The following is a 260,836-nucleotide window of genomic DNA, read 5'->3' as shown; positions in this document are numbered from 1 at the left end:
AATGAAGTCTTTAAAATTAAATACCAGTCATGATGAGGATATTATGGGATAAACTTAGTGCAAGGTCATAGTTTTTTATCACCACTTAGATATGGATCTGATATGTTTATTAGAAAGGGATAAAAAAAGGCTGGTCAATGAATAACTTTTCTGTTTTTATTAAGTAGTAATAATAGCTGCATTTATACCATGCTTTAGATAGCTTGCGTACTGTAGCGCTGAGATTATATAAGCAACCAAAAAAGAATCTTTGAAGCCTGGGGAGAAGGGGAATGCAGAGTAACAAGATTATAGAAGGTTACAAAGTCAGTTCAGAAATAAAGTTTAAATGAGAAATAATCTCATGCTGAGATAGTTTCTCTGTGAATGGGAAAAAAGTGCTTGGACTCCAGGCTAAGCTTTTCATTGCTACCAGAAGGCTTCTTGGAAGCTGCATGTGCTCCTGAGGTGGGTGGTAGCATTCAGGCATCAGTGAGACAGATGCGTGTCTACAGCAGCATCATAATTAAAAGTCAGAACTTGGGGGCTTGTAGCATTTGTTCTCCTCCACCCAGACCACTCCACCATGTTGTTCAGCCTGACTGCTGCTATTCCACTTAAACCATTATTCACTGGTTTCAATAGTGCCATTTTTCAAGCTTGCTTTTCGTACTAGCAAGTGAACTGTAACAGGTTTGCAGATTTTCCAAATTAAAGGACAGAACTGTTTGTCTGAGTTGGATTCTCTGTTCAGCTCACTTCCTTTCTAATCAGGACAAAGTGTACAGAGTACATCCACAAGGCTATGCAAGTGCTCCTTTGTTGAATGCACCCTCTTTTCCTGAGGTACTCAAAGGGTTAGCATGGTTTATTCATCTCCCAGATACCTCCCCTGACCCCTGTTGCTGGAAAGCAAGGAAAGGATCACCCAGTACATATGATCTGAAAGGTGTGGGGTTATTGCCTGGCAGAACTAGTGCCAGCCGTTATTGAGGAGCACATGACCAAACACAGGGCCCCCCCAAGTCACTTGGGCAGTATAACTGAAGGGGTCTCAGAACTTTTCAAGATCCAGGCTTTGATATGCCAGGAACTTGGTGTTTTCCACAGTATGAAGTGGCATAGGGCCCTTGGGACAACAGAGAATTTGGCTTAGAGCTCTGAAAATAATCTGCAGCACCCTGTACCATCTTTCATTCTGCTTAGTGCTTGTTGATGCCATTGTGGAGTTTTTCTAAAAGTTTTTGCTGAAATTAAAGTCATAGAATAAGTTGGTTGTTTATCACTGAATATCATAATGGTCTAATGTTTAGAAGAAAAAACCTGTCATTATAATTTGAGTTTATAAGTGTTGGGCTAAATCATAAGGAGTATTCTCAATTACTTTATGTAAACTTGTGTTTAATACTGTCTTTAATATTATAAGATTCCTCCAGGCTGTTTAACTAAAATTGGTTTTGCTGTCCCTGAATCTGTCTGAAATTATATGCAGTTTCATATCTGGGAATATAGCCTATTTTTATTACACCAAAAATATGGTTAGGGTTGATCCAGAGAGATTTATACATATTAAAATTTTTGTCTACTGTAATAATTTAATTCATGTTTAAGAAAAATTAATTATGCTAGTGAAATACAAAACAATGGCTTTTTTTTTCTTTTTAGCTGAAAATTCTGCTTCCACATGTCTGTATCTGTAAAGCTATGGAAATGCAGCATAGCTTAGAAAATCCACAAGACCAGCTCGTTCCAGTTTTGTCCTCATTTTAAACTTTGTACCATGGAAAGTTCAAAAGCTTTTTTTCACATTGTTTGTGAGATTTCTCCAGAGGGAGTATTTCTGGCTCTGGTTAGAAAAGAACTCCCTGTCTTGCTAAAAATTGACAATTATGTACATTTTCAGCCTCTAACTTAAGCAAGCCAGCAGGCCCTCAGGGTGCTTAAAGTCCAGTTATGAACAGAAAATTACTTTTAAAGAACATTTTTAAAACCCATTTGAAATTCACTCACTGATACAGCAATGAGCAGTTTTGGGGGCAAAAAAAGAGAGAGAGTCCTGTTTTATCTGTATGTAGGTCAAATTTGTCTGAACTGCTCCAGAAATTTTTCTTGATTTTTCTGCAGACAAGTCTTCCAGAGTGAGAACAGAGAACTCCAACATAAAGAAAGCCCAGCACTTCATAGCACCACAATCACAAAAAGACCTGTTCATTCTCCATCTGATATGTGCTTCCTGCTTCTCTGTCATCATGATTCAGCATGGTGACATGCTGAAAGATCATTAAGGTGGAAACAATGCCGAGCAGTGTTAGGATGATGTGACCTGCCACGATTATTTTGTGTGTACCTGATTTATTGCACATCATATTTTCTCTTTCCTCGTCTTTCGGCTGCCAGGCACGTAGTTCATACTTCTGCCAGTGCCTGGTCTTGTACTTGGGAAAGAGAACAGGGATGCCCTGGGGTGTAGGCAAGGACAGTTTGCCCTCTGCCCCTTGGTTTGGGAAGCTTGGGAATACCTCAGCTCGTGCCTTGCAATATATTGTGCTATTTAATTAGTTACAAAGTCTCCACCTTTTTTATTTATTTTTCTGATTACCTATGATCAGTTACCCAGAGCTTAAGAGAGGAACTCAAGAAGTGTTCCTTAAAACTTTGAAGACAAATTTGTTAAAAGCCTGGACATTTTTTCTTTGGATGAAGATGCAGTTTCTTTTCCCTTTCTCCAGATGACTAGCATATTTTCTGATACCCCTAAACTCTTTTTCTTATGGAGGCAGTTGTGCAAGTGGGGGGGGTTCCAAGAAAATGGTGAACTTCAAAGATTTGCTGCTATGAAAGGAGATACCTGTCTTAGTAATTTAAGAGAGGAAGGAAAAGATAATAGTGAGTGAGGTTTTGAGCTAAGACTGACTAGGTGGTATTCCTCAATAACACTTAGCGGTTTGATTTTTGTTCTTTCTTTTGATGAGGCAGTTTCTTGAGAAGAATGGGGGCAGGCTTCATTTTGTTTGTTTTTTGAGTGAACAGTAGTATCCTCCCTCTTTTCTTGAGCAATGGGGATACAATATTATAGCTCACGTTTTGTATAAACTGTCAAAGTAGCACATCTGTCCCAAAGAGCTCACCTTTGCCAGGGCTGGCTGCAGATGCGTACAGACAAAAACGCTGTGAGCCTGAACCCCAAAGAGCCACTGCGATCCAGGTGGCTCAGTACTGTGTTTTCTGTCATTAGCCATTCTTCCTTCTGCCAGGACAGCGCCTGTGTTCCCATGCCCCCCTCTGATGCATAACACAATCCAATGTCCTGTTGCTCTCCTGCCATTGCACCCTTCAGTGTCTATCCCATCCCAAGGGCTTTGTGATGTTTGTTCTTGCATTTCCATTCTTCCAAAGACACAGTGCCCTTACTCTATGCCTTTCTGTTTGTTTTCAGTGCTCCCCTTGTGCCCTTCTTCAACGTTTTCTTCAGTTGTGGTTCACTTAAGACACAGTGTTGAGTTGCTGCCACCAGAAGGGTGGTTCTTCTCCCTCCAGAGCCTTTCTCCTTGGCATCGCTCTTGTCAAGCCCTTTGGTGAGTCAGTTCAAGAGAGTAGTTTTCTGTTGGATTAACAAGTTGGATCAGCTTACCAAGTGGTTTGATGTGGTGTAAGAGAGGGTGTGGACCAGCAGGGCCAGGAGTCTGGGAGGGAAAAGCAGGACCACCCAAGTCAGAATAGTAAGCTGACTCAGTCATGTCATATAACTTCACTCTTATTTATTTCACATTTTGTAACTCAACCCATTTCTACTTTCTCTTTTCTCTGATTGAAGAGAAGCTTTTCATTTTGAAACTGGATTGAGGGAATCAGCAGATCCGAAGTGCAGGGCATTTTGTATCATAATGGTTAGTGTCACCTGATACTGCTATCTAAGGATGCAAGGAGAGGTGTTTCAGGCTATTGATGGTGCAAACAGCATGCCAGGGACTCCAATTTTTTAAGTTTTTGTTTGTTTCTTTGTTTTTCTTTTCAGGTTTTAGTAGTTGAAAGGTTCTGGCAGTTGATGATAATAATTATGGATATTTTAGAACTGAACTCATATGGTATTAAAATTTGTGATATTGATGCACACTCGTTGTGATGGTGTTCTCTGTCTTATTCTTCCTATGCTAAAAGCACAACCCTCTGTGCAAAAACTCTTTGACTAATACCAGAGTAAGGTATTTCATCATGTTTTAAAGCACATCTCAAGCAACTTATACCAAGGACATACTTACTAAACCAGGAATGCTAGTAGTGGATATACAATAATTTAAATTCCCATATTACAAAAATTGTTGTCTCCTCCCTGAATGATCTAAATTGACACTATTCATTTTATCTCTTTCAATGGGCATTCAGATGGCACAATACTGTTCATGAAGCCACTGAAACATAATGTTGGAATTGTACATTGGAGAGCTTTTACAAAGTAGTAGTGAAATATTAAGTCCTAGAAAATTAGGCTCACAAGGATTTTGTGCAAGTGCACAGCTAAATTTTTATTATTAACATACTTGTTTTGTGTTCAGAGTGATAGTATGTGCTACAGAGCTGTAATTAGTGTTGGGTTGTGATTGAGTCTTGCTATCATTCTGCATCAGCTTGTCACTGAGTCACCTGAACCTGTTCCTTGCTCATCCGGTCAGCCAATTAGTGACTTAGAGAAAAGGTGGCATTTTATTTGTACTAGAAAAAATGGCCTTTCATTTTTATGCAGAAACAAAAAACAGGTCAAGAAGCAACTTGCTCCTTCTTCATCCAATTAAGAGTGCAAGGGAAGATGATAATATTTATCTTGTCAGGAGGTGGATTTCACTTTTTTTTCCCTTCCTGTTGCATTAGGTTTATATTTTCTCCCTGGAACAATTCTCTTTTTGTTGTTGTTTTGGGTGTATATTGTTGTTTGTTCATTTGTATCGGGGTGTATGTGTCTACCCTCAGATTGTTGTTAATGCCAAGATCATGTTCAGGAGTTTTCATAAAAAAGTATTTTCCTAAAAAGTATTTATCCTTTAGTTTAGAGCTTCCTCACCACGTGGTTGACTTCTGACTGGAGGGGACAGGCAGACAATAGATGAAGACTCTGTCCTCATCTATTTACCGAATTGTTCAAATGGTTATTGAAAATTGTGTAGGAGGCAACGCTCCTCCCTTTGAGCAAACACATCCTCCAATAAAAGCCATGTGCTGTGGGCAGAAGTAGCCAAAGACTTGCTGCCTTTTTCTTTTTTTAATAAACAGCAACTTATCACTTTCAGAGGCTGAACATGGCTAGTTCATATACACACACAGACTGTGTTTGTGGATTTGCCCCCCTGTGAACCCACACGGACTCCTACCTTATTTTAGCTACAGCTACGGCCGTTTATCCACTGTTTTAAAGCATATTCTGTATTGAACTTGTGACACGAGTAAAAAAAATGCTGAACCATATCTTTGTGGAGCAACACACAGCAGTGCATTTGTTAATGGAACCTTATTTTTGATTTTAAAATATCAGCCTCAGTCTTTTAAGGAAAAACCACAGCACAAAGCTAAAAACAGTTTTTCTTCTCTGCTATGTTAAGATAGCTCTGAATCACAGACTTAGGACAAAAATCAATTGAGAATATGGGTTCGTGGTAGAGAATCTGCCCCAAGCATGTCAGGAAGAAAAGTTTTCAGAGGTTCATAAATGTCAATGTATAACATCAAACACATGCCTGGTGCTCTGCATACTGTACTGCAAAGGTTTAGTGATTGTTAGATGCCAGGCAAAGCACTAAAGCAAGGTGGAAGCTTGTTTCCCTTTGTAAGCTTTCAGAGCAGCTAGATGTGAGCTCTTCCAGAAAACTCTCTGGAAACTTTCATCTAACCTCAGTGCTCTATAAATAGAGGAGGTCTTCATCCCTGAGGAGGTTTTGCAATGTCATGTGGGGGAGTGCTGAGCTCTGATGGAGGCAGAGGAAGCAGAGTTGTGGAGCAGTGTGGTGGAACCAGGAAGGGGAACAGAATCTCCTTCATTGTGAGATGAGGTGTGAGGACAGGTTGAGAGGAGGATAATTAAGATATAAGGCTCTTCCCAAAAACGTGTGAGGAGAGAGAAATTCCCTTAGATGCTCTACAGAAACTACTGCCAGCAGTGTGGAAAATGAAGCCACAGTGACCGTCAGCTGCAAATGACAAAAAAAGATACCTGCCTCAATCAGTCAAGAAACACTCCTGAAGAGGGGATCTTTCTTCCCCACCACAAATGGAGAAATGGTTTCACTGGGACCAGTGAATACAGCAATACATGCTGTAAGAAATGCTCTTGTTTACCATGTAGAAGTTATTCAATTTTTCTAATGGACTGTCATGAGTGTGGTAATATATGACAGAATAATCACAAACATAACTCTGGACTAAGTCCCAAGGGCAAAACACTTGGAATTTTGTTTCTGAAAAATATGTAAATATAGAAGGAAACCAGGTGACTGTTACAGAAACCAGAAGAGTCTGACCTAATGCTTTCCCTTTTCCTTAATGTAGGTCTCTTGATTGTGATGGCAGATTAAAAAGCACTGTCTTCCAAAATTTAGCTACACTGTATTTTCCAAGATTTAGCTACAGTTTAAATATGGGGGAGAAGTTATGTTTGGGTAAAGTTTCATGTATTATTTTCAAAAGGAATAAATTTTAAAAATGGGATTGAAAAAGAAAAATTTTGCTCTGACTTCTGACAGCTCAGCCTCATGGCAATATCAAAGTCTTGTGTACTATACATTTGAAAGATGCATACTCCATTACTTGTTTGGTTACTTTTGGGGAAAAAAAATTGAAAATATTAAAAAGAGGCTTAATTTTGGTGAAGCTCAATAATTTTGAGTGAACAAGGCTAATTTTGAAGGCAATAATCTGTCTACAGAAGAATGAAAAAATGAAAGCAAGCTATTTTCCTGCTTACAGACTGCATATTGAATAGTGGTCTATAGATAAGTTATTGTTTGATCTCAAAGACCTTTGATATGCAATCTTTAAATGTTTTTCCTCCTGCCAGCAGAGTTTCAGAGTTAAGAGAAACCTTTATTTTGTTGATGTAAAAGCAGTATGGAAATAATAATAATATAGGAAAATTGAGCCACTTCCCTACAAGGCTATCATTCCTCTGCCTTCCTGAATCTATCATCCAGCTACAATTTCTTTAAAAAAGCTTACAATTTCTTCATCTCTTTAAAGGTGAGGGAGATGTGTTTTCTCTACTAGAACAGTGCTTACTTCTATCAGTGTGCTGAGGTTTTATGGTGGAATTTTAAGACCAGCTCCTAGATGGGCTAGAATGTATGATACAAAGTGCTAATTGTAAGGTAAATTACAAGGAGAAAACCTCACAAAACCAAAACTGATGACAAATCACTTGGTCATGCTTGGCTTCTAAGTAATCGGGACAAAATGTACAAATGGGAGGGGATTTCTAACAGTGTCATGCATTAGCTCCCAAAAACTTCCCTTTGCTTTTTTATTCCAGTGAGCAAAGTCATTCTCACATATCCTAGGCTGCTACAACTGAATTGTCTACTGCACTCTCAAAGGCCACAATGGAAAAAGTTTGTTCATGTAGACAAACCTGTTCACACACACAAGAGAGAAATGGTCACTCCGATGTTGGTGTAATCTCTCTGAGCAGCTTCTCAGACACCCTAAGGCTGTACTCTTGAAGTCGTGTACCCATAGCTGAGATGTGTACAGCGGTTTTAAGAATATTTTGTTAACATTTTGCTAACTACTGAAATACATTGTTCATAAATTGGTCTGGCTGCATGCTGTGTTGCTGTGAGAGTGTCTGAGAAAGAAGGGAAAGGCTAGAACTTGTTTTCAAGTGGTTTACTGACTATTAAACACATAGCTAGAGTAAATGCAGAAGCAAATAACCTGATTTTTATGTTACAACAGTGCAGAGTCTCGCCTTCTCCCTTCTTGCATCGTATTTCCTATCTAGGTCACTGTGCAGTGCAAGGCTGTTGATTTACCAGATAATGTTTCCACACATTGCCCCAGACATGATGATGACAGGCAGGTTTTCAGACTGTTTATGCAAATCTCTAGTGTCTTAAGCCTACTCCTGGCACAAATTTTACCTTCCTCCTTGCTGGTTTGGTGCCTGGTATGGCTTGCCCAGCCTTATGGATGGCACTGGTTATACTGACATCTAAGTAGCTTTGTAGATAAAGCCATCTTGCTGTCAGCCTGTTAAACATAGATTCCGTCACTGCCCTGCAACTGCTGTGTAATTAAATGTTCTGCTAGGCATACACTGGCTTAATGAGTTTTATGAGTCATGGTGGCAAAGAGAAAGGAGAGTCCCCGAAAACAAGAATGGGCACAAACACTCTCTTGATAATTATCTTATTTAGAGAGTAAGGTTCTTGTTGTACAGAGAAGTCAACACTAGGTCTCCTTGGATCCCTTGTCAGAGAATCTCACACTGATGCCTGCTAAGGTACCAGAGAAAGTGATTTTGCAGTTCTGAATTACATAAAACAGTAGTACAGGCACTTGCAAGAAAGTGGTTTGTTTGTGGCATCTTGATTTGAGAGGCTTGAGAAGGAAGGAAGGAAGAGGTGAGAACTTGCAGATTCTGTGCTCTCATATGCTCAACCCCAAACCCATCTACACCACAGAACATGTATTACAACTAGGAGGAGAGCGTTGCTAGGCCCCAGTAGTCAAGATCTGAGCATTTAAAGCATCACCCAAACATGTCTCACTAGCTGCAAGCAACTAGGGGCATGAAAACTGCTGGTGTGAGAAGGCAGCTCAGCAGCATCATGCTCTTGTGTGCTGAGGCAGAGGGAATGCACCCTGCATGGCCAGGACCATCCACACCCCCCACTTTCACACCCTATTGTTCCAGGAGGGAGGGACTGTGCCCCTGGCAGTGTGTGCAGCGTGGTGTGGCTCTGCTTGACCCCAGCTGGACCTCAATGGAACCTTCTCCTTGACTGCCAGTGGAGGGAAGAGGCAGTCAGGGAGCATGTAGGGATGAAAAAGTGTTGGGCACATTTGGAGTTCCTCTGACCAGACTCACTCTCTTGGTGTAGCTTGCACTGAACACAAGCCAAAGTCAGCTCCTGGGTGCATGGGGCAGACCAGCACAGAGGTGCCTAAGTCAGTGTGTAAACTCCAGGTCTGTCGGCTGAGGAGATCACTGCTCACCCAGCTCTCAGGCACACACACTCTGCCAGCTTTCCTTGACCTATTTACTAGCATTGAACTAGATATAGGCAGACCTTGTGTTTCAGCTGCCTGAGCTAGCACGGCTCCCTTTGATTCCAGAGGGGCAGGGGAAGCATACACAGTTTTGCTGACAAATCTGGGAAGGTAGGAGGAGAATGGTAACAGCCAGGGTGGGATTGGATGGGGGTACTGACACTTCAACAACAGCTGGAAGCTTGAGTCTCCAGCCTGGCTGGGTCCATATGGCTGCTTACATGCTATGGTTGCAGACAGGCTATGACAGCACAAGCAGGGCTTTCAGTAGAGCTGTTCCCTCCCTTCCTTTCCCCATGCTGCCCCAGGGGGTGCTGCAGCTGCCCCAGCAGCCTGCCTGCCCTCCTGTGGCTCTCCTTGTCTCTCCTTGTCTCACCTGAGCCTGGCGTGCTCATGTAGGGACTGCTCAGGCTGAGCCAGCTTGTGTCCAGTGCTTGCAGCAGCACACAGCACAAATGACAGGGCTCCGTGCTGTTCCCCAGATGGGACAAGGATCAGCCTCTGCTGCAGCCCCTCTGCTTAGCTTCTCTTTTCACCTTAAGCTGTTCATCTGTCTGGGTCCTGTTGCAAATGCTGAAGCAAACCCTTAATACCCCTGAGCAGGGATGGAGGGTTAAATCAGATAAAAGATTAGAGTATCTTAGCAGGATCTATGCTTAACCAAGGGTCCTGGGTCTGTAACTAAAGTCTAAAATGCCCCCAGGCAGCTGGCTACTCTGCTGGTGGTGCCAAGACTTGCTAAGCAGCAGCCTGTGTGAGCTGCTGGTCCCTATTCAGTCAGATCTGCTGCTGTCTCTTCAAGACTAGGACACCAACTTTGTTTGGTAAGCACCCTAACCCGTGGGCAAGAGAAGGTGGCACATGAAATACTTTGTAAAACCCTGCAAACCTGAGACAGATGTCTAACCTGCAGAGTGGGATTCACACAGCCTGTTCCTCCACAGACAGTTTCTTGCTTCTTGCCTTTTCAGTCCTCCAGGCACTTTTTGAGGTAGCCATCAAAGCACATGCTTGAGGTGGTGGCAGAAGAGAGAGGCCTGTGCAAGCAGGAAACATGGTCTGTATATGAGAAGCATGGGAGGTCTGGCATACAGCACCTTCAGTTTGTACATCCCAGAAAAAATGAAAGAACAGTAAATAAAGCTGTCTGCTTGTTTTGGCTCTGGTGATTGAAACTAGGTAGTGTGAATTAGTATAATTTAATTTTCATCACTCTCTTTTATAAGCTCTAAAGTTCTGCATCTCATATGACTTACAATCTTTATGGGCTTCATTTTTGATCTCTTTTTAGATGTTGATATATCCAGGCTGTTTTTAGTCTTGCAGACTATTTTTGGGTAATAGCTACAAGTGATAGTCTTTTTTTTAGCCAGCCTGGTAGCCCAAACTGTGCCAGAGTCTCCTTCTTTTATACCAATTGCTGCAACATCTTTTCTCTGGTTGTGAGACACATACTCATTGACCCTGCAGCTGCATACACATTCACAGGGCTGCTACAAAATCTGTTTTCTTTGCTTGCTGTTTTGTCACCCCTTTCCACTGATCTCCTTACCTCAGTAAGAGAAAAATTCAACCCAACTTATACAAGTCCATTTATATTGTGGCTGATGGTATTTCTCTATATGTGCAGATGGGCTTCTTTGCTCTGCACAGCGGATGGAGTGACTTTGCTCTGTGTGCCATACATGGGGAAATATTGTAAAGCTGCTCTCTACAAGCACAGATTGAGTTTTGCTGATTTTAAACCATCAAACACACCTGTTTATCTTTGCTTTAAGAACCTTCCAAGCCTGTCTCCATTCTTTCCAGGACAAAATACAAGCTGAAATCCCACCTTCAAGGTGATGTCGTATTTCCTCATGCTTAGATTTTTACCCCCGCAACTTTGTTCTCTTTGTCATGCTCCCTTTCACTTCCAGGAGATGCACCAGGGAACATCTTCTACCCAGAAGTTCCTTAGACCATCTTCAGTCAAACTGGCAATGGCAAATCTCTGAGTGTCCCACTGCCCCTTGGGCTGGCCAGGCAGTGATGCTGCAGGGCTACTGCACTTCTAAGTGGGGATGACTTAAAGTGGTATCACATCCTGCTCAAGTTCTTTGCATGCTGCAAACAAGATTAACTTGGATCTTAGAAATGAAAATAGACATATACAGGCTATAAGTTCATGCAGATATTTATAGAGATTGCTTAGGAAATAAAGATCCCAACCGTGATAAAAATAATGCAAGAAAATAATCTAGATTATTTTGGTAAATTCTGTTCTCTTACTGTCACACAGAATTTATCTTGCACGCTATTGTAGGTCATCAATCTATTTTGTTTTAAGATAGTAGTTTCTTGCTTCCCCAACCATATCCCAATATTTGCATTATAAAAAATAAAATAGTTTAGATATTTTTAGTTTGTCTATGCTAGAAAAGGGTACTGTTACAACAATGCAGAAGTAATCATTCACACCTGTTGTGCAGACAGCATAAAGACATAATAGAACAGCAACTCCCAAGTAAAAACTGGAAGAAATTAAGTGGTATAAGTCACCTCTCTATCATCCAAAGAAGGGATTTTGCCAGCATAAACGAGTTTGGTTACAAAACCTCACAGTTCTTACTGCAATTATTATACTAGGAAAACTTGTAGATCCAGACTGCCTACAAAAACATGACTGCAGCAGCCACCAATATCCCAAGGACTTGTTACACTGAAGTCAGTCCAGTTACAACTCTTGATTTCACTGAAAGTTATTCCAAGAATGACTTTCTCCCACTGGATTGGATTCCCTTTCATAACAGGAGCATAAAATATTCTTCTAGTACAATCACATATTCCAGGAAATATGTAAAAGGAAAATTTCTTTTATGGTGGGGGGAGGGACCGTGCTGTGAAGATGAATCATTTCTGTATTGGAATTCTTCCACTCCAGTAAATATCCAACCTCCCACCAGCATGCTGCCCTCCTTATTCTGCTAGCTTGTGAGATTTTTACAGCTCCAGGTGGCCTCTTTTTCCCTCCTAGATAGCACAGCTCAGCCTCACAGCCAACACAACAGCTAACCAGAACTTTTTTTAGCTTGATAAATATATCTGTGTGAAGGCATTGTGTGGCGTGTGTGAATCCAAGTGGGGCCAAGGTGCGAGCTGGGGGCAGCACGCAGCCCAGGGCTGAGGCAGCTCTGCGCCAGGCAGGAGGAACTCTGTCCCTCCCAGCACATAAGCAGGGGGAGCTTTCAGCACGTAGGGCACGGCCATGTAAATGCCTTCAGCTACACGATTTCCCACCCCACATTTTAGTTTCCACCCCGCGCTCAGGTGCCTTGCACTGGGCATGCTGGGTTACCTGCAAAGGGACGGCTTGGGTGCCTGGCCCCATACTCAGCCTGTGCCTCTTCTCCTTTATCTGGGCTCTCCTATCTGCTCTACTATGTTATGGCTTTTCTAAGCCTGACAGAGAAATGAAAGCACCATCTTGCCTTCGCCAGGAGAAATGAAGCTGTTTCTGGGCTTTGAGGCAGCAAGACATGAGGATTGCTCACTTAAGTTGGCTGTCACTGGTGGCAAAGTAATCAGCTGGAATGGTGGTGGCTTTCCTAGGTATTTTAGAGCAGAGCTTGGGAAGCTGGAATGGGAGGATACAAAGTACTGCCCTGCTCCCACCTCTGCTATTTCCGCCTCCTCTGATGGTGTTATGACAGCATATTCAACTCTCCAAGATCTTCTGTCAGCTCCCTGTAACAGCTTGACCATTTCTATGTTCTCTTGAGTGGTAAGAGGCAGTCCCAGTCCTGATCTTTTATCCTGGAGTGGCAAAAGTCAACTTTGCCAGTTCAGCTGGGGAGCCAAGAGGAACGGTTTTCGCCAGTCAAACCCACAAGGTGCCCTGAAGTGCAACATTCCCTGGGTTTGCTCTACCAAGCACCACACAGTGGGTTGACATGTTTTGGTACCTTCACTTATGATCAACACAGACCTGTTTAATTTTATATTGCAGCAGTCTAGGAAAGTGCAGAAAGTCAGTGACTGGACCTCATCTTAAAACTCATTTAATTCAGGCCCTTGCACTGGCCAGTCAGCAGTTTTGCACACAGCCAAGTGATGCTCAGACACTATAGGTGATATGGCCTGCCTATGCAGTTTCATGTGGTTCTAGCTTTGACTGTCATTGCTGTTTCTGCTTATATTTGGGATGCTTTTTAGAGATGGTGCTTCATTGCCAGCGTGTGTGTAGCTCCATAGGATCAGTGGTGAGGAAAGCCTGTTTTACAGGCTGCCTTCTAGCAGGCGTTCACATGCGGTCGGCTCAGACCTGACTGCACTGAATGTGACTCAGCGCGTGTCCCTCACTGCACTGAGCAGGGTGTAGGCATGTGCATCTGGGCAAAGCAGGTGCAAACCGCTGTGTCCTGGGCTTTCCTGACCATTCATATGTGCAAATAGCCCTCCTCAGGCACCAGGGGATGTGGTGTCACTTGGGGTGTTTTACCTCCCTAAAGAATCATGCCTTGGGCTTCTCTTCACTCCCCTGCTTGGGTAAGGGGAGTTTGCTTTAACGTGTCAGGTTGAAAACTTCAAGTGGTTTAAGAGTTGCTTCACACGCAGCTCAGCTGTCACAGCTCAGCAGTAGCTGCCTCGAGGGGAAGGGAAGAGTGGGAAGTGAAGCACAGACACCCTACAGCTGTAGGACTCTACCTGTGTGTCTCTGCCTTTGGCTGTTTTTGTAAAACAGGGCAAAGTTTGTGCATTTCAGTATCTGCCCTGTGCACATATTCCTGATTTGTTAAAAGCCTGCCAGTTATTCTCCTTCATCTGTTGCACACAACTGCAGTTTATCCTACTTTGGTGTTTGGAAAAATCTTGTCACTCAAATTACACCAGCAGAAGGTGAAAGTTAGCAAGGAGGAAACAAGGACAACTGCATGTATTCCATGTGGGTAGATTACTTGTTCTTTTCCTGTGGAACAACTATGGATGTTTTTCTTACTTAAAAAAAAAAAAAAGAAAAAAGGCAAAAAAACCCCAACCATCAACCAAGCCCCGAACTCTGGCTAATTACCAGCTTCAGCTACACGAGACATACCCAGCTATATGCACGTAGCTGAGTGATGCCTTCCCAGAGCAGGGCACATTCCAGGGACTTGGCTCTTTGGGATTAACTGTCTCTTTCATCAGCTTGGCTTGGACTACTGTTGCTGTTGATCCTGCAATGCAAATCTTCCTGAGAAAGACTCTCGGGCTATTGATTACAAAATACTGCCATTTTGACAACCACCACAGAGGATCCAACCCTCAGTGTTTTGGGCTGTTGTTACCAGAGATAGGAACTGTGTTATTGATCACAGCCAAATATGAAAATATGCATGCTTTGCACTACGCAATGTTGAATATCTAGTGAAGCAAGATGAAAATTATAATTTATGCCACTTGGGGGAAAGGGCTCTGCCAGAACGTGGGTGGATGTACTTTATCTAATATCCTATCTAACATTAGCGGCTGAGAGCAGCAAGCAGGAGAATTACAACACTTCTGCTTGTGAAATATCATGCGAGAAGCAGAAGGGTGTGGATTTGTCCACACCTCATTTTAGGTATCTAAATGAAGCACCAATGTCAGGAGCAAAGTTGTCCTGGGTACTTCCTCAGAGAGAGACATGGTTAAGATTTTAGGAGGGATAAATTGCTTTCTGCAGGCACCTCCCCCTTTCTTGACCACAGAAGACCACAGAAAACTGCACTGCTCACCTCCTCACTGGCTGCAGCAAGGTAGCAGGGTGGCAGAAGTACTGCCTGAAGGGAAGATACTGGTACTTGTTTGGGGCCTCTCTTAAGGAAGGGAAGAGAGAAAAGCTAAGTAATTGGCTCAGGATTCCTCTAGCAGGAGGACAGCCACAGCCAGCAGTAGTCAGCGTGTGCAGCAGAGTTATTTCCTGCCCAGAGGTGTGCTCCAGAGGAGGGTTGTGCTGGGACAGTCCCATGAGGTAAGAACCTCCTGTGATGCCAACCCTGAAGCTCTGCTGATTTACAGTAGGATGAAAATAGCCCTCAGAGGTTTCACACTACTGAAAGGTCAGTCAGACTGGGACATCAGGGCCAACATACAAAAGAGTGGGTGATATAGCTGCTTTTCTGTCTATGGAACAGAGTGTGGAAGCTCTGCTCTAAAGATAGACATCTGAACTATTTATTGTGACATTTGTCTGTCCCATCTGCATAAGAACAGGTTTACCTCTGAATGCCATCACCATTAGAGTAGGTAATCGGCAGTTTTGAGAAGCCTTGGGCCCAGGCTAGGATTGTACTGTAGTAACAGAAATTTAAAACAGCTCTGTCTCATGTTCTCTTCCTTCCACAAACTTGCTCACAGTGTGTTCCCTGTAAATGCTTTCTGTGAAAACTGGCAAGATCCCCTTCTCAAAGCCCAGGGGACTCCTGGGTTCCAGTAGAGCTGACATTCACGTGAGCTGCACCTATGAGCAAGTTCTGTGCACCTTCTTGATGCCAGCATGTGCAAAGGAAAAGTCAGCTTTAACCTTCCCAGCAGACCCTGCTTTCCTGGGGTGCAGGGAACACCCTGCAGGTACCCACTACTTCATCTGGCTGCAGAAAGCCCCTGCCAGCAAGGAGGGAGAGCAGACCTGGGGTGGCTTCAAGCACTATTTGGAAAAGTTCCAGTTCTTACAAGGCCAGTAAAATGCTGAATAAAAAAGGTGGGTGGTTTAGTAAACCTGGCATGGCCAGCAATGACAAAGTGACAAAGGGCATTTTCCTCGTGGTCAGCCTCAGGGTTGGCAAGGAGGGGCAGGTGCAGCTGCATGTCAGAGCAGGTGGTGAAAGTGTGCATTGCTGGGATCACACAGAAAGCCAGTCCCCAAGAGATGATAATGGCTTTGGGGGATCTAACCTGCTCCAGATGAGTTGGTACAATTGACAGAGCTTACAGTCCTATTGCCTGACCCTCACTCTCTGCCCCTTCTTCCAAGAAGGAGGTTTCAAAGTCCAAAAATATGAAAGAACACTTCTGTGTTGTTCTGTCGCACCTGACTGTCCGCCATAGTTAACGTGCTGTTTTTAAAGTAGTTGGGTCCAGAAAAGATAACATTAAACCTTTCAAAATACACATTTCTTTCCCCCTATGGATAAAGGCCCTATGGATCTGTAGCCATAACATGGATGATCAACAGCAGCTGTGTGCCTCCCCTTCATTCTCTGCCCAGGAGCCTGAGTGCCCCTCTCTTTCAACTGCAGTAGTGTGTGTGTTTTGGACAGAGCAGGTGCTGGCTCAGGCAGGACCCCACAGACACTTGTGCTGCCCTGCCAAGAGCAGGACAAGCTGCAGGGCTGGGGCAGGAGCAGAAGCACCACACAGGGACTCAGTAACCTGCCTGCCTCAGAGCCTGCTCGTTTCCTGTCACCGTGTTGGAGGAAGCACCTGGGCTGGAGAAATGAGCTGTTCAACTGCTGCTGAAGATAAAAATGAAGAATGCGTCTGGAAAACTGGCAGCTGGAGAAATAGAAGAGGATTTTGTATTTTGAATGCCACTGTGAGAAAAGGGAGTGACCTTCCCTCAGGGCTGGGAGACAGAGGTTCAGAGATTTGCCTCTCAAGTCTGTGCAACCAGTGAAACGCCTGCTTGTGTAAGACCAGAGTTGAGGAACACCTTCCTGGGACACCACCAGCAACTTCTGTGAGGACAGGAGCAGAAACAGAGACTGATTTCTTGGAGCACTGGCCTGGGTCACTGCAGGCAGCCATGTAGTGGAGGTTCCTTGGAAAATAAAGAGATCTCATATCAAAAAGCAGCAACATTTGCTGCTGTCTTCCTCTGTGGGTAGCCTTTTTGGTCATGCCTCTGGTAACTAGGAATGTTGGTCTCATTTCAAGACTTGGTCTGCTGATGACCAGCTTGCAGTCAAATATTTTTGAGTCAGATTGTCCTTCAAGTTGAACCCCCCCCACTGTTTATAGTGAGAAATCATAAGCTCTCTCATCCTTTGCTTTTCTGAAGTTCTTCCAGTGTCTTATAGAACACGCTGTTTATTCCCTGTAATGTTCCTGGCTATGTCTTCACAGCACCTGTTCCAGTTTGAGAGCTTTCTGAATATAGATCTAACTGGAATAGTATACAATATTCCAGATGAAGTTTCTCTAGTGTCTTTTCCACAATGTTATTAGAAAAATTTCTACTGCTTTTCTGTCTGATTTTTACTACACCATTTGACTCTATTTGTATAATTTCATCTCTGAGAGATTTCTGCCTGTGATATCCATAACTTTTTGAGTACCAGCAACACCCTCCAGCTGTCTACTGTTGACAGATTTCATCACAGATCAGTAATGTTTCACAACACCCCTGGTTTGTTTTTTTTTTTTTTTTTTTTTTTTGTTTTTGTTTTTTTTTTTTTGTTTTGTTTTGGTTTTTTTAAATATCTGAACTGTCAGTAAAAACACTGAAAGTCCTAAGACTGGTACTGGAACCCTCTTATCCCAGCACAGCACCTGTCCAACGCAACTTGTATTCTTCCCTTAAGGCAGTTCCTCACTGCTTTACAGTTTGCTGACTAATCTTCATCTTCTCCAGTTTGCCTTTTAATCACCAAAGTTGTGGCACTGAATCAAATGCTTTGCTGAAGTCCAATAGTTGAGACAGACTATGTTACCTCTGCCTAAAGAGGGATTGAATTAATCACATCTAAGAAAGGTAATTGCTTCGTTTGGCATGATGTAGTTTTAAAAGACTCATCTTGCATCTTATCCTGTTTCCCAGCTACTCATTATATACAATTTGTAGTTATTCATTCTCTAAATTTGTTCTAAAGCTCTTGATATGCAGCTGGTGAATAATCTGGTGAGGACATGCTTTATACACTTTCTTGTAAATCAGATGCAGGATTACTGTGTGGCAGATTTAATATGCTGTATCTACTTGTGCTTTCATCAACTTTTAACGTGGTTTGGTTTTAACTCTTATTAGTCAGGTGAGCGCTTGCTCATGAAGGTGTAGGCAGATTCACTGACCTTATTCAGGACTGTCCATACAGGCTTTATGTGTTTTCATACATTTTATGCTTTAGTTCTCAGGTTGTGCACTGTCTTAATGTTTTGTGCCCTCAGGCTCTTGGGAGAATGGGTTGTAAAATTTGTAAAGAATTGCTTGGCTGACTGTAGAATATAAAATTAGTGTTTGAAAAGGGAGAGCAAAACAGCCAGGGCAAATGCAGTTTCTCCTTGGAGTCACTCAAGTTTTTTGACAGCTGCAGCGTTGCAGGAGCAACTCAATGTCATGGGAACACGGGAATTTGTTTTCATCAGAGAGTTGCTTTCCCTGCCAAGCTGGCAGCAGCTATAGATGAAGCCTTAACAGGGAAACACTTTCATACTGCCTGTGCTAGGAGGGGAGTTCTCCATGAATGACTAAGTGACAGAATTGTGACCTTCACCTTCTGATCTTCTTCCATCTTCTCACTGCCCTTGTTGTGTTTTGAGGTTGGTTTTTTTTTTTTCCTCCTGCTTACCAAGATGCTGGATGGCAGTGAACACAGGGATGCATATAGATTTGCATGTTGCAAGGGCAAAATTCAAAAGGTGAGAAAAACAAGTATTGTGTAATGCTCAGTCCTCCAGCCCAAACAAATCTAAGGTTCCCTTCAAACCTTAAACTGTTTCCTGCAACCATTCTGAGGATCTTCCCCACAGCCTACTCTGAGGTGTGGGATATTCTGGGAGAAGTTAGTTTTTAGCTTTGATCCTGAATCAAGCCTCTGTCATTTACGGGCCAAACATCGATATGAGTTAGGTGATCCACTGTGTTTTGTCCACCACAGGGAGGGGAGAGAGATTCCTTGAGGTTAAGCGTGTAACTTAACAACCCTAGAGGGACACAGCCCAAGATAAGAGTTAGAGGGGACTCTGATGGCCAGCCCAGTGATAGTGTTTGTTTTTGCAAGTGTTGGAGGGTGTGTTCCCCAGACATGTGAAGAAACAGCGAAGAAAATACCTGTTTGCAAGGGTGAAAGGGAGGTCAGTGAGATGAGCATTACAATTATTTGCTAGTATGGGCCTCCTCAATGTTCTCTCTATACAGTAGGATATAGGCACTAATAAGTTGAAAAAAGATAGCCACAACCCTGTGGATTTAGAAATGCACTGAAACGCTCTCTGCTTTTTGAATTCTATTTCAAAATTCTTGCAAACAGACTAAAATTTCTCTGCCATAGATATTTCTGGGATGGTCAAAGCACAGTAATTGATGTTTTGAAGTGTGCTGTCTGCTTGTACTTGAGATATTGCTGTCATATATCTGGTTTAATCCACTTCTCATGCTGCCAGGTACACAAGGCAGATGTCTGTCATCACGGACCAGTTTTGTCCCAGACCAGTCCCCGGAAGATGTTCAAGCTGCTGACTTGCCATGTTGCTGCTTTAGTCATTGCTGGGTCTCCTCCTGTTCCTCAGGGTCACCGTCTCTTCTTTCCTCTTCATGTTGAAACAGGGCTTGTTGAAGGACCTGGTTATCAGGCACTCTCAAAACATGGCCAAGGTCAGTCTGTTTTCTCCACTGTACTGTTTGTACAGCTGTGGGTAATCACACAGGCTCTGAAATCTCAGCATTCCTTTGGCTCTCTGGCTGCTTTATGATCACTGTCCCCCTGCAGGCATCCGTGTTGAAGCACTTTGATTTCTGGGGAATAGACATGTCCTTCCAAGACTTCAGCTTGTACAGGTGTATGTGTAATGTATATTTAATAAGAGTGGCTCAAAAGGGCTTACAGGGAAGCTTAGCATTGATACTGATGACTTCCATATGGGATGTATTCTTGTCATGGGAACAAAAGAAGAATTTCACCCATTTTGAGATCATATTCTTGGACCAGTGAGTAGAGATATGCATGTCATCTATAGGTATCCTCATAAGACCTGTGGTCTAAGCTTACCCTAATTTGTTCATTACCCTTACACAGCTTGTGATAAACTTAGAAATCACTAATAGAGGCATTTAAAAGTCATTAGGATTAATGTTTCAGTTATTACAGTTTTCTAAACAAGTATTGATTCACTGGGATTTGTTGGAATAGGTGGATTTTCCTGGAGGACAGAAAATAAAAACTTCATGCTGACTTTTTAAAGGTGATTTTTTAAATATAAATGCATATAAAGCCTTTATTGATTTGCACTCTGGGGCCTTCACACTGTGACAGAACTATAAAATGTTCAGTCTGTAATGAGCACAGTTTTAACATGATTTCCGTTTTCCAGGTCAGAGCTGATCATACAGCACAGCACACAGGAATAGCTGGGCCTAATTTTGGAGACACCTGCAGAAGTAACAGCCTGTGACCAAATCACAGCTTTAGCATACATATGAAAGTTTCTGTGAGGAGGTTTTCAGCCCTCAGTGTCTTCAAGGTCATCACCCATGACACAAAATGATATTGTTAGACTACTACCTCTTCTCCAGCTCATTTTGAATGGACAAAGGTCTGTAACACAAGTGTACTTCCCCTACTCATCTAGAATTCTTTGTTTTGATGCAGCTGTGTCAAAACCCTCCCCTGAGACCAAGCATAAAAATTCTGGTTTCTGTGCCTGGACCAATACAGATTTACCTTTCTGCAGGGTATGAGAAGACTCACAAGCCCCCTGTGGCACAGGGGCAGCAGACATAGCCTATTAGTATGATGCCAAAACATTATTCCAGAGTACCTGGGCATAAAAAGGCAGAATTAACTCTGTGTTAGCATTTAAACAACCAGGTGAAACCTGTCAGTACTGGTCACTGTGACCCACTTGAGCAGAAGAAACCTGGATGAAAGCAGCCACTAGGTGTGGGAAGGTAAAAAGCTATGTAGGGAAGCAGATGGAAAACCACCAACAAACTCTGAAGCAAGGCTTCTTCAATACAAATCTATAACTGGCACCCCCTGTTCTTGACCCCTCATAATATGGGTAGCTTAACCAATGCCAGTTCAAAAGGCAAATGGCCATTCTTTGTGACCAAACTGATCATGTGTCAGTCTCCTTTCCCTTCCTCATCAGGTCTGGAATGTCCCATGCACCAGACAGAATTCTTCTCCCTGTTCCTCATCAGCCTCAAGGTTCCTGGGCCCTGGGCTCCCTTCCTTACTAGCCTTGAAGGTCCCAGGCACTCAGGTTGTGATGATACCATCACAAAACAGGGAGGTGTGGCAGAACACAGAGCACTGGCTATAAAATCAAGCACTTATGAGACCACAGTGAGACCTGGACCACAGGTGCCACTGGACAACAGAACCCATGATCTCCCAGTGGTCAGGGATAGTTTCCCCATCATCTGCTTCCCTCGAGTTCTGAGTGTTTCATATTTTTCCGCATGTTTTTATTCTATATTATGATTATTATATTGATACCTCAAGCCAAGTAATAAGATTTGACCCATTCTGCAGAGCATCCACCTGATTAGGAACTGTAAGCCAACCTATGATACAAATTTTGAGCTAAGCTACCTAGAAAATTATGATATGCTGATTCTAATTATAAAAATCATTTTTGATTCTGGTCACAGAATTGTATGCTATGCCAATCATAAAATTCTGTTTAAAAAATAAAGCTTTAATTATAATTACAACTTCATATTATCATCCTTCCACCCCATAGTGTTGGGCGACAAAACAGCTTTCATGTAAAATGTTTTCTGGCCCAACTGGGAATAAAGCACTTAGAAGAAGCTGCATACAAATACCTGGTGCAGATGTAGCTATTTTTTCAGCAAGGGAAAATATTTATTCTGGTGTAAGTATATCAAATAGCTCATTCTCCAGTGTAATAAAAAGCAACAGATGGCTCTTCAGCTCTGCATTGTGGAAGGGGTCTACTAAGTGGAGTGGCCAACCACAGAAAAAACAGCCTGATGAAGTCACAGAAGGTCCCTGAGACCAGCAATCCCAACAAAGCCTATGCTCAGGGGGCACTTAATCTCCATTTCCCCCTATTATCACCATAGACTCTCCACATGCACCAGCTGCTAATGTTAGTGTTCCAAAAGCCGGAGGGTTTTGCACTGGAGCATGTAGGAGGTGTTTAGTTTGTTTCTTTATCCTGCAGAACAAGGGGAGCTTCTTGTTGGGGTTTGGAGTCTGTCGCTGGGAGTGGTTAATGTGAGGTGTGCAGGATAGCTTATGCAGGGAAGGTTCCCCTAACCTGTCATTTCTTGTGTGGGTGTGTTTTGCCCTGGAGCAACTTTAACTGCTTTTTTAACAGAACTTTTTGGTGGGAATTGTTAAGAAAGCATTTCTCTAACTACCTAAGCCTTGCTGTGTTTTTATGGCCCTACCTAAACCGCAGCATAAAATATTCTGTACATTGGGAATTCTCAAGACTTGATAGTCATCTCAATGGCACCCAATTTAAAGGTAATTATTCCTGATTTACATAGGCGTGAATAAGGGCTTTCCATATATAATATAATATATTGCCTCTCTCAGATGTAGACACAAAAGACCATTCTCAGATTCCTTCTCATAGAGAGTTAAGTGCAGATGAATCAGATTAACTCCTTTGCCAAGAGCCTTTACTTCCAAGCTGCAGCATTGGAAACGACCAAGTGGCAGAAGGAGAATATGCATTTAGCACTGCAGTGCAGGGGCAGCAGGGAGTCCTGAGGGCTGTAGGAACTGAAAAGCATCTGAGATTCTTATAGGTTCCTGTGGTTCAGATGAGAGACCTAAGCATGCATACGAAAAACAAACAAACAAAAAGAAACCCAAGCAAATTCTGCTGTTATGTAATTGGATTTACCTTTTCTGATGAGAGCCATACCCTCAGGTTCCCTCACTTTTCTGACTCCCAAAGCTGAAGGAAAAGTTTTAAGTTTTCTTTGTTTGCAGCTCTTACTCCACCACCATCTTTTCCAAAACTAAACACATTGTAACTTTAGCTCTTACATTTTCTGTCCAGCCTCCATGCTGTGGCAGAAAAGCCCAGCATTTAACTATCAAGCTACTCTGGAGCAGCTAGAAATACAAAGGATCATATAATTTCAGTTAGACTTTGCAAGGGGCTCAGACAGAGTAGGGCAGGGGAGAGATGAAGGAGAAAGGTTAATTTTTGCATTTCACTTCTACTGCATTAAGGGTGTTGGTGTTGATGCAAAATAAAGATATTCTCACCTTGAATTCCTCCAAAGCAATTCTTTTATGTGGTTGCCTCAGTAGAATGAAATCTTTATTAAATAGCCAGCACACCCACCCAGACATAAGCCAGGCACTAACTGTTCATGTTTAGAAACAAACTTTCCCTATGGGTACATTATTCACAGCCGGTCACTTTCCAGTTTTCCCTTGTAAGATATAAACTAAACATTAGGAGTAAAGACGATGCATAGTTTGGTCTCTCTTTTTTTTTTTTCCCAGATGGAAGTTGAAGCAAATCTGTGGGTTCTCTGTCCTTTTTTCCACTCACTCGTTTACAAGTCAGCTAAATCAATGGTGCATTCCTAAAGTCTTTCTGCTGATCCACTCAAAGGCTGGCCCATGGTGTATTAACACTTGCATCCTGAAATCTCAAATTCTACCAGCAGTACAATATTCACAGCTTTCAAACCTTATTCCAGGAAATTAGGAAATCATCCTCCTGATCCATCCTGCCACTGCTGTGGGCATCTCTGTTGCCTGAGAAACATAACAGGTTGTTGTTATAACAGCTAGACACCAGCTGACCTCCCCCTTCCTTTCGTCAACCAGCTGCGAAACTCCTCGGTCATGGAACAGTCTCAAATTGAACATCTGACCCCAGTTTATGCAATTCCCCTGTGACCGTTTCATAAGCTTTTTGTCACTTCACTTCACTCAATTGTTTGTGGAAAGCTTTCACAGTTACCCTGGCTAATGGGAACGTTTCGGTGTGACAGCTTGCCCAGTGGCTCAGCCCTCCATCTCCAAGGCAACCTCACAATCTTGCTCTAAGAGTACTGCGCCATGTCATGAGATAAAATGAAACCCAAAAGGATACGTCAGGATAATTCCAGCTCTAACTATCCATAGTGCTTATTCTGCTTTAGCAGAAACTTTAGGAAACATTCCCAGGCTGGTTATTTAAACATGGGAGGGTACCACAAAGATAGCATTTGTCTCTAAAGATATACAAGCCATACAGGGGCATGAAGAGCTATACCATGAGCTCTGCCAGGGATCCTAGGGATCTTAAACAGTTTCCACAGAGCTACATCAAAATGATTGAGGGCAGAAAGAAATGGTAATTTCATGTGTCTGACAAATCACCTGGGTCCCACCTCTGTGCAGCTCCATTACTTGAAGCTGTAGGTGTTGAAGCAGCCTCACTAGTGTGGCTCTTGAGCTGGACCCACCACACTCCTCTGTCTGCCCTTCACAAAGTTCAGCTGAGTCAGTGTTAAACTCGGGCTTTTACAGGAAAGGAATGATTCCTTTCCTGCTCCCTTGAGTGCCATGTTGAGGTAGTCTCTGCTGATAGTACTGCAAAATACCAGAAGCCTCACTGAAGGACATTGTGTAGGAGTGTTGCTGAAGCAGGTCATTGCTCAAAGCAGCAGACTTCAGGGGTAAAATGAATGGAGAAGTTCCAACTCCCTACAGTGGTTGTTTTCAGTTGGTTTCCCCACTCAGAAAGGCACAGATCCTGTCTGGTCTATGCACTTGTGCACTGTCCTCACAGCCCTGAGTCTTGGAAAATGCTTCTTTCCTATGTGAAAGCTGAGTTACCAACCTTGTCTTAGAATCTGGAGCACAGTCGTGTGCAACTCATATACAACATCTTAGTGTGACCTTAGGTCTCTGAGAAATCTTGTTGGTTTGTTGTTAGCTTGTTTGGGTTTTGAGATTTAGGGTTTTGCTCTACACTAAATCCTTACAACTCCTTTCTCCTACCAATTCCTCCTTCAAAATGTTGCTATTCCACCTTCACACTTGGGGAGGTGCAGGTGCCATTCTCTTCAGGCATAAAGAACATAAAACTGTTAGGGGAAGGGGAAAGGTTTAAATACCAGCTAGAACAAAATGAAAAATACTGCAACTAACCTGTTACCAAAGTGGTTTAACATTGCCACATTTAAGTGGATTGTTTCAGAAGAAAAAACCCCAACCAGTTCTTTTTCACAACAGCATCCAATTGAAGTCAAACAAGTTGAGTATGTGCAAAGTGTCACTAAATCCAACAAAAATCAGCTGAAGACCTGACCTTCACTCCCTACAATTGGCTGAAAATTCTCCACTGCTGGGAAGCATTCAAAAGCAGGCACTCTTTCCCACTCTCCTGTGACATCGATATAACCAAAACAACTCTGTTTTTTGTCCAAAGAGCTGCCAAGAACAGGGAAATAGCACAGTTAAAAAAAAAAAAAAGGTATGTGTTTCCAAAAGCAGTTTTGTACATCTTCTAAAACAAAAGGCTGTGCCTGAATGTGTGCAGCGATAACACCGACACAAATCATTTCATGTCCTGATTTTGCCCCATAGAAAGCAGAAATCTCCTGTGCAGCTGGTAGGGCAGCAATCAAGCTGTTGCACAACTCAATATGCAGATCAGGCCTGAGGAAGTTCTGCCGGGATCCTCTTTGTCCTCTGTTTTTCAAGTGTGATTGAAATCTGTTTTCTCAGATTAGGAAATTGGAGAGAGGTTTTATGTTACACTTCTGAATAATTTTGAACACTGCATGACAGTCACGTGTTCTCAACAGTTGAAAATACCAGGTCTGAGCAACTCCTGCTTGGCTGCCTCGAGACTTTAAAGCTCACTGTCAAAGTTTTACTCCTGCGCTATCTGAGGTGATTTACTGTCCTCCTGAATCTGTTGACGGATTCACCTGATATTCAAGTTTGTCAAAAGCTGTCTTTGTTTATTTGTTAAATGCAAAAGACCTGATACTGGCCTGGTGTCCCTGCTCTTCCAGAACTCCCAGAGGCTGGGCTCTGCTAACTTTCCACTCTGAAACATTTGCATTTCACAGCTGGGCTTATCTGATTTCTAGTAAGGTGCAAGTTCCACCCAAAAATTTTTCCTTACTCAGGATGTTTATAATCACTCCTGGAGACTCTTTCCCTCTGTCAAATCAGATCGACCAGTTGACCAACAGATTAAAAAATTATTAAGGGTGGGGAGGAAGGACAGACACACACGCACACCCGCACACAAAGGCTGCAAGCACTCCGCCTTTGTGCTCATATGAGCTTTGTTTCCTTGGGAATCCAGCTACTAAAACAGGCAACAGCTGTGACAAGAAATGAGATCTAGCAGCAGAGCAGCAAGACTGATGATTTGCAAACCTTTTGATTTGGGGATTTGCAAGACCCATCCCTATTTTAAACACGTCGGAGGACTCCATCAGGATGCATGTGTAGGGAAGTATGAACCTAGTGGGCAAGCAGACTTTTTGTAGCTTATCATCGTAAGAAGTGAAGCATCATCAAGTGCCCGCTGTGCTGGGAAATATTTACAGTGTGTATCCATCTCCTTCGTGCTCAGTGCTGCAGTGTGTCCTGAGAACACTCACACTACGTCTCCAGTAGAGGAAACATAATTTTTACCAGGCCTGACTAAACATAGGATGCAAATAACCAGAGTTTGGGAATTTGCCTCCTCTGTACCAGCAGCTACATCTGCTGCTTCTCAGGTTTCTTTTCCTGGTATCATGTGGCTTCACTATCAGATCTTTTCAGTGTACAGTTAGTGTCTCCAGTTTCCAGACCCTGTCCCAGTGTCAGTTTGCCATCCTCCCTAGCCTCCTTCCCCTGGCACACCACGGGGATGTGCACTAAGGGGAGCAAGGCGGCCCCTGGTGCTGCGCTGCGGGTTGCCCCCCGTCACCTTGCCTGAAGGAGAGCGCCTGCATCCTGACGTGCCGGGGAGGACAGGGGCACCAAGCCAGGAGTGGACAGGCAGTAAGCAGATGACACAGTCTCATGCTGTGCCAGGGAAGGTTTAGGTTGGACGTGAGGAGGAATTTCTTCACAGAAAGAATGTCGCAGTTGGACATTGGGATGGGCTCTCCGGAAGGTGGTGGAGTCGCCATCCCTGGAAGTGCTTCAGTGTTTTACGTGTCCCTAGAGGTGACACTCAGTGCCATGGTCTGGTTGACATGGTGGTGGTGTTCAGCCATAGGTTGGACCCGATGATGCCAGAAGTCCTTTTTAACTCAACTGATTCTGTGATTCGCTGGAAGCACCATAGTCCTGATGTGCCGGGGAGGAAAGGGGCAGTAAGGAATCAGTCTGGGGGTGAGGGGAAGGCGACATGACAGCCGCTTTGTGCGGGTCTGGGCTGAGGAATGTCGCTGGATTTCTGCGGGTCCAGGCCGAGGACCACCGTTGCCTTGGTGGCGGGACACGCCGGCCACCAGCAGGACGTCGGGCACGCAACCCCGGAGCTCCCCCGCTTCCCTCCGACCGCGCCGCTGCCCCGCCCAGCACTACATGTCCCGTCATGCCGCGGGCGCTGAGGCCCCATGATGGGGTCGCACACTAGCTGCCCACGGAGTCGCCTTCTCGGAGGCGCAGCCCGGCCTATGCGCTGCCCCGATGTCGCGGGCAGCAACGTCCGAATCACGCTCCGCGCCGCCACTGCTCCGCACCGCGCCTCCCACGCCGCGGGTGGCGGGCGGGGCTCCTGCCGCCTGCGTGGCCTTTCGCCGTCAGGCACCCGCGGGCGCCCCTCCATGGCGCCGGCAGGGCGGGGGCGGCGGGCGGCGCGGCGGGGTCCTGGCAGCGCTCGGGGCGGCTGCGGGTTGCCGGGGGGACGCGGCGCGGCGGCAGCTCCGAGATGAGCGGCAAGGAAGGTGATGTCCCCTTCACACCCCACCCCACCCTCAGGAGGCCCCGCGGCTCGAAGGGGACGGGGTAGCGGGGCCTCTGCCGTGCCCAGCGGTGCCCTTCGACTGTGCCGGGAAACTCGCACTGCGAGAGGCCGCTCCTTCGCGGGTGTCGCCGGCCTTTCCTTCGTGGGTGCCCGGCCGTCCCGCTGGGGCTGTGCGGGTGCGCCAGAGAACCTGGCTCTAGGGGTCTGTGTCCCTGGGGGTGGAAAAGCAGATGCCGCAGAGGCAAGCTGAGTGTGAAGCCTGTAAAACACTTGTGCTTAACTGTTCAGTATAGTGTGTGTGTGTATATATATGTATATAGCATAATATATATGTGAAATACATGTTTTTCACAGCTTGCCCTGCCGCCTGTGTGTTGGTTTAGCCCTGGCAGTCACAGAATCAGAGTCACAGAACGAGTCAGGCTGGAAGGGACCACAGGGGTTCATCTGGTCCTACCTCTGCTCAGGCAGGGCCATCCTAGAGCACATGGCAGAGGATTGTGTCCAGATGGTTCCTGAACATTTCCAGTGAGGGAGAATCCCCAGCCTCTCAGGACAACCTGCTCCAGTGCTCGGTCACCTGCACAGTAAAGTTCTCCCTCATAGTCAGGAAGAATGGAACTTCCTCTGCATTGGTTTCTACCTGTTGCCTCGTTCTATTGCCTGGCACCACTGAGAATCACACAGACCTCCCTTCAGCACTCTTTCAGGGGATGCATTTAATGTTTTATACTGCTATAGGAAAAACAAAACCCTGAATTCATGTCCAACAGAAAAGAAAAAAGAATATTTTCAGTTTCCCCTTTAAGAAAATAGCTACGCCCACTTCTTGTTTTGGTTTGGGATAATAAACAATTAAGCGGAAACATTTTAAAATCCAGTGTTCCCTTGGTTCTTCTTTTAAGGAAATTGAGAGAACTCCACGTATTCAAAAGGTATGCCTGTATTCAAGTTTGCCAAATTTTTTGCTCTGGAAAGGAGGAACAGTGTCCAGCTATTACCAAAAGGAAGGAGAGAGAGGAACGGTTGACAGATGGGTGACACAATGAGTTAGTCCAAGGTGAAGGAAGAATAAAAGGAAGAAACAATAATATAAGGTGTAAATTGGGAGCAAAATGTAGTCCAAAAGAGATGAGTTCTGGGTGTGGGTTTGAAAAGGAGGGTTAAGGAAGAGGCACACGAAGCAGCTGAAGTGAGCAGCTACATTCAGAGAAGAAACTGGTTAATGGGCAGAGTGTAAGGGCCTAAGAAGATACACTGCAGGAGCTAAACCTATATACCTGAATAGGGGTAGTCTGCTTAAATGGTCCCTTATTTCTATGCATTACTGAAGACCCATGGCATAAATCAGATTTCCATGCAACCATTCATCTACAGCAAGAAAATATAAAAGGGTGTGAAGACCCAAAGACCTTACAAAGAAAAGACTTAGGTTCCTGCCATGCTCATCCATTGAAATGGATTTTTTTTTCTAATTTTCACTAGCAATATGGTAGAAGAAGTAACACGATAATGTGAAGCTGGCATCAGTTGATAATAGGGTTCATCCAGTTACCTTATTCTGTCCTGTGGAATATGATTGCTGTCAGGAATGCTCTGAAGACAGCACTCTGGTGCACCTTATGCTCTGGCAAAACTATTTTTCAATTTAATTTTTTTTTTTGTTTCTGCTATTTAATAGGATCAGGTGGGTTCAGAAAACGAAAACATGATCATTTTCCACATGGTCAAAGAAGAGAAGAAAAAGAGAATGTTAATCCACCTTCAGCTTTGATGACGTCTTTTAAATGTAAGTAAACATTTGGAAAACCAGATTTTAAAAATGTAGTGTAGAAATTGGTAGGAAGTTATTAATGAAATAAACCAGCTCTCTCCAAGGGAGAAACTCTAAACTAATTTGACTAATAGTCCGTACCTTTAGAGCTTAGCGTTCTGCATTTTGTGCAGTGAAGTCCTGGGAGTGGGATTTTGCATAGCTCTGCCTGGTTCATGACTTGCTCCTGTTTCCATCCCACCTGCTGTTCCCCCTGCCCTCCTCTCTTGTGCTGAACCTGATGCTGAGCAAATTGCACAAGTGTTCAGCCAGGCAAAAGGTGATCGGGCCCTTTGGTGACAGAAAACTGTAGGATCTGCAGAAGTCTAATGCAAAATCTGAGCCACAGGTGCAACAGGAGGAGATGGTGACCTTTGGGAAACTGAGGAGGCTCTGACCTTGGCTGTGATTCACAAATGACTAAACTACTGAAATGTAAATCTGGGTGCATTGTTTCAAGAGTTGGCAGTTGTTTATACCTGCACTTTTTAAAAAAAGACTTCAACTAACTAATATAGACCTTCATGTAGTCACTTTATTCACTTTGAATGCCTTTTAAATATTAACATATATTTGAAGTTGTTTAAAAAGGCAGGTGTAAACTTCCCTTCAGCCAAATTGCTTTATAGGATTTTTCACCAAACCAGATTTAAACTCCAGTAAATTTAAATTTCTCATTAGACAACCCCTAACAAAGCAAAGCTGACCTTCAGAAATGAGAAACCTTGACTGAAGAAGGAAGGAGATTTGAGATGGGGAACAGATTAATTCTTGTAAAATTTTCCCCATGTCACATATTTTTTATGAAGCTAAGAATGCAAAATATGAGCTGGGTGGCTGCTTTAGATGGTTAACGTGTACTTCAATGTCATATAACTTCCTGGCTTTTTTAAAAATGGGTGTTTATATTTTTCTGTGTAAGTCAGCTTGGCAGATGATTAACCATGACCCCTGAACTTTGCCTAGAGGAGCTGTGGCTGCCCCATCTCTGGAAGTGTTCAAGGCCGGGTTGGAGGGGGCTTTGAGCAACCTGAGCTAGTGGAAAGTGTCCTTTTGGACTAGGTGATCTTTAAGGCTTCTTTCAACCAAACCACTCTATCATTTATACTGAGTATTGTATATACACTTGCTCTTGAATTGAGTAGAGCACCTGTACTTTCAACTTTAATTTTTCACTGTTGTGAATATCAGTTTGTCAAAAGTTCCTACTGCTTCCACTTCAAAACAGTTGTTTCCCTCCCTTCTCATGAGATCCATTCATCCATGTTTGGTTAATTTCAGAAAGAATTTAAGGGACATGGTTTCTTCAAAGTTTTTCAAAGATCTACTCTTTAGAAACATTCATAATGTTTGACTGTCAAAACCAGATACACTTCCTCTCTTCTCTGTATATGTTGTAGTTAGAACTAATATCAGCAAGTCAGAAATCTTATTTTAAGCCATTGATCTCACTTTTCTTTAGTACTTCTAGTCCTTAGGGATATTAAAATACTCAACTTTTGGCCAAATCCAGCTGGGATGTGAAATACAACCTTCCTTATAGCTAAATGGTGCATTTTGAACAGTATATGTGCCTTAGCCAGATGCTTTTTATTTGTTTGGTTTAGGCACTGGTGAATCTTATTAACAAATGATTGTAGGGTTTTATTTTTTGATTTGTCTTGCTGAATTGGGGTGAAATTTTCAGTCTGTTTCCAGAACAGCATTATTGTGGAATAGATTTTATTAGCAAAACCAAATATTTTACCTTAAAAATTGTTTAAGCTGCTTTGAGGCATCATCAGGACTGATATCTATTTAACCTGACTTATTAAACAAAGGTGGTATTAATGGTGAATTTTGCAGCTGTGGCAGGTGACAGGCAGTGATGGTGTCTGCCACTGTGCCCCACACAGGGACAGCCCACCTTGGGGAAAGGTGCCCAGGGGCAAGGCTGGTGGGGTCTGTAAGGAGTTAGTGCAGCACAGGTGCTTTTCTCTTCCCCTGCACTGTGTTTGTATGACAGTTGAGTTTTGCTGTAATGATTGACTCTGCAGCATTCCAGCTGGAGCTTGACACCAGGCACGATAAATATGAGCGGCTCGTGAAGCTCAGCCGGGATATAACGATCGAAAGCAAAAGAACAATATTTCTGCTGCACAGGTTCACCAGGTGAGTCACACTCAGCGTGAAAATGTTCATAGAAACCTACCATCTGCTTGCAGTGTTGTCTGTAACTGCAATGTTCTCTTGAGAGGAATTTAATTAACTTCCCATAAGCATCCTTTCAGGTGGATGTAAACTAATGAATGCACACTCCAGTTAGAGAATTAAAAGATGCTGGTTCAGGTTTCTGAGTTGGTTTTACTGGTTTATTAAACCAGTGTGAAGCAGTAGAGTGAGCAGCAGATGAGAGCCTTGCAGCTTTCAGCAAGCTGTGAGAGAGGAGTTATGCCCCCTTCCTTCACGTTACTTGCCCGGGCAGTTCCATCACCATTTTGGTCGTTGCACCACCACCCGAGGTCATCAATGCAAATAGCAGATGGCCTGGGGTCTGTTTATGTAAATACTACAGCTGGATAGGCTTCTGCGTGAAGTTTTGAGCTTCCATATGCTTTGTGTTCTCCTAAGCCTTCAAGCAATCTTTGGAAGCCAGAGACAAACTAGAAGAGCAACAGAAAAATTTGAAGCTTTGCATAGCCTGCTCTATAAAGTGTTTGCTGTACGTGACAAACACTGGTCTTGCATGTTATAACAGCTCTCCCTGTTACTTTTCTTTGTAGTTTCATTTATCTTAATTTGCACTTTGTTACCTATCAGGATATTTATGTTGAAGTAGTAACTATTTATAGTTGCAGTTATGAATGGAGATTAGGAAGTTGCCTGGTCTTTAACTTGGTTTTCTTCTGCAGAGAGCTACTGTGATAGTTCCAGTAACCTCTAAAGCCTTGACTGTAAATAACTACTCCCACTGCAGGGGCTAAGTAGCTGGAAACTTGTGGAGGAAAGAACAACAAAGAACTCCTCATTCCTCTGAATTTAGATTCATGTTTTATAAGGCATTCCTGGTTTTGTGAGAGTAGAAATTTTCTATGCTGTATTTTGTATTTCCTTCTTCATTGCTTTTCACAATTATTGTGGCTTTAATTTCAGTAAATTTTACTGTTTGCTTTTAAATGTTTTCTCCAGACCAATTAATCAGTAGTTCCTTAAAGAGACTGTAAACTAATATACCATGTGGATTATTTGGGCTCAAGGGAGGAGAAAGTTTAAAGGAAATTAGATAAACTAAACTTCAAATGCCAAATATATGTTGTGGTTGTGAATCAGATATTTCAGCTGTTCCTGAACAGCACAATCCACAACTACTTCCTTAAAAAAAAATCACATGTAGAAGTACATCATCTATTGTGTTTTGCAATACAGTCAAGTATTGCAAAATATTAATTTTTTTAATGAAGTTGAAGGACGTCTGTAAATACTGCTAGTTTCCTGGAATATTTTTGAAGCCTTTGTATGTGTTTCTTACTTAAACAATAATCATTACTGTATTCTGGAATAAGCATCATGCTACCAGAACCCTGACTGGTTGATTATTTTCTTGGTAAGAATCTACAAAATTTCAGAATTTGCAATAGGTATCTGTGAAAGTTAAACTGTTTCTCATTCTAGTATCGGTTTTGCTTTTTCTTGAAGCCAGTAAAAATGTATTGATTAGTAAAAGAAAAAGTGTAATGTTTTTTAACTGTTTGTTCATGCTGGAAACTGCTCTTTCAGTTTCTGTTTTATGATTGCAGTGCTCCCAATGGGGAAGAAATACTGAGTGAATCTGAAGTCAAGCTTGATGCTGTCCGACAGAAGATCAAGCAGGTTGCACAAGAACTGATTGGAGAAGACATGTATCAGTTCCACAGAGCTATATCTCCAGGTAAATAATTTAAAATTAGGAAAGGTGTGCAATTTTGAACTAAGCTTATTTTCTTTTTATGTAGCAATACTTCCTCTTCATACTGCAGGTCTGTTAAATTTCTGTGATTATAAATCAGGAGTCAGGTTAATCTTTGTTACTATCAAAGTTAGCTCTGGTATTAGAGAAGCTATTGTCCTACAGTTTCATTGCAGTTTAAAGGAAGATGTAAATGGGAGTCTACAAGTGGAACAATTTGGACCCTGCCTAAAGTGAAGTTGGGAGTATTTCTCACAAATGTGCTGGCTGTTGTTCTCTGACTGAGAGGATTATATGTAGCACACTCATTTGCCCCTCCTGAAGGGTTACGATTTCTAAGAGGAGAGTGGGAGCAACTGTCTTGTGAAATTACCCATTTTGAATGATAAAGTGATTTCGAGTTGATAAAGCTAATGAATTTAAATCCTTCATTTAGCATTTTGTTTCTTTTAGGCTCAAAATGTGCCTCTGCCTCTCTGTTACAAGCATTAAACTAGTTTGTGTGTTTCAGTAGCATCTTTTTCTGCTCCTCTCTGTAAACAGCAGTCTTTGCTAACATTCTTGAGATATTAAATCCCAGTTCGTTCATGACTCTTTGCTGCCAAACCATATTTCTTTGCTGACTCCTTGCTGATAATCTGAATATTACCTAAAATTGGTATGCCTTTGTTGTGGCAACACACGAGTGAAATATGTAACTTCCTTCCATGGTATAAAATATCTTGTGTTTATCAATTTCATTTTAAACAATTTGGAATTGTGTATATCTTTCCTTGTTTAGACAAAACTTCTTCAGCTGATGGGAGCTGAAGATTTGCCCTGAATTATTTAATTGTTTAAAAATGTCCCTAAGATTGATTTGATTAACCAGCAGCAAATATGTGTCTGTAATTTACAAGACAAACAATGGTTAAGGTAACCTGTACTCATGTCTTAAACAAACTTTGCTGTAAAAGTGACACAGGTCTTGAGTCTTAGTTTAGCAATTTGGAACAGGAAGGAGCCTGCCCTGATAGTCTTCAGTAGCTCTGATTAATTCCGCAGGCCTCTTACCTGCGATGCATTGGGTTGCTCAAATTAGATGTAAATAGTTTTTCTTAGTGTCATTTAATCTGTTTGTGTCTTGCTACTATTTATAGCCAAGTACTGTAGTGACACAATGAAAAGAGATAATTCAAAATGCTGACACTACAGATGAACTTAAACTGTGAACAATACTATTCAAAGTGTATTATGAGTATCTTAACACATTAAAAATGTCTTGATTTTCATTTTAAGTACTGCTTATAAAAGCTGAGAATCCTTGCAATTCAGTTTTTTTTGAAAGCTTCATTGTGACCTGTGAAGTTTGTTTGAATAACCCCTGAAGGTTGTAGTCCTGTGTGAGTCATATAATGCTGTATATAGAACTGCGGTGTTTGAGCTCTGCTGCCTCATGGATCTTTGTGAGACTGCATGGTGCAAGCCATCAGCCATGCCATGTGAGTCAGATTCTCACAGGGTAACCACTTACTCTGCATCAGCTGCCTCACCTGATCTGACTCTGTTTTGTTTGATACGTGTCTTTGTAGCATAAAATTGAAAGAGGCTTACCTGCCTCTAGTTCTACTGAGGAGCAGCTGGCCTGGAATTAGATTCACTCATTTCACACATAAGAGAGTATACCTACACGGCAGACATATGGAAAGTTACTGCACAATAACTTCTGTGTGTACCCATGTTGTTACAAAACAAGTAAGCAAACCTGATGCTAGTTTTCTATATCCAGATTCTCTCCTCTTAGTAAAAAAAAAATACTGTTTTTGTTTCTTTAAAAAAAATATTTTCAGAAATCAAAAGTTAAATTTCTTTTTTACGTGAAAGATATCTAAACTTAAGCTAGCCATAGCAATCTGGAAATAAGGAAGTTATTGAAAAAAAAGTACTGTTCAGCTTTGCTTTGTGTATTCGGTAAATACACACTGTCAGCTACACTGATTTTCCTGCATAATTTATTTCTGACTTGCATAAAGGTACTCATTAATACCAGAAAAGACCTGAATAAACTGTTTAGAGAACAACTGCAAGTATTCTGTCAGGAGTAATTCTGAATTTTTAATAGTTTTTTCCGGTGTTGTAAATCTCAGCCTCTTAAAATAACTAAGATGTGTTTGTCCATTTTAGAGTGGGATGAGTTATTCTAGGGGAGGTTAGTAGTAGAAGTAGTTATCAGAGGAAGTTAGAGACCTGATGCATGTGTAGGATGATTTAATGCCTCCACAGTTGCAAAACTTTTAGAACAGAATAGGCAAATTCAGATGGAAAGAACCTACAGTGACCATCCAGTGGCACTGCCTGACCACTTCAGGGCTGACCAAAAGTCAAAAAAGTTGTGAAGAGCATTGTCCAAATGCTTCCTCTAAACACTGACAGGCTTGGGGCATCGACCACCCCTCTAGGAAGCCTGTTCCTGTGTTTGACCACCTTTTCAAAAGAAATATTCCTGCTTAGAGCCATTCCCACATATCCTGTCACTGGATGGGACAGGAGACCAGCACCACCTTCTCTACTTCCTCTCCTCAGGAATCTCAGGAAGTTGCCCCTCAGCCTTGTCCTTTCCAAACTACACAAGCCCAAAATCCTTAACTGCTCCTTATAGGGCGTTCCTTCCAATGATTTCACCAGCTTTGTCGCTCTCCTCTGGATGCCTTCAGGGACCTTCACATCCTTTTTAAATAGTGGCACCCAGAACTGCACACAGTTGCACGTATGGTAGCACATCCTTAATGCTTACATGGGACTTGGGGTGAGATTGTCATAGAATTAAAGAATTTTCTTAGTACAGTCTTAAGAAAATTTATGAGAATGAATCTAACTGACCTCCCAAGGCAAAAAGAAAGGAAGGCAAGAAGGTATTAGTTTGCTAAATAACGGAGAGAAGAAGTAGACTCTTCTTCCAGCAGTCAGGTGTGGAATCTCTCAAATACCTGAATTTTGCAGGTTTTTTGAACAGAACTAAAGGGTAGAAATACACAGCCCCCCAATGCATTTCTGAAGTTAGAACTGGAAATAGCTGTACTTTTACTTTTTCCCTCTCTTCAGGTGAGGTAAATGGTGAGTCTGTGCACTCCCATCAGTTGTATAATAGTTGGCCTTAAGATCTTCCTGTTGTTTCTGTAATTAGATATTTGTGCCTCATTAAGAAGACTGTTTATAAAATCCAACTGAAATAAGTTGCCTTCATTCTATTTTGGTACATCATCCACATGATCTACCTAACGTTCTAGCTCTTCTACTTAATGCTCCTCTGCAAGGAAAGTTTGTGCCAGCTGTTGCCCATAGTGCATGTTTAGTAAGGGAGTGTTGGAATATACCTGTGTGTCACTGGGAAGACAGGGAGTGCTTTTAGGCATTGCGTAAATGAGCTTGTGTGCATAACAAGTATAAAATGCTAACTTTCAGCTAGACCCTTACTCTTACCTTTGTTAAATCCTCTGCTCTCCAGTTAGACATTGGGATGGCAAAAAATGGAATATGCAGGCTTTAAGACATGTAGATCTTGATTGCGCTGAAGCTGACATCAGGGAGGTGTCAGAGATGTGAAGATGCTTGATGTCAGGATTATGAAGCTGAGATAGAAAACCTAGAAGCAGGAAGAATGAAGGGACAGTTAAATGAAGAGCATCTGGGAGAGGGAATGCTTTATTCCACCTGCCAACCACTGTTTATGAAGAACTGTAATTAGGAGGTGAAACGTGATAAGAGTTAAGAATGTTGCTTTTAGTTTTGGTTTTAAGTTTAGTGTCCCTTAATTGTTGCTTTGCTTTTTTTCTGTGGAAAAAGTTTGCATGTCTTTTTGAAAATAGAAGTAACTAAGAAAAGTACTAGGTCTTAGTCTTTATATATTTCCTAGGGCTGTAAGTCTTGACCTTCCTTTAACCTAGTTTTCAACTCTGATTTTGTATTTTAAAGAAATTCTGGAGAACTAGTTAAAAAGCTTTTTATGAAGAAAAACATTGCCATTAAACTGGTTTTTTTCTTCCAAAAAGAATAAAGAAATGCTTATGTCCCATATCTCAAAAGCAGCATGTCTAATTAACCTCAAACTTCCTAAAAATATTCTCCTTTGTCTTGAAACCAAACATGAAACATCCTCCCGTTCCCCACCCTACCTCTCACAGAAGGAGTAAAAGGGTTCAAAATTGAGCTTATAATGGAAACCGCTGTAGCAGCCTTAACTGGGGAATCATGATTGTCTGCATAATAAAGCTGCCTAATACATATTTTATTCAGTATAATCACTGTTAGCCTATAAATAGAAGAATGCTATGAGTATTATGCTTGGGAATATTGTTTGCCACTTGTAATTGTTAAATGCTTTTTTTGGGGTTACTCCAAGCAGTTGTTCTTTTGACTCGAAGATAAAACAATTCTGGCAGAGCACTAAAGGAGTTTTGTGCTTTCCCTCATTAAGAATAGTGCTAATGGCACGCAGGACGTTTCCCCAAAGGACACTTGCATGAGCTCAAACACTGAGTATAGCACTAATTGAACAACAACAAAAACTGATGACTGTTTTCTACACGTTTCTTAACAGTACAGATTGTCCCAGGGGATGATTAAACAAGCAAACAAAGAGATACTGAAATAATGAAGTCTTTTTTTAATGCAGAGCTCTTCATTTGTTATGTTAGAATGTTCTGCTTTGTTGATATTTTTAAAGCTTTACTATTTGTAATATAGAATTCCTGCTCCTTTGGCCCACTTTGCAGTGTATACCTTATATATCCTGTGAGGAAATATGTACTCTTTCTTTAAAATTGTTGAGAGACACTATGCAAGAAAAGGACTGAGAAAGATTATATGGATTTATGAAAGGAAGGAACAAAATTTTCAGGATTTTTTTATTTGTATATACATATGTGTTTAAGTATTTATATATATATATTTAACTCTCAACTATTGAGGGAAATATCAACAGTATACAGAAAATATATGTATGGAACTTCATGACAAGAAAGAAGTGCTCTGCAACATGTGTAGGGTCCCACACTTTCGCTACACCAACCCCATGCAGTGCTGCACGCTGGGGGGAGAACAACTGGAAAACTGCCTGCTGGAAAAGGACCTGGGGTTTCTGGTCTACAGCAGCTGAACATGATCCTCCAGTGCATGGCCAAGTGACCAAGAAAGCCAGTGGCATCCTGGCCTCTATCGCCAACAGCAGCCAGCAGGACCAGAGCAGTGATTGTCCCCCTGTATTCAGCACTGGCTGCACCTCAAGTTCTGTGTCCAGTTTTGGACCCATCACTAGAAAGACATTGAGGTTTTGCAACGTGTCCAGAGAAGGGCAATGGAACAAGTGAAGGTTTGGAGCACAGATCTGCTGAGGAGTGGCTGATGGAGCTGGAGATTTACCCTGGAGGAGACTCAGGAAGGACCTCATTGCACTTCACAGCTGAGTGAAAGGAGAGTGTAACCAGGTGGGGGCGCTCTCTTCTCCAATGTAACAAGAAATAGGATATGATGAAATGGTCTCCAGTCACTCTGAGGGAGGTTTATATTGTATTTTAAGAAAAAATTAATGGTGGGAAAGGTTGTCAAGCATTGGAACAGGCTGCCCAGGAGAATGATGGAATCACCATCCCTGGAGGTATTTAAAAGACATGTAGATGTGGCGCTTAGAGACATGGTTTAGTGGTGGACGTGGCATTATTGGGTTAGTGGTTGGATTCAGTTGATCCTAAAAGTCTTTTTTAACCTGAAAAATTCTATGATTCTATGCTAGGATGTCTGTAGTTATTCAAGGCATGTTCTGCATCTTCTCTGCATAAATGCAAAACTTGTGTACTGCAGAGGGAAAATTAAGGACTGCTCGATAAGTTGGCACGATGTGGGATTGCATGGAGTACCTTTTCAACATGACGTTGTTAAATGAACTCTCTAGCTATTTGAGGACTTTACTCAGTTTTTTTGCCCCTCAAGACAAAATATTGAATGGGGAGCCCATAATTCTGGAGTTTCTTAAGGGGAATGATGTGGGGTGATGATGGTAGATGCAAATGGAGCACTGTTGGCTGACCTTTGCTGTGTGCCTGTGCTTGCAGCAGTGGCGAGTGGAGTGCTGTGCACAGGGAAGCTCATTAGCTGTTTATCATGTCTGCACTTGCTCTCAATAGGATTAGATGATGGGGCTGTAAAATGTCAGCACCTTGTCAAAACTATTGCTCTGCTTCTGCTGATGATGATGCAGGAAATTCTGTGTAAAAGTTCAGCACTGACGCAGTCTAACACATCATTTATCTTGTGCAGGCACTGTTTGTATTCTGAGAGATTGATATAATGGAGCTTATTTCTGTCTCCTGCCTGATGCCATTTAGAGTCACTTCAGGCATGTAAGATACTGCAACAAACAGCACTGCTCGATTGGACCAGGCCAGTTAAGTCTGTGTGGATGAAAAGGAAATACTTCAGTTGCACTAGAATGCCATTCTCTAACTGCAGTATGTTGGGCCACCAGACAGGATGCTGTAAGAAATGCTATGGAGATGAATGGGATCTGTCCAAGCAGGCTGGCTTTAGATGACTGATGATTTAAGTAACAACATTTTTTTGGGTATTGTATGAAGGATTTTAATTAGAATGCAAACTAAAGGAACTATCTCTGTAATGATTTCTGTGTTTACTTGGCTTGTTTTAGTTTTTTTTTTCTTAGCTTTTAAACTCAAAATATGGAAATAACATGCTCAGATTGTTCTACCTTTTTAAACGCACATGTATTTCTGAAATAATATCAAGGTACACGATATTGAGGATATCATATCAATGTACTGTTCTGCACATCAGGAACAGTATAAGTAGAATGCCTGATTTTTTTTTTTTTGATAAAGCTTAAAAGCTGTAATTAAAATAGATGGCATATTTAATTTTAGTGGTAATAGAAAGGAAAAGCTTTGTACTGCAGGAAGAAGGTATCACGAATTGTAAATGTCTCACCCAGGATGAGACCTAAATACACCTAAAACTTGAAAGGAAAGCTGACCATGAAGGAAGCAATCAGGTTTATGCAAGATGGTGGGAAAACACAGTAACACAGGAACAGGATGTGACTGAAGAATTAATCTCTTGCTGTTGTAGGTGAGGGGTAAAATGCCAGAAATGGAAACAAAGTTTCCTGATTATACTGGAAAATTAACAGAATTTGCAGTGAATAAGCTTATGGTTATCAGATACAATTTTGTTAATTTCTTTCTTTCTGTTTTGTTATTTTCTGTGTTTCTCTGACTCATATCCCCACTTGGTCAAACTGGTTTGGTTTTTTTTTCATTCTGCAAGTTGCCTATTTGAAATTTGATACCTTCAGTTTGTTGCATTTTGCTGCCCTTTTATTATTTTTGGTTCATGCCTTTTTCCTAAGTTCTTCTAAGGAAAAGGAAAAAACAGTGACTGCAAAGCCTCTCACTTTGTATTTTCTGCTGCAAGTTTTGTATGTCCATACACAAAAATTGTTAACCTACAAACGTGAATACAAATTCTGACATGAACAAACTAGGCATGCACTATGTGAGAATTGATTATCAGCTGATCCCTGAATGAAATGTAAATTCAGCAGGAGCCATTCAGTGCAGCAGAAGTCCATAAGAGAAGCTATGTAGAGTCTTTTAAAGATGCATGCCATGGGTCAGCATGATCACAAAGATTGTCCTTTCCTGCTTGTCACTTAAGACCTAACTGTCCTAAAGTCCTGCTGTACTATTATGACAAATACTGTGGTTACTCACATGACAGCCTGAAACTAGTGACATTGTTTTTCTTTTAATTCAGTTTCATAGCTGGCAAATGGAGGAGACCTTGTTCTCTGGCTCAGGATTTTTTTTCAACCCTGCAGTTATTGACATTAGTGATTCACGGACCAGATCTCTCCAGCCTTTGCAGGAACCAAGTGCAGCTGGAACATAAGAGAAGTTAAAAAAAAATCTGTGAAGCTTTTTTGTTTGTTTATTTAAAATCACACAAGAGAATGTGTCATAGAGGAACTCCATTCCAAGAAGCAATGGGGATAGCACATCATGGCTTGGTTTTTGTTTTGCAGTCATGTGGGGAGAAATAGAGGTTGGCAAGGGGTGAAGTACCTTTGTGCCATCTCACAGATCTATGTTTATGAGGACAAATGGCCACTATTGGTTCTTCTGATGTACTTGTGTGTTGAGTCTGTTGCATGGAAACAACATCACCTCAAGAAGAACTTTCACTGTGTTTTGAACTGCAGAAGCTGTGTTGTGTTAGGTGCTCTTTCTTCTTTGATCATTGAACATCCTGGCTGAGTCAGAGCTTCCTTTCTTTGGTATCTTGAACACTTGGCCCCAAGGCTGCCAGCAGTGTAAAGTTTGCTGTCTGACTGAATGACTTTTAAAACTCTGTATTAATTATGAAGGCAATTGGGGGTAGTCAAAGAGATCAGGAAGACTACTTGTCACAGGAATAGTTTTTTTAAGAGCTCATGTAAAACATTGGGTGCTCTTCATAATTACTACATTTGGGGCTCGTGAGTTGGAATAAAACCCCAAACTTCAGAACAAAAACTTTGATTACAAAAGCAAACATGGTACATCCCTTAGGTCTCCAAGTAGAAGCAAAATAAAAGTTTGTGAATTTTTCACCCACAATTATTTATCTGCAAAAAGGCCTATAGTTTGTCATATGTCCATGTGTTTTTAGTAACAGTTTTAAAAGGCTTGATTCCCTGCTCTCTGCAATGAGAGATTACATTATTGTTTGCAGTTCCTTGAAGGGCTTTTGTACCTGTTTGGAGAAATAATTTAACTCTCACAGGCACCTGTCTGATAGGGAACTTATATTTGTTTCTGGGGTTTTTGGGAAAACTGACTAATCTTGGTATTTCAATTATTGATATAATAGTAAACCTACTCAGCTTTTGTATTATTACTGAGTGAATAGAAACATGTGTTTTTCCAAATATGTAAGCTCATACAGACTTTTGTTCTAGTACTTTTATTTGTATTTGTTAGTTAGTACGGTTTTATAAAATCCATCCCTGTCTGGAATTACTCTTTTAAGCCATTTTCACAACAGGATGTCCAGAGCATTCCTGTCTGTGAGGAGAGCTGGCTTTATCCTCTTTCAGTGTGTGTTATAAAATTAACCTCTGACTTCATGCTCACAATCAACAAAATGCTTTGATTGTTTCATAGCCTCAGTTTAAGTTTAATTACTAAAGTTTTTACCCCTTCTGCCAAGAAAAAGACATCTGAATCTTAGGAATCATTGTCAAGTATGCAGAGAACTTTAAAGGAGTAGATTAAGGTGTGAATTACCAGTTTCATCTTAATAGGACAGTGGCTTTAGTTTTTGTATTAATACTTCTAAACTTATTTTATATACTTGTTTCAATTGATGGTTACTTGTTTGCTTATTTCACTCTTTCTCCCGTTTATTCATCCATATGCTTCTAGAAACAAGTTCTTTAAGTTTACCATGCTCCCCATATTCTGTATAATTATTTCTCTGTTTGGGATTTCCACAAGAATGTAACTTTTTTTTCCCCTCGATTATGGCAGGGATTTCTGTGTTTTGGTGGTGGGTATTTTTTTTGTTGTTGCTTTCTTTTTTGGGGGGAGGAGAAAGAAGGGAAGTTTTTTTTCTGTGTTTGTTTGGGGTTTTTTTAATGGCAGTTTAGCTTGCCAGCCTACACATGAGGATAAGATAGAGCCTTGTCGGTGCTGTTTTGGTTTTGTAATGAATCAGCAAGTGGGTAGTTTCACATGACTCGCCCTGTAAATAATGTGCCCCACCCTTCATGCATTGATCCTGGAAGAAGCTTGCTGGGTGTATCTTCCTACCATCTTTCTAGTGGCTGCTCTTGGCCTGTGATTCCTGCTGCATGGCTTAGGGGAGGAGCTGGGTGAGAGAGCACAGGCTTGTGTCTATCTGCTTGTCTCCACACCATCAGTGCAGGCTCCTCTCTAACAAAAAGATAGAGAGAAACAGGACAAAGGATGAAAGAAAATGAGTGTGGGAAGAAATAGGGAGAGAAGAAGCTTAGTTGAGAACATGGCAGGTGGCATTGGCATTGCTAACCTTAACAACCAAGAAGCATGAAATCCTTTTGAACCTGTTTTGTAACTGTTGAACTGAGAGTTAAAGGAGGAAATGAAGTAAACAACATTTTAGAAGGAAACTTTCACCTCTTATTTGATCTGTCATTCTGGGTGGAAGCTTCCATGCATGCATGGATGCATGCATAGCTCAAGTGGAATTAGATTCTGTTTACCCTAATATGACTCCTGCAATTAAGTATTTTCAATTATTTACTCATTCTTTAGATAGAACTAGCTTTTCCTCTGTCTTGTGCATTCATTTGACTCTTGGACTGAGTGCTCCAATTACTTTTTCTAAAATTATTTTTTCATTTAAGAAACATAATTTCTTTCTAAGTTTCTTAGGGTAACTGCTTTTTCTTCTTTCTCAGATCTTGCATATGTAGTTAAGGAAAAAGGTCTTGAATATCAGTTGGCAAAAAGTGCTGAAGTTTTCAGGAAGAAAAATCTATATTTGTAGATACATGCTCACAAGATATCTCAGTGTAACTCTGTAGTTCTTGTGCACAAAATAATTTTTTTAAAACGTAGAAGGGAGCTGCTATATTGGGTCACTGTCACTTGTCTAGTATAAGCTATTTCTATAGAATAAATGTAATAAAATATCAAAATACTTAAACAGTTAATTTTTTATCTTTCATCTGTAATTTTAAGAGGTGCTAATAAAAATAATACAGTGTTTTTAATTGGTATTTTTGTCCATGTACTACAAAAAAACCCGAACCCATAAAAGGCACTCTTAAAAACTATTCTATTACTGGCAGCTCAATCCATAAATAAGCTAATTTTGGAATAAATCCAAAACAAGAGCATAAGGGGAAAGGTATTGTTGGATGGTGTAGTGAAATGGGATGGGGTTTTTCATCTTGGGAATTATTTGCTGAAAATAGCGGATGTCCTACCATTAAGCTAAAACATAACATGTTTAAACATCCTTCTACCTGCACATGGAAATACCTTATTTCAAGGTCTTGGCTCATTGAAATACCATATTGTAGCTACTTCTGGAAGAAGGATTTGTTAAAAAGAAAAAAAAAAGTAAAATACTAATGTTTTTTGCAAAATAGTCATGAACAGGATTTGTTAGCAGTCTATTTGTGATGGTAACTTTAATTGAGTTTTGTAAGGCTTACTAAATAGTGGGAGATAGATTCCCTAATTGTAAGCAGGTGACAGTAAATGGCAAACAGACTGTGTGCAACATTCACATGGTGGTGTTAACCAAAAGGAAGGAGCACAAGGCTGGAACGTGTCAGCTAATGTGGCAGGGCAGGAGGAAGCAAAGATCTATGTGTGTACATATGTATAAATATGCCCTCATTAAAAAGTACATAAAGATAAAAGAACAGAGGAGGCAAACACTTACAATGGAGAAGGACAAAATATGTATGAAGTAGTAAAGTGGAGTGAGTTGAAAATGGGAGATCTGGCTGATCGAGAAGACTCTTTACCAAAAAGTTTGAGGGCTGATTTGATCTCTCTGAGAGCTGTGGAAAATGCCAAGCTGATTCTTCATATGTGATAGTCTTCTCCATAGATAGCAGAAGGAAATCCTCACAGATGTTGTCATGATGAGTGCTGCTGTATCTGGTAGCTTACAGCTTACAGAAAAAGCCAAAATTTCGTAATAGGTTTCTGGTCTTGTTACATCACAAGGTAAGTCAGGGAAAGAGTGAGTGATGACATCTACCTCTCTGCAGCCTGTGAAGTTATTTATCTTAAAAGATCCTGAGTAGCTTTTATCTAGTGTTTTTCTATTGCTTGTGGCCAGAATGCTTTACCTGAAATCTGTTGATTAAATTATGGTGTTTAATTGGCCTTGCCAGCTCTGTGTTTGTGTTCTGGTTTGTGAACAGCAGTGTTGAGTGTGAGTTTGGTTGCTGCATATTTATTCTGCTTTTCCCAGTGCTGCTGTAGAGTACTATAAAGGAATTGCCATTCTGAGTTGCTTCTGCTCAAATACATACTTAAAAGGAAAAAAAAAATGCAGGTCACTTATCATGCTTTTGTAGTAGTAATGTGGAAAGCCTCCTACCCCTTGAGTTTTTTGGGGTATTTCCACACTCATCTGTTATTCAAATCTATGTTCTCTTCTTTTTGATTTAGATTATTTCTTTGATCCAGGTGAGGTCTGAATTTGCTTCTTCCTGCATACTTCCATAAGCTGAAGTCCTGGCACTGTACAGTTGAGGGTATTAAGATTATTCTAATGGAAACAGGCTTCTACTTCTGGTACCCTTGGTTACATCCTCATTTTCTCACTGACAAAACTTTTGTCTAATCCTGTCCCTCTTGTAGCATGATACCTGTTAGTGTCTCTTGAAGTGAAGTCATCCCCTTAAAATGGCTCAGAATAGCTCTGCTAGAACCACCTCTGTCATGTGGCCATTCCTTTAATGTCCTCTTTGGGCGTTCTCTGTTCATGGGTTAGATATACACAGGCACTGACTTTGTCTCTACAACTTTTTTTAGCTTAGGACTGCCATGGCTGTTTGTTCCAGCTTTGTTTCTGCCTTTTTTTCCACCAACAGTGCCAGCTTCAGCTTTCTGCTTAGGAACTTTTCTCACACGCTTCCCCCAAATCTGCTCTCTGCACATAAACTGACAACCTGTGAAATCTCTGTCTGAACATTGAAACTTTGTTTTTAAATCCCACCTTTGTTGTAATGTGTCACTGTTGAGTCAGAGATGATACATAATCAGATCAGAAGGCAAAGTGGCAAAAGCCTCATTTAGTTTATCCTATCTTCTTTTATAGTTCAGTTCACTACAGGTGGACCTGATTGGTCATTTAATCAATACATTTCACATGATTGGCTAATTAAAAAGACACCCATTTAGGTCTTGTTACACAATCCTATGAGGAAAACAGATTAGAAAAACACCACCTGCAGGTTGTTTTAATATTTGGCTGTCCTTGTTTATCTCCAGCTCCCTAAAGCTTCCCAGGCCAATTCTAAGTAAACTTATCTAGCTTTCTCTTTCTCCAGGCTGTCACATCCACATTAATGCATAATAAAACCACCATCTGCTAAGTAGGTAGTGAGAGAGTATTGTGGCAGGTAGCTGTAGATGGCATACAAATCTGGTACAAGCTGCATTTGTTATCCCATCTTTTATTCCCTTTCCAACTCCTGTTGTCCCCCTACATGCCTTAATTTTAGAGTGTAAGTTCTTTTGGACAGAACAGTTATTAATGTATTCATAGAATCACAGAACGGTTAGGGTTGGAAGGGACCTCTAGAGATGACCTAGTCCAACGCTTCTGCCAAAGGAGGATCACCTGTTGGTCTTCTTATTGGACGTCACAGTCCTGTCTGGTTTGTTTATTTGCTTATTTATTTATTTATTTGGTCTGGAGTGATTTGTAACAGCAGATGCTTTGCCTTGAATGTGAATTTCACCGAACCTGCATATTTTAAGGAGCCTGATTCTCACAAAATTGAGAAGCGGGAAGCTCAGTTTTAAACAAGTATCTACTGCAAGTCCTCCTGGGTAGGGTTGCTCTCGATCTGTTCATCCCCAGCCTGTGCTGTTACTGGGGATCCCCTGACCCAGGTGCAGCACCTTGCACTTGGTCATGTTAAACTGCATGGGATTCCCATGGACCCAACTTCTCAAGCTTGTCCTAGTCCCTCTGGCTGGCATCACATCCTTCAGGTGCATCAACTGCACCACTCAGCTCAGTGTCATCTGCAAATTGGCTGAGGGTGCATTTGATCCCACTCTCTGTGACATTGATGCAGATATTAAACTGTACTGGTCCGAGTATGAGCCCTTGGAAACATTGTGGGGAGCTGATCTTCAGTATGTTTCTGAGAATACCATGATGCTTTATATAGAAATTTCAGAAGGTTCTGCATGAAAGATGCAGATGGAGTAAAAACTTGAACATGTTTGTGTGCTTGGTCTGACTTTCATGCTTCAGAAACTATGTTATGGATTATGTTTCAATGCTATTTTGGATTATGTTAATTTTCGCTTTTTGCTGGTAACCTTCAAATAGTCTCACTTAAAAAATTTCTTAAAAACTAAATAATTGTGATCATGGATCATTGCTGGAAAGTCTGAAGCATGAGCTTGTTTCTGCTCTTTTTGCAGGGCTTCAAGAATATGTTGAGGCAGTCTCATTTCAGTATTTTATCAAAACACGATCTTTGATCAGTGTTGAAGAGATCAACAAACAACTAATATTTACAGCAGAAGACAGAGAAGAAACAACAAACATGGTAAAAGTTTTTCTTTTCTGAATTGACAAACATCTTTCTGGGATGGAAATGCAGCGAGAGGGCTTAGTCACATTTTTGGCATCTGATTAAATAAGGCCAGTTAGTGGAATGGGATAAGATTAGATACATGTGGGCTTTGACTCACAAAAACATGCCTTTTATTCTGATAAGTAGTAAACTAAATCTGTGGGATACAAGTTTATAAATTTCACATCCTTTTTATTCAGAGCAAACTGAACTCTTTCTGATACGGCAAGAGATCCAGGACAGAGTAATGCTCGCTAACAAATGTAGCAGAGGGATTTTTCGTGCCTGGGGCCGTCTCTAAGACCTTCTGGTGTATAGTGGTGTTGCAGAAGTTGGAGGACACAAACAAATCCAAGGCAGGATGAACTCCATAACTGAAATCTTATTGCTGGTATTGAACTAATCACTGGAGGCATTGTATTTGCCTTGTGCATATGCCTTAGCTGCATCATTTGTAACTCTTCTGGAGCTGATTCCTTTCAGAGGACAAACTGGTGTCCCATCAGACCTTAGCCCTAATGCTGTATCTGCTGTTTCTTGACTTGCCTGTACACCTAGCCTGCCCTAAATGGCTCATAGGGACAAACTGCTGTCACCAAATGCAGTAAACTGGGTGCAGTTTGATTGTCAACAGGGGACAACAGTGATTTGGTAGCAATCTACAGAAGTGCACAAGCAGTTGAGGTGCAGTGTACAGTAATGCTGCTTTACATGAATTCCTGAATTTGCTTCCGCTGAAGAGATTCTGCTGTAAAGCACTTCTCATTCTTTCTTTATTCCCTCGGTAAGATATTTGCAGAGAAGCTGATTTTTAGCTTAAATTAATTTGTTTTTACCGGAGGTACCAACTATGAAGTTGTTAACCCCAGCGTGCATGCCTCTGACCAGATCTGTCAATTTGGGTAGATAGCATATTATGGGAACAAGTGAACAGAAAGAAACCTGCATTGTCTTGCACTTTACCAATATGCTGGCAATAAAAAGTATTTGAAACTTTGATATTGGAGCAAACTTTTAACTTTGTAATGGGTTTGCTTCATGAAGATTTTTGTTTGTTATTTTAATAAGCTCAGTGATATAAAACAGATCTGAGAATACTATGGCTACTTGTAGAGAATATATTTTGAAATTCAAGACACCATTATGAAATTATATTATTTGTTTTCATAATGCAGACTATTTTTGAATGATTTGCTAACTTTGGACTGACTATTTAGGAAAAAAAATCCATCAGGCTGAGAACTGTTAGATGAAAGAAAACCCCAAACAACTGCAAATAAATGTTGCTGCAAAGATGTGATAATACTGTTTGCAAATAGAGATGGTAGAGTTTAGAGATGTTTGCAAATAGAGATGGTATGGTATATTTATCATACTTGCTAGAATGAAAATGACATCTCAAGTAGAAATTACCTTTTTATATGCTGGAAAGAGATTATTACTTCTGAAATGAGACCATGTGGAAGTGCCATGCAATTTCATTTTTCAGAATGTTTTAAATTTCCAGTTACGTTAGATGAGTTAGCGTGTAGTTGAACCATTACAGATGGCTTTCTCACACTTTTCTGTGCTGGACTTTCTTCCAATTTGTCTCCAGACCTCCAATTCCCATGACAAACAGCCCCATACATGGAGCCTGAAGGTAACCCCTGTGGATTACCTGCTGGGAGTGGCTGATCTGACGGGAGAGCTGATGCGGCTGTGCATCAGCAGCGTTGGGAATGGGGACATAGACACACCCTTCGAACTGAGCCAGTTCTTGCGCCAGATTTACGATGGGTTCACCTTCATTGGCAACACTGGACCTTACGAAGTCTCAAAGAAGCTCTACACCTTGAAACAGAGTCTGGCAAAAGTAGAGAATGCCTGCTACACGTTAAAAGTACGGGGATCCGAAATCCCAAAGCACATGTTGGCTGATGTGTTCTCCACCAAAACAGAATTGATTGACCAAGAGGAGGGGCTTCCTTAAAATCAGGAAGCTCTTGCTACTCAGAAGAGGACATAGAGAAAGCTCTCTAGTTGTGTCTTGTGGGGTTTTGACCCTTCTCAAAGCTTTTTAGGTAGAGACATTTTTAGTTTTATCTATGAGAAGGCTGTTTGCAGTGGTAATTTGTAACCAAAAATACTTCTTATGATGTGCAAGAGAAGAAATGTTTGACTTTGGCTTCTTGGTATGGAATTTCCTCTGTTGGTCCACTGTATCCTCTTTCAGAATGACCAAAATTTCCACAGCACTCTACTCCAGTGACTGTCATTTGTGTGACTCACCTCAGACTTTTGTTGGTACAAGTTTTCATCAAGCACAGCAGTGGAAAAAAATGGTTAGGTGCTCTTATTTAGCATTATCCATTGGTTTCTGCTAACGCATTTTTTGAGTATTTGGGTTCTGTACTCATGTCACACCTACAACAATGCACCTATGTATAAGTGCCCCCCTTGACTTGAGACTGGAGTGGTCTCACCAGTGCCATGTAATTCAAGTTTTCTCTGATTAGTGCTTTAAACTATGAAACTAAGTCAACTTTTTGCCAATTGATAACGAAGCTAATTGCACCGGGTGAATACTACTGTCACGTATTATTTTGGGTCTCTGTTAAAACTGAGCTCTGTTTGCGCTAACACTGGTACTTCATAGTTTTGAGATGAGCTAGGAAATCCACAGAAAATAATTGTGGAATGTATTGTTCTACATATTTTGTAATACAGTTTAGTGCAGAATCTGACATATTTTTGTTTGTAGACAAAAGAAGTTGTCATACAAAGTATGTAATTTGGTGTTTGGATAAGCAGTTTTTGGCCAGAACAAATGTGTTGCAGTTCTGAAGTCTGTTCTCCATTGTTTGTGCTGCCCTGAGGACCTCCAGTGGGATTGAACTGGTATAAGTGGAAAAGGGCTAGCTAAGCTTTAAATACATGTTAGCAGGAACTATATCATGTGCATGTTCCTGTGGAAAGGAAATTGCAAACAGAAGTAAGGCAGGCATTCTGGTTTCCACATTTATCTTTGAGGGGGGTATGTCACTGTTGGCAAAAAATCAGGGCTTTATGCTGGTGTCTGAAGTTATGAAAGTCTGATAATGTACATAATGCTAAAGGAAAACAGATAAAACAACATGATCTCTAGACTCCAGGAAATAGGCCTCCCAACTGCAATTGAAAATACTGCATGTTTTTTATTTCCACTTCCATATGCTGTGATACTGCCAATACTTTTCCCATGAGCATGTCCTGAGTAGCTGGAATCATCTGATATATGGATAGGAATGGGTAAATACATTTCTGTCAAATTTTTCCATTGTTTCCAGATAAAGTAGTATGGGGTGGATTGAACAAGAAATGGTATTTTTCCTATTGTTTAATACTATTTTTTAAAATAAATTCTGAAAAGTAGTCACTGTCTCTCTGTTGGTCCTTTTGCCTGTCAGTCCAAGTGGTAAATTACGGTGCAAGTTTCCCACCCTGAAGGTCTTCACTTGGAAGTTTTGATCCATTCCTATATTCATACTTCCATGGGCACTTTCTAATGCTGAATGTTTTTCTTCTCCCTTAACTTTATTCTGTGGTGTCTAAAAACTAGTTAGTATAGAAACTTCATGTGAATCTTTTGAATGAAAAGAAATGCGAAAGATTCAGATGACAAAGCAAGTATATCCCTGGAACAAATCTGCAACTATTCCATGTTTCTACATCTCACCTTTGTTTTCTGCTTTTTTCTTTTTTTTTTCCCAGTGAGAGGAGGGGAAAGGAAGGAGGCTTGTTGCTAAAAAGGAGTAGTTTTGGGGTGTCACCCTCTCCCTGAGATGCATACATCTAGCATTTCAGTTGATGCGGCTACAGTGCCGTTGTGCCTCTTTTGGCACACTAAATTTACTGCAAGTCATTGCTTGTTTCATGTAAGTGTGTGAAGCGAAAGCAGATACTGTTAGATGTAGTGTGTGATATTAAACAGAGGTCTGTCTCTTGTCTGTCCTAGCAGCTATCAGGGAGAATTAAAAAATGTTCGTGGCGCAGTTTGAAACAGATGAGATGAATTTCAGCACATTGCACTGCTTGGCTCAGTGACATTCTGCCTCTAGCCATGGAATGAGCACACAGTGGCCACCACTTTAGTCAGCTCCTGCTTTTATACAGTCAATCATTTTGAAACTACAGAACTCTAAAAAGAGTACATTTTTCCCCCTAGCAATGTTTAGAAGTAGATGCTCTTTCAGCAAGTACATACCGGTTCTAATGATTTTGAGATTTAAATTTTCTGTATGGCAAGAGAAATTTTTTTAATGGCAGACTTGATTTCTAAACTTCATGCTGCCTGGCCATAATCAAAAGCTGTGAATAATTTCTAATAAGGAGCAAAGTGTATGTGCAGTGTATTAAAACACCAGCACAGATGGGAAGTAACTAATAGCCTGAAAACCTCCTGCTCAAGGAAATATTTTCCCCAGAAAACTATTTCACTGTAGCTATTTGAAAAGTGACAGACATTTATCAGCAAAACAAGCTGCTAAACAAGCAATGGCAGTTTTCCCATTTCTTATCCCATTACTCTATGGAGCTATTGATACGCTTGGTCTGCAGCCAGAACAGGACTACGTCATAGCAGATGTTTCACAAGGGCAGCTTTGCGTGCTAAAAATCATCTCTCTTTCTGGAATCTCCTTTCTCAGAAATGATTCTTCTTTACGGGTTCAGTTTTTTCCCTGAGTGTTAATTTTCAGTGAGGAAAAATGCACCCGCATTTAGCTTTCCAGAACTACCAGAGAAGTTATGCAAGAGAAACTTCCTGTTGATAAGACACATATGTCTGTCTACTTAAACTCCTGCTTACTTGGTGTTCAGTGAGTTTATTGAAAATTGAAAGAAAAAGAAAGAAAATAAACCACACCTTTTATAATATTTAGCATATTTGGTGCTTTATAGAATCCAGACCAGATTCTGGCACTGCCCTCAAAGAGTGTGCAGTTTAAGAGTAGGCAAAAGGTCAGCCAAGACAAACAAAAGGAAGATGGTAGAAAGGGGAGGGGATAAAGTGACAGGATTTTAACCAGAAGATGGTGTGCAGTAGTAGGTTGGTTTACCACTTCCAATTTTGGAAAAGAAACTTGTCCAAACTTATGGAAGTCTGCAGTGTGACAGTAAAGGGTTAGTTGGGAAGGGTGAAGGCAGTGGAAATGGAAGGAAGGCAAAATGGAAGGAAGTGAGGTAGAGACAAAGGGGGGAAGAGTGGCAAGGAGTGGGACAGCATGGAGGAAGAGCAGGCTGAACCACAGGACAGCGGGTGCACATGCAGGGAGGGTGGGACTGGGGAGGACGTGGGACAGGAAGACAGCCCTGCAAGAAGTTGGAAACAACACTTTGAAACCAAGTGACTCAGCTATAAGAGTGACTTGGAGTTGACCAAAGGAACTGAATTTAAAATTACCACATGGTCCCCAATGCATTGATCTAGCCTTGGGCCATAAATAAGGGGAACTTGATTTCCTGAGCAGCTGAGAACCTGCAGGTCCTGGACTGAGCAGGGTTTGCAGGCTTTCAGTCATGCTGTCACTAATCAACAAGCTCTCAGTTCCCATATGACCCAACTTCCCACTCACATTACCTTCACTCGCACACTAGTAGCCACAAACCTGGATGTTTGAATTGCCATCATCTGCAGCTGTTAGAGACATGGTTAGATACAGTTTTTAACATAAAGGAATGCTTACGGTGACCACAGTTTCCCCTTGTGTGCTGTTTACATGTCCATTTCGCTGGCATTGCTGCTTCAAACCCCTCTCTGTTTCTTCCCTTTCTTTCCTTATCCTTTCTCAGGCTGTACTGTTCTTTTGAGCCATGGCCCATATCCATCCCATGGTTCAGTCCTTTCCGTGTTTAGCTGGAATCCTGGGGTAAAATGTGTCCGTGCAGGAAGAGGAATCGATCGGTTTCTTAGGTAGGGTTGTCTGCTCACACCTCCAAATTTGGGAGTAGTGCTCTGACTCTGAGGGGAGAGGTCTGGTACTCCTGCATTCGGATAAGGCCTGGTGCATATGTCCTACAGCAGCCATGGTGCCATGTGTCAGGATAGGTGGGTGGGCGGGCAGATCTCATGTTGCTTTTGCAGGTGAGCAAACCTCGGTTATTCTGAGGTTTGCAATCATCACGAGCCAAGGAAAATTGCCTACAAACATGAAAGAAGTTTCTTCTCCAGTTCTGAGGAAGGTTGTCTTTGAGGAGTATGATTTCCCACAAATTCTACCTCTTTTTACCTCACCCATCATCCCTTTGAAAGGCCTATTTGCAGAATGTAGCAGAAGAGGCTTGCTCATGACTTCTTCTGGAGCCAGTCGGTGCCTCCCTGAATGCTGGCCAAAAGTGATGTGATGGTTCCTTTCTCAGCTCCTCCCACAGGCCAGGCAGGCTGGCTCTGGTGTCCCTTCAGCCACCCGGGGGGGCTGAATTCTGAGCCTCCACTATTGGATTTTGCAGACCAGTGACATGTGGTTCATCCTTTTTTTTTTTTTCCCTGCAGTGTTGTTGTTTTCATGTCATGCAGATGTTCATTCCTCCTAAAGAAAGAGTCTGTTGTGTGTGCTCTACTCCTGCACTGCCACAAAAGGTCAGATGACTTCAGGAGCCCATCATAAACTGTTTCTTGGCTACAGATGCAGTGCAGGTTTTGGGGTACATCTGGCTTTGGGCACTTCTCCCATAGCCGTGAGCTTTCCTGCAGGCTTGCAAGTCCCTTTTAATCCAGAAGGGTCCTACTGGTTCCATTAAATTCTTCCTTAAGGTCCTCTCTTCTGATGACCCCACCAAGAGAAGCTGAAAATACTGGTCTGGAAGTTGCCGAGGTTTTTGTTAAAATGAACCTCTTCATGCTCAGGGACAGGCCCCAGGGTGGTGAAGGATAGGCTTGAATAGTCAGTTCTGGGAGTCTGGATGTCATAGGAACATTAAGTCCCAGGAGTCTCCTTTTAGAAGGGAGTGGGGGTCATTTCTCTGCATGCACCAGGGGCAGTTGGCAGGTGTGTTTTGCTTTGCACCTCGCACCTGGAAGTAAAAGTGACAGGCAGCAGATGCCGGGGCTGTGAGGGAAGATGAGTAAGATGAAGCCACAAACCAGTAAATCAGCCAGGAGCCTGTAATAAGATGTGACTATTTCACCTCCAGCCCTGCTCCCACCTGAGCGAGCCTGAGCTCCTTCTGCTCCCGAGAGTCAGCCAAGGCCAGAAGCTGTGCCACCAAAAGGCCACCGTCACTTGCATGGGTGTGTCTGTGACCTGCCACAGGGCTGCATTTACATGTGCCCAGTGAGCAGGGGATGATGGTGGAAACACTAATGTAGAACCTCCTGCTCGCCTTCATAAAGTCCTGATGCCTGTTGTTTTATATTTATTAATTATTTTATTTATGGTTTCTATATCTTTGCTGGAGGGCACGAAGAGGAGGGCAAGGCACGGGCAGGATGTGTACTAACATCTGTTTCCTTTGCCTCCTTCCCAAGCCTTTTTTCCAGATTTTTCAGCATAGCCTCTGCCTGTGATGGCTCCTGGTTGTTGGGCTGTTTGAGAAATGTTGCTTTGCAGGAGCAAAAAAGCCCAACCTTAATAGAATCTGTGCTCATTTGAACTGATCAGGAAAAGCAGGGCAGCTATAAACCTTCAATTTATTTGAGATACATCCTATAACTCCCTGGGCCTGCCTTCTTACTAGAAGGATGAGTATTTGTCATGTACTGGAAAACATATAATTTTTCTGCCACCTAGTGTCCAGCCTTTGGAGTGCTCAAGCTTTTGGCTGTGAGTTACAAGTTTTCTCTATAAGTGCTTATAAACACAATTAGTGAAGTGGTGCAAATTTCATTTTTAGACTTAGGTAGGTCTCTGATAGTAATAATTTTTACTCTCTCCATACTCTACTATTTGGAAATCTGGGGAATACCAGAGAATAGCATATTTTTATTTTATATCTCATCATATGTACATATGGTGTTTTGAAGACAGATAAATAAAAAACCATGAGAAACTTTAACCAGGCGTGTTCTTGCAGATTTGTGAATTATACAAATGTTCTTATTTGAACTAGTATGTTGAAGGAGTCTATAACAATTTATAGACCCGAGTCCTAAATTCCTTAATTTATGTTCTAATCATGCTACCTATACAAGAAAATGGTATAAAATCAAATGCTCCTGCATGTGTGAATGTGCCTGTGTGCTTCTCTGCCCTGACTGTTGTTGTCACAGAAACCCCTCAGGTAGAAACACGGGAGGCTCCAAACCCGTGGTGTGTCTGCAGGATAAAAGAAGTGGCTGAACAGAAGGGGGCTGGGGTTGATGCTTAAGTCCTGGGGCATTGCCCAGTTTATGCTAAAGGCGATTTGGTCCCTTGTGTTGTCCTGGACCTTCATCTCTGCCTTGCACTGTGCTGCTCAGGGGTGTCCCAGGCCAGGACAGGCTTGGCATGCACCACAGCAGAGGGATGATGAATCATCAGGCTTTTAAAGGGGATAATAGAGCCATAGTCATCACTTGGATTGCCCCGGTGGAAAGCCATTAATAACAGTCACTTACAAAATTACATCAATAGACTTAGAAATGTCACCCTGGAGATTCTCCTTCTAAAGGTCATTCAAGGGCAATTTTAGGTCCTTCTCCTACAGGCTATGATCTCCACACAACACCTACTCTGTGACTGAAAGCCAGAGAACAGCGTAGATCTGTTCTTCCACCCACAGTTCCTGCCTGTCCTGTACCCAGCTCCAGGGTGGAGGGCTGGCACACTGGAAAAGATCAGGTGAGGCTGGTGTGTCTGGACACATGGCTGTAGACATCTGTTGCTACCCAGGCATTCTGCAGTACAAAATTAGCCCTGTTTTATGTTATGTTGTCACAGTCATATCTGAGCATCTCTGGCTTTTTGTAGCTTAGCTGGGGGCCAGATACCTCATTAATGTAAACTGCTTTCTGGATTACAGCCATGGGAGGAAGGAGATGCTGGTTTGTTTTAGAGCAGTTCCTTTGCCTCTGGAAGATCACAGGTTTCAGAGGGATTTCCGTCTTTTTCTGCCACAGCTTAACAAAGACAGATTTCGTTTGTGAACCTCTGAATGCTTGGGACCCAACATGCACATGTATGAAGGTCAGAGACATTTTGAATCCTCTCAGTCTTTATGATAAACTCCAGTGAGATTCCAGCTAGTGTCTTCAGTAAAGAGTTTGAAATCCCCAGCTTCAGCAGGGAAGGTAGTGGCATCCCTAAGCTGATGAAACTCAGCAGCTACATCCTGGGGCAAAGCTCAGAAGCTCTCCCTGAGATTGTCAGGAGCTCTCGGAGTTGAGCTTGATGCTCCCTCTGAGCAGCAGGAAAACTCAGAGTCAGACAGCATGAGGGTGTCTCTGAAACTTGGCAGCCTTTCCCTGGCCTGCCTGTGGCCCTGCTTTTCTGGTTCTGGTCTCTTTTGCTCTTGGAAGTCACATTTTACTGTAGGGTGTTAGCATGGACGTTTGCTGATGCAGCTCCTGAAAATGGGATAACATACATGAGTACGTACTTGGATTTTTGCCTTGTTTCCTGTGCACTTCCCTCCCGCTGCCCTGGGCACGCATACGGCACGTACACATGGAGGCATGGAAAAGAAGGTGAGCTGTGAGGTGAAAAAGTTTGCTCACCGTGAGATATCCACTGTAGTAAAGACAACAGGTGACTAGAAGATGTGCAGAAGAGCAATATGGACCTGCAGAGTGACAGGATGGGGAAACAGGCTGAGTGTAGGTAGATGTGAAGCAATACACAGGGAGACATAATCCCCATATATCCCCTTCAAAATACTGGGATTTTCTTAAAAGAAAATATCAATTCAGTGATTGTCAATAAGCAAAAAAACCCCCATTCTTTTGTTAAGAATTTTGAGGACTAGGAATAAAAGCAAGGATATGCTGTATAAATGTAACTGTGTGAATCCCTGGGTCACCTGCTTTTGAGTGTGACTCTGATCCTTTATCTTGAAAAGGATATAGCAGAACTGGAAAAGGTCCAGAAAAAGGCAGAATGGATGGCTGAAGGTAGGGAATAGTTTCTCTATGAAAGGAAACTGCAAGTCCAGTGGGCTGGATAGGGAGGGTTTAATAGAGGCCTACAGATTTACATGTGCCATAAAGATGGGTATGGAGCAACCACTCACTGTCTCTGCCAAAAGAAGAATGAGGCACCATCAACTGGAGCTGGCCATGGCCTGACTCAGAGCAAGCACCAGGAGCTGTGCCTTGCACAGTGGATGGAGACCTAGGGACCCCTTCACACGTGGATGCTGTGTGGGCCAAAAACTGGAGCAGTCACAAAGTGGGGCTGGGCAAGCACTTAGAGAGTGAGAGCTGACTCCACAAACCAAACTGAGCTGAGGAACCCCCGAGACCCTTTGGGCCCAGGCTACTTGCAGAGAAGTGCTGTGTTTGTCTGGAGGGTGGCCCTGCTGAGAGCTTTGCTCCCCTCCCTCAGCATGAGCAAGTGCTGGACAACCCTGCAGGGGCTGAGCGCTGCAACCAAGACTGCACACCCCAGGGAACAGCCTGTACCCTGGCCCTGTACCCTGGCCAGCTGCTGCTGCCGGTGTTTTCCTCCTTGTCTCCCAGCAGAAGGGTGCAAGAGGTCTCTGGAGAGGAGACCTGGTTTCCTGCCCAGGCAGCTGCAAACACGGGGAAGGAGGATGTTGTTGAAAAGGGCTGTCTGTGCTTACACTCATGTTTTTCAGCCCTGGAGAATAGAGATTAAACAAGGTTTCCTGGGCCATTGAAGCGGAAGGATTTCTACAGGAGCAAGCCATGTCTGAAACCTTTCCCCTAAAGCCCCCCAGGGGACTGGTTTGGTTTGTCAGGCAGGGTTCAGGGCTGGGAAGAGGACACAGCTCCCGAATACAGCAGGGCACAGCCTGGAGAAGCAGTGGGGATCCAGACCATGCATGGGCACCTCAACCCAAAGCTGCTGCTGAATGTGCTTCTGGCACACCTCCATGGTCCAAAAAGAACCATGGCAGCATCTCCCTGGCTTGACCTGAGCTCCTGCCTCACCAAAAACCTTACACTGCCTGAGCTAATGCAGGTTTTGATGTCCATGTCCTTAAATTGTTTGTCTCTGTTTGCAACAGGCTTGTATTGATTTAGGTTAATTTGGTTACCCAAAAAAAAAAGGGTTGTGCTGATTGCTCTAAATGGATTAAATAGTGATTTTAGTTAAACTGATGGCAGGCTTGTGTGTAGACAGGGCCTGGAGCTTTGTAAGCTAATGACTTGGCAGTAATGCAATGGGTTTTTTTAGACAGCTGAAACCAAGCTGTTGTTTTAAATACAAGAACATAAGTGTTACTATTCTAGTAAACGGTCCCCAAATGTGATAGTTTTCCACTAACTTAGATTCCTTCTTAATGCTGGCTGATACCTGTGCTAACTCTCACTTTCCTGATAATGATTTGGCAAGGACCTTTATTCCAAATGGACTTTGCATTAAATCCAAGTGCAAAACATGGAAAATTTCCTATTTTTTGCAAAAGTTTCTAATTTCTGCTCGCTTTCCAAGCCTGCTTATTTTTGCACTTTTTTAAATTTTCTGTCAATGGAAAAAAATTCATACCCTTTAATAAAAATTCAGGTAGGAGAAAAATGCAAAGGAGCCTAGCTCCTGCCAACAGCAGGGGCCTTTCTCCACCAGAGAGCTGTTAGTGGAAGGCAGGTCCAGAAGCAGCCACTGTTCAGTTTCTTCACTCAGAAAAACACAAGGGCGAGATCATAATAAAACCATAGAGGGGTTTGGTTGGAAGGGACCTTAGCTCTTGGGCATTACATATTTCGTGCCCATATAATCTCAATGGGAAGAAATCACTATATTTGCATAAAGTCTTTCCTGCCTGCCTCTGAATCCCCCCAGCTGAGCTTCTGCCAAGTGAACCTGCCTTCACGGGTCTTTTCTCCACCAAACTGCAAATCCCATTTTGATTCATCTGCTTCCTCTGTTGATTTTTTTATCTTCAGGTTGGGACTGAAATCAGAAAAGAACATGACTCCAGACAAATGAGTCACTGAGCCTTGGTCAGCTCTGATCTGGAAGGAAGTACTGTAAAGAACTGAGATACTGAATAAGCCTTAGCTCAGGAAACAACAGTCCAACAGGTAGGCTGTGATCCTTTCCTGTCTTAGGCAGGTATGTAGAATCAGAAAGTGGATGTCAAGAATGAGAGGAGACTTTGTGTCTCAAAGCACAGAGAGAGCAGCAAAAAGGAAAAGCTCAGGGTTACCAACTGGAGAGCAGCTGGAGACCACAAATCTCAATTATCCTGAGAAATGGGTACATGGAACCGTGTACCAGCATGCACTAAGACATTTTTGGCAGGTGTTTCTATACCACTAGTGCATGTTGGATCCTGGACTATTTTCTGCATTCCTGGATTCTGAAATGATCCCAGTGACTTGGAGCACAATAGAGGTGAAGCTGTGGGAGAGGAACATGACACAGATCAGGCAAATCAGGGTTGTGAGCACTTATGGAGGAGCTGAGTTACCCAGAAAGGGTAACAGATTGTTCTTCCAAGACAAAGGCCAAGGAGATTGAGGGAATGAGCATTGTAAAAGTGGGTGGGTTGTGTGTGTCTCCACTGCAGCATCTTGCTGGGGTGGTGGTCAGGAAGGGGCAGGGAAGGGCCAAAGCACAGCCTTGAGGCCAAACATTTGCAGTGTGCTTGTAAGCCTGTGGTAATAAGCTGTGGAAGCCATCTTCATCCTCAGTGACCACCTCACCAGAGCAATCTGCCAGTGCATCAATGTCCTTTGGGGCTCTAAGCCCCACTGAGCAAGGCTCAGGGGATGACCAGTGAGACATCCACTTTGAGAGGCTTGGGGTAGAAAGCCTCTAATTTTTATTTGACAAATTTTTATTTGTCAAATGAAAATTGCAGGTCATCTTCCTCCCTTGAGCACCTGAAATGCAGGTGAACAAATCTTAATCAAACTGACCAAAACATTTGCACAGAGCTGATGGGACAGCTAGACTGAGAACAAGGCCATTTATCCCCTCCTCCCATTTGCCATCTGGTGGTGTCTGAGAGCTCCAGAAGACAGCTCCAAAGCTGTTCCAGGCTCACAGCAGAAAAGGCTGCCCATGAGGGCTGGATGCCCAGCCCTGGAACACAGCCCTCCCTCGGCTATGAGTCGTAAAATAAACTCTCAGATCACAAGGGCTGGCTTTGCTACAAAAGACTACAAAGCTCACAATGAGTAAAAGAATATCCTACAAAATCCTTCTTAAGACTTCCCTGAGCCTCTTCCATGAAACAATTAGTGGATGCTCTTGTTTTGAACTCTGTGACTCACTCCTGTAATTCAGTTGTGGCCTGTGATCACTCAGTCACTTAATTTGTGGTGGGGAAACAGGCAGTTGTGAGAATTTCCTCTGTGCCTCCCTGGGCCTCTTGCTGCAGCTCTGGGCACATTGGAGCCTGGATGCTCCCTTCCCAGATGTGCAGGCTCCCCCTAAGGAATGCTTCCTCTCAGCACCAAGTGGTGAACAGGAAGGTTTCTCAAAGAGTAAACACATCTCACTGTGTTTTACAGTACTTAATCCAGCTGCAGGGGTGGTCCTATTATCAATGGTATAAATAGTTAGTTGTGGCTTGGCTCCACCAGAGTTTTATTTGTAATTCGGTGTCTTCACAGCAGGTACACATGTGCACAATTGTAAAAACTCCATTAAAGATAATGGACCCTATCAAAGCAATTACTCTGGCTAATGTCTCCCACATTCTTTTCTATTACCCATCCTTAGCCTTGCCATTCAGCAGTACATTTACTGTTATGAACCAGTAAGTGACTTTTAATCACTGGATTTGTGTAACTTTCCAAGTACATTGTAAGTATGAAAGACATTTAACAATTAAACCAAAAGTGTTTCCAGAGATTTCCAGTACACGCTGAATATATTTCAAGGCTTCTCTGTGCTTATGTTACCTTGGTTGTGCTGAGATAATTTGGAAAACAGAGCAAGGAAAAAGCACTGAATAATTTGCCAACTATTTCACATCTAAAAGAGAAATTGAAAACAGAAAGCTGAAAAATTCCTCCTGATGGTACCACACATCAGAAACCCTGCCCTGTGTCTGCTGCAGAGTGCTGAGTGTTTGTCATGAGGAAAAGACAATTGTGTTCTCTGGCTGCTGACTGCCAAGTGCTAAATTTCTGCTGTTACCAGGAATGGCAGAAGGGGCCATCACAGGGTGACCCTGACAGAGCAAACTGCAGTGTCCTTCATGCAGGGCTCCCTCCAGGCCCTGGAGGTGGCTGAGCCAGTCACTCTGGTGGCCTTGGGCTATTGCTGCTCCTCTGCCAAGGCACAGGGATGCTTCTCCACAGGATGCTCAGGCTTGTCAATCGTGTGCTTTTGACTTCCCTCAGCTTGACCCCTGAGACACTTTTAGCCCCGTAGTCTCTTTGTTATTTCCCTTTGGCAGTTGCTTTCCATCTTATAGCTCATGTTCATTCCTTTCTATTTCTTCCCCTTTTTCTCCTTTGCTTTCCCTATTCCTCTTACTTTTCCCTCTTGCTTTCTGCCAAACCATATGCACCACTCTCTCCTTTGCTGGTTATTTTTCCCAACGGCTGAATCACAGTAGTTCCGTCTGAGTGGCCATTTTTATAGCCCAGAGTCATCTTCTAGAGTGTGGGGTGCTAAGCTGAGGAAGGTGACCTTCCTTGGTTCCCTCTGTAGTCAGCTGGAAGACATGAGAACCTCCAGAAGGTGACTCAGGTTTTGAGGCTGTCACAAGACCTTGTGAAGACTGATGTCATGCCATGAGCTGCCAGTAAGACAGACAAATATCCTAACTTGCAGGCTTTGAATTTGGGACCCAATTTTATTTAGTACAAATCATGCTTTTGCAGAGTTTTGGCACAGGTCAGATGGATGAGAAGCACAAATCAGGGGATCTTCCCTCTAACCAACATTGCCCTCCCAGGTGCCAGACTCCTGCCCACAGCCTGGCGCTTAGGAGCAGTGGCATCTGCAGCACAGCAGCTGACAGAGGCTTGCCACAACCTTCCCCCACCCCAGAGTCCCATCTCTGCTATAGACAAAGCATTTGATCCAACTTCAAAAAGTCAAGCAAGCACTTTTGCTCCTGTTCCTTTTTTTGCTCTAAAATAAGTATCGTGCAAGGAATAGGGAAATAAAAGTGAAAGGGGAAGCAAAAGTGTCATTCTCACACAGCCATTTAAAAGCAGGCATCTGCACAGTTTCCATGACTTTCTTTTCACCAGGAGAATGTTTCATTCCCCAGGAGAATGTTTCCCAGGAGCTAACTTCAACATTTTGAATGGAGCCACATATAGCCTTTTCCACAGCAAATCACACAGGAGCCATGACCTGCAAATGCAGCCTTATCTCCATCCAGACATTTGTTCCCAAAGAGAATTTTCCAGTTTCCTGTGATCAGACCAACAAAATATGAGTGACATTATGACAGCTCTCCCAGAGCATGCTCTGTTGTATTCTGAGTTGGTTGACAAGCTGGTAAATGGTAAGGGTCGGTTTTCTCTGTAGAAGTCTGGTCCTATGATCTGCCTGTAAGATTTTGTCACTGGCTTCCCTAGGATTTCACCTCCAGTGCAATTGCAACTTGCTGATCCAAGAATGAAAAAAATTGTTGAAGTGGTTTTCTGCCCCCTCTTCCCTGTGCATGTCTGCCCTGCCTTCCCTTATAAACACTTGTGGGCTCAGGAGGGACGACTGCTTCCTTCATGAGCGTCCCTTGTCCCAGGGCAGGCTCAGCAGGATACTCTTTCCCACACTTTATCTTTCTCCACAGATCACTGGGGCAGGGAAAATTGGGTCCACACCCACCTGTTCATAGGCTCAGATAGCTGTTTGGAGCATGCTTTGTTTATTTTTATTACTGACATAATAAAATGAGGTGGTGGACAATACCTTAGCCTGGGGTCTGACCAAGGTGGCTGCTACAGCTCACTCCCTGACCCTGAGTGTGCAGCTGACCCGGTGCCTTTGATAATCAAATTTTCACTAGTCTGCTAAGCAAAACGCTGGCATTGAGCGACAGGCAAGTTGTAAAGCTGGCAGAATAATTGGAATAATAATTCACTCATATTGAATGTGGTCCATTTAAAGGCAGTGCTTATTTCCTGAATGGAAATTAATATCTTCTAAGGATTTGGTTTAGATTACTTCACTGCATGGTTTACTTCAGCCTTATAATTTTGCCACTGATACGTAAAGTGAGTTCATAAATAGGGCAGCAGAGCCTTGGCTGTGCTCAGAGATAGTGCTGTGCACTAATGTAAATTATAAATGTAGAGCTAGAAAATGTAACAAGGCTGGCTGGCAAACTTCCCTGTATTATCTCACAATAATTGTTTCCAGCCAGTAGTGATTTTTTCTATAGCAGAAGACAGGTTATTTATATTACATATTTAGCCTAAAACTGTAATAACATCCTCTGGCAAAAGTATTATCTGATGGTGTCTGAAATGGAATTATCTTTCCTCTTTTCAGGCATTAATAATTGAAACATTTGTGTCACCTCATGGCATTTCCTGAACTGGAGAATAAAATGAGGATGACTTTTTAATTCGTATAGTTTACTTCTTAAAAAGTAGACAACCAGAATTTCCTAGAATTGTTACATGTGGTTTGTATCCCCAACCAGAGAAATATTTCCTTTTGCAATTCTGATCAGGCAGAGACAACAGTACCAGCAGCAGGACTGGCTGCTGGCTTAGCAGTCAGGAAAATACCTGTGAACAGGCAAGGTCTCTGAAGGTCATGGAGGAGAGTAGGTTTTTTCCCGCTTCCTCAGAAATGCCTGGATGCCTGCTACATTGCCCATCTGCACATTCTCAGGCAAACCCCACAGAAGTGAGGATGTGGGCTTTCAATCCCCAGATGGCAATCCTGCTTTAGTGCCCCTTGGATTTCTGGCATGCAAGGGAGCATGTGTTACATATTAGAAGTTTCAATGCTGTGAATTTCTGTTTAATACATTATTTAAGTGATTCTTCACTTACAAGGCATGTTGGTATGAAAATGGGAGAAAGTGGCCTTCTCCTCATTGGGACCCACTCAATCCACACATGAAAATGGATGTATACAATGGCCATTCTAAGATGACATGTTATAGAAGTAAGGTTTATTTAAAATGAATGCTACAGCCAAATAATGACAACTTCAAACCCAAACACACATGTGCTGTGATAAAACTCCCACTAAAATAATGACAGCTCAATAGAAAGTAATTCCATATCCAGATGTAAAAAAAAGTAATGCAAGAATGTTTGTTTACTTAGTGGCCGTAGTGTAGTGTTTAAACCCCAGTTTGTGACAAGCAGTAGATACTGAACAGTGTGAGAAATAAATCTGAGGAAATTTGTGATTTGGGGTGATTAATTCAGTAAAAAGGACAGTTGATGAGAAAAATATGTTTATTTTGCTTTTTAAATCACCAGTGTTCCTGCTTTTGTTTCTCACAGTTTTGTTCTTAGTTGATCTACTGACATATAATTATGGCTGGTTCACACTACCATGAGTAAAATCCATTTTTAAAGCCTGCAGAACAGCAGTGTGAATCCTTATCTCGTTTGCTAGTGATCAGGTGTCTCTAGGGAAACTTAGTTCTTTTCTTCAACTAATTTAAATTTATGGAAAGTCATTCAATCAAAATAAACATGGAAAGGCTTAACTCTTTTGCATGGTATACCACTGGATTAGGACTTCAAAAATGTTGAGTTATCCATAATATGTGATTATTAATCCCATAAATATTTTTAATTGAGTGGTAATGAGCTATCAGCTTTACTCTTGTTTTGAAGGCTACCCTGACACCAGTTGAGTCATTGTCTTTGGAACAGGATCAGAAAATGATGCCAGGAAAGCCAAAGAGCTGCTCCGCCACAGTTGGATATGAATAATGAAACAGGTGATTCTGGAAAGTGAAATGTATTCACCTATAACAAGAATCACAATAAAGCCTCATCTTTTTCTTTCAGATTGACATGAGTTTGTTTTAAAAAGCTGTTTATTTTTTTTTTTTAACAAAATCCTGGCTTAGCTGAAGTTTCTAGGAGTTCTGTGGTTTAATAGCTGAGTCTGGGACTTTTACCTTTCACCTGTACTTAGGTGCCTGTATTTATTTTATTTCTCTATCTATTAGGAAGATTACCTTTATGCTAATCACATGACAAAGTATATTCCAGAGGTATTGTAAGTACCCACAGAATTAACTAAACCACAAATTTAGAACAACTCTTTTTGGTTAGGGTATGATGGTACACCTAAACAAAACACCGATTAAAGACATGCAAAAAAAAAAATTTGCTTCAGTTCTGTGGATGACCTAAAAAACCATGTATTTAAAAGTTCTTTGTGTATTAACCCCAAATACCCTGGCTTTTACTAGTTTTTGATGGAAAACAATCATTTGGTGGTGAACTTCATCACTGAAAGTGAAATCAGTTCTTCTGGTTTTGGCAGTTGTGTGCTTTGCCTCACTGTGCTCTGCCAGCCCGTGCTGCTGCTCCACACTGGGCTCTCCTTCCCACCCTCCCACCTCACTGCAGCTGTCCCAGTCCATGCTGCAGCCATCCTTCAAAAGGTGCCCTGCAAATGGTTCTTAAAGGGAAGGAGAGAGGATGAGAAGAATAGCTCGAAAAAAAAAATCCATATTAGAACAGGAGTGTGATGTTTTTCACTCTTCTGATCTATGAGAGATGCCAGTGCCACATGTGAGCCCAGCTTAAAAAGATCAAGATATCTTGATGCTGAAGAGATAAAAATAAATAAGTATAACATGTCTGGGATTTCCTCATTTTTATGCCAGGCAAAACATTTTTTTTTTTTAAATTTGATTTGAATTTGCAAGTAGAGCTGGCTTCCCTTCAGTGGCACGTTTTGATGAATACGTTATTTACTACTGAAACAGAAAAGATCTCTGGTGAAGCAGTGATGGGAAAAACAAAGATGAATGCAAGAAGAAGTAGAAAGGCAGATTTTGCAGCTGAGCTGTGAGGCAAAGCAGAGGTCACAAGGGACAGAGCTCCAGGAAATCTGCTCTTTATGGCAGCAGGTGCAGGGGGGAGCTCTCATACCCTGATGCCAGTTGGAAGCGAAGGTGCCACACAAAGCAGCAGCTCTGTGTAGATAATGAGAAGCTGAGAGGCCAAGACAAACAGTGGAAAACGGGTCAGTTTGGAGCTTGCACGAGGGCTCAGGAAGCTGATTGAGAAGGAAAGAGGCACCAGCTCTGCCTTCAGTACAGAGAGGGTTTGTTCCACGGATTATTGCACTTACTTAGTCCCCTCATCCCAGAAAGCAGAAGCCGAAAAAAATTAGGGGCTGTGTACTGGGTCAGTTTGATTAATTTAGCACTGCACAGTTTGGAAAATGGACTATATTATGAGTTAACACACGAAATCATCAGAGGCACAGACACATTGGGAAAAATATGTTTTTTCAAGCACAAAAATCTAGGAGCTCAGAAAGGCAGGGAGCCATAGCCAGGCTCAGAGCAGGAGCTGGTGCCTTGTGCAGCAGGTGAGACCTGGGCAGCCCCTCACCCGTGGATGCTGTGCGGGCCAAAAGCTGCAGCAGCTCAAGGTGGGGCTGGGCAAGCCCTTGGAGAACCCGAGAACCACGGCAGGCTACTGACTCACCAAACCTCACTGAGCTGAGAAACCTCCTGGGCACACGTGGGCAGAGGAGGGTGGCACAGTCCAAAGGGGAAGTGTTGTTCCTGCTGCCTTGTTCCTGCTCTTGCTGAGAGAGCTGCCCTGGCTTTGAGCTGGGGGCAAGGCTGTGCTAGATGGGCCCTTTGTCTGCATCCCTAGAGCTGCCCTTTTACAACCAATTTCTTTCTGATTGATGGGAGCCAGCACTTGAATCAGATGCACGGCAGCAAGGCTGAAGGAAGAAGAAGGATGTGTGGCTATTTTTGGCATGTAAGGCACAGCTGCTTGCTGTCTTCTCTCTCAAGTCAGGAAGGGCACAGACTGGAGCAGGAGGTCAAAACTCTCTTAGCATGTCCTGTATTTCATAGTAAAGGGACTGAAACCAGAGAAAATTAGTAATATGACAGTTGTTAGATAAACTCGAGCTTTTTTTAGTAACTTTTCTGAATGTTGTGAAAACTTCCTTGTGCACAGGATGGTGTATTTAACTTACAATTGCATTTCCTGCATTTGAGAAGAAAGGAGCATTCTTGAAGACTAGGATGGATGGAGGCCATCTGGAAAACACTGATTTCATGTACATGATTAATATAGTGGACATGATGATTTATGAGTGAAGCAGGTTCAACTTTAGCAAAGTTAATAAAAGCTGTTTTCAGTGGGCATTTATAAGCTTATATAAAGCTTGTAATTATGAATAACAATAGAAATAAAACTGTCACTAGAGAAATACAAGGGATAGCAAAAATGATGTATGTGTTAACTAGGGAGAAGATACACTGGAAATGGTGGAGGACTAAAATTACCTAAAAACAGGAAAGGGGAAAGCAGAAATTGATGTTGTTCCAATGATCTGTGACAAGGAACTTGTTCACCACTTCCCATGGGCAGGCAGGCATTCAGTCATCCCCAGGAAAGCAAGGCTCCATCATGCATAACAGTGAATTTGGAAGAAAAATGCCATAAATTTGAGCATCCTCTCTTCCTCCTCCTTCCCCCAAACATTACTGTTGGGCATGATATCATGTGGACATATGGTTTGAAATATCCCTTGGGTTGCTTAGGTCAGGCTGTCCCAGCTGTGTTCCTTTCCAGTTTCTTGTATACCTCAGCCTGCTGACTGGCAGGGCACTTCAAGAAGCAGTGTAAGCCCTGCCCAGCTAAAACATCCCTGATTCTGGTCACAAACCCAAACCAGAGTCCTAAATAAGCTACTGTGAAGCAAACTGCCTCTATACCAACAAAACCACATACATATATATAAAAGATAGTACCTTTCAACAAAATGAAAAAACTCTGTGACATAAAGATATCCAGAGCCATACAAAAGCAATGAAAATACATACATAAAATTCACAGTATCACAAAATATTCTGAGTTGGAAGGGACCCACAAAGATCATCAAGTCCAGCTTCTGGCCCTGCACAGGACAATCCTGAGAATCACACCATGTCACCCAGAGTATTGTCCAAATGCTTCTTGAACTCTGTCAGGCTGGTGCTGTGACCACTTCCCTGGAGAGCCTGTTCCAGTGCCCTCTCAGTGAAGAATCTTTTCCTAATATTCAGCCTAAACCTCCCCTGACACAGCTTCAGGCCATTCCCTCAGGTCCTGTCACTGTCACCACAGAGCAGAGATCAGTGCCTGCCCCTCCTCTTCCCCTCACAAGGAAGGTGTAGCTGCAATGAGGTCTCCCCTCAGCCTCCTCTTCTCCAGGCTGAACAGTGTCCTCAGCCACTCCTCAAACACGTTCCCTTCAAGGATCTTCATCATCTTCATTGCACTCCTCTGGATACTCTCTAAGTGCTTTATATAATTCTTTTATTGTAGTGCCCAGCACTCACACAACACTCGAGGTGAGGCTGTCCCAGTGCAGAGCAGAGAGCAGGACAATTCCCTCCCTTGCCTGGCTGGTGATGCTGTGCCTGATGTCCTGCAGGGCAGGGTTGGCCCTGCTGGCTGCCAGGGCACTGCTGGCTCATGTTCACCTTGCCACTGACCAGGACCTCCACGTGCCTTTCCATGGCACTGTTTTCCAGCATCTCATTCCCCAGTCTGTCCATGCATCCAGGGTTGCCCCATTCCAGGTGCAGAGTCCAGCACTTTCCCTGGTTGAACTTCATATGGTTGGTGACTGTCCAGCCCTCTGATTTGTCAAGGTCTCTCTGCAGGGCTTCCCGGCCTTCCAGGGAGTCGACAGCTCCTCCCAGTTTTGTATCATCTGCAAACCTTGATAAATTCAGTGAGTATCTGACATGCAATGCACTGCCAGAGGAGGGCTCACAGTCACATGATGGCTCTGAGACCAAGCAATGCCCAGTATGGCTAATCCTGAAAATAAACTGTTTTCCAAGAGTATGTTTGGTGTATATATATTTGTTACTGTGCTGGGAGCTGTGAGGTGGAGGCCATATATCTGTATGGGTAGCATAGGTTGTGTCCTTCACAGGGGTGAACAACCCAAGGTATGGGTTAGGGGCTGAGCTGATGGAAAACAACTCGGTGGAGAAGGACCTGAAGGTCCTGGTGGACAGAAAGCTGTCCGTGAGCCATGCCCACACCCACGTGGACAAGAAGACTGATGGAATCCTGGGATGCATTAGGAAGAGCATGGCCAGCAGGTAATGCTCTTAGTGTTACCTGCTGGCAATACCCTTGGAGGGGTATCCTGCCCCTCTGAGGAGCCCTGGTGAGGCATATCTGGAGTGCTGTGTCCAGTTCTGGGCTCCTCAGTACAGGAGAAACACGGAGCTCCTGGAGCGGGTCCGGCGGAGGGATAAAGGGATGATTAAGGGACTAGAACATCTCTCCTGTGAGGAGGAAGCTGGACCTATTCAGCCTCAAGAGAGACAACTGAGAGGGAGCATTATCCATATTTTTAAGTATCTGAAGGGAGGGTGCCAAAAGGACAAGAGGCAATGGGCAGAAACCAATGCACAGGAAATTCCACCTGAATTTGAGGAAGAACTTTACTCTGCGAGCACAGGAACAGATTGTGCGAAGACTTTGTGGAGTCTCCCTCACTGGAGATACGCGAGAACCATCTGGACACAATTCCGTGCCATGTGCTCTAAGATGACCCTGCTTGAGCAGAGAGCTTGGACCGCTGTGGTCCCTTCCAATCTGACCGATTCTGTGATTCCCTGTGTCCTCTCCCGCCCAACCTAACGCCGCAGACCTGCGGGAGCAGGGCCCGCACAGCCGGGGACCACAGCGCGGGCGGGAGCCAGGACAGCCCGGCTTCCCTGGGGCTCTGCGTGCGCCCGGCCCCGGCCGCACCGCACCGCACCACCCTCCGCAGCCGCAGCCAGAGCCGGTCCCGCCCGCCGCCCTCTCCTTCCCCAGGGCGGCGGAGCTGCCTGGAGCCCGCCCCCGGCGGGGAGTGGCCGGGCCCGGGCCGCTTTCCGCCGGCTGCGGGCCGGGGTCGGGCGGGATGTGGCGGCCGCAGCCCCGGCCGGGCGGTACCGACAGGCGGCGCCGCGGTGGCGGCGGGGACGCGGCGGGCCCAGGTGAGCGGGACCGGGGCACCGCCGAGAGGAAGGGAGGGAGCGGGCGGGGGGTGCCCGGCCGGAGAGCTCCGCAGGAGCCCCGGGGCGTGGGGCACCGGGACCGGGGCCGGCAGCGCCGCTCCCCGCTGGAGCGGCCGGGCGGCTCCCCTCGACTGGATGCTGCCCTCGGGTTGGGAGCAACAGCAGCTCTTGGGAGTCGCTTTGAGTATGGGGAGCTTATAGTTGTGGTTTCTGTTTTTGTTTTTTTTTTTTTTTCCTTTTAGTGACGAAAAATTCCACCCGGATCTTTCATTTCACTGTCCGAAAGTTTTAAGATTCTAAAAGTTTTTTTAGTTTTTTAAAAAAAAACTTAAGCCCCTGGTGATGATGGCATTTATTTCTCGGTTAGGGCAGCCTAAGAAAAGGTCTTGCGACTTTGAGATAACGTAGCTATCGTTTTTTAACTCAAAAAATAAGATGCTTTGATTTTGCTTCAGCTCGTGTGGGCGCAGTTGTAGTGAAGACATTAATGGTTTATTTGGTATGGTTTGTATGTTTATTTTTTAAATAACCAACTGCAAAGAGGGAAGTAGTGGTGTTCTTAGAAAAGTCACCTACGTTGTCTCTCTGGTCCAGGCTTAAGTAAGAAAATGCCTTAGTGGACACTTGTGTGTATATGCTTTTATAAATAAATGAATCTTACAAGACCATGACCTCTAATGCGGATGAACTGCTCTCCTTTTCTCTCAGAGCAGCGGCAGTCAGTTGGTCTGAAAAGGCTGGAGCCACAATAAATTCTGGAAAAAAACACTTCACCTTTCCCAGGACAACTGGGAAAGAAGGATGTATTTCTCACTAGGTGTGTCTGCTGTTTTTTGGGTTGTTTGGGATACATGGTTCTCCCAGCTCCATGAGTCCACCAAGACTTCCTGCAAACACTTCAGTCATCCTTGCCAACAGTTTAATAGAAAACGGCTCATTCCTGTTTTGGTAATCCACATTAATCTTTGTGTACACTGCTTGAATTACTCCTTGCTATGCTTTTGAATTAATTATGTTAGCATTTTAAGAGTTCTGCAGTGAAGTGCTTTTATAATAAAGGCTTTCACAAAATATACTGCAGAAGGTGTGGCAACAAGTGCTGCTGCTAATTTGAAGTAATAAAGGTTTTCAAAGAAATGGGTGAAGTCCCCTGGGATGCATTATCTCTTGTTTTGTCCTTTCCTATTGGTTCATTTACTTGCTAATTTGCTATTGGCTTTACAGTAACTCCTGAAAATAGGAAAAGTTCTACTTATTAAAACTGTTCTTAGTGTTTAAGTACTAAAGTCCCTTTAATGATGTATGTTCCTCCATCTCTCATTGCTGAAGTTGAAATTGTTGTGGTTCATTCTGGGAAGGCATTGACGATGGTTTTCCAGTTGAAGCCCTATTCATAGGGCTTCTAGGCCCTTATGAAACTGCAAAGTAGGAGTGTTTAAAATAAATATTTGATTTAAAAGAAAAGAAAGGCTGAGTTTAGAGATTTGTGGTTACTTAAAATATTGGGCTCATGGGAAGTTGAAGGAAATGTACAAGAACCAACAAATGTTTATGTGCAGTGTTTTGTATACTTGAGATTAGGACCATATCCAATATATCTTTTTTTTCTTCCCAGTGCTTGATACTACCAGAGTTATCAATTTTCTTTATAGCTGTCTTTGAGATTGGGCTCCAAAAATGGCACATTCTCATACATGACATTGAAGATTACAGTGCAGCAGCACTCTAAAAAACAGAGGCAAGTATTGTATTGCCACTGCCTTCCTCCCTCTTTAAATTTAGATAAATCATCCTTTGTTCTCTTCATTAAAGTGAAGTCAAAACTTTGGGCCTAAGCTGCTTCTGGTGGAATTGTAGTGGGTTCATGAAGAAAAGAGGATTTATTAGCATCAGGATAAATTAATTGTGATGAACAGGAGGACAGAAAGCACTGCAAACAATGTTTTGTACTGACAAACGCGAAAACCCTGAAGGTTAATTCTGACTTTGTTCACAAATTAGGCACACTTGGTTAGGCTTTTTTTGCTCGCTGTGGCTGGGGCCTTTGACAGCTACTGAACCAGCTGACCTTTCAAGTGTGATTTACTCGAGTGTGGGACGCCTCACGGGCACTCCTCGGGAGTTATGATTTTTTCTTTTCCCATTTTAGCCTTGTGTTTCTTTGAGCAAACCCCTCTTTCCAATTGAGCAGAGACAGGCTGTGACCTTTCCTGGTTTTGGCCATATTGCATATGAATGATTCCTGTGGAAAGGGGCTTTCCTACCTCCTTTGGAGTATTGGCCTCCAAGGTGAACGGGAAGGGACCTGCAGAGTTGCCATAGTGATTTCCAAGTTCATCCTTAGCATCTTGTGTTTCTTTCCAGAGAGCAGCCCTTTCATGCCGCGTCACTTAGATTAAGATTGAACCCAGGGTGTGTTGTAATACTGTTCAATATTCTTGAAGGAAAACTGCTGCAAAACCCTTATGTATTTGGAATGAATGCGCCCTTTGTAAACCAGCAGTCACACGAGGGAAAACTTGGCCTTCTGGCACTGAACAAAGGCTGCTGTTCCTATTTTAAGCATGGTAGTATCCTTTTTTGAAGGTGTTTCCTTAATTCTGTGTCGTGTTAACTATTTAACTCACCATGTAATTTCCTTTTTTCTACTCCTTTACCATATAGGTGTGGATTCCATTAAGAGCTCACCTGAAAAATGCTTTCAGGGAGAAATATCAAGCCTGCAAGCTACCGATGCTGTGGAAGCTAGGATCCGCTATGGATATACTTTGTTTGCTAAACATGAGTTTTCTGTATGGAAATTGAATTAGCTATTGACATGGAGTTACTTCCCTGTTTCTGGTGCTGAGAATGTGAAGTGGCTTAATGGGTAATCTGAAGTCTGCAGGCAGAGGGGTGAGATCATGTGCTTGCCTGAAGTAGGGTTTCTTTGTTCGCTGTGATTCCTTTGGGACTCGCAGAGTTTGGATTCTGCCACCCCTTTGTACGTACTGTAAAATTCTGCTTGTTGTGTTTCAGACCCTCCTTCATCTCACAGCCAAGCTTCCTTCCAGAGCACCTCTTATTATCTCTGTGTGATATATTTCTAATTGGGACCCAGCTGTCTAATGAGTATGATCAATGGTGCTTTGTGATTTTTCTCACCACCTCCTCCCTTCCTCTCTTGCTGCCTTACAAATAGTTCTCTTAGTCGTATCACACCAATGTCAGGGTAAATTGTCTTGTTACTCTGCTCTTTTTGCCCTCTGTCATTATGTTTATTTGTAACACTGACAAGTGTAAAAAAATCCCAACTAAATTAGACTTTACCTTGAATAGTAAATATTTACTACATAAGCAGCTGTGTACTTGGAATAAGGGATGGAAAGTGGAAAATATGTTTTCTTAGTACTGCTCAGTTAGCTCCTTTAAAGTTGTATGCACTACCTGTGTTTATGGATTGAATGAAAGAGCAACCAAATCAGAACTACAACTGAGCAAAAGTTTGTTAAACACACTGTATGTATGCTTAGATTATAAAATCTCCTTGGGAAAGAGCTGTGTGGGAAAAAGCGGCTCCTTGAAATTAGGAGCAGAATGGATGTGGCATACGTGACCTTTGTGTGTTCTCTGCAATGGCTGAAGAGTTGGTTGTTTGGAGGGGTTTAATGTGCTCTTGTGGAAAGTTTTCCTTTGCTGGGCTGAGAGGTCAGTGGGGCAGGAAACCATTACAGAGGAAAATGTCTTAGTGGGGAGACTTTGAGGCAGCCTGTGGAGTGAAGAGTCAAGAGGTTGATAGTGAGTATTGTAAAACTAAATAAAATGAAAAGGTTAGTATCTGTGAGAGAGGCAGGAACTGGGAGTTGATACCATTAGATACCGTTTTCTGAATCGTTTTGCAAGTCACCAGATCTGTGTAAGGTGAGGCATGTGGCACTGGTGTAGCTTTTCAAGACCCTGCTTAATGGTGAATAATAATACTAGTGGAAAGTTAGAATCAGATAATAGTGATGTTTTGAATGTGTCTGTAGATAATGAAGTTTGTCAGTGGCTTCACAACTTTATTGCTTAATGGGGTGAGTACCACAGTCCCTAGCTCAGCTCATCTATCTAACAGCAACTTGAATTTAAATCACCAGTCTGATGATGTTGAAAATCATCAGACTGGTCTAAAAAATATGCTTTAAGCAATAAAGGAAACAATTTTTAACATCTTTTTGTTTTGTTTTTGGGAAGCCATCAACTCTCCAGAGAGTGTGGGAAAGGGAAGAATATTTTTTTCATGATAGTAAACTGCTTTCTTGCTGTTTTAGTGGGATACTTCAAGTATTTTGTTTCTGTTCTGGTGGTAAGCATTCTTCCCACTGACATAGCAGCGCAGTCTTACGTGTTATCATTACTGCAGATATGCAGGCACTTGAGTGGTGCTGGGGGGGACTTTTGGCAGGGCCAAATGCTTATAGCCACAGGCTTCTCCTCTATGTTATGGCTATCTAATTCTTGTGGTTGGTTGTTCCCCATCCTCCACATATAAATATTCTACCTGAGGGAAACACCATGTGATTCAAAGGAAGGAACATCCCTGAGCCTGTTCAGGATGGTAAATTGCGGTAGCCTCAGCTCCATAAAATATCTGACTTTTTGTTGCAAGAGCTAGGCTGATCGTAAAAACTTAATTTCTCCCTGTTGTTAGAGAGTATGTCTTTGGGGACAAGAGCTTTCCATTCTCTGTTAGGATTTTGGACAAAGATGGTTACTAAGGCAGGAATGAGATTGAATTTCATGGTGCTGGTCTAAGTTTCAGGTGCTTCCTGTTGCTAATGGCCCGTGGAGATAGTGGTGATGGAAGGAAATGGGCAGCACAGCTGTTTGCTGGGGCTTGACTTTTCCCATTTAATGTGTAGTGCATTAACCCGTCAGTATTTGCATTAATAGCTCGGGCTGAGCTGTGGCTGTGTTGCATTCCCGGCTCTGCTCCTGGAAAGGCATGGGCACACCAGTCTCAGGAGGGTGTGACATACAGCTGCAGAGTTTGGTGGTATTTTACGTTGCTGTAGTAAGATTTCCTTGCTGTTAACATCTTTTTGGTTGCTGTGTCTGTGGTGGGAGCAGTGTGGGTATGGTGCTGATATCTGTGCTTCAGCAGTGATGTGGGGTCTCAGGAGCATGAGGTTCTCTTGGATGCCTTGGATGGTCCCAGGCTGTGCTGCCACTGCAGTGGGACAGCACTGTTTTAGCAGGGCACCATGCTGAAACTTTGCTCCTCTCCTTCCAGAATCCTTGTTTAGGAGAGCGGGACATTTTAATTTGCTCAGAGCAGTGAAAATCTTGAGGAGACCCTCACTGAAATTGTGTAAGAAGGATCTGATTACTGTTGCCTGGGGTGCAGAACCAGGGCAGCTGATCCTCCGTGTGGTTTTGCTCCCAAAGTAGTTAATAATCTACAGTTGTTGTGTTTCCCTTTCCCCTGGAGAGCCTGAACACGGTCATGGTGAGAGAGCTGCTGTAGTGTTCCCACACTTGGGGCTGCTGGGACTTGTACAGACTTGGCTGGGAGAGAAGGCTGCTCCAGTTAATGCTTTCCTCTGAGCAGTGCGTCAGAACTGGATGTCTGCCTCCTGCGGGAATGAGGACTGGGGGAAAATCCGGTTTTGCCAGGGGGTCTCAAGTTGCTGTAAGCTAAGAAAAGATCAGCTTCAACTTCTTTTTTTTTAGATGCAGTCAGCACTAGCAGTAAGGTATTTGTTCTTTTACCTAATTGAGAATTTTCCTACTATGGTGCCAGCTTTTGCCAATGACACAATTTTCCATGGGATCATCTGTTCCAGGGTCAAGTTAGCCAAGGAGATGCTTTCTGCCCACCTTGAGTATAGCTATGAAGTAGATTTTCAGGAGTAGATTTGTTGCTGTCTTTTCCTTTGTGAGGTAGGACTGGCAGGTAAAAACCAGCATTGTTGTTTTGGGAAGAATAATCCATAAGACTTCTGATTGCCCTTTGTGAAACCAACTGGCTTGTCCTGTTGTACTTCAAGGCCTTGTGTTTATCTTTTAAAGTGAGGTTAGTAAGGTTTTCCATCTTTGGGCTAAGTAGGCAGTGTATATTCATGTCAGTCACTTTCTGAGTTAATTTCATATTATTTTAAGATAATTTATCTTTGTTATGAGTAGTGACCATGGTGTGTAGCAGCTGTTGTGCTGTGTTTCTGGTGAGTTTGGCCTGGCACTGAATTTCTTGATGTGAGAGTCCAGACTTTTCTCCTGAATCTGGATGCACACACACTTGTGTTACTGCTTCATGTGCTGCTATGCCCTAGTGAAACTTCGTGTGCTTTGCCTAGGCATAGCATAGTTGGAGGTTGGAAGCCTGGGCATTAAGTGTGACCCTTGCAAGTTTAGATTGGCTGTGCTATTAATGCTGAGAGGCCAGTATGACTCTTCAGTGCATGGGGTTGCTGTCTTTCCTGCAGGTCTCTAAGGACTAATTGTTCTAGGTGTTAGTTGGCTAAAAGTGATTTCTGATGGCTTGGGAATTGTGATATAAAATACGAGAGGAGTTTTTAAAAGGGGGATTACAAGGCAGGGGGCAAGTAGGGAATAATACCAGGAATAATAATAATTAAAATCAAGCAGACCAGATGAAGACAATGCAGAGGATATGAGGAATTCTGGGTAGCAGCCTGTGTACATATTTTGAGCACCAACATTGCTAAAAAGTGGAAGAAGGAAGAGACCAGCCCCCTCAAATTTGTACTAAACCAAGAAAGAGAAGATGTAGAAATAGCTGTGTTTGCTACTTAATTCAGTTATAGATAACATACAGATCTCTGGCACAGTTTTGGCTGTCTGATACATCTGCGTGGCAGAGTGTTCAGGTGTGACTTTTTCCATGCTCGTGTCATAATCAGGCTTCACGGGCTGGATAGGGTAGAGGCAGTATTCCCTGGGCAGAAGTGGTCTTCCCCCTTCCTTTGCTGGGAAATTTGTGAGACAGGCAGGTTTTGCTGCAGCTGTTCAGACGTGATGTTAGTTTTTTTGTGTGTAGTGCCCTTGGCACCGTTTAAGGGATTATGTTTTTGAAAGGCGAGTGTCTTCAGAGAGTTGTAGTCTCACAGATGGCTCCATCTTGTCTTCCAGTTGGCAAGCAGCCTAGGAATAAGTATCAAAATAATTTTTAATACAGCAAAGAGAAATGCTTGCCAATGTTTGTACAGCCAATAAAAAGCCTCAGTAATAAAGATTTTGTGAAATAACTGCAGTAGATCAAAGTGACATTTAAGTGATGCTCATGAGCATCATTTAATCGCCAGCTAACTGCTGAAGGCCTGCTGCTGTGGAACAACTGGAGTTCCTGTGCTGTTATGCTTTACTGTATCTGTCTTGCTCAAGGCCCTGACCATCACTGAAGCTTGTAATTTCTCTGTGAGTGAGGGATGCTTAAATGCTGTTTGAGAACTTATTTATTTCTGGTATTGAACTTTAGTCTGAATTTTATTTCTAGAAAGTGAGCAGTTTTCAGCTTCCAGGATGTGATGGAACTATTGTTTGCTAACTTCTAGTGACTCCTTTGTGGAGTTATAAATCAGAGAAGTTGCTTTCTTGCAAGGTTGGCTGCATCTCCACAGATCAAAGTCTTGAGCTTTTGTTTGGGTACAGTTAACTAGAGAAATACTGCAAATCCTTAGACGTGTATTTAAATCTTAGAAGTATGTTAGGATAGTTTGGGTTCGAGGGAACCTCAGATGATCTCTGGTCCAATTCCCTGCTGAAAGCAGCACTTACTGGGGTTGTGTCAGGTTGCTCAGAGCTTTTATCTTGTTGGGCCTTGAAAACCTCCAAAGATATTGCAACCTCTCTGGGTAGCCTGCTTCACTTCTTGGCTGCCCTCAAGGTGAAAAAGTTTTTCTTTGTATCCAGTTTCCTGTTTTTGGTTATGCCCGTCTCTTTCTTGTCCTGCCCCTCTGTGCTGCTGTGTATGGATTGCTGTCATCCTCACTATTGTGATGTGGCCTCTTCAGAGCCTTGCTACTAATAGAGGGTAGTTGGAGTAATTTCTAACATTTTACAAGTCTTGGAGTGGCACACTTGCATTCTTTGATTTGCTTTCCGTCCTACAGCACAAAATAGAACTTACTGAGATTTACTGTTGCTGCAAGTATGTCTTTATACCCAAAGAGGGCATTCTAACCTTAAAGATGTTCTTAGTTCTGCCTTGCTGGCTTTCTCTGCTACAGTCCTTGCTTATGGCTCAGACTTTAAGGTAATTTAAGACATTTCATATGTTTTTGTTCGGTGAAGCACTATGACACTTTTATTGCTCAGAAATGAAAATCTCATTCTTCTCATGGTTTTGTTGTCACCCCTTTGTTTTTGTAAGGCTAGTCATGCCTAAGGTGTTCCTGCTCGCAGAGGGCTGGAGAGAGAGAATGCTTTCTAGGTTGAGCAACTATGGCAAGTACATCCAAAATACTGTGAGTTTTCCTTTCTGCCTAGTCAGGAGGAAATTTAAAAGATTTCCAACATAAAAAGGTAGCACTGTTTCACTCCGTAGTTAAAGGAGCCTGTCAATTAACTATCTATGTCTATAGACTATCTTAGTGGATTTGCTTGATACAGATATTTTATAAATCTATTTTCCAGTCTCAGATCTCAGACTTTTTTAGATTTAGAGTACAAAAATGTAAACAGATGCAAGTCAGTATAGACAAAGAATCCTCTAAATATGATGTTTGTATTTGCTTCATGTTTCTGGTGAAAAATATAAGTTAAACCTGAGGTTTCCAATAAAGATTCACCAGACAGAATAGCATTATTGCAGGATCTGCCTCAAGGGGACCTGCAACTCTAAGGTTTGATAGCTTAGATGATATAAAGATAAAATTCTGAGTGCTGCTTTTCGATCTCCAACCTTTTCCATGAAGACAGGAGTTCTAAAGGTACAAAGCTTTAGGTGTATAGTGAAAATACTTAGCTGTCTTTCAGGAGTCCTGTGTTAGTCCTTTGTTGTCTTGGGCATGCTTTGTGGCTGAGATAAGTTGTGTAGTTTCTCACATGGTCTGCTTCAACCACAAAGCAAGTACATCAGATTACTGCTGTACTTCGGAACTCATGAGGTCAAATGTCTCTGAAATTGTGTTGCTTTCCTTGAAAGGAAGCTACAGCAGCTCTGCTGCTTCTTAATAATAATACTTGTCAGGAGTATTGTGTGTAAACCTGAAAGAAGCAGAAGAAATTCCTAATTACACAGGGACCTATCCCATATACCTGAAAGGGATATGCAAATATGAGCTACCTCACACAGGGCCCTGCTGATCCTGGTTTATGAATTCAGGTTTTCTAAAGCAAATAATACTGCTTTAGAATTGGAAGCAATGAGTTAACAATCTGTATTTATTCTGGAAAACTATCTGACACTCGAAGTTTTCCTCTGCCAAGCTTTTTGTTGCTGAAGCAGATCTGTTCAGGTGTGTGTCTGTTTAATGCCATATGGTACATTCTGCACCTTCTTTATCCACTTAAAATGCTAAGATGGATCTGGAATATGTTGACCTGAAAAACTGTTCACTGGCTTATTCTTTTAATACACAGAATATTTTTGAGAGGTCTGATTTTTGTGTTGAGTGCAGTGTCCTGCAAAGTCCCTGGCACCCAAGAAACAAGCAATGTCACCTAGGGGTACAATTTCTTTGAGGATTACTGCTAAGCTTTCATTCATTTTGCTAATAAAAGCAGATGGGTAAGGTTCAGTGGAAGGTGGCAAATACTGTGTGTTTGTACTTAGGTAGTAGTACTTATGTGAATCACAAACAGCATGTGACATAAATATGTTAAACTTCTGGCAGAAGTCTGTGCTTTTGTTGAGCAGCATAGACATGTGTTAGTAAGAGTAGCCTGTATTATTAGCTAATGTATGTTAGCCCAGGGAGAATGTCAGAGTAAATTGTGACAGGTAATTGTCTTGATTTCCTAGACATGAATAGCAGTGATTTACAGTCAGGGGAAAGAAGCTCTCACAGGGGTGTTTTCCTTGAGATGATCTCCAAGGGGATGAATGGAGTCAGTGTGCCTTTAGAGTGAGGTTTGGTTTAGATTGTCATACCAGCTCTGTGTGCTGTGAAAGACGTAAAAGAAACCCTCAGCCAAAAAGCTGAGCACCTGGAGGGGAGCGATGAAATCAATGAACACAGCTAGAGTGGGGCTGGGCTTCATTTAAATGGACCTGGGGAAGCCCGGAAAATTCTGAGCCCTGCTGATGGGCAGTGGGAAGCAGGAAGGCTCTCCACCTAGGAAGGGATGGGGTGGGCTGAGGAGGTGCAGGGCCTGGAAGCTCGTATGAGGAGGATTTCTGGGGGTAAGTTGAGACATGCTTGTTTGCTGTTGTGAGAGGAATGCCATTAAGGGGGCTGGAGGGCAGCTTGTGCATGTTGGGGTCGTGACCAAAAGGAACAGAGAGGCAGAATTGTGGAAATTGGTATTGGGAAAGAGAGAATCTGTCTTTGGCTTGGAACACTGTTCAGGAACTTTGTGGATGGTTATCATTCTAGACTGTGAAGTGTGACCTGTCCAGAGTTTTTGTCAAAGCTCCAGAGCAGCAATTGGAAAGATTCTGGATCAGCTCTCTTTTTCACTTGAAGAGAAATGAGCCCTTGGTTTGGAAGGAGTAACTGGGGAGTGATGACTGAAATGCAGTGACAGTGGGTGTAAAAGCAGGCAGGCTTTGATGGGAATGGTGGAAAGCATGTGCAGTGTTGGTACTAGCAGGGTTAGGATGGAGACAAAGATGAGTGAATGACACTCAAAGTAGATTTGTTAGTGTTGGGAATGCCCTCCCTCAGTCTAGGGTCTGCTGCTTGACTGTGTTCCTTGATCCTTGTCTGCTTCTGGTGGCCATGGCTTTTGAAGGTGTGTGAAGGGCTTTGGTCCCGTGGGGTCTTCGGTGTGCAGTCCTGGTGAGAGGGGCACAGGGTTACTCTCAGCTCCTGCCTGAAGCTGAGCAGGCAGTTGCGTGGATCTCTGTGTTCCTGCCGTACCTGGTGATATGGGAAGTTTGGCCTCTAATGCCAGGGCTCCTACATGGAGAAGTGTGGAGAGCTAGCTGTCTGGTGCTGGTGGGTGCCTCCTTTGAATGCTCTCCAGCTGTGTATTGAGGCCTTCTCAACCTCTGTATTGGCAGCTCTTGTCCCTCTGTGCTGCCACATCTGCTAAATTCTGTAGTTCAGTGCAATTACCTTCTAAAGAGAAACTCTATTCTTTGCTGGAATGTTATTTTAAAAAAAAATTTTAAAAGATATCTCACTTGCTCTAGGCAGAGTGACTTCTGACCCCCTCTATTTAGAAGGAGCTCTGATTTCTGCTAGGAGTGCTCTTGCCTGTGGTTAGTATTCTCCTGCTGTTTCAGCAATCTCTGCTATAGTATTTCTTTTGTAGCCTGTTCATAGATAATCTCAGAATTTCATCTGAACAACCCACTTTTCTCCTCTATGCTAGAGGAAAAGGATATAGCTGACGTCTTCACTTTTGTGTTCTGGGGCCCAGTAAAACAAACTTCCAGCTTCTGTTTTGTCTGTCTACAGCCTTTGGTAAGGGTTGTGAAGGTCAAGCCATATTCTCAGTGAAGATCTCAAAAGGGATATCATGTGTGTCTTTCCCACTTGCCAGTGAAGGTCTCCGAGGGAGCTGCACTCTGCTTGCTGGAGCACCGTTTCACCCTCCCCGGCTGTAACATCTGCAGGCTGATGGTGCTGAGCAATCTGCTGGCACTTGGCAAGGACTTGGCCTGACTGGGGCTGCGTGTGCAGGCGTTGGGGACAGGAGGGTGCTGCTGCAGGCTGTGCCTCGTGTGGCCACTGGAGGATCTTCATCTCGCCGCTCGGAGCAGCAGTTTATTGTCAGCTGGCAAAGGTACAGCTCACACAATTGCTGCTGTGAAGAGCAAAGAATGCTCAACTGCAGAAATTCTGTCTGAGCCTAAAGAGCTGCAGGGCTTCATGTAAAGCCCAGAGACTTTGTTTTCAGGGAAGCAGGGGGAGGGAGCAGCACCACTCCTTTGCCTTTCTCCTAGCTACGGGTTGATGTTGTGTCCTGTGCGTTGCTGTAACTGCAGTTTGTGTTCGTGCCTGGCTTTTGCTGTGTCTTGTATTTAATCTGCATCCTGAGGTGCTGTGCTTTCTGTGGGAATTTGGTGCTCAGCTCTCCTGATGTCTGGAGCTCCATTCCATCTCTGTCCTTGCCTAGACAGCATGGACATTGCATCTGACAGCCTGACTGGGGCTGCAAGGTGAACTTTTTTCAGCAGGCAGAGGAGGAGCATTCGTCCTGGGACTTTGATATTAAATTATAAAGCTAAAAGCCTTCTGACTTCTCACCCTTGGCAATATAGGAGCTGCCACGTTGTTTTATTTTCATTATATGTGATCGCTACTGAGCTGTTAAGAGAAAATTACTTTCTATTTCAGTAAACTCAATTCTGGTTTCAGACTGACTGTGCATCAGATGCTTAATTTGGAACCCACTCTCTTGGTGAAATTAAAAATTCAAATCTCCAAGCTGGAGCATTCAAACTGTGCTTGAATTAGAAATTGACTGCTGTCAATGTGCTCTCACACTTCGCTTTTTTAAAAATTCCTTCTCCCCCTCCCCCCTGATGAGTTTTATATTAGAGTCTTGCTGTAGATGATCTGACTGAGCAGAAGTAGTGGGAATCCACACTGTCACTCTGTAGACAGAGTGATGAAAGAGAAGTGTGGTGTGTTAAGTAGACCATTTTTGAAAAGGACTGCTGTGTACTGATTTCATAGTTTCACGAGTGTTTGTGGAATGATTTTATGGAATATGACTGCAAACCCATTAAGTGTTGTTTGCAAATTAATTTATGACCTAAGAAAATGACACAGTTACTATGCAACATCCTTACTCCCCTATTTCTGTGTAATATTTAAAGCTGTTGTCAGATCTTGACTGAAAGAATCCAGAGTGTTCTCTCCATTTAAGACATTTGCATGGACTGCCTCTACAGACTTTTGTATTGAAGGTGGGAACAAAAGAGTTTTTCCCTGGGAAGAAGAACAATAAAATTTACACCCACACTCCATCTCCTGAAATAAGCTGTTGTGAATATTTTCTGTAGGCTTGCAACTTGTGTGTCCATCTGCCTCTTTGGAAAGTGTGTAAATTATTCTCAATAACTTTAACTGTAAGTTAAAAAGAAATTTGCCCACAGGTTTGGAAAAAAATTGGGCTGGATATTTTTGGGGAAGTGTCTTATGTTATTCACTATGCTGAAGGCACCCAGTGCTGGTGCTGGTTCATTTTTCCAGACCTGCTTGTGTTCATCCTTGGGATGTTTTGTTGTTGATGGGCTGGCAGGATGGATCACTGAGCTGGGTGTAGGGTTAGTGATGACTGGGGAGCCTGGGAGCTGTTCTGTCAGGCAGCTGGTGGTGTGAGTTTGGCAGTTCTAGCTGGCCAAGGCAGGTATCAGTGTGTGTTGGGTGGAATGCATCTGTGAATTGTGTAAGGAGGTTTGGAGAATGGTTGATCAGCCTCAGTCTAATCAGAGATGAGTTTGAAAAGTGAGTTCTAGTAACAAATATGTAATTATGGAAAGGGTGATTTCTCTTATTCCCTTGACTAAATAGGTGATTGTTCCTGACATGAGAAGTGTTTGCTATTTACCAACTTACTTTTTGGTAGACTTTTTTTTTTCTTTCTTAGTGTTAAGGCTAGACTAGATTTAAACTTTTTTTTTATTTCTTGAGGTGTGAAAAATTTGATGGGTGTATTAATATCAGCTGATGTGATTCTAATTCTAGAGACAGGTGCTGTAATTTCATCAAATGGCTTAAAATGAGTTGTTGCATTATGGAGGTAAGTGGCTTGATTGTGACAACTCAATGACATGCATTATGGGAGTGTGTCAATAAAAACACAATTATTTAAACCCTGGCTAAAGAAGAGCATTCTGGCTTTTACAGTGCTCAACTCTTCAAAGGGCTTTTTAGTGGAGAATGGAGACTGACATGCATTTAATGACCTCAGAGGATATGTCATTTGCCACATTTTGGAAATCTAACAGTTGAGTAACTGAACCCAGTCTATGACCTTAGAAATCACTGGAAGCCTTGGTGAGGAGATAATTATTGTTATATCCAATACAATGTAACTCAGCAAAGCCTCCCTCTGTAGATACGCTTTATAAAACTTCAGATAAACCACAGTTACAGTTAACACTCAGTAGGTGAGATGAAAAAGCTGAGACCTTTTCGTTTTAGGAGTTATGAAAATCTTTATTCGAAAGTGACTTTCTTTGACAGCTTATTTGTGCAAAGAGGTGATACTTGTTTGTTTCAACACAGGCTGTGTTGAGATCAGTGCCATCTTATTTTGCATTTTTAGTGGGGTCTTTGAAATTCAGTAAATGAGTCAAAGATCAGGAACTTGTCACATTTTACATATTTCTGTGACATAGGAGCTGAACAGTAATGGCTATTGTCATGTCAGATTAATCTCCAAAAATGGCTCATTTTTGCTTCTGATAGGTTAAGCATTTATGTGTGTACATTTGTAAATAATAAATATCTGGAGCTCAATCACTTTGTTTGTATGTAGTTTGATGCAGGTGTTACGGGCTTCTCTAAGGGAAGCAGCACTACAGAAGTTGCTTGGAGCAGTGCTTTGATAGTTGTCTTTGAATATGACCAAATACCTTTTCTTCCACATCACAGTTACCACCCGCAAGGGCTCTGAAGATGAATTTGTTATTCTAATAAAACCAACTGTGTATAATATAGGTGTATTCAGATAGCTCAGCTACCTTTAAAACTGCATCTATCATTTCTCACTTGCAGGGAGAGCTTAAATGATCTTGCAAGCATTCTGCATCACATGCTTGAAGCAGGAGTGAGGAGGTGATTACGTCGGGGTTTCTGTACTGATGTATTAAATTCTGTTGGAATAACAAAAATGTAAGGTATTTACACCTTTTCATCCACAGATGCTATTAGAACATTCAGTCAAAAAACCCAAGCTGCCACTTTTGTGGCTGAGAACAAAGACTGGTGATCTAAAACAAATTAGATGACTGTTTTGCTGTCCTTTGGTGTCAGGTTGGGTATAGGGGATTGTGCTCTTTCCATTGGTGGGAAATGCTCTTAGGCTTCACCTCTCCCTCTTTCATCTCACTTGGTGTGACTAAGATGTGAACAACGTTGCTTTGCAGCAATAGACCATTTTCTTTTTCCCTCTGCTTTGGATCTGAGCTGCTATTGAACATGAAATGTTGATCATCAGGAAAGATTGCTGTGGTGAAAGAGCTGTTAAGAATATTTCTGAGCTTTCATAATTTGAATTTGAAGTAATTTGCACATATCTGCCATTAAATATATGTTACACTGTCTTCCAAGACTGTAAAATATATTATTTTAAAAAATTGATTTTTAATGTTAGTACTGGAAGGCTCTTCCATTTGTGGCTCTCCTCTCTTTCTAAATGTGTGTCTCACACAATGCACGACACATTGTAGTGTAGGGTTTTAAAATTGCCTTCGGCTGTTTTCATTCTGATAATTTTGTAGTTAATTGCAGATGGTTGTTTGATGTTCTTCAAACTGAGGTAAGATGAGAAGAATTTAAGGGCTGTCTTTTTATTTTTTAACAAGCCAGCTGAATTGGTTCAGTGTAATTTCTCTGACATGCAGACGAGACAAGCTATGGTTGGAAGGTTATGCAGAAAAAGTTTATAGAACTCTATTTCAGGTATGTAATAGTAAACAACTGAAATGATTATAATCTTGAGAACATGGACATGGCACAAGATAAACAGTGCCCAAACAGTACACCCAAGGCAACAGAACCTTCCTGGCTGGGTTTTGTGGTGGCTGAAGGCACTGTGGGTGCTCTCTAGCTGGACCTGGAGATCAGGCTTCCCCTTATCCTTTGGGGAAGGTGTGAGTGTCCATGTTCATGTCAGTCCAAGCTCTGTCCACTCTGCCTTGCTCTCAGGGGCAGCCACACTGGGGCAAAGGACCTGCAGCTCTCTCCCTGTAGCATCCTCTGGATGGCTTTTGGCTTGGCCTAGCTCTAATCCTGGTGGAACCTGGGCAGTGTGACTCTGTCCTGGTGTCCAGGTGAGCGGTTTGTGCTGCTGGATGGACTCACCAGGGGATACACCTGGGGTCCATGAAGGAGCAGAAAGCCAAACCTGTCTGGAGGGCTACCTGTGGACCTTGTGAGGAGCACAGATGTGTGGGCTGTGTGTGATCTCATTCAGGACACTGGAATCGTACCCCTTTTGTCTCCAATAATTTTTAGAATTGCATCCAGTTTACTTGGTGTGAATATCTAATGCTTTGGCCAATTTAAACCTTATTTACTTTAGCTTAGTTTAAGTTTGGTGTTTAAAGAGCTGTAATTGTCTGTCTACTTTAGAAATGCGTAGTGACTTAGTGAGATCAATTTTAAACTGATTTTAATTAAACCAGAGAACCTTTTGTGTTTTTACAGAGGAGGCCTATGACAGGCCTTTTTAAAAGGCCATGGAGTATATGCAGCCGTAGAATGACTCTTATGCATGACTGATTTCTTCTGCTGAAGTCAAATTTAGGCTATTGTTTTGTATATAAACCAAAAGAATTAAATTTTTAAGAACATTCTGTTCAGTTTTTTTTCCCTTGCTCCGAGAGTGATTCCTGTTTTTTAAGACTTCTATTAAATTACTCCCAGAACAGCATTTCACTGTCTTTTTATAGTAGACAGGCTGATGGACTCCATGACCTTTTTTACTTCTGATTTCTGTGATGCTTTTTTTCCTCAGACAAAAGAGAATATGAGAGACTGCTGGGATATTCTAATTTATGGTGATAGGAAGCAGAATACAGAGGCTTAACTGCAATCCCACGGTGAGATGTGCCACTATTCTAGTATATGGAAAATGTATAAATTGCTTTTGTTGAAGGTTATTTAGAGAGAATGTAATGAATGTTGGGAAAATTCTCCTGGGAAGTTTTGGTTCTAATGCTTAAATTCTTGTATAGGATGTTGTCATAGTGAGGTGTGCATGAGGCCTGTGTTAGGAGCTGCTGAGGAGTTTAGATTATGTGCATATCCTTCAGTGTAAAAACTGAGAAAGGATTGTGATTAGGGCAGAATGTTAAATGTAAAGAAAAAAAATCAGAAACTTGTGTTTTTGAAAGGGCTCTGTGTGGGTGACATGAATATTTCTAACACCCAATTGATTCTGTTTCTGTGAGTAGAGGGCAGCTAGTAGAGGGCATAATTCAGCTAGGCATCAGATCCCCTTGAAGAGTGATTCTGGCAAATAGGTGCAGTCAATATCTTTTTGTGTTACGAAATGGATGATAGTGCAGAGCTTGTATTCCCATTGATTCCCATTGTGCAGGACAGACAAATGGAATTCTCTTTTAACTAGCAGTAAATCCATGAGAGAATGAAAGTAGTCATCATGTAATCTTTCACCAATAATGAATATATAAAAATATACAGAAAGCATGGACATTAAATTCTGATCTCCCACTTTTAATATTTACTGTGGTATTTTTATCTTGTTTGGCTGGGGTTTTTGTTTGTTTTCTTACCTCTGCAAACAGCAAATTTATCTTTTCATCTGTGAAAGTAAGGTATGTGTAAGGAAATCAAGTTACTGAGCAGAGGCTGCTTCTTAATGATATTAATACTTTAGTAATGCTGCAAACTAATAGTTTTCTAGGATTGGTGATTCTTCATGCAAAGCTTTTCCTTCAACTTTACATTTTGGACAATAGGTAGTGTCATAAATCTAAAGGACAACTTGTACAGTATCTCATTAGACCGACATCTGCAACCACAGGGTGTTACAGTTTTATGGCAGCAGAGTCTGAGCCCTTTGCTACTCATAGTGTTGAAACATGGGTATGAACACCAGAAACTGAACAAAATCTCTTTTTGATAATGGTTCTCACATTTTGGATGCAGATTCAGTCCTATCTTAATGTGCTTGTAAGCCTGAAATCAGTTTGGACCAGAGAAACTTAAACCAAGTTTCTGCTTCAGCGTGCTCTTGAGCAAGTTGAGAATGGAAAAGCAGAGTGATATTGTGAACAGGGAAGATGATGGGATACATCATACCCAGGTTTGTGTCCTGGTGGAGGAGCTTGTTAGTGAGCTCACTTAAAAACAGGTGCAAACTCTTTAGAAGGTGAATAAATACACACGGTGTTCTCTTTCTGCAGTATGGTCAGTGTCTGTGTTTTGTTGAAATGGAAAGTGATACGCTGCTTGGAATTTCAGAAACAGCTATTTTCAGACACCACAGTATGTTAAGCCTTGAAAACAGCAGAAACACTGACTGACTTTTTCTCCCCTCCCAGGTGATCAGCAGCAGTTAATGCCGGCGGGCTCTCTCCGTAAGAAGAAGCTGGCCAAAAGACCTGGATACATGAGGCCAGAAGCTCAGCCACAGATGGAGTTCCAGTCCCGGGGTGCCTGCACAGGGTCCAGCCCAGCAGAGCTCCGGCGTGGCAGGCAGCACCGTGGGGGCTCTCAGGGCTGCGCTCCGCACAGACGCTGCCAAAATCACCTGCAATCCCTGCGCTGCAGCGCCGTGCCCCCTGCTGATGGGGGGACAGCCTTGGCTGCTGCTGGAAACACTCCGGGATGCTGTGAAAATCTTTCTTGTTGCAATAGTCCACGGTCAGATGGCACAGGGACGGGGGTCTGCCCTACTGCCACAACAGGCAAGGGAGATGCTTCTGCTGTGTGCTGTACGTGGCAGAAAAGCTGCAGCACCAAAGTGAGCAAGCCCCCAAAGATGCATGCTTTGGATCAGGCAGAAGTGAATAGCAACTGTGAATATCAAAACAGAGATGGTATTTCTCATTCTGCTGGTGCACAGGATAGCTTTAGATCAAGTTTCAGTTTCATACAGCTCTCCCTGAACTCGACCTCTGGAGTAAATGATGTGGAAGGCAAATCTATTGAGGAAGCTGAAATTGTTCTGCATTCCAAAACCACAGGCAATCTGCAGAAGCCGGAAGAGATGGCACAAACTCATGAGCACTTGGGAGATTTGTGTTGCTCCTCCAGTTCCGGTGAAGATTTGCAGCATGAACGTGAGAGCCCAGTAAATGATAAATTACAGGACTGTGAGACTGTCTCTCTCTTGGATATAGACACAACATTTTCATATTCTACAGATTCCTCGGATGCAGCATCTGCTGGCTCTTCTGTCACCTCAGGCTATGAAAGTAGCTTTACTGTCAGTGACCATAACTGGGATACTTTGATGAAAAAATATGAACCAGTGTTACAGGATTGCTTGCTTGGCAACCGCAGTACATTAAAGGTCAGTAATCTCACTTTGTTTTTGATACCTTTTCCTCAAAACATTTTATTTGTAGTGCCAAAATCAAAGTTTATGTGGGAGTTCAGATACTACTGGCTTTTGTGGCCTTTGTTCAGAGTTTTGCAGTAGACCTCTGTATTATAAAAATGAGATAACAGGATTTGTTTGGTTCTTTAAAAATAGATGATATTTTTGCAGTACCCTATTCTATATTCTACTGAAACTTTAAGCCTCTCATTTCTAACATCACACATCAGTTTTTGACTTCAGTAAGTACCATTTCTTTTCACAGGTGTCTGTTTTGTCTGCAGTTTATAGGTAGGGTTATACGTAGTATAAAATTAGGAGATGGTAAGAACCCTTTTCTTGAAGTATCATGATTTAATAACACAAAACTTTTTAATTGAACATGCTGAAATTGAGCCAAAGACTTCTAAGAATTAGGCAACTTTGTGAAAATAGTGTGTAATCTAATAGGTGCTCTCCCCATGTGAAGAAAAATGGGGGTCAAGTCCCTCTCTGTCTCCATCTGGGAACTGAACCTTTTTTTCTTTTCCCCTTCCACCCTAGGGGGGCAGTGGGCTGGTGAGTCAGGAGTCTTTTTGCATATATGTATGTTTCCACATTTGTACCTGCAGTGTATACAGGCAGTGTCATTCACTGTGCTCTTTACAGGAGAGGGGTGGGGAATCTTTAAGAAGGATCAGCTGTGGTATATTTTTATGGTGGTAGGGTGGGCATTCTGAGCTTACCCAATCAAAGAAGCCAACTATTGGCTTTATTGTGCACACAGGAAATTAATCTAGAAATTAATATGGACACAATGGATTGCACTAATTTGTTCAAGGTGCACTGAGTGGGTAGTGGGGATTTTGTTGGGATTTTTTTGTTGTTGTTGTTGCTGAGTTGTTTGGGTTGTTTTTTATTTTTTATTTATTTTTTAAATTTTATTTTAATTGTCTCACTAGTGCCCAAGTTTCTTGGTTGCCTTTCAGAAGCTCAGATCTTTGCAACTTCTCAGCTCAGGCACACACCTGATGAGATGTGCTGTATTGTCTTTAGGCCTAACGAAACAACCTGCTCAGGGGAGACTTTGCACAAACCTCCTGTCTGGGCAAGACAAAGGTTGAGAAACATTTATTATTTCTTTGCTTACCATGACATCTGACCCAGGCTTACAATGCTCCATAATACTTTATTTTCATAGATGATGTGTGTAGAACTCAAACTGGGCTCTCTTATTTACAGACTTCACACACATTTACATGGAGCAGTTTTTTTGGTTTCAGGCCTGGAATTGCAATGTGCCCATAGTCTGAGATGGTTTGGGAAATTAATTCACTGCAAATTTGGGAATGTTTAACGCAATCAAAATAGGACATTATTTTCCTTTCTTTTCATTATTGCTTATTTGATAGGCACAAAAGAAACATTACTATCTTTAATTTCTGTGTTCATTAATACACTGAATGGAGAACTGGGGATTTGTGCTCTCAGATGTCTTTGCCCTTGGTTAGCCAGTAATGTATGTTGAATCTGAAGCACCTTCCTATTGTAATGATAATGAGTAGAGTCTCAAAGTTTTCAGAAAGGAACAAAGGCAAAGGTAGTCAAGAAAGGGAGACAATACCGAAGTTGTTAAAATTATGCTTTTTCTGTACTTAAAAAGTGATCTTCATCTAGGACGTGCCACTCTGAAGCACCAGCAGGTCTTTGATTAGCTGAGCTCCAAATGTCTCCCAGCCTGCAAACAGAAAGCACTTTCCAGTGCAGCATCAGTCAGTTTGCCGTGGGCGTGCCTGGCTGTGGTACCCAGGCCGACTGTAAATGACCTGCCACTGTCGGGCATGATGGAATAAACACTGCCAGCAGCAGCCAAGCTGTACTCTTGGTATAGGTGGCTGTTATACATCATGTATATGAAAAAAGTGTCACTTGAATCATTCCTACTGCAAGCTTCTTTAAAACTCTATAAAAAGTCAGGCATAAAACACAGAAAATATTTTATGGTGTGGGTTCAGAGCTCCTCCCTTCAGTACCATTTGCATTCCTCACTAGCCTCAGAGAAAAAAGACTGGAGTTTCAGGAAGTGAAAACTGAAAAAAAGTAAAGCACAGAAGAAATGGGAATGTATGAAATGTTTTGTGCTTGTTTTTCTTGTGGAGCATCCTGTAGCATATTATTAATCAAACATTTTTGGATACTCTCCTGACTTTATTTTTATAGTTCGTTTCTTGCCACTCCACTTTCACATACCATATTTAGAGGGAAATCCTGAATTTAAGGGTTTTTGTGTTGATTGTATAATTTATGTGTTGATGTGTGTTCTTGATAACTGAGTGCTTCTATTAACTTGTTGACTGGCTATACCTGTTTTTCTAAATATGAGGATTAAATATGAAAAAGCTTCAGGGAGAAGGGAAATATTTTTAAAGATTTCTTAAGAAATGTCTAAACTATGGATTTTAGTGCCCTCCCAAGCACTTTCAGGCTTTAGACTTTGAGAATATACACTACTTCTTCTCCAGGCTCAACTTTTTCAGGGCTGATAGTGGCTTGTTTGGTACAGATAATGCATAAATTCAATGAGAAACACATTCCAGTCTTGTACCTGAAGCTGCGGCTGTCATGGCAGTGAGGAGAGGACTAAACCTGCCTTCTAACCAATAACAGCAAAATCTTGTAAAGGCCTTACAAATTTTTAGGAAATTTAGAACTTCGGTCCAGACTCTTGATGTTAACAAAGAGAAGCATTAACTTTTGAAATAAAACTTTATTATGGTAAGTTTCTTTTGGAATGTGAGAGAGTGCTTTGTATGTGGTTTGGGTATTCTTGATGTTCTGCTTTTTTTCCTCATCTAGCACCTGCATTGTGAAAATGCAAATATCAACATTATGTAGATGAGCCTAAATTGTGTTTTAAGGAAACTTTTCTTGGCTTCAAATTAACAACATTTTCTGCCCCATAACATCAATGTACCTGTTCCAAAGTACTTATACTGCATTTCTGTTTACAGAATAAAATGTGGTTTGCATATGGAAATTTTATATTTGTTCTCTGCAAAACTCAGGTAAAAGATTGTTGGAATGAGCTTGGGAACACACTGTTGAGTACAATGTGATCAGAAGCAGATGTCATGCTGACAGAATTCTCTAATAATCATCCTTTCATTTATTCAAAAGGTGAAAAATATCCTATGATCGCACAATCTCCTTTGCTTTTCAAGAAATATCATTTGTTATTCTCTGTGTGTGTTTGGACTAAAGCCATGCTTGGCTCAAGTAGCTGCAGTTCAGCTGACTTCCAAATAGGTCTGTCTACTTAACAAATGCTGGGCTTTGCTATCAAAATTTGGCCATTGTAGTGATGAAGTAATCCATTAAATTTATATTGTGTAGGAGTTAATAGTCTCTATATTTTAAATGCAGCTTCTTCTTAACTAACTTTTTTTCTTTGCATAGTTAAAATCCTTGATCTTACGGCTTCAGAGGCTTCAGGAAAAAGCAGTAGAGGAAGATGACTATGATAGAGGTGAGAATTGCTCCTCCCTACTCCCCACTGGATCGTGCTGCCTTTTTTTTTCTTTCCTTCTTTCTCTATTAGCTTTATTTTATATTTCCTACAGAGCAGTGACTAGGTGTGGAAAACGAGTTCAATGAACTGTATTGTTTATTCTGTCATATGGCAGGAAACAAATTAAAGTAGGTCAGCAGCAGGTAGCAACAGTTTTTATTTTCTTGAGCCACATCACCATGTGGCAAGGTTGAAATCCAAATACCCACCATCTGGATCAGCTGTTTTGAAGCAGCATGACTGAAAAAAATGCAGAAATGAGTGGAAGCTTCAAAAGGAGAAAGGACAGGCACTGGCTGCTGACAGAGTGAGATTTGCTGCTTGCCACATTTAGTCATGACACTACAAAGGGCTCATGGAAGTAAGGTCAGTAGCTGTTACAGACGTGAATGATACTGTCCTGTGGGATTAAGTTGATGTCCACTGAGTTCAATCAAATTCAGCTAGACAATATGGTGGTGATGCAGCTGCTGGCAAATATCTATCTTTGAATAATGCTTTTTCTTTCAAATGCCTTGGCACTTCTGATAGGTTTTATATGTGTGCACGTTAATAATTAGAGCATCTATTAACACACGTTGGGTTTCTTACTGTTTCCTGTTGTGGTAGTCTGTGTTCAGGTACTCACATTTTGATAATCTTGAGGTTCTAAGGTAAATTCTTCCTGCTAGGTCTGTCTTCAGCTGGAAGAGACTACAAGCATTTCACTGAAATCTGCATGGTTACTTCAGAGAATAAGTGTGGAAAAAGATAGCTCCTTTCCTCCCACTTTAATACTCTTGGCTTTTAGGAATTGGGCAGTGGTCAGACTTTTGGTTTGCCTCTCCAAATTAATGTGTGATCCTTTATAGTTGTACCATGACTCTGTTTTCCTGCCCCCGAAGATGTCCCCAAGATGAAAACCTAGTGTCTAGGGGGTAGGTGTGTAGCACTTTTGCAAGAGTGGTTCTGTTGGCCTGCCTGTGTGTAGGAGAAGAGTCTGCTACTGCCACAAGTCATTCTTTTAGTGTGCCATCTCCTAACGGGGAAAACCCTTAGGTGTGTTAAAATCTGAGGATGTAGTAGATATTTATGGGTTTAGTCTCTGTCAAATAGACATTATTAATGTGTGTGCTTTACATGTGTAACACTCATAACTCTTCTTTTTTAAGTGCCTGTGGGTTGAGCTCACAGTTGGAGACTTCCCAACAGCTGTGTACTCTGTGTGCATGGTTACCGCAGATTCCAGCTGGGATTCTCTAGGCAGCCAGCCAGTCTGACAGCAGTGTTTCAGTGTATCAGGTGTGACATCTCATGTAATGCCATATAGTCGTTGACCACAGGGAAGAATGATGACTTGTGTTGAAATCTCACACAGAAAGCTCATGTGTAGTTTTCCTCGGCACTAGTCTTATATCCTTAAAACAGGACCAGTTGTCTGTTGTCCATCTCTTCCTCCTTTTACCCTTTTCAGTTCCACCCTAGTTATCAGGCAGGGTTAGCACACCTCGTTAGCAGAGAGGGTGGTTTGCAGAATGTTGCATTAATTCCCCTCAGGTCAGTGACCTGGCTGAAATGGTATTTCACCAGCTGTTGTGAGCACAGAGAGAAAAAGTGCTAAGGAGAATCCACGGGTGGGATTGCTGTTTTTTTGTGCTAAATTTGGCATAAACAGGCAGAAAACATTTGTTCTGGTATGGGACTGGTTGCTGAGGTGCTTGAGGGACTTTAACTTGAGTTCTTCCATCCCTTTGAAAACTAGACACTGTTGTTCTCAGAAAATGGCATGCTTCATGCATGCATGCAACCAGGCATCCTGAACTTTGTAAATTCCTAGCATTTGAGTCGTTGACCTGTCTTCTGTCATACTGGTCTTTGTTCTGTTTCTGATACAAGTATCAGCTGTTTTTGTGGGTTTTTTTTTTTCCCATGGAAGCTGAACTGGCTCCCTTAGTTTTCCTTTTGTGAAACACAGGCAGTGTATCTTCAAGGTAAGACTTGCATGGAGAAGGGGCAGTGCTGCAAGGAGAATCAGAGCTGTGACCTTCCTCACCTTGCAGCGGCAAAGCTTTCCACCTTTGCTTTTAGAGCTATGCTGCTGCTCCTGGTGGAGAGCAAAGTCTTCCCTGGCGTGAAGTTGGAGAGCTTGTTAAATAACTCACAGATTGGCCCAGTACCAATTTCTGTTCAAGTGAAATCTGTAATTAGCCTTCTTTAAAGGGATCTTACTGCCAAATATTGCTAGTAGGGAATGGAATTGCTAAATGTGCAGAGCCATGATTTGGGGCATAAATGGTGGTGTGTTATCAGGGAGTGGGAGAAATGAGCCTGGTGCATGGGGAGGGCTGAGGACATTTTAACTAATGCTAGAGAAAAAATGACTGATCCTGTAATTTGGGGAGTGACTCTGAGTATAGAGTGAGTCCTCTGCTAAGAGCAGAACTGTGTTGGATCAGAGATTGGATAGTGTCGTGCGTAGTGCCAGCACAGGTCTTGCACATTTGGAAGTGCTGCAGGGGAAGGATAGATTATCTAGTGTGATGAGAATAGCTGTGAAATGGCCTGGACTTGGAAGAGGTGAAGAGAGAGGAGGGAGAGCAGGTGGAGGAGGTGTATGTGTGTCTAGACTCCCAAGGGAAAAGTTAAATTGCCAATCAATACATTATCATGTGTAACTACTGCCTTGGTGCTAGAGTCTTCTCTCCAGCTTCAGCCATAGTCAAGATCTTAACCCCAGAGATTTTCTGACTCCAGCTCTTTAGGAGTCATGTAGTCTTGGTGGGAGGGAGATGTGTTAGCACTTAAAACTCTTCTAAGTGCTCAGAACTGTCTTCTGCTGTCTGACGCTGCAAACTTCACAGCTTAAGGAAAGACAGGCAGCGCAGGTTTGACACTGTTACTTTCCTGCTCTACAGAGCTTTCTGAAAGCTCCTGTAGTTTAAGGTAATTATTGAAACTGAATTATCAGTAAAGTAGTGTCCCTGCAGCGAGGGAAAAGGGATGCGCGGTGTTTTCAGCTGTGGCAACAAGACTAGGAAATGTCACAGAAATAAAGGCAAGCTTGTCCCCCTACAAAGCCGTGGACAAATAAGATACATTTGTTTTTCCACCTTGCAGAAACACAGGAGAAATGCATGCTGCTGGAGCTGTTAGAGAGCATGGTGTCTTTCAGGTCAATGTTAATGCATTAGCATTTATTTCCAGAATGAGGGAAGATGTTTTAAGGGCAATCACAACCCTCCATTGTTGTTTTAGAGGCAAGGGAATGCCTGTGTAAGTCTTTAGCTCGTTTCTTCCTAGTTTTTCCTTTCTTTAGATGAATCTATTTGCTTTTTCTTTCTTCTTCCCTTGAGCTTGAGAGGTGCACAGCAGAAGTGACTCTTGCTATTGCTCGGTTACCTTTGCTGTGCCTCTGAAAGACCTGCCTTGGCATGGTTAGGGTGTTGGTGTAGAGGAGCTTCAGTCAGGCATTCAGAGAAGTGCATTTTCCCTGCTCTTTCTGGCAGTGCTGAGTGTGCAGGGTGTGGGATGTGTTTGTTCCTAAAGCGTTGGGGGCTGCTCGGGGTGGAGGCCACCCCATGTCCCTCACTGGTGCTCATTTTCTAGAGGTCACAGTGCTGTGAAACCTGCTGGGTGTTCTCTCTTCCTATTGTAGCTGTCAGGGGTTGTTTCAAACGCAGATATTCCTCGGCTGTGAAATGGTTGTGTGAAATGCATATTCAGTGAGACAAATATCCTCAGTCCCAGTATAATTTTAAAGAGGAACCCTTGGGATGTTATGTGTTTTATTGCTCTTGCTTCTTTTTAGGTGTGGAAATATTGGGAAATAAATGATTTTTTTTCTGTATTTACTTGTGGTCTCCTCTTGATGGCCACATTACTGTATATTTTCAAAGCAGGTGGTGTACCATGGGAATATAAGCATTTTGCCTTGCATAGCATATAGGAAAAATTGGTCTGTTCTCCAAGGATCACTTGGAGTGTTGTCATGGCTCATTATTCATGATGGAGCTTGACAGCTCCAAGGTTAAACACACTGCTGAATACAGGAGGAAAAAAAAAAAAGAATGTGTATTTTGTGTCTGTGGGAGTTGTGCTTGCAGTGGGAGCAAGTGCATTTTGCTCAGTACAAATCTATTGCCCAAGCATTTGAAAACCTTTTTCCTGTTCTTTGCTGCTTGTGCTTGTCAACCTTGCCTGGTGCAAGAGGCAGGTGGATTGGTAACTGTCAGGGTTGAGTCTTGCTGCTGAACTCCACTACTAGCTCACATGCCATCTTGCTTCTGAGCGAAAAGTTTCTGCAGAACTAATAATTCTTTTAAATTCTGATAATTATTTTTTAAAGCAATTTTTTCTTTGCAGATGCATTGCTTGCAGCTGATCAGGAATGCTAATTCCCCCATGCAATTCAGAGTTAGGGTTCTTCAGTGAAGGTCACTGAGCAGATCAGAGCGACTCCTCATCAGTCCAACACGACAGAAAGAACACAGAAACGTTTGTGCCTGTGGTGGCATAATCTATCCTATCTCAGCAAGAAGATGCTGTAGATACATTTAATGTCATGTAAGCCTTCAGTTATTTTAGGTGAGCTCTCAAAGGATGAGCTGTGTGAATTGGTGAACTGCCGTGGACTTGTGCACTGTGTGCTCTGCAGAAAAATAGTGTTTGCATGTTTTTTCTTTATTTTTTGCTCTTTGTTTGTGTTCTTTAAGACCTTTCAATACCAATTGTCTTTTCTATATCTCAGGATCTGCAGGGCATCAAGGACACCCTATGGTGTGTGTAGGAGTTTGAGTCTCATTTTGCACATTTCCCCTTAATCACAAGAATAGGAAGGGAAAGGAAAGACTTTGTAGCTGTTAGTCTCCTGTGGGTTTACACTGTAAGAGGTGCTGTTGCTCACTTGAACCAAGTATTTGTTTTAAGACAACTGCAGAGAAAGTAAATGAGGGAGAATCATGTTCAGTAATGCTTGGGTTGAAAATGTTAAATGGCACTCAGAGGAAAGCTTTTGCCACTTCTTACATGGGTACATGCAAATACTGAATTTTGCAAAATCTCTGAACCCCTGGTCAGATGTGTAGCTGTTTGGTCTTTACAAGTTTCTTTTTGCAGTTTAAGCTGGAGCAGTACTTTTCCCAATTCGGAGTACTATTTCTAATCATAGCTCTTAAGCATTTGAACTAATTTGATATTCAAGCAGGTGGGTGGTGTGTTGTTCTTTTTGTTGTCTTTTTTGTTTGTTTGTTTTTTAATTTCTTTTTTTCTTGGAAGAGCTGTTTGCAGATGAGGGTTGGATAGAATCCCTGCTTTACTGTGCTTCTATTATTTTGAACTAAACTGCTTGCTTGACAGATGGCTGCTATAACAGGACACAGAAACGAAGGCAACTTGGCTTCCTTCTGAGGAAGGGCAGGGAATTTGAGAGAAGTTATATCCGGAAATAACTCTCAAAGAACATGTTGCTTTGGATTGGACTTGTTTCAGTGCAGCATGTACCTTTGGAAGTTGAATCTTCAAGCCCACCTGTATGTTTAGTGAAGCTCTCTAGCTGAGGCTGCTGACTAAATAAAAAGTGGTGAATGCTGGAGGAGCAGAGCTGCTGTGACACAGGAGACTTGCTGCAAGCTTGTAGCTTGGAGTTGCGAGCCACTGACTTGTTGCTGGGTTTGGGGTGGAGGGAACAAATAGGGCTTTCTGTTGTGCCATGCTGTCAGAGCCTTGTTTCAGCACAAGCTTGTGGAAGCTTCCTGAAATCTGTGGGTAAGTCTTCTAGGTTTAATTTTTCATTTTTATAGCTTTGCTGTAAAGCTGTTAAGAGGATGGGGGGAAAAGAGCTTGTATAAATTGTCAAAGCCAAATCTTTGTTACATGGATCTTGTTTATCTTGTCTTACTCTGATAAATTTGAATAACTTCCCCAAAAAGAGTTTGGAAGGTTAAGGATAATAAGTACATATGTGAAGTATACATTAGACTTAATTTACCTTCCAACAAAACAGAGGCAGCACAAGCCTTGCACCTCTACCATCTTGTCCGTGTTCCTCTAAGATAGCGGACTGAAATGAAAAACAGAGGTCTTTTTGCACATATTCATTTTTTGTTTATTGCTAGTTGAAACTGTGGACCGAAATGCTGTTGTTCAAATGCTTCATCTTGGCTTCTGTCCACAAGCAGCAGTAACAACATTACTGATTAGTTTTATGCAATCTGTGTTAGGCCTATCCTGTTGCTATTGTGCTTGGTTTTGTTTTATTTAATTGCAAAACTGAGCAGGAGTCACAATTTAAAGGTATGAATTTCCTTATCTTGCTGTCAGGTAGACAACTAGGAAAACTTTTTTAATACTAAAATAGTGGTGACCAATGCTTATGAGAGGGAGGTTTGGGTACTTTGACTTCTTGCTTTTAGTCATTACATGAGAGACACATGTATCTTCAGCAGGTTCTTGAAATTCTTTTGATGTAAAGTCTTATTTTAGACCAGTTGTTCTGTTTCACATCAGTGAGTGTCTTGGAGGTAAAACGAACTCTTGGTGTTGGTCTAGCTATGCTCCACATTGAAAATGCAGTTGTGTTTTCTGTATCTCTAATTGCTTAGCCAATATTGGAGCAGAAACTGCTGTAGTCATCCAGTATCATGCTTAAACCGTGCAGCCTAAATATTTTGAGGAAGTGGTGGTACTTTATGGGCTTCTGCTGTGCTCTTGTATTTTAAACTTGGCCAGAGTGAAGAAGTTCAGCCACGTCTTGTGTTTCTGGAAGCTGCTTGACAAGAGGGAGATTGCTGGAGTTTTGGCATGGAGAGTGCTTGGAAGCTTTCTCTGCTCCTGGCCATCTGCTGTCTAAAGCTGACACTGCCGGCCACCCTCCTCGGGCACTGGGGCTCTGCTTCTCAGTCCATGATGCAGCCAAGCTGTTCCCAGACAGCCTGGCCACTCTTTCACAAACAAACAAGCAATGACAAAAATACGAACAAAATAAGCAATTATGGGTAATTTAAGATCTTACTTGCTGAATGGCTGTTTGAAGCATTGGGCTCTGATGGGTGTAGCTTGGGAGAAGTGTTGATGTGCTATCTGGACAGTACCCACGGAGTGAATGACATGGCTCTCCTGATACCCAGCCAGCCCATCTGCTTACTTTGCACTTCAAAACAAATTTTATATTCAGGACAGACTTAGCTTTCTCTAGCTCTTTAGAAATATTAGCTCCAGATAAGAAAAGTGTGTTGCATTTGCAATATGACCACTGGAGACAGCATGGCTATTAATTCAACCAACAACTAGAAATTGATTTTGTTGCCCTTGTTTTACACTTTGGATAGAAAAATTCAGAAGGAAGGGGGACACCTGCTCTTTTCAATTGTTATCTGTTTAATAAATGACTGAACATGGGCAGAAACTGCTAGATGTCATGATAACACAATTTCTTTGTGAATTTGAATTAAAAGGATGCTGAATGAACGTGTCTGCCATTTGAAAGCAAACATGAAAATCTTTCAGTGTGAGTCTTCTGTGAGGAAATGGTAATGCTCTTTGCTGATTCTTGTATCGTGTCTAGTCAAATTCCTTAATAGGATGTTTTTATTGGAGATCTCACCAGCCCTTCCATTGCTTTCCAAACTCCCCTGCAAAGTGGGATTTCCTCAAGTCAATTAGCTTCTGCTTTATCTTCACATTTCTTTCCTCTCCTCCATGTCCATCTCTCCAGGACAAACTGTCCATGCTGGGGTGTGTTCATTGTTCTGCAGATGTGTCTGTGCTCTCTGATGCTTCACTGCTATGCCTTTGGCATATGAAAGCTTCTGTATGTTTCTTTCTTATCATTAGCCTGTGGAAGGTGAAAGTAGCAAATATGGTGTTTCATGGAGATCTTAAGCGCTCTCAGGACAGTGATAAGTAAGCATTAGTGAGAACAGCCAAGTGGGGAAATTTCAAATTCTTAGCATTCTTATATAATAGCATGTATGGGACAAAGACAGTGAGTCCATAGGAAATGCTGACTGTAGGAACATCCAAACTGATGTCAGGTAATGTGGGTTTTAAACCTGCTAACCAGTTTAATACCAGTCAGGATTCCAGTGACTGGGACATCTTTGTGCTCACTGAGATTTTTTTTTAAAGTGTGAAAAATGTAGATGAAATTAATAAGTTGAATTGGTTTATGTTTGGCAAAGTTAGAAACAAAGCACGATGAGGTGCTGTGATTTGGAGGCGTAATTCTAACATGATGTTGGAGCCACATACAAATAAAGATGTACAGCCTTTTTTGCTTAGGTCACAGCAGAGTGTGCTATTTATCGGATTTATTTGTGGGTATTCATTTTGGTGTGCCTCAGACACTGCCATGTGCTCCTGTGTGCCTCCCTGGAGAAATAACATCTTGGAGAAAAGGCTTTAACCCTGGAGTTGCTAGAAGCTCTCCAGAGGCCATTCAGCTTTTTGAGAGACTTAGAGGAAGTACAGAACAAAACCCATTTGGGTTTATATGTGCTGTGTGCTGTTGCCTGTGTCTGGGAGTGTGTTGAATATTGAAGCATTTGGGATATTGGTCTCAAGATAAGACCTGCTTAGAAATGAATGGGTTTTCATCTGATTTATTTTTTTCATGATGTACTCTACCTAAAATGTTCCTATGTTGTCCTAATGTCCAACCCTAAACTTAGAATAGGTTGTTCTAAGATCAGGAATTGCAGTATCTAAATTTCAGACATTTCAGTTTCTTCCTCTTGCCTGAAGAAACTTTCAAGGGGCATGGTGCAATTGATGCATTCTGCAACGCTCCTGTACTTGAGTTACACTGAGTGAGAACACAGAGGAGACATCTCCAATTGGACAGGAGTAACAATGTCACTTCACTACTTAAGCACTCTTGAACAAACGTGTTTTGTAAGATTTTTGTCTAACTCTAGGATTTCGGTTGTGCAAAATATGTGGGAAATTTTTCTTAGTTTTCTTCCTTTTGTGTTGTGGGGCAAGTGAGATTAGTCTTTAGCTGTGGGTACAGGTATTGGCCTTCTGGAGTTAAATACTCGTTCTCAGTGCAGGATTTTGCAGGGCCAAATGAATTCCAGACAAGGTTTGTCACAGGGAAATATCTTTAGGACTCTGACCATAATCAGAAAAGCTTTTAGACACACAGGTGTGGAAGAGTTTTCATGCCTGAGAGTTTGTATTACTAACTTAACTAGTTCTAACTTAACTAGTTGCCCTGGCTGACTAGTTAGCAGGACAAGCCTTGTGCTGCCTGTTTTGTGGTGCTCTGATAAATGTGTTACAGGCAGTGGTGTGGTGCTGTGGTGTGTGAGAGGGGAAAAGACAGTTCTAGCTTTGCTTTACAAATCAGTAGACTCCATGCTTGCCTTTGAAACTTCACAGTGAGAGTATGATATTTGCTTCTGTAAAACTGTCAGTTTGGTATTTTTGTAGTAGCTGGTAACTGATAACTTCAAGTACATTACCAGTTTTACCTGCTTCATTAAGTCTGAATAACCAAGAGAACATGTAGATAACTAAAATCACTATCTAGGAAGGATTTCTTTTTATGAGAAATAAATACTGATCACTTATTAGAAAATTGGAAATTCAAAAGCAAGTAGTTTGGAATCTCCCATTGTGCATACCAATAGCAGTAAAACAAATGTTGCTGGAATAAAAAGAATTTTTAGAAACTTCTGGAGGAACTTGGCTAATAAAAGGTCTTCTGAAAGCACAGGTGGAAAAGCCGGTATCGCTAAATGGTGTGGTTTTTTTTTTTTTCAGCTTTAGTTTTTCTTATAGAGGTGAAGATCATCCATGCAGTCACACCAGTGATCTGTGGCTTCTAGAGTTGTGCATAATTTGAAATGAATAATGGCATAAAAAAAAAAGACATAAATAGGGTTCTGACTATCAGTCCAATTCTGGAACTTAATTCTACTTTATCTGTTTTTGAAGCAAATTATTTTTAGTCCTAAGAGTTTCATAGTTTTAAAGTGGAATGTATGTTTAAACCTCCCTCAGCAATACAACCTGTAAGTAAATTTTTCTTGTGTTATCAAATGAGTATGACATGCCCTCATGTTTTGGCTGCACCTCTGCACTGGGATGAAGCTGGGCTCTTTTCAGTCTGAATCCTGAGTGACAGCAAGAACTTTCTCAATGGGAGTAATTTGAAATGAAATGGTGAACTGGAAGCAGAAAGCTCAATAGCCCATTAGTAGTTCTACTGAGTTCTTGTGTTTACAGGTTTGAGAAAGTGGCCCTGGTGACTTAAGGAAGCTACACTGACTCTTACCTCCTTCAAATGTGTACAAGCAGTTATCTGCTGCTCTGTATTCACAGGCCAAATGCCCTGCTTTGTTGCCCATGTTCATAGAGAATCTGCTGTCCTGGCCTTTCCAAGAACAAACAAAAGGAATAAATCAAAAAGCTCAGCTCTTTTAAGTACACAGCTATAATTAAAATCAAACTCAAATTCATATTGAAGTGCAGAGGTGTTGGTTTGAAATATTTAAATTACTACCTTTATGTGGTGGATGAAACACTTTTGAGCAAGAGCTGAAATGGCCCCATTCACAGGTAGGCTTTAACAGCTGGTTGTTCTGCTGCTGTCTAATATTAATGAAAATAGTGAGGAGTTCTGAACAAAGAGGTTCTGGTCAGGCTGTGTCACTTGCCTTGCAAAACCTAGGGTAAAAAGATTCAACATGTGTGTGTAAAAAAACCCAAAACAACTCATCATGTTGTGTAAAATGACAAGATTTTCCAGGGAAAGAACTGCTGAAGATACTGAGGAGGATAAAAACAAGAATTATTTGGGGAAAAAATATTCAAAGTAGAATTACTTCAGAATTAAAATTTAATTCTGTTTCAGAGCAATGTGCCTGCAGAAGCACTGCTGCTACATTGGTTTTCTGATATAATTATTCTGCCATCACAAATATGTTCATGTCTGTGTGTAGAGAAGTCTGAGTTTTGTGCAGTTTTATATTTCCTGTCTCAGGTGCTTATTTCCCCACCTGTAACTCCCAGGACTTACTATGAGGAACACATAGGATGCTGTTATTTCATTTAAATGGCTCTTTTTTTTTTTTTTGGAACATTTTTGAAAACAATCATGGTAAGAAGGAGGAGAGAAATCTGGCAGAGAAACAAATAATCTTTACTCCCCATGTCATGCACTGTTGCCACTTTGTTTGTTGAGTCAACTTACCCTTTACTTTATACAAGAGGTGTTTCTCTCTGCCCTGCTCCTGCTTTCAAAATATTTAGGCTTTTTCTGCTTATAGGTGTTGTACTGACTGACCCACTCAGGCTGAATATATAGGGGCAGCCTTACATGCTAAAATGATTCTGGTTTTATTGCTTCTCTCAGAGCGACAAAAAAATAAGGATGACAAGAAGTCCTTTCCTTTTCAGTCAAGAAAGGAGAAGGTAAGGCTGCCTGTCTGTATGTGAATGGCTAATGCCCCACCAGTGCAAACAGATGGGAGTTACTTGGGAGCAGTGTAGGCAGCAAAGCAGCTGAGCTGTATTTGACTTACTTTCTTTACTTGTGACACACTTGTTTCTTGAATGTAGGAAAAAAATATTCATTATGTCAAAAAAAAGTAAAATGAAGCTTTTTTGGCTGGTTTAAAGTGTCCTGAAAAATTCTGCTTTTGCTCAGATGAGGAAAAAAGCAATGAAATTAGTTCCTGTTTAAGCCAGTGCTCAGTTGTGTGCTGACTGCAAGAGGTGTAGGTCATCTGAGGGCTGGAATCCTTTGCAGGGATAATGTCGCTGGTTCTGCTGGACAGGCATCTTCTGTGCTGCATCTTGAAGGAAGCAAACTTGAAGTTTGACTGTAACAGGCCTGTTCTGAGAGGTTTCTTTTACCTCCATGTATGTTCCTGTAGGGACTGTGCCATTAGTGATATTTGCCACATTTCCTGGCCTCCCTTGGGTGCAAGCACACAGCATTGTTTATCCTGTCTCTCGGACGTCAGTGGCCAAGTTTCCCTTGCACGCTGTGCCTGCTTTTAATTTGTCTAGAAGGCCTTTTTTCCTTGCTTTTATTTTATAATGTACAATTCCTTAATAGAAACCTCCTTGCCAATGCCTCTAGTTGTTCAGAGTGAATGCTGGTAAGAGCAACTAATAGTGAACTGAATGTTTGCTTACAAAATCAGTTTTGATTTCTGAAGTTAGGAGGGATGGAAAATTAGCTCTTTGGGGAAGTGTGCCCTCCTTGATTCTAAACACTACTGGCTTTCCCTTTCCTCAGAGGCAACCTTTCCTCTATTTCCATTGGAAAAGGGAACTTCTGTGCTCCACTTCCCTGATCTGGAGTCCAGTGTGCTGCCTGCCCTTCTCTACCCTTCCCCAAATCTATTCTTTCTCTAACAGAAGTGGGCAGGTCAGTGGCTTGTGCACCTTCCCCACTGCTGGAGCAGGATCCTGGAAGCTGTTGTCCTCTTAGCCAAGACTGGTGAGGGGTTTTTGAATTTTTTTCATGTAAGGCAGATGCCTTTAGGGTTCACATTTCTTTGTCTGTAGGAAGATCTAAAGAGTTGTTTGGATGGTTGGTTGTTCAGGTATGTATAGTTGGTGCTTATTACACCTGAGGAGTGTCTTCTTTCTCATGCTTTTTTTACACAATCTTAACTTCTTCTCCTCTATCCATTACAAAATTATACTTCATATCTGCCCAGAATTGTCAAAGTCCCTTTTTAATATCCAAGATTAATCTGGCTTGTAATGCAACAGCACAGGGTATTCCTAATATCTCCAATGCCTACCTAAAAAAAATATTGGTGGATGTTTCCTGGGGTGCAGAGCTTTTTAAGCACCCTCAGAAAAGTAAAGAAAGCCTTTTTACAGCCCTGTTAGGCAACCAGAAAGGCTCCCTTTGCCAAAGTAGACAGGATAACCTTTGGAAGGATGAAGAAAACAGTATGGAATACTAGATTTTTTTTCCCCTCAGTTCTCATCTTCAGGCCAATTGACTCCTGACAGCTGGAGGTCTTTTTTGAAGTGATGTGTAGCGCACGAACCTATCATCTTGGCTTCCAAGCAAGTAGACAAGTGACACTGGGGTCAGTTAAAAGTTGCAAAAAGTACCAGTCATCCCTTCTATGCAAAGGGGTTTAAAGTAACCACCCAAACCTACTTGCAATAGGGAGATAGAGAGACTTCCTTGATGTTAATATTCTGCTCAGCCAAGATTAACTGACTGCTGCAGACTTCTTTTGAAGGTTAGGATGAAGCTGGTGCTATGCTTATTTCCAATCAAAGAATGTTCTTGGGAGCTTGGCGTAAGGTCAGAAAGTTGAATAAATGTTTCATTGCTGCCAGCTCTCATGAAGTTCATGACTCTCCTGCTTTACAGCTTTTCCCCATTTTACTCAGGACTTGTCAGGCCACACCTGGAATACTGAGTTCAGTTTTGGTCCCTGCTACCAGGCTGGAGAGGGTCCAGAGAACCATAAAGATGGCCAGAGGGCTGGGAGTCTTCAGTGTGAGTAAAGGCAGAGAAAACTGGGTTTGTTCAGCCTTTAGGAAAAAGGGCTTAGGGGGAGACCTTGTCACCATGTTCCCATATTTAAAAGGTGGCTTTTAAAGAAGATGGAAAGTCCCTTTTTGCAAGGAATCACATGAAAAGACAAGGGGGTAATGAACACTAATTACTCCTAGCGAGGTACCAGTTGGATGCAAGGAGAATTTTTCACAATGAAACCAATCAGTCACTGGAATAATCTCCTTAGGGAAGTGGGGCATTTCCCAATGTTGGATACCTTTAAGGTTCAGCTGGGCAGGGTCCTGGACTGTCTTGTCTAGACTGTGCATCTCTGAGAGAGGTTGGATCAGGTGATCCCTGAGGTACTTTCCAACCTGGTATTCTATCATTGATTCTGCTTCCTTCTATTGGTGAGGAGCATAATTTGGCCTCAAATATCTGTTTGAGAAACATCCAGTAGATTTGGGGTATGTTTAGCAGCATTATGATGTGTTCAGTGCTGAACTGCCTGTCTTTGTGCAGGTGATGCTCTTGCTGTGCTTGGGTTTTGATGAGTGTTTAAATGGCTCTTTCTTTATTGCTCAGCTGCTTCCAAGCATAAGCAGCTGCTTGTTACTGCAATCTGTGGGGATGACCATAGTGGACAAGGAAGTGCTAATTACCAGGGTGACACCAGTGGGAAATGTGGATCTGTCAGAACTGCTGTCTCTGGGTAGATTTTGTACTCTGGTGTTTTGTGCTTGTTCATTTAGAAATACTCTGCTTGGGGTCCCCTCCTGGCAGAAGGGCTGTCCATTTGCTTTCTGCCTTAACCTTGGCTGTGAGGAATTGCCAGGGCTCCTACTGTGCAAATTCAGCCCCAGCAGATGCTGTTATAGAAATAAAGCCAAACTAAGAAAGGAGAAGAAGTCACAGAGTAGAGGATATCTTAATATTTGAGTATCTTAACCCTTTGTTTAGACAATAAGCAATTTAAAGAGTCACATTAAGTACAAGAACAAATAATGGCTTGTTTAGCTTCCAAAGGAAAATTTGGGAAACTGGGTGGAGTGACCAGGAATGCCTGAACTGAACAAGAGGTATTTTTGCTTCTTGCAACAGAATTAATTTCTGACTTTTTTAAACCTTTATGCTAATTATCTGGTTTAATAACAGTGGAGGAAGAAGGTGAATATGATGACAGTGCAAAAGATGTGGCAGCAGGGAGAACTTCTGTAGAATTTTTGTTTTAGAAAGAAAGACTTTTGATCATTGGTGAAGCTCAGTAACTGGGATATAATGTAGGAGATAAGGCAGTTGTACAGAGGGAAGTATTCAATAGGAGTTTTTTAAAAGAATAACATTAGAATTTTACTTTCTTTGAAACTTTATGCAAATACTTTGTTGCATTTTTTATTATACCCTTTTGTGTACTTGACATGTTGCCTGATTTTACCTTCTGCTTAAATGTGTTTAAAAAAGTTATTTCTGGAAAGTTGTTTTTGAAAGTTGGCATGAAGGTATTTTGTCTGAGGGTTTATTTCTAAATGTTCATCATTGGATAATTGCATTAAATATAAGGCACAGTAGCCTGGTAATTCCTGGAGCTTGCTGGAAGAGGTCTGTAGGATTTCCCTGCACCAGAGGTGGGTGCAGTATTGCAGAGGCTGGCAGGCTGCCCTGTAGGCTTTTCCCTCTATCCTTTGAAGTGTTGAAACATCCAGTTGTCACTGCTGCAGGCAGGAGCCTGTGCTGGATGGACCCTGGTCTGATCTAGTTTGGCAATTCTTGTCACTTCAAGATTGTGTTGGTTTCTTCTGCTGGTGTAATATGCCCATGTTTTGTTGTATGTACTTATTGTGTTGGCAAAGGTATAAGATAGCATCTGTAAACTTTTCTTTTTAGTCCTTTAAAAAACAAAATAATTTTTTTTCCCTGCAACTTAAGCTCATGTAACCACTTCAGCCTGTGCATCTGAGAATCCCACTGGCTTCAGTGGATATCAGGTTCTTTATATTTAGGTTCTGGATCTATAAGCTTTAACTTCTTCAGATAGGAGACAGCTGGCCTGGGGCAAATTTTATTTACACAGTATGCATCTATTTGATGAAACCTCCAACTAAACAAATAACTTATTCCAGAATGGGGGTGCTGGGTGGTATTCTCCAGAATATTGTTTTGTGTCAAGGCAGTTACAGGTAAAGCTGCTACACATTGAGGAATATTAATCAAACAGTGCTTCATTAGCATTAAAAAAATCTTAAAAATTATATTTTCTGTCTCTTACTGAGAAGCTGTTTTCTTTTGGGTTTTCTTTACTGCAGCTGCTGGTAGCCTAACATTCCGATGCTGCTGTCATTCATTGTACTTGTCACTGAAGAAACCATTGTGGCTTTCTAAGGTCTTGATAGTGTTGTTATTGAGTATATTTGAATAACTACTTGAATTTGACACAGTTAGGAAACCTGCCAGAGGGTAAAACAAACATCACTCCCATTCTTGCATGTGGCAGCTGGAGTGGCAGTGAAGAGGTCTGAAGAATGCCACCCTGTCCCTTTGCCAGCTTTCAGCTTTCTCTTCCCTGTGGAAGTGAAAACCTGTGAAAGGAGATACATGTTACTGTGCTATACCGGATATTTTCTTTTCAATGCAGAGATAATAATGCTTTGAACAAGGGGTATGTGGCTTCAGATACCTGTTACTGTATCCCTTGGAGTACTTAATGATAAGATGGCCTGATTCTGTTCTTGCTGGTGATTTAATTTCCCTTATCTCATTCTGGAAACATTCAGGTAGTTAATGTTTATTCTGTGTCTTAGGGACAGAGTTGCAGCTGTCTCTGGTTAACTTCCTTTCTCTTCAAGAGAATGTTGTTTCTTTTTGATTTAATCTAAAACTTGTTTAGGATGGAGGCAATTTTTAGTTCTATTCAACTAGTATCTGGAAAGACTAATAAGACCTAACCTGTTTTGCAGTAAATCTGGAAACCCTGTGCTTACAATCACAGCACTGATTGCATGACTCTTTTATTTTTGCTTGTTTTAGAGTTGACTCTGAAATATTTCTACCGATCTTCCCAGTAACTGCCAAATTTCTTCTAAACTTGTCTTGATGATACAGGATCTGAATCTTAAGCAATAGTGCTGATTTTTTAAACTTTTGTTAGTAATGGAAGCTGAGAATAGGTTGAGTTGTGCATGAATTGAGTGGTGGAGGGATGTAGTGAGATGAGAAAAACCTGAACCTCTTTCTTTCCCTTCTCTTCCATCATTGCACAGTACTACTCCAGGCTTCCCTGGGTCACAAGGTTCCTGTGTCTGTGTAGGTTGGATTTTTGATCACTTAGCCTTAGGATTTCAGCTCCAGCATTAAAGTGGCTTGATGCTAATTTCTGTATTTGTATATGTTAATATTATATTTTACAACATACTGTGATGTTACAAATTATTAAGTGCTGCTTTTTTAAGAAGAAAAAAAATGTTTTGATAAGACAGTAATAAGGAGCTAGAAGAAAGAAAATACCAAACCCACAAGAGATTTCCTTTTTTGCGTTGTTTTGTTGTAGTCTGCATAATCATATTTGCTTTTTGCTATTTTAACTTTAGGCAAGCTATTTCAGTCTGCTTCAGGTGAGCTGTCCATAAAATGGATGTATCATCACCTGCCATACTGCAGTTCTTTGAGTTCTAATTAAATACTCCAAAGCCCACTGACCTCCAGTCATGAAATGACAGTAATGTTAGTTTGTCATGTCTTGGGAAAAAAATGAAGTACTTGAACTCTTTTTTTTTTTTTTTTTTCTTCTCTATGATGTAGATTACAACAAAGTTATTTTCTGTAGGAGCAATTATTGGATGGAGTGACCTTTTCCAATTTAGACACTGATGTAGTGGAAGGGACATTTTTCCACTTGACCTTTATGCAATGTGTCAGCTTTTCCTGTAGTGCCAAATGAGTTGCAATTGACAGGTTTGATGGAACACTGACTTGATGGGAGCTTATTGTTTGGAAGCAGTTATGTGTGGAAATGTGGAGCCACTAGTAAATAATGTGATAAAAGTAATTTGCATGTCTTTTATCACTAAGGAACAACTTGCTTAGAAATGACTGCACCTAAATTGAGATTTGAATGCTGGTTAACTGAGATTCCAGTAAACTTTATCAAACCTTATTTTAGAGTAAAATCTATTGGCTTATCTTTTTATTTCTACATTGCTTTGTAACCAAATAGCAATGGTTTTCTGTATTTTAATCTTGCTACTTGTTTTATAAACAGAAAAGAGGAATAAAAGATGAACAGTTTTCAGTGTATGACAAGGAAGCCATGTCTTTCAATAGGCTGGCCATATGTGTGTGTGTATGTGTATAATAGCTTTCTTGGTTATTTATTAATATATTACAGAAATAATGGCCAGGTATAATTTGGGAAGAGAGAAGTTCTGGTTGTGGGGAGGAGTGGACAGCTATAAGCACACTAGAGTGAGGGTGGTGGATAGCATAAAGAGAGCCATAAAAGGGGAACCAAACCATCCTGCCCCACTGCTCCAGCTAGGAAGTGCAGATGTCAGCTGCTCTTCACATCTGCTAAAATAAAGTAGGGAGAAGATTGTGTTTGTTGAGGAGAAACTTAAAAGCAAAGACTGAAAGTCATTTATTTCAGGTGTCTTGTTTTAATCTCTTTCTGCTCTGGTGGAAGGCTCTTATACTTCCTGTAAATAAAATAATTCCACCTCCAAAGTGGATAAGAAAAAGTTGTAGTGGAGCTCAGGATCTATCTGACATTACCTGAGTAATGAATTATTTTGGCTTTTTGAAACCATTGAGCAGCAGGACTGAGAAGAGAGCAACAAATGCCATCTGTCTGATCTACATATTTTACCACAGTTCTTCTTAAGCTGTCTGTTGAGGTAAAGTAAAAAGGAGCTGAATGGGTGTGGGAGGGGAAAGCAGCTCAGGTCTCTTCTGTTGGATTTGCAGGAGAGATTTGGAAAGGGGAAAAAATTAGGTGTTTATAGAGGTTGCTGTTAGCAACAGCCACATTAACATATTATTTGTTACTTCAAAGACAATCTGTTCAAACAACTTCAGTAGCAGGGAATGCTGCTGGACAGAATCGAGGTGGAAGGCTGGATAGATATGTTTATTTTGCTGTGGTAAAACAGGTTGTGTGGGTGTACTGGCATAGCGTGAAATTCATCACAAGATTCACTAGTGTAGCAATGCTATTTGATTGTAACTCCCAAAGAAAGTACAGATTAGTTAATGTAGAGCTGTGTGATAACTTCACAGGAAAAGTTTTTATTATCATTTGTAGCTAATGCATGCCACAAAAGATAGCAGGCTTTAATGCATTTACTTTATGTGCTGCAGGAGATGTGCTGCAGGGGCTGGAAGGAGAACCTGCATCTGGTGAGCTGCAATTCTGGGGTCTACAACAGGATCACACTTGAAAAATGTTCTGTCTTTTGTATGTGGATTCCTATAAAAATGACAGATCTCTCATTCTTTCTGGAGCACATGCTTTTCTGAACCCCTTCTGGAGAGTGTGGCAATATACAAATCCCTCTCCCCAGGCTCCATTTTTAGGTGTGCATCCATCAGACTCCCACTTTGCTCCTCTTTCCCTTTCCCACCTGTCTCTGCCAACACAGACACTGGTCTGGCAGCTTTCATTTCCACCTCTGGAGGCTCTGCTGACCAGGGGGAGATGCTGCTGAGGGCAGTGATACTTCATGGGCTCAGGCTGTTTAAGGCAGTGAGCCTGCATCTAAAATTGTCAAGTCTTGTAGCTTGAAGTGTGAGGACCAGTGAAGGTGCCTTGGCACTGCTGCATTCCACTCAGGCTGGGCGTTTGAGGGGCTCTTCTGTGGATCTGCATGCTGGAGGAGGTTCCACTTCTTGCAGTGGCTGTCATTGGGCAGTCACTGCTGTTGTCTCATTCATAACTGCCTTGCTGAAGGGCCCCAAAGTAGAGTTGAAGAGCTGTGGAACTTCCTTAGAGAGCCTTTGTTGTTCCTCTACCCTCTGTCCAGTATGCTGGAGAAGCAGTTCTTACACCTAAAACACTGCCAGGAGCTCAGAGCTGGGATGAAAGGAATATTGTCAATGTAAAAAGTTGAAGTGCATATGAGAAAGGAAGGAAGGTGGGGAATAATAACTTAAAAAAAAACCCCAAAAAACCCACCAGGATCCCAATTTTTAAAACAGGAAAGATGATGGGCTTCATCTGCTTTTGAAAGGAGAAGATTAAGAGGTGACTCCAGTGGGCGAGAGTTTTTTATACGGAACAGTGGGCAAAGCTCAAATTATGAAAGGGTTAATACAAGGTTTCTTATGCAAGGAGCAGTTCAGGTTGTGTAATTTCACCTCTCCTTTTATCTGAAGATCTCACAGAGGTGTTAATTAAGCCTAATGAGGCCCCTGTGGAGCAATTGTTGCTATCTGTGTTTTTACAGACAGAGGACCTAGGAGCTGAAAGAAATAAGGTTATTGGTAATGCAGCACTGTAGAATTGTTGTTCATGGGAGAATACCCAGTGTAACTTGAAGCCACCTGGCACAGGCGTGGCAGAACCCACCTATTCCATGAAACCATGCTAATGGGACATCCCAAATGTTTTCTCTTTGCCTTAAAATGTAGATATGTGTAGATGCATATAAAGAGACTGTGGACTAAGAAAAATTACTATTTCTAGATGGTCCATCTTCATAATGCTTACAACTACTCCTGGGTTTTCCTTTTCTTTTTTTTTTTTTTTTTTTTTTGGTATGCTATGCTTGTAATTTGCTGGTTCCTGTGATACTTTTGTTAGCATCCAGTGTTTTGTGAGGCGTATGGGAGCTTCACAATAAGGAAAATATACCTATGTTTCTGAGGTTTTGTATGCTAATTTCTTTCATGTGTTCATGTAAATCTTTTCAATGCAGAGCAGACACATTGTTTTGTCAGCTTCCCATAGGGAAATCAAGCAGCTCCTAATTGTTGTTTTGCTTCCTGTAAGACTCCTGAGCTGTTGATAATTCCACAAAAGAATTCTGAAAAAGTGCTGGCGGATGGATGAGGATGGGTGAATAGAGAATTTTGAGATATTCCTACGCTGCTTTGTTTGTAGAAAGTCGGTTTTCTTAAGCAAATCATCTAAGCCTTTTGTCATCGTCTGACCCTACCTCACATGGTGTGGGTGGTTGCCTGCCTTGTATTTAGTTCTGTTCTTTTTCCCTGGTGGTGGAATTTGGGCAGCTCCAAGACCAAGCTTGTCAAAACTGCTGCCTTTGTTGTTTCTGGAAGCCTCTGTAACAGGCTGAACGTGGTGATGGCATTGAGTGTCCCACTGCCATGATGGGTTGGTAGAAATCTGTTTCAAGGAGGTGATGTCTCTGAGTCATCAGCTCAACAAAACACAAGCAATTTTTAGAGTAAGACCCTGCTTCAGCTGATTAAGAAGCTGCCAATATGAAGTATGGCTTGATAGCTGAGGAAATGCCTCCTCTGAGGTTCTTGCAGTGAGATGTGGCTTTGATCCAGCTCAGCCTGAGACTGTTTCTTCAGAGAAGTTCACTTCATGCAGTGCTCTGAGCCCCACAAACTTTTTGTTTTTTCACATAATTTGGTGACATTTAGAGGAATTTTAGGAATGCAGGATGTTTTTGAATTCAGGATCAATAGGACAAAGTGTGCTTGAGATTAATTTCCAGAGGGGAAAAAATAAAAAAGCTGCGTACCTTTTACATTTGATATTTTATATTATTTTTTGCCTTCCAAAGGAAGTTGCAGGATCCAACTACAGTTCCACTACCCCAAACGGTTTAAATTGTTTTGTGTTTATGCTTTGGTACCACAAACAGACGTGGGAAAGCAATGTTGAAGGTGGTGGGTAGGAAATAGACAAAAGCTTAGTACTTGTATGTGTAAGCTAAATAAACTGTAGGTGCAAGTCAGACAGCTAAAAAATTGTATTTCTTTTCTGTTTTTGGAAAAGACTAGAGAAGCAGATGCTAGCTGGAAGATATGGGAAGGGAAGAGGATCAAGGGGCAGAAACGATGAGGAGAGAAACTGGGGTGTAAGGGTACCTGTGAATTGCTGAGAGGGAATTGGTTAATAAGGCCAAGTTCAAATGGAAGGGCAGGAAGCCAGTCACCAAATATTGACAGTCAGCAGCTATTCTGTGTTTAAATTGTTTTCTTTCCTATTGTATCCTGATTCCTGGAGCAATAATTTCCTAGTAGAAATTAATGGATCTGAGTAGATACAAGGCAGAAATTTTTTGCAATGAGTGTGCTTGAAACACTGGAACAGGGTGTGCAGAGAGGTGATGGATGGATTTATGCCCCATCTCTGGCAACACTGAAGGTCAGGGTGGATGGGGCTCTGAGCAGCCTGATCTAGTTGAAGATATCTCTGATTATTGCAGTTGGGTTGGACTAGATGACCTTAATAATCCATTTTTTGTTTTGACAGTCAGAATAGGCTGAGAACAAATGACAAATGTTGTCAGCCATTCTCTCTTACTGCTTGATTTCTTAGGATATGGCCTTTACTGTATAAAGCAGAACAGTGTAACTGCTGTGTGCTGGAACAGTGATGGATGGTAGAAATTGGAAAAGTGACTAGGCCGACTGAGTTAGCATCTTTTATTTGCTATTTTAAAATTTGCCTTTATTTTTTGAAATAAAGTTTTAAAACAGTTTTTGGTTTTGCATCTACTGGTGCAGAGTGCTTGGGGAAGGCTAAAAGCTCAATTTGATGGTAAAGTTTTAGTTCTTGAAGATCACTGGGAATAAGGAAGAAACAATGGAATTAGATTTGTATATTTGAGATTATTAGATTGGAGAGTATTAAATGTGAGAGTGGGTACCTGGAATACAAGCAAACACTGAGCAGTATTATGGGAGCTGAAGAAGGAGAATGCAGGGAGCAAGAGCGGCAGAAAAAAGATTGCTTTAACCTAAAGTAAAATTCTGGCATCCAGGTACTCCTCCATAATGAATGGGTGTACTGTTTTCAGCTCTGGTACCACAAAGACTTACTTTATTTTCTCTCTCCCCTTTTGTTTCTAGAAGCTTCAAGTTTCCTTGTAGAGTTCCCCACTGCTGTTTTCAGAGCAATTGCTTTGGGGCTGCATGCAGGCATTTATATTCTCTTTATAGTTCTCTGTGTGTAATATTCAATCAATAAGAAATAGTAGTTTATACTTTTTCATCAGCATGCCTTGCCACAGAAGGGAGATAATATTGCCTAACTGCATTTTGTGTTGGTGGTGGCTTAAGCCAAACTGCAAGCTGATTTCTTCCACTATTGTAGTCCTTGGGAAACATAGCACAATTTAATATACAGCACGCTTCAAAATCTGTGTTGTTTTCTTTCAAACTTCACCTGAATGCAGCTCTAAATCTACTCGTTGGTGTTCCTTAGACTAGACTTTTTGCTGCTTTGTTCTGCATTTTTGCAACATGGCTTTGAAAAGTATGAAGATAAACCTTTGTGGAACGCTGCTTATGTTATCTATGCTACTTTGTGGTTTCTCTCACAAAAAAAAAAAAACCAAAAACTTTTAAACAGTATGCTTTAGGATGGTGTTCTCAATATGTTCAGGTTAGGCAAAAATAAAGGATCTTTTTCTTTGTTTGACAGCTGGATCAAAGCACTTTAAATTCACAATATGTGCTTAAATAGAGCTTGATACGAAAAAGTCCTGACAAAATCTGACTGTCTCTAGTTACAAAATCCTTGATATAAAAGCTCAGATATAGACAATCCCATATCAAAATTTCTTTCTGGAGTATTTAGAACTTTAAAAAAATGACAGGTATCTCACAATATAATGCAATTAGTTGTAGGGCACTGCACAGTTTACTGTTAATTGAGTCGCCTGTTTTCTAATCAATCCATGGCATTTATTCAGAGGCAGTGAAGATGGATGGATGTTGGCTTAGAGCTTTCTGGAGCAAGGAAAGGGACATGGTGAACTGGGATTGAATCCCCTGCAGTTGACATTTATATGCAGCTGACAGTTCTTGTGTATGAACTGCACTGATTGGAAGCATCCACCAAGCCTTTTCTTCTGCCACCTCCAGTAAAAGAATAAGCTGTATTGCCAGCCAAGGGGCTTTGCATGGATCTCTGTGAGCTTCCTTGCCTTGTGAGATCTCTTTCAGAGTACAATTTTATTCAGAATAGTAGTCTGTGCCGTTGTGCTGCATAGCCTGACATTTTTAAAGATACAGATTTGACCTGGAGTCAGTGGTACGTGTTTTTCTTCACTTCTCTAAAATCTCATATGTAGTGACAGTACTGTCAGCACTGCTTGCAGAATAATGTTGCTATCAAATAAAGGGCACAAGCAATCAGCTTTTTTCCCCTTTTAGTGTATCTTTTGATGTTACTGTAAGTTATTTTTATTGTAAAGTCATATTGGAAATGTAAGGATCTTGGTGGTTTCATTGGAAACTTTGTGAAAGATTGTGGAAAGCAGACAGTCAGTGGGGCGCTGTTTAATTTGTATTGTGAAATGGCTAAAGGAGAAATGATGTCTCCAATGTTCACATGTCTATCTGTGAACTCTTGTGGTGTTTGAAGGAATTTACAAATGCAGCAAATCTGAAGAGAAGGACTGTAGGGGATGGAGACTGAATGGAATTGTACTTTTCATGCAGTTACAAAGATTAATTGCTAAGGTTGTCACATACAGAAAACTGCCCACTATTTCACTAACTGTTATGCATGTCAGGCACATAAAAATGTGATTACTCCTGCATTTAGAAAATTATGGAAGTAGTTAGTTTATGATCTAATGTGAAATATTTATAAAGGTTCTAATATTAAAAATGTTGCTATCAAAGGTACTATAAAACCTCAGTGTTTTTCAGAAATTTCAGATTAAGAGCAATGGAGATTAAGGTGCTTCTAGTATGCTGAAATTATTCCCCCTAATTTTCACCCAGAGTGTGGGTCTGGTGCACTGTTCTCCCCATTTATCCCTTTGGCTGTCATTTATTTTGTGGATTGTAAATTTATTGGAATAGGGTTACTTCCCCCCTACACCCCCTTGTCTGAGCCTGGTGCAGTTGGAACCTCCGTTGGGGGCTCCTCTGGGAGATGCTAGTGGCAAATAATAACTACTTTCCTTTCAGGATAGTCATGTTACAGGAAATGGTAAGTTTATCCAAATAGTCCTGATGTCCTTAAACTCAGCCCAGAAATAACAGCTGTGAGGATAGTTCACCCTACATCATTGCCAGGTGAGGAGAAAGTAGCATGAGAAAGCAAAATTTTTCTGACGTTGGCCAAGTAACTAGAGAAATTAATTGTCCAAGTCAGGACTTGGATATTTTCCTCTCAACCCCCAGATTTCCCAGAGGTGTGCTGGACAGAGCCCTTCTGGCTTTGTGGCTTCTTGCTTATGTTCCTGCTGATGTTGAAAGTAACTGCACCTACACTCTCACCAAACCCGTGGAGTTGTGTGGTTTGTGCCCCTAAGTCCTGCTAACCGTTGTTATTGAGAGCCAGAGAACACAGCACAGATCTGAGTGACAGTCTGTCAGTCACACTGCTGCTGGGAAGCACTGGTCAAAATTTATCATGAAAGTCTGCCCCAAGCTTTGCACTAGTGACTTTTTTGGGGGGGAAGTTTCTTTCTGGGGAGATAGATTTTCCAGTGTTAACTGGAGGTGTAAACTGTAGGTGGAAATCTTGGTGGTGTGCTTTGGAGGAAGCATCTGTTAAAATGTCTAAGAATGTAGCTTTTTGTTCAATGCTAAATGAATGCTCTTAAATTCAATATAAATTAGAGGAGGGCAATATCTGCCAATGTGTCATGCTTCCTTTTGTAATAACAGCTCAAAAGTGTCTGTTCTTGTATATTTTAAAGCTTTCAGACTTCCCAACTCTGCTGCAACACAGATGTTCAGTACACTAAATTCTGAACTGTTATATATTTTAAGGAGGCAGCAATTTCCTGGGTTGTAATTGGTGTGAACTGATGGGTGGAAAATGTAGAGCTTGCAGGGAGGCAGAGAGCACTCTTGAGCTGTCCTCCCTCTTATGAAATCTTGTAGACAGTGTTCTCCATTGCTTCTCTTGAAGGGACTATTTTGAGTACCAGGTTTCCTTCCCTTTCCTCCCCCACCTGATTTATGTCTTGTGGTGTCTCATTTCTAGGAAAGAAGGAATCTGAGGATAGGCAGCTGATGCTGACTGCAGCAGGGGGAGCTTGCGGCATCAAATGCTACATCAGGTCATTGCTGGATATTTTGGTTGCTCTGGTACCTTGAGTTCCGTCAGGGAGTGCAGGAGACTTACTCACTTGTACTCTTCTGGTTGCTAGTCTTTTAACTTTAAACAGTACCATCACTGGAGATAACTAATCATCAATGGAGCATCTCAGCAGGAATTAGAAGGATTTGTCATCTGTACTAAGACTCAGAAATAACTGAGGAATACACACAAACCAAGGAATTATGGAGTTGTAGCTCCTGCAGATTTTGGCCCTCCTGCTTTAGGGTGAGTTTTGTGGCAGTAGCTTCTGACTCCAAAGGGTGTTCAGCAGCCAGGAGTTTGGTTTGTTCTGCTGCTCCTCAAGGTAGTCTTGATAGTTCAGGAGCAGAACTGGAGTGTGAAATTGCACAAAGTTGTCTTTTTGACTGGAATGGAAAAAGTTAAGTGGTGGGTGAGGGAGATAATTACATTTGCATTTTGCTCTACCTTTTTATGAGCTGAACACGAATGTTTGGCTGTGGTACCCAGGGGGTTATAGCCTTGTCTGGAAAGCTTTTGCCTCTGCTTACTGGCCTTTCCAGGAACTGCTTTTTCCACTGACTGCTGGATGTATTTAATGGACCCCAGCCCAAATATAATTTTAGTTCAGATTAGGAGCGTGAGCCTAAGGAGGAAGGAATCTCCCAATTCTCCCATTTGCTATGCTTTGCTTTGCACTGTAGAGCAGTCCTGTAGTACAATGGGTTGGTTTTCTTTCAAGTGAGACAAAGTCAGAAGATGTGCTGTAGAGCTACCCAGAGGGGTTCAGCTATCTGTTCTTGATTAATGGCATTGCACTTAACTGAGTTTGAAGTAGAACCTTTGGAAATGCAGATGTTGGGGCCTCAATACTGAACTGTTTGCTCTGCAGATGTTCTCCACACAGTCAGCAGGGTAGGCAACACTCTGCTTCTTCTGTTGCTTCAGTGGTGTCCATCCCCAGCCCCATGACTTCTTGGAGTCAGCCTTGCCCAGGTGTTCAGTTTGACTTTGCAGTGGCTTTATTTTGCTGTTTTCCACATGCAGGGCTGAATGGAAGGGAGGAAAGGTTTTCTCTGTACTCATGGCCAGACAGTACATGGTAAGGGCTAGCTGTTCGACTATCCAAGAGTAACCTGAAGCTGCATTTTATACGTATCAAGTGTCTTTACTTTTGATGTGTATATCTTTTGGTACTGTTAAATGGTTAATTATTTTATCCTTAAGAGCAGATAGGTATTCCAGTTGCTTGTAAAGCCTTCAGTTCTTATCACAGTATGTGTCTTTATGTGTCATATTTGGATATGAATTGGTCTGCGTTTTCTCCTGCAAGTTATTTTGCAGGAGGCCAATGCTAGTAACTGGGCTCTAGACACCTTGCTTACTTGTCTGCTCTCCAGATGTGTTTCAATCACATATTCAAGCTCCATATTAGACTCTTCAAGTTACCATATGGGGTATGTGTTTATGTAATTAATGATTCAATTTTTGTATTCTGTTGTCATGTACTTTGGAGACCAAAAGCATAGACACCTGAGAAGACAGAAGCTTCTGGTGGATAGAAGGGAAGTCTTTTAGCTGACAGACATTGGAGATGCGGGAACAGCAAGGGGGCACTTTGCACCCTGGTTCTTGGTCTCCCCTCTGAAGTCCTGTTCCTGTGTGTGGTTCTGGATACAGGCTGCAAGAGGGGTCTTTGGTTCTGAACCTGGGACTTCTGTGGTTCTTACTAAAGACATAACTATCTTTGGTGCTGAGCATACAAGAAATTTCCATCATCTTGGACCCTTACAGTTCTTAAGAAAGTGAATGGTGGGGAGATTGTGTTTCCAGAAGTTTTCTAGCAGGAAAGAAAAAAATATTTTAGAGCTGCAGTGTGTGAGTTATGGTTATAAATCCTCCCTAAATCCTGTTTTAGGGCCTTCAGATTTTATGGGGATGCAAGGGCAAAGGGGAAGAGGTTATTTGCTGAATTGTGGAGCAAGATCAAATGACTATCCCTAGTTGAACTAGCTGGAGGAACACTTTTTTAATGTCCAGCAATTTGTAGAATAGATTGATTATTTTCCCACTTATTATCACAGAAATAAATAAACATAAATATACGCAGTACGTAGCAAATTAGGTTTTGTCCTTACTGAGATGATTTTCTTAAATGTTTTTTAAATGATGATAAATAGTTCTGATAAAGTGAACCTTTTCTTTGGAGGAATAAAACCAATGTTAGAGTACTTAAAGAGTAGAGAGGTAGCCAGATGTTCTCACATGGTCAATTAGAAGTTATGGAAATTGCTTCATTTACTCAAAGCTATTACAAAGCATGATCTTTGGAGACACTACTGTTCTCAGACTGCTGCTTGTTTAATTGAGAACAGCAGTTAGCATCTTCCAGGCCTGTACTGTGGTTGGCTTTAAAGTCAGTGGGATGTCTGAGGTACACTGGCAGTAGTGGATTGCCCAGAAATGGCTTGCAGGGGAGGGTAATTCAAGAGTTAACTTTTACTGTTTGGTCTAAAGTAGGAGCTTTGTCTAGGGTATCTGTAGGACTCTTCAAGGCAGCAAGCTGGGATCAGAATGTAGTGAAATGAAAGTGACAAAGAGAATTAGGCCTCATTTTAAATGTCCTGTAAAACAGTATGTATTGATTACCTAAAAGTTTGTTCATTTAAGAACTTCATCAAATTGGGGGGGGGGGGGGGTGGGGGTGGGGTGGATTTCTTTTGGCATGTAAGCTGTCCACTAAGTAACTTATTTTGAAGTGAAGTGAGGAATGGGATAGAGAAAGTATTAAGCCTTTCCTTGTAATGAGTGCATGTGGTTTCTTTTGGTGTCTCAGTCTATCAGCGAGTTCTTGAATTCTTTTCTCTGTTGGAATAACTTGTTAAAGCACTAAAATGAAAGTAAAAGAAAGTTGTGTCTGTGAGTCTGATGACTTAGCAAGAGCACAAGAGCAAAGGCCTTCTGTGTCTGCTTCTTGGCTGAAAAATCCTAGAAAATATGATGGAAGAGATCACACAGAATCACACAGAATATTCTGAGCTGGAATAAGAATCATCAAAGTCCAACTCCTGGCCCTGAAGAGGACAGGAGAAGAATCACATGATGTGCTTGAGTGCATTGTCCAAACACTTCTTGCATTCTGTCAGGCTTGGTGCTGTGACCACTTCCCTGGGGAGCTGTTCCAGTGCCCAACCACCCTCTGGGTGAAGAACCTTTTCCTACTATCCAGCCTAAACCATCCCTGATGCAGATCCAGGCCATTTCCTGTCCACCACAGAGAAGAGCTCGATACCTGCCCCTCCTCCTCCCCTCCTGAGGAAGCTGTAACTGCAATGAGATCTCCCTTCAGTCTCCTCCAGGCTGAACAGACCAAGTGACCTCAGCTGCTCCTCAAATGCCTTCCCCTCAAGGCCCTTCACCATCTTCGCTGCCCTCCTCTGGGCACTCCCTAACAGTTCAATGTCTTTCTTATATTGTGGCACCCAGAACTGCCCCCAGCACTCGAGGTGAGGCTGCCCCAGTGCAAAGCAGAGCAGGACAATTCCCTCTCTTGCCTGGCTGGTGATGCTGTGCCTGATGTCCCCCAGGCCAGGGCTGGCCCTGCTGGCTGCCAGGGCACTGCTGGCTCATGTTCACCTTGCCACTGACCAGGACCTCCAGGTGCCTTTCCATGGCACTGTTTTCCAGCATCTCATTCCCCAGTCTGTCCATGCATCCAGGGTTGCCCCAGTCCAGGTGCAGAGTCCAGCACTTTCCCTTGTTCAAACAAGGGAATGCATTTGGTTTTTTTGGCCTCAACCCTTAAACTCTGCCAGAGGTATTCCTGAGAGATGTTTGTCTGACCTGAAAACCAACACTGGAGGAGATTTCCTGTCTAACCCTGGCAGTTAGATTTAGTGCTTCACTATATCCAATAGTGCTTCACTATATGTTCACTAAAGTGCTTCACTATATGTTTTTTTCACATATAATTTGCTGCAACTCAGGTTTGTTACCGATGACTCAAGTTCTAAGAGAACATTCTATTACTGCTTTCTTTACAGCTTGCTGGCTTGTAGCAGTACTGGGAGTTACCTCAGTCTTTATCTCTGCTAGTCTGAGGAACCCTGCTTATTTCCCTCTTTCACATCCTGTTGGCTAGACTTCTGATAATTTCCATTACTTGTGTTTGATCCAGATTTCTGCAGCACTAAAACGTGGATTGAGATGAGCCTTATTTGCATGGTTCCCTGCTCTGCAGCTGGCACTGAGGCTCTTGGGTCTCTCCATGCACTAAAGATATCACCCAGGTCAAATGGCATCAATCTCCTTTCCAGGAGAGGATTCTAAAAGCTGATTGCTCCAGTGTTCAGCTCACTGGTGCTGTAGTCTCTTAAGTCATAACCCTTAAGTGTGATGCTGAAAAAATGAAAGGGTAAAAAATCATTTAGTGCAGAGAGATGAGGGGATATGAGCAGCCATATTACTTATAAGATGCCAGTGGAACAAATTATTTAGAAACGTCTGTTAGTAGAAACTAATTGAATACTGTGTAGATTGGAGTATATGGAGCAGGATGCAGCCAAGACTTAATGAGAGAGAGAGAGAAGGAATTGGCATGTGGATTCCCTCATCTGTTTTCCTTCCCAAAATAGCGTGTTCTCAGGGCCAGGAGGGGTACGAGTAGAACGATGAAACAACTGGACACACAAACACAGTTAAGCATAATTATGTCAAAGAACAATGATGACGTTGTTAAATGGCTATAGAGGGTTGCCACAACTCCCAAGAAGCCCAGTGGTGAATGGTGTGAGTAAAAGGAAGTGTTTCCATGTGGTTTGGCATTCAGTGGTCATTGGTCACTAGCCAACCCTTTCAGCCCTCACTATTCTGTTTGTAACAGTGGTGTTTTCGATGGCTGAGTTTGAAATGCTAAGTGGCATATTAGCATGCAAGTGCTGATATGTTTTTCTGGTCAAAATATGGGGTTGAGAGTCTGATCTCAGCTCACATTTCAGTTTCAGCGCAGTGATAGGGATAGGGTGAATCTGCTTATCTCTGGCCCCTGAGAAATACATCATAGGTGTGGTTCACCTCCACTACATTGCAGGGATAGTATGCACATGGGTATGTGAGGGGTAGGGTGCTCATTTCAGCAAGGGCCTTCTGACATTTTGCATGTGGATGACAACACAAAAGTGAGTTCACCTGGAGAACAGTGTGCTGGGACAGGGAAAAGATCTAATCCTATTAGTAAGGTCTCTGTCTTTATTCTACCCTGTTGGCCTAGAAGCAGAATGGAGATCAACACTAATGATAGATTATTGTAAAAATGCATCATTTCTCTAAACCAGCAAATGTAAACAACTTCTCATGTTAAATCCCCTCAGAGGATAAAGAAGGAAAATAAGCAATAAAAAGCACGCACAGATGGATGCTATTCTGATAGTAACGTACTGAAAATGTTAAAAGGATTGCTAATCGTGCAAAATTGTATTCAGTGAGGTCACAAGCAGAGTACTGAACTGCAAAGGTTTTCCATTTGTGCGTTACTCAAAACTCTCTAATTTGACTAATGTATCATCAAAGGTGTTCTGACTTGGTTGGCAGGCTTGTTATCTGTCATGAGTGTGATTTTGTTGGTATAGTGGCACAATAGAAGATACATGTACTGCATTAAGAATTAATAGTTAGAATGATCTTTGTTTTCTACACAAGGACAGAAAACAAGTAACTTACATAAGAGAAATGGTTACTCTAAGAAATGTGTAGGGTTATGGTAGAATCAAAGCAGTCTCTTGGGGGACTACTGTTATTTTTATTTAAAGTTGGAGGTAAGTCTTTTTATTTTTGGATGATAAACTGAGCATAATTCAGGAGAGCCTGGAATGTGGTAATTGTTTAATTGCTACAATTGCACATGCATTTTCTGCTGAAGTACACTTTTATATCATATGTGATTCTTCAGTTCTTGACCTAATAACAATACAGATTTTTAATAAGGCCAAAACTTAAATATGTAACTGCTGTCTAGGTTTTAAAGCAAGCTGAAGCAGTGAAAAGTAGCACTTTTCCTAGAATTTAATTCTCATCTGTTACTCTAGGAAGAGCATGGATGATAACTTTGAGCCAATTCTGTGGAGCCCTATGAAATAGAAAAGTTCTGGGAAGCCTGCAGTTTTGTCCTTGTCATAGAAAAAATGAGCTTGGCATCTTGGTTATCTGCTGTTCACATTGTAGTCTTATGGATTTGTCCTTGAGCAGAACAGACTGATATATTTTATGAAAATAGGAAGAACCATCAGAGAGGTGGATTTTACTTTTTGTTGAGAGACTGTTTCCCCCCCCCCCCCCCCCGGTAAAACAGAACCCTTTCATCACTGTTTAACTTTTTTTTTTTTTAATTTAATTTCTAGCTGATAAATTTAGACGGAAACTGGAAGAACTGGAGAAGGAGAAAAATTCTTTAAAATTTCAGCTTCCTTCAAGGCATCCCTCTGTTAGCAGTTTTTTGGATAGGTTCATGACCCAAGTTCAGGCAACATTGCACTGGGCTGCTGATAATTGGTAAGTTTCTTGATTCATTATTGTGTAAAATGGTGCTTCTATTTTTCTCAGAATGCAGAATACACTTCTGAATATCTATAATAAAGAGTTTTAATGACCATCTAACATGTCCATATGGAGCTTGTTTATGAAAATTCCCACTCCACCCCCCCCATTTTTTTTTTTCTTTCTACAATTCTTTCAGAATTCCCAGCAGAAACATTGATCATGATGAACTGGCAAATTAAACCGAGTGTTTCTCATTGATGTTGAGTGGGAATGGGATTGAATCCTTGACACGGCAGCTTGAGCATACAACAGCAATGCAGCATGAGCAGCGCTTCCCTGTGGAGTTAATTCTGATGCTCCCTTTCAGGCAATGAAAGGATATTTAAATATAAAGTAAAAACCAGATTATTTTTTGATATGAATAGATCTTTGGGAGCTTCCTTTTGTGTGCCACTTCTTAGATAGCCCAGCATATTGATACTGAGCTCAGCACTGTACAAAGTCACAAAAATAAATTCTAAATCTTGTCTTGAAGGGATAACTTCAAAGATGGGAGGAAAGCGAGATGTGTCAGATGGCCCAAGAGGGATGGGTTAAGGGAAAAAAATAGTTTCTATTTCTTGGTCTGTCTTAATCTGTGCTCCTAGTTAGTGTTCTTAAAAGAGGATACTTCATAGGGATTGAAAGCTATTCTCAAATGCAATCACACAAATGAAAGAAGAGAAGCCTTTTGTTTTCTGGCAGCTTGTTAATATAAAGGCTGCAGTGTGCTAGTCAATACCGTCGTGTGTAATTTTTGATAGACATGATAATTAGATAAAATGAAATCTAATGAAATTAGATAAAATTAGTACAGATAATATGGTGTTTTTTGGTGAAATTAGGGAATTTGAAGGTATTTTAGTCTCTATAGCATCTAGTAATAAGGGAGGTTTATAAGAAGCTGCATTCCTTCAGAGCTGTTTCCTTCTACCTTCTGAGGCTCTAAGAGGCTCTTTTACTGTTCCTTAAAGATTAGGATACACCATTCTCTGTCTTTTCATTAATATGTGTTTGGTTTATGCATTCATTTGTAATAATGATTTTGACATTAGAGGTAGTGTTGTCTTCTTTGTCATGGAAATTGAAACACTAAAGCATTCTTTAGATACAGTTTGCTTATTTTTATCCTGTATAATGTATATATAAGGCTTTTATATATAAAAGAGATGCTATAATGTATTTATGAAAGTGTTCCTGTTCTTTGGATGATTACATCTGTAACTCTTCTCTTTGCACAGGTCTGAGCAGGGCCATTCTTCAGGGTTGGATGAATATCCTCTTCCCTTTTCTGTCTTGTGCACCCTCCTTTCTTTGAGCTTAAGTTCAACTGCTGTTGTTGTGACACCCTTTTATTTGCTTGCTTGATTCTTGTAGCCTTTTACTTTGCTTTGTCTGTAGCCTGACTCATTGATACAGCAAGAGTATCCTTTGTCTTCTGTACAGGGGTTTAAGTCCTTTCTGTTCCAGCAATATTTTTAGATACTGCAGTGGAAAACGTAACTTCTTCCTCAAGGAAAATTTGTAGGCTTCACTTTTAATTGGAACAAAACCAGTATACCCAAGAAGACTTATTTTTTTCCCCCCCCTGGAAAATTGAAAAGATGATCAGACTAGCCTCTGAATACTAGATCATGGCAATTTTACTGTAGTCAAAGCAATCTCATCTTTTTGCAAGAAAAGTGTGTATGGCAGCTTATTTAATATATGAAACTGAAATTCATGCCTCAGTTTTGTTTTACTTGATTAAATTATGAAATGAGTTTTTAAGTGAATATATTTGATATTGACACAGAATATTGGGGGCATGTGGTGGGAGCCAGATTTGGTTATGTTTAGCTTAGGAACAGCAAATGCTGTGGTTGTGCAATCAGTCAGGTTTGGTGAGATCAGAGATCTTGTTTGTCTTCCGGCAGTACCAAGCAGACAGATACACATGGTATTTCAAAAAGGTTCTGAAAATAAACTATGTTTATAATGGAATTTTTTCTAAATTATCACCAGCCACTTGGAAATTTATTATGTACATCTCTAGCAATGATGCAGCTCCAGCTTGAGGAAGGTGGCTTCTGGGAAGAGCTGCTGGGAAGTGTGGTTGGTTGGAGCCACAGGAACCTGTAATGTCTGTAAGGCACAGTGATGGCCTAGCACCTCATAATAGGGCTGTCTCTTTGGTGCATGCTGTTAATACAGAAATGCAGTTACACTGTCATTATGTCTACCTTGCTTAATGATACCCGTGTTAGTGCTGAAGCTTTATTTTGCTTTTTCAGTACATTCTGCAGCCCACAGAGAGGGAGTAAAGCAAGTGTGTCTTCTGATGGTCCTGCAGAATAGATGAAAACCTCTTGTTCTACACACTTGTTAAACACCTGTGCATGGAGATCATAATTGTGTGACTAATCATGCTTAAACCAGACTTATGATGCATGTTTTGTATGTGGCATGGATGGATTTGCTTTGCAAGATTACAGTGGGAAATGATGCCTCAAAGCACTTTGTTTGAGACACAGTATTTTTAAAAGAAGATACTGAAATGTATCTGTACTCTTTATGTGCAGATGCATGCACTTGTCTCTAAAGATGGACACAGAAATGCAATTGCCCTTTGCAAGTGCATGTGCCCTTACGAGGGAACATGGAAATGAAAATGGGTTTGCATTGTTTGCAGGTGCATTTTGAGAGGCAGATTATGGAATTGATACTTCACATAATGTGCTGATTACCTTGGAGTCCAGTCATGCAAAGATTTACAACTGAGGGTTGTACAGATGACTGGGAGGAAGCCCACTGATTGTGATTTTGAAAGAACTCTCTGTGCAAGAGACAAGTCAAATTTGGCATTGTGGAGCAAACACTCCAGATGATCTCTAATGTAGTCTACAAAAGCTGACAGAAGCTGCAAAAATGGCTTTGGCAAGTTTCTAAACTTCTGTCTAAGAGATTTTTCTCTGTATTGATAGAAACTACATGCCTTAGTTTTGTCTCTTTCAAGGCAGTGATGGATAAATTTCTGAAATATGATAAAGCTGGGGGAAGCCTGAAGCTATACAAGCTTTCCATTTTCTTTCTTCATCATGTTGTAAAAACAGTGCAAATGTTTGAGATAATAAAGGATGATATGCCAAGGGAAAAAAAATCTCTTATTCTCTAACTGTATCTGTTTGAAATGTAATCATTCTGGTGGTGGAGTGTTATGATTCCAAAGGTAACATGTAGCATTCTGATCAGTTTAATCCTTGAGACACTGAAACTCGTGAAAATCACAAATTTTTAGCTTTTGTCATTTTTTTTTTCCATAGGGCTAGACATGAAGAAAATGGTCTTTGTAATGAAAAAGAGCTCAGACTTTTGAGATCAACTTCCCAGGAGAGGACGCAGGTTTCGGCCACAAAACGAAACCAGCTTTTTCAAGAAAAGAAACGATTGCAGGTAACAGGACTGCAAAGTTGTGCATAGGAACCAGTGCTGTGTGGGGAAAACCTTGTAAGCTGTCACACAGAATTAAATAAATTTATTGTAATAGCGACTTTGCTTCTGTGTAGTAATTAGAGCCTTGGCTGGAGTCCAGTCGATAATCTAAGTGATGATTGGAGATGGCAGCCACAGGAGTTGTGTTAATCTCATTACAGAAATGCAGAGCTGGAAGGTTTGGTGGCTTGTGTGCATGCTTAAACTTTCCTCATTATCTTTTTAAGCATGCTCTTTGTTGTAATTTGATGTTTTAATATTACACTGATCTTCCAAAGTTTTTATTTGAAGACAAAAAGTTTTCATCCATTTCTGGTTAGAATTTACTATAAATACATCGTTTACCAGCTTTTATTCTAAAAGATGATTGATGCTTTTCATAAGGATGAAGGAATCATCATGGAGCAGTTAGCATTTGCTGACAATAGCATTACAATGACACATGATGTCACAATGTGATAGTTTGGCAAATGGAATGTTTCAAGTTGGCATTAGTCCAATTTTAAGTCTGCAAGCCTTTTAAGCAAAATTTAGCTTTTTCTTTTCACCATCCTTCAAAAATCTCAATGTACTGTCTAGTTATGTGTCTTTTAAACCTTGGTGATCACACTCAGTAATGTAGCATCTTAGAGAGCTAATTTTTCTTTTTTTCTGTGGTCTCATCTTGAAATATTTTTTTTTTTTGTGATATTTTCATTGCTTTGGTGGATCCAATAGTATAATAGTCTCTGTGTGTGCACACATAATTTTATATATATTAAAAAACCTGCAAAGAAATAGAGAAAAACATCTTGTTGTGGCCATTGCAAAATTGTACTTAGGTGAAGAAATGTCTTTTTTTTATCCTATTTATCACCTTTGTATTTTTTAGGTTCATTTCATCAGCAAGAGGAGACATAGTGTAGTTCAGCATTATCAGTATGTAGAAAATTTTTTAAATTTAGGCATCCAAGAGCCACCTCAAGATATTGAACTGAAAACTGCTGTACTTAAGACTCCACAACAGCTAATTTTTACACTTGCTCAAGCTGAATCTTTATTCTTCTGTAGTTATACTAGGGAAAAATTAACCACACCATTATACAGGCCTGCTGTTTATTGGCATTTTATCAAAATTACTGGGAATTCAAGGTTGTGGGGAATGCTGATCTGTGGTGATTGTTTGCACCCAGGAATCCCTAAAGATTGCTCCTGCTCAAAATCTTGTATGATTAGAAGTAATTTTTTTCTTAAATTTTCGTCAGCCCCACTTGTCTTTATTTTTCTTCTGCTCTCTTCTGTTGGTTCTGCATTTGTGTCCAGGGATCTGAAAACCTGTGGCAGTATCTATAATTTATGTATTAATATTTCTATTGCAATCTCTATTTCATGGAGTCCATCAGTCCATAAGTGAGGCTGGAGGTGTACTGTCAATACTGATTAGCTGTTGTGTTGGAAATCCCGGTTTAAACTCAAATCTGCAAAGTAGAATCCAGCTTATGTTTAGTGAGATGAATATCATCTGCTGCTCCATGTTGAGACTTTAGGCCCTTTTTATCTGTCCCTGGAGGCTGATCAAGAGCACTCTAAAGGCTTCTTTGCATTTCTGGAAAAGAATGCGGGAGTATTCCAGTTTACTGATTAAAATTTCCATGCTCCCAAGAATGCCTGTGAACTATTCCTGAGCAGAGCAGCTTTCTTTTTGTGAATGCAGATTGTGTGCTTCTAGTATCTATTTATGTTGTACATTTCAATACTGAAAGTGTGATTATAAAACCAGATTCTGTTCATCTTGCTTTCTGTTCCCATGTAGGTTGCTTATTGCAGTGATTGCAATTACTACATTTTCACAGAGTATGGAGGAGGTCTCTGTATTTAGTAGGGCCTATTAAGATTTTGGCAATATTCCCAAGCCAGTAAAACAGAGACAGAATTGTCCTTTGTGCACACTAAAAGCCTAATTTGAGACTGAAAGAAACAAAACTGATGTTTTTGGTCTGCTGACCTTTCTGTCCTTGACAAGTGCCTGTGGGTTGAAACATGGGCCACACCATTCTCTTCTTGCTATGTCTAAACCATAGAAGGAGGATAATAATTGAGGAACCTGGTATGCAGGACTATTAGAAGTTGAAATTTTGGAGCTAGTCAACCTCTGAATGTACAAGGACCATTTCTTCTTCTAAGTGATACTTGAGAAAGCTGGTTACAGTGCAGCAAACCTGAAAGTACGTTTGTTAACAAAATTTGTGAACTAAACTTCATGTAAATTGCATTGAAAACATTAAAATAATGTTAAAGTTCTCAAGTGAAACTCTAAAAAGCAAAGAAATGCCAAAGTCTGTTAGCTGTGTATAGTACATATGTTTTATAAGAGTCTGTGATACTGAATTATGCCTTCCCCCCCCGCTAGATCCATGCCTCATACTTAACTGAAGTGTCTGTTCAGATATTCAGAATACTATTTTATCTTCATTAGTCAGTATTTGACCCCAGAACCCTTTTACTGTGTGCCACTCAAACCTTCTTTTGAATAGAAGTTTATTAATTTGTGAGTGGGCTCCTTTTATAGTATTAATCAACATGATTCAAACCCACTTAATTTAGTCTGTGCAACACCATTTCGGGTGTTACTGCCATTTGCTCAGATGCAGAATGGAGATGTGAATTGCCATAAAAAGCCATATGGTTGCTTCTAATGTCAGTTTCGTAATGTCTAGTTTTTTACTTATTAAAGATTTGGTTTTTTGTTTTTAGTTTTTATTTTTAGTTGGACTGAATGTGATCAGAGTTTGAAACTGAGCTTTGATTTCTGTTGGGAGCCTATAGATAGCATGTCAGAGATCTCTTGCTGGTTGTATATAAAATGAATGAACATACAGTCCATGGCTATGTGTGGACATGATAGTTTAAATGGCTTGCAAAGTTTCACAGAAGACAGTAAGAAGTGCAGGAATAGAATCACATTATCCAATATGGTGTTCATCTAGTTTGATGACAACTTTAACTCAGCAACCCAGTTTCCTTCAACAAGTGCTGCTTCCTTGGATGCAAGCTATCTGTTGGGTTTTCAAGGAAAAGCCTGTGTAAGGATGAAGTACAAATTCATGAAGATTTTTTTTTAACCTTTGGCCTCTCACTTCAGGAAGGACATATAGGTGCTTGATCACATCTGGAAAAGGCAATGAAGCTGGTGAAGGGTCTGGAGCACAAGTTTGATGAGGAGCAGCTGAGGGAGCTGGGAGTGTTTAGGCTGGAGAAAAGGAGTCTCAGTGGGGACCTTACCACTCTCTACCTGAAAGGAGGGTGTAGCCAACTTGGTCTCTTCTCACAAGTAACAATTGACAGGAAAAGAGGAAATGGCTTCAAGCTGTACCAGGGGAGAATAAGATTGGACATGGGGAAGAATTTCTTCACTGAAAGGGTGGTCAGGCTTTGGAGTAGGCTGCCCAGGGAGGTGGTAGAGTCACCATCTCTGGAAATGGTCAAGAAATGGCTTGACATAGCACTTAGTGCTCTGGTTTAGTTGACAAGGTGCTGTTCAGTCAAAGGTTGGGCACAATGATCTTGGAGCTCTTTTTCAGCATTAATGATTCAACAGTTCCGTGGTTCTAAAAATTGTATTTTTGTCTTGCAAGAAACGTCGATATCATAATGCAAGCAATTTGCACTTCTAGAAAAATGAGTGCAACTGACATTGAAGTTCTGTGCATTTTAAATCAAGGGAAGGATTTTGGGCTTTTGGTTAAAATGAAATGTTAATTATCAGAAGGGCTGATTAGATAGTAAGTGATTCTCTGCTTGCATCCTGTGCTTCATGTTGAATTGGAACCATCAGATAAACCATTGCAGGGACATTCTGCAGGATAGATGTTTGATCAGTTTAGCTGCCAGTCTGTAGGACAAGATTCTGTTGCCGTGGGTGATCTGGCATTTGTTTTTTTGGTGGAATTTTTTAGCTTGTGAACTTGTGAAATACCTATGCATTTTAAAAGGGATAGAGGACTGACAGTAGGTGTTGGAAGAGGAACCTGAAGTGCCGTGTTGAAATGGAGGTGGTGAGTTTCAGACTGCTGGAAGCGCTAGAGTTTCTAAGTACAACTGACATAAGAATTTTTGTGTGTCAGCAAGAGGATGTCTCATTTAATGTTTGCTAAATTGGACAAATTTAATTCATGCTACTTCTGACACTTATACTGTTTTTTCTTAGGGGCAAATGGGTTTCTTTTATAAGATTCATAGTAAACTTTGGTCTCTGTTCTATGCAGAAAGAAATTGAAGATCTCCGAACAAGACTGGCCACATTAGAAGGAAAAGATCAACAGCTGAGAAGGGAAATTGAAGAACAAGATAGGCTTATTCAGTCACAGGACTGTGAACTGGCTGCTTTACTTGGCTGCATTTCTTTGAGAGAGCTGCAGGAAATAAGCAAGGCTGTGGACGACACTTTAGCATCCTCCTATCAAATTCCATTCAGTTTAGATCTTCCAGGAACAATAAAGAGGTATTTAAATTCCAGTTTAGATGTAGAGTCTTGTATCTTCCTGTATGTTCTGCTGAATTGGCTGTCAGTTATTTTCTTCATCATTGTGCCAGCTAATTATGTGGATTTAGACACTTTAAAACTTTCTGAGAAGAGATGTTGGAGTTGTAATATTGATGTACTTCCTCAGAGGAGTTTGTAGTTATTTGAATGTCTTGCACTTAATGTTCTCTTATGGTGAAGACCCACCTGCAGAAAGCATGTATGTCCATCAACTGTTAATTCCTATCATCAGCTTACACTATTTCTTGTTAGCTGGTGAAATTCTTTCTCCAATTTGGTAATGCAGTAGTTCAAGCATATTTCTTACAGCCTGAAAGTGTGTACTAGGCACCATTCAAGTGAATATTAGAGATGCTTCTTGCTTCCATGAACTTGTAATTACAATAAAGTCCCATGTGGTGAGGAGTGCTAGACTTCTCAAGACAGTGGACTTGAGGCAGTGGGGAAGAGGGTGCAGCAGGAATAATTTTGGAACACTTACTGTTAAATGAACAGTAGATGCATCCTTTAAATGGAAAATTAGCTACTCTTGGCAGTATTTTGGAAATAACCTCATCTTTATTTAAAAAAGCAATTGAAGTACTGAAACTGTACTGGACATTGGTGATAGGACTTCGAAAGTGGTACTGCTGCTGTGTCACCAAGAGAAAATAAAATTCCTGTTTATCCTAATGTACTTTTCTTCCAGAAAAGCAATAACCATGTTGCTTGCAATTTTTTATCTCCCATCATGTTTATTGGATTTAGTTTGGTTGTATTAACATTCATGAGAAATTGCTGCTCATGTGTGCTAATTTATACAGATTTTTTTTTAAGTCAGCAGAACATCTTATAGAGGAGGTATTCTTCTCTTTTGACATATGTTTAAATTAGGTTATGAGAAATAGTTTTTTGCATTTAGTTTAGCTTGTTTTAATAATATCTTATACCTCTGTTTCTGAGACTGTGGAATAAAAGATCTTAAGCAGTCTGAGAAACTGATTTGAGTTTTCTTGGTTTTGGATTTGCTTATGAAAGAATATTCAGATTATTTTTTTCTCTCATTGCTGCTGTAATATTTGGGTTGCACTTCGCTGGGAAGTTATTTAAAAGTGAGTTAAATACTATGGGTTCAGGAGGAATTTTCTCTGAGTTGTTTGCTTACTAGCGCCATGAATAGCATAATCACTTGAGAGAAAACAGGCAATCATTATTCAAAATGAGTTCATAACTGGAATGAAAATTTAAAAATAATTTCTTTCCTTTTTGTTCATTTTTAAAAGATGCAATGTTTGGGTTGGTTTTTTTTTGTTTGTTTGTTTTTTTTTGGTTTTTTTTTTTTTTTTTTTTTTTTTTTTTTTTTGTTGTTGTTGTTGGTTGACATTGTTGTCACCAGTGGTCAGGTGCTTCTGCTCGCATTCCCATAGCTGGAGTTCTGCTGTTGGGACTCTGGTGTGTTGACCTTGGCTGCACACCAGGTGCTCACCAAGCCACTCTATCACTCCTTCTTCTCAGCTGGCCTGGAGAGAGAAAATAAGATGAAAGACAATCCATGGGTTGAGATAAGGCAGTTTACTAAAGCAAAAGCGAATTTTGCATGCATGCAAACAAGGCTTTTATTCTCTACTTTCCATCATCAGGTGATGTCCAGACACTGCCCAGGAAGCAGGGCTTCAGCACCTGTAGTGGTTGCTCTGGAAGACAAGCACTGTAAATAATGAATGGCCTTCCTTCCTCTTCCTTTTGTTAGCTTTTATATCAGCGGACATCCCAAACATCCTGTAGTATGGAATATCCCTTTGCTCAGTGGGAGTCAGATGTCCTGGCTATGTCCCTTCCAAGGATTTTGCCTAACCCCAGCCCACTGCTGGTGTGGGAGGGCAGAATGTTGGAGAGAGGGGGCTGATGCTGTGCCAGTGCACACTGGTGTGCTACCAACACCTTTCCAGCCACCAGTGCAAAGCACAGCACTGTGGGGAAAGTTAACTCCATCTCAGCTAAACCAAATACAGGACACCTAAATGCACTTATTTAACAGTGAGAGTTTATTCAGATTAACAGTGAGCTTAACTTTTCGGGCTGTGCAGTCTATCATTCCTCAGGTACAGAGATTTTATGTCTGAATCCTGGCCTGTTCTCCTTCTGTAAGATGAAAAAGCATCATGCACATAGTAAGATATTTGGTGTGGGTATAATTCCAGTGTGCCTATGGGCATCCCCCAGATTGTCATACAGTTAAACAAGAATTTAGGAGATTACCCTGTTTAAACTTCTGCTCAAAGTGAGGCTACAATTTCCAAGTGAGATCAGGTTGTTCAGGGCCCTGTCTCTCTGCATTTTGTATATCTTCAAAGACAGGGATTTTGCAGCCTTGCTAGGCATCCTGCATTTCCCCACCCTTGCTGTAAACTCTTTTTCCTTTGTCTTGCCAGAATTTCCATGGTTGCAACTTGCACTGGCTTATTCTAAATCAGTACTTGTGGAAGAAATATTGTTTATTAGGTAGCAGGTTTACATACTTTGTTGATGCTAGTCCAACGTATTAGTTTTAAATTCCAAAGTCTTGGCATAGTCAATCTGGAAGAGATTTTTCTGGAAATGTGCATTTGATTTTATGAATAGTTGCAGAGGAGAAAAAAAGTTTTCTAAATTTAAAGCTATCTGTGTGAGAAATAAAGCTGTTACTCGTGCACATGTGCTAGAGATCAGTGATATGTAGAAAGTTCAATATCAATGGGCAGTAAATTGCAAACTCCTCACTGTTGGGCTGCAAGATACTCTGTATTTATTCTAGCAACATTGTGCTTGTCAGTAAAGTACTGCTGTAATGTGCTTTTGCATAATTATTTGTTGACTGCATGAATTGCATTCAGCACTGGAGTAACACAGGCAGGGCTAGTGTGAAGCATCTCTTAAGGCAATCTGTGCTGTAATGAATTGTATTTGGTGGCTTGCAGCTCACTAAAAGATAAAAAATTGTTCAATATATTGAAGCAAACTTCCAGGAATATGAGAGGATATATTAAACAAAGAATACTTGCCAAGTACTTGCCCTTCTCTGTGAAGGAGGAAAAGAGCAAGTCAGATACAACACTGGGACGAGCACTGGTTCTGAGCTTATTTTTCTTGTCGAGTGTTGTTATTTTTTCAGGAGTGTTCTTTGTTTTGCCTTATCTTTGGTATGTGCTGAACGTTTTAAATACAAAGAGCCTTTGTCAATACCTAACACATGCTTTCAGTTTGAAGAATTAAGAAATGTTAGATGCATTACCCTGGGACCTTACTTGAGGGCTATTGGAAGACACAGTTAAAACCTGCTGGTTAATGGGCAAAGAAAAATGTTTTGACAGGGAATTCTCACTGAGGTTGAGACTGCAGAATATGGTAGTTTTGCTCATCCAGACAGGCTTAATTGCTCTTGGTAAGCTAAAGGGTATAATCATTATTTTAAAATGGGAAATTGCAGGGCAAAAGCTCAGCTCACTTGTATGAGGTTGTGTGGAGATGTGTTTAAAAGGTGGGAGCAGCTGGTGCTGTGTGCACTGTGACATGCCAGTGTTTTAACTGAAGACAACACACTGAAATCAGAGGAAAATGGGTCTGGGTGTTTCAGCACGAAGTACTTTCTTCTGGAGATTGCAAAAGGTATCCAAATATGTAATTTCCATATTTGTTACTGGACGCCATTTCAGAAATACATGTTTTTAACTAGTGTAACTGGAATTTTCTAGTTATAAAGGAAGACCGTATTAATTATTTGACCTATTCACTTCAGTATCTGTTAGTTCCTTTGTTTCTTTCCATTTCACAGCACACACTAGGGAAATCTGTTTTACTTCAGTTTATTTTTAGTTTCATTTTGCAGTTTCTTTGTTTTATCCATATCTGCAGATGCCTGTGTTCTTAGAGCATGCCATTCTTAAAATAAATTGCACTGTTCCATCTGGACTATTGTCTGGGCACTGATTTCTGGTTGAAAGAAATTCAATTATATACCTTTCAAAATATTGGAATGCTCCACCTCTTCTTCACATGGAACAGTTTTTGATTAGTAGGCATTTGTTCTATGTGGGTTTGTGGGACCATCTGAAGATAAGGAAATTCTCTGTTATGTGTATTGGTTATTAGAGGGTGGCCAGTGGTGCAAGGAACTGAACTTGAACATTTATGCAGCCAGTTCACTCTGCTTTTGTGACTCCTGGAGTTCATTTGGGAAAGATCAATTAGAAATGAAGTGCAAGTACTCAGGGGAGCGTAAATCCTATTTTTTGGGGTATACTCAAAGTGTTCAGCAACTTCAGTTGAGGACAAATCCTGATAAGGGCAAAAGAGCTGGGTTTTTTTTAGAGAACTCGGTTTACTCGAGTAAAGTTGGAAGAAAGATTTCAACATAGTTTCACACACTAACTTAGGAAAGTAGGATTTAGAATGGGCTGTTGTGTTTTGGGAGAGATGGCTTACTGCTGTTCAGGGTCCCACTGGAAAGTGTTCTTCCTGTGGGTAATCAGGTAGAATGAGCTCACAATCTGGTTTTACTCAGGAATGTTCATTCTCCAAAAACCTATGACACCCAGGAAAGCTTGTGTTTCCTTCTTGCTGGTTGGTGGAGACATCGCGGTGATCTTGTTGATGACCTTGGTGGGAATCTGACACTGTCTGTCTTGCCACTTCACTCCCAGGAACTGGATCTCTCGGGCAGGTCCCTTGACTTTGCTCTTCTTGATGGTGCAACTGGCTTCCAGCAGAATCTGGGTGATCCTCTTTCCTTTCTCAAACACTTCTGTGGCTGTGTTCCCCCCCACAATGGTGTCATTGATGTACTGCAGGTGTTCTGGAGCCTCACCCTTTTCCAGTGCAGTCTGGATCAGTCCATGGCAGATGGTGGGGCTGTGCTTCCACCCCTGGGGCAGTCGGTTCCAGGTGTACTGCACGCCCCTCCAGGTGAAAGCAAACTGAGGCCTGCACTCTGCTGCCAGAGGAATGGAGAAAAACACGTTAGCGATGTCAACAGTGGCGTACCACTTTGCTGCCTTGGACTCCAGCTCGTACTGGAGTTCCAGCATGTCCGGCACAGCAGCGCTCAGCGGCGGAGTCACTTCATTCAAGCCACGGTAGTCCACAGTCAATCTCCATTTTTTGTCAGACTTGCACACGGGCCAGATGGGACTGTTGAAGGGTGAGTGGGTCTTGCTGACCACCCTTGGCTCTCCAGCTCACAGATCATTTTGTGGATGGGGATCATGGCATCTCGATTCGTCCGATACTGCCGGCGGTGCACCATCGAGGTGGCAATTGGCACTCGTTGCTCTTCCACGTTCAGGAGACCTACTGCAGATGGGTTTTCTGACAGTCCAGGCAAGGTGTTCAACTGCTTCATGTCCTCTGCCTCTACAGCCACTATCCCAAACGCTCATCTGAGTCACTTTGGGTCTTTGTAATAGCCATTCCAGAGGAACTCCCAGTTCCTTATCAAATGTGATAATCCAGCTTGAGCCTTGATAATAATATTGTCTCATTTTCAGCTAGTCCCATACCTGGGTTTGTCTTTGACAAAGCCATCATCTCTGCTTTCTCAAAGTATTTGGCTATGGTCACTTGTGAGAGGCTGAGACAAGTCATGGGTGAAAGAAGAGATCTGCCTCATCTTTTGTGAACTGACTGATTAGGAGGTTCATCTTTCTTATAGATAGATAGGTGTTTTCCTCTCCATTTTGTCTGCCTAGGATTAATTTCATTCCTTTGTTCTTTGCCTAGGGGTAGAGTTCACGGGCAAGTGGCTTTGTTTCCTTTCTTGTGGCAGCAAATCCAGGAGGAACTATGTGCCATAAAGTGTCTGTGCTTTGGCACATGATGTGAATTTGCTTTCTGTGAAGGTGCAAACGTGGCTCAGAAGTTCATAATGACTCTGATCCCACTGGAGGAGGAGAGGGGACTCCCATTGGAGGGAAGAAAAAGGGCTTCTGCAAAGTCTACTCCCACACTGTAGGCACTGGCCTTCCTTGGGAAGAACAGGGGGGATTAAAAACAGACCAGGGAAAGGAAAGAGCCAGTCTTCCAACATGGAGGACAGAGCTATTTCTGTCAACCTGAATTGTTTTGGAGCAATCTTAAAGGCATTTTTTGTCCTTCCAAGCAGTGTTATAGCAGGAAAAAGTCGCAGCAGAAAGATGAGTAACACTTGCTTGAGTGCTCAAGTGTATGGTGTAATGAGGAATCTGGTTTTCCCTGCTGAGCATCTGGTTCCCCCTGCTTGCTTGAGCAGCATCCAGTGGGATGTAACAGCTTATAAAGCCCAGGCCACATATGTGCTGATTCCTCTGGGTATGTGCACAATGAGATTTACTTCTCTTCAGGGAAAAATGACCAGCTGTCTCAATCAATGTGTGATACTAAATTAGTTTGTATATAATGAAGAGAAACAGCTAGCAACAATATCCAGGGGCAGACCCTTTCAGTCAGTGAAGTAAAATGGATGTTATTCTTAGGAGAATAATTGCAACTGCTGTGGGCAAGCTCTAGTTTTTGTGCACTCCGGACAGATGTAGCAGAAGAATGGGGATCTATTGATACATCAGAATATCTGGGGAAAGTGTTAGTTAGGATGTGATGAACTGCTCCTGCAGATAGCTGTTTGATTGTCCCTTTGTTCTCATTTCGATGCTCTTGTTCCTGATAGCAGCTGAAGCAACAACTGCTTCAACTGCCCTGCAGCATCAGCTGGCAGAAGAGTGGTGGGAAATCTAGCACCATATGAGTGTTTGGTTGGTTGAAACAGCCAGCTGGTTTGGCTGTCTGAATGGTGATTTATAGGACCAGAAGATTTCTCAGTACATGGCAATAAAAATTGAGCTTGCTGCGATGATTAAAGATGCCAGCAGCATCTTCAGGTGTCTGTGAACTGATTGTTTCTGCTGGATTGATTTGATGTAAAAGCCCCAAAACCATACTGAGATTCTGCCTCTGTCCTTGTATTGCTACCATTTAAGAAACCACTTTATTATTCATTCTTATAAAAAATTGTCATCCAATGCCCTGATTTTTCTTCAGGTCTCCTAAGTGGGGCTACTGTCTGGCAGCACGCAGCAAATAAGAGTTGACTCTGTTTAGATGTTTTATGTATGCAAGAGCTGGGCAGGATGATTAGTTTTAAAAGTAAACTGCCTCTAGGTGTAAGTCTTTGAGAGTTGACAAAGGCAAGTACAGTCACTGAGCAACCCATGAGCCAGTGAGAAACCCTATTGGTAAGCTGAGGTTTTACAAACATTGAGAAAGTGTATTTCCAGTTCTGACTCTTGAAAAATTCTGAGTGGGGAAGCACGTGTATTAAAGCAATCCTTGATGTATAGCAACAGTGAAGAAATACTGCTCTGCAAATGATAGCTTGGAAACGAGCAAATTGCTCTTCTTCAAAAAGAAGAAAAACCAGCTCTCTGATCACTCAGAGGTAGGTGCATAATTTTGGGTTCTTATTCATATTCCTTCGAGAACTTTGTAGATTGAAATGTGCAGAAAGTGCGATGCTCCCGTGCCTTAAAGTACATCTCTTGATAGTTGTTGTCTCAGATCAGATTAATTTTTGAGGTTGGAAGTTTTCCAAGGTGAGACTTTGCATTTTACTTCTAATTCAGGTAACTAGTCCTTGCAGCTGCCAGAAATTTCATTTTTATTATGAGTTAAACACAACTTTTCTCTACTTGTATTTAATGTCCAAGTCCTTTCCTTGTGAGTACTTTCAGTTTTAGAGAAATTGGATTTTTACCACAGCAGCTGAGCAGAAGTTTTGTATTTTTATAATTTTTTAACTTGCTCTGTCATTATATAGAAGCTTTTTGTGGGCTGCATTATCGAAGAAAAAATCAGAGTTTATTTGGAAAACCCTGACTTAGGTTTAAAGAGTGGTTTTACTTCCCATTAAAAGGATATGCTGCTGTGAAAATACCATTGTTTTAAGTCCCATGGATCATTGCACAAAGATGAAAAGGAATTTACGTGTTGGCTGAAAAATTGCTTTCTCAGTATGGTGATACTCAGATGTGTAACCCAGACAGGCTTATGAGACAATCACATAGAATGAAAATCTTGTTATCCCATTTCTTTCTTGATTAGATAGAATCCAACTTTGTGGTAAAGAATTTCAAAAGAGAACAAAAAGTGGTGGTTTACCTTTGTGCATTTAATGCATTCTAGCCTTGAATGTCCCTAATTGAGCAGAAGTGTAGGGCCAGCAACACCCTGTAGGTCTTGTCCTGGTAGAATCTGCCCATGGTATCTGTAAATAATAATCTGTTGGTTTTGCTCAAGAAAACTTTGGAAACAAGTATGTTTTCTCTTTTTTTTTCTTTAGTCCTAGTTGTACATAAGTAGCTTGAAGATGCCTCTTGTTAAATATAGTTTTGTTCAAAGCTCTTTTTTATGAGTTGTTTTCAAAACTTTCTGAAATATGCCCATTGAGGGGAACTATAAAAAAACAAGGAAGTTATTGATTGATTTGATTTTATACTGTGGATTTATTCCCTAAAGGCACAGTGAAGTCCATTTACTGAAGACTTTTGGTGGATTTTTGCCTTGATGTAGAGTGTAGCAGACATTTACACCAAAGGTTCCCCAAGTAGCACTTGTGATTGTTCTTTTTGCAAGGGACTGGACAAAAGCTTTTTTTGAAGGTCAGCTTCTGTTTGTTGTTAAAAGCAAGATTACAAGTGTAGGGCTTGGTTTATGTGTTTTTATCTTCTAAGAGAGTATAGCTTCTTGTGACTTCAGAATTGGAGCAAGAATCATGTTAGAAGACATTAATCTGTAAAAGTCATGGTCCCTGCAGTTGTGATCATGAGAATGCCTGCAAACAATAAGGTTATTGTGATCATTCTCATTACTCTGGGCTAAATTCAAACTGTAAACTGTTTAAATTTGCTGATTTTTATCTAGAAGGCAATACATATTCATGGGAATTGAGGGTTCAGCCCATCAAGCTTTTTGCGTGCAATCTGAGTGTGGTCTTCTAGGCTGTTGTTCTTGAATTAGAAATTCAGATATGGGTAATTTTAAATTATTCTGACTTGTGCTTAGTTTTAAAGAAATTAAAGTGCTTTTTGCTTAAGCACTGTATATTGTGGTGTGGAGATTGGGAGTGTAATGACAAGATCTATAATAATTTTTTAGGTGACAGTATATGTAAAGGAGAATACTTGCTGTTAAAGGACTTTTTACTTGTCTTTCAGTGTGTTCAGGCAGGGATCAGAGATGGCAGCTTAGCTTCTCTATGAAAAATAAGAATTTTTAGTACAGGATTTTTTTGTTTTATATTGGTACCCTGTGTGTGGTATGTTCTGTTGTGTGGATACAAAAGTAAATTCTGACTGCACCTTTTGTTGCTGTATAAAAATTTTATTATTAATACAGGAACTGTTTCTGTTTGAGCAGTGTGTATATTTATATATATTGAATATGGAGAACAGCATGGATTGCCTTTTGCTCATTTGCATTCTTTGAATTTTTTCTTAGGAAGCGAAACGTAAATACATAATAGCTTGGTATGCAAAGGGAAGTATACTAGCATAGTGGAAGGAAAGACATTCAGAAACATGCCTTCCTTTTAGAGAAAGCCATTCTTCCCAGTATTGTGCTAGGTAGCCTTCCTTTGAACAAAGCCACTTCCACAGTATCTGTAATTCTTATGTGCAAATTTAAACTTCTCAGAAGATTCTTTAAAAGGCATTTTAAACATTATCTGTTATATCGTGACACTTAATGTCCTCTGCGGTAATGTGGGAAGCTGTGGTAGAGTGAGGGATATGGCAGCCAGACCACTTGATTCTTATTCTTCCCTCTGTCCCCTATTGCATTGAAATGTCTTCCTTTATTTTGCCTGCACACCATTCCTAATTATGAACATCATCATCTCAGCAGGTTCCAACTGTGTTACTACAATTAAATATACTTAGTAGCTACTCTTTAATATCAGTAAAATGAGCTATTTAAAGGGTATTGCCTGAAGTGTTTGGATCTGAAAATTTTTCCCATAATCTGTTGTTACGTGCCAGATCAACTTCAGTTCCTGAACAGGCAGCATTCCCACACCCTCCTGCAGCTCTCCAGCCAAAGTCTGTGGTTTGCCAAAGTATGGCTTCATGTGTCATCCAGAAATTACATAATTCCTCAGCTCCTGCTTTCCTCTTCTAGTCTAGCCTGTATGCAGTGATACTCTGGGACACAGCATGTGTACATTCCTGCTCTTCTTTCCTCCTAATGGATCCCAGTGTCTGTAAGTCCATGGCATGTCATTCAAATGAAAGGCCTGTGTGGCCATCTACATGAATGAAGATATACTGCATATGAGGTATAGATTGCTGTGGATTCTGCAAGTGTTAAAAACCTTTCTTTTCCTTCATATTTAGTCAGTTAAATTTGTGTTAATTGAATTCCTATCTTGCTCTAGTCCTTTCATCAGCTGGGTCAAGAATTTTGCTTTCTCTGTGATAGAGTTAGCTTATAATGAATTTGAGCAGTAGGTTCTAAATGGTCCTCATAATGGATTGCTAAGACTGTGAAGAGAAGCTGTCAAACTCTTGATTAGCTGTTCTGTCAGAGAAGAATAGCAACGAGTCAAAACTATGGACGCCTTCCTAGGCAAGAATTTTGTGTTATTCCAAAGAGCTCTTTCTAAAGCCATTTACCCTTGTAGTAATACCTAAAGCAGCTTTTAAGCAGACAGAATACCCCTCTTAAAATGAAATATGATGCTCCAGGGTGGTTGTAAAAGAAAATGCTGTTTCTGGTTCAAGTCACATGCAATAGATCATGGCAGTTGAAGCTCTTTGTTGGTAGAATGAATCAGTATTGACTGCCTGGTTACTCTTGTGGGTCATTACCTTGTCAGTTAATTGGAAAGCTTGTGAGGGGCTTCTCTGTGACAGTGTTTTGTGGTAGAAGAAAACAACCTGGGAATAAATGTAGTTAAAAGCAGTTTGTAGTTGGTAACAATGGCTGGTTCCTACATGGTTTTGATTGCTGTGTGTGCATTATATGATGGGCTAATCTCTGCAAGGGGTAAGGGATTCCTCTGGTATCACTCTGAAGGCTAACAGGGATTTGAAACAGAATGTTACTGTGAAATTCATGCCATAAATAAAACAAATACACTTGTTAGAGTCTGTGTGAATGCCATATCTGTAATGGAAGGATCTTTAGATTTGAGTCTCTGGTTAATCCAGCTGTCACTAGCTTGGGTCAAATTAATTGCTTACTAATGATATCCTTTATTGATATTGGTCAGATTAATATAAAATTCCATTAAAACTATAGTTCCACAAAATTATCTTAAAACTGTAGTTTTGCTGTCATTGAAGTGGCAGCATTTGATTCCTTATTTATTTTTCAGTGACTTGTTAGAGACTCATGAAAAAGAAATCTGGGTATAGAGAGAATGTTTTTTCCCACTCAGCACCTGGTCCTGAAAGCCTGCATGGGTTTGTGCATCCTTGTTAGCAATGCAGATTTGACAACTTGGTCCTAGTTTGCCATGCTGCTTTGAATACATTGCTTCAAAAGAGGTTAAAAATTGATCTCTCTTCCTGTTAGCTGTGTGAATTATGCAGAGCAGTGAAATGTATGAACCTGGGGGGAGCTTTCTGTGAGGAAAGGAAACAGATGAGAGGAAGAGCACATGGAAGATATTTGTTAGAGTTGCCATCTATATACTGTTGTTCTTCTGGCTAAAACTGCACTTTACATTTTATTATGGCCCGGGTCTTTAGAGCTGAATTTTATGAGGCATTTTCAGTACAATTGGGTCAGTCACCCACTATTAATTCAATTACACACTGCAGCCTTGCTGCTGCCCCTTGACATCTGTACACAAAGCCCATCTTTTTTTTAACATAACCTGACCAGCTCAGATGCCAATTGTGGGAGATGTTGAAAGTCACTGGAAGCTCCAAAGCATAAGAAAAGAAGTGGCTAAATAGTTCATTCTGTCTGGCATGCCCAGAGGCAAGCAGGGAGCTGATAATGGCATCATTACACCAGCCATACTTTGTGTTTTCCACACATATTCCTGTAGAAAAGGGAGACATTTGAGACTCTGTGAGAAATGTCATTAAACACTTTTACATTGGTAGGCAGCTGCATTTCTGTTTGTTTCATTGCACAGGTGCTGGGGTGGTAATGAGGTGACAGGCCTGGCTGGGCTGTAAATAGGAAAGATGTGTGCTCCTTGAAGCAGGGTATTAGGGACAGCAATGCAAATAGGTGCCTCATTAATGTGATTAAATGATACTCTGAATTCTGTCTCTGAGGCTATTTCACTCCTGTGTGCAGTTGGCCGAGATGGTCCAGCCAGCCTTTCTGTAGGTGATCAATGGCTGTTTGCAGCTCCAGCTTCGCCTGCTTTGGGATTCATGCTCGTGAAAATGCTGACTCTTGAGCTAGGGCTCAGTTAGTGCTGTGCTTGGAAAATCAGGGCAGGTTTCTCAAAAGGAAACTGAAATGCATACAGAAGAGGAATGCATAGGCAGCAGGAGTTGTGTGCATGTCAAAACAGATGCTCAGTCATAGTGTGCTCTCTGAAAAACCGTGGCTTTTGTTTCTTCCACCTGTAAAATTAATACAACACTGCCTTGTCATGCAGGAGTATCACTGAAATAAATCCAGTGATGTCTCTGATATTTTTGTATATTTCAATGCCTAACACGAGAGAAAAGCTCAGAAATATATCATTAGTTCTTGTTTGGGAAAAATAGTAACAGTAGGTCATGAAAGAAATAGTTTTTATAACACAGGCACGAGGAAAACTTGAGATGCTGCTAATGGGAAGTGCTGACTGTCAAGTAAACAGAACTGAGGTGTTTGACAGAAAAGAAAATAGTGTGTGATAAAGTAATTGAACACTGTAGAAAAAGTGTACACCTCCTAAGTCAGAGAGAGGGGAGTATTAAAACAAAAATTTCCAGAATAACCTCTCTCCTAACTCCTGATATTTTATTTGACTTGGATTTTTGAAATTCATGTTAAAAATGTAAATGGTGGATTTATTTGCGAGAAACGAAGGCAGAGGTTTACTTTAGATTTGGTAATAGAAAAATAGGAAACCTACATGCTTTTAGCTATGGAAGAAAACTTCATTTTGTTCATATAAGCATGGGTGATGCCTCAGTTTCAGCCCACTGTTACATCAATTTGGTACAAATATTTGGTAGGTTTTTATGGATCCAAAGAAACTGAGTACTGGTATTTCATGTAAAATTACCATGGGAACAAGTGACTGTAGCTGAACTTTTTCTGGTAGAGTTGAAAACTGGGTTGTAAATTGCCAGTTCTTTGTATCAGAAATGCCTTTGTGTTAGGTTTTTGGATGATAGTCTTGCAAAACACCAGTCCTGGACATTGCTGGGAACTTCTAAGTTTGCTTAGGTATTATGATTACACAAATAATCATAACTGTGTTTCAAAGGGTAAATAAAATCTGTATACTTGTTAGCAAAGAACTGTAAAAGTGATGTTGGTTAGGGATTAGCAACCCTGAAACGAAGCATAGTTTTTGTCTTGATATTGCCTCTGTTGTGTTGGTATTAGTCAGCTTAACACTTTATTTCCATATGAAATTGTGTCTTGTGTACCAGACCATGTTGAGCAGAGATAAACTTTTTTATTTTATTTTATTTATTTATTTATTTTATTTTATTTCCTTCTAGCCTTCAGGAGAAAGAGCAATTGTTCAACCTGTCCATTAAAGAAACTACTGCCAAAGTAAGTACATGTTTTCAGTTCTTCAGAATATTTACAGAAGCAGATCATAGCATGCATATTGTCTTTGTTTTAGGAAGTTGGTTTTGTGGTGCTCCTTCTAAGAAGATTTTGCACATAAATATTTTTAAATGTGCACTGAAAAGCCCTCCCCAGCTTTTTGTTTGAACAGGCCCACAGGGATTATAATACTTCAGGAAGCAGATAGAGTAATCTCTTCTTTCTCAGCTTTTTTACTAGCAATCCTTGCTCTTGCTGAGCTCTCCATTCAGGAACACACTCCTCAGTTTCATGAAATCATGGTCACAGCTGATTGCTTTGGCTCTTAATATAGAATCTCTTGCTTTCTTCTCTAACTGGTTTTGTTGGTGTGAAGGGAAGAGCATCAATGAAGTACCTCTTTTCCCCACCATTTCACTAATAATCTAGCTAGCAATCTCATTTTCATACACTTTAAAAATACAAGGAAAAGTGATATAGTAGATTTGGCATAATTTTTGTTTCTAACTAGAAATGTTAATTCTTTTCCTTTCTCTTCCTTATTTCATGGGCTCCTTTCAAGAAGTAGAACACTAAAGTTTTATTTCAGAATGGCCCAGTTGCTCCATGAATGCTCTAGAAAAAAGGAAGATCCATTTACTCTAGCCAGTTCACATAGATCTATATGAAATAGGAAGTGAAGAATATTTCTGGGCTTTGATTAATAATGAATTTATACTCTGAAATAAACTTGTTTTTCATGTTTTCTCTAATAGCAGTTACCTAAATCAGTAAAAATTTTATCCTTCATCATCTTGGCCAACACTTTGACTGTGCACTGTTGAAAAGATAATTTGAAGACTGCATCTCATAACCACTCCTTCCTTCTCTTCCACTTTATTTTGAGCTCATTTTCTCTATTCCTTGCTTATACCCACATCTTGGGAAGATTAATATAGACTATAACAATGATTACCCCTCTATTTTTTAAATGACTATGAATAAAGTGTCAAGGAAATTATTGTAACTGACCTGCAGCTCATCTGCTAAAATGAATGAGACATTAAGTAGCTCAAAGTGATGTTTCAAATGTTGTTTCAAGCCGTTTGCAAGCTAAAGCATAAGGTGTGGAATTTACCTTTTTCACAGAAAATGTCTCGTGAGGTTTTATTTTATCCCATAGTATCTAGACACTTTTTCAATAACAGCTGAAGCCATTGGGTAGAGAAGTCTGTAAGGTAGATTTTCATAGCTTGGGTTTTTTTTTCTTTGAATTTTCCATAGATAAAATACTATTTTAATTTTATTCCAGTCCTATGTGATGCCTTTTATTTGTTATAGAAGATAAATAGAAAGCATGTAGTGGGACTCCTCCAAATAATTTCCTATTTAGTTTATTCATATCTTCTCCTCCTATTATTTTCATCTCAAAATAAATAGACCTGGTCTTTTAAACCTTTTTATTGTATGGGGAAAATATTCCTTTGTCAAAGGTCTGTCCTTTTCCCCTGTGCCACTGGCATTTCTATGGCCTTTTCTTCCTCATCTCTCTCGTTTTCAGCTGTGGCTGCAAAGGTAACTTCTGCCTGCTAATGAAGGGAGTGCTGCCCCTTATTCACCACCTTCCTTCAGAAATTAATATCTGCTTTCACTAGTGGCAAGATTGTGCTGTGTGGGAGACCAGTTAGACAGTTTCTTCCTTTAGGCAGTGTTAGCAGAATTTGTTTATCTTTTCCAAGGTGCTGTTTTAGAGAAATGTGAAGGTTACTCAAAACTTCTTTTCTCTTGAGATGATTGGAGAGTCAATTCCAGTGCTTTACTTGCTGTCCTTGTCCCTGTTTTTGCTGCTTTAGATTAAGATCATAAGCTGGAAAGATGGAAGTGGATGACAATGGGCAAACTTGCCTTTGATATTTTGCTGGTTTTCATCTTGATTGTGCATATCTTTGCTAACCAGCTTCCTACTGGTTTCAGATAGACTGCTTTTTTGAGTAACATTTCACTCTGAATGCAGATTTGTGAGGTATATTCCTAAACTGGAGCCCTTTTTTTAAAAAAAAAAAGTCTGCTTTAAAAAAACCTCAGAAACCACCGAAGAGGATGTTAAAATAAATAAACTAATACTTGTCTGCAAAAACACTTTGCTGAAACTGAAAGAGAATTTTTTAGGATTTGAGCTTGTTGGTCTGTGGGTCACAGCAGAGCTGGTCACTGAGAGCAGGGAAAGGGCATTGCTGGGGCCACAGGCCCCTGGGGCCAGGCTGGTTAGGGAAGGATGGTGTTCACTGGAAGCCCAGGACACTGGCTCTGGGAATGTTCACCATCTTTGTTAGCTAAGGAATAACCTTTCCTTAGTGGCTGAATGAGCTACTGTAATGAATAATGGGATCTGTTATGAAGATACAATAATTATAAAAAATGAAAAGGATTGGAGCTTGTAGAGTAGACCTGATGTAACTCAGAAGCAATGCCATTAGTGTAGGGGATATTACTTTGTCTTTCCCACTTGCTCATTTAGTTTTGTTGAACTATGCCATATGATAGGTCTGAAGATTAATGTTGTTCATTTATCTACAGAATACATGGGACATAGATACAAGCAGGGGCCCAGCAACCTACTTATCTCGTGTTCCAGAAGAATCATCTCTGATTTGGAGGGGCTGCCTTTCTGCCTCTGCTCCCTGCATTTTGGTCCATTAATAAAGAGTGCCAGCAAGCTTTGTTCTGACAGTGGGGCTTACAAAGTGGACAGTGCTCACTGGAAACTGATTAAACATCCCACCTTATTTTGCATAATTGCCAAACAGCTGTCTAGTGATAATGACTTTAACTTATTACCAGCATGGGATATATTCATGCAGTTTTCCTGGAGCTGAAAGATTCCCCATCTAATTGCAATTCACTGAGCCATTCAGTGCCCCTAAAGAGAGAGTACTGCTTGGAAAGAAGTCATTAAAAACTTTCAGATTTATTTTGGAGATGGGAGACAGAAATGGCCTTTGGGTTTTTAGGCACTTTTATTCACCTCTGACAGGGTTGGGGTTTTAAAAACATTTTAACTGAATTAACTGGTGAGTCACTTAGAAGGGGGTGCTGAAACAAATTGAAATATCTGGGAATTAAAAAATTATAGGAGGTGCAGAAGCCATATGTGTTTTTAAGTTAATAGGATGACTCTGAAGTCTTTACAAGTAACAGTTAGTGCTTGGAGGCTAGTTATGTTGACTCAAGAAAGATGACCCATTTATAGTTAACAGATAATCTTAGTAAAGCAAGAGGGTGTTATTAGTTTAAAAGGATTTAAAGCTAGTGTTATGTATGAATTATTATCATTTAATTGCCCAAACAGATAAACCATTAGAACTATAAAATTTTGCTCTTTAAAAAGTGAAGTGATAACTGTGCCTTTGTTAATAAGCATGGCATTTGTCTTTGAGGAAGAAAAACTAAAAGTGAAGAAAGTCAGGGAAGCTTCTCTCTGGAGATTTCCTTTCACATGACATCATTTTAGAACTGGCCTGTGCCTGTCCTGACTATTGCTTTAGTTTTGGTTCCTATGAATGCAATGTTTTCTTGAGTGTCAGCTACTATTTTAAGAAAGGGTTTGGCATCTGCCTCCAGAACAAGGGATTGGCCTTAGTTCAGTGAAGGGTTTTTGTTTGTTCATTTTGCTTTCCTTCCAAAATGATGCAATAGGCGTAAACCCCAACATTTTTGAATATGTGGGACTTGTATAAATTTTGCATGCTGTATAAACTCTTTCTGAGATGGCAATGTACACTGAAATGTAAAATACAGAAACAAGTGAATTTCCTTTATATTTTTTTCCTCTATTTTTCTTTTCTCCATGTTTTCAATACGAAATCCTGTTGATTGTTGAAGGACCTCTGGTTAAAAAGATAAAAAAGAGAGCACGGGAAAGCCAGAAACCTGAACCCTAGTCATGTGCGTGTCCTGATGTTAAACAAAGTACAGTATCAAGGTGATAAAGCCTTGTTTGTTGCCTGTGTGAAAAATAGGGCTGCTTTGCCCTTTTTCAGTTAAAATGCAGAGCAAATATCAGTGCACATGGTATGCTATGGAATTTTAATCTCCAAATACTGGTTTAGTTGTGCTCCACTTCAAGCATGATTATTAATACTGAAATTGTGCAGAATTTGTACAATTGCCATTCCTCTGTGTGCAGCCTCAGTATGTAGTAGTGGAACACGTCCTCTCTCATGCAGGTAGCTAATGCTAATACCGTTGCCTGTTTTAATAATAGAATTTGCAGCACAGTCTGGACATTTTGATTCAATGTTGGGTGTTTCTGTAAAGACATCACTTTTTATTAAGCTTTTTTACCTTGCTGCAGGATGTTATGTCATGTCTGTTAACCAAGAACATTTGAAGCCCCATTTCAACTGCCTTATACTTTTACATGAATGAATTCTATATCATGGCTGTCTGCCTCAATTTAGGTTTGCACGAGTCAGAAACTCTGCAGTACTTTGAGGAGGAAAGTGAGTGATATTGAGACTCAACTACCAGCTCTACTTGAAGCCAAAATGCTGGCTGTTTCAGGTAAGTTTTAAGTGATGAGAAGGATTAACAGTGTTAAGGAGTGTATTAGAGTAATTATTGACCTCTTCATAACACACTTGTTAGGGAAAGTTGTTCATGTGCTTGAGTAGATCCCTTGAAGTCATGACCAGCCTGGCAGAACTAAACTATGGCTATGCCATGCCTTGTGTAAGGTACTTAATTCTGAACTACTGGCAAAGCTGATGCTGTGAGGTAGACCATTAACATGCAAAACACATGGTATTTTTCCAGAGGTGAAATTGATGTATAATCATCAGTAGCTGTTCCAGGATTCCTCAAGTTACATTCTTGGAGCTCTCTAGCTAAATTGTAAATGTATACCTAAGGTATCATAATTACATGTCTGGCTTTAAATGACACTTTAAAATGGAATACAATAATTGGCAGCTTCTGCTGTTCAGATCATTAAACAACTAATGTTGGCAGCAAAAGAGCACTTTCATCCTTGGAGCACTCATGCATATTATTTACAACCAGTAAACCACTGAAATGTGATTACAGAGTGTGATACATAACAGCCTTACATGCCACTTGCTTGGGATAGCTGCACTGTTCACCAGGGAAAAAAGACAAATCAGCCCTTTCTTTTAAGTTGGAAAAAGTGGATTTTCTAATTCAGCAAATGTTTCAGTAGGTGTCTCTGCTAAACACCTGCTTCAGAGAGGAAGCTGAGTAGAAGGGAATGTGGATTTGAGTGCAAGGAGTTTTCCAGAGTTACACCAAGTAAAGAAAGGCTAAAAGGTTTTTGATACATGTCAAGATGAGATGTAGCTCTCCATATATGATTTATTTTTTCAATTATATACAAGAATCTATATTGCACACACAAATGATTTTAAAATGAAACCTTGCACAGTGTCACATGTTTTGTTTGCCAGAAGTGGATGATGTCAGGCTTGAGCTAAGTCTTAAGGAAGTTAAAGCCCAGATCCTGTATTGGTGCTGACCATGCTCAATTTCCTTTCTTCTCATAATACCTTTTTAAAATGGAAATCCTCTTTAGTTTTCTCTCAGCCTTTAAGAGGTAAACCAGGCCATTGTCCTTCTCTGCCCTTAGACTATTTAAATATAGGTGACTTTGTCAGTTTCAGAAAAGAGGGTTTATGGCTTGGGAACAAAACAGCCCATACAGTGGACATGCAGTAGGAACTACAGACTACATGTAGGAAGCAGTTGGCCAGAAAAGCTGTAGCTCAGTCTGACACTTGGAGAGAGTGAGTGACAGCTTGAGGATCATTTCCAAAACATTCATAACAGCATTTTATACTTGTTAGCTCTTAAAGGAGGTTGGTTGTTTCAGGAATGAATTCCAAAGTCAATTGAATGCTGCTCTCTCTATAAACTGTTTTTTACAATTCTTTGACTGCCTTTCTATGCTTTTTAAGAAGTATCAGTGCAATTTCTTTGTACTGTTAAAAGCACTGTTTCTTCTTTTACTCTTGCTTCAGGGATTTTTAATGACTGCGAATGGTACAATCCTATTGTTGCTAAGGCAAAATTCTGCATGGCATGGTTAAAAATCAAGGACAAAAGGTAATTTGGTGAAAGTGGGTACTGTCATTTCTTTACCTCATTGTAAGATACAGATACATTTAGTCAATGTGGTGGTACTTGTTTATGTAAAATGCAGAGCTGTATATAGAGGACACAGGGCAGATACAAAAATAAAAAGAATTTTTTTTTGTCTGAAGACCTGAAAGTAAAAAAGGAAAAAAAAATCTGAAAACACCACAAATAGTCTTAGAGCATGAGGGGAATAAAATCAGAAAAGCCAAGATACAAGGTGAGTTGGAGCTAGCTAGCAGAGAAGCAAATCAGGAAGAAAAGATTTGTTAAATGCAGAAGAAAGAGGAAAGAAGAGATGAAAATAGTGGGGGTTATGTTGTTGTATTTTGTTGGGTTTTTTTTTAACTTTATAAACCAGTGGATAGTGGAAAATGGAGAAGGATAAATTGCTTTAGTTTCTGTGTGTTCGTGTGTTAGGAGTAAATGAATGACACCTCTTAAGGAAGGCATAGTTTAGAAGCAGGTGTTAACCTTCTAAATACTGGCTAAGATTTAAGCAAGGTACTTTATGTGCACATTATTTGGTCTCTCAGCCAACAGTGTTAATGAACAGTCTGGGTATACTCAATTGCTAGGAGTTGGAAGAATGTTCAGTGTGGTAATATGCAATTATTTAAGGACAGTCTTGGAACAGCATGAAGTTCAGAAAGAATTATAGTGTGCATAGGTAAATATGCAGTAATAATATAGTTCAGTGGTCATATTTACCTGTTTTCATTTAGTTTGGGAATATCAGGCAGGGTTAAATGTCTGTTACTTCTTACGTACCAGTTAGATAATGCATTCAGACAGTTTCTTCCATGGAATCCTAATGGATACTGAGAACAACTGTTTTCCTCTATACAGTTGTCACATAATTTTTGATTAAAGTAGCATTTTTCTTGAGGAAGCAGTAAGAGTTAAGTAACTGTGGAACAGTGTCAAAGCAAACTTTATCCCAAAAGTTTGATTAGATGAACTAAAGAATAGAGTTATTAAGTGAAAATTAGCTTTCAGAGCTTATATGTGGTGGCTTAATGATGTGATGACTTGGAGAGCATGATATATACCTCAGCCTTTAATGGCGATCTTGACAGCTTCAGACAACATTCATTTGCTACATGGACTGTACTTTCTAATACAAAGACATTGATTTAAAATATTGATGTATTTGCACCAAAAATGTAAGAATATAGTTGATCTTATTTTTGGAGGAAAATGCCATGATAAATGCAAGCAGAAGTTCTATTATTCTTATCAATGCAACACCATGGAATTTAAGGCTATATGATAAATGATACTGTAAAGACATAAGAGACAATACTATGCTTATAAATGCCTCTCCCTCCTATTATTTCATCCTGGGAAGAAGTATAAAATTGAATTTGCAAGAGAAAAAAGAAAGTTTGTGGATATTTGGATTATTGAAGGCCATAAAATAAATTAAATTAAAATCCAGTGAGCTTTCTTATGGGAAAAAGAAAAGAAGCCCATACTTACATGTTCAAGAAGTATTTCTATCAACAGTTACAGTTCAGAACCTTTATATCAACAGCTCACTTCCATCTGATTGGCCTGTTGGGACAAATAACTAATGGTTAATGCTCTGGAGATGCTAGTCCGGAATTTTCCTCCAGAGATAATTAGAAGGACCCTATATTGTTCCAGTTATTAAGTCAATAGCTTTAGGTAATTATAGGTAACAAGTACTACTGATGTCATGAAATGTTGCTGTTGATACGCACATTTGTAAATTCTCATTGTTGAACTATTATAGTTTAACATCTAGTAGGTCTTTCTTTAATTATTAAAAAGCCACTTGAATGCCAGTGCTTAGAAACCTGCATGTGATTTTTCCAACAGCTGCTTTTTACAGTGGCTCTTAACATGCTCATAAAATTTTGTAGTCAGTTATAGGAAGAACGTGTCAGTAACTGATACTCTGTTCTTTCTTTCAGTATTGTGTTGCTATTTAGCATGAAATTTTCTAGGGAATAAATTTCAGATTAAATAATTTGAAACTGGTAAAACAATTCAAATAAGATGATGTTTAAGCAAGTGTGAACATAACTGTAGAAATACTGGTGAAACTTATTTTCATACTTTGATCTGTTTTATACAAGAGGAAATAATAAGAAATGGTGTGTTTCTGTTGTTTCATTAGTGAGAAAATAATTTGGGAATAGGAGGGAAGATGCCGACTAAAATGAATTTTTAGTCCTGTTTCATCTTTCCTATATTTGAATAAAAGAGGTTTATGGAAGTACATTTTACAATGTTTTCATAGACCCTTTGAGAACTTTTTTTCCTCTTGAGAATGCGTATTAGCATGGGACTAGATAGCCAGAAAGTGATTTAATGGGAAGCTAAATGAGGCATGAATGAAATACTGTATTATACTTTATTATGTAGTTATCCATGAGATGCATATTGTTAACTTTGTTTTTGAAAACACAGATCCAAACACAGAAGTTAGAGTGAGGTGACTTGAAATTTGAAAATCTTTAGATTGTCTATACCAGTAAGAGACCATGTGTCATGGTCCTATAAATATCATTACCTCTTTTTCATTAAGTACTGGCTAGTGGGAGCTGCTTGGAAATGATGTTGTGGGATGATTTCCAGCAGTACAATAATTATATATAATAATATAATTCCTTATGTCAATGTAAAAGCATAGTTATTTATAAATAACATGACATAAATACAAGATAGCATATTTCACAAAGCTTAATATTAGGGCTGTTGCATCTTTGGCTGCTGTTTGATGCTCATTTAGGGCAAATTCTGCATGGATCCAACTGTAACAAAAAGAGCCCCCAGCTTTCCAGATTTGGTGCTAAGTATTCCTGTTGGGAATGAGTGTGTTAGAGAGGGGACAGAGCCATCAGGCTGGAAGATGCCAGTGCAGGCGGAAGGACATTTTCAGCCATCCATCTGTGGTTTATGCTAATGTGGATGCCTTGTTTTCATGCTCCTGCTGTAGCCTGTCAATTCATTCAGAAAAATGAATGGACACATAGCTCTTGGTATGATGTTGGGTTCTTCCCCAAATGTGCTGCATACAGCTCTTAATTTGTATTTCTCTGGAAGGTAGTGGTGTTCCGGGTTTCTTCAGCTCTTCTGTTTCTGAAAATTGAGGTAATGGTTGAGGTAATGGTTGCAGGACTTGCCTAGCCTTAGAGGCAAAAATAGCAACGCTCCTTTGCGCCTTCTCATGCAGGCTCAGTTTTTTGATGAGTTGGAGTCCAACAGAGGGCTGCATCTTGTCAGATGATATAGCTGGTTCCACATTTTCCTATTCCTGATTCCAGCAGCAGCCTGGGTTGATGGATCAGAGGCATATTCAGATAAATTCTACTTCATGATTGCAGTGTCTGGTTCCAGCATTCAGTGCTGTGTATGGTCACATTCCCACAACACTCACTTTATACTTCATGAAATAAAATTTGCCACCATGTATTGGTGCAAGCAGTGTACTTTTTGGCATGCCTGTTAAATCATTTGGAAAATAATGCTAGTGAGCCCCCCAAACCAACTCTCACATGGTCCCTCAGACTTCCAACAGCTCTGTGCTTTGGTTTGTGCCCAGCGAAAAGCAAATGTGGACATTCTCTCTGCTCACAGTGGGGGAGGAGAATTGAAAAAAAAAAAAAAAAGTAAAACTTGCAGGTTGAGATAAGAACAGTTTAATAACTGAAGCAAAATAAAATATAATAATACTAATGATAAAAATAACAGCAATAATAATGGTAATGAAAATGAGAGTGAGAGAGGCATAAAGCCCCAGACTGGCAAGTGATGGACAATGCCTATAAAGTGATGCTTACCACCCATAGACCAGTGCCCAGACCATTTCCAGGCAGCTGTTGGTCCCCTCCCAGCCAACTCCCCCCTGTTTATTTGCTGAGTATGATGTTCTCTGGTATGGAATATCCCTTTGTCCAGTTTGGATCAGCTGCCCTGGCCGTGCTCCCTCCCAGCTCCTGGTGTACTTGCCTGCTGAGTGTGGGAAACTGAGATGTCCTTGATTTTAGGCTAACAGCCACTCAGAAACAACTAAAAACATCAATGTGTTATCAACATTATTCTCTGCCTAAATCCAAAACACAGCACTGTACCAGCCACTAAGAAGAAAATTAACTCTATCCCAGCTGAAACCAGGACATTATGCTTTTTATCTTTTTAATCTCATTTTCAAGTCAGACTGCTGGATGTTACTGGCTTTCAGTGAACTTCAAGGGTTATTCATTGTAGCTGAAGTTCCAGCATGATATGTGACCAGACAGCAGAAAATCTTTTCTTCTGTTGGAGAAGTCAGTCATGAAACAACTTACTCTCTTTCACTCCTCTTACCCAAGCAGCTATCCCTGGAGCAGGAGAGAAGGTCAAGTTATCTCTCTTGAAGCTTCTTTTCTGTGGTTTTGTGCTAAAGGAGACATGTTGGATGGGAGAGCTGTGAAGAGAAGGTGCTATCACCCTGCAGAAGGGTTGTGCTGTGGTCTGGAGTGCAGGAGAGAAAACACTTGTGGAAGGGGGCAGTGATGTCTCTCCATTGTTACTACTGATTTGAAATGTTATTACTTTGGGGTTTATTTATTTGGGCTCCCTACCACCCCTGTTTTTTGTTTTTTTTAAATTATTCCTGAGTTGTTCCGTGGTTACTGATTCAGTCCAGGTACAAGAGGCACTCTGTGACTGAGAATTGCTCCTCCAAATGTATGTCTGTGGGGTCTCTCACCTTCTTCTAGCTGACATTTACCTTTCAAAATCATATCAATCATGTAGTTGTGTTATGCTTCATAAAAGCATTGACATGTGTTATTGCTTAAAAATGATAATTGCAATTCAAATGTGCTGGATTTCTGTAAAATGTTTGAGGAGATGGTAGACTGTCCCTCAATTGCAGTTTATATTTTCAGAGGTGCAAACACGCTGGCAGTCCTTCCAGAATCTTACATTTCTGTCATGTCTTTTAGCTTTTTCCCTTTCCTTTGTGTGGAGGTGAATGATATTTATTTTCTTCAATTTCTTTTGTGGTGTTGAAATCACTTTGTACCCTCATTAATCACAGGGTGGAAGATTTTCAACCTTGAATTCCAGTACCATTGATAAATACTATGGTGGCAAATGCCTTAAGCTAAAATGCAAATTTTCACTTATGAATTATTAAAGGTAGTGCTGTAAGTATATGAAGAATTAATTTATAGATAATGATAAATAATGACCAGTCTATTTCTTGTTACATTTAGGCTAGTGTCAAATAGATATGCTTTATTATTAATGAAAAAAATTGCTTCTTTGTTTGTACTACAATGAATATATTTTCAGTGGGACTTAGGTTTCTCTCTCTGCTTCAAGTATAAATAATGCTAGCTATGAATGTTTATAATTTCTGCCATAAATTTGAGAAAAACTGTGAGTAAAAAATTTGTGGACCCTTAACTTTGTCTTATATTTTGAAGGGAGAAATATTTAATAAAGTTTAATTAATAACATATTTCTTGTTATTTTGTAAAATCACACAGATTTCAAGCAGTATTTTTAATCAATTTGTTTCTGGCAAATGGTATCAAAATGATGATATTTTACTTCAAGACCACTAAATGGGCAACAATCTGCCCAACACAGTAAAATCTGACAATGAGGTGTTATAATGGGCATGAGTTTGGGGCTAAATCTATAGAAAATATATTTGATATGCAGAGTACTATTTAGCTGTAACCATACAAGTAAAATTTTAAGAATAGAGGAAATAAGAGAAATTTACTAATGTTTACACTAAGAGCAATTCTATAGCTGCTTTCTGCCTTGAGATTTTAAAAAATTGTTACTATTTTTCCTGTGTGGGTTGTTGTGCTTGAATTGGCTGGTATTTTTGGCATTCACATCAAGCTGCTGGAGCTTACCTGATGTCACTTTCTGTAGAGGATGAAGGATGCATGGAAGGAGAGAGCCCCAGAGGGCAAGATTAAGAAGGAAGATTTCACTGTTTTTGTTGCTGTCTTTCGAGGTAATGGTAATGTTCAGTGCCTCAAGGTGAAGTGTACCTGCTCAGTTCCTTATGAGAGTGCACTGCAAGCACATTACCTGTTCAGAGCACTGGCTGCTGCAAGTTTCCTGCCCCAGTTTTCACCCAGTGTGTTTATATGGACATGGATGCAGTAGCTAAAATTGCACGTCTGTAGCAAGCACCACTGTGAGACAGAAGGAAAGATGGGGAAAGTGGCATCTGGCTCTTCAGTCACCATCACAGAATTTCTGTCCCATGTCCTGGTTTAGATCAGAATCTCAGCTTTGGTCTTAGACTATTGATTCCTTAGCTTTGTTTCTCTGTATGTATTTTCTGAGTGAGCAGTTCTATTGGCTGCATGATTTTTGAGTTTCCTGGGAAGAGTTAGACTGACTTAACTAATATCAGCCAACCAGAGCCCTCTCACTGGCATGGCTGTGTAAGACAAAGCTCCCAGTGGTTGATGAAGTGAACAGTTACTGTGCTCACTTAGGCAAGCTAATTATTGAATTATCACACAGAGGAATTTTAGCATTTTGAGAGCATGAGCAGAATGAAATATCTTGACATATGTCTTCAGAGTGTTTTTATGGCATACAATGTGACATCTCAACAATAAAAAAACAAACAACCACAAAACAACGACAACAAAAAACCAGCCCAGGAGGGCATGTTTTTTCAATGCTGGTAGCTATGGATTATATATTAATTTTTTAATCAACCTTCTTATGACATGTAGAAAGCAGTTACTTTGATTACTGGGACTGAGGTCAGAGCTCACTGATAATGGTATTTGTGATGCCTGAGTTTTTATATGCTCTTCTGAGGTTTCACTGCAGACTTACAGACATTTTTGCTGTCATGGGAAGCTGCAGTAGGTAGGGTGTCTTTTGCTTTTGGGTTTGTATCTAGTGCCATTTCCTTATGGCCTCAGTTTTGATATAACCTTCTCCTCTGGGAATTCAGATCCATTCAGTATATATAAAACTTTCATATGCAATATCATACCTTTTTCCTTGCTGCCCTCTGAAATGTAACAGCAGGCTCCAGATTCTAATGAAGATTTTCTCACCTTCATGTTTTATTAAGGCTCCTGTGCTTTGATGCTTGGAATGAGTTCAGGTGAATAAAGGTGGACTCAAATGTTGCCTTAGAAGCCTCTAAATATTTGCCATTTTTCCAGTGATTTTGTCTTGCTTATTTTGCTGCTTTGTTTTGCCCATTTGGAAACATGACAAATTAGGGTAATAAAATTTGTGCTGTTGTTTCCCAGTAAAGCTCTGCTAAGCCATATGATCCTACAATTTGTAAAGCATGTTTATAGTTATTTAATTGTAATTGTAAGACAGAAGTGGCAAATAGGGCTTTAACTGGGAATTAGAAATGGACTTTTGGCCTGTTAAAAAGAAACAATGAAATGTCACCTTTAAATGAGGAAGAGGTTGGATGAAACTATCATATCCTTGGGACTAAAGGAATCACCACACCAAAAAACCAAATGCAAAGCAAGACTGCCATGCTTAGCAGTGTTCAGTCTTCAAACCTGACTTATTAAATAAGTATTTTCCAAAATTTTGGTAAATGCAAGCCTCTCTTTGGCTCTGCCCTCATACAGCCACTTGAGTTTGCAGCAGCACCTTTGCTCCAGGAGAATGGCTGTAGGTGTTTGCTGGAAGTGCTCCCGTTCTCTCTGGCATTCTGGAGGAGTGGAACCTCTCCTGGCAGCTGCTCTGGTGGTGGTTTGCCATCTTCTGACCAGGGTGAACACTTGCATCCTGTTCTTGCTTCCTTGTCTTGAAGATACTGAACAGCAGCCAAACTGTTTCCTTTTAAGGCTTTGAGACCAACACTTTGACTCCAGGTCAAAAAGATGCAATGCCATCATTCAGGATATTCTGATGTGGATTTGATTGTTTGGACTGTATGTTAACATTTGAAAATAAACTTTTCAATGGATCTGTTGTGTCTAAGCAACAGTGTATCATATTGTGTAAACAAAACCAAAAAGAAGCCCTTATATCTGAATAATGGTGGTGGTATTATAAGGTGATTTCAGGAGTCTGAAGTCATTACACATACCTCAAAAGCTGATGAGACTTTTGTGTGACTGGATTTATTTTATGTTAATATTTACTTCAAGACTGAGTCTTAAAAGTGCCTTTACTTACTAAATACCTTTGCTTATTAGACCATATCACCAAATTTTTGCTAATTTAGGATGATATCACAGCTTAAGCCTTATGCAAAAGATCATCTTTCTTTTAGTGGGCAATTCTATATGGAAATTATTTTACTCAAGAATTTTTAGATTGAAGTATGATGGTGGGGTTTAGTTTTTTTGTATTTATATTTTGGTTTGGTTTTTTCCCCCAGCCAAGTATCTCAAGATTAAAATGATTCTGGAACAGTTATGTAAATGTAGCATTGTTACTCTACTGCTATTTAAAGTAATTTAATGGCTGAGTATCTCCCTGTCCTTTTCTATTTATTACAAAAGACTTCTTTGCAAAGTAAGGAAACATTCCTCTCCAGCTGCTTATAAAAGTGGTTTTCAAAACAGTTAAGTGGATAAATGTTACTAGGCTACACTGTAAACCACTTGAGAGTTGAACTTTTCGCTCTGTATCGTCGTCCAAAGGAAGCAGACATTTTTAAAAACTCGAGAACAGTGCGAGCTGGTGCTGCCTAGGCATTCTACCTGTCTGTGACATTTCATTCTTCAGGGAGAGCCAGAAGTGGAGGGTTGTGACTTCTGAATGTGTTCTCTGAGAAGAACATCTCCCTGTGGTCTTTGCTTCAGGTGCAGGCCATTTAAGAAATGCAATGTGTCATTCATAAACAAGCTTTGGTGCTTGTTACTAAAACCAGCACAGGGCTGCTTTGTTCAGGGAGGAAATACTTCAGGGTCCAGCAGGTTGATGGTCTCTATTTCAAATGTACTGTGTGTTGAGGGGTCCTCCAAAAGAAGAAAATGGTCTGATAGATCACACTGCAACAATCATTGAATTACAGTGTGACATTATTTGAGCCCTCAGGAACAGGTTTCCTGAAAAACTGTAAATCAATAATTAAAGAAAACACCATTTCTGTGTGTGTAAGGTTAAATCAGCTGCAATTATTATCCTTGTAATATTAATGATATAGATGCTTGCAAAGCAGTTTTTCTTTTTTTCCCCCCCTTTCACTTGCTATTGGGAAGTAAAATTGCCTAATTTCCCAGGACTGCTGTGTAAGCTACTGATGTTGCAATTGTCTGCCTCATTGTCTTTTTCTTCTTTCTTCCCCTGCCCCCACGAAACATGCAGGAGGTAATTTTGGCACTGCAAAGGATCTTGCAGAAGAAATAAGATCATTAACATCTGAGAAGGAGGGACTGGAAGGACTTCTCAGTGAACTGTTGGTTCTGAGTGCCAGAAATACACAAAAATTAGAGAGAATTAAAGATGATTACACCAGACTGAGACAAGAACTTGAACAAGGAGAGAGTGCCTTTGGTGAGTAGTTTACAGATTGTTACAGCTTTTTGCTCAGACCTGAACTCCTGGAGATGTGCTGGGTTTGATGAATCATTCTGCATTTCACCAAACATACTGATTGTCCCGAGGAAAGTCTGGCAATGACCTGGAGAAGCAGTATGTTCAATATCCTCTCGTCCTCCCCCTGGAGTTGGGGGAGGCCGTGAGGAACAAAGGATACCCCAGCAATATACCATTCTAAGAAATCTGTCTTAGCCCAGTTCTCAAAACCTTTCTTTTCTAAGCCCATTTTTATGGCAGTGATGATGGCGCTGTGCTCGTGTTCCCATACGGAGGAACGCAAAGCCTTTATGCAGAAGCAGTAGATGTGTCTGGCTGTGACAACAGGAACATGTTTACTATATAAAACCAAATATTTAGTGCATACATATATAACACATTTGGTGATGGGTCTGAACCTATGAGGTGCAAGAGATTCCTGAAAGCAAGAGTTCTTAGAGTAAATTTGTGTTTGAGGGGGAGTTTAAACAACTTGCCAAGTGCTGCTCTCACACAGCTCTGAGCAGTGTGCTTCGGTTGTAGTGTCATGGTGGAACTGGGGAGGTTGTCTGCGGTTACTGGGAAAGCTACTGACAAATTATCAAACAGCAAAGTCATTCCTAGACTTGACTTACTCTCTTACCTGCTGTACTCACTCCTGAAGTTGAAGCAGATAAAATGGCCTTGCTGCTTGCTTAAATGAAAAGGCTCAGTAACATTTGATTGACTACAAAGGTGCAGTTACTGTAATTATCTCTAAACTAAATACAATCCTGAGAGCTACTTTAAAGCTTTAGGATTTTGAAATGTCTTTCCTTTTTCAGCATCTTATGAGCAGTAGGTTGGGTAAAGACAGGCAGGTGCCTCTGTTTTAGAAGCATATGAAGTTTATTCATAGGCAAGCGGATAAGCAGAGCTGTCTTAGAAACAAAAAGATTTGTAAGCAGCTGGATGCATCTAAGACAATGTTTTAAAAATGCAAAGAATAATATATATTCACAGACACTTCTAGATAAGAACTTGCTTTTCTAGAATCTAAAGAAAATTTTAAAAAATGATTCTTCAAATTTAGTGCTTTGTGATACAAACACATAAATGCATATCAGGCAATGCTTCTTTCCTTGGATTTTCAAGAGAGTTGAAAAGGATTCCGACCTTCTAATCAGCCCATTTTGTTTCTCTTTTATTTTAGGACAATTAAACTTCCTATAATATACATGTACATTCTCATTTGTGTTTTAATTTAGCGGGGTTTTAAATCAAGCCCGTGCAAGATGCTTGCTGAAGCAACAGAAATGGTATAAGTTCATAGACTCTTTTTTTCCCTTTTGCATTTATACAGCTGAAAGGAGATACCTTTTTTACCTGACCTCTAGTGTCCCACAATTTGTGACAATAAATTTCAAAATACTGGGTGTTTACTCTGTAGATCTTCCTTTAATTTACTGTGATTCTGCAGGCATAAGTAGAAATTTATCCTTGTGTTAAAATAAAATACTGTCAAGCAGATGCTAGTCAGAGATACATAAATTGAAACCCAACATCTTCCCTTTTCATCCTTCCTGCCTCCTTTACATGTGATCAACCCTATTTTCTCCTTTAAAAAATGAAAATATTTGAGAACACTGGCATGGGTTTGATACCAACACATTTAACGGAATGTAAGCTTTCAGATACTCTCTGGAAAACAGGATGCAGATGGTGTCTTGAGGAAAAGAGGCCACCTTTATGGAACAGTGCTATTTTGCACAGCACATATATGTTTAGAGAATAAAGCATAAAGAATTGGAATACAATTTTGTTGCCATATGTTTTTGCTGTTGTTTGAAAGAACTGGAGGTAATTGCGTTGGCTTTGTCTGCGCTGTGAAAGGTGTGATTTGAGTTGGGGTAGCTGACCTGACTTGCATCCATAGCCCTAGGCCTGGTGTTTCATTTATGCTAATAAAATCTGTGTTGCTGCAGAGAAAGGCAGTTCAGCCTTTTTTTCTGTGCTCCTGCCCAACCTGTGCTCTAGGTTAGGGTTAGGTCCTATACATGCCTTTTTCTGTGTCATCTGGCACTTGAATTGTTGTTTTGCGCCTGTGAGCGTCTTGAAAACTTTGAATTTTTTTTTTTTAACTGAAAATAATACTCTTTTATATGGAAAATATTAAACAAAAAAAAATTAAATGCTAAAATATTGTGTATATTTGTCTTTATCTTGTGTGTAAATTGGTCACTTATTTTTTATTTCATTAGTAATTGTTGATTTCTCACACTAATGCATATATAAGGAAGCAGACGTCAAGGGAAGAGACTTAATCACACAATAATCAGAACTGGAATTTTAAATAGGACACATCATTAGCATGTTAATGAATTTTCTCACTCTGTGCCAGCTGCCCAAGTATAAAAGATATTGCAGATGTAGTGCAAAAATCAGCCTTGGCTTACTGCACTGAGAGCTGTCAGTGCTCTCAATGAAGGAAATTTGACAAAAAATCCTTTCGTATTTTTAGAGATGCTAAAAAATATGCTTTTCATGTTGGATAATAGAAGCATTGACAAGCAACACTATGTTATTAGCATTTCAGGATGAATAGTACTAACTTGCCCTTTAGACGCTGACTTTCTTCTGAGGCCGTCAAAACGCTGCTATAAAAGTGATCAGCTTTTATTGCCATTTTACAGATGGGAAATCCAGAGACTTAGAGGTCATGTAATTTTACCTGAAATAGTGGTGAAACAGTTTCCCAGCTGATGGTCTAGCATCAATCCTGATTGAATCAATCCTTGCAATAAACATGGGAAACCAAGTGGTGCTGTTGATTCTGTGTGAGCTTTGTATTCTTCTGGACCACAGCTGAAGACGTGACAGTTCTGGGGAAATCGCTGAAGGTCTTGTGCTTGATGTTATTGAGCAGACCTGTGTTATAGAGTCAGAAGGTTTTGTTATGGCAAAGAAGAGAACTGCTTTACAGCCCAAAACAACCAAACTTGTGTTCCAGACAAGTGAAGCCTAATTACTTGTCTGTCTGCCAAACTGTTGGATTGTGCTTATAAATCCTGGCTTGGGTTGATTGGCATTTGTAACCCTAGGCTGGAAATGAAGCCTACCCTCCTGTTGTGGTTTCCTCATCACCAGTACTGATGGGCAAGTTTTCCTGTCTCGTCTGCTGACTTCTTTTCCTGGCTGCTCTCAGCCTTCTTCTGTCCCTATTACGCTTTTGGGAAAGCACCTCCTGTAAGTAATGTGTGTACACACAGAGCTAGGGGACACCGTGCTTCCCGAGCTAATTGCTGGGTTGTGCTTGCCAAGTCATGTTAAGTAGAATTTCTATACTGCATTTATTTCTAGAGGAAATATAAAATAAAGGCTTTCATGCCCATGAAAATAGCTTTTTAACTCTTTTAAAAAACACCAAAACCCAAACTACTATTTGAAGGCTGATATTTCAGTCTCTCTGCTCAACTCTTGTTTCCATCCTTGACTTTTATTGTCTTAGAAATTGCTTGTGTAAGTCCTAAAGCTCTTACCAGTCTGCTTGTACAGTAAGGCTTTCTGGAATTGAACAGATAGGTTTATTAAACAACAAACTAGATGTAGCAGAGAGGTTTCTTGGGAAGCTGGAAATTTCTGTCACACTCAGTTTTACTTTCTTTTGTTCTGTACACACACTCCACATGCTTGCACAGAATATCTCACAGTGTTTTGTCCTTTTAATAGAAGAAGAACCTATCAGAGTTCATTTTTTTTAATCTGTTTTTAAAAAAAATAAAATAAACCCCAATGCTTTGGCTTTAGAATTCTAATTAGGAATAAATATGTTCAGAATGTACTTTGAAGAATAATAAAAAATCTGCTATTTTTATAGTCATTGTTCTGAAACCTGACCATTTGACTGTTGTGAAGGATGAAATTAATTAGTCTTATTAAAGACTTAATTAAATTAATCTTAATTAAAACTTAATATTGTGTGGACAGCAGAAACCACAAGTGGTGCTGCTTAATGTAGTACTCGCTATTGTATACTGAAATATTTATGAAAAGAAGGTTCCGTGCTTCGTGTACAATTGTGTAGGATGTGATTTATCAAAGCGTTAATGACCATTTGCTACAAAGCAGTTTTATTCTATTTCAAAGGTGTTTTTATTCTGATAGATGCAACACAGAAAGTCTTACAATAGAAACACATGCAGTGTACTTTGCACTGGGAAGCCTACCTTTTTTTTGTTTGTTTAAATATTTGTTTTTAATGATAGCTGTAATACAAAAGTTTCTCTATTTTTCTTCATAACTGGTGTTTGTAAAACTATTTGAAGATGTCTAAAGATTATTAACAATTTTACGCCATTTTTAGTTGTTGCAAAAATACCAACTAAGTATGACATAAACCCATGTGCCTTTGATGTAATCAGAATGATTACATGTTTTGTTTACTGATTTTTTAGGTGGTGGTTTTAATGTCCTTCCTCAATGCTAGTTTTCTTCACCAAATTGGCTTTCCATATTGTTTCTATAGTTCGTCCTCTGTCTGAGTGGTTATCTGGTTCTAAACTGAAGAGGTGAACCTTTTGATTGCTTCTGTTTAAATAAATCATTAAAGGAGAGCCCACACAGTGTGTAACAGATGGGCTTCCACGGGGAAGAAGCTGCTCTGAGTCCCGTTGTATCTCTGCTTCTAATCAGGGTGAGGTCATTAAGTTCTGCTTGTCACACCTTTATGAAATGCTTGTTGTCATTAGAGTGAGTGGTGCAATTGAATGGCTTACTGCCTATGTCTGTGGCCATCTCTACTCAGACAGTGGTCCTGCAGGATTTAGCCAGTGATCCCTCTGTTTAGCTTTCACAGAAGGTGTAAAACCCTCAGTGGTGATGCAGGCATGGACTGGCAGTGCAGCTGGTAGCATCCTTTACTCTGAGCTGATGTTCAGCTGATGCTGCAGAGTAGCACTTAGCAGCCTTCTGTTGGGCAGCATGGAAAAGTCACGAACACATAGAAAAACAAAAGGATAAAACAACAGCAACAACAAAACCCCTAAGAAGCTCAGTCTTGCAGAGCTCCTTTTGTGTTGTCTTGAGCAAATACAGCATGAGTGGTTACCCTCTCTGCTCATTAGTATTCTCTCTGCTGTTTCATTTGAAAAATTGGTGTTCCTGCATTTGCATGGACTTGCACTCTTATGCTTACTGTGTGCTTATTTGTGTTTCACAGATTGTGAGCATTGGTCTCATTTTCTTGGCTCATTTTAAAGCACCTGGGATCTTACAATTGAAGTATACACATATACATCTTTTAGTCTTATAATTCTGTAATGGCAGTAGCTGTGTATCAAGTGGCTACCAAACTTTGAGGATCAAATTCAGACTTATGATTTTCATTCCATGATTATGATTTTCATTCCATTTTCATTCCACAAAATCATCCTCATCATCTTTGTTAAGTAATATTTAACTATAAGTAGTTGAAGGGTTTTTTGTGTTATGGAATTGCATTTTTTTGATAAACACTATCAATAGAATTTAGTAACATAAAAAGAGTAAATTCTGCTAGGCATCTCCCGTAACTAAAATCTCAAATACATTTTAATTTTAGACATCAATTTTTGTCATGATTGAAAAGATTGGAAGCCAGTATGTTTAAGCATAATTAAGTCTGCCATATGTCTTAAGTCACTTGTAATTGTGTTTCTTATAATGGTGATTTTAAAGGTCATCTTGTCTGGTGTTGTTCATTTAAATATGTAAAATACTTTGATTTTCACTTGGAGCATAGAGGTTTAGTCTGTATAAATGCAATGGAGGTATTAAATTTAATCTGGCCTTTCTGTATAATTAGATGCAAATCTGTGTAATGCAGAAAATATGAAATTCAGGCAGCTTGAACTGAAAAAGCAGCTTGGTTCAGCTGCCAATATCTGTAGAGATCTTTTGATCAGGGCATTTTTTCTGTTGATGCTCAAAGATAAGTTTCTCTCCTCTCTCTGTCTTCCAAGATCTGATGGCAATAACCTTATTGAAGTATTACCTGTGTAATACTTTTTGAACAGCAGTATGTGGTAATTACAGAACAGTAACTCCTGAAATGACCCAATACTGATGCTGCAGTCATAGAGGAGGTTATCTACCAGGTGCAAGGAGTAAAGCTTGGGCTGAAGTTTTATGCTGGGTCTCTTCAGGGAATATGATGTCATCTTCAACTAGGATAAGCATAAAGACATCAAAGTTTTGTAACTTTAAGGCCACAGGAATACAGACTGGTTCTGTTGTAATCGTGGAAGTGTAATCCAGTGGTGAATAGTGTCACTGAACAGCTCCCTATTGCAATGGGAGATGGACAACCTCCCCCCTGTAAGTGTGGACACCTTATTGTGCTGGTGTGCAGGCAAACAAGCAAACAGAAAGTTCTGATAGTATTCCAGGCAACTTAGTCCTTTCCATCTGAAATGCTGCTGCCAGCTATATGCATGGTGCATTAGACTTTAGGAGTGGGCGTCATATCAAATTATTCTGGTTTGCTGTCTCTGCTCCAGGTTTCTGCGCTGCTCTGCTTTTTAGTTCAGCTTCTTCAGCTGACAGCGATGCAGCAGAATAAGTAGGAAAAGCTACACAGATGAGTGAAATTTGGAATAAATGTGGAAATGCATACCACCAATTTTAATCATTCTGCAGCTGCATCTTCTGAGGTGCTGGGCTCAGATTGAAAATTGACATTGGTTTGAAAAAGAATGAGATGCTAAGATGCCAGAAAGCTAGGATTAAAAAAGAGAGACAAAATAGTGTCTTCTGTTCATTGGCCAGATAGAGCAGGTTCCCAAATGTAATTCAAACTCCTTTAGCATGACACTAGCCCTGGTGACAGCCAACAAACATTCTTTAGTTTGCCACTTCTGGAGTTCAAATATATCATGCTAGGGAATTTGTAACTCTCTTCCTGATAGTATATGGCTGCTGTTCCTAATGTAATATTAAGAGAATTCCAGTTTTGTCAGAAAGATGTTGTGTCTGATGAGCTGTTCAGAGCAGGCAGAAAGATCTGTGGGCCTGGTGGTGGGGTGCTCAGAAGAGGACCAAAACAAGTGGTGACATGGAGGGACACTTAGCAGATAGGAGCAAATTATTTTTCTAAGAAAGGTAAGTGCTGCTTTCCTTATCTCACAAGAAGGCACTTGGGGAATTGATTTTGTGTCTCTGATTATTTTGCCATTACATACAGGTACTGCCTGTACATATTTTGGAAGTACGAAAACTTAAAAACCTCAAGTTTTATTGGAAAAGTCAATGAACAGTTGATCTGCCATTCACAAGTTTAAGTTATCTTCATTTTGGGTTTTGTTCTCTGTGTCATACAGCATGGTTTTTGCTTTGCTCTTTTTTTTTTAATTTTTTTTTTTTGTGTGTGTGTTGTTGTTGTTATTTTGGTTTGTTTTTTTGTTTTTTCTTTAATGTTGCTCGATATCAACATGTCATGATTTTCAGGTCCCAGAAATGTGCAAACTGCTCGTTAGGATACTTTGCCTCATTTAGTTTCTCTTGAGGATAAGTATAGAGATGGATAGAATATTTAAGAAATAGTGTTAATTTGTTTTCAAGTAGTACTTCAGTGAAATCAGTCTCAGGCAGTTAGCCTTTCAAATATTCAAACTTTCTGCAAATTGAAGATAAAATTATTACAGCATTTTATATTCAGTTAATGTTTTGAATTTTATTTAATTTTCTAGCTGTAAGCAAGAAAATGTTGGTTTGGGTCATCTGGGATCACTGACAAAAAATTGATGTGCTAGAAGAAGAGTATACTGCAGCAGAAGCAGAGTGAAGATACTGTTTAACCTTTTAATTGCAGATGTTTTTCAAATGTATGTATTTTAGTTCAAAATTTATCACTTTAGTACTTTTCTACTCAAAAGTTTTCATTCGAGAGTTTTTACAGTGTTCTCAAGTTACGGTGTACAAATCTAATTCTATGCTTGCATAAATGCATGCAATTTGTAAAGAATTACACCTCCTTGCATTGGTGGTAAATCCACCTCACTGACTGAAGTGAGATATTTATTTTTCTCAGACATTGCCTTTCATCTTTGCTTTGATATTGGCTGGCAATATTCAGATACAGCATCTAAAATTATGTACATCTAAGCAAAATAACCCCCTGGGATACAATTCCATTTGCAGTACAAGGTGTCCCTCATGAAATCCAGGGGTTTTTCTCCAGTTTTTGTTCCTTCAGATTGTCAGATGTCATTTCTGCCTCATTCTTGCTTTTTATGGTTTAAGGTTTTCTTTGAGGTATACAGTAGTAAAGATACAACCTAAACGAAAGTTTCTGTCAAAGATTTTGTAAAATATGGATGATACCAGCCTTGACTGAGTTATCACTTAATTAACTGTTTAAAGTGAATGAAATTACTGTCTGCTGTATAGTTTGTTCCTTCAATCACCACAGGGTGATTGCAATCCATGCATGCTTGCAGGCTTAATACCCACCCATATGCAGAAGTATAACTGAAATCTGGAGTAATGGATAATATTTATCAAAAGCTGGGGGAGGTATAATACCTGATGATAAATCCAGAAAAAAACCTACTGAAATTCTAATCCTTTCTAGAAGAGCTGGGTTTTTTCTCTAAAATAATTTTAATGCTCCATGTATTATGGTAAAGAAGGCTTTACAATAGAAAACCTCTTCCAATTTATACCTTTTACCAAGATAGACAAGTAGAAATACAGAGAATTTAAATGGAGGAAAGGGTTTTTTTTTTTCTGACTTTGATTCCCCAAAGAAAATGTATTTACATCTTCTCTAAGCTTTTAGTCTTTTTCTGTACTTCCATTAAATCCTAACTGGTTACTCTGAGGCAATGGAAATCTTATTATTTAGAGCAGAGTTAAGTACCTTCCATTTCTGATTCAGGAGCTGAAAGTTTTCACCCAAGAATTTTCTTTCTCTGTCCTTGGAGCCATAAACAGGAGTGAAAGGCAGAAAACCGAGGGATGGCTAATTCCTGCAGTTAGGAGCTGGAACTCCATGTCCTTCAGGTGGATTTCTGTTCTTACTTGAGCAGGAACCAGAGGCAGTTTGCTGATGTTTCAGTAGACTTGGGCCACAGTTTCCTTGTAGGAGGTGGGATGTAAACACTGCTTCTGTAACAATCCTGTTGTGAGCTGTGAGCTCCGCTCAGTCAGTATTTGGGCACGGGACACGAGAGCAGCAGGTGATAGTATAAGGCCCAGGGATTTTGTCATCTATAACTGCAAAGAATCTGTGGCCCATGTGCAGCAGGTGCTTGTGATCAGTATTTCTGATGGCCTGCCAGATTTCTACTGATAGGCTGAGATCATGTAAGAAATTCACAGAACTGGATATTTGAAGCACTGCTTTTTTTGTTGTTGTGTTTGAACCTGGTTGCTTTCTTTACACAAAAATATTGTAGTAGAATATAATGAAAACTTTGATGCTAACTGAAAAGGAGATTCACTCATCAAATTTGTGGATGATATCTTTGGTTTGATGTGCATGTTGAAGGCTTGGGTAAAGATAAACAGGCATGTTTGCCAAGCTGCATAAGATTAAACAGTTCATTACCTGTTGGAATTATCAGCTGCAAGACACCTTGCATAATTTGGACTACAACCTTTATATGCTTTTGGCTGGATTATACCTCTTATCTAGTGAGGTGCATTGAAATATAATTAACAATGTGAGCTGGAAATGACAGGCTGAAACTATGTGTATTTTTGTGCAGATAAACAATCCTGTATCTGGATCAGAAGTCAGAGAAACATTTTATCTACTAATTTTTTCCAACTTCCTGTGTTCTAAAACATTGTACAGAGAAAAATAATCTGTGGTCTGTGCCAGAGAAGAGCAAATAGGCACCAGCCACATCTCTTTGTAGGATTGACTTTAAGAACCTTTGGAAAATGTTGAAACCTGCAGAAAACAGCAGCTGCTTTAGATTTTTCATAATCTTCATTTTGAATGTTTTGTTGGAGAGAGAATTTTGAAAATACGTGGAGGCAGGATACCAGTAAGAGTTTTGCCTCCAGTTTCAGCAGAGTTCAGGGTTTCATCTCTGGCATTCTCCACACTGAAGCTCCAGCATCTGTTTCTGGGCTGAGCTGCTTGGATGCCGATCACCTTACTTTGGTGAAAGTGCAGTCCACATAAGAAAGAGCAGGACTAGGTCAGAAATTCCTTTAGCTAGGAAATCCTTAAGCTTTAGGACAAAATGATAAATTTTGGTAGTTGGTAGTCCTTGTCTACTGAAGAAGAATCAGGTGTTTCATTTTGAATGTTTAAGCTAAAAGCTAATTGCTGTTAATTTTAGTTCAGTGAACTTAACAGCCTTTTGACTTTTACAGTTAAATTATTATTGTAGGATATTGTTTCTCTGTAGTTAGGATAAAATTTTTTTTTTGCAAATCAGAGCATGTGCAGTGTGGAATTTCCAACAGAATCACCTGTAGCATTTGTTCTTGTTACTGCAGTAAAAAATGACCTGAATAAAATGCATTACTCTTGCATTTTCAGGTTTCCGGTATGCAATCTTCTAGGTATATTTATGGTCTTCATCTAGTTCTTAATCTGTTTAAATGTTCCTTGGTCTAGTGATAAAAATAAAAAATTTCCTGTGCCAGCAGAAAAATGTTAGAAGTGTGAAGTTTATTTACTTCTATTCAGTACCTCTGAAAAACACTCTGTGAGTACTGGTGTAACATCATTGTTCATTAGCTCATGAAGTGGTCAGCCACATCCTTAGGTGGAAGGATATAATTCCAGTGGGAGAGATGCCCTCTAAATAAGCTGCAGACACTGGCTGAAGCATCAAAAATGGTGTTGTTGTCCTTTCAGTACCTTAGATTGCAATGCAAAAACATAGATATGGATATTTATTAGATTAACTCTTTTTTTCTCCATATCCTTTCTTCTTATGTAATGAAAATCTGGGGAAAACCTGAAAATAACAGAATTCTAGACAGGGACACAACAATGCTTCCAGCTTTCTACAATTCCTTCAGCTTTGCTGAACTGAGTTTTTGACAGCTTTTGGCAAGTACTTGGCTTAGACTTTTGACAGCCCAAAAAAGCATGGATGGTGTGTCAGTATTGTAGTCCAAGGATGCTTCAAGAGCAAATTGGCCAATACTCAAAAAAGATTTTGCCTGCAACCTGTCTGTGGTATGGATTATAGACCAGAGGAAAATGATAAATAAATCCCATGTGTCCTAACAGTTTTTCCAATGAGGCTGGTTGAAACCAGTTGTAGATATGAGCCATCTTTGTTCAGTTTAAAGAACAGAAGTCTGAGATTCTGAGATCCTTTGGTTATAGCCTGCAACTACCTGCTCAGAGACCAGAACTTGATATTGGAAACATATTTATAGTGATAGACAAAAGCAGAAGTAGTCATTTCTAATGGCTAATAATTGAAGCTGACGAGCTTAGATTTTAAAAAAAAAAAAAAAGTGTTTTAACTGACAGGACAATTGTCTTTAGCCAGAGTTCAGCAAAGATTTTATTGGAAATGCCCAGTAACTGGGGTTTTTGATGTAGCTGCGGCTGGAATGAGTTCAGAGAGGTCTTTCTGTGTTTTGCAGACGAACAGGGTAATCAAAAGCAATAACCTCTTTTAGACTTGTGTTCTGGATCTGTTCTTTTTTAAATAGAATGATAACTAGAGGAACTATTCCTGTTTTGGTATTTTTTAGATGAAAAAAAAATGGTAAATTTTTTATTCACCTAAAAATGCAAAATGGCATTCACCAATTTTTTATTCACCAATGAAAAATGGCAACATTTTCTGTTAGTGTTAAAATTAATTGGGTTGTGCAGTAGTGCCTGGTTCCCTTCCTTCCCACTTCTTTTCTATATTTTTTTATTTACTAGCTCACAGTACTTTTCAATCTCTGCATGATTTATTTTTGTCTCCATCTTGCGCTATGTGAAATTGTTTTCTTACAATTCAGTAATTCATTGAAGTCCTGCTTGTCTGAGCTCCTAATCATATGGAGCACAATTTCACTCCTTTTCCAGGACAGTGTACAGTTCACCAAGACCACACTCTCTATCTGATTTATTTATTCTTAAAAGAAGATGCCATACAGAAGCCTTCTCTGGCTCCATTCCTTCAAGGCCCAGGATGCAGGAGTTTCCTCATTCTTATGCTGCTTGCATTTTGCCTCTCATGGTGACCCCTGCTGAGGTTACTTATGTGGCATAAGAATGGATTGATTGGGGAAATGGAGACCACAGGAAAACACAGAACTCTAAAAGCATAGAGCATTTTACAAGCTGTCTGCCTGACCTTGAAAACCGATATTCACTGCTCTAAGTGGAAGACATATTCACAATTTTGCAGGATAAAGTACCAGGGCAACAGGATCTTTTCCTATGTTAGAATACTTTGTCACAGGGCTAAAATGCTGAACTGCAGCTCAGAACCATAAGGGTATACATTTATTAGTTTTGTTCTGCTTCTGTATCATCCCCCTGTAGTGTTCCAGGCATCCTCTTACACCTTTCAAAGAAATATAAAGTAAGAAAACCCCTTTCTTCTAAAATTCTCTGGTGTTTTGAGAATTGTTTTAAAAGTTCTGAATGCCCAGAGTCCATCACCTTTGTTATTCTCTATGTTTATCTCTGTGTTTATTTTATACCCTCTTTCTATCATTAGGCATTCTGCAAGGCTTGTATTTTAATACTTCTCCATCTCTGATAAATGCCAGGCATGTCTGCAGTAAAAAAAAAAAAAAGTTTTAACCTCTAAATTTTGAGCATTAATTTGTTGACAATATTTCTTTTTTTTCCCCCCTCTTTTCACTTGTTATATGTTCACTTTCATTGTAAGTCTTCAAGTCCCATTGGCATGTTTTCCTTTATTTCTCTTAGATCTTTCCTCATCTCTGTTCAAACCTTTTGAATTTTTTTATATTTTTATTTGTATCTGTGTATGTGTAAAGTAATTTCACTTAGTTTATTATCCTGTTCTCTTATTTCTGATAGTTTTTCTAGTGCAAAAGGTTCCTGAAGTAACTTGCATGGGCCCATTTCACTGTAAATTCAATTTTCTGTTCTCCAAGTTATTTTTATTACCTTTGTTTTTTCCCAGTTTAACTGAGCTTTCCAAATTTGATGCTTAATGTTACTTCTTTTTAAAAAATATGGACCCTCTTCCTGGTTTCAACCCATGTATAGCAAACCTGAGTTACAGATTTTCCTTTCCACTTGCATGATTTGTGACTTGGTAGTTACATATGGTTGCTCTAAAAATTGCCAATACTTGCTGACAAGTAGGGTTTTTTTCAGCCTACATGATTAGTGCAAGAGAATAACCCAAATGGGCAACTATTTATGCTTCTTTCTTCTGTTTATATACCTTCTCACTGTCCCAAGAAATTTGTTTAGGCTTTATTTTGTATTTGGGCAGTGTAAATGGAGGGTTTTTCACTTCACAGTCCCAGAGGCAATGTATCTGAAATTCTCAAGCAGGAGACCCATCTCTGTGTGGTGCTCTACAGTGCCAGGTCCTTTTCCTGTCCCAGAAAATGCAGATGCTGTGAGAAGTGCCTTCAATTAAAATCCTGCTCGCTCTTGCTACGAGGTGGTCTGCTCACATTTATAGTAACGAGGCTGGAAAAAAACACTCTGTGACTCTCTGGTGGATCTGCACTGTGGGACAGTTTCCTAATCACAGATCCAATAATTTTCTTAGCCTGCCTATTATGCCTGTTCAATGTGGTGCTTAAAGGGTTTGTGGTGGGGTAATCCTGGCTTTGTTGTGCCATCACACGTTGCAAATGTGTGTTTCCTTCAGCAGTGTTTTCCAGGTTCCCATCTGTTCTTTCAGTTCCCTGTTAGGAAAAAGGTCCATGTTGAGCTGTGATGAAGTACTAAGCTCTCAAGGCAGAGTATGATGATCCCACAGAGGAGTATTTTTCCTGTATTAAGCAGCAGAGAGCCCAAGATGACTTGGCATTGGAATTATTATCTCTGTCTGTCTTTGTTTCTTCCATGGTGTTTTGCTGCTGAATGGTAGGACTGGTGGTAAACTTGTATACCTAGGATGTGTCTAGAAATTACATAAGCTATAAAGTTTAAAAAGGCAAAAATATGGATTTCTGGAAATAGCCTGCCTGAAATGCTTGTTTGATGAAGAATTCTCCTTTAGTACAAAGGATATACTTCAGTGAATAGTTTGAGACTTGGTACTGTGTGCCTTCAAAGTTATAAAATAGGTAAAAGGCATAGTAATAGAAGAGTTGCTGCCCAAGAGTAACTCTGTAATAAGAGGTTAGGTAGGAAAAGTTACCTGTCTTGCAGTCAAAGGTCACTAGCACAGGAAAAACTCATTTAGCTTTTGTTCCCCATTCCTGCTGTAGGTGATTGCTTTCTTCACACGTTATTTTTGTTATTTTGGCACACTATGTGTGAGTGACAGCAGGATCTTTAACTCTTCCCAGCTTTGGCAACCATCCCCTTGCCTCTGCAGAATGACAGTCTCTCTGTAGGTTTTGATAAGACATTCTTTAAAAGGGAACTTAATCTGCCATCATTTATTTTATTAGACTGAAATATGTTCCTGTTGCCCTCTTTGTTGAGAGTTATTGCTTCAACAATCACAGGCAAATCTGATTTACTGTAAACAGTTATAACAGCAGAGTAGGAATGTAGGCTGTAAATTGGTTGGAAAATGGGAGCAATTTGCTAGAGTGAGAAAGTAAGATTAAGTTAAACTGTCGAAACATTCACTGAAGTCTTGTACCATCAGCTCTAGCAGCTTAACTAAGGACTATGAGAAGCCTTCTGCCAGGTCAATCTCTGCCACTTACTTTGTGCTGTCATTACTGGAGAACACCCTGCCTGGCAGGATATGCCACTGGCTCAGCCCACTTGTGACTGGTAGTAAATCAGCTGCAATGAAGAAAAAAGGAAAGGGGCTCTTCCTCCCTTGTCCTGAGGGAGCAGCTGTGATTTGGATACTGCAAATAATTTATTTTTATTTCATCTAATGAACTGGAGAATTGGGTGAGAGGGTGAAAAAAACCCCAAAAACTTCAATGGAAGAATTTAAGTGGCGCAGGAAGGAGGCACCAAACCCAAGGACGTATTTGAAGAAAAGGTGTTGAAGATGGAAAGAAGCTTTTGATTTGGTAATGTATGAAATATTTCCTGCAGCCAAAAGCAAATCTTGTCTCATCCCCTTGCAAACCTCTGGAATCAGGTTAATTGAATTTCCTCTTCCCTTGCCTCTCCCCTTAAAAAGCAAATAGGAGATCAGTGGCCCAGCACTCTGACAGTGTGCAATATCAGGATGGACTTTCTTCTGTGTAGGACTTGAAGCCACCTCTGACCCACTGAAGGGCGGTGATGGGTCCCCAGTAGTCAAACGTGCTCTTGAGGAGACAATGTGCTATTGCCTCCGTGTCCTGGCTACTATACTGGATCATTCTCCTTTCAGGGGTTATAAAACTCATCCTGTTCTGTCATGCATTGCCTTTCCTAGTGCAAACTGTCTCTGGAGTCATGGAAGTGATAATTATGCAATTTGTATGATTTATTGCTTGCACTCAACAGCCACTCTGCACTGCTGTTTCCATTATTTCTGAATTGGGTCAATTTAAAAGTTTGATGTTTTTACAAATATCATTTCACTATAATTACAAGTATTGTAATAATTACAGGTATTGTATTATTGGCCAGTCTTGTTTGGGAAAGGATTAATTTCAAGAGAAAGTATATTCTAGAATGATTTAATTTGGAGAAAACCCTCATGTTTGCTTAGTTTTGTTTGGTGTGTGCATTGTGTCACTATTTCATCCACAGGAGAGGTGCCTTACTGCAGGGTTTGCCCTCTGAGAGGCAAACTCTGCGCACATTAGGGCAGCAAATATCAGATTTTACTTAAAAAAAAAAAAAAGCTTCTTTTAATATGATGTATTTTCCACATGATAGCATTTATACTGCCTCGGAACGTTCCTTTCGACCTTGGTGAGAGGCTGTAATTAATCAGCAATTAAGGCGGCGGTGCCCCGGGGAGCCGGGGCGCCTCTGCCGGGCCGGCGGCGCCAGGGGGCGGCATTGCCGCGGGAGAGGCGCGCCCGCTCTGCGACGGCAGGGACAGACCGACGGACCGACAGAGGGACAGAGCCAGCCCCGCTTCCCGGACAGCCCCGCAGCTGCCTTCGCATCACCGGCCTCGCGTCCTGCGGCAAAATGCGCGCTCGGAATAAGAGAAACCGGCGCGGTTGCGGTGTTTCTTGGTAGCCAGGTGTCCTCTTAAAACTTGATGTGGGGCTGTTATTGAGGGGTTTGAATTGCACTTTGTTCTGTCTGGGCTCTTCTTGAATGCGCACCTTGCCGTAATGTTCCAGATGGCTGTCGTCTTAACAATAGATAAGAATTAAGGATGGTAATAGGGGATATTTTATTTAAATCCACATCTTTATCTTTCATTACTTATTCACATTCTATTATACCCTGGTGCGGTATTCAAAACACTTGAGGATTTAACAAGGGGAAAAATAGCCATTTAAATTAGGATATTATGTTGACACCTTTACTGATGGTAATTTTTTCAAGCAGTAGTGCAGCATGGAAGAGCTGGAGCTGTTGCACATGAAGGAGGAGGAGGAAGCTTCACAAACACAAAATTTAGTTTGAGTTGCATTTACAGGCTAACAGTTCATTGTGAAAGAAAACCAACTTATATAATGGGATGGGGAAGTGTTGCAAACAGGCAGACTGTTCAGTAAGTAGAATTGGTGAGAAGACTTCTGTAAGATATTTTGCTAATTCTTTGAATTTGTTAGAGCATCACAGAGCAAGAGCACACAGAGTTAAAGGACACATTCTGCTGAGACTTCTGGCTAAAACTTCTTCAAGCAAAGGATGCCAAACAGGTAGTAAATGCAGTGGTCTGGGAAACTGGGTATCCATGTGCAAGTCCATGTGTGGCTTGATTCAGAGTGGATATTGGATATTGGCTTCTTCAGAACGAAGTGGTGGAGGAGTAGAGAGGTCACACTGGGCCTCTAGTGCTCCTTGTGCTAACACCTGATTTCCTGGGATGGGTGAACTCACCTTCTCATTTGTAAATGGACACTTCAAGAGGACTCATGTTTCATGAGATAGTAACCAGACAAGTCTGGGTATTGTCTGACTTAAGTTGAAAATATCAGAATGCTGCTTTGGCACTGAATTATTGTCCTTGATCACTGCTGCAATGTGTAATGAAGCCAGATCTCAAAATGCCTGCAGAGTAATGAGTGATTGAGCTGCATAAAATGCTTTTTAATAGAGAACACAATTCCTCAAATGTCAGTACAGTGGGAATAAAAGTGGGTGCATTGACACTGCAGTAGATTTGTTTCAGTGTAGCCACTGTGTGCATAGAATTAGTCTTCTGTTGTGAGAACTTTCACTGTCAGAGGTGGAAGTTCCATTTTCGTTTGTTGTTAGTGAGATTTGAGCTAGGAGCCTTTATTTGGTTCATCAGGGCTGTGCTTAGTTTCAGAATGACAGTCAAATGCTTCAAGTAATCACTGATGAAAGGCAGGCCCTTCTGTGTCTTGATTCCCATATTCAGGATGGATTTGCTTATGTCAGATTTCTGATGTATTGGTAGTCTAGATAAAATGAATGGTGGTTACGCTCCGTTCCTACAGCTCAACCTGCAGAGGTATTTTATACATTGATGGGAATTTCACATGAGAATTAGCTCTGCATTATAAGCATGGCACTTGGATCGTCCCTTAGGCTTGTTCCATGAAAGCCAGGATTTAGGTTCGTTGGAATAGTGAAAGGGAATTGGGGGGATGCTGTAATGTGTATGTATTGAGAGAGTCATGTATAACATTTTTATAATCCATTAAGGTGATGTATGTTGTTAATGATTTTAATAGCCCCTCAAAGTGTCTGTCTCTTGACTACTTACCTTCATACAAGTTTTTGATTTCAGCAACTGCATTATAAATTGAATTTCAGTTTTTATTAATGTTATTGCTCACCTGAATGTGATACAATATCAACATGCCATGCTGATATAGTGTCAGGCTTACTGTGTCAGTAAGAGTTAATGTATTATTCACCAGTTTGAACTAGAAGTCAGTGGGAGTGTGCTAGGATGAACAAAAAATCTGGATGTGTATCAACAGGGAACCTAAGAATATCAGTAATTTGCCAAACACATAAAATATCTTGGATAAAACCTTCCTTTTCGATGCAGTTACTTTCTTGTAGAAAATATAAACAGCTGATGGTTGCTGGTAAACCCAGTGTAGTGTGATCTTAGCAAGGTAGTGCATATATAGAGGGAAACAGCCCATAACAAAAATCCAGATTCTTTTTACCTAGTGTGCACTACCTGCATGTTTTGGAGCTCAGCAGAGTTTCAGGATATGCATGTGTAGATGAAAGTTTTATCAGATTGATCGAAACATTTATATAACGCCTCTGATCAATGGAGTGAAGACAATGTGAAATATGTTTTAGGGGGAGATATTATTATCTGTAAAAATCAATACAAATGTTACAGGTGAATTATTGTTTCAGAATATGATTTGTTATATTGAGGTATGTAGCTATTTTCCTTTCAGTGCTAGTGTTGAGCCATTTTTTTTTCATAATGAACCACACTGAAGTGTTCTTTTTACTTTTTTTTAGTATTTTTGTGAGTTCACTTTACTAGTTCTATTGTATGGAAGATGGAAAAACCTTCTGTCGGACTTGCAGTTGGATTACATTGTTCTCTGGACTTGTCTCTTGCTTTTCTTTGGAGAACACCTGGTATAAGATTAAAAGTGGTAAATTTTAATAAATACAGGTTTCTGAAACCCTTTTATGCACAATTAAAGAGAAAACTAAGGAAAGAATGAGACTAATTCACAAAAATCAGGTCATCATCACCCAACTTATTGTGTAAGAGAATTTTAAAATGAAGGGCAGGATCCAGACCCTGTGTGCTCTAGATCTCAAAGCCCTGCAGTCAGCAGTGTCTCTTCCTTTGGGTTTGTCTGACATGCCATGAGTTAAGTCCTTCATTAAGGAACTTATCATAAAGCATTTTTCCTGTTGAGTTTTGAGTACAGCTCTGTTTTTCTCAGTACAATTTATCTGACTTAGGTATGCTCAGACACATTTTTGTCTTCCATCTAGAAAAGTTCCCTGGGTGGGAAGAAATGAATTTAGGTGTTTTTCCGTAAAAAGCCACTCTAGATGTGCTCGTTTGTGCATGCAGGCACACAATTAATCTGGTGTGTCCTGCAGGCCTATCCTGCTTTGCCTCAGTGTCTCCAGCTTACACTGAGACTGGACAAGGGCGGGAGTGTGAAACCAAATTTGTGTTACCATGTGTGGCTACTGGGAAGTTTACATCATCGTGGAATCATCACAGAATACATCCACGTGCAAGAAAGAAACAAAAAAATGATGGGACTTTAAAAGGATAGGCTTTCCAGTGTAATCCAAATTTTGGATTTGTTTGAGATTTGTTGAGCTATGCCCTTACTTGTCACTGTAGCAGCAGTATGGTGTAAGTGGTGTGGACAAATACAAAATCACCCGAGATGATAAAAATTCTCCTTCTTTATTCAGAGTTTTTTTTATCACTACTCTTAGAAAATCTATCATTGTGTTCGGTTTTGCCCCTAAGTTTTAGGAGTTGCAAAAAAACCTATCTGCCTGCAAGTGCTGCTTGACAGCTGAGGGGGTGAAGCTGGAAGCAACCTAACTTGGGGTACAGCTGTGTGTCTTGGGAGGCTCTCTTCACTTAGCTTTTCCAGTGGAGTAAGTGCTCCAGTCCTATTGACTTTGACTGGAATTTAGGCTGTTTAATGACATAGTAACAGTATCTTTCTGGACAGTTTTTAAATGTTTAATGAAACATGAGTAAAATAGCATTTTTGTATCTCAGTGAAGTCTTGCAATATTTTTTTTAAAAAGTGTACTTTTCATACTACATGAAAATTTGTCAGGAAAAATAAATTTCTATGAACAGAAAAAGCATTTCTCCTAAGTTATTTATCTAAACCTGAGAGTAATTTGATTTGATTATTAAAGATTGGAAAACTGAGCCAGAGAAATTAGTTTTCTGAACATGTATTTTAAAATCTTCTAGCTAATTTATCCTTGGAAACAGAAGCTACATTGCAACTGTTTCTAAACTAGCAGCTCTGTAAATGCACACAGCATTTGAAGGCTGTAGCAAATGAGGTGGGAGTGTTCATCTCCCTCACTGTACTACTTAATGTACATTACTTTCCTGAATATCCATTTTGCGTACGGGGAGCGGTACACAACAGATGCTTCATATGCTGAACTGAGAGCATTTGTAAAACAAAGCATGTCTGTAAAGCCTGTCTCATCCATGGATACCAGTATTTCATTCAGTGCTGGCATTACTTCTTAGAAGAAAGTTCATCTAAGAGCAACACAGGCAGCATCTCTGCATAAAAAAAGACGGTGAAGGTAAAGTTGTTAGGGGTACGTGATTCCAAGGGTGAGTTTATAACCGTGAGTCTGTAATATCTTAGTATGTGTGTGAAATATCAGATATTGAAGAGTTTGTCAGAGGAGTGTCCAGGTGTGCCACGCAGGCTGCCAGCAATAACTTGCTCCCACTGATCTTATAAATAACCTGTGGCTTGCTGTGTTTTAATTCAGAACACCTTAAAGGGCAGCGTGTCATTATATAACCATCTATATCCCTGTATGCTCTTTCAAAAATTAACTTTGGCAGATACTAAAATGGTGAGCAGACTTGTTGGCTCCTCACATCGGCTTCTACAAGAGTTTTGTATGAGCCAAAATAGTGTCAATAAATAGTATGAGCTGTGGATGAAACATTTGCATGGAAACAGAGAAGTAGACTGATATGGGTTCTCTTAAATATACCCCTAGTGATGAATTGTTATTTGAGAAGTGATGCCTGACTATCCTTTTAAAGATTATATCACGCATACAAATTGTGTATGTCATTAAAATGCTCCTCATTTTAGTCTAAACTTTAGACTGAATTTTAGTCTCAGTGTTTATTTTCTTCCACTTCTCAATAATTTGTGTCCTCTTTATCAGTTCTTCCTGCCATTTTCTGTACTTGTTCAAATTATTTTTTTTTTCACCCCTGAGTGTTCTGAGGGATCTTCTGTGTTTGTAAAGTTATTTTTTCTGAGAGTAGCAGGAGTTATACTGCTGGAATGTACATGAAGACTCCTGCTACTAATGTAATGGTTCATCCCTTGAAAATAATACTACACACTGTGTGCTAGCTCTGACTTCTTCCCTCCCTTGGAAGTGGCTATTATTTGTTGAGCGCTGTCAACACACTCAATGCTGTGTGATAAAAAGGAAGAGGAGGATGGGATTTCTGCCCCAAAGGGTTTGCAGTCTCTTAGATGCACAAAACAGATTAGATAATGCTAAATATGGCACCGGTCAGATGCACAGATTAGTCTGAAAATGCCACAGATCTTTTTAATATAACTTCCTCCTTTGATGGATGAAGTCTGTGTTTTAATGAAAGTATAAAAATACTCTTGTCTTCCCTGAAGACTTTACAAAAAGCTACATCTGAATAACTGACAGGTAGGATCTATCATGCCAAGCTTAAGCTTATTGCTAAGCCAACATATCTGATAAAGATGGTTTGCCTACTGGCAAAGAATTAATTGGATTTCATACTTTGAGTCCTTTCTTTTGCTCCATCCTTATTATCATGGAGTTACAGGAGGTAGAGATATAAAAGACCTATTAAGTCATCCAAGCAATAGGCTTCTCAAAGCCTGCTTTCTGTTACCCTTCCTTTTTTTTCTTGAGAGTCAGATGTTTCTTAATTTCATCTTTTTATTCATAATTGTATCTGTTTTTTCCATCCTCAGTAATTCATTTCCTTATTGCCATACATATCCTTCATATCCTTCCTTCAGATATTTACAGGTTGTAACTGTGTCCCCCCAGAAAGCTGTTCCCTAGTCAACCTTTATGCAGTTAACTTTTAATGTCTTGATGTAATAACGCTCTTCAATCTTCACTTATCATTTTTGTTGCTTCTCTAATAACTCTGTCTCATGTGTTATCTTTCTGGTAATGAGGTGTCCGGAGCTGAATGTAATATTCCGTACGTGCTTCTGCAGGAGTTCTGCTGTGGGGGACTTGCAGCTGTCTACTGCAGGAAGTCAAGAACTGTTTAGGTTAGAAAAGACTTTAGGATTCAGCCACTAGCTTAGCACTGGTAAGGCCACCACTAAACCATGTGCATCTGCAAATGTGGACAAAACCCCGTGGGCTTTCTTGCGCTATGTCATGTAGCAAACAGGAGACCAATTGATGCAGATGAAACAATGGCTTTGTGTCATTCCAGATGATAAAGCAATATTATATTGTCTCTCCATGCAAGTGTAAATGGGAATTTCTAGATTTTTATCTCTGCAGGAGTAAACTGTATTCATCAAAAAGATTTGTTTCTTTTATCCCTCTTTATAACGTAGGCAATTAAAAGCAGAACAGACACAAGTGAGGTTAAAATAACACGGAGGCAATTGGCAGTGCCCTGCTGCTGATCTCTCCTTTGAACATCTGCTGGCACCCTCAGGGGAGTATGGTTGGGATAGGAATGATTTCTGCTGACTCATTATGGTTTATTAACACCAAATTGAATATATTGGCAGTGGAGGTGTCCCTGGGGAGCAGCTAGAAGCTGTAGCACTCTGTAGATGTGCTTTATTTGCCTGTGATTCAAAAATAAATCGTCACATTGGGAAAGGTAGGGGGCCGGAATCAGGATGTGAATGATAAAGAAAGAGTGCTCCTGCAGTAAACCCTTATTATTTGGAGGTGCATAGAGGGAATCTTAGCTGTGATTCATATCTTCTGTGTAGCAGAAGATGCAAGACCAAAGAGTGATGGGGGCAGGGAGAAGAAGCCAGGGAAGTGCAGCCTGTCCTGGTGGTGTGCTCAGGGCCAGTGCCCCATGCAGCACAGCACCACATCCATCTGCACTTCCCAGCATCCAGGTACAGACCCTCAGCTCATACACTGGCGTGGGTTCAGAGCCAAATGCTCTGGAACTGGCTTTGGTACTATTATGAAACAGCAAAGAACTAAGCTTGCTGTGATTTGTTATATACATTTTTCATCTTTAGTTGCTTGTGTACAAAATGGAGCTATGTGTAGTTAAAATTTTAGCAGGAATTTGCAGCCACTGATCTGAAGTTTGAAACTGAGGTTTTGACATCACGGTGTCAATGTTGTCTGTGCTGCAGGACCTGTGAGCTCATTTTCTGTTTCAGTTTCTGATTCAGTTTAGTGACTGGTTTATTGAGCACTGAAAAACTGAGTTGAAATACTGAGAGGAATACCTGCTTCTCCTCTTCCAATCTGCAAATAAAAGCTGTGTTTCAACAAATACATCTGTCACAGTTATAATCTTGGTGTCATTTGGGACCTAGAACTGATTGTGTCCTCTTCCTTTGAGGCAATGTTTCCTCTTGCTCAATTTAAAATTCAAATTTGCATAAACTTAACTTCCTTAATATGTACAAATAATGAAAAAGTAGTTTAGTTAGTGAATTTGATACTAGTTTTTAATGTTCTTTGAGTGTCTTTTTAGATGATCTCACTGTCATTCAAGCTGAGCTTGGTGTAAATATATTAATGTCACAATATAGAAACACAGCTTACTATTTTTTAATAAAACAAGTGTGAAGGTAATACAAAGGTACAACTCTGGTAGGTTATAACTGTTTAAATAGCATTTCTTTGTTGTACTCTTAGAAAATATAGCATATATTCTGACATACAGCATCATTTGGTTGTGGATGAACCTGTTTTGATGATTGCTGTACAAAGAGAAACACTTTTGAGGATAAGCTTAAAATTAGAAATGTGGATCAAGAGTGGTTTAAGCTCAGGTTGTGTTTAAAGTAAATACTGTTCTAGAGAACAAAATGGCAACGTTGCGTGCTCCCCACTTTTGTATCTTTGGCTCTTTCATGCTTGCCGTTATTTCAGGATAAATTTTTCTTGTTCTGTTCACTTCAGCAAACCAGTGTTGTTGGGGAGTATCTGCATATTCCCTGAACTGGCAAGCTATGGTTCTTGTTAGCATGCTTTGGGAAATTTGTTCCCAATGTCTGGGTTAGTATCCCAGTGTCCAGGATGGCCTTCCTCAGTGTTTATTCCTCTCCCTCAAGTACCTAGTTGGAGGCAGACCCTGGTTTTGTGCAGGAGGCATGGTGTGATGCTCCCATTGTTTTATTTTGCCATAACTTAGATCAAGCCTGATATCCTGATAATATAAAAGGGAATTAACCCTCCCAGATGTACCTAGTTCTCCTTTTTCTTGTAGGTGATCACCAGTGAGTAGGCATGTATGGTTCCCAACCTTCTGGCATGCTGAGGACAACAGAGAGGGACAAAGGGCAAACTCACTTGCCTCATTATAGTCTAATTTTTTAAATTTATTCCTTAATTTTTCAGTCAGCCTTACACATGCAGAATACGAAAGCAATGAGTTGAGGCCACTGATGCAAACATCAGCCTTGAACTGCAAAGCACCCTGTGGACTTTATTGAGTGTATTTTACTGGGGGATGCGCTGATACATGCTAAGGGAAAAGGAGGAATCTGAATTAAATTAACTGAAGAAGAATGAATACTTTGCAAGTAAACCAGCATTATTCCTCCAAGTTTCTGAAGGGCTTTTAAAAGCACAAATTAATTAGTCTCCCAGCCCCTCTGAGATAAAGCTCCTTTTACACAGGGTTGAGGCCAGGAGAGACTGTTACATTATTTAGTCTGACTTTGCCCTTTGTGTGTGCCAGGCAAATGCTTTCTTAATGTCTCTCCCAGACAACCTAATGTGTCTTTTCCTGCTGGTCTTTGGTAAGTTATTGAGGTCTTGAACTGAAAGAACTGGGTGCTGCAAGGCAGGTGTCTGGCTCCCAGGTGCTAAACCTTGCTGTGCATGGTACAACACAGTGTCATGTGTGTGGGTGTCCTGTACAGAGCTTTGTGGGAATTAGTGCCTTGGGTGGGATCTGCAGCCCCTGCTCAGAGCTAGCCAGCAGAAAGGCTAAGGAGAGAGAGGAGTCTTCAGCCTTGAGTTTCTGCAGAGCTTAGGTATTTTGCTCAGACTTTCAGTGAAATGCTTCTTTCCATTTGAGTTCATAGACTGTTGCCCTCTCCTGAAGACAGGACAAAGTGTAGGCAATATTTAATTTCTTTTATCATCTGGAGGAATAGAAACTGACAAACTTTCCTTTGTTGGAGAATATCCAGACTGCCAGGGAAAGAAAGAGAGGGTAGGTTTACTGCCAGTCCTCTTTGTCTCTAACCAAGAGGATACAGAATAATATTTCCTGGTGATCTCATCTTCCTCCCTAATGAGCAATGGAATAGTTTAACTACACTGATACCTGAGACAGATGTTGAGGATTTTGTTCTTGCCAAAGCAGGGATACTAAACTCATGAGGCTTTTGCTGATGGTGGAACTTGAAGATTAGTGAACTCAGAGGCATATTAAGTGGTTGAGACAACCAACAAATTATCCAGAATAATTACAGCATCACTTTTCTGGATACTGGGAACTGATACTTCAGAAACTTTCCAAATTGGGAAGTTTGTTAGCATTGTATTAGAAATCAGCATCTAATTGGTTTTTTTACCCTTTCCCCTTGTTATTGTATCATTCTAATTGTCACATAATGATTTTGTAGTGTTACAGAAGAGGCAAAGTGTTCAATTCTTTTGTTTTTGAGGACTTAAATGAGATTTGTGGCAAACGGGATCTGATGATTCTACTGAAGTTTGCAGATCCCTACCGCTTATTCCCTTGGTGAATTCCAGTCTGTGAAGAGTGAAGACTGGTGTGGTATCAATGCCATTATAAGTGAAGAATGGTGACTTTAGAAAGCAAATAACCAATTGTAGTTAATTCTGCAAGGAATTTAAATTCAGGACTTGCAAAATCACATCTTATAACGTTGCTGTTGTGATCTGCAGCTGCAGGAGTCTGTTTCTAACATCTGACGTTAGACTTCGTGTTTATGGAAGAGGAATTCACATATGATTTTTTTTTCCTGCCATGGTTTTACCCCCTAGCTATAACTTAAAGGCTTGTGCCCCTAGTTTCAGCTACTCAGTATATGGCTCATGGAACTCTGTTCAGATCAATCTCTTCTGAAGAGAATGTCAGGGAAAGCTCAATGAAATGTTTGTTTCACATCTGATAGGTCTTTAGTTTTTAGAGTAGGCAGGCAATCAAGTGGCTTCTAATATGCTGGTGACTGCTTTGCTATCACTTCAAAATGGATGTATCAATTATCTTCTTGTGCTGTACATTTAATGGTCAGATCAGGCTCTGCACTGCAATTTTAGTTTGTTTTTACTGTACCCTTTTTAGTCATTGTTCTGGATGGTGTATTTCCAATGAAGTCTCTTTATTGAATCTCTTAGGCAAAATTAGAGGAGGAGAAGATTAGAATGGAATTGTTAATACCAAAATATGCTTCACTGAGTTGCTCAGGGAACTGCTTTTGAGATGCTTCTTGCTGTAGCATGTACGGATATGAATGTATTGATCATGTATCGAGCAATTTTTTGCAGACCACCCACATTTTTTCTGCTAAAGGAAAAACGAGTACTGTCTATTTGTGTGCATCTAGAAATCGGCATTCTTCTTGAATAACTTATTTTCAGCCTAAATTCTGTCCCTCTTGAAGTGGTAAATTTTTTTTTGCATTCACCCCCCTCATTGCACAGCATATGCAGATGTGTTTTGAGTTATCCTCCAGCGAGCAAGTACAGACCACTTTCTCCCAAAAAGCACTGAACGAATTATCCTTCTTTCCCCCCTCTTCCCTTTCCCCCCAGACTTCAGCATATTTGTGTTACCTTGCAGTGAAGTTTTGCAGAAGTTCATTATATAAACCCCAAGCTTGGGTTGCTGTCAGTGTTCTGCAGTGAACATGCATTGGTTGCTTTATTCTTCCTCAGTTTCTTGAGATAGTGATTTTTGGTACCTTTTGTGATATCATCATTTATCTGGAACAACAAAAGGGGCAATAACAGATGGAGATGTTATGAAGATTTCAACTGTGTAGTAGGTGAAGTCCATCATTGTGTTTATCTGTTTGGGTAACAGTGAAGAGAAGAATAGTAACATGCTGCTTTTTTCCCCCTATTTTGTTTTTTGTTTTGTTTTGTTTTGTAGCTACAATGTGAAGGCTTTATATGCATTTCATTATATTGATTAGTTCAGCAGAATTCATGTTCACAGCAGTAATCTGTTGTCCATATTTTTTGTTCATCACTGCAAATTCTGCCTAGTTAAAGTCCTCTCCATTTTTAAAGAATCTCTCAAGTCACCAGTTTTACTGTGAACATTTGTTTGTGTCTCCCACTCCTTGTTTACCTTTAATTATTACTGTGTGCAATAATCTAATAGTCAGTAATAACCGAAAAAATAATGAAACCTGGAACTTCTCCAGATGTAAACAGCATCAAAGCACTCAAATCATAACTTTTTATACTTTTGGATGTCTTTGCAGTTAACTTTTGTGCTTAAATATCTTGGAGTTTCTTCTTTTTTGTTCAGACTGGTAGGTACTTCTTGCCTCTTTAAATCAAGGCATGATATTCTAGTATTGCATTTCATCCTGTCAGTCCTGCATCCTGGTTGCTTCCCTCCCTTCAACATCTCTGCCCCAGAGAGAAGCAACTGCTACAGCTGCTTCTCTTTCTAGTTCCCTGCCCTCTTGTCCTTTATCTCAGTTGCCTTACTCTATTCTGAACTTTTCCATGTTCCACTAAAAAATAGTCTGACACTCCAGTTTCTGTGAAGAATAGTTTACTTCTGCTTATCTCTCTTAATATTTTTGGTAAAATCTGGGAGGAGAGTGGGAATTAGTTTGAAGATGATGCAGGCTGTTTTTTTAAATAATGATTTTTTTTTTTTGGTAATCTAAACTATGATTAATAACAAATTAAGCATGAAAGAATCATGTGCACCAGTACAAATGCTTTGTGATGAATATAATGTTCACATTGGAGCATTATCCCCCAGTTCATGGTAATGATTAAATTTCAAAGTATCTAAAGAGAAGATGGAGCAACTGTGCTTCTAATGAATCTGTAATGAGTTCTAGGGCTGGGTAACCATGCAGAGTTGAGGGATTTGCATAATAATTGTTATAGCTGCACTAAAACTATAGAGATTTTTTTTCCAGAAGAAATGAGAATTGTTGCTCTATTTAGTGAAAAATTCAGCTTTTGTAGCTTATCCAACAATACCACAACTGTAACTAAGGAAAAAAAAACCTGTAAGGAAGATGCAGTGATGACACTTCACTTGTGCATGTGTAAAATGTGTGCCTGAAAGCAGTGGATTTTATAGCCTGTGTAATTACAAATAAATAAATTTGAACTTTGTACTAATTGGGTCTTCTTCAACCAGTATTAGGATTCAGAAGTGAATATCTGAGAAATATAGAGTGTAGGTAAAAAAATAGGTAAAGGCTTCCCCAGCATCCTTACTCACTAATAAACTGAGACAATTCTTTTTTAATAAGAGGACTACTAATAAAGGAAAAAGATTATTCAATTTCCATTGCAGGAAGAAGATCTTTGCTAAGCCCAGAGTTGTTGCAGGCTAACATTGGTGTGGTTACTTAGTTGACTTTTTTTCTGTTTAGTTTTACTTTCTACTTAGGTTCTCACAGTGTACAGTAAAGGGTTCAAAATTCCATTCACTGATTTCCTGTAACACAGCAAGAAAGAGCTAGCACTTTCTATGTTGACTGAAACTAGAGGATTGTGAGGGCTCTAAAACAGTGAACTGGAAATTCTGATTGTTATTATTTTCTATATTGACATGAGTTTATAATTAAAAATTCCAGTTGCACAGTTTTCCAGGCAGACAGTGTTCTACGATAAAATTACTTCATCTATATGCTGCCTGTCTTGGTTTATTCAACCATTTATTCTGTCAGGAACCATTTTTCACTTTGTAAAAGTGTTGAATTTTCTTATTGGCATCAAAGGGCAGCATTGAAATGAACCCCATCTCGTGTCCACATGGTGTGATAGGAGGAGAGTGGTACACAATGCTGTGCCTGTGATTTGAGGCACTGTGCTGGCCACAGTCACCACTGTGACTGTAAAAATGAAGCTCTTGCTATTCCTCTCTTGGAGTTTCTTTCTGCTCCATCAGGTGGTCTGTTTGTGCTGCTTGGCCTCTTCTCAGAGCCAGGCTGGTTCTCTTTCTGCCAGGATCCTTTTTGCTTTTGTTTTCTATGGTTTCTGATCACATATTTCTCCAGAAAGTGCTGCCTGGAGCAATTTTGGCTGCTCTCTGCCTCCTGATGTTGCGCCACTTGTCTGCATTTTTATGATCTGACCCTGTCTGTTGGATGTGGGTTGCTCTGACGCTACAATCAACTTCTGGAAAAAGACAATGGAGGAAAAAATCCAGAGAGATTCAGCTCTTTGGATGGCGGATATGGTTCAAGAGTGCAGGGGCAAAACATGTTACAAAAGCTTGTGCGAAGTCAAGCGGGCCCTTACCAGGCGTAGCAGGTATCGTGACATTTCATTCTCATTCTTTGCCTCCCAGAAGTACACAAGTCAGGCCTCTCCTTTTCTTTTTCTTGTGCCCTGGGTGTGAATGCACCATGGTGGCCCCCACTGATGAGGGATTGAGCACAGCAGCTGCTGATGGTGCTCAGAGCAGTTTGTGTCTGAGGTCAGCAGCAGCAACCAGCTCACCCCTGTCTCCAGCTGCAGGCTGATGAGCTGGTTCATCTCAATGAGACATGGAAGCTGGGCTTCACACTGTCTTGTTATCATGAGCAGTCTGTTACAAAGAAATTCTCATTTCCTGACCCCCATCTCCAGCCAGAAGCCTTGAGGTTGCAACAGGTCAAGATTACATGTGGTGTCAGAAGGTATGTGGCTAGCATCACACTTGTACCACTCCTATGGCTCTTGGACTACAGCAGAGGGAGCGGTCATTGCCTTAAAACCTGAAACCCTTAACGTGCTTTCTAGGCACCAATGAAGTTTCTTCTTTTTAAGCTCTTTGCCATGTTCCAAGTCTGGAGTAGAACAAACATTCAAGTTGATTTGAACTCACAAAAATATTTAATTCAGATTTATTTAGCTCTGCTGCTGAACTAAATTGATCTGTTAATGGCATCGGGAACAGCAAATGACCTGATTAGGAAGAGAAAATCTGATTGATAAACTTCTTATTTTCTTGAAGAATAATTTGGCTTCTTTGAAGTAGCCTTGCTTTTGAGTCATTACCATGACATTATTTGTGCGTGCGACTGTACTCCACAACAATTTTTTTCTTCAAAACGTGGTCTCTAACAAGCTTTATCAAATATTCCTTGCTTCAATGCAACTTTAGGAACATTTTGAGATTTGAAATTGATATGCTTTCTACAAGGAAATGGTAGTGTTTGAAAATGCCCGTCACAGTTTTTAGTTTATCTCAGTTGAAAACAATCAAGAGATTAGCAAGCAATGATTTTTGTCCTTAATTCTCATATCAAAACTGTTTGTATTAACAAGATAAAATGCATTCTGAGGCAATATGTGCAAAGGCTTGTTTATCAGCAAGAAGTATAAAGTTATCCTCACTTGACCTGAAATTTTTTCTTTGCTTTGTGCATTTTCTGGATACTTCTAAAACATTTAAATGAAAAAATAATTTATATTTGAACCACACTAGCACAATATTATCTTCCTGTTTTGTATTTAATTGTTTAATTTAAAACAAATCTGTAAGAAGTAAAGGGGCTATTAATAAAATAGTACTGTTTTTTCAAAATAAGCTCAAAGCTACTGAGACTCATACATCTATAAGTATCATCAAAAATGAGTTACTCAGTAAAGAAAATGAAGACTTGCTACTTTGTAAAGTTATTATAAACATAAATCCATCTGTGACTACTTGTGTTAGAGTAGCATGAAGGACGTTACACAAAAAACTTCTTGCCGCAGCCTTGCTATCTCATTTGAGCCAATTCTGTGTATCCCAGGTGAGCCCCAGAACAACCACATTTTGTGTTTGACTTCCCCTTCCACACAGGCTGTCATTAGAGGAGCTCGGTCCTATGACCCCTTGCTCTATCCTTGTTACATCTTCTTGTGCCAGTTTCCTACTGTGAACCATGAATGCTCATCAGGACTTGAAGCAGTAGGCTTCCAGACTCTGTCTGGGAGTTTTATGCAGGTGGACAAAGGAGCTGTGATTGAGGCAAAGAGATTTTCACTTCCTTTTTTCAGTGGCAGAACTGTGAGCACTGTCTATTTGAGTTGTTTGATTCAATCTGCAATGCCTCACCCCATCAATAATTTGTTCTGTCATTCTCGGTCAAATCTGATACAGTTTTCATGGAAAAGAGAAGAAAATCCTTAAAAATCCTGGAATAGCATTTTTTTTTGTTGTTTCTTTATAAATTCAGAGTTTTGCTCCTTGTTCCTGACCACAGTTTAAAATGATGCTGTCTTCAATTATCATTATTTTTTATGCAATATACTGAGGATTTGGGGCTGTTTTGAAGCAGAGCTTTAGTAACATCACTGAATGCTGTGGGAAGTTGAACTCAAAAATCCATTATTATTATTATTAGATAAAAAGTTTAATTTCTCAGGAAGAGCAATTAAAGAAAGGTCTCAGAGTTGTAGTTTTGTTCTCCAAGAGCCAGAACTACTGAGAGGTGCTAATCTCAGGAGATGACCAGGAAAAAGTATACAAAGCTGTCAATGAGAGAATTAGTAACTGAGCTTACTAAAAATGGACATAATTTGGAGTAATGGCATAAGTGATTTTTTTTTTAATTTCTCTTTAATTTTTTTTTAATTGTTCACATGTTTTCTCTGGCAGGAGGGTATTTTCTGTCTCTTATGAGGAATATCCCTCATAAGAGGGATATTCTGTGTAATCCCTTAGATGACACAGAAATGCTTGAAGCTTGTATATCAAGCTTGATTTGTGAATTTTTGGAGGATTTTGGTAGTTTGAAGGTGTCAGTTGTGAAGACGTTTCTGCTAATGTTGTAAAGATGTTTCTGCTAACTCTTCCTGCTCCTTGTGTTTTGTGTTGTGTTGATTCTTGAGGATGTTCTGGTTTTCTTTTCATTCTTCTGTTTCATTTATAAATATTTCAATTTAGCTGAAGTTGCTCAGAACAGGGGTAAGTTTTTCAAGGGGCTTTTTGAGGGATCTCTTAAATTTTTTTTGTGTTTTACTGGAAAGTCTGAAAGTATTGGGCTTGTAGGCAGATGAATTTTTATCAAAATTATAAAGGAAAATGTGAAAAAATAATAACAATAGGAAGAAAGCTAATCAAAATCATTGAATTGAAATGCCATTTGACTTGTGCTTGGACTGGGTGTTCCCTGTTATGCCTCATGCCAAGTAGCTTGCCTGTGATGGTTTGTGCTGGTGCAGCACTAGAGACAGCTGTTCACCCTGAGGTTGATATTTGTGTGTGTTGGCCATTTCAGTCTGTGAGGGGATGGTCGTGCTGAGCTGGAAGCAGAGTAAGTAATGCAGCTAAAACAGGATTTTGCTGACATCACTTTTATCAGCCAGGCTTTCAAAGATGCAGAGACCTAAATGTCCATGCCGAACAGAGGGAAATTGCTTTGTGGCATGGGATCCTCCCATTTCTGTTTTACTGTCTTCCCCACTCTCCTCCCATCCTTTGAAGCTATTGGATTCAGAATGAAGCACTGTGGTACCCTCTAACCCCTCTCCCTGCAGCAGCTCCTGTGCTTACGATACACCTCGACGTGCTGCTTCCCCAAAGGCTGCCTTCCCCACCAGCCCACCTTGAGCTGCAAACGTCCTGCCTGTGGTTTTGGGGTTAAGCTGCATGCTGACACTGCCTCTATAGCAACAGAGGCACTTGGTGCACATACTGAAGCTGTGCCTGCAGATAGATGAAGTACCTTTGTTGATAATCTTTTTGAAGAAGGGTAAATGGAAGTAGGAAAAAAGATGAGGAAAAAAGCAGGTCAAAAGCAGAGCCTTGCTGAGAGGATGAAAGGAGTTAGAGTTTGTTTCTGTGGTATGTACCAGCTGATTAACTTTTTGCTTTGACTTTTGCAAGTTACAGTCTCCCTTTGAGGAGAGTTTGAGGGTTCCCTTGCTAGGCATTGTAAATCACAATAAGTCATAAAATCTGTCCCCTGGGGCACCTTGCCATCCACGAACTGTCGGCATGTCCCACCTGTGAGGGGTGGGGCATCCCAGTGTTGGAGGCTGGAAAGCAATCTCCCTGAACACTGGCTGTTTCTGATAGCAGGGATATCCCCAGTGAACTTTTGAAGCATTTTGGTCCTTCAGGTGACACAATGATCCAGCCCATCACCTGGGGTGAAACATGCATTGGCAGTATGCAGTGTATCCTCTTTCCCAACTGAGGATGGGGCTTGCTTTCACCTTGATAGTGCTTTTAGAAATAGCCTTAACTTTGGCTGTATTTAATAGTCTTGGGCTATGGGTCTGTTGAAGCAGTGTGCAGTTTGCAGCAATAAACTGAGCAGTTGGACACTTGGATTCAGGTCCTCTCCCTGATCCCTGTACTCTCAGCTGATGTTGACACAGTACCCATGTCTTTCTGAGTCTCTGTTCATGTGACTGAAATGGTGAAACAGTTCCTCACTCTGTGAAGAGCATCACTTAGTTTTGGGCATGTAGCAGCAAATGGTACTCATTTAAAGGCAGGGTGATGAGTGGTTTATAGAACTGTAGAATGTTAAGGGTTGGAAGGGACTTTAAAGATCAGGCAGTCCCAACCTCCCCTGCCATGGGCAGGGACACCTCCTGCTAGACCAGGCTGCTTAAGGCATCACCCAGCCTGGCCAGGAACACTCCAGGGTTGGGGCATCCACAGCCTCCCTGGGCAACCTGTTCCAGTGCCTCACCACCCTCACAGTAAAGAATTTCTTCTTAATGTCTAATAATCTACACCTACCCTCTTTCAGTTTGTACCCATCCCCCCTTGTTCTATCACTGCATTCCTAACAAAGAGTTCCTCTCTGGCTTTCCTGTATCCTCCTTTGGAAGGTTGTAATGAGTTCTCTGTACTACCTTTTCTTCTCCAGGCTGAAGAGACAAAACTCTCTCAGCCTGTGCTCACAGGGGAGGTGCTCCAGTCCTCTTAGCAATGTTGTGGCCTCCTCTGGACTTGCTCCAACAGTTCTGTGTTGTCTTTTGTTGGGGACACCAGTGCTGGATGCAGGACTCCAGGTAGGGGGTCTCACAAGTGCAGAGCGCAGTGGTGGAATCACCTTCCTTGACCTGCTGGCCACATTCCTTTGGATGCAGACCAGGATTTCCTTGGATTTCTGGGCTGCAAGCACACATTGCCAGCTCATGTTGAGTTGTTCATCAGCCATCACCCCAAAATCTTTGCTGGAAGGGCTGCTCTTGGTGCCTTCTCTGCCCAGCCTGGAGGTGTGCCTGGGATTGCCCCAAGCCATGTGTGGGACTTTGCACTGTGCTTGGTTGAACTTCATAGGCTTGCATGGGCCCGCCTCTCCAGCCTGTCCAGGTCCCTCTGGATGCCATCCCAGCCCTGCAGTGCATTGACTGCACCACAAGGCTTGGTGTCTTCAGTGAACTCGGTGAGGGAGCGCTCCATCCCACCATCAGCATCGCTGACAGAAGTGCTGAACAGTGCCAGCCCCAGCAGTGACCCTGAGGGACCCACTCTGAATTCCTGAGGGACCCACTCTGAGTTCCTGAGGGACCCATGTGCTTCCTCATGGAGGAGAGTGCATGCAGCTGACATCTGCAGGCTGCCGGGTACAGAACGTCCAATCTTGGGCAGAAGCTCAAGTGGCCTGAGAGCTGCTCTCTCTTTGCTGAAAAGATCCCAAAGGGGTCTTCTATTAACTATACTGGCTAATCCAGAGGACATTTCATCTGTTTGGTGTTTGAGGAAAAAATGAGAATCTTCATTTCATTCCAGCCATTGCAGTGAACAAGTACACTTACAAGAGGCTGAGATTTGCCCTTAAATACAGTTCAGCCATACAAGCTGTCACTTTGGCCTGAAGCTGCTTGATCTGAAATAGTTGTGGTTCCCAGCTTGAATTCCCATCAGGATACCCCAAGTACATTGTTGCCTCTGTGCTTTTTGTAAGAAGTTTTTTCCTGAAATAGACTTTTTTGGACAGTGAAGGATTTTATTTTCTCCGTTGTCCATCTGGTTCCTTCATCCACATCTGGAATGCTATGATTACCCAATCCACAGCAACAAAGATAATTTAAGTCTTAAAAAGACAGCAGAAACTTGTGGAAAGGACTTATAGCTTATTAAGGTGCCTGTATATTTTTTTCTCTGTCTAAAGAACGTTTGCAGTATTGTGTCATTTCTAAGAATGAAATTGCCCTCAGGGAAAATTAAAATCCATCACAAAAATGTACTTGAGAGTAGCATTGTTTTCCTAGAATTCACTGTAAATACAAGAAGCACTATAGGTAAATAGTGAAGCTGCAGAGTCCATTTCTTGGGCACTTTAGGGCAAAAGAACAAATATTCTTCAAATGATTGGCAAAGCAGGATAATTACTTTTATTTTTGTTACAAGTGGGATGGGGTTTATCTGTGTGGCCTTGCCCATGCCCAGTAGAAAGCAGATTACACTAACACCCCTCAGAACTGATGAAGTCTTAAGACAGTGCACATCAAATAGAGGAAACCCAGTGTCATTTAATGCTTCTCTTGTTAATTCCCTAACTAAGGTGGGTGGAAGATAAAAGGTTAATCAAAGGTGATTCTTACTAGACTAAGTAACTGAAGGTGATTTTTATGGCAGGGTGACAGGAGCTGTGACACAAGGATTTCTTCTCATTCCCCTTCATTTTGTGTGTCTCCCCACTCCTCCTTGCACTGTGCAAGCTCGGTGGGTTTGTTGTGCCATCTGAGCCCGGTGAGCATTGCATGCCTGGCTGGCATGGCCATGAGCGGGGGCCAGTGGGGCAGGAGGTGGCACTGTTCCCTCTCTGCTGGCCTCCAGTGTGCCTCTGGTCCAGAACCTCCATGAACCAGAGATTCCTGCTTTCCAAGAAAGGCATGACAGAAAAAGTTGAAGAGAGCTCCTTAAAGCACAGAGAATGGATCCCACAGTGGTCAGTTTGACCGGTTCAGCTGGCCAATACCTCTTACAGATCACCTGATTTGGTGGGAGAACAAGTGCTCAAAACTGTTAAAAAATAATTTTGAAAATATAAACATGCTAATGCTTTTCAAGGAATTGTAGCTAGCCAAATGTCATGGAACTTCTCACAAAAAATATATTTTGACCAAAGATGCCATGCCAGAAATCAAAGTAGGCAGCTGTATTTTCCTATGCTGACATGCTCCATTTTGCTTTAGTGAAGCAAGACTGGCTTCCTGCTGCTGATTGCAGTCGTGTGCCCTGTTGAAATATCTTCTGGGGAAGACCAAGGAGAATGAAGTTATTAAAAATCTGTGTTTCTCTGGGTTCATTTGAAATGAATCATTATTAAGCAATTGTGCCTCACAACTTTTTAGAAAGTGAGTATTTAATTGCTGCAACTCAAATGCGTTTTCTTAGGGTATGATTCCCCTTTGGACATCTTTTCTCTTTAGATAATTTAGTTTTAAAAATGCTGAAAATGGGAATAATGCACAATTAAGAATAAGAGTTGCACCACTCATTAGGGAGATGATAGACTGACAGAATCATGTTAAACACAGAGGAAGCAGAGATGAGCTTTATTTCCCCACTCTTGTTTGCCCTGACACTTTGTGGATGCATCTAGAATTCTGACACAAATTCAGGTACATTTGTGGATCTGTGTATGTTAAAAGGAAACTTGTAATTGATATTTCAGTGTGGATATAGAAAGGCAGGATGACAGAAAAACATTGTGTTTTTCTTTTTTTTTTTTCAGGACAAAATATTTGAGAATTTCTCTGCCTCTTTAATGGATATAAAAAGTGGTGGAAGAAATATTAGCTGTGAAGAATCCAATAGAAAAGAGCAGCAAATTGAAAAGAACAGTTGTAATTGAAATAAGGAAACAAAACAACTCATAAGCTGATTTGAAAAAAATTGGAGAATTCAAATTCAACTGAATAGTCCTTTAAAAGAGAGATTTTTTTTCGTGGTAGATCCTATTGAATCTTGCAGTAACACATTGCTTCACTGCCTCTGCAAATTCATTTGTGCTTGTAATCTAAGGCTCCTAAGGCTGATCTAAGCTTTCCTGTGCTACTGAGTAGGTATACAATAAGCAGTCAATTGATTTGTGTTATTCTACCTAGTTTCAGAAGCACTTATTATACCAAATATCTTTTACTTTTCTGGGCACTTCAGTTCATGTCTCCTTGTTGCTGAGTTGTCATGCAATAGTAAGCATCTTATAGTGCTTACTCTCCAAAATACAACTTTCATTTGTTTGTATTCTGACAACATTTTCATTTTATTTCAATTTACGTATGCTTTCTGATCTTTCATGTGTTACTGTCTTCCACATAAAGCATTTTTCGCCCAGCTGAGTATTCAGTCCTCGCCAGCTATTTATAATTCACTAAAAGCCCATTTTCTGTTTCACACATCAGTTTGCATTGCAGCTAGGGTGGAATATGTTATGTATTTGTGTCCTGTTTTCTCACTTAGGCAAATCCTTTCATTCTCACCACTTCTACCAAGAGGTTACAGCTATTTAGCTGGTCGTGCACATGGACACAAAAGTATTTTGTGGAGGTACTCAACTCAAAACATCCAGATTTGTTTCTCAGTATCTCTTCTCTTATACCTTTCTAACTGGTCCTGTATATAACCCAGCTATTTCTTTCAGGCCTTGTGATGAGTTTTGCTTGGTTCAGCCCCTATAGATCCATTAGGCTGCAGCCTAATAAATTGAAGAATTATAAATATTAATGATGAAATACCCCTCTGTGTCTCAGCTCTAGCCATCTTCTTGTGTGAGGAATGACCATTTTATACAGTTGACTATAAAGCCTGTCCATTGAATGACTTCTGTTGTGTAATCTGAAATCCCATAATTTGTTGAAGGTAAAATAATTCTGAAGTTGCCTAACAGTTATTTCAAGTATCTTTTTGCAGAGAATAATGATGTGTTTTGTTTTAGCATTTACAGAATAAGCTTTACAATAACAATTACAGAATAACCTTTCAAGGCTGTTACAGCAAAATTTTAGAAGCTTAACCCCAAAATGTTTCAAGGAATGAATCTTAAGATCATCTTTGGCCAGGCAGAGGTATAACCAGGCAGGGGTATATACTGTGCTGACTTGATGGCTTGATAAGACTGGCCTGAACTGACTGTAGACCAGACTTGACCAGAATAATATCCATTGGCCCTTCCATTCGTTTTTTAGGTGGTACCTTCTGGCTTCATCTGGCTCATGAGGTAGAGCTTCATTAGGATACCTCTTTTCCTGTTGTGTCTGCGTGCTTCTGTCCCAGCAGTTTGTCCAAAGATGCTGTGTGGGCTCTGAAGTTCATTAAGTTCTTTAACCGCTTCCATATTTGTCTGTGTGTACATACATGTATGTTTGTCTGCCGTAAAAGTAGTCCTAAAAGTTGTTGCTGGGAATGCCTTGCCTTACTTTGTTGTGGGCCTCCTTTCATTATTAAGCTGTGATTTTTTAGTCTCTGGCTGTGGGTTGGTGCATGCTGGGTTTGCTTTTGTGGAGGAAATTATCTTTTGTGCATTAGTTGCGTTTTTATGTAAGCAATATATTCTATGTTAAATTCACACATACTCCGTGTTTTCCTCATACTCACCTGTTCTTTTAATTTGGATGGGAAAGGAAGTGTCTCTGTGGGATTCTAAGGATTTCCACACCTCCTGGGAGCAAATTTTGCCTCCTCTTTAGAACAGGTCAGTAGTGCTTATCAGGCATCAGGGTCACTGGCATCAGGCTACACTGCTGTGAGCTGAGGCATTCTGGTTTCTCCCAGAAGTGAAACCAGACATCTTTTCAGAGGCACTTAGCTTGAAAGAGGATTTCCTAGAATTTTAATCATACCCCTTCTGTTTTCACCCAAAATACTGTACTTTGGAGCTGTGCTAATTGACCTGATGTTCTGGTTTTAGATTCATGTTAGTAACCCTCAGAGCTAATTTACACAACGTGCTTTGAACTGAACTTGGTAATGCAAATATAATGTCCTATTAGCAAACTGTGAATGGTTCCTACTGGGATTTGTACAATGATTCTGAGTTCATTATTACTGTCATTCAATAGTGTGGATGAGTAGAGGAAAAATAATTAAACAAAGTAGTACTTTAAATCCCAGAAGGAATGTAAAATCAACAAAGTTGAAAACCCAGAAGTCTTAACTTGTGTTTAATATATACACTCTGTGGAAAGGAAGCGGGAAGCAAGGGTGTGTGTTAAATACTCAGCGTAGCTGCCCAGCCTAATTGGATGGAAAAATTGATACCCAGTGAATAATGTATTTTCCCCAAATGATTCTGTATTTCTCCCAATTTCAGACTGATAATGTTACATGGAAAATGGCTTAAGAAGTATTTTCTTCTAATCCTCCTTTAAATATAAGTCATCTTCCAAAAGTGTTGCTTGGGGATTTAGCTGTGTGACTCCTGCTGATATCCCTGGAAGTTTCACGGCTAAAATGCACAAACAGCGCTTTGAAAAAGCCTCCTGCAATCCAACACTGTGGAAGCATTTGCTGTGTGAGCATTTCTTATTTCTACAACTTGACCTGGTGTTAGCAGCAAAATCCGTGGGGCACCTTAAAGTTGGGAAAATGTTGAATGTTCCTCAGCTTTGCCTAAACATGCAGGCTGGTACAAGTCCACTTCTATTAGGTGGTGGGCAATTTGTCCCAATGTATAAAACTGAATTGTGAGGCAAGACTATGGAAAAACCACTCTAATTGTTCTACTGACGTTTTAGTCAGTCAGCCAGGCAAAGAGGCAGCAGCTCAATTGAAAAATTGTTCTCCAGTGTGGTGAACTGTACCACTTGGCTCTACTCCCACTCGAACAGAGTGCCCTAGAAAGTCAGCTGTAATCTGCCCGTCTGCTGCAGACCAGTGGAGTTTCCCTTGGGCTCAGTTCTTCAGCAGCACCTTTCAACCTGCTCTTCATCCTGACTTTTTTTCCCTATTTGACTCCCTCCACTTCTCTTTTCTTCAGTGGTTTCTGGGCAGACTGTCTCTCTTAAGCTGCTAGCTGTCCAATAATTAGACTGGATACCTGAGCAGGAAACCTGAGTCATCTTCTCTGTTTTCAGGCTGTGAGACTCATAGAAAATTTCATTCCTTAGGTGTCACAGCCCAGGTTTGTTGTTGTCCAGCCAGTGGATGATTCCATCTGCCTGTCCACCTTTTCCATGAAGGAGTGGTGAAAAATGGATGGGTGTTGTGTGTAAAGCTGATTAGTTTGTCCGGAGAGTGTCCAGAAGAAGTTACTGCTGCACTTGTACCTTAGTGAGAAGGTTAAGAGAGGAGGCATAATTCTAATTCTAACATTGGACATTTTGGAATAGCCTCATAATGCTGTTCTTGCTGCAGGTTTTGGGATGTTCTCAAGATATGGACCTTGATTTTTGCGGGAGTTGGATTTCTGCCCCATGCCTTCAAAACTTAGGAAATTAAAATTTTCCTTTTCAAGGTGACACTTGAAAAATAATTTAGGTCGTGAAGATTGCATCATCTAAGCATGTGAAATCATACCTAAAGAACATTTGGTATTAGAAAATGTTCAATTAAGCCATTATAGAAGAGTCTACATCAGCTATTGGGAAGTTGTTTCAACATCACCAGAATGACCAGTAAAGTCTCCACAAACTTCTGTCTCAGGAATCCTTACTAGCTCGTACTTAAAAGTTTTCTTTTCTAGAAGTGGCTTCAACACTGCAAGTTTGGTATAGAGAGCAAAACCAGAAGTAAAATTTCCTGTGGTATTGAATGATTTACAGCTTAAGTGAAAGAGCAAAGCTGACAAAATCTGAAAAAGAGGAATTTGAAAGGCAGAGTAGGAACCAAAAAGAAGAAAGGAGGAGAAAATGACACAAACAGCATCGGCTTAGGAGTCAGGGAGGGAGACAGCTTGGGTCATATGGCAAATAAAATGTATGAGAAAGAAAATCATAGTCAAAAGTCAAGAAAGAGTGCCAGTTTCAACATAAATTGCTATTATCAGGGAATTTTTAAAAAAGGCCACTGTATTAGAGCATTCTGCTGCTTTGAAGAATGAGTTCACTGATCCTACGTACAATATAGCAATGCAGAGACTCAATATGAAGGGCAAGACCTTTAATTTCTTTACTTTATGGACATTACAGAAACAGAGGTCTTAGGGTTTAGTTCAAACAAAATATTTTCTATTGATGCTGAAACTGTCTGCTTCAGTCTAGAAAGAGATTTTGAATAGTAATAAGGCTGCTTTTTTCATCATCTTTCTAAGCTAAATATGAATTCTGTTTTTAAAAAAAACCAAAAAACAAAAGGCTACAGGGAGCTCAAATATTTTATAGTTTATCCAGAAAAGGGGAAGATGTAGATTTATGCCTGGGTCTGGTGACCAAAGAGGGTATTGAGGAAAAAAAGATAAGAAAGAGAGGGTAGCATCAGTGAAGATTACATGGTAATCTGAAATATGCTGGTGTTTGTCATCCATTGGAATGCTATTGGAATCCCCTTTTTATTATGCAATGTAAAGTGGTGTGTGCACAACTAACTTATAAAGTGCACTTTATCACCCTATGTAAAATCTTATGCCTTCGTTGTGACCACCTTAGCTTAGAGATATTAAAGCTGCTGCTTTCAAGAGCTCTACTGCAGTAGAATTTTACACTAGGAAAGTAATAAGAAAACTAGCAAAGAATTTACAGCGTAAACAACATTTTGAAGTCAGCCAATTAAATTAATGATCCTGTCTTGAAAGCAGTTCAAAAAGACATCTGTCCACTCCACAGTGTGCCCTTGTGTCTGTGACTCTGCCCTTTTGGGTGCTCAGGATTAGGAGAAGCACTTAGCGCACGTACGTTCTTGTAGGTACATCTGTTTTGCTCAGCTGCAGTAATTCTCCCACTTACATTGTGTAAACCTCTGCCCCAGCTTTGTGTGTAAGGAGCAGAGAGGCTTTTAAGGCATCACTGCATGTTCCTGGCCAAAAGCACCATGTTTACATTGATATGTCAGGCACGGCCAAACATTACTTGTGCACTTAATGAAACTCACATGCCCTTATGTGCAGGTTGCATAATGTCAGGAGGAAGCAGCTAGGGCAAAGATTATTAGGGACTAAGGAAAGTGATCTATTAAAGCTCTTTTGTCCCTGAAATGACTGCAGAACAGGCTCTGCTCAACCTCTCTGCTGAGCAGCTTCACAGTATTTCTTGTTTGGAAGCCCTGTAATTGCATTGCAGAAAGGATGACTGGTACAGCCAACAGTGGTCAAATAGTTTACAATGAGTTTCTGGAAAGTTCTGTGTATGTGGGACACTGCTTCTCTGTATCGTGGTCTCATTGTCAGCTATTTTCTAAAAAGGAAATTGCTGCTTCTCTGAAGTTTCAAGACCTGTTCTAGATCCTTGGAGGGAACAGCAGTACAAAAATGTAAGCTATTTGCAGGTGTCATTTGTAAGCCTTGGTACAGGAAGGCCCTGCTTTATTTGATGTCATTTCAAGGTTGTTAAAAAGTAGCTTGGAATTCTGAATATTCTTTCTCCTCACTGTTGTAATTTGTATTACTTCTAATCTTCAGTATATACCTTTAAGCTCCACTTTGCTTTCTTTAAAATTATCTGAAGGACTGACATCTTAGTAGCAATTTGTTCTACTGTGAAGGTAAGAGTGGTTTTCCTTTGTCAGTAAGAGCATTGGCTTTTCACTTTTTTTTTCACTTTTTTTCACTTTTTGTGTTGCTTTTCGAAGCTCTTATGCTTACATGCTGCTCTCCCTTTAATATCTTTTAGTAACCAGATTTTACAGCAACATTTGGGAGCAAATTCATTTTTCTATTTTTTTTCTGTGTTGCAATGATATGTTTTCTTCTATGAAGAAGTTTTGAACACAATTTCTGCAATAATTGGTTGTATTTGTTGAAGTAAAAATATTTTTTATCCTCTGACTTAGGGCTGTCTCTGTGTAGGTGCCTGGGTTCTTGCTAATTTGTATGGCCTGACTAGCAAGCATGTAGACATAGGAAAAGAATAATCAGCAGTATTCAGACTAGCATGAAATTTTGCAGGGTCCTTTTAGAAAAAAATTTCTGGAGGGGTTAGAGTGATTGAGAAAAATCTTTGGTCATCTTTCCTTTGTGACCTTCAAATAAAAAGCCAAAGTGGGTTAGTAATTCAGTATAATTTTTTAGTTGCAATTTAGGTATTAAAGCACTAGGTGTAAGACTGCATACGTGGAAGTTCAGCAGAACAGCCACCTGAAACCAGCTCCTGTGTCTTTTAGAAGCCTTGATGTTGTTGAATGGCTGTGACATGTCCCGTGGTCTATGGATCATCCATAGTAGCTGTAAAGTGTGCTCTTAAGCCAAAAATTGAATTGTGATTTCACTTGTTTTATAGTTTGTCTGTCAGACAAAAATGTTTGACCTGTTCCTGCCTTTCATAACATAGGCATTAGGTGTTGTCAGTAATTGTCATGGAGCTTTGCCTGTGCATAAAGCCTTAATTGTTCTCTGTTGTTTGTCTTGGATAGCTGTATAAAGTGCTCATTCTGGGTCTTTTTATCTTATCTAACAGTGTTAAAATAAATCTTACTTCCAGGAAAAACTTGTGGCAATTCAAGTAACGAGTTTGAACTCTCCTGGTGCCTTTGCACATGTTGAGTCTGGTTGCCTTGTTCGGATGAGTAATGATTTCCAGATGATGTCTTGTGACTGCTGACAATCTACAGAGGACAAGCTGGACACATGGCTCTCCTTGATGTTCAGGCTTTGCTTTGTGAGGAGAAAGGAAAAAAAGAAATTTTTTGTTGTTGTTGTTGGAGCAGGGAGGCTGAACAGATGGTCAGCAGAGGATTGAAGTAATAGGTAGTAAACAGGCAGAGAAGAGAACCAGGTAGGAGAAAATGTAAGCAGATTGCTCTCTGATACCTCTGCCTTCCCCTTCATTCCTCCCCAGCTGCTCAATAAAGAATGCAAGAGAAATAAGAATAGAAAGTGAAAGGAAGCTTTTCTCATGGGTTTTGGAAAAGAGATTATACTTTCAATACTAAAGTAGTTAGTAAGTTGTGTAACAAAGTGTAAACAATGATTCTGGCAGCTGCAGAGAAGCAAGGAAAACAGGATGGTCCTATCCATGTGATGGAATGGGAGAGGAAAAGTCAACCTTCAGTTTCCCATAGGAGAGCTCAGGAGCCTTCATCCCCTGAGGATGTTATTGGTGAAGATCTCCAGCATTCTTCCAGAAGTGCTACTGTACGGTCACTCTGGAGCTAGAAATTGTGCATGAATCCATGTCCTATCGAATTTTTAATGAAGGTAAAAAATAAAGTTAACTGTCTGCAATGGAGAAAACCTTTCTGGGGCAAGTTGGCTTATTTATGTCACCAGTGTAAAGCAGAGAGAGAGTTTTGTTTGAGCACAGATTCCCTGCAGTGAGAATGTTGTCACCCAGTACCAAACATATGCAGTAGGAATAGTTTTCTCCCTGGTTTTCTGCAGCCAATTTAAAATTCCATTTAGTGCACTCCAGTCATTTGTAGCTTTTAAATCATTTGTGGAAAAGTAACCAACCTGTGATAGGGGATCTGTACCTAGCCTGTGGTTACTACAGAGGTGCTACTTGCAGGGCAGAAGTTGGAAGGCCAGGAGGCTGCACAGCTGGGTGGTCTGGTGCTTTGTGCTTTGTGACTCTCCCTACTCTTTATGTAGTCTCCTAAAGTATCAAGGCCAATCTTTTTTCCTGTTATTATGAGCTCTGGTGACTGCTGGGCCTACTGCCCCTTGAGTTTAGAATCAGTATGCTTGCTTTGATACTGTGTAATAAAACAATGTGTAAAATTTCAGCTGTTGTTTTTTTTTTAAGGTAAATTATTTACTGAAAGTAATTTGCCTCCTTCTGCCTGCTGTCTCCCACATGTAGCAGGGAAGGAATCCCTGTGTCAGGTTTGACAGATTTTTCAGAAATTTGAAAGAAACTCAGAAACCATGTGAAAGTATGGTAATTCTCTTGAATGTAGGCAATTTAATCATCACAGAACTTGAAGGGTCACCTGTCTCTTTGGATGAAAAGTACTGCATGCAACAAAGAAGGTTCAGGAGGCAGATTCTGGGAATGTCTGTTTCTCAAATGTACCTTTTTATGCAGGGTGGTTTTCCCCTGCTCCTTGTCGCCTCTGCAAACCTTTTATGCCTTGCTCAAAGGCAGAATTGTCAGTTGTTATAGGCAGAGCTGCTGGCACCTCCTGTCATTTCTTTTTGTAAGATCTATTTTCTGTTTTTTATTTCTTTGTCAAAGTTCTGTTCATTCTGAGATTTTTCATAACTTATATCTGCCCTGACATCTAACTTGAGAGCACAATGTGGCTTCTCTGTTAAAATCAGTATCTTCTGTATGCTGTGTTGTAATTTTTTTGCATCAAAGACAAGGTGGCACTTATCTTACTACATGCTCAAAATTATTGTTGCACCAAGGTCTACAAATTAAGCCATCTGTAAATATGCTGAGAACTTTGACACAAGCAGAAGGAGCATTTTCTTTGCCTGCTTCTGCTATGTGTAAAATACTGCCATCTTTCCAAATGACCTGGAAAAACTTGGCCAAACGTGGCCTTTATGTGATCTCCTAAAGAGAGGAAGCTGTTTCTCCTGTGCTTGCAGTGCCCACCCATTCCCAGCATGTCTGGAGGTTAGACTAGGCTTCCTCCTGCTCAGGATGTACCAACCTGCTAGGGAGAAATGGAACAGTAGACACTCTGTATCCACAGCTCCAAGGGGAACTTCCTGAGGAAGCTGAGTTGTTCAAACTGTTTCAGTCTTTTCCTGTTTCAGTGCAATATTAAGGCCAAAATGCTGAGTTGTCCTGTGTTCTGGCAGTTTTGTATTTCTCTATCACTCTTCATAGATTTTTATTACTTCCCATGTTTTTCCAGAGTTAGAGGGTATAAAGTGGAAATATCCTAGAAGATTTTAAATGTGAGAGTGAGCAAAGTGTTTTAAGACAGTGATGCTCCAGATGGAGCCTTTAGTTCTTCGCTTCTGTGTGTCAGAAGTGCTGCCCTATGGTATCAGAGCAGTTGACTGTCTAGTGCTGGAGAGGAAAGTGATGCTGATGGAAATCTTCACATGGACAAGATACTACATACTCCATCCCTCTGAGAGCTCTGAAAGCAGGGGAGTGTCATTTGACAGTGGATCCCTGAAAGCCCCCTCTTCTCCTGTGGGATGGGATTATGATAAGATCAACATTACTGAATCACCCAGCTGTTGTTGCAGACCCTTTTCCATCCAGAGAGACTCAGGCTGTCCAGCAGCCCTGCGTGGTACAGCCCTGCTGCATTCACAGATCTCAGCCCCATCAGAACTGCTGCTCCTGAGCTGCCTGCCAGTGCTCTGCCACTGCAAAGCACAGCTTTCCATTTCTGTAGCAGGACAGTATTCTCCAGGCCAGCTGCTTACAGGAGGAGGGAAAAACCTTGTGATTGAGTTATGGAATCATCTCCAGTTAGGCAGAGAATATTTTCAACTCTGTCAAGTAAGATTAGGTTGTGTCTGTAAACATCTGGCTTTCATTTGTTAGACGTTCAGTACAGATGTTTGTGTTTCCAGTTCACCTTTATGGAGTGTTTTTAATTGCAGAATAGCCAGTCCATTTGGACTCCCAAATTTTTGCCACTTCATGTCTGGTGGCAGTAGTTTCCTCAGTTATTTTCTGCTGTGTTGCAGTGTTATTCAGAGGATTAGTACATTTCTTAGAACAAACCACAATTACTGGAAAAGACAGATAATAAGTACGTATCTCGGTATTTGCTTCATTACTGGATGACAGGGAACAAGCATAGAATTTCATTTGCCTTTTTAAAGTATTTACACTTTTTAAATAAAGCACTTATTTTGTGCCTTTAATCCTGACCTTTTTTGTACTTGCTACTTGAGTTCCTTGAGAACAATGCATAGGAGAGTGGCCATTGTTCTTCACAGAGCTTGTTCTTTGGGGTTTTCCTTTGTCTGTCTGCAGGATGCAAAGTTCCTTACCATTCTGTAATCCAAAATCTTGCCACTGGGGCTTGATAAATCATCTTGACATGTAGTTGGGCAGCTAAGATGTCATCTCAAGTATCACTCTTTTCAAGTGAACCTTTAAATATATCAAAGCCATTCTTCAGTTTTTCAGACCCCAACTTCACACATTAATGTAGTGCATATTTCATGACAAAAAAGATCAGGATGATTTGCATAGAATCATTTTCTGCTTTCATTTTATCTTGGTATAAATAACAATTTTTACATTAAAAAAAGTATAGTGACAGGAGAAGCCAGCCTTATTCACACCTAATTCTGTCCTCAGATCAATGCGTGTCTATGCAGGTTTTTTTATTTTTATTCCTAGATCCTTAAGTCAGGCAAAGATGTCATTGAAGCCACTGGGAGTTTTACTCTACCTAATATAATATTTGAGAAGGAACATTATGCTTGTGGATCAGAAAGGCTAATTTTGTAGGTATCAGGCTTGTCATGCAGGCAAGTAATGTCTAGCAGTTCTTTTTATGCTGGTTGTTGATGTAGGAGCTATTGCATCTCTTCCTACCTTTAATTTTGTGTAAAACTATGTCTATCCATAAAAAAAAGAACAAGAAAAAGAGAAAAAAAAAAAAAAAAAAAAGAAAGAATACCTTCTAGGATGGAAGGCAAAAACTTTACTTCAGACTTTGTATCTCTTGGACTCAGTGAATGACTTGTCTGGTAAAGAACTACTGATCTGTGAAAACTACTGTGATATTGACTACTATTTTTAAAGACCCTAATTCAATTATAAAGATTTATTCTTCTGAGTTGCCAGACATTTACATCTGGAGCATCCATATGAGCACTGGGTTTGAGGTATCTCCAGTCAAATACTCAGGTTTTATAAAGTTTTAGAAAATATTGATCATAGAATCCAAAGCATATCTCATAGTCCATAGGTCTTTTTAAGTTCAATTTTTGAGGCCCGAAGAATAAAAGTAATGATGCACTTTCATGTGCGGGCTTGAATAATCTCTGTAAGTAACAGAAATAGCATTACCCCACTGGGGCTGCCTTCAGATGAGAAATGACACGTAATGATATTTTAAAGGAGTGCTATGTAGGTTAATTATTGAATGGTATCTATGCAGCTTCTAAAATGGCAGAATTACATTCTGTAGCAATTAAAAGGCCACCACAAGAGCTCACTGCTGCTTCTCAGTCCTGTCTGACCAGATCTGAGTCCAAGACTAGACTTTGCTGCTGTAAGAAGGAAGAAGAATTTAAGCTAAAATAAGGGAAAGAAATGCTGACTCACTTTTCTTCAATTAAGACTTCACAAGAGAAGTTTATTTTTAGTCTTAGCAAATAACCTGGTGTTCTGATCGTCTGTGAGTATTTATACTTCTTTATTTTACTAGAGAATTTATACTTCTTTATTTTAATAACTCCCCTCAAGACCAATATAAGCTAAGCATGTAAATCCCCAGAGAACTGGTGGAAAAAGGCAACCCCATTCACTTAAATGTAAAAATAAACCATTTGACATGCAGAGAAGAATCTCATAAATTCTTATTTCTTTTCTTTCTCTGTCATCCAGTACTTTCTTGGCCAGATTGAAAGCACATACAAGTTCCTGTTTGCATTTTTTTTTGCTTTGAAGTGATGGCGAATAGATTCATTAAATTAGAACAAAAAAATCTGCTAATCTTTTGCTTGTCTTCTATTTCAGTGGATGATCTAAAAGGCTGAAAGTATTTGTTGCAGTGCTGTCTACAGTTTGTTGCAAGGGAAGTATCCTTAATCAGATTTTTAAGATATGTTTTCCTTCCAGCAAAATCTCCAGGTCACAGCTTTTCCAATTACACAGAGAAGAAGGCAAGGAGAGAAAGCTAGTCTGGGGAGCTTTCTCTTTCAGCAGCAAAGTTTGCATTTCTTTTAATGTAGTTAAAATGTTTGACAGGAGAGAGTAGGGTTTAGTGATGTGAGGTGATTTCCAAATGAGTGTTAGCTTTTTGCTGACCTACTTTTGACTAGTGGTGTATTCTTGCCCATTACTTTTTGTCATTGAATAATGCTGATATATTAAGCTGTGTGCTTCAAGGGCATTGTAAAATTGCATGTAGGGGCAGGACTGAACTGTGAAAGTGCGAATTACTCTATCAGATCAAACCCAATTAAAAAGTGACAAGCACAGCAGGAGAAATTGAAAGCAAGGTTTATCTTTCATGTAATGTAAGAAGTCACTATATCGGTTAGAAACAAAGTGAGTGTGAAACAGATTCTCTACCTCTTCTCATCCCTCTCCAAAAATTAATAATATCTGCTGACTTTTTTATCCAAAAGAAGCAGCCCCTGAATTGTAACAGCTCACGTTGAAGGACACTGTGACAATGGCAAGAGAAGGGGAAGTACAGCACCCGAACACCTTGAAGCTATTTGCAATCAAAGCTGCACTGGGCCTCGGGTCAGCACATTTGGGGATTGATGGATAGGGAGTTTGCAAGAAGTGCTGGCCGTTTTTATAAAACTGTAGTGTGTCATTAAAGAAAGACTTGCCGGCTTGCAGGCTCACCACAGTTCTACAGGAAGTGTAGGAATAAAAGCATGGTAAGGAAACTGAGCTTTTACTAAGCCCTGTAGTTGTTACAGAACTGCTACAAGCTAGGGAAAGTTATTAAGTCTCCAGTGCCATTGCAGAAATTCTTATAAACCCTTTTGCATAACATCCATCAGCGCTTTTCTAATGAGTAATTGGGCCTGTGAACGTAAAAACTAATGCAGTTGTCTTTGTACAGTACAATACTGCAGAACCCTGCTTCCAGACTACTGGGGCTGTGGTGGGTTTGGGTTTTTTGATTGTTTCAGGTTTTTTGTTGTCTGGTTGGTTTCTTTGTTTGCTAATCTAATAAACTCGTATATCAAGCAAAACAAAACAAGCAACAAAAAGGTAAATCAGCCTTGCAACGTGTGTTCTATACTTGCCATTGCATTGCAGACAGCTTCAGTGATGTGTGACTGCTGTGTGACTTGGTGCACACCACCTTCTGCAGACACTCAATGTTACACTGACCCCCATGCTTGCTGCTAATGCTATTACCTCTGTGAACTCCTCTGTGTGTAAACTTTAGCACAGCTGATTTGGCTAATGCTGAGTTTTCAGGTCAGGCTTTAGTGGGTGACATTCGACTTTGTGAGGGGAAAAAACCCAACAAACACAGAAAGGGGGAAAGCACTTGTGTGTAAGCTGTGCTTGGAGCCATTGTGTTGTAAGGAGAGTGGGGGAGATGTGGGTAAACTCACGTGGTACCTGACCCATGTAGCGTGTTTTCTCCATGAAAGCAGTGATGCTCTGTAAGATGCCTCTTCATATAAAATATATATTTGGTGTGTGGTTTGAATTAAGACTTTAAAAGATACCAAGTGATTTACAGTCCTACTGGACTTGGACTTTGCAAGCAGCTTAAAGGGAGGAGGAAAGAAAAGTTATCATATCGTGGAAATGGTTATTATCTAAAAGGCTCAATTTTTCTGGAAGAGGTTTACTTTCTACCATTGATGGAGTACCAATGGTCATTCAAAAGAACAGTTTTGTTGTTGTGTGTTATGGTAAGTAGTTTTTTGGAGTGTCTTCTGGGTGAAGAAGTTGTAGGGGCTCAGAGAATGTCTAGGTCTGAGCTTTATAAACAAACAAACACACAACTATCCCTCAGACACCAAACCACAAAATACCCCAATGTAAATTTCATAACAATCTTGAGTGGTATTTTTTTCATTCTATAATGTTTTGGTTTAATCAGAAAAGTTTGATACAAGATTGATAAGAATTTAAAGGACTGTTGTGCAGGGACTGATGCATTTGTAAGGCTGGCTTACTTCTCCTGAAGGTAAAGAGGAATAATGGGGAATATTTCTTTTTTTGTGGTGATTTTTTTTTTTAGCTGTTCTTGTTGCCTTCGTTTGTTTTTTATTTTGTCAAGAGGAAGCTTCTACATACTGTGTGTTTTTTCATCTCAACATTTTTCTGGCCCAGCCAAGAGGTTAATGCATTTGTTATTGATCTATTATTATAATATAGATACAATAGACTTTCAAGAAAAAAGGGAAAAGACACCCACACTGCAATTTGAATGTGAAAAAGATTAATGAAATTCTTATTCTTAACTGACATGTGTAAAATATGTGGGTAAGAGATGAGTTGGTTTAAAAAAATAAAGCCCCCACAGAACTGTACAGTTATATCATTACCTAACTTTGGCCTTTATTTTGCAGTGACCAGTGTAAAAGAAAATGCTGAGAAGTACATGGAGATTCTGGAGGATAAACTACATAGGTAAGGATGGTGTCATGAAAACCTTTGAAATCTTAAAAATGCTTGTACATGCAGCGTTGATATGCATAAAAGTGTTAAGGAACTTGCATTAGAATAATACCAAAAATAGTTCAAAGAAGGAAATACCATAAGTGTTAAGAGCTCTGTTCATGGCTGCATTCAGCAGCCTGGCAGTGGGTGCAGGTACAAGAAAGAATCGCTGTGTTCTCCCGTGCAAAGGGCTGCTCTGGAGCAGCAGTGGTCCAGCCTCAAGTTTTTGGGGATATGACAGCTGGGTGAAAAATCACCCTTCTGCTCCTATGCAAAAACCAACACTGAGCAGGGCCAAAGAATCCCTTAGCAGAGTTCTGGACATCTTTAGCAATTACTGACAGTCCATATAACAGTTTTGAAAAATGCCAGTTTGTGTATTGCAGAGGGCAAATACAAACCAAGACAACAATTTTAAGATATTTTAAGAACTGAATCCTAATGCAGAATTTGCACATTTTTATGCCCCTTTTTTTTTTTAAATAAGTGCTAACATTTCTATTTCCTTCTCTTGCTGTTTGAAGAGGGTTCTAGGTGACCCCTCTGACTTTAGGATGCTCCTTGAAATGTGGTTAGCAAATATTACAGTGCTGTTGTAATGGAATCTTCTAGTGAGTGAACTTTGCCCTGAATGAGTATATTTGTATTGAAAAAGGCTTTCATGGGTTGTAACTGGAGTTTGTGTCTTAATAAAATGTAATCCACCAAATAAGCACCACTTCCATTTCCATTACTAAGCAGGTATAATTCATAGATTGTTGCCCTTGCTATTTTTTGTTTTATTGATAAAGCTCATGCTTTATATATTTTGCTCACTCATGCTTTTGAATATAGAAATATTTATTTTACTCAACTAGTAAATTTAAAAGATATTTTGATCTGAATGTAAAAATGATGGAAACAGACCTGAAGATCAAACTTTGTTTCTGTGTGCTGCTTAACCCTCTCTTAATAACATTTTTACTCCATATACTTCAGTCCATAAGTTTAAGACAAGTCTTAAGGACTTTGTGTGCTGTCTTTTTGAAAACCATGCTCTTTATTAGAAAATAAAGTATAGCAACATGTTTTGATGCTTCTAGAGTGTATGGATTTAATTGGCATATCAGACTCCCAGAAGGATGTAAATTTCTCTTTAAGTGTTAAATACTTAGAGAAGCTGTGTGTTTGTTTCTTCTTCCAGAGGTTTATCAGATAGAATTTGCAGGTCCCAGATGGTGAAGATTCAGTCCTGAACTTGTTTTCCAAGATGTGCAAATGGTATTAGTCTAAAAATAGTTCAAGTAATTAAGAGCTAAGAATTTGAATACTGATGGAAATAGAAAATCTTTAATGTTTTTATGAGAAAGAGGTTTCCAAGATACTATGTCTTGAGAAATATTTTATTTTTATGCTATTTTTCTTTTAGGTAGTTATAGATATTTGGTTTTTTATGGGTTCTTTTTAGTTTCTTTAAGTATTTAGCTACACCTGCTTTACAGCTTGAGCAATAAAATGGAAAAGCAAGCAAGAGCCCAAGAGGTTTCTCCAAACCTGCCCCTGCTTAGAGCAGTAACTTGAGAGAGTTTCTCTTTTTTGGTCTTCATATAGATGCTCAGATTACTCATTTGTATAGATCATAAGCTAAAGAAAGAGTCTCTAAGGAAAGTTTAAAGAGAAAGTTTAAAGATTACATTTTAGACAGAGATAGAATTTGCATCTGGCTCGTGGATTCACTTTTGGGGAGGCTCTTGAAACCAAAAGAGGATCAAGTCTGGGTAGCGTGAATTCAAATAAGCCTCTAAAGCTTTTCTCCAGATGAAACCTATAATTTTGCCAGGTAATGTTTCGAATAGAAACAGCCTAGATTGAGAACCCTTCAAGATACAGCTTCAAAGTAAAGCAGAACTCTTAGAAATGTAATTTTTGACCACTTGGTAACAGAAGGAAAAGGAAGTTAGTGAAGAAATCTCTTAACAAAACAGCTTTAATGAAGATTCAAGTATCAAAAAATAAATGTTGTCAGTTAATTTCCCTCCCCTGTTCCCTTTTCTCTTTTATTTTCTTAAGAAAAGTTTGGAATATATTCCTCTTGTCTGGTTGGGGTTTTTTTGAATGGAGAGGGGAAGGTAACCTAGCTTATTTGCTGGAATACTTGCTGGGGAGGGGGGTTTTGGGTTTTTTTGTTTGTTGGTTGGTTGGTTTTTAAAACAAATACAATACTTTTCACTGCAACCTTAAAGATGCATCCATTGTCAGGTAGCTTAATAGAATATGTTTCATTAGGAATCTACTCTTTTGATAGCCTTGCATCTAAAGAAAAAATGGGAAAGCATGCATTGACAAAAAATGGAAATACATTCAGTAGCTGGTAGTTTCACCCCAAGGAAGGCAAAGCACCCACTAAGTATACAGATTACTTGAGATAGTTTTTTCCTGATTTAAAATACAGGTTATATTCTGACAGGGGACTGACAGTCATCTAAGACAGTATCCTCCAATAAAAGAATGAACAAATAGCATGTTTAATAATGCTGCTGGCTGTCTCTTTCCTAGTCACCAGCACACATCAAGCCATTCTTCAAGTTTATACATTAAATCATTGGCTGCTCCCTTGAGAGTGTAAATACCATTGCTTACCTGCTGTTAGGAAACAGGAGATGTGCAAAAGTGGTGAGAGTTAGGATAATAAAAGTGAGTCAGCAGAGACCTCTGTCTGTGTGAATATCTGAGGCACAAGAAATTTTGTGTTGGTAACTTCAGCTCATCACTTGAGCCATTAAGGAGGGATTGTACAGGAGAAGTTTACAGTAATGGCTTTAGCTCATTGAAATTCAGATGAGTATCTTCTCATGGGACCCTTGTTCTGCTTCACAGAAAGTGGTTTTTTTTTCATTTCACTTATTTCTGCACCATGTGAAGGCTTTGCTAGCACTTTATATCATTACCATGAATGAAGTGGACTTCAACCATCCAACTCTTTCAAAAACCACCAAGTTCTGCCATAAGTGAGCTTTAATCATGTAAATGGGTGAGGGTCACAAACTGATCCTAGTTGAGAGTACTGTAAATGCCATTAAAGATTTCATCTTGAGCTGTTAGTGCCTGTGTGTCATGTTACAGAAACTCTGATGTCTGCTGTAGGGAAACTGCTGTGCTAAGGCTACTCAGTAAGTCTTTCCAAAAGGTTTTCCCTCTCATCTGTGGAGCAGCACAGGCATGCTTGGGAGTGCCAGATGGTCTGTGGTAATTTTGTGTAACCCATGACCTCCCTCAGTTGTGCTGAGGGCTGTCCCAGCTGCTGGTAGTATCTTAGTAGTGCACAGATAGGACTGAAATGTCATCTTTGCCTGCCTGTCCCCAGGACTGTGTGTTTTCTACCGTGCTTCCAAGAGACTTCACAGCCCCATCCCTTGCTGGATAATGATCTGATCTTATTTTGCTTACCAACAGTTCTGTTGCTGGGGTGTTAAAATGCAGGTTAGACAAAATACTAGATCCTTCTAGTGACTAATTTAGTTTCTTTCTTCTTCCCAGCTGGTCTAAGTCATACACAGCTGTGAGAACATTAGCTCCAAAATTCTGAGAAGCAGACACTTTATATGTGGTGATGCATTCCTTTATATCTCTTGGCCCACATGGTGATGACTTCTAAATCCCTTATCATAGCTGCCTCAGGCTGGAAACAATTTTTTTGTACCAGCTGATGTAAAGATGACATTTCTTGAGCTGAGGGAATTTAATGTGATTGTACTGTTCTCCAGACCTCAAAAGATTATGAGACTTCCATTCATCACAAAAACAGGTCTTTTAAGGGGCTTTTCCTAATTCCCAGAAAGGAATCGTGAAATTATTTTGGGGGAATAATATTGTTCAAGAATAACTGGTGAAAATTACACAAAGGTGTTTTATTGAGCTATTTTCTGTGCTATCCTGCAAGAAAGGGGAAATGCATAAATATAACAAGATGCAATACTGCAGTGACTGTACTTTGCCATTGTTGAATGATACAGCGCCAGGTAACTTTGCAAATGTATGCAAAACCTTTCTTCTTTAAGTGACTCTCTTTTGCTCTTTGTCCTGGGTTCATTTTCTGTTCAACAATGTTTGTTTTCATATTAATGGTGCCTTTATTTTTACTCATGGATACACAGTAGGGAAAATGTCATGGAGTCTTACTCTGATGTAACTTGTGCTCATCTGCATGGCTCCTTGTTCACTGAGCTGATAAGATAGTTGGTCTGATAAAGGCATCTTGCATTTATTGAAGCAGCAGAAATTGAGCCCAAGGTCTGTTTTACCTGATCTCATGTGTGGTTTTTCTTTTAGGAGTTTCAATCAAATGCCACTTGCCTAGTTCAGAACAAATGTGGCTGCAGCCTGGTTGCTCAGACTGCTGGGGCATGCACACATTCTGTATCAGAAAGAAGGGTTTTTCATGCAGGCAGTGCTTTTAATGCATTTGAGGATGTCATCTTCACTGAGATCCTGCCCCTTCAGGCAAGACATAAGATGTTCTGAGGGTCCCATGCCATAAGAGGACAGGTCAGGATTAAATGCCACCACATCACCTTCCAGTTTACATGGAAATGAACAGTCTTAGGAGTTACTGTCTTTCCTTATTATTCACCGTTAGTTTACATACCACATGCCTCAGGGACTCCTCTATAAAATAATGTTTCAGAAATGGTTTTGGGAGCAGAGCTGGGTATGAATGCTCTGAATAGCACAGCACACTAAAAGGGCAGTGTTTCACCCTGCTGATGGTCTTGAAGGTGGTCTCAGAGCACATCAAAAGGACTGTGTATCCTTCCAGATTTGTAGCTCTCTTTCTCTGTTGCTCCTGTATGTATGGAATATTTTGAGGTTTAATTTAATGTTGATTATATAGGGGTAGTTTTCCCAACTGTGTTGTTTGCTTATGACTTCAGGCTGTTGTTTATGAGAGGTCCTTTTCTTCATGAAAAAATGCCCTTGGATGGCAGTGGAATCACTTGTGTTGCCTTCTGTTGCAACAAAGGACTGCAGTAGTAGGCTCGGTGTGATTAACTTAAGTACTGAAAATTTGGAACATGTTTAGAAATTGATGCTGCAGGAGTGAATATGTACATAACTTGCCAGATCCATAAATTTGGAAGAAATCTTTGCACTCTCCAGTGACATTTGAAGGTATCCTGCCTATTCATGGTTTGCTGTTCTTTAGAGTAAAATAGTTGTCTCTCGATCGTAGTGTGTAGTTTTATCATACTGGTGAGTACACAAAAAGCCTTCAACCACTACCAAATAATTTCTCATGTTTCAGTAATGTGAAGAACACATTGAAGTGTCACCAAACCCTCATGGGAACAATCAAACACTTTACATTGGACAATCCCTTCTCCTTGTTGTGAACAATACAGCTGCTTTGTTTCAGTTACCTTATTTTTCTGTCTACATAGAGGCTGTCATGAAAACAGGCCTATTGTTTCTTAAAGGCTTGTGTTTTCCTGATATTTTTTTCCTGCCTGAAAACATCAGCTCTTTTCATGCTACTTACTTTGCTGGGGAAATGTTATGATATTACAAATCGAAGCATTATGACTTTCAGCCATGTGACTGGTAACAGGAACATAGGAACTTGTGAGTAAAAGTAACATTTTAAAGGTGTTTCTATAGGGGAGGGGAAATTTGGCAAGATCCCACTGATTTCTTGGTACTGTTGTAGTGAGGGAAGTTTACTTGCCCAAAATGCTCACAAATAAAAGGAGCTGTGAATATTGCAAAGCAAATTTATAAGTGTGTTAGTAATAATTTACAGGGGATTTTTTGGTTGATATATTGGCCCAGTCTTATTTGGGAGATAAGTCCTCTTTTTTTAATAGTTTAGGAAAGTTTCACAGTGGTGAATCCAATTAACAAAGAAGAAAAATTTAAGTATTCTTTCTTGTTCTATTTTCCCCTCTGTTTTAAACATTGTGCTCTTTCTTTTTTGCTGTTCTTTAATTGCTCTGTCTTGATGTTAGCAATCTTAGAAAGGGGACTTTCTGATTCTCCCCCTGCTCTTCCCTTTATTGTGGCTCCTCTGTCTTCCTTCCTTGGACTTGTCTCATTTCCACTTTGTGTATTTTATTCTTACCTTTGTTTTGTTTCCAACTTCATCCCTTAGGACACCTATTTTTACCTATCTCTTTTGTGTTTCATGGAGCAGGGGGAAGTTGAATAGTAGGAATATAATAAAGCACTTTCTTCACAGAAACCCTGTTTTCACCTTTAAAACATCTTCTATTACTTTTCAGTCTGTCTTATTCTGCATGACCACAGTGCAGGTTCTCATCAAATATCCTTATTCTCTTCACAATCACTAGCAATATATTGGAAAATGTTTGCGTTTTCCTGACAAAGTATAGCATCTTGGAAGCTCTTAGTAAATTTAAATAATGTCAGAAGAAATTTGATGGTATTGCTTCACAGAAGTGGATTAGCCTAGATTAACTGGGTCTGGAGGAAAGGGGGGAATCTTCACTATGCCTTTCATTTCTGCTTGTGGTAAGTGTAGCTAATGCCCACAGGGCATGGAAAAGGAAATTGTCGCTATAGAAGTGCAACAGATAAGAGTTTCTAATCATGTTTCTGCAGCACAATGTGTGTTTTATCATCAGTGTTATCTGGTGCCATGTGCTAGAGGAGATCCTTTGATAAACTCATGTCTGTGCCAGGATGGAACTCTGTTCCCAGCCGTGAACTTGTCTCAGCCCTGGCAGAACTAATACCTATCTACAGATGAAATGCACGTTGCACAAGCAGTAAAAATGGAGGGCAAAGAATGCAATCTGCTTCCTGCACCAAGTGAGAAAAGATACTAAAAAAAAACAAACTGAAAAACACCCCCACTACCCTTTCTGTCTGTGGCATCCACAAGGCAGGAGGTAACTGCATTGATGGAAGCCCTCATGCCTTTTGTGTCAGTAGCAGGAATCTTCTGAATTTGCAGTGATAAAATTCATTTATTGCGTCAAGGGGAGGAGAATGTTGTTTTATATCCTAAGGAAATAGTGGTTTAAAGTGTGGAGGGAGATTTTTGCAGAAAGGGAGGGATGAGATAGGTAGGCTTTTGGATCCCACAGTACTCTGGGGGAAGAGGACATAAAACAAAACTTACCTTTCCACTTTAAGTCCTGGTAGACAATTATTATTGCACCAATGTATATGTGTTACATATAACATTTTTTAAAGATTTGCTTCTATATGAGATGATAAGAAGTGAAAAAGGGCACAAGAATTAAGAACCTAGAAATTGTTACTGTTCCTTTTTTTTGTATTTTGCCTGTTCAAAAGATGCTGGGTCACAAATACTGATTTTTAATTGGGAGGTGGGGGAACTGTGGCACATGACCATACTGTTTGATAAGAAGTAGCAGAAAGCTCTGCTCTTTTTAGCTATTCTCAGCATTGAAACTAGATCCTTTTAGGGAAAAAAAAAGAAAAGGTCAGATTTGAGGCCAGTTTCCAGTGCCTCAGAGCTTTAGAAAAAGCAAAGCACATGGTTGAACAGCCTTTACTAACTCCCTGTCCATATCAATTCAGGTTTTATCCAGGGCTTTTTCCAAGTTACTGAATTAACATCAGTAGTTAGTGTGCAGCATTGTCAAAGACAAGGTGACAGGGGATTTTGCTGCTTATTCATGGGAAATCTTGCCCTTCTTTCCTCTAGGCTCTTTGTCTTCCATTCATTTTATTCTTAGCATAGCAAAAATTGTCAGAGGGCAAGGCATCTCCCCTTCTAAAAACAGAAAGTATTGCCCTTGCTTGACAAGGAAATATGATGAAAGTTCACAGCCTCTCGAGCTGGTTCACAATTGTGTATTTTGTTAGGATTTTGTTTTATTCTGTATGCCCTTTTCCTATGCTGCAGTGTTCTGGTGCTGGTCAGGGTGCCTGCAGAGCTGCAGTTCACCACTTTGCTGAAGTTCATTAGTGTCACAGTGTCTTAGTTTAACCCCAGGCAGCAGCCAAGCCCCGCCTGGCCCCTCACTCGCTCCCCCAGCTGCAGGACTGGGGAGAGAACAGGAAAGGCAGAAGTGAGAAAACTCATAGGTTGGGATAAAGACAGTTTAATGAGGAAAGTGAAGGCCACACCCACAAGTAAAGCAAAACAAGGAATTAATTCACCATTTCCTGTGGGCAGGCAGGAGTTCAGCCATTCCCAGCAGAGCAGGGCTCCCTCACACAGAGCAGTTCCTTGGGAAGAGAAATGCCACCAATCCAAACATGCGCCAATTCCTCCTTCTTCCCCCACTTACATATACAGCATGATGTTCCATGGGCTGGAATATTCCTTTGGTCAGCCTGGGTCGCTTGCCCCAGCTGTGTCTTCTCCCACCTTCCTGCACCCCTCACTTCCTTACCAGTGAGGCACTACCAAAACCAGAAAAAGGCTTGGCTCTGTGTAAGCCCTGCTCAGCAATAACAAAAACATCGCAATATTGTCAACCCTGTGTTCAGCACAAACCCAAAACACAGCCACTGTGAAGAAAATTACCTCAGCTAAATCCAGCACACACAGTAGTCCTCTCTGTTGCAAACTCTTGCCTCATTAAGAGTAAGTAATTCTATATCACTTTGCTGCTTTGGTGTGCTGAGGTTTCCCTGTTTTGGAGCAAAAGTAAATTTTTTCTTATCTTTATCCCTAATCTCCTGTGCTCTTCTTGCTTGAATTATATGAATTTTATGAAGAGTTTAAAATTCATATTAATAATTTTTTGTTTGTTAATTAGTGATACTTTTCAATGTGGAGAGGATCCCATTTTATGAGTGGTGAATGTCTACCATGACTGACTTCAGTCATAGATCCTCCCTCTTCCCCAAGTGTAGGTTCTTGGCTTTTTGACCTGGAAGCCTATACAATTTTTCATGAAGATACTGATCCTAATGTATGTTTGCATTAATGAAGGGAAGATGGATAAAATGACCTTAGGTGTTTTTTTTTAATATTTTTCCATTTCCTTTGCAAAAATGCTTTGACTATGACATAATATTTTTTATAACAGCTCCACTGTGCTTCATAAAGATTGTTCAGCCACTGACCTCATCCTAGAATTTTCAGAGGGAGTTTGAAAATAAGATCCAAGATCAACAATATGAGGATGTATTTGCAGTGTGCTGTGGCTGTTGAGGAGTTAAATTTGGGCACTCTGTCAACCTAAAGGACAGTGGTTTCATCATTCCCTTCAAATAACAAGGAAAGCATGCAGCAGAATATAGTAGTGTTAGGTGAGAGGCAGTCTGAAAACTAGGGACTGAGTTTGAGAAATTGATAAAAAATATCCCTTTACGCAGAGGACTATTTCCAGTAATTTTATGGGATTTTTCCCAGTCTTACTGAGAAAAATAACTGTAAACTCTTCAAAGTGCTTCTCTTTGCCCTTCAGCATCACCTGTGCCTTGCCCAGCTCTGCCCTGCTGTTGCCGTCTCTGTGAGCTGATTTCATGCAAACCTCAACCCATCTTAGCTGTGAAGATATGACTGTGAGGGGAGGGAGGGATAGCAAAGCTGTTTGTCACCTCTGGGTCCGTGGCATTGAGCTTTTGCTCTCTTACCAGGTGCTCTTGGTGGCTGCATGTAAGTGAATACCTGTGGTGAAAAACAGCTGCTCCCTTCTGAACTTGGCAAGAAAAGTGTTGGGAGGTGGATGTATCTTTTCCTACCGCTACTGTTTTCCAATGCATCCCTGAAGACAAGATTTGAAACCAGTTTGTGCAATTACAGAGGCTTTGTCGTCTGTTTTGAGTGGGATTGTCATCAACAGTAGTCATGGGTGTAGAGCAGTCAAGGTAGATGAGGATGGATGCCCGACACCATCTGCCTGCTGTCCAGCAGTGCTGCTAAGTCCTCCTCTTCTGTCTTTGGATGATGCTTTGCACAAAGCTCTGGCTGGCCAGTTAGATGGAAGCAATGATAATTAAACCACTAGAAAATAAAGCATTGCCATCTGCATAGCAGGAGTATGAAGCCATAGGATAACTCTATTTTGCATACAGCTGGGACAGTCTTTCCTAGTAGCGTTTGAAAGTTTTCATTAATTAATGTACTTGCTGCTGGGAGTGTATTGTGCTAGTCTGGGGAGACAACACACAGCCCAGCAATTCTGTGTTCTGTCAGCAGCAGTGCAGGGTTTTTGTAGCTAGCAGGGTCCAGCCAGGGAGGATCTGCAGACCTTGCCCTTTCTCTCTTGCTCTTTTTGATCCAGAACAGGATTTGGCTCCTGAACCTGTGTGACTCTGCAACTGCAGCAGGTCATATGGTGCCCTCGGATGTTTCAGAGGAACTCCGTAAGCACGTGGCTATTGACATCGGTATTTGGCCAACACTCTCTTTTTTCCAGGCGTGTCTTCCTGGTCACAAAAGCTGAATTTCAAGGTACATTCCTACATGATGACAATATATCATCTCTCCCAATTGTACCTCTTCTAAAAGGTTATTTCTTTGCCCTGTTTTTTGATCAACACATATGCTTAATTCCTGTTTGGTCAGTAGTACACAGGATGATTTACATCCCCAAATTCCCTTGACGATGAAAGTCTAAATCTCTCATGCTTTCAGAGAGAGAAGTATGTTTTAAACTGTTTTATATCAGAGAACAGAGGTGAATAAAAATGATAGGAGAATTGTGAATTCTTTCTCTGTGCTTCTTTGCACTGTGGTCAGAGAATGTAATAAGCAATAAGAGATCAGGCTCATTATTCTAATTGCTTTGAAATAAGAACACATTCTTCTCTTGGTATAAATAGCCATTGCTGCTATTGCAGCAGGGTGGATTTGTGGCAGCTGAGAATGTGGCCTCAATGCAAATGCTGTGCTTTCTTCCTGTGGCATACTTTTAGAAACAAATGTATTCTCTTGGATTAGAACTGGTTGTGACTTGAATGACTTCCGTTTTAGAGGAGGTCGCTGGAAGTCAGATGCTTTGTGGGGTTCAAGCTCAAGAAATTATTGAGGCCTTTGTAGGAGCTGAGCTGAACAGAGCTTAGATGGATATGTAGATACTGAGATGCATGTTTTTCAAAATTGGGGCCTAATTCACGCCTCTCCTTTAAATCTAATTTGGGATCAAATATTAAATAGTGCAGAAAAAATATCTCATTCCAGCAATTCCTATCCAGCCAAAATTAATGACATTGTGGGGCTTTGCTGTTATTGCAAGAGCCAAAGGCAAGCAGGATATAGACTGAATTATCAGAGATACCAGCAAACTTGAGGATGTTTTACCAGATTATGAATAAGGTGAATGATAAACTAGGGTTGAGAAGCTGACTTCATGTGAACTGCTGAATAAGAAGAATTCCCTGGTAGCTTTCTCCTCATCTATCAAAGTTAAGTTTTATAGTCTTAGAATAGATTATTTGTAATAGATGTTTCAGTGGGGGTAAAGGCAGAGGACCATTTCTTTTCTTAAAGAGAAATAAATAGCCCTGAAAGCAGGTAGTAAATTTTTTACATTATAGATTGGGTAATATAGTAAAAATAAACTGCAAAGTAAATATAGGGACACAGTTGAATTATAAATGCTCTCAACAAGATGCCTTCCTTCTTCCCTTGTAAATTACTGAATTTCCTGCATTCAGCATGTTCATCCCATTCCTGCATCCACCCTGTGTTAAGAATCAAAGTGAAAACCATCAGCTGCAGCAGTCTATCATTTTGTGTTTCCAGTGGAGATAATTTAAGTATAACACAGTGACATTGAATATTGGTAAAAAGATGACAGCCTGTGATTAAAGTTCTGCACCAGGTAAAATAAATGGCTGGAGGATTGAAGACAAAATGACAGAAGTATTGTTTGATATTGTGTGGTATCTTGTTTTTTAATAACACTAATCAAATGTCTATTGATGGTTTTAAGCACTAGCTGTATCGTTTTTAACAGGCCTTTTGGGAAAGAAAAAACAGACACACAATATATCCATTTCACATAAAATCCAAGGTGGTAGTTCTGTCCTGAAGTTGCTGTATCAGGGTAGGGTTTTTTTAGAAAATATGTCAATTTTTAGCAGACTGGTTTTAGATTTCAGTGTTAATCTTTCAGTATTCTCGATGCAGTAGTTTTACTGAATGGAAAAAATTGTGGATAATGAGTGTAGTTGATAAACCTAATTTTTTAAAACACATTTGGCAGAAAACATTGCCAGATTTTTTTTTATTAATTTATTTTTTTTTACTGAGATTACTGTGAGGGACCGTGTATTTTTACATGAATATTATTTCTTATTTGTTGCTATTAGCTTCTTTCTATGAAAAATTCTGCACGGAAAGGGATTCTTAAAGCAATATGAAAGCAGTTCAAGTTTATAGCTTTTGTGAGGTCTGAGAAAATTCCTTAGAAATCTTAGAATCCATCCTAATAGTACATTTACCCTTTTTTCTTAATTATGCATTTTATAGAATTGGTGGTATAGCCTCATTATGCATATATCCAAAATGTCTTTGTCTAAAGACACTACCTGGAGCTACCCCAAGTAATGGAGTGGCAGCGTTACCTTCTAGATAACAGGACAAAGAGAGGGAGAAAATAGGGGCAGTGAAGAGCAGGATTAAGTTTTTTAACTGGAAGGAGTGTGAAGACCTGTTGTTCCTGCTCCCAGACCCGCAGAAGTGCCCTGTTCCTGGAGTGGAAGTGCAGATAAGGGCAAGCAGAGACATGAAGGAAGCAAGAAGCATGCAACAGCAGCAGCTGTCTGAAGAAGGCTGTGCAGGGTCTGAGTGGTTGCCTTCCAGCATGGCATTTTTCCCTCCAACATAGTGTTACATTTCAGTTCCATTCTCTAAGTGTTTTTTGTACTCAGCATGGGGCATCTCCAGTGTTAAATATCTCAGATGAGAAGGTGTCTGAATGTATTTGGGGTTCTCCACCAGGACTCATCTGATATTTGTGAACACGGAGGGAATTGAACAGTTGCTCTTCATTTTTGCTCACCGAGCAAAGAAGTGAGAGCTCCTAATCCCAACACAGTTTAAGACTGTGGTGGGTGTTCCATGGCAGTATTGTAGAGGCTAGATCACTCAACAAGGACACAGGATATCTGGCTCCAGGTACTCTGTCTACTGCACCTCCAGATTTACTGTCCTGAGGAGATGTGGGTGCCATAGACAGCCCATTAAGGGCTGCTTTGGAGGCTCTGCTCACCTTTTCCCTCAAATCTGTCCCTTCCTGCATATTTGCCTGACTCCTGGGATGCTGTAGAAAGCAGAGCCACTGCCAGCACCCATCCTTGAGCTGCATGAAAGTGATGTCCACACCTCTGTGCTGCACTATGTCCTGTCTGGGTGCAGTGGATGTCTTTTGGATAGGACTGATGTGCAGAGAACCTGACTGTGGCTGTAAAGTGTAGATACTAGAAATGTCAGCCCAGAGCAAATTTTTCAGGTGTTGAAGATGTAAAAGTCTGAAAGTTAGATGGGGATTGTGAGGATTGCTTTCTTGGGCTTCTGTGGTTCTGGTCCAGAATATCCTCTAGTGAGTGAAACATCACATTTAAAGAGGGAGAGCTAATTGCTGGTTTGTAGATATTATTTTATTTTTTATAAAGGAGAGAGCAAGGTTGGAGAAGCACGTTGCTGTTGTTTGTGCCAGGGAAAAGTGCTACCAGATTCAAACTTTGCCTAGGAGTTTTAGCTAGTCTCCAAGGTAGAGAAGGTTGTTATCTGACAAGGGAATATGTGGAGTCTCCTGGGAGTGAGTCTTGTTTTCACATGGAAAAATGTGACAATAGTGCTGAGCAGCAAGCAAGTGTTATCAGTGAGCTTTAAAATAAGGGAGTAGAAATTAAGTCTTCCACACTGGGAGACAACCACATGATTGGAACCATATGTAGTCATTTCATGAGATTTTTGGCTCCTGAGGAGAATGGGGAAGAGACACGCAATGCAAGGAATTGAATTGTGAAATTGAGGTTATGTTGAAGGCATTTATAGGATTAGGGAGACTTGCAAGAAGGGGAGGATAAAAGAGTTTTGATTTCAGATGTTTAGGGAAGGTGACTTTCTAGTGTGCAGGCCAAGGGGAAACAAAAGTTTTGCTGTTTGGGCAGACTCCACATTTCCTTTGTAGTTTCTCCCTTATCAGTCTGCTGTTGCACACCAGTCAGGTGGGGAAAACAGGATTATGTGCCTCCTTCCCCCTGGAGCCTCATATGAGTCACAGGTTGGCTGTTGGCATCTTAAAATGTAACAGCCAAGGTTAAAGAACAAGAACTGATCAGGCTGGAAACTTCTTTTTAAAAGTTTTTTTTTAATGAAAAAGAGAAGTAAAGCATCTCTCTGGAGTAGATTCCTAAATCTAAGAATTATATAGAGAAATATATTTAAGGATATCTAAGAGATATTCTTAAATATAAGATGATATTAATGCATGACTGTGAATTAATATGGTGAATCAAATAAAAAGGTGAGGCTCTGCTAAGAGTGAAACAATAATAGAGCCTTTTATACTCAAAGTATCATTAGAAGATACTTTATTTTGCTTGCCTCCTTTGTTCACTTCACGGCTGTTGCCTTCAGAAAAAGAAAAAAAGTCATAGCTAAATGTTGAGTGAGAAGAGCTCATTCCTCCCCTGTGATGCAAAATATAAATAGAAGCAAGTGACCAAAATATAGAGAAACTTTCCCTAGTTTGTACAATAGTTCAATAAAGAATGGGGATATTGAACAAAGTCTTTTGATTCACAGTGCCATTTTATGCAAGCCTCAGAAGTTTCCAATCATTTTAATTGTCATAATGAAAATCCCTGTTGTTTCTGCCCGACTATTTTTGTTGCATTTTGTTAGCTTTTTTTTTGTGAGAGAAAACTGCTTTTAGGGTCAGTGAATGCAGAGTGAAAATATGTGCCAGGCACTGTGAGAAGGTAAGTACGTGGTTTTCTGAAAATGTACCTTAATGTGGCTCACCTATTAAAAAGAGGTCATCTAGAATATCTCTTCTTAGTGATGGTTTACCTTCCCTCCTAAGTTACATTTTGATTATGTCATTTCTCAATAGTTGTCTTATTGTGTAACCTTCTAGCTTCAGTCTCACTCTCTTGGCTTTCAGTGTGAGGGTTCTTACAGGTATTTCCCTTGAAATAAGCAACATCATGGTGTTGACCTCAGGGTGTTATAAACCACTTGTAACAAGGCACATTCCTGAAAACTATAGATGATGAGATTTAGAAGCAGTGACATCTTCCTGTGTTAATTCCAATATGCTTTTGAGGAGGTTTTGCAGAACTTTGTTTTGGTTTGGTGGTTTGGTTTTGTTTGGGGTTTTTTTTGGTTTTTTTTTTTTTGTTGTTGTTGTTGGTGGTGGTGGTGGTTTTTTTGTTGTTTTTTTTTTGTGGTTTTTTTGTTGTTTTTTAATAGAGTTTAATATAAAATCTTTTTACTATTTTTACACAGGCATGTTTTCATTTAGACTACAATGTTCAGGAACTGAATGTGCCTTTTGTATGTATGCAGAGCGCTCAATAAAGAAAAGTCATGTTCTTGTAGTTCCAGTTAGCGCTATAAATAGCTTTAGAATAATGTTGTGCTGAGAGCCATAGAGAGCCCACATAGATAGCTCCCAGAATCTCGTCAAAAGGCAGAAGGGCAATGTTCTTTGGAGCTCAAGAGAGACAACCCTTGCTGGTTATGTCTCTTGACATGAATTTCACCCAACATCACAAGTAGAGGGGAGATATCCTCTAGTTTCCTTTTACCCTTTTACCCTGGTTGTGTTTCCTATAAAACTGCTTGAGCCTTAGTAAAGGCAACTGCAATTACAGTGTCAATTGCCACTTTATGAAGAGAAGTCAAGGATAAGCCTCTGTGTTCCACATCCATTTCCTCCTGCCTGTAAACAGCCCTGTTTCTCTGACAGCTCTTTCATCATCATCAACTGGACCTAATGCAGAATTCTGTCTGCTGCGTCCTTTTGTGTTGCTGTGGATGTCTCAGCCATTCTTCAAGTCAGCTTAGGCCTGCTCTTATAGATTCTTTCTGCACAGTATCCTTGAGGTAAAACCTGTCCCAGCTATCCATGCAGCTAAAAAATTACTCATGTGGAGTCCTGCATCTCACTTACTTCACCATCAATTTCCCTGGCTGTGACTTGACAAAAGCAGTCTTGATCTACTCTCATTCATTTAAAATGAGTGCTTCTGTCTTTTTTTCCATTTCACTTTGTTTTTCCTTCATTGACTCCTTCTGTTCTGTCTCATCAAGACTAACTACTAGCTTCCAGTGTCAGGGCTACTCAGAGTCTTTAACTCCCTACTCAGTATTTGTCTTTTTTTTAATATGAGAAGACAGACTTTCCTCAGTAGATGTTAAACCACATTAGTGTCAATCACTTGCCCCTTGTATTCTCATACTAGCATCTCTTACCTTACACGATTCCTCCTCCAAGGGATGGAGATCTTGGGTATCTATGGCATGTTTCATTGCCCTCCCACAAATCCTTAAAATGCTCATTCACTGTGGTGCCTCAGTGTTCTTGGCACCACTTAGATTAATTAGTTACTCGTGTAACTAATTAAATTGTAGTGCTGTAACTAACATGCCGTGTCCAGTCCGCTGTGTTTCTTTGAACATCCTCATCTGTATCCTGGCTCTTGCTGATTGTTTGAGAGAGAAGAGTTGCTTTGAGGAAAAGGCCATCATTCTAATGTGTTTGGTGTTTGTACAAAGCCTGGCACTCTGGCTCTTGGCAGTCAGAATCAGCAGGTGATTAAGGTATGCTTTGTGTCACTGAGTCTGTATAAATGGTTGATGGATTGTGATTTGTTGTGGATTCCAGCAGATTGTTCCAGACACCTTCATTGAACTTGCCACATATGCCGCTTTGATAGTAATATACAGGCAGGCATATAACACCTAGAGGTGTTGATACATCATGAAATATTTATAAGTATAGGAATAATGTAAAATCTCATCCAGACTCGATCCATCATTTTGAAATGTTTCATACCTGAAAAAATCTCACTGTGTTGTGTACAGCCACCCATGGAGGCTTCATGGACACTGCAAATGCACTTTTAGTGTGGATGGAAAATGAATAAACCAAACTCTGAAATTCAATTTATTTTAATTTTTAACACCAGATGTAAAAGCTAAAGTTTTTTGCAAGCTGCAGACAATGTAATTGTTAATAATAATTTTAAATGTGTCTCTGTGTTAGCTATTTGCAGCTTTAAAGTAATTTTCATTCCAAAAGTGTGTTTGAAAAATGCTTCAAGGCACTGAATTCCAAAATACAGACTAAAAGGTGGAGCCTTGATATGCTGGGCTTAGATCTGTTCAGAGTATGTAAGTGTACATGCATTCACTGATTTTGGTTGAAAAATTCAGCATAACATCTTAGCATCTTAGTTCAAGTTGTATCAGAGTTTTACAAATACCATGATAAAACAATGATGGCCTTCAAATAAAAGCCATCTGTTAGCAGTAGATTCAGTAACTGCTGATTACTAAAATGCATTTAAAACTTAGACACAGACAAAACCACATTGACCAATGCGCTGAGTCAGGGCCAAATAACAGCAGCCCAGGCACCATTATGCTGTACTGTTAGACATGCTGTTCATCTTCCCCACTGTGAAATCCTGCGTACGTCACCATCTCTGCCCTAATTTTGTCAATAAAGCTCTTCGTTAAATTAAATAGCCAAAACAAGTTATCCTTTAGAAATTATGATTTAGCTCTCTAGAGTGTTTTTTTTTTTTTTAGCCTTTAATAAGAAGCTATATATAGATGCAAACAAACATTTTCAAAAAGCAAGTAAATGGGCTTATATATGTCTGCAGGAAAATGTTTTGACTGTGTAACTATGATAATGTGATTGACAAGTAGGGAAACAGCAGGGGTTATTTTATTTTTCTGGCTTGGTAAGTGAAATGCTACCTGGATGGAACACAGACATGTAATCCAGTGAAGCATTTTTCCCTTTCTAATTAGTGATACTTTGAACTCCTTGGGGGAGACCAATTTGTGGACCCCTTGCTGCATTATGCCTTCAATAAACACATATACTGACTCTTAAGCACAAATCAAATAGCTCAGCTTCTGAAGCCTGATTTTGCTTTCAATCTCAGTATATTGCTGTGTGATTTTTACAGCTTGGCATCTTGTAGAATTTGTGGAGTTAAAAACATACTTGTGTTAGTTTAATGAACTCATTGTGAGAAGTGCGGCTTCTTTTTCCATTGTTTGGCATAAAAGATAAGCTGGTATTTAGTCAGAAAAGTCAAAATCAATTGGTTATTTTTCTTCTTTTAAGTCACTTATAATTTCTCACAATATAGTATTTATATAGTAAATTGTATAATTTGAAAAAGAACAGTGAAAAAAATATTGCAGTTATTAGCACTGAAATCTGTCTGGAAGTGTGTATTGCCATAGGGCTTCTCAGTCCCATCCCAGGCTCTACCACTGATATTTTAGCAAGCAACCTACTCATTTGGTTCCTTAGAGACAACATGTATTAAATGGAGATGTGACCACATCACTTACAAACAGTATGATGTTGGTATTCAGTTCTCAAAACCTATCTACACTTAGAATTCCCATTTTTTTGAGATGGAAATAACTTCTGGATGGATCTCAGGAGCATTATTTGTAATGTACATGTTTGAGAGATGATTAATGGATGAAAAGTTTATAGAGGCTTTGTATTTTGAATTCTGTTTTTGTTTTGGTGGTGTAACAAAGCAGAAGGAAACCAAAGCACATTAATAAGAGATAATGACAACACTCAAAGACTCAAAAAAGGGAGACCATTGTGGTTTAGTCTAATCTGATTCACCAGTGCTGAAGTAAGTACATTTTAGTCTAATAAGAAATTTAGTGTACCTATTTTCCAAAACTTAGACCTGATTTAATGCAGTAAGTAGTGTGATGTTCACACATGATCTTCTATGTCAAATTCAGGAAAGCCAAGTGGCTGCAGGATGACAGGCCTTTGTATCTGATATTGTGAAGGAAGCCCTGGTTATGATGGCAAGGCTGTGTCTGAAGGACAGAAGGAAGTCTCATGTAGCCAGTGTTTGCTGTACAGTTGGATGCAACATCTTAACCCAAGGAGGTTTTTCCATCACCCACTTTGTAATAGGGCAATAATTTTGCTGCTTTTCAGTTTGATACAGCAATGTTATCTCTGTGGGAGCATTTGAGGTGCTGCTAGGTTTTTTGGTTGTTTTTACTTTTCTGTCTATAATAAGCAGTTACTGAGAGTGTTACTTGAAATAGCAACTATTCTCCCTGAACTGCAGTTTTATTTTCTTTTGGCTTTTATTTCAGCTGCGGGAGCCAGCTGCTCCAAAGAGTGTGGGAAGCTGACTTGGAGGCCTGTCAGCTGCTGATCCGAGGGTTTCAGCTGAAAGAAAGCAGTTGCTGTGGTTTTGAGGAAGAAGAGAACCAAATGGACGAGATGGAGATGACTGCTGATGCCCCACCTGATTCCGAGAAAAGAAAAGAAGGTCACTTTCTAAAGGGCACAGAGTGGGGTGCTGTTTCCTGCCCCAAACACAGGGAGCTGAAAGAGGTATCTGAAATACTCTGCAGCTGTATTTCAAGGGATGCTGCTGGTTTTCCTGTTGAGAGGAGGAGTTGAATCTTTGTGATGGGTCATCAGGGCAGGTTAAGTATGAACTTAACATCTGGCTTTCAATCTGGGACATGAATAAAATAGCTTATTAGCTTCTCAGGAGTCCCTCAACCTTCTTCCCTTTTACCATCAATCTTTTTAAAATGAAGAAATTATTCAGGCAATAAATACAGAATGTCCATCAGGATTCAAAGGAAAAACTATTTAAGTATTTAGGCAAAATTATCAGTTGTTCCTCATCTCACCCATGAGTTTCATTCTGAGTTGGTCCTGCTGACTTGTTAGCCTGGGTCATTGTTGGCTGACATGGAGAGAGAGTTACTTTTCCTCCCTTAGGGAAATGGTCAAAGGCTTCTGAGCTAATAGATGCTAATAGGCTTACAGCATCCAATGATTATTAAAAGGAGGAAAAAATAATGAAGCTTAGAAGGTTTGACAAATTTCTTTTATGTTTTCATGTTTTGATCTGGAATGCTATCCCTGCTTGAAAAATCAACCATTATATAATAGTCTTTTAACTGTACTGCCTATGTCAACAAGCTGTTAAAAAATCTTCATCACCCAACAGCACCACTGAGACAAAAAGACCCTCCAATAGCAGTTGTTAGTTTTATTAGCATGGAATTAAGTTGAAAAAATTTAAATTATGCTAAATTGCATCTGATGTTAAAAGCCATTGAAGTGTGCGTTGCTCTGAAATCTGATGCCTAATTTTACATTTATACTGGCTGAGTTTTAGTGAAAAGCAGACCTGTACATGACTGTAAAGTCTCCTCTTGTTAGTAAAATTCTGGTTTTATATTGGGCTTGCAATCTTTTCCCAGGGCAAATGGTTTACAGACCGGCTTCACGGAGAGAACTTTTTTATTAGAAATGGTCAGCCTGGCTTTGATTCCACCCCCTCACTGCCTTACCATATTTTTTATGAGTCTACTGAAATAATATGAAGAGTTTCGTTGGTTATGGAAAGCTGTGCTCCTCTTTCAGAAGTGCTTAGAGGCTCTGGAGTGTTTAGGATTTTGTGGGTGTTTCTGTAGCACTCCTGATATTTGTGTTATAGATTATCACCTCTTTCACCCCTGCAAGCCCAGATTGTTTCCCTGGAAATCAACCTTGCTGTCCAAGAATGGCAGCTGGGCTGCTGAAGTGAGATGGCTTCTGGTTGTGGAGATATCTGTAGGACTTGAGGGATGGTTCCCCACATCTTGAATGGAAGAGGAAACTGTTTTTGCAGTGACAGGCAGTATCTAAACTTTTAGAGAAGAGCCATCACAGATTATTCCCTGACATCTCTTGGTAGTTCATCACAAGGCGGAATATAAAAGCAAATGAAAAAACCTGACACAAATCATGCTAGCTTCTGATTTTGAACACGTCGAAGTGCAAGAAAAAATTTGCCTTGATTTGTAAATGGACTTGAAAAACAAACCATTTCTGAAGAATTTGTGCTCTATTATATGGTAGTGACTTTTTATTTAAAATAATTCAATATTTGTGGCAAAAAAGGAATAGTGATGTGGTGCTTAGTCTCTCAATTTAGCCATTTATGACTTCTGTGTAAAAACTGATTCCTTGCCATTAGCAGGAGACATTTTCATAGCCATTTATCAGCAAGTGAGGATACCTAATGGAAAAGCATGTATTTGTCAAAATACGTGGTTTCATATTATTTAACAAGGCTGTGTGAGAGGGGTAGCTTGCTGTGGTTGCCATGTTTCTGGAATAACTGTTCTGTTCAACTGTGTCACAACCTCTGTTTCCCCTCAGGGAATTTCTAGAGAGCACCATTGGCCACTGAAGCAGAAGGAAAGAGTGGTGTTCTTTGTACTTAGAGATTACTGAATTAATTACTTCAAGACAATATATGAAAGGCTGATAATAACATATGTGCATATATGCCTTGGAAAGTACATTACATCCCCAGGTGATTGATTTACTTTACAGTGGAATTCTATAAATGAAGCTCTCCAGTTATTTATTGTGTCATGTAGAACTAAGCACCAGTGCCAGGTGAATATTGGTTTTGTTGATGTGTACTATAAATAGTTTTCTTGCATATTACTGTATCTTACTCAGTAGGTTTACTTTGAAAGCAAGAAAAACTAAGTAAGAAACATAACAATAATAATAAAGCAAAATAGATGAAAGAGCCCTTCTCTTAGATCCTCAGATACTGCTTTGCAGAGGGGCCATTTATCATTTTTAATTAAATAGCCTCGCTAAATCATAAAATATGACATGTTCTGGTATAAAAATATGTAAGGTATAAATTCTTTGAAAGTTTGTTATTTTACTATCATGTGAGCACAGGTTTATTAACTGTCAACAGTTATTTTATAGTTTTCATAACTGTGTTTTTTAAGGCACTGCTGATTTTTTTCCTACAGTTTTTATGTGGTAGACTGGCATCCCAAAATAATTCAGTATATCAGTCTTCCTTTATCACACTGACTGTTAACTAGGGATGAAATTCAGATGCATTGGCAGCTCAGCTTATTGAAACATCATTAGTGGTGTTTCAGTGAAAACTAAATAAAATGGGGCCAGCAAAAATCATCCTGTGAACCACTCTGAGTTACATAAATAAGATGTGCTTCTCTCAGTTGAAGATAACTCATTAGGTTCATTAGGCTAGCATTAGCAAAAGACTGGAGCAGAGCTACAGACAATATTGCTACCCTCAGTCATGTGGAATGTATTTGATTCTTGAATTCTCATATAAGTGTGTACTTTCCAGCTGGTGGCTGTGTTGGTGAAATTAAGGTGTCCCATCATTTCAGTTGTAGTTTGACTTTTTGTGACTATTTGGCTTGATTTTCTTCTAAGCCTCTGAAGAATTTTAGGTGGGTTTTAGTTTTCATCCCACATAGGTTTCATGCTTTTAAACTGAGTGACGTGGAAATTGCAATGATCATTACATAAATCATGGTTAGATGCAATCTGGGTGACTTCTAAAATGTACAGCACCACTTCATTTCTCTTCAGACATTAATGCCTGCTTCTTCCACTCCTTAGAATATCTTGCTGTCATTTTTTGCTTCTTGATAATATATGTGTAAGCAAACACTTTCATAAAAACCTTTAAAAACTGCAAAACCACCAATGATCACTAATAAACTGAGAGATTTGTGTGTGCTGGAACCTCCCTAACAGCAAGTAACCTGATGAACATGGCTATGCGTGCACCTGCAGGCTTGAGTTCCTGACCTATCCTTTTTTCTTCTTCTGCTCTCTGGCATGCTGTGCAGTGCTCCCTCTTAATCACTATGAAGGAAAGAAACACCTACTAGATTTCAAGAAAATTGAGGTGATTAAAGTTACAAGGTAAAATCCAAAATTCAGTAGTTTTACCTTCTGTAAGTCAGCTTTTTTTGGTAGTTGTCCCATAAGAATTGTTTGTAGTCAATTTCTCACTTTTTCCTCACAGAGAAAGTAGAGAGCAGGGATAAGGATAAGGTCAGCTGTCTTTTTCCTCTTCTCTGCATACTTCAGTTTAGCCATCTGGGATGATATTTTGGGGTTGGTTGAAGATCACTCTGGTGTTTGGAAAATGTTCTATAATTGTAAAGCCTTCGTTAGGTTAAATTTTTAAAAGTTACTGAGGTCTAAGTGATACCAAATGGACCATCACAAAAAATAATATTTAATGTGGTCATAATATTTAATGTCTGCCATTAAAAAGAAGTTATCACAGAACGTGATACAACATTTTTCAGAATTTAGTGCTAGCAAGCACCAAGAAAGCCTTTGTGAGCAGGCTGTAACTGATTACTGTGCATTGGGATAGCCTGTGGTCCAGGAGGCAAACGTGTAATGTGTAAAGGACAAAGCCTTTTGAAAGCTAAATAAACTCTGCATTCATTTGAGCTTTAATTAAACGCTGTATTTGTGGAGCTTAGAAAATAATTTGGAAATTTAAAATTTAATCTTATTTTTAAATGTCAGCATGAAGCATTAGTGAAAGTCAGCCTTTGTGTGTTTCTTGTATTGATCCCAGCTAAAAAAGGATGTCAGTGGCAGGAGGCAGCTGCCTTGTACACAGTGGTCAGGTCCTCACTGCACAGCCACGTGTGGAGCTGTGCAGCCCAGTGCCTCTCAGCTGCATCTGGGGCTGGGGTGGAGTTCTGCTGGTAAAAATGCTGGCTCTTTAGGTAGAGATTGTAGCACCTCAGGAAGCTTAATGCTTATGTGTAATTTAGCAGTAAAAATACCATCAGAAAATTGATATTACAGGCAAGAGAAATTTAAACCATTTTTTCAGATTGATTGCTGAAAACAGTATGCAATAACAATTGTGATTTTATGGCAGATTAATGGTTTTGCACTTTGATGACGTGTGTCTATATATGTATGTGTGTATGTGTGCATACCAAAGCAGTATCCTATCTCAGTTTATTATCAACCACACTGCTACATGTGATTGGTATTAATGATTTCCCAATGGTGCTAGCATCAAATTTCTTTGCTCCTCAGCCAGTCAATGAAACATTGGCTAATTTCTTATAGACTTCACGGCTGAAGGAAATTTTGAAGGAAGAACTGACTATAGCATTTGTTACCAATAGGGAACATTGATTGGGCCTCTCATTCTTCTGCCCAAGATAATTTACAGGGTTTGTACCAAAAAAAAAAACCAAAAAACCAACCTGTAGACTCTTGAATGGTGTACAGATCTGCAAGAGCTTGATGGAAAAATTTGTTTCAATCTATAGTTAGTCCTTCAGTTTTAGAGGTAGTATTCCTTGTGGGTTTTCAGTGAGAAGCCAAAGCAGGCCGTAATAAAATGTATTCAAATATAGTTTTAAATACTGGGTGGCTGCCACTGCCCCATTTTAAATGCAATTTAAGTCTTTCATGCATGTGAAGAAAATTGATGCAATTTTTCAGCTTACATTAATTTTTATTGTGCTATATGGTTTTTATAAGTTCCATTAAAATCATACTGTTTATATAGCATGTATCTACTATATACTTAATAATTTATCTCTAACAGGTTATGGAAGACATTTCATTTGGAACAGAGGGTCATTTATCTGAGGTAAGTGTTTCCTAGGCAGTATAAAGTGGTGATATTGTACAGAATTTTCTTTATCTCAATTAGAATAAATGACACTTGTTTTTATAGTGCTGCCTTTGCTTAGAAATTGCACTTGTGTGAGCACTTGGAAAAGCAACCCAATCACAATTACAGTAGGCCCATTCCTTTTTTCTTCTTTTTTTCCATTGAAGATAATGACATAATTGCTGAGTATTTCAGGGAGTGTATAGTTAAAACCTGTGCTAATGTTTTTAACACATACCAACAACAGGATGAACACACTGGGGAAAAGAAGAACCAGTAATATTTAGCCAGCCCCAGTGTAGCACTGTCATGATGCTTAGGAATGGAACAAAATCATGATGCTTAACCTCGTTTTCTTGTGTGCCACTAAAAACACCTTTGAATTTGTTTTTGAAGTATGCAAGCATACTGCAGCAGAATACACAGTAATAGGGATTTTATCTAAACAAAAATAGTGGATGTTTGTAATTTGACACCATTTTCATAAATAACAAGATCTGTGAACCTAGTGCATGTATTTAAGAAAGCTAGTGTAATTGAGGAACATGAGATGCATAGCCTATGAGAAAAACCTGCCAACATACAAAAATCTGTCTTCCTACAAACTAAGAGTTTAGGTAATACATGTGTAAGGAGAGTTACCCTGGGTCTAAGAGCTGTACTGTTCCAGTCTGGTCCCTTTATATCAGTATGCCTTGGGTTGCAACTTACAGAGCAAGGAAATTCAGTACCCAAGCATGGAGTCCAGCCAGCAAATAAATTACATGGACAAGTAGCCCCCAGTTCACCTTCCATAACAGCATACATGCCTCCTGTCAAGTGCAACTGACAAGTGCTCCTAGCCAGGCAAATATTAGATAAATAAATATTAAATTGAGGATGACTATTGGGATGAGGCATTTCTTCAGATTCCCACCAGTGAATCCAAAGACTGTGGAGCAGCTGTAATGCTCCAGGAAAGATAATCTAACTGCAACACCAAGCTCAGATTGTTGACTTTGTGTTTAAGGAGACTGTGACATGAGGACACACCTAGGGTAGACTGCTTGGCTGTGTGTGAGTTCAGCATAAATAAAAACAGGGAGCCTTGAGAATGAAGGCGAACCTTGCAGAAAATGCAAATGGCCTTCCTGATCAGTGAACTTTGCTGTGAATTATAGATAAACTGTGGGGCTGCTTGTGTCCTGACATGAAATAGGGGCAGGTAAGCCTGTGGGATAAAGGCAGCACAAAGCCCTACTGCCTTCAGGGAAAAATACTGAGGGCCTCAGAGTTCACAGGTGTGCAGGGCTGCCACTGTAGAAGTGTGCACCAAGAGCTTTGTATCTTAAAGTCCTCAGAAGCAGAGAGACTTTCAAGGTTTTGGCAGAGGGGGACAAAAATGCATAAAGAGAATATAAAGCAACAATAGAAATAAGAGAAAAGGAAATGTGGTAGAAAGCCAGGCTCTACCACACTGCCACAGCTGGGCTGATGGTGACTTGTAGAGAGAGCTCTCCATAAAGCTCTGTGAAAGTGTCAGCAGCCTGTGCCATGTCAAGGTTTCACCTAAATGTACCTTTGGTGCTCTGGTCCCCTAATTCACTCTGGTCAGTCTCCTCACTCCCTGCAGGAGAGCACCCAGTTAGTCATTCCTGATTGTTGCATCTTAGTGACTTGGGAACAGAGATGGGAATGAACAACACTAGGAACCACCTATAAATGAAACCCAGCTCTACTGGCTCCTTGCACAGCAGGATGTGGACACAGGAAAACAGTTTGGTACCTTTGTTTCTTTTTCCAAGTCCTGACCCACTGTGAATTTTTATTGGTAAGTCAGTAAATAGCCTCATCCTCCCGCAGCAGGAGCTGGAATTGTCCCAGTGTAATTAAATGAGCCAGTGCAGTAGTGTGCTCTCATTTTAGAAAGTCTGCAATTAGGGAATATCTTCAGTCTAGTAGGGATGAGAATAGGAAGACTGCTGTCAGGCCACAGCAGGGTGCTGGAAGGCAGTGCAAAACTCTATTCCTGCAGAGATGCTTTTCCAGGGACACTCCTCTGTAGCTGTAATGGGAGATACACAAAGGGAAGAATTGCCAACGTCCCACTGTAATTCCGATGAATCATTTCACACTCCCGTGTGGAGAAGGGTTAGGGATCAGTGCAAGAAAAGGAGTGTGGGAAAAGCATGTTGTGGTGGGAAAGAGGTAGGTCACAGCTGGCTGGAAGGCTTTATGCCTAAATTGTTGCATATGAGAAAGTGGGGGAAGTGTGTTGTAGTGCTGAAGTCTCCTAAATATATATTAACCACACTGATGGAACAAGGGAGCAGCCTCTAAGTGGAAGGTGGTAAGAGCAAAAGTAATTGGGAAACAACATTGATCCCTCTTCTGAGAGAAGTTAGATAGCTACCTCCATGAAAGAAAAGCTCATCTAAACAAAATCAGGGAAGCAACAGGGGAGTTTCTGTGGGACAAACTCCGTAGGAGGAGGAATCAGCGGGTATTCTTTGGTACTGTACAGAAGACATCAGGTTTATAGTACAGCTCCATCTTCTTTTGGTGCAGAAAAGTGCAAACACAGTCACAGACTATGTCAGCAGTCTTTCGGTGGCTCAGAAGTTCTGACAAGGAAGGACAAAAGTGTTTGTAAGAATGAGTCTAGAAACATACTGCTCAGTTTAAGTGTGAAGCAGCAGGACCCCTGAGCACGCTAAGCTGCATTAAACAGAAGACATGTGAAATGGCAAGGGAGTCAGGGATAGGTTAGATGCAAGGGAAAGGTGAAAGAAAGCATGGAAGGTGAAAGGTTAAGCACCTTTCTAATAGGAAAGGTGAATGAGAAAATAAATGAAATCAGAAAATTTTTCTTCCTTATTCTCTGTGCTTTTGGTCTTTGTAAAGATTATAAACTGTGTCTAGTTGCGTAGTGCTCCTAGTATTCACAAAAAGGTAGCAAGAGTAAAAAATCCAAAGGCAAATGAGATGTACTCAAGTGAGGCTAGACTGATGACATTTCTCCTGAGCACATAGGAGCCAAGAAAAACAATCTCCAAACCATTAACACGCTCCTTTGAAAACTCCTAGAGGAAGCTTGAAGTCCCAAGGGATCAGTAAAGGCAGACTTTGTGTTTGCCTTTAAAAAGGAGGTAGGCCAGGAGTTTATGTGCCAGTCAACATAATTTCAATTAGGATTAGAGTTCCAAATGGTCTTGATAGATTGAAAGAATAGTCTGAAATCAATAAGAAGGGATATATTGAAAGACAGGTGCAAATTACATTTGAGGGAGAAAAAGAGTCGGATTTATGTATACTGATGGTAAATAGCAGCTAAATTGACAATACTGCAGAAGAAGAATCTAGGTTTATAGTAGACTGCAAATATAGTGGGATTCATTACCTTCATTGTGTTGGAAGAAAGGGCAAATGTCACTTGCAGCTTCATTACTGGGAATGTCAGTTGTAAGACAGAAATAATTACTGTGCTTAGCTGAGAATGCCAAAGCCTCCAGAGGACTATGGCTCTAGTCTGGACACCTCCCTCTGTAGAAGACAGGAACATGGTGAAAAAGTGGAAAAGAAGGAAAGGAATAGAAATAAAAAGTTTAGAAATCCCAGTCTAGTTGAAAGTCGAAGTCTTCAACCACATAAAACATAATGATATATATAGGAGAAATATTAGTTATTGTTGTGCGCTATGTAAGAGTAAAATGGAATGTAACCACCTTGGTTTGTAGCAGGAGGGAAACCTGCTCACTGCAAGGGGACTTAAGCCCTGGAGCAGTCCTCACCCTCCAACCAGAGCCACCAGATCCCAGCTGCTAAGAGCCATGGCTGCAAACACCAGCTGAGGACAGTCACAGCAGGCTTGGTCACTGCAAATGACAGAGCAGGCTCTGGAGGTCCCTGGCTGCTTCCTGAACAGCCTTGCCATGCTGGTGTCGGTCATGAGTAACATGCATTGTTCTCAGGGCCTTCCTCATCTACAGCAGCTGCTCAGACAATGCATGTGGGTCAGTAAAACTGGGATGCAGAGGGGGAACAAATTCTTTTGTTTGCTCCTCCCCTGCACTGTGGTCTCCTTATGGCCCTGCATCTCGTTTATCTCAGGGCATGTGAACGTGGCCTGCATGTGGCTGAAGCATCTGCTCAAGCAGGACACATATAGATGGTTGCATTTTGTTTCTAGCAATTATTTAAGATGCGTCATGGCCTAACATTCTGGAGTTTCAAGTGCTGACAGTTGCCATTAACTTCTGCAAGGGTCAAGGGAAAGCATGCAGCACTTCTGTCAACTGTAGATCACTGTTCTAAACCTTGTGCCATAATGTGAAGTATCTGCCTGCAAGGACAACTTTTTGTAGTTGTTATTTATGTTACTTTGTGTTATTTTAACTATTATGTAGCCGGGGATGTTTAGTGCAGGTGAAAGAAATCTGGCTTTGACTCTGCAGAAGGTGTTCTAAAGCTTCTATTTTATTTGGATTATCATATTGGTGCTTGGAATTAAGGCAATGCCCTTTTACAAAAGTTCCTCTGTAGGAAGAATGAATTTTAAGGCTATACCTGGGAATCCTCCTTCTCAGCACAATCACCAAAGACTCTAATATAGACTCTAATCCCAAATAAAATTAAATTAATCTAGCTACTACAATGCCAATTCCTCTATATAAAATTGCTGAACTAGATGGAAGAGCATGAAAGGTGTTTGCACTGGAAAAGCTGATCGAAATTTTTCATCAAGTAATGCTGTCAAGGAGCTGGTGCTCATAGGTGGCTGTAATGTCTAGTAAAAGGGTAAAACAAAACACAGAATGTGAAAGTGGACACCATTCCTCTGCTCTTGATGCAAAATGCTGATGTTACAGCAGTGCATCAGCTGGAACGTTGTCTGTTGTTACCATTTCTTGCATCAGACTTTCACATCTTTGGGAATGAGACTTTCTACTTTGTCTAAGAAGGCAGAAGAATTGCACCTTAAAAAGTAAATCACACCCATATTTGTGCTGTTTTCACCTGCTTTAGGATTTAGAGGGGGAAAAAAATATCCAAGCCAGCTACATTCCCTGTTCAGAGAAAAATCCATAAAACAATGTTGCATTTCAGCTCTCTCCTGATTCTTGCAATCTCTCCCAGCTGCTTCCTAAAAATGCTGTTAGAGCAAAAATAACCAAAGTGTTCAGAGTTACAGCATCTTGTAGCATTGACATAACCTACAAGCTTGGATGAGTTGTATTTTATGAATAAGTTGAGCTTGAGGCAGAGTCCACTTTCCTCTCAGAGATATTGTTGATCAGTGTAAAGTGCCACTTTGCAAGCAGGAGCTGTTCTGAATAGTTTGTGTATCTCTGACAGGGGTTTTCCTGCCTACATGGACAAATGTCAAATAAAAATGCTACCAATGATGTTACCAGGCATGAAAGGCACTAAGAAAAATCTTTTCTATCTACTTCTCTAACCTTTTTAAAATGAGGGCCTGGAGGCAGAAGCTATGGAATTGGTTGAATATTTAGAATTATTCTTGTGTATTTTTGAAAGCACTGTATGTTTCTTCCATTTCTGGTTGGTTATTTATTTATTTATTTATTTATTTATTTATTTATTTATATAAATTCTGGGAAAATAGTAATGTATATGTTGGTTCTCCTTTCGTTTTTCACATGACGCCTGCAAGTAAATTCCTGGGAGTTGATGCTTATCTAAGGTATTGGAGGAACTTCTCATTTCAGCTAAAAAGGCAGCTGGGTTATGTAGTTATAGAAGTAGTTCATTCATACACAATTATGGCTGTAATAAAGAGAAATTAAGCTGCATTATTAGGATTTAAAGACTAATTAACTATAACCTCAATCTTACAGAGCTATTTTGGTTGCTCTGTAGCCATTTAGTTACAATTAAATTGGTTTCAAGTATATAAAGGCCTAAACAAGTTTGATTTGACTTTTACACTTTCAGATTTCCCTGCCTTCTCATATTATTGTCACAATTGGTTACATTTGCCTAATATTTATTGTTCTTTTGCCTTAATTTCCAAAGTAAATGGGATTTTGTTACATTTTTAGGCAATTCCTTATGTACCCAAAATGTGATCATTCAGCAATAATACCCTGCATTTTTTTGTATGTGGAGCTTTCTCTGTGTGGTCATAATTTTAGATGTGCTTTCAGAGTACCTGTTTGCTTTTTTCCAATTTACTGATTTGTTTAGCCTGAGCCCTAAGTCCTCTTGGACAGCAGTCATCTGTTCTTGCATGCCTGTCCCAGAATGCCAGATGATTCCCTAAGAGCTTTCTACTGATGCAAATGGCCTGGGTTGTCCCACTCCATAACAGCACACGGAGTCCTGCTGGTATGCCGAATAATGATTTTTGTAGCTGGATGGAAGACTCTTTCCTCATCTTCTGTCACTGGTCTTCAGAAAAAGACACCCCTAGGAGTGCTGCAAGGAGAGTGTTTAATTTCCCCTCCCTTGCTCTCAGTTTAAAAACAATGGTTTTTTTCACATCCATACATTCTTTGGGGTGCTGCTGTAGGTTCTCAGGTTTGGTGATGCCTGGAAGCGGTGGCTCTGGTCGTGTGCACAGAGCCAGGGACTCTGTGCTCCTCTGTGTCTGAGCTGCAGGGGTTTGTAACATAACCTCTTAGCCAACCTACCTGTCCAGGGCCTGAGCTGCAGCTGGTCCTAGTGGGATCTGCTGCATAGCCATGTCTGGGAAAGGCCTAAGGGAAGCAGAAGGGTAAGGCTCAGTGCCATAACAGAGGATGTGCCAGCAAGAAGAGCTCCTCTGGCATTTGACTCCGTGTACGCGATGTACTGTGAGATGCAAAGTGAAAGGATAGCACACAACTGAGATCTGGTAAACGTGTTCAACAAAACTCAAATTGTTTCACAGTGGGCAGCATTCCAAAAAGTATTAGCATGATTTCTTTGGAAGGCCTTTGACTGAAGGTTTGATTTCTCTTAAACAACCACTGATGTCTTATAGGAACTGATACGTGCAAACAACCCCAAGTACTTTTTTCACTGAGGAGAAAGCTTTTCTGCAGATAGTCTATGGCCACATTAGAAGCTGGCTTTATTAATGAGTGCACGGACTAGGTCTAGCGACAATCCAGTTTTCTGGATTCCAGCTGATGAATTACTCATTTTTTTTTAACATGGGTCTAGCAGAAGTTCATCTTGGCACCATAATATTTTTTTATAAATAACCCCTGTCATTACTGTAGACAGCACTCAGTGACATGGGAGGGAGAGGAAAGGCTTGTCTCCGAGCTGCGCAAATGGATTGATTTTTTTTCTCCTCTTCTCATATTTTCTGCTTATTTGGGTCATTTCTCAAAAAACTACTCAATGCAAAATATAAAAAATAGCAATTACCCTTGTGCAATGTTTCTGAAAAAACTTACATGAAGAACTTTGAAAATGGTCTAAAATGCTCATTTTAAAATAGAAAAAGTACTTCCCATCTGTAAGTTTGAAGTAGAGAAGTATTACTTTTGAAAATTTAGTCTTGTTTAATGATAACTTAGTAAAAAAGTACAGTTTCATCTTGTAATCTCAAAGACTTTGATGCATTTTCTTTTACTGCTTGAGCAAAGCCCCGAAGTACTCGAGCCAGATTTTTCTTCAAAAATATAAGTACATTTTATGTGTATAAGAGTTACAAAAATGTTGCTGCTTGAAATATTTACATGACCTAAAAGTGTAAATCATATTTACATGAACAACTTGAAATTTGGGTACCTTAATGAGTGGTGGGCATGAGACTTCTCTCCCCTGCTGTGATGAGATAATGGGGGACAAAGAGAGCAGTTCAGAGTCGTTGTCTTCACACCCCTAATCATCTGCTGAAAGTGAGGTTGTGACTTTTTTTCTGCTGGGAAGAAGACTGAGACCACAAGCTCATTCCATTTCATATTAATCACCAATTTATTATATAGAAACAGCTTTTCATCTCTCTGATGGGAATTTGCTTTTAGGCAATGTCTTTGCACTGCAAAGTATCATATTCCCTTACTAATATTTTATTTTCCCTTTAATTTGATGCAAATTTGATGTAGAAAAGTGCAGTCAGCAGCAAACTTGCTTTCTTTTATTTTTCAACTTTCTGTAGGAGTTCTTCATATTTTCTGCAGAGTTGGGAGAAAAATGTGAAGCAATAAGTGAGAAATTGGTGCATCTGGAAGATCAATTGCAAAGTTCCGCCTGCGGAGTTGATGAAGGAGTTATTCATATCCTTTTCGCTCTAGCTATGGATACGTATCAATCTCTGTAAGTATGCACATGAGATACTTGCCTGTCAGATTGGCATGCAGTGCTAGTTCTTAGTGTAGGTTAGATGCATTAAGAATGGGAGAAATTATTGTCTTGCTGAAATGGGCATTTTTGTGGAGTAAGTTTTCCTATAATGCATATTTTTTAAAAATTGATTTAAACAGAACTTAGTTCTTTGTAAATTAAGATTGGGTACTGAAAAGCCTTTATTTTACTGTTCAAATCTTTTTTTTGGTAATGCTCATATAATTAAATACATAGCACACCAAAAGCTGCATGGATATGAATGTCCATACACCTGCATTTCCCAACCTGATTTAGCTGAATGAGATGCTACATTATTGACTCAGATTGTGTATATTGTCACCTGTAGTTTAGGGTTTTTTCTTTTTTAAAAAAATGGGCAACAGATGCATCGTGTGACATCCTACGCATTATAATCTGCCTCTAACACTCCAAAGCAAGGAACCAGATGAGATATTGTCTATGCCTACTTATCTCTTTCTGTGCTTTATCTGTCAGTTTTTCTGAAGATTGCTTAACCTTTATGAGAAATTCCTTGGCCATTTTTTCAAAATTTAAGAACACGAAGTTTTGTTTCATTTGTACCTTTCATAGGAAAAACTTTCATAAAAGGGATTTTGTTCTTCTAAGAAAGGGCAAAGAAAGTAAGACCCAGTGAAGCTGAGGAAGATGAGGGTACTGAGCTGGTTAGGTTTTAGTAGAGAAGAGGTGGCAGTCGAGAGGATCATGAAGAGAGAGAGAGATTTGTTCAAGGTGCAGAGATTAGCAGAGGAGCCCTTGGAGACATCTGATGTGAATGATGATGGTGCTAGATAGGATTCAGGACAGTCCTACAGAGGATAGTTTAGAGAAAGGAGAATAAATAGTGTGTGGAAATACCACTGTGTTTTAAGTAATTGGGCATTTATTACAAGTTGTTGCAGAATTCCAATTCTAGACACTTGTTTTCTTTAAAGGTAGCAGAAGAATAAAGGGCAGAGAGGAGGAATGGTGCTGGGGGAAGGGGATTTGGGTTGGAGGAGGGAAATCCAGTCAAGTAATTTGTCACTATAAATGTTTCTTTTCTAAGGATTTCTGTATACACACAATATACAGAGAGTTTATTCAACATTCTTGGTTGCAGTTGTGTTTCCCCAGTGCATTCTTCTCAGAGCTGTATGGGTGTGTATTGTGTGTGTGTGCAGAGCATCCAATTCCTTTCTCCCTTGCGTGTAGTCACTCTCAAATGAACTTTCTCAGTGTCCCTTACAGAAGTACACTGAGAGTTGGAGTTATAGGTTCTTTGCAGGGGACTTAAGTTAATATTGAAACTGAACAGTCACATCTGATCATACTTAAACTTTACTAGGTAATGTGAAATAAGCTAGAAAACTGCATTTTTGGTTCCAGAAGATAATACACTACATATACGTTTAATAGTAGTGTTTCTTATGTTCTATGGAGTGTGCCTATTTTTTCACAGCTGTTGACATTGCAAAAGTTAATTAAAAAATAAAATTAGTAATTGTAAATTTCAGGAGAGTTGTAGATTAGTCTCATTCTAAGCCAAGTTTTCTGATAGAGATCTGATTTCTTCTATCAGTGAAATTCAGCTCATGTCATCTAAACACAGAAATGCACAGTGTGCGATATCCTGGTCCTAGCAAGACCATCAGTCACAAAATAAGAAACCATGTTTAAAACACAGAGACGTACAAAGAAGCAGTTCAGCAATTCAGCTACCCCTCATTAACATTAAGTTGCTATTTCAGAGGTAGTCCAGGTCAATGTGCATAAAATGTTACCATCTGGTACATATAATCACTGTGCTGTACTTCAAAGAGGAATGAGAAAAATAGCTACCATGGTGCTACAGACCTGTAGACTGGGGGCTTTTTTTATATGAAGACTGCTCAGTGCCTATAAAATTAGCTTTCACTCATTGGTAACTTGCCTGTATTGCAGGAACTTGCACTAAGCTAAGAGACAACAATTAGCCTCAGTAGAGGAATTTATTCAATAGATGAATCTGTTGTTTGCATGGTAATCTACTTGATTTTAGATAAAACAATTTCCTATCACAGATACTGGACAATCATGCAGTTTTCATTAAAATCTGTAGAACTCTGAGAGCAGGAGCTTAAAGACCTGAAATAGTAAAGAAAGCAGGATAAATTTTTACAAGTCCATTCACTGGACTTGTAAAAACTGCCTTACACATAAATGTTACAAAATGTATTAGGTCAAAAATCTAGCTGGGAGCTGCACAGATGTAAATTAGTTCTGTGGTCTGATTATTAAAAGACTTCCAAGGACTCCACTGAGAAAAATAAATTCCTGATGCTCTTGATCCATTTTCCAGTGTTTAGTGTGTGTCATAGCTTTGATTAATAATTAAGTTTGTATTGGAAGAAAAAACCCAGATGTTATTGTTTTTCATTCTCTGTTTTGATGGCATAGCACATTTAAATCAACCATGCTGCTCATCATAAGTGCCAGCACGACTTGAACAAAGGAGAAATCCAGTGATATTTCTTGAGTATAGGCACAGACCCACTTGCAATTCTAATTTCTTGTTGAAATCTTTCATAAACAGCACTAAACCGCCCTTCTATGTAAAAGCATCAAACAATAGGGGCATGAGACTGGATGTTAAAGTTCTCTGTAGCACTACAACATATTTGCTAAATTCTATGTAGTATAACCAAATAAACCTGCAAAATATTCAGTTAAGGTTGATCATTAATGAGTGTATGAAAACAGTCCACATCATTAATTGAAAAAACCAAAGGATGAGAGGTGACTCATTATGGTGTCTGCAGAGCTGATGAGAGGTGTTACTTTCCTAACAGTAAAGGCCTGGAATTCCCACTAAAATTAAATGGAGCCTATATTGCAATTTCACAGTCATTTTTTGTTCTTAATGAGTAGTTACATTTTGATAGACAATTTGAGTGCATGTAATAGCTCCTCTTGGTGCAAATGCTTTGTTGGAAGAAAACCTAGCTGTAGTATTATTACAAAAACAATCTTCTTTCCTTGCCCTAAGGAATTTTAATCAGGTATTCTGAAAGCAGAATTTTGTGCCTAAACATTGATTAAACTTCTCAGGTCACTTTGCTAACCTTTCACCTTTATCCTGCAGCAGGCTCCCACACCAGTCTTATTTTATACCAGAGCAGGTTTTCAACAGAATCATGTAAACTTTGGCCCTGTCTGCAGCTCAGTGAGGAATCTCACTCTGGATGAATCTATAAGAGATTTTGGGATCCTTCAAGAGTTAGAGGTGGCAATGGCACACTCTTTGATTTTATTTTAGATGACAGGAGTGTGAGCTCTTCCTGCTGTGTGCTGCACAGAGAACATGGTTCCACTTGTATACTTTATGCTCTGATAGAGGTAGGTCAGTGTACTTCCACCGAGGTGCTGCAATTTCTTTGCCTTCCATTTTCTGTTGGAGCAAGCAATCTGAAAGTAGCTGATATTCAGACCACTGAAAGGTTCCATTTTTCAATATGTAGCAGTCATTCTGTTGCTGTTTTTTTAATAGTTTTTGGGAGAGTATTTTGGGTTTTGCATGGGAGGGGTATTATCTTAGTTTATAGAAATAACATTCATGGATGTGAAGGAGGGCGACAGTAATCAAGGTGGTAATTTAGAAAATTCTAATTGGTTGCACTACTGCAAATACCCCTTTTGTAAGGAGAAGTGATGGATTTCCAAAGGCCATTTTACTCTCTTGCTGTGACCCCACGCAGAAACAGCAGGGACTTGCTTGGTATCTTTCCCTTGCTCCCAAGAATGCTCTTCAGAAAGGCCAAAACCCAGGTCATTCAAAAGACTTCCTGAACTGTCTTGGCTCTTCACTGGTCCTTTGGCATGTAGCACACACAGTCAAATAATTGTTTAGCTGGAAGTGACCTTTTGAGATCATCTAGTCCAAGTCCCTGCTCAAGCAGGGTCACCTAGAGGAGGTTGCCCAGGATGTTGTCCAGTCAGATTTCAGATTTTGAATATCCCCAAGGATGAACACTCTACAACCCGATTGTGCAACACAGTCCAGTGTTGGACCACCTTCAAACAAAAAAAAGTCTTCATGTATTCAGATTCACTTTCCTATTTTGGAATTTCTCCCTGTTGCTTCTTGTTCTGTCAGTGGACAAAAAAAGTCAGAAGAGTCTGGCTCCCTCTTCATTCCTGCCTTTCAGCTATACACAGTGGTAGTATCCTGTAAGCCTTCTTTTCTTCAGGCTGAAGAGTCCCAGCTCTCTCAGCATCTTTCATGTGATGGATACTCAAGTCCATTGAACTGGTCCCGTGCTGGAGTCATTCCAGTAAGTCCTCTCTTATTGTGGAGCCCACAGCATCCAGATGGGACCTTAGCAGGGTGGAAGGATCATCTCCCTCTGCCTGCTGGCTGTGTTTTTGTTAATCCAGCCTGGGAGGCCGTTGGGAACCTTTGCCTCATGACAGGTTGCTGGTGTACAGTTTATTGTCCACCATGGCTCCAGGGTCCTTTTCTACAGAGAGCTGTTTTCCATCTGGCTTAGCCCCTCCATGGGTGCTGGTGCCTGGGGTTAGGAGTGACACTTGCAGTTAGGGGGTGGCACGCTGAGCTTCTGTCTGCAGGCACTTGGCTTTTGGAAACAAGCAGAAAAGTTAACCAGGTAAGAAACAAGAAAAACCAAAAACCTCTTTTTGATTTTTTCTGTTCTTCAAGAACTAATTTCTTCTTCAGATGTCCAAAAAATGCAGTTACTTTCCAAAATCCCATTGGCCTTTATCTCAGAGCACTAGTAGTCCTTCATTGTCCTTCTAATGTCTTTTATCTTATAATATGTACTCTTAGTTTCTAACCTTTCCTAAAGGAAGGCAACTGATCCATAACATCTACTTTTTGTCTCTTTTCCCTGAACATCTGGGCTGAGAGATCAGAAGCTGCAAAATGATTTGAGCAAAATGATCCCATTTTTTCCAAAACTTAAATAAGTCTCTACAGTAATTTGGTCTGCTTTTTATCTGCTTGCAAATCATGGGCTCTGAGATGATGCTCAAGTTTTTCAAAGAGACAAAGTTAAATAGGTGAAAAGCTTAAAGCAAGACAATGTTAGACCTGCAGCATTGTTGAATATGGGTTGTGCTTGTTCCCAAGTACTTTAATTTACTGCTTATTTGACATTGTGGAGTCTTTTTCAGTTTTCAGAGGAAGGGAGCAGAACCAGAAAATTTTCCTAGTTGGAACTTGTTTTCACTCCTGCCTTGGATACTGGCTCAATATTTGCAGCACTAGATAGAGAATTTGAGCACAAAGAACACATATGCATGTGGACCTGCGCAAAACTGTTTATTTGCATTTTTAAAATGGGTGAAGCTGTTTCTCCAGACATAACCTGTGTGTGGATAGAGATGCCATGCTCAGCCATATACCATATATTTGTCTTAGCCATAAAGGCACATTTGACAGTTACTTGTATACATATGATTGTGGCGTTATTTATGAGGTTATTGGTACTTTCTGTACTTAGACTATGCAGTCATCTTTTTTTGTTGCTCCATCTTTCTGGTGGTTGATAGTTTTTTTCCTGTCTTCCTCATTTGCTTCCATCCTTTAAGATTTCTTATCCACTGTCACTGAAACATTTCAGTTTTGCTTTTTCTCTCTACCTGAAAACAATTTTGTAGTTGCCTGGGATATTACAAGTAGCAGCATGTAGTCAGAGACTACACGTCAGAATTAAACTTCAGAAGGTTTATGGTGTTCATGGATTGCAGGATTTACATTTAACAGTTAGGTTTTCAGCAGAGCCTTATGATAAGTTGCAGAGGGGTGGAGAATCCAGGACTTAGAAGAGGATAATAATATTTCTTACTTCAGAGAAGATGCAAAGCATAATTAATTTGTCCTTGTACAGTGCTTTGTGATCCTGGGATAGGAGAAGCTTTGTGTACTGCTACTACTCATAATCAGAAACAGAAGCCCAGAGCTGTCCAGAAATTAGAATTATGCATGAACATATTAAGAGGAAAATATCATAGCAAATGCATGTAAATACACAAGATGAAGTTTTGGGAAATTGATAACAGAACCAAAAGCAGCCAAGACTTTTCAAAGACATAATAATGGTTGCCTGAAAGAGCTGTGGTTGATATAGCTTTACCACAGTCCAGTCACAATGTTTTAAAAGTAGCAGCTTAGTTTTTACAGTCACCTAACCTGAGGCCATCTTTTTTTCTTGACATTGCATTAACATTGCGGTCAAGTAAAACAACATTTCCTAACGTATGAGCTCTGCAAAGGATAAACTGTGTGTGGTACTTTCGAAACTTGTGTCATCCTTTTTTGACTTCCCTTGAAGTGAGATTCTGGCATAATTTGATAACATACTGCTAGAAATGAACCAATTTCTGTCTTTTGGTGCCTTTGCCCTTCATCCATACCTGTCCTGGAGGCCTCAGTGGGATGGGGTGGGCCCTAGGGTTTGTTCATAGACTTGATCCTTGGTTTACTATTTCAGCAGACTCTGACTTGCCTCTGCTTGCTTTCTTCTCCACACAAAGTAAGCTATAGAAGAGAGGATGAAATTGGTTGTCTCATTGAGCATGGACTTATTCCAACAATGGATAGTGTTGCTGATGTAAGATAATCAGCAGAAAGCCCAGTATATTTGTAGTACAAACTTATTCCCAGTCATAGCACAAAAAGCTGTACTGCCAAGGAAGCCTAGCCACTTGAAGGCTTGTGCACATGACAGCAGCTGCTCACGTCTCTGTGAATGCCCTGCCTTCATCTGTCAGTCTGGTCCCTGCTGCACCCCTTGTTGCACCATGTGACACCCTCCCTCTCGTCATAGTGGAGCTGGGAAAGAGGGAAGTGGAAGGTCTCTTTCAGAGGCTGAGCCATTCACCATCAGTTTCTTCCTGAATTCATTGCAGGAACCCTGAACTAGACAGAGGAAAATAAAATGCGGAAAACTCTTTCTTAACCAAATGAAGCATTTTATACTAATTATTGGATACTTTTCAGGTGGCCTTCTTCCTTTTAATGGACAACAGTACAACCTCATTACTGCCCTCTTTGCTTTTCAACTTGTTCAAAGCATTCCCTGTGGACTCTTGTATAGCTTTATGTTTGCGTGTTCTGCACTATAATGATAATTCAGCTAACATGAAATCTTTCTGGAGGTAAGTGTAGCAGAAGCACTTTCTCTGCTGTAAGCTAATTTTGCTCCTTACCTAGATTCCTACCCCACCTTGCATAGCACAGGTCGTTGAGCTCACTAATGACACACAAACTGTGGGCACTTGGCATTTATTTCAGACTACTCCTGTTGCCTTCACCTGGTCTGTGTGTCTGGCATAAAAGTCAACCCTCCATCCATCAGGAAACTCACACCCAGTGCTACTGCCTCCATGGTACACAGTATTTTTTGTCCCTTTCCTTCCATTCTTCCCATGAGAACAGTATCCAAGCAGTATCCCCCTTCCCCTCCCTCTTTTAAACTGCTAAATAATGCTACTTGAGAACTTGAGTTTGCCTGCATTTTTCTTTTGCTAGCAAGTGTGAGAAATGTATTAATATTTAATCCAAACAATTTGGAAGAAGTTGAAGCTACAATTAGATAGCCATGGCCATCTGTTGTGAACAGTAGAACAAGAATGTACTTAATAACTTGGAAAGAGAAAAGGGACTGCCAATCACCTATAGATATTCCTTAATAAAGCTTGCACAGTCTCTGCAGAGGGAGATCCAGGTGGTGAAGGAGACACTCCAGACCGTGCTGGTGCAACTTCAGTCAGCCAAGGAGGCAGGAGAAGAAAAGGCTGGAGACTTCCTCTGTGACAGCTGGTGTCCAGGAAAACAAGACTTGAAGGAATAATGAGCAGAAAGAGCTGGTAGGATGACATTAATTCACAAAGGGCTGCTTTTAGTAACTGAATACTGTTTTACTAAGCCTCAGGGATCTCTTCTCTCCCCTGCATAACTAATAACTAAATCAATTATGGAGAAACAGAGCCTGGAGGTCTATCATCAGAAGTATGCTACACAGCCTCATATGTTTTGGCACAGATTGGGAAACAGCTTTCAGAGCAGAGCAGCTCCTGTAAATGTGTAGATTACAAATTGATACATTTCAAGTGAGTCTGCAAAGTTGCCTTTAATGTCAGTGAAGTGTTCTCCTTGAAGGCTCATAAATACTGTCTTCCTCTACTCATGGATTTTTTCCCTGATTTAAAATGCAGCATTAAAACTGGAACATCTAGTATTTCTTGGAAAATAGCTCTAAGAATAATAAGAACTTTTTTCCCCCTCTTTGGCTTTAACAGCTTTCTTACACTGAATGTATTTTCACATTCCTGCCAATAATTAAATCAATAGGGTGAAATTCAAGCTAACTGTGTTCTTTCAACTGAAATTTGGATCTCATTTGCTCTGTGGTATTAAGTACAGTGGAAGTAACTAACAGCAGCCCCTATAGGAGTAGTTTAACTCAATTTATTTAGGTATTAATATAAACCTTCTTTAGTATTACAGGGGTTGTAAAGAAAAAAAAAAATCCTATGTTGGTGATTTGTGTTGCTTATATTTAAATATTGTATGAACAAGAAGTCATTTAAGTCTTGTCATAAAGATTACTGCCATTACTTTGATCTTCCTTGTAATCTTCAGAAGGAATGCAGATTTTTTTGTAGGACACATATGTCAATATATACACATGCATAGTTGAACATGCATTTTAATAGGAAATAAAAGTAATACTCAGCTGAAGCCAACTGGATAATTGTTCAAAAGAGTTAATGTCTTCAAAAATTCATGTGCACTTCTACTTTGATACCAGTATATCTCTGATACCATAAAAATTCTGTTGCAGAGGGAGAATTTAAAAAACAATCTTAATTTTAAAAAATACAATAGAAAAATGTCTTGCAACTGAGTACTGTACTTTTTTGATACTGTTTTTCTGACATTTTTAGAATTACTCTTCTAATTCAGTTACATTTTTATAGCCACATTATGGTTTTGCAAATTTTGAAGGTCATTGGACTACTTTCCCACTAAGATCCTGTTCACTTTTTGTGTGTTTTAATGCTAGTTGAAACTTCTACCTCAGTACGGAAGGAGGGAGGGGAAAAAAGTGCCAGGCAGCTGAGACATACAACAGGATTATAATTGCCTCCAGGAGCATATGGTTGTCAAACCAGGGCAGAGAGCTCAGGTGGTTTCTATAGTCATCAGCTCCTCAGGGTTGCATTACAGCCCTGTAATTCAGAGCATGGTTGACTTTTCTCACTGAGTAATAGGTGGGCCAATATCCACGTTGTGGTAAAGACTCTTGGAGCTCCAGCTTGCATGGACTCTGCTACTCAGTTCCCTAATGGAGATCTCTTGCTGTTCTGCTTGACAAGTTTATCTCTCCATGTCCCTGTTCCATACCTACCTCCCCACCACAGCTCTGGCACTTTCTGAAGCTCCCCTGAACAGATGAACAAGGTGTTTGCCTCCAGCTCAGGGCAGGAGACAAGTGCAGGTGGCACCCTGACATTCAGCCCACGCACAGGAGCAGCTCCAGAGCAAAACCTGCCTGCCAGAAAGCACTCATGGAAACCCACATGAGTTCAGGTAAAGGGGAAAGGGAGCACTCTGACAAGATACAGCTCTTAAAAGTATTTCTTTAACACCCAGAGAAGCTCCTTAGTACTGCATTTCCAGCAAGGAGCGTTTATATAGAACCCTGAGAACAGTCCCAGAGATGATGGCCAGTACACCAAACTAAGGTTTCACGACACCCCACTCTCCCACCCTGCAGAGTTTTTCCCTTGAATACTTAGTGCCTGCAATGTAAACAGTGGTTTGGCCCTAGAAGTGCCTTAGAGCCAGGATCAGCTACAGCTGAAGCATCAGGTCTGCCTCCTTGCAGCAGCAAGGGCTCAACAGCAGGAATAGGACCCAGTCATCACAGGGGCAGGAGAACAGCACCCTCATTCCCACTAGAAGGGTTTCTTGAAGACATTTCCATTCAGTTAAAAAAATTGTATGGCTTTTGTGTTTCAAAGCTTCAGAGCACTACTGCATCTTAATAAAAACTCAATTTAGGCAACCACTCTAACAAGACACTGAATTTCTAAGGAGAAGGGAAACTGAATCAGTCATCATTGATGCTGTTTGTATCTGTTAACATCTATTTTATATGTAACATGGACTACTACTCCTTTAATTTATTGTTCCATTAATGTCATTGTTTGTTGTGGGAAGTTAGAGCCAGTAACCATCCCTTTTCTGAGACACATGTGATAATAAGCATACTTTAAAAAAAAAAAGGTATACTATGCAATGTTACGGCTGCCTTTTATCTGTGAACAGAAAACTTTCAAATAAAGAGAAGTATGTTTTTAACTAACCCAATGTCTGTTTGCATTCTGTGCAGTGTACAGCATTTTAGAAGTTTCATCACAGGGAGTGGAGGGAAGAAAAGGAGAAAGAAACCATGTGTGTGACTATTATTGTGCTGCTGACAGCAGTAATTCCTCTGCTCGGGCTAGCCTGTTATGTCTTTTGAAAACAGTCTAAAGACATATTCAAGACTAAAGCCTGACAGCAACATGTAGTTCTTTTCAGTATGAGGGAGAAATAAGTATCACACAGGGAACTGTACAGACAGGTAAAACCTGCACTTGGGTCCCAGCTTGACTCAGTCGTGGTGTGCAACCGAGTCCTGCCTGCCCTGCCTCAGCTCCTCACACATGGATAAGGGCTGAAGGAAGAGCAGCATGACTGTGCCTTGGCTACAGCAATGTCTGAGGCCAAAGTTATGCTCTTACCACATTCATTGCCACAAGGAGAGGTAGGAAAGTGTGTATGGTGTCACAAGGACCAGTTGCATACATTGTTGCTAGAATTCTCACTTCTGGGCAGACTGGTCTCCCACCACCTGCAAACAATGAAAATCTCCAGAAAGAAGTTCCTTTCCTGCCCAGGTCATGTGCTGTCCATAGACCCAAGAGGTTTAAAGCCCAGACCCAAAAAGTTTAAAGACTACACAGGCAAATAAGGCTTTGTGTGTTTTCTTCTGCCACAGCAACAGAATAATAAAGTAATTTTGGTCTTTAATTTAAAGACCTTAAGTCTGAGCCCAACTATTCACACAACACTGCCAAGCAAGTGCACCACTAAAATACACCCATAAGTGCCACATCAACAGATCTTTTATATACTTCCAACACTGGTGACACCACCACCTCCCTGAGCAGCCTGATCCAATGCTGGACAGCCCTTTCAGCTGAGCTTTAGCAGTCCCTTTCATGTGCTTTGTGGGAGAAGTAGTTGATTTTGTTGAATATACACCCCCCCCCCAGTGTACAAACATGCTCTCAAGGGACTGAAGACTGAAGCAAGGAGGAAAGAGCACTCCAAAGGGTGTTCAGCTCCAGCCTAATATTGCTTTTCACAATCAATTAGCTAATCCATTATTTCTAAAGCATGACAGCTCAGGCTTTTGCTATCATCACTTGTTAAATCAAGATAAGTGCCTGTTTTCTAGAGCATTGGAGAAGGCAGTTCAATAATGGGTCCCAGATAGGCAGTAGTGCTGGAGAGAGCTCCAGGGTGAGATTAGAATAATCCTCATGTATCCTCTTAGTTTACTATCCTATTAAAAATGAGGCTGGGACCAAGAGATTTTTTTTTTTTTAAAGTCTGTGAGATTACCATGCTAGAAAGAAGCTCTAAAAGATTGAATATTTTTCTGCACTACTAAAGATTATAATACAAGTTTCTGGAGAAGCATTAAAAAATAATAAGAAGAAAGGGCCTGTGAATAAAGGAGATTCTGCCTGAACCTGAAAGGCTGCCAAGCCAGCAGCCACTGTAAAGCATTTCTCTCAAATTTCTAATGAAGACTTGGATATGAGGCCTGGGAAAAGAACATCTGGGGTTGAGTGAGTAAGGAAATGTTTGAATTCTGCACATGCATGGTATTCAGTTGCACTTTCCCTGTTTCCTTATCTGGAAGAGCAGTGTCTTTGGGAAGGGGCTGTTGGGGCATTGTCAAAGACGCATAATGTCAATACAACACTAGACTATTTGTTCTGGTAATCACCTGCAAAGTTGAATAAATTGTTTAAAATAAAATCAGCCATACAGGAATACTAAGTGGCAAGAGAGAGAGACTATTAAACTAGTCAGGCACAGGTAGAAGACACATGGTAGATCTCCCTGGAGAAATGGAAAATTAAGAGACCTTTTCACAGTGACAGTCCTATTTACAAGAAGAAAATGACCTTGAACTTATTACTTCTCTGACACTGACACTTTGAAACTCCAAAGACCTCGCTGTTTTCTTGTCAGGCTCAAGATATTGTCTATCAGCTCAATCCCAAAGCCTAGTTTTGTGCTCACACTCATGTTTCCCTGTAGAAGCAGCTCCAGGGCAAGGCTCAGGAGTAGCAGCAGGGAACCAGGCATAGCTCTACAGGTAGAACTTCAGGGCTGCATCACAGTTGGCTCCTTTAATTTCAATAACATGAGCTCCTGGAGCAGCAGCTGCCTGGTTCACCTGACTGTTTTCCTCACTTAGATGGGCAGCCCTGAAGAGCAAGAACATGGCATTGCATCTGTACGCAGT

General features: G+C 40.4%; 2 protein-coding genes across 3 annotated transcripts; both read left to right on the top strand.

The window, feature by feature from the left end:
- The first annotated feature begins 27,926 nt into the window (after nt 1-27,926).
- Nucleotides 27,927-51,452, top strand: TSNAX (translin associated factor X). Its single transcript, XM_084202815.1, has 6 exons — nt 27,927-28,003; nt 29,705-29,812; nt 31,873-31,987; nt 33,613-33,743; nt 47,960-48,087; nt 49,712-51,452. Exons 1-6 carry the CDS (start codon nt 27,988-27,990, stop codon nt 50,084-50,086), a joined length of 873 nt encoding a protein of 290 aa, XP_084058941.1. The 5' UTR covers nt 27,927-27,987; the 3' UTR covers nt 50,087-51,452.
- A 19,743-nt stretch (nt 51,453-71,195) lies between these two features.
- On the top strand, nt 71,196-258,419 carry DISC1 (DISC1 scaffold protein). 2 transcript variants are annotated; one of them, XM_084203469.1, is made up of 15 exons: nt 71,196-71,316; nt 89,675-90,415; nt 90,500-90,648; nt 94,111-94,180; nt 126,288-126,438; nt 129,768-129,897; nt 134,181-134,416; nt 148,126-148,180; nt 152,617-152,719; nt 163,604-163,792; nt 215,237-215,297; nt 234,592-234,835; nt 239,892-239,936; nt 248,053-248,163; nt 255,938-258,419. In XM_084203469.1, the coding sequence occupies exons 1-15, from the start codon at nt 71,241-71,243 to the stop codon at nt 256,091-256,093; spliced, it is 2,517 nt and encodes an 838-aa protein (XP_084059595.1). In that variant the 5' UTR covers nt 71,196-71,240; the 3' UTR covers nt 256,094-258,419. The 2 variants fall into 2 exon arrangements, with proteins under 2 accessions (XP_084059595.1, XP_084059594.1); XM_084203468.1 differs by having other exon boundaries at nt 89,675-90,648.
- Nucleotides 258,420-260,836: the final 2,417 nt, after the last annotated feature.

The sequence above is a fragment of the Fringilla coelebs genome, assembly GCF_963513975.1.
Source record: "Fringilla coelebs genome assembly, chromosome: 3".
Lineage (NCBI taxonomy): Eukaryota > Metazoa > Chordata > Aves > Passeriformes > Fringillidae > Fringilla > Fringilla coelebs.
The sequence above is the reverse complement of the archived record's forward strand: the minus strand, read 5'-3'. Positions and strand labels throughout refer to the sequence as shown.

Excerpts from the sequence above, each read along its gene's own strand:
- TSNAX (XM_084202815.1), top strand. Across the intron at positions 31,988-33,612 it reads CTGCTGCACAGGTTCACCAG|TGCTCCCAATGGGGAAGAAA; the intron begins GTGAGTCACACT and ends TTATGATTGCAG. Across the intron at positions 48,088-49,711 it reads GAGAAGAAACAACAAACATG|ACCTCCAATTCCCATGACAA; the intron begins GTAAAAGTTTTT and ends ATTTGTCTCCAG.
- DISC1 (XM_084203468.1), top strand. The coding sequence starts at position 71,241 with ATGTGGCGGCCGCAGCCCCGGCCGGGCGGTACCGACAGGCGGCGCCGC. Across the intron at positions 71,317-89,674 it reads CGGGGACGCGGCGGGCCCAG|GTGATCAGCAGCAGTTAATG; the intron begins GTGAGCGGGACC and ends CTCCCCTCCCAG. Across the intron at positions 234,836-239,891 it reads AACACAGGGAGCTGAAAGAG|GTTATGGAAGACATTTCATT; the intron begins GTATCTGAAATA and ends TATCTCTAACAG.